The sequence below is a fragment of the Scomber scombrus genome, chromosome 1 (genome assembly GCF_963691925.1).
Source record: "Scomber scombrus chromosome 1, fScoSco1.1, whole genome shotgun sequence".
Classification (NCBI taxonomy): domain Eukaryota; kingdom Metazoa; phylum Chordata; class Actinopteri; order Scombriformes; family Scombridae; genus Scomber; species Scomber scombrus.
The window spans coordinates 27030742-27316551 of record NC_084970.1 but is presented as its reverse complement, the minus strand read 5'-3'; the positions used below and the strand labels follow the sequence as shown (position 1 = coordinate 27316551).

The 285810-nt window shown below is 39.1% G+C and overlaps 18 protein-coding genes across 29 annotated transcripts; 11 read left to right on the top strand and 7 right to left on the bottom strand.

The window, feature by feature from the left end:
- Window positions 1–2090: 2090 nt before the first annotated feature.
- On the top strand, window positions 2091–18006 carry mapk6 (mitogen-activated protein kinase 6). Of its 3 annotated transcripts, none has more exons than XM_062424568.1 (8): window positions 2091–2270; window positions 7128–7992; window positions 8088–8405; window positions 13975–14119; window positions 14483–14647; window positions 14800–14995; window positions 15203–15320; window positions 15553–18006. In XM_062424568.1, the coding sequence occupies exons 2-8, from the start codon at window positions 7756–7758 to the stop codon at window positions 16648–16650; spliced, it is 2277 nt and encodes a 758-aa protein (XP_062280552.1). In that variant the 5' UTR covers window positions 2091–2270; window positions 7128–7755; the 3' UTR covers window positions 16651–18006. The 3 variants fall into 3 exon arrangements, with proteins under 3 accessions (XP_062280552.1, XP_062280561.1, XP_062280544.1); XM_062424577.1 differs by lacking the exon at window positions 2091–2270 and adding an exon at window positions 2278–4029; XM_062424560.1 differs by lacking the exon at window positions 2091–2270 and adding an exon at window positions 6060–6287.
- Window positions 18007–26747: 8741 nt separating this feature from the next.
- LOC133985006 (ubiquitin carboxyl-terminal hydrolase 2-like) lies at window positions 26748–31878 on the top strand. The gene is made up of 7 exons (XM_062424547.1): window positions 26748–27982; window positions 29039–29215; window positions 29289–29484; window positions 29581–29799; window positions 29911–30053; window positions 30820–30955; window positions 31593–31878. Exons 1-7 carry the CDS (start codon window positions 26748–26750, stop codon window positions 31779–31781), a joined length of 2295 nt encoding a protein of 764 aa, XP_062280531.1. The 3' UTR covers window positions 31782–31878.
- Window positions 31879–32005: 127 nt separating this feature from the next.
- On the bottom strand, window positions 32006–44725 carry usp8 (ubiquitin specific peptidase 8). 2 transcript variants are annotated; one of them, XM_062424527.1, is made up of 19 exons: window positions 44658–44725; window positions 43865–44042; window positions 42994–43138; window positions 42759–42844; window positions 42479–42620; window positions 40437–40479; window positions 40113–40284; window positions 39701–39863; window positions 39465–39606; window positions 38768–39054; window positions 38160–38663; window positions 37632–37706; window positions 37158–37456; window positions 36696–36917; window positions 36398–36608; window positions 34985–35221; window positions 34531–34673; window positions 34131–34263; window positions 32006–33591 (listed from the first exon to the last, which is right to left on the bottom strand). In XM_062424527.1, the coding sequence occupies exons 2-19, from the start codon at window positions 43966–43968 to the stop codon at window positions 33433–33435; spliced, it is 3267 nt and encodes a 1088-aa protein (XP_062280511.1). In that variant the 5' UTR covers window positions 43969–44042; window positions 44658–44725; the 3' UTR covers window positions 32006–33432. The 2 variants fall into 2 exon arrangements, with proteins under 2 accessions (XP_062280511.1, XP_062280519.1); XM_062424535.1 differs by having other exon boundaries at window positions 40113–40281.
- Window positions 44726–52024: 7299 nt separating this feature from the next.
- On the top strand, window positions 52025–59751 carry hdc (histidine decarboxylase). Its single transcript, XM_062432515.1, has 13 exons — window positions 52025–52075; window positions 55896–55917; window positions 56035–56207; window positions 56317–56430; window positions 56544–56666; window positions 56782–56919; window positions 57003–57146; window positions 57681–57747; window positions 57861–58023; window positions 58163–58253; window positions 58345–58443; window positions 58540–58641; window positions 58957–59751. Exons 1-13 carry the CDS (start codon window positions 52025–52027, stop codon window positions 59740–59742), a joined length of 2073 nt encoding a protein of 690 aa, XP_062288499.1. The 3' UTR covers window positions 59743–59751.
- Window positions 59752–59764: 13 nt separating this feature from the next.
- Window positions 59765–64748, bottom strand: LOC133984965 (long-chain fatty acid transport protein 2-like). The gene is made up of 10 exons (XM_062424493.1): window positions 64184–64748; window positions 62804–63013; window positions 62526–62684; window positions 62191–62315; window positions 61597–61791; window positions 61310–61400; window positions 61030–61228; window positions 60628–60725; window positions 60355–60485; window positions 59765–60261 (listed from the first exon to the last, which is right to left on the bottom strand). The coding sequence occupies exons 1-10, from the start codon at window positions 64662–64664 to the stop codon at window positions 60088–60090; spliced, it is 1863 nt and encodes a 620-aa protein (XP_062280477.1). The 5' UTR covers window positions 64665–64748; the 3' UTR covers window positions 59765–60087.
- A 5316-nt stretch (window positions 64749–70064) lies between these two features.
- zgc:158482 (uncharacterized protein LOC100009650 homolog) lies at window positions 70065–79710 on the bottom strand. Its single transcript, XM_062432406.1, has 10 exons — window positions 79233–79710; window positions 77237–77446; window positions 76968–77126; window positions 75650–75774; window positions 72833–73027; window positions 72360–72450; window positions 71934–72132; window positions 70743–70840; window positions 70470–70600; window positions 70065–70241 (listed from the first exon to the last, which is right to left on the bottom strand). The coding sequence occupies exons 1-10, from the start codon at window positions 79708–79710 to the stop codon at window positions 70065–70067; spliced, it is 1863 nt and encodes a 620-aa protein (XP_062288390.1).
- A 5227-nt stretch (window positions 79711–84937) lies between these two features.
- On the top strand, window positions 84938–89191 carry gatm (glycine amidinotransferase (L-arginine:glycine amidinotransferase)). The gene is made up of 9 exons (XM_062416416.1): window positions 84938–85051; window positions 85857–86075; window positions 86187–86382; window positions 86548–86738; window positions 86964–87101; window positions 87277–87441; window positions 87574–87637; window positions 87728–87844; window positions 87987–89191. The coding sequence occupies exons 1-9, from the start codon at window positions 84983–84985 to the stop codon at window positions 88097–88099; spliced, it is 1272 nt and encodes a 423-aa protein (XP_062272400.1). The 5' UTR covers window positions 84938–84982; the 3' UTR covers window positions 88100–89191.
- A 10684-nt stretch (window positions 89192–99875) lies between these two features.
- pde8a (phosphodiesterase 8A) lies at window positions 99876–145072 on the top strand. Its single transcript, XM_062424462.1, has 22 exons — window positions 99876–101358; window positions 123159–123215; window positions 126798–126988; window positions 128590–128646; window positions 128856–128910; window positions 129200–129288; window positions 129492–129570; window positions 129795–129935; window positions 130690–130778; window positions 131087–131138; window positions 131229–131271; window positions 132781–132858; window positions 133088–133158; window positions 135194–135358; window positions 138034–138082; window positions 138248–138383; window positions 138482–138680; window positions 139632–139849; window positions 140794–140926; window positions 141898–142062; window positions 142178–142307; window positions 142955–145072. Exons 1-22 carry the CDS (start codon window positions 101206–101208, stop codon window positions 143059–143061), a joined length of 2457 nt encoding a protein of 818 aa, XP_062280446.1. The 5' UTR covers window positions 99876–101205; the 3' UTR covers window positions 143062–145072.
- Window positions 145073–148952: 3880 nt separating this feature from the next.
- LOC133984923 (KH homology domain-containing protein 4-like) lies at window positions 148953–157406 on the top strand. 2 transcript variants are annotated; one of them, XM_062424450.1, is made up of 14 exons: window positions 148995–149075; window positions 150125–150422; window positions 150547–150666; window positions 150788–150861; window positions 151106–151158; window positions 151278–151483; window positions 151860–152068; window positions 152477–152537; window positions 152817–152874; window positions 153098–153333; window positions 153782–153886; window positions 154935–155020; window positions 155098–155216; window positions 155649–157406. In XM_062424450.1, the coding sequence occupies exons 1-14, from the start codon at window positions 149047–149049 to the stop codon at window positions 155777–155779; spliced, it is 1785 nt and encodes a 594-aa protein (XP_062280434.1). In that variant the 5' UTR covers window positions 148995–149046; the 3' UTR covers window positions 155780–157406. The 2 variants fall into 2 exon arrangements, with proteins under 2 accessions (XP_062280426.1, XP_062280434.1); XM_062424442.1 differs by having other exon boundaries at window positions 148953–149075; window positions 155098–155790.
- A 137-nt stretch (window positions 157407–157543) lies between these two features.
- On the bottom strand, window positions 157544–165691 carry LOC133984913 (fibronectin type III and SPRY domain-containing protein 2). Its single transcript, XM_062424429.1, has 13 exons — window positions 165472–165691; window positions 164883–165187; window positions 164405–164500; window positions 163762–163995; window positions 163537–163559; window positions 163187–163311; window positions 162336–162500; window positions 162048–162182; window positions 161721–161865; window positions 160223–160356; window positions 159683–159815; window positions 159416–159592; window positions 157544–157846 (listed from the first exon to the last, which is right to left on the bottom strand). The coding sequence occupies exons 2-13, from the start codon at window positions 165174–165176 to the stop codon at window positions 157597–157599; spliced, it is 1911 nt and encodes a 636-aa protein (XP_062280413.1). The 5' UTR covers window positions 165177–165187; window positions 165472–165691; the 3' UTR covers window positions 157544–157596.
- Window positions 165692–166623: 932 nt separating this feature from the next.
- On the top strand, window positions 166624–185981 carry LOC133984950 (WASP homolog-associated protein with actin, membranes and microtubules). 3 transcript variants are annotated; one of them, XR_009925433.1, is made up of 13 exons: window positions 166624–167277; window positions 170360–170533; window positions 171997–172147; window positions 172432–172601; window positions 174242–174449; window positions 175746–175930; window positions 176559–176645; window positions 176769–176864; window positions 179142–179553; window positions 180368–180510; window positions 181840–183216; window positions 183348–183471; window positions 183866–185981. XR_009925433.1 is itself a non-coding variant. In XM_062424473.1 (11 exons), exons 1-11 carry the CDS (start codon window positions 166702–166704, stop codon window positions 181999–182001), a joined length of 2364 nt encoding a protein of 787 aa, XP_062280457.1. In that variant the 5' UTR covers window positions 166624–166701; the 3' UTR covers window positions 182002–183276. The 3 variants fall into 3 exon arrangements, 1 of the variants encoding a protein (XP_062280457.1); XR_009925432.1 differs by having other exon boundaries at window positions 183679–185981; XM_062424473.1 differs by lacking the exons at window positions 183348–183471; window positions 183866–185981 and having other exon boundaries at window positions 181840–183276.
- A 109-nt stretch (window positions 185982–186090) lies between these two features.
- On the bottom strand, window positions 186091–218438 carry homer2 (homer scaffold protein 2). The gene is made up of 9 exons (XM_062424505.1): window positions 217859–218438; window positions 205960–206116; window positions 197997–198128; window positions 197088–197180; window positions 196184–196323; window positions 193056–193212; window positions 192424–192534; window positions 189703–189783; window positions 186091–188079 (listed from the first exon to the last, which is right to left on the bottom strand). The coding sequence occupies exons 1-9, from the start codon at window positions 217861–217863 to the stop codon at window positions 187891–187893; spliced, it is 1065 nt and encodes a 354-aa protein (XP_062280489.1). The 5' UTR covers window positions 217864–218438; the 3' UTR covers window positions 186091–187890.
- Window positions 218439–218772: 334 nt separating this feature from the next.
- On the top strand, window positions 218773–222312 carry LOC133984981 (RNA guanine-N7 methyltransferase-activating subunit-like protein). Its single transcript, XM_062424516.1, has 3 exons — window positions 218773–219015; window positions 219668–219835; window positions 221251–222312. Exons 2-3 carry the CDS (start codon window positions 219669–219671, stop codon window positions 221501–221503), a joined length of 420 nt encoding a protein of 139 aa, XP_062280500.1. The 5' UTR covers window positions 218773–219015; window position 219668; the 3' UTR covers window positions 221504–222312.
- Window positions 222313–232745: 10433 nt separating this feature from the next.
- On the bottom strand, window positions 232746–240856 carry LOC133977944 (BTB/POZ domain-containing protein 1-like). Of its 2 annotated transcripts, none has more exons than XM_062416248.1 (8): window positions 240330–240856; window positions 237832–237988; window positions 236242–236347; window positions 235840–236037; window positions 235487–235679; window positions 235282–235369; window positions 233354–233500; window positions 232746–233239 (listed from the first exon to the last, which is right to left on the bottom strand). In XM_062416248.1, the coding sequence occupies exons 1-8, from the start codon at window positions 240755–240757 to the stop codon at window positions 233081–233083; spliced, it is 1476 nt and encodes a 491-aa protein (XP_062272232.1). In that variant the 5' UTR covers window positions 240758–240856; the 3' UTR covers window positions 232746–233080. The 2 variants fall into 2 exon arrangements, with proteins under 2 accessions (XP_062272232.1, XP_062272241.1); XM_062416257.1 differs by having other exon boundaries at window positions 235487–235616.
- Window positions 240857–242799: 1943 nt separating this feature from the next.
- On the top strand, window positions 242800–250548 carry LOC133984887 (transmembrane 6 superfamily member 1-like). 2 transcript variants are annotated; one of them, XM_062424396.1, is made up of 10 exons: window positions 242800–242895; window positions 243128–243231; window positions 243556–243653; window positions 243740–243843; window positions 244042–244124; window positions 244356–244467; window positions 245079–245181; window positions 245256–245348; window positions 245432–245551; window positions 250357–250548. In XM_062424396.1, the coding sequence occupies exons 1-10, from the start codon at window positions 242804–242806 to the stop codon at window positions 250546–250548; spliced, it is 1101 nt and encodes a 366-aa protein (XP_062280380.1). In that variant the 5' UTR covers window positions 242800–242803. The 2 variants fall into 2 exon arrangements, with proteins under 2 accessions (XP_062280380.1, XP_062280373.1); XM_062424389.1 differs by having other exon boundaries at window positions 242804–242895; window positions 243092–243231; window positions 244356–244474; window positions 245077–245181.
- Window positions 250549–254006: 3458 nt separating this feature from the next.
- Window positions 254007–259439, top strand: zrsr2 (zinc finger (CCCH type), RNA-binding motif and serine/arginine rich 2). Its single transcript, XM_062424376.1, has 8 exons — window positions 254007–254117; window positions 255360–255720; window positions 255860–255960; window positions 257293–257423; window positions 257563–257776; window positions 257899–257954; window positions 258075–258184; window positions 258279–259439. The coding sequence occupies exons 3-8, from the start codon at window positions 255937–255939 to the stop codon at window positions 259229–259231; spliced, it is 1488 nt and encodes a 495-aa protein (XP_062280360.1). The 5' UTR covers window positions 254007–254117; window positions 255360–255720; window positions 255860–255936; the 3' UTR covers window positions 259232–259439.
- On the bottom strand, window positions 254078–264624 carry LOC133984901 (AP-1 complex subunit sigma-2-like). 2 transcript variants are annotated; one of them, XM_062424418.1, is made up of 5 exons: window positions 264475–264624; window positions 263899–264077; window positions 262465–262573; window positions 262183–262320; window positions 254078–254165 (listed from the first exon to the last, which is right to left on the bottom strand). In XM_062424418.1, the coding sequence occupies exons 2-5, from the start codon at window positions 264075–264077 to the stop codon at window positions 254148–254150; spliced, it is 444 nt and encodes a 147-aa protein (XP_062280402.1). In that variant the 5' UTR covers window positions 264475–264624; the 3' UTR covers window positions 254078–254147. The 2 variants fall into 2 exon arrangements, with proteins under 2 accessions (XP_062280402.1, XP_062280392.1); XM_062424408.1 differs by lacking the exon at window positions 254078–254165 and adding an exon at window positions 260208–261417.
- Window positions 264625–267055: 2431 nt separating this feature from the next.
- Window positions 267056–283977, top strand: phka2 (phosphorylase kinase, alpha 2 (liver)). 3 transcript variants are annotated; one of them, XM_062424356.1, is made up of 32 exons: window positions 267056–267314; window positions 267399–267504; window positions 268559–268717; window positions 269592–269639; window positions 270863–271031; window positions 271276–271358; window positions 271493–271573; window positions 271713–271811; window positions 271912–272058; window positions 272162–272215; window positions 272477–272599; window positions 272700–272795; window positions 273298–273405; window positions 273698–273776; window positions 274508–274642; window positions 274764–274873; window positions 275049–275193; window positions 275911–275989; window positions 276107–276261; window positions 276376–276552; window positions 277170–277279; window positions 277383–277519; window positions 277629–277791; window positions 278923–279002; window positions 279080–279158; window positions 279246–279375; window positions 279472–279573; window positions 279795–279913; window positions 280559–280612; window positions 281618–281851; window positions 281961–282161; window positions 282255–283977. In XM_062424356.1, the coding sequence occupies exons 2-32, from the start codon at window positions 267427–267429 to the stop codon at window positions 282426–282428; spliced, it is 3708 nt and encodes a 1235-aa protein (XP_062280340.1). In that variant the 5' UTR covers window positions 267056–267314; window positions 267399–267426; the 3' UTR covers window positions 282429–283977. The 3 variants fall into 3 exon arrangements, with proteins under 3 accessions (XP_062280340.1, XP_062280349.1, XP_062280332.1); XM_062424365.1 differs by having other exon boundaries at window positions 267056–267504; window positions 276379–276552; XM_062424348.1 differs by having other exon boundaries at window positions 267056–267504.
- Window positions 283978–285810: the final 1833 nt, after the last annotated feature.

Sequence of the window (285810 nt, the reverse complement as noted above, 5' to 3'; positions counted from 1 at the left end):
TGTGCCTGTTAGATCCTCTTTAATATGTGTGATCGACAAGAACTTTGCAGACCCTCCACAGACGTGCTGGCCTCATCCCAAATCTGAAACTAAATCACCAACTGTACGTCATCCTATGAAGAGAAAAAAGAACAAACTAATTCCAGGCCAATGGTGGTGGCACTATTGTGTGTTACATAATAACACTGTCACTTCCCACTAACACTCTCCCCTTAGAGTAAATCATTTAAACAGCTGAATGAGGTCCCATCTGTCCTGGATGTGGACCTAACTGTACTGCAGGAATGTTTGCAGATTGTTTTAAGACACTAAAGCCTTACCTTTGAGCAGTGGTGTGTGGCCATCCTCTGTGCTGACGTAGGATGAAGCAGAGAGATGAAACAGCCAGTTCACTCTGAGTTAATGGGTACCGCTGAGGAGGCTTTCTCCAAAATATCTGGCAGGAACCAGAGAGATTTAGAAAAGTGTCCAAATCACACATCAGTAGGATAACCCTGACTGACCGGGCAACGAGTTATCACCTAGACTTTAATTCAAACCTCTGTGAAACCACAAAAGGATGTCATTATACACATGTTTGCTCTCTTGCACTTGATACACAGTCACAGTGGCGAAATAACACTCCTCTTTCACAATGCTGTGAAATACCTGAGTTGCATGATCATCTGTGACATGAACAGGGTGGCTGAAATGAACAAGGGTGCCTGAATTCATGCTCTGTCTCGACCCATTCTGCACCTTGCCTTCAGGTCGGGTGAAATGGTCTGTTACATAAGAGCAGGCACTGTACGGTAACACAGCAGAGGCAGCAGAAATCAGTACTGGTCTTACTGGCTGCAAATGACAGAGAGCATGCCATGCTGTTTCTATAAATTGTGTTATGTAATCATCTCTCACAGTGCTCATGTCATCAGTTAATTAATGGTGTTTATCAGCTGAGTCCAGCATTGCCAGTACGAGTACGAGCCCACGTAAACACCAATTTTCATACTGCAGACATCACAGATCATCAATGTATCTCCTTAGTGGAGCAATGATACAATAATACAAAGGCAGACAGAGGAAAAGCAAAATATTGGCAAACACAACACCCAAAGCTTTGCCCTCATTTCCTCATACGTCCATTCAGATATTTTGATAACACACCACTGATCTAGACCCTGCAGCAGTCTGGTTTAAATATCAAACAAATGTACACGCACACATTTCCTTACAGTGCCAGTCTGTCAAAATGCCAGCAGCAACCTGCCGTATGACAGGCAGATCAAGACGGAGGAGGGAGTCCTGTCTTGCAGGCAGAGAGCGGCAGACCCAGTGTGATATTGTGAGTAAAAGAAAATAGACAGACACAAGTTTCAAGAGGGGAAAAAAAACAGATTTGAGAGACGGAAGGAGAAGCAAGGGAGTGAGCACCAACTCTTCTGTGGCATTTGTATATTCGCAACTTCATGAACCCCCCACTGACACTGACCATTATAGCGGTCAATAAAACACCAAGACTCCCCTTTTCAAAGGACATATTACACACACACATAAAAGTGTCTTCTTGCAGAAACACATATTGTAGACCTCTGATTATAACTTGTGAAAATATATAACCAAAAATACTGCATGTGCATGGTCTGTAACGTGATGATGAGCACGCATATTTTGCTTTATTCAAATGTGTTTTTGGAGGGTTTTACTAATCCAAAGCAATGCAGAACATTGGGACTGCACATTCCTTTGATTTAAAATGACATATAAAAAAAAAAAAACATCAATCACCAAAGTGGATTTTGCAAAGGTCTCACCCAGACACAAGAATGTATTTCAGACCAGGGTACAGAGGATTGGTTCTGTTTCTGCTTACAACAGACTGGAGCAAAACATGAAGGGGGAAAAAACAGAGGATAAGAGGAAAAAAACAAAGCAGTGAAAGAGAGGGAGAGAGAGAGAGAGACTGGTGGTGGCACTGGACCCAAATTGTAGTTAGGTCTGACACACTGACAGGCCAAACCATACACAGAGCAGTCTCCTCCCCTCTCTGGCCTAGCCTATATTAACTCTCCATGGAGCTCCACCTCACAACCAGAGGCACATGGAGTAGGATAACACACTGCCAAAGCTCTGAGAACACATTCACACATACACTGGATTGCACTGGAACCGCTCCACCTGTCTGCCTGTCGGACTAGCAGTGTTGGATATACAGTATACACATTCTCCTGGATGTACTATTAACTTCTGCACCATGTTACTCCGGTCGGCTCAGCAGCATTTCAGCCAGGGTAAGTGACAACAACTGGTGAGATGTCATTTTTTATAGAGAACAAGTGTGTGTTTTTGCAGAGAAACTTACAAGCAAATATTTAAAAAGAAGAGACTGGGTGAAACATAAAAGAACAGGTGATATATCTCTCTTCTCGTTAGAGCAATGCAGGCATGGGGCGATGCACTTAAATGCTCTGTTAGTGATGTGTGTATGCGTGTGTGTGAGAGAGAGAGAGAGAGAGGGACAGGGAAAGAGTCATTCCACTATCACCAGCAGATGAACACAGGTAAACAGCGTCACACAAGGGACACTCTGTGCTCAACAAACACGACCCCTGGATTTCAACAGTTCAGTGTTTGTCTTCTTTTTTACCTATAGAGCACTGAAGTAATACAGCACTAACAGTAACTGCAGTGACAGTGACAGTGATAAACGACACTGTAATTTCAGCTAAATAACATAGTCAAATGTTTTGGGTTAAGACAGGATGTCAGCTGTTTGTATCACAATGGAGGCCTGCAGCAGAGGTTGTTATAACCCTGGCGGAGAAAGATTGTTAGGTGATTAAAGGGCAAATTCAAATGATGCAAGAGGAATAATTTGCCCCAAACTCCACTAGCTGACATTTTCTCTTTCTTCTCCAAACAGTTTAATGTGAGGGAATTATCTTTTTAGCCCAACAGGTAGGCTGAGATACCGTTCGCAGCTTTAGATTCTGACCCCCATTCATTCATCAACAGCAGAGGGCAAAGAGCAATCAGTCTTAACACACAACTCATCCACAAATTGGACTCTTAATTATTAGTGTAGCTTGATTTAGAAGCAATCAGTGACTCCTATGAAAGGGGGTTTTTTTTATGAGGATTTATGTGAGATAATAAATGAGCGATAATGTTTAATACACTCGTGAAAGTAGTTTAGTTTTTGAGTTGTGGGAGATGTCGGGTCTGTCAGTGGGGCAGTAGGTCTATGGCAGTGTGCCTCTCATAAAGATGACACAGGCTTCAAATCCCAATCAGAAAACTTCTGTAAAAGAAGTCTTTGTAGGTGACCTCTGACCTTCAAGTAGTGAAAAGGAATCAAAACTAATGCCATTTGTTGGACTTGCAAAACATCATGTGAGCATACAATTGGTGAATAAATGGCAAATAGATGAAATCTATTTTCTTTCTCTGTAATCCTATAGAACAGTAAGCCAATATTATTACATAACTTCCCTCTGAACATAGCTACTGTATTCCCTGAGACAAAATGTCACCATGTAATCACCTAAATCCCTAAAAGAGTAGTCTATGAAAAACATTGACTGCATATCTATCAAGTCTCTCTCTCTCTCTCTCTCTCTCTCTCTCTCTCTCTCTCTCTTTGAGTCTGTCGCATCCCATAACAGTCCGCGTGCAGTTATAGTCACCATCGCAGAGCCCATCCCGGCCTGTGAGAGGCATCTGCATTCTCGGGCACATGGGTTCTCACATGGTCTGCCTGCGGATGCTGATGTCGACTGCTGCGGCTGTGATGCTGCTGCCTACCCGCCCCATCCGCCCGTCCATTCACAGCATCCACACTGAGGGAGCACCGGGCGCTGCTGTAGCCTATAGAGGAGACCAGCTGCAGTCTGAATGAGACAAATGGTGCCTCCATTGACATCACGAATTTGTTTTGTTTGGGATAAATAAAGCTTCGTGGATGTGTGATGTGAGGCAGGGCCGCTAAAAGAGAGACACCCTGCATGCGCATCACGGTGCCAGATGGACTTTCTAAATCCGCAAGCCGCAGTGAGTGACCTGTCCGGGGGATTTTTTCCCTCACTGACACGAGTATTGCTATAGTGTGGTATAATCTGACAACACCATTTAATGCCAGTGAGGGGCAAAAACAGATAAGGGTAAACAAATCGGAGCATCCTAGCCTATTTGCAGAGATGAGACAAACAACAGCTGCTGTTTTGGAGGAAAAAAATAGAAGAAAATGACCAGACTCTAACCTGTGACTTGTTTTTTGTAACTACGTCTCAACATTTTCAGGCCTATTTTTTTATATAGTGCGCTTTAATTAAGTTTGAAGAATATAACAACAGCAATAATAATAATAATAGGGTAACAAATAAACAGCTGCGAATAGAAAAGGAGAAATAATAGGCTGCTGATATGCCAGTTCAGGTAAGTTCAGATAAGGTGCTGCCATAGTGCCGTCTGCAACATTTTTGTGTATCCTAATAAAAAATGCTGTTTTCCCAAGTAGCTAGCATTCGGTTAATATTTTAGGGGGAACACAGCAAAAACAGTTAAAGCAAACGAATTCCTCCATTTCTTTATTTCCACTAGGCTACACTAGACTGTGTCCATTACTAGCAGGCTTAATAGTAGCCAGCTGTTGTTGAACTTCTATAAAAGAAGATTATAGCATACGTGCTGTTTTGATGCTTAGTATTACTGACAATTTTAGGATGTTGTTATCATTCAAGCCGTAATCTGTAAATAATTACCTGGATTTTGAATCCACCGCTGTCACATGATCTCCAACTTCAAACAACCTTTTGAATGACTGATGCTGCTTTAAAATGCAACTCGAAAATCTAAAAGTTGTAAAAACAAGACCAGTCGTATAACACAGCCTATTATATACAGGACTACCACATATACACGACTAAAAAGTAGCTTTGGTTGTGTATTTTGTCTTATTTTACAAATTAGTCAAACTGTTTCTTGCTGCTGTGGCAAAACAATTTGGCATTATGTATCAGCTGATAAAGGTTTTATTTAACTTATCAAAAGCAAAAGTGATATGATAAAAGCCATACAATTCACGTACCCAACTGTATGTTTGTATTACATTTTTATTACACTGGTGAGAATATTCAAAACATTAACAAGGATATTACACAAAATATGAGACAGAGAACAAGAGGAGTAACGTCTGCTGGAAAATACTAAAAACATAATGTAAATAACATAGCTTGAATTTAAATAGTGATAAAGCCGTAAACTGTGGTTAATAACCACATTTAAGTTGGTTTATTGCATCCAAAATAGTACCATTACACTTTTGTATAACTGATGAACTCAGTGAACCTGAAAATGATTTTAGAGGATTACCTATATTATATATATAAAACTGTGAATGATAGTTAATAACATAAAAATAATACAACAGCAATAATGAATTAAGAATAATTAACATTTGATGAACTTGTAGTGAGAGAATAAACATTACATTATAAATTAATACGATAAATACATTACAGACAACACCGTTTAATAGATACAGTACATGTCAGTCTATCTATTCCAAAAAATAATAGTTTTATGATATAGAACATCTTATCTTGTCTAAAATATAGCGTTACATCAAAACATCTATTCAAACATTCATTTTAAGTGTCTTTTTTTAGATTTATTTTAATTTTTTTGTAGAACAGAATATACAAACAACCAGTCATTCCAGTTCATAAATAAAATATAAAAAAGGTATTAATAGATATATAATAACTTAAAGAAAAAAATAACTAAAGAAAAAGTAAAGGTATAAGTGACAGACATCTTCAAGGAAAACATTCTGAATAGATTTTGATAATAAGATAAGATACAACTTCATTCATCGCTACAGCATCTCAAAAAGATAGTGATATGAGAAAAAACAACAATAAAATTAAAAACTAAAAAAAGGACCTTAAAGGGCAATTATAACATATATATACAACAATTAAATCAAAAACTAAATAGGAAATAACAATAATAATAATACTAATAATACTTCTACAGATCTTATGTGAAGTCTTGATTTAAAAACAAAACAAAACAAAAAACACAACTCTCCTAATCTTTCCAATATACAGCACAAAAAAAATGAGCAGCAAGGTCATGTATTATCCTACGGTCCCTGAAGGCGGCGCCGTGACGTCATGACGCCTCTCATAGCTCTGCCTCAATGGCGATTGCAACAGATCCGCAGAGCTGTGAGAGCGGAGCGCACTCAGACCTCCGCCGGGTTTGATTCAAAATACACAACCATACCAATGCGACAAACGAGGACTGTGAGTAATATCTGACATGTCGATTGCTTTTCATCCTCATTATGTACATTATATGTCGTCGTAGTGTGTATTAGCGGGTTTATCCGACGTCGGCTTTGTGCTGCTTTAGCGCCGCTCCACGTAGTCAGGAGCCTCCGCCAACAACGACCCCTTTGTTCACGGTGTCCGCGGATTTCACAGTAAAGAAGATGGGGCTTTCTGTTTTATGAGATGAACCGTGTGTTACCTGCTTATCAATTGTGTATGTGTGTGTGTGTGTGTGTGTGTGTGTGTGTGTGTGTGTGTGTGTGTGTTACTGGGTCGGCCAAGGATGTGATAAATTAAACTCGACGTCTGTCAGTAAAGCTTGTCAGCCCCGACACTTCAGCTTCTTTTCGACACGAAGGCCACAAAAATAGGCGGTATAATCGTGTAAAAACGCGGATTTAACACTCTGGGTTTAGTCTGTAAAGGTGGGTTTCTTGAGTTATCCTCACGGGTGTTACTCTAAGCTAAACATGTGCCGGGGGTATATCTCAATGTTATCGATACCCAGAAAACCCGGACTTGAAGCGCCTAAACGAGCGGGGGAGGGGTTAGTTTCCATTGATGACACCACGTTTCTACTGAAGCCAGTTAATGAGGATGTTTGTTTTTTGTCTTTTATTACTTTTTATGAAATCCCAATTTTATAGTTTAATTTTAAGGGTGTGGTATGATTAGATTTGTTTTTGAAATGCAGCTTGACACAATAAAATAATTTAAAATAACCTGAGGGAGTTTGATCTTTGTACTCTGACACTGTAAAGTTTACTTTCTTACCTTTTTGTTTTTTTTTCTGTTTTTCTCTTTGTCTTTCAGGTTATAGCCAAGTAAAATGGAGGATAGTTTCGATTGCGACTGTGGCGAACTTGAGCCACCTGATCATTGAGGGTGAAAAATTACTTTGAAGACTTAAAGGCCAGACTCATTTCAGTTTAGTTTTAATCAGGTGACTTTGACAGGTGAAAATTATACAGACGGATAAATAAATACAAAAAAAAAAACAACAACAAAAAAAGTAAACACAAAAGTGCATTTTGGCACATTTCATATATGAAGCTGCTCAGGACCAGTCATACACTGAATGTACCTGCACTGTGAGGATGCAACTACTTGCTTTTAGAGTTTAATTTAGTTCAAGTGCTTTTTTAAATTGGCCTCAACATCCATTCCATTGAAGTCTATAAACACTAGTTTACCAACAGTTTTCTCTCCTTACTCAACATGGAAAGAAAGTTTGACTACACAACAGAGCCCTGCATCTGACAGTGACAGCTCGATAGGGGTCGGCAGGGAGGGGGGATTTGGTAGTCATCTGTACAGGGGTCAGTTAGCTCAGTGTCCGATAGCTTATCTATCAGATCAATTCTGTTGTCGTAAGCGTTGGACCTGAACAAGCGAGAGACCAAACATTTTAAGCTTGGTGTCAAAGCCAAAAGCAGTCATCATGGCAGAGAAGTTTGAGTCATTGATGAACATCCATGGCTTCGACCTGGGTTCTCGCTACATGGACTTGAAGCCTCTGGGCTACGGAGGAAACGGCCTGGTGTTCTCCGCGGTTGACACAGACTGTGACAAGCGTGTAGCTGTGAAGAAAATTATCTTGACCGATCCCCAGAGTGTGAAGCACGCCCTGCGGGAAATCAAGATTATCAGACGCCTTGATCATGACAACATAGTCAAGGTATGTATTTATCTTCTTATCTTATAAGTGTGGTAGAAAGTAGGAAGGAATTTTAAATGAGCGAGTATATTGACTGTTTCCTTCTTGTCATTCAGGTGTTTGAGACATTGGGCCCCAATGGTCGCAGGCTAACCGAGGACGTGGTGTCCCTGACAGAGGTGAATTCGGTCTACATTGTGCAAGAGTACATGGAGACTGACCTCTGTCAGCTGCTGGAGAGAGGCCTTCTGTCTGAGGGCCACGCCAGGCTCTTTATGTACCAGCTCCTCAGGGGCCTCAAGTACATCCACTCCGCTAATGTGCTGCACCGGGACCTCAAGCCGGCTAACCTGTTTGTCAACACAGAGGACCTGGTACTGAAGATCGGGGATTTTGGTCTAGCCCGCATCATGGACCCCCATTACTCTCACAAGGTAAGACTCATATCCAATTACCTGTTCCAGTCAGTCTTGTATTTGGAGAAAGTTTTGAATATTACTTTTATTGGGTAGTAAAACCTGAGAAACACTGTGTAGACTCAAGTTGGAGCAAAGAGCAAACATAACAATGTTTAGTTGTTTACACACTTTTCTGCCAAAGGTTCTACGTTTTGTTGCTCTGACACGTGATGTTTGGTTATTGCTCAGTAATGCGGTGCTCCCCAGGGTGACGCAGTTTCACAGCAGGAAATAAACAAGACGGGATGTAGTTCCTTTAGGTAACGCCTCTGTTTCCCTTCTCAGAAGAAGTGAGGGTGTGGAAACAACACAACCTGGGAACCAATTTTTCTCCTATTTACAAAAACATTTACTAGTAGGAGAAAAAACACGCTCAATTCATAATCTTAATATCAGACCTGGGACGATGTGATTATCTCTCGATTCAATATCACGATATTCGGGTGCCAATTTGATATGTATTACACTCTCTTAAAGCCATACTAACGAAAAATCTGTCACTAGGAACAGCATTCAAGAGGTCAGTAAGCCATAAACCAATATAAAAGTATTCTCCTGTAAGTTAAATAAAGCTCTGTTATAATAAAGTTAAATAAAGTCCAGTTACAATAAAGTTAAATAAAGTACAGTTATAATAAAGTTAAATAAAGCACTGTTATAATAAAGTAAAGATATAATGAAATTAATGAAAGCAGAACTACTGTTGCTGTCTTTCTGAAGCACTCGGAGCGGAGGCATTGACATAGTGTCCTTGAACTTGAACCTTTTCGTCAAAGGAAGGTTGGACAAAACCAACCGTTAGCTGTTAGTGGAAAGTTAAGCCGTTACCGTTAAGTCAGCGGCAACGTCGATCGTGAGGATTTATTCGCTGTCAGAGGGAAACCAACAAATTCTGACCTTCTGGACCTCTCCAGTTCACGTGCCGATGCTAACCGGGGTTTTTTCCCCAAAAAACCCAACAAATCAATGGATTACTCTCACGATAATGTGACTTAACTTTGAACAGCAGATATTATTATATAAGTTCTGAGGCTGGAGCGAATTTGTTTTGGACACGCCGCATTAAATAGCATAAAGACGTATTAATATCTGAGAGTGTCTGTTTTTCATTCAGCTCCCTTTTTCAGGAGGTCATCGCTCCATTTTCACGCCCAGGAATTAGAGTAAAAAAACTAGGTCTTGGAAAAAGCTTTTTATTTTTTTATTTGTGATACAGCTTTTCCCAGGCATTAAAAACCAGATGTTAACACACCAAAATGTTGCACATTTTAACGGCCACTATAAACCTGTATTTTGTTGTGCGGAGAGGTGTAATGGTGGCAATAAAAGTAGGCTGCTTTTGTCTTTTTTAGTATGAGAGAAGTATGGATCACCCTGTGAGATTGTAGCCAGGTGGAAGGTCTGCGTTGACCTTGTTGAGTTAGCGTCATCTTTTTCAAGGGATGAGGACATTCATTTGAAGGCCATATGGTGTTGTGATGTGTTGAAATCTAGGTTGGGAAGTCTCCCTCTCTCTCTTTCTTTCTGTAGCTGGATCTGCTTAGAGTACTGAGGCAGTCAGATGCTTACACGTGTCTCAGATTAGTCATTGGTGGCTCTGAAGTAGGCTCACGTGACGTGATTCCTCTGGCTGGCACGGCCTCATTCATATCACTTACACAGCCCAGGATCCTGCCACATCTCACGAACCACGCTGAGACCACTTTACACACACCCTTGTTTACCTGAACTGCTCATTTCCAGCAGCACCACCACCACTACTACTACTGTGTTTTTAGCTCTGACTTCTCTGATATTCTCACATGAGTCACATCTAAGATTGAGACAATGCGTCTGTCTGCAATAGGAAGAGGAAGGCGAGGAGGGGGAAGAAATGAGAGTTTCTCACAGTCACTATAACCACCCGCCCAACATTAGTGCACTCCTCCCTTGCATCAGGGTTTGCCATGTGGGCTTTTTTCCCTCTATATAAGCAGTTTTTTCCTGATGGGAAACATGCAGGCAAGTGGGCATTGAAAAAGCTGCTTGGCTGGGGTTAGCTCTCTCTCTCTTGTGTTAGACTATTGTGTGCTGTGGCAGACTACTGCTACAGAGTTTTTGTCAAGGATACAAATGCTGTAGTCCTGTAGTCAGCCTGTGACCCCCCGCTCTCATGTCCATAGTGTGTTGCTGTGTTTTGTCTGTCTCCACTATGATAACAATAGCAGTGTGGTGGTGGTGATGGTGGAGGAGGAACGCGGATATCTCCAGCAGCTTTTTTTTTTAATGGCACTATCTGATAGAAAGTGTCTGGCGTCTCCGACCAAATGAGGCCTGTTTCTAATGAACCCATCACCCCCTCCTAAAAGACACTTGAGTGCCCAGTGAAGTGTGGAGGTGTAAAAAAACAAAACATGAGTTTCAGTGTTTGGCCAGACATTAGGAGGAAATTTTTGCTTTTACAACCACCCCTCAACTTATTGCTGGCCGGGTCAGGCAGGGCAGCTGGGTGTGTGTTATTTGAATAACGTTGTTTCTAAATAAAGATGCACTCTTTGCCAATGAACCTCAGTTTCTGACGTAGTTTAATGAACATGTTATCTAGATTAGTTGTATTAGTGGCTGAGGCACAGGCACCTTTTCCTCCCACGTTCCTCCTCCTCTTGCTCGGTTTAATAAAAAACATAAATGCTTGTGATTCCCCTTCAGGCTTTAATTAATCCTGCTTGGCTCTGAATAAAGCTTGTCAGGAGTACCTGTTTTTTGGGAGGTTTTTTCTCTCCCGCTGCACTATCTTTCCTTTGTTCTGAGAAAGTAAGCCGTTTCACCCGTGTGAACTCTTCGGTCGGCCCTCGTGGTGGCCCGAGATCAAGAATGACAAGAATTCACGTGCAGTCACCCAACTTCTGGAGGCAAGACTCCCCAGCCTCCTTTTTTCCCAGCCAGCTCTTTGTGTTGTTGTGGGAGTCTCGCTCATGGCCTTATTTGAAGCTTATTGTGAAGCCTGCGTTCATTTCCAGCTGTAGTTTAACAAGAGAAAGAAAGAAAGAAAGAAAGAAAGAAAACTTAAAGGTTGGGAGTTGATTTAAGGAAGTCATTTTAGATCTAAACAAAGCTCTTTTTGTTAGATAGCTTAAAGGATTCACATGTTTTTCACAAAGTTAATAATGAACTATTTCCTTTTTAAGTTGAGAAGTATTTTTTTCTTTTTAAAACGAAGACGCAAAATGCAAGAAAACACTTGTGTGGGTGTTTAAAAATGTCTTGTTTGCATGTTCGCAGAAGTCAGAGTAGTTGTACTAATATATGAACTTGGAAAAAAACCCTCATATGTAGGATCGTGTGTCCGCCTTTTTGGCTCCGTATAAGATTCAGTAATTTGAGATGCTCTCCAGATAACAACCGGGACGTTTTCAGGAATGTTATAAGAAGAAGAAGAGGAGGGGGGGTTGATGGGTTCACCGAGGTCTCTTCGGCCACACAAGCTTCCTCCATAACACACAAAAAACACACATTTGACCCAATTATTGAGCCAGCAACAGACTTCATGAGATCCAAGAAGAGGGAAAAACTGGGGAGAGTCGACGCAAGGCCTAATTAAAGTCAGAGAGGTGGTTTCACACATGTTCCCACATCTGAATCCTGCAGTTTTTTTAATTTAACAGTAGCTTTATCATGTGTTTAAAGAATCATGGCATGTGATAGAAAGTGTCCAGAGTGTTGTGAGGCTGCAGTGAAGCTCAACTTAATCTCTATTTTTAGTCTCATGGTTTGCCAGAGAAATTGTGTGTGTGTGTGTGTGGGTGGTCGGGTTTAAAAACTGAAATGCAATCACTGCCAACGAGGAGGGAATTGTATCGAATACCAGCAACCAGCGTCTGTGAGCAGCTTTTTTATCTTCTGGAAAAATGGAGGCTGGGTCGGTCGAGGTTGGATGAGCTCACTTAGTCCACACCAGCAACTTTTCACTGACATGTGGTCAGACCTGCTAAAGGTTGCTATGACTAACTGCCGGAGCCTGTTATGAGTCACTAAATGTCACCCTGCTCTGATCTAGATCAGGTGATTTATGTTATTCGCCAACTGCTGTCAGTAGTATTGAAGTGGATGGTGCTCACGTGTCTGTCTTTGTTTGGGGGTTTTTTTGTGGCGAGTGTCCCATTTTAAGAAAATAAGTGAGAATAGATTTGAGCAGGAATGTTCACCTAATGCACTTTACGCCCTCGGCTGCTTGGTAAACTCTAATCTCAGAAATTTAAGTTCAGAGTCCATCGCACACACTGAATTGTCCTTACGCAACGACCCAAGTCTCTTTCAAGATAATCTATATCTGCTGCAATACTCAATACAGATGGTTCCATGTTTTTTTAAAATATTATTTTACGGTAACCACGTTCATATCAGGTCAGATTTACTTGTAGTCTCTTAAAATGGGTGCAGGCCCAACCCTAGCAGCTTCCAGTCAGTAGGCGTGATCTGCATGTGCGTGTGTTGCTTCCTTGTAATTCCCCTTGACCTCTTTGCAAGCTCCTCCGGTGAAAGCCACTGCGCTCAGACTCAGATTAGCCGGTTACCTGATGGCGGGGTGGGGGGGTTATAGTTACACTCGTGCGTGGTGTGTCATTTATAGGGTCCCATCAAAACAAGGGCGTGTAGAGCAATGATGCACTCCAGGATCGCGTGACATCAAGTATTTGCAGCTAAATTAGGGCAGAAACAGGAGCCAGGCTCAGTGGTGAGCCGACCATTTTGGTCTGGCCACAACCTAAAACTGCATGAGGCGTAGAGGAAAGACAGAGACAGAGAAGGGCAGTGAGGGTGTTGTTTAACCACCTCCCCTCCCCCAATGTCCCAGTATACACACATGCACACACACACACACAGGTCAGTCTCCTTTGTGTTCACCATCCTCCTAACCAGGCACTATGTGTTAGCAGAGTGCAGATTGGTGTCACTGGTGTGTCGGGGTTTGTGTGTGTGGGGGGCAGCGGGGGATTATCCGGCTCTCTCAGAGTGCTGACAGGGCCCGCACGTGTCTGATCTCCCCCTTTTCATCTGTCTTTTCTCTCTGGGGTCTTTGTCTCCGTGGCGTGCTGCGTACGTGACCGGCACAGAGCGGATCCGTCAAGGAGACTGCACGGGGGTTATGAAGTTTAGCATGCACCATAAGGCACGGTCTGTTGTTAGACTCGTGTCCACGGAAGTGTTGTGCAGCAAACAAAGATACCTCCAAAGTAAATGAGGTCACGTTTAGTTTGGTTTTGTGCCACTTATTGATCAGTAGATTTCGGACAAATACGGTTCTGAAGAGGGCTGAAACTAGCAATTATTTTAATTATTGATTATCACTGTCTTCCCAAAGCAACAGTCTATCATCCAGAGATATACACATACATATGATACACTATACAAAGATTCACTATCTTACTTACTATAAAAATGACACAAAATGATTGATCCAATTAGTTGGATCAATTAATCGTTGCAGCTCTAGTTCAGAGTCATACTCTCTTGTACCATCTGAGTTGGGTCCGTACATTCATGTCCGGTCTCCTCTGTGTTACAGGGCCATCTCTCTGAAGGTTTGGTCACCAAGTGGTACAGATCTCCTCGCCTGCTGCTCTCTCCAAACAACTACACCAAAGCCATCGACATGTGGGCCGCCGGCTGCATCTTTGCTGAGATGCTCACAGGGAAAACCCTGTTTGCAGGTAAATGTCTGACTGTTACACCTCATGTAGAATTATACTGGCATTTGGTCTTTGAAGCAGGTGTTGTGACATTGAGTGAAGGTCTAGGTCAAAACAGACAGGAGATTGACCCAGAATGAGTCCTGCTTTTACTCTGTTTCGTTGCTTTTCCACCTGAAACTGGAAGAGACGGTTATTTCTACATGTGTAAACCGATTTTTGTTTGTTGAAACTGCCCTGAGCCGAACACAAGGCAAATAACTTCCCTGTGCTCACGATCAGCTGCTACGCTCAAAACAAACTCACTCCTGCAAACGCTGACTGTTGTGTAACTTTTATAAAAAAGTGCCTGATTTTTTTTTTTTTTTCTGTCTGGTGCTTCAGGGGCCCACGAACTGGAGCAGATGCAGCTGATCCTGGAGTCCATCCCCGTACTGCGAGAGGAAGACCGGCAGGAACTCCACAGCGTAATCCCCGTCTTCATTCGCAACGACATGTCCAAGCCTCACACACCGCTTGCTAAGCTGCTGCCTGAAGTCAGTCCTCAGGGTGAGTGCCATGTAATTTTTTACATTTACATTTTTACTCACAGTCTCGTGGACGCAGACACAAGACCAGGGTCAGGGTCAGGGTCACATCTGTCTCACATCACGTCTCATGTTTCCTGCGTGATAACCTCATTGTCTCTTTTCTCTCTGCAGCCCTGGATTTCCTGGAGAAGATTCTGACCTTTAACCCCATGGATCGTTTGACTGCGGAGGAGGCCCTGGCTCACCCCTATATGGCTGACTACTCCTTCCCCCTGGACGAACCTGTCTCTCTGCACCCCTTCCATATCGAGGACGAAGTAGATGATATCCTGCTCATGGACCAGAGCCACAGTCACACTTGGGACAGGTATGCTCGCTCTCTTATTCCCTCTCCTACACCTGCTCTCTGTGAACAGATTCAGACGTGGATAGTTGGATGTTTTTTTTGTGTGAGCTTCATTGGAGAATAGCTTGCTCTCTAAGCAGTAATAATGTTGATATGTAGGTCACCCGACAAGTTCCTCTGTTTTTTAATGTGTGTTTGTGTATTAAAGTCTCTCTCTTTCTCTATCAGGTATCATGAGAGCCAGCTGTCAGAGGCAGACTGGCACTTGCACAGCACCCATGACCCAGATGAAGTTCAGGTGGACCCGAGGGCCCTCTCCGATGTAACAGATGAGGAAGAAGTTCAGGTGTGTTTCAACAATCACAAACCTCTGAGTTCTCCTCAGCATATTAGTATTTTAGAAATAAATGTGAATGTTGAATGAAAATGTGCAGCTCCGATGTGATCATTTACAGTTAAATAGATACAGTGTGTAGACAAGAAATCACAAGTAATAGAAAATAGTTTTTAGTTTTATAAAATACACATTTTGCTCTGGATGAGAAAACAAGAGCTCAGTGTCTGTCATCTCTTTTCAGGTGGATCCTCGTAAATATGCTGATGGAGATCGGGAAAAGTTCCTGGATGAGCCGTCCTTCGACTACTCCACTCTGTTCCCGCCAGAGCGATCCTGGCAGGAGGACCATCACGAGAATAAATACTGTGACCTGCAGTGTAGCCACACCTGTAACTACAAGGCCGTGTCCCCCTCCTACCTGGACAACCTCATCTGGAGGGACAGCGAGGTCAACCACTACTACGAACCCAAGCTCATCATCGACCTCTCCAACTGGAAGGAGCAGCAGAGCAAGGAGAAGGCTGACCGTAAGGCCAAGAGCAAGTGCGAGAAGAATGGGCTGGTGAAGGCACAGATCGCACTGAAGGAGGCCGAGAATACCCAGAGTCCAGTGGAGAAGGACCGAGAGCAGGAGAAACATCAGACACAGCCCCAAAGCCAGCAGAACCAAGGCTTTGACTTTGACTCCTTCATCGCCAGTACAATTAAACTGAGCCTGCAGCCGGAGCCGTGTCAGGAGGCGGCCCTGCTGAGCGAGGTTGGCCTGCTGAACGAGCTCAACTCTTCTGTCTCCCAGCTGGACGCTTCCCGCTCAGGCTCCATGTCCAAGTCCATAAGTCAGGAGAAAGAGGAGAAGTGCCTGGTTAACCTTGCCCAGTTAGGCAGCGGAGGAGTGCTGGGAGTCAGCAGCGACGGCGCCTGGCCCGCTCACCCCTGGGAGAGCTTCGGCTCCGGGGAGAGAGCCAGCGAGAACGGCTGTTTGATAGACGAAGCATGCTGGGATATTCGCAAAGAGGACCACTTCCAGAAGGAGAGCACTTACACCAGCTACCTGGACCGCCTGTTCAGTCGGAAGGAAGAAGGGGTCGGAGAGACCGTGGCCAGTCCGGAGATGGAGCCCTCAGAGGGGAGGGAGAGAGAGTTGGACGAGAGCTTCCTCGGCAGAAGCACAGAGATAGTGTTCAATATGCAGCTGGACTCTCTGGCCCTGCCCGGCTTTGACAGCACCGATGACTTGCCTCTAAAATCCATCCAGGCGTCCCTCACCCCCTGCGCTGTCAAATGCTCCCCACAGATTGCCCACAAAACATACAGCAGCATCTTCAAGCATCTTAATTAAAGAAATATATATCCTCCCTCACAGTGCAAAATCTAGACAGATTTGTTTTTATGTTGTTTTTTTAATAATATGGTATATTATTGTACTTGAATCATTTCATACCTTTTTTTATTACAGTTACTTTAAAAAATGTTTTTTTGTTTTTTTAAGAGTTGAGATGGGTGATTTATTATATTTAAGGAGTTTTGGTCATCACTCTGAGCCTTGATCACCAGGCCTTCATGGGTTAATGTCTACGCCCTCATTGCTAAACTGGCATGTCATGCACACACTTATGTACTGTAGATGAACAGAGAGTGGGAGAGAAGTCGATAGAAGAAAGATGGATGGGCGGAAAGCGTTAAAAAGAGGATGTTTGGCTGTTGGGTGCGACATGAAGAAGGATGGTAGACGATAACATGGCTTTTAAAGTGCTTTCAAACAGCCTCTCCTGGGACGGGATACACAAGGAAAAAAGGGGGGGATGGGTTGTCTTGTTTTTGTTTTCTTTCTTTTCCGATTATGACTTTATAACATTTTTTTCCCAAAAGAAAGCTTCCTTTATAACCCTTTCATACTGTAAATCTGACACATGATGCCAGCAGCAACCATTATCGTAGGCGTTAATGTAAATGTGTTATCTACCTCAAGGTAACAGCCGCGAGAGACACTCGAAGCCGCACTAGTGCTTTACACACATGACCATCCTCATACCATGAAATGAAGTGGTCGCGTAGATGAAATCTGTCTCACTTTAGCATTTAACATAGTAAGGTGTTTCAGTAATCATTATTTATTTCTAGCAGATGTGCGATATTTATTTTATCAAAAAAATGTGTTATTTCAATGTGATTGTTGAAGATCGAGGAGTTGGACAGACTTCCATTTTCCTTTCGGCACTATATGGGCGTGTAAGTGTTCCTTTTGTTTTTATGGTAGGATGCAAAATTCATCTGTTTGTTCTAAAAAGAAGTTGAGGCTTTCCATTTTTCCATCAATATTGTCCTAATGGATATCATTCTTTTTGTTATTTTTATTTATAGGTGCATTCTGTCTTTAGTGGAAAAAAACTGCTTTATGGTTTAAAGAAGCACCTAAAAGTCTTAATTTTTTATCTAAATGTAATGTAAAAAAAATTGCGTGCATGGAGGTAAGAGAAAGGTACATTAAAAGTAAAGTTAATGGTGAGTATAATGTACGTCAGTTTTAATTGTACGTTTTTTGTTAAATTTATATGTACTTTTTCCAGGCAAGCATGACGAATTAGGTTAAGGTGTAGCATGTAGAACACATATGAACTTTTTTTTTTTTTTTTTTTTGTAATCATTGGTTCCCCTGTTCTACAAAATATCTCAAAATAAAATTACTGGCAAAGAGTTTGGTCTCCTTCTGTTATTTCTTCACGGTCACTGACAGCGCTCGGCCCCTCAGTTAAGTGGTGTTTTTGTAACTTGAATTTTGTGTGACTGCAAACGGCCACAAGATCCTTGTTGGTTGAGAAATGCTGACCACAGTGCTGCCACCTCCACCTATTTAATGTGCACGTTGGCGGATGAAATTACACTTGCGAGCGCCGGGGACACGGGCTTTTGAGTCACCAGCTAAATGTGGCTCTGACTACTATATATTAGAGCTGTCGTCTTGGTGCACAGATTCCCACCTGCTTTTTCGGTATAAAACGACACATAGAAACAAGCAGGATTACATAACTAACGTGTAAAGTTTCACACTTGGCTGCAACAATTCGCCCGTCTTGCAATAGAGACACTTGTTGCCCAGTCAGCAAAATAGGTGATGCCATTTCATGTCCCAGAAGACACAGCAGTGTATTTACCAACTTCTCTATAATTTAATATTGCATCAGTGAGAACCGAATGAGATGGTGACACTCAGCGGTGTGGAAACTGGGTTTCTCAAGGTTGTAGTGGCCTTTTCAATGTCACTCTGATAGTCCATTTAGTGTAGTGTGAAGTCATATTCTCACTCTATATTTGCTCCTGTAATGTATATTTCTTCAGATGAAAGATATTTTAGTGTCAAGATAAATTGTTTTCTGTACCAAAATATGTAAAGGGGGATATTAAAAGATTTTGGATATCTTGGTAGATAAATGTTTGGGTGTAGGAAACAAAAACACTGGTTCATATTGTGTATAATTATCTGAGATTACCGTCACTTACACTTGGCGTAAAAATTGTAATTACAAGCTGCAAAAATACTCCATCACATTACATTGACCTAAGAGGTGCTGCTTTCAAAATGCTACTTAACTACACGTACACGTGTATTTATCAGCAAAATGTACTAAAGGTGTCAAAAGTACAGTATAAAATCAGAATTATAATAAGGGGGTATTATATTTCAATTTTAATGTAGTTGGTTGAGTTGGAGCCAATTTGAACTACCTCAGAAACAGTTGGGTAGTTACATTTGTAACAAGTAGCATTATAGTTTATAAACGGATTACCTGCTTTTGTATGATCTGTATCTGTAACTATAGCTGTCAAATATGGTAAATGTAGAGTAAAATGATTTTTTCTTTTTCTATATATTCCATCCCTGATGTAAGTTTATATTTATATTACACATTTAAAGTAGCACCAAAGTACAAGAAGCTGTTCCAACACTGCTAATAGCTCAATAAAGCACACTTTATAACCCTAGGGTTTCCTTCAATGGATAATCCTGATTATCTAAGGTAGCAACATCTTTTGGTGTCAAAGTGAATTGTCACCAAAAGATCTGCTCACAGTTGCATGAAACATCCTGCATGTTTCTTAATAGATGTTTGAGCCACTTATACATAATGTGAATAAGTAAGAGACTCATTTATGACCTCAGTGGAAGGGAAAAGCTGTAGTACAAAGGTTTGAGCCAGTTGTGTCACAATTATCGGCTACAGCTGGGCTTCGCTTCACTGCTGCTACTTCCTGCTGAGAGAAATTAGAGCAGCTATGTGTTGTTTTTCTGCTCTCTTGGTAACAATACAATCCTCTGCCACAGTGATTAGACCCTGCTGGAATACTCTGATGTAAGTAAAGGGGCCCGAGTTGTGCCAAGAGACTGAATGTAGGCCAAAGACTTCTTCACCAAAGACTTCACTGTCTTCACTTCCACTACCTCAACATGTCCACCTGTCTTCTCAAAACTTCTCTTCAGCTTCCTCTTGCTCACTCTTTCACATACACACCTCACTTTAATATGCCGCCCTCCCCTCCGCCTCCACTAACTGTCACTCATCCTGCCCCTCTGAGGTCTGAGGTCTACCCCAGGTTCACAGCCTGTCAGGTATTGTCAGGTTAAAAATAAATCCCAGGAACACAGATAAGCAGCTCAACTCAGCACCCACCAGCTGATAGCATTGACTGCTAATTCAAGGTCATGAATGCTACTCTCTTTCCTGGAAGGCCAATTTAAACTCAGTGTTTGAGATTCAGGAAGAACTCCCTAAGCTTCTACAGAATTTCCTACGGCGGAAAATACTGAAATAACTTGTGTAGGAGTTCTTTGTGATAATTGTGATGACCTGCTTGGCGGTGTGCTTAACGAAATGTGGAGACAAAGTTCAAGCTTCCCAAACAGCCGTCTGCTCAAACTTGACGCCGTTCATTATGGCTGCTCACTGTCAGTATGTGTGTCCATATTCAGACCAGAGTTGGTTAGAGTGCTGTATACTAAAGTTAGAGCACAAAGTGACTTTATAAATAGATGTCAGCTCTCAGGGACCTGCACTTTGAAAGCTCGAGCCGCTGCCAAAATTACAAAGCGTCCTGAACAGTGACATCAGATCAGTGTAGCATTTTAGGTGACTTCTGAGCAATGTGCGGCTCTAACGTCCGATTTACTTTTCAGGGATGCCTCAAATGAGAACAAACACAACAGGCTGCAGGTTTCCCTTACCATGCTCCAAATTAATTGCCTGTGCACTCAGCTTGATAAGAGCAAGAGTTTCACTGCACGTACTCAAGTGAAGCAGTCTTGGAAAACTTTAAAGTCCACTGTGACTGCAGAGCATCTTTGGACAAGACGCTTTAACATGAGCCAATACTTTAAAGTTTAATGTGACTTTGTGAAGGAGTATAGAAGAGTGATCAGATAGAGAAAATTGTGTTAGTGCCCGATTAGACTGAAGTACCCTGAAGCTGACGTGATAAACAACAGAGGCTAACACGCTAATTCGTGCCCTCATTCAAACTAAATCATTCTAAAAGCTTATTAATATTCACAATGTCCTCACGACAAAATGTTCCCTCTGCAACACCTGTTCCTGCTAAAGCACATTTATTACACAGATATGTAATTTAGCTGAGAGTTTTCATAATGAAACATCTCTTACTGTGCGTGTATACAAGCAAAAGCCTCCAAAGACCCGAAGAAATGTGTTTTTTTATCTTGTGCAAACAAATGTTGTAGGAACAAGTTGATTTACTGTAAATTAAGATGTTTCTCTTCCATGCAGGTGCACACTGACAACAGGTTTAGCAAGTGAAAGGGCAACGCATATTTAGGCCATGGTCCAGGGAAGATTCATCAGTTTACATTAGGACTGCAACTAATGATTGTTTTCATTAATGCTTAATCTGTAGTTTCTAGTTTATATGAATGTTTATCGAATGCTAAGAAATTGGTCTCAAAGGACTCAACAAAACAACGTATTTGTCAAAATGATCATATATCTGATACGTTTATATGCCGTTTTTATGTATTTATTAGCATACTGACAGCTTCCCAAGAAAATCATTCAGCCCCATATCTACAAAACAAGCAGTAATCAAACAGTTATTGGGATCAGCTTAATGGAAGGCAAATAACTTCCATAAAGATAATTAACTTGTTATATTGCTCATTTTTAATAAGTTCACAAAGTATTATCTAGACAGCAATATTGATTGAAGCAAATTATCCTGGTAAAAGTAAATTGAGTTTAATTGTTCTTTCATAATTAGAAAAACAAAAGCAAACACATCTCTGATCAGTGTGCTGTACTTGCATGTAGTTATAAGGCCTCAGTTCATTTCTGCAGGTGTTTAGCTGAGCCAGCTTGAAAAAAAAGAAAGATAAACTTATCAGCTGTTCTCATTTTCCACATTGTGGCCACATTTTCCGAAGACCGCTGACAAAAAAAACCTGCATACATTCCCACCAAAATAACAATTCCTCATGCTTTCCAAAACAAAGTTGACCTTAGCACGCGGACATTCCCACTCGTCTCTCTCCCTCACAAACAAACAGACATTTAATTACAGACAAAAGTACAGAAACACAACTGATACATACATAAATGACCACCTATTTCACAAGCAATCATGTTCTGTATTGATCATTGTATTGCCTGGCAGAGCTACAACATAATGTACTTTTCCACAGACCTCCCAGGAGACACCACGGCTATATTTAGAAATGCAGTTTCACACAACATGATTTATATTCACACTGGATTTTCATTCACATACATTGCACTGCATATGAGTCAGTGAATAGTCTGGCACAGCAGTGAAGAGGTGAAGACAATTTGTTCCTCAAATAAGAACAAATGTGTGTCTGTGTATTTTACTACCAGAGAGCAGAAACCTTACATTAACAACATCAGCACTTTGCACAGCAAAATTCAGTCTGACTTGCTGATTCTTCAAAATAAAATTTGAATTTACAAAGAATTCAAATAATTGTTTTTGTGCTTAATGCATATAAATGAATGGTTGTATGAATGATTCTACCAGTCAGTGTGTGGCCAGTGTGAGCCAGACAAGAAGTCATTATGAGAAGTCTGTGCGTTCACACTAACTGGTGCGACCTTTCACAGGTTATTAGCAGAAGGAAATGAGGGAGCATCAGCAACAATGTTTCACCTCTAGAGACATCTTTGTGCTTTTAACTTTGTGGCTTTGTCAGATGTTACATGTACTCAATTACTGTAATTAAATACAATTTTGAGATACACTTTACTCATGTATTTCCATTTTAATGATACTATTTTAAAGAAAATATTTGAAATTCAGCTGTGTTGTGATATCACATTAACTTAGCGAATTAAAGACTAATCAGGAATTACTAAATGTTGGCAGGACTGTGGAGAAACTAATCTTTACTACATAATCTTGTCCTGCCCAAAGAAGAAGAACATACACTAAGAAAAGGATCAATTCATTCAAAATTCATTTTTTGTTATTAAATTAATCATTTTTTTGTACTTTCTGAGGAAAATGCAGAGCACATTAGTGGGAAAAAAGTGGTCAGTATCTGTCTCTATCAAAGAATATTAAGAGAGAGTTAGTTAGTTAGTTAGTTAGTTAGCTAGTTATGAATAACTGGAATAAAAAGTATAAAATAAACACACAACTGCACCACCACATGACTCCTTTCCTGTAAAACCAAAGCCAACTACACAATATGGGATAAAAATGATGTCAGTATTTACAAATACATGTAACCAAAATGGAAAAACAATAACTACTACTGTGTTATACGGAAGAGCATTAGGGCCACGGAGTAATATATTAATTCTAAATCTCTGAGAGAAAAAAGTCAAAGTTTTCGAGAAAAAAGTCAAAATTTTCGAGAAAAAAAGTCGAAATTTTAAAAAGTCGAAATTTTCTCGAGAAATAAAGTCAAAAGTTTTGAGAAAAAAAGTCGAAATTTTCGAGAAAAAAGTCAAAATTTTCGAGAAAAAAAGTCAGAAATGTAGGCTACCAGGAAGACCCAGGTCATTCAGAGCTGGAGCTGACAGACTTCGTGTCCTGGCATAGTGCTGCTGAAATGGAGGATTTAATTAAATGTTACTTCGAGATTGGATTATCTAACAAAGAGATCCTTGCAGTCTTAGCACAGAATCACAGTATTGTGATTTCTATTCGGACCTTGAAGAGGCGGTGTCGTGAACTTGGACTGTGTAGGAGGCGAAATCAGTCGGACATAGACAATGTGATAGCCTTCGTGCAGGAGGAACTGCATGGGAATGGACAGATGCAGGGGTATCGTTGGCTACACCTACGAGCTATCCAGAGGGGGTTTGTGGTGTCTCAAAGGACTATAAGGCTGATACTCAGGGCACTTGATCCTCGTGGGGTGGAAATTAGACGGGCACGAAAGTTTTGACTTTTTTCTCGAAAATTTCGACTTTTTTTCTCGAGAATTTTGACTTTTTCCCTCAAAACTTTTGACTTTTTTTCTCGAAAATTTCGACTTTTTAAAATTTTGACTTTTTTTTCTCGAAAATTTTGACTTTTTTCTCGAAAATTTTGACTTTTTTTCTCAGAGATTTAGAATTAATATATTACTCCGTGGCCCTAATGCTCTTCCGTAGTGTTACCTACTACTGCTGCCATATTTATGCCATTTTAATTTCATCAAAACGTTGCCTGCTTCTCATCATACAATATTTTGAGTTTAAACTGATATGAAATCAAGATAAAATCATTAACAGATCTGCATTTATGGACAGAGTAATGTGTGTTTATCAGCCTTGCATCTGTATGTTTTTGTCTCACACAGTACAAGACCGCAACTTGCAAACAGCTGTCTGACAGCTGTGAAGCCTGCAGAATACGGGACATAACAATCGTTTTCTAGTTTTGATGCATCCATCTAAGAAGTCAGTCGAAAAAAGAAGAAGCTCTGACAGTTTCATCCATTTACGCTTTTTGTCTTTGTTCAGCTGTTTGCCAGAGAACAGAAGCATTTAAATGTATAGTGATTGCACTTTCAGCTGCAGTTTCTCAAAGAAAATCAGCAGGATGGTGTTGAAAAGCATTCTCCTAACATCATTTGAGTGGTGTTACACTGCAAAATATTGCCTACATGTTTATTTCTTGAGACTCCTACATGAATTAAAAGATGATCACCTTTCTATTTTATTATTTGTTGTGTGGGTGACATGATGCACTGGCCTCCTTTTACAGTGGATACTGGATGATGCTCTCTGTGGGTAAATGAATAGGTCTTATATTAGAAATTGCAGAAAGCTCAAAGGGCGTACTGAGGGAGAGAAGATGCTCTTTGATATTAACGGATTAACATATTTTGAGCTTGAAAGTAGATTTGATTTATGCAAGAGAGCTTCCAGAGCCCTCGAGCTGATTGTGTGATTCTTCCACCCCCAATGACAGAAGGCAAGTTATTGTCACGACGCCCCGGTGCTGCTGCATATACAATAGATTCACTGTGGAAAAACACTTAGCAAATAACTGTTATTGTTTGATCATCTCATTTAGTTCTATTTCTGTACAGCAAAACATTGCAGTGTTGCCATCAATTCATCCTGCACAGAGGCTTGAAACCTTACATGAAACCTTTTACTTACAATTTGTAAAGATTTTCTTTTTTTTCTAGCATTGTGCGCACTGTTAGACATGTGACATGCAAGGTGAACTTTTGCCTAATGATGGCAGTAGAGGGATTATTGTGAAATGTTCTCATGTACTTTGGGGACTTTTGATAATGATTTGGCAAAACAGTGCAGAGACATGTATTTTGTTTGGTGTCTTAATTGCCAAATATATTTGCATGTCACAACCAACAGCCTGGAATACAATTTGCTGTTTCTGTTCCCACGTGGAGCATGTTGGATCAAATCGGCAGGAAAAAAATATTTTTTGCCATGACTGCAGCAATGTAGGTTGAATAATTTACCAGGATCTTTTTTTACTGAACTGATCTTGGGTTGATAGAACAACATACAACATACAGTGTCACTGATGCAAATGGACCTGAAACCAGTTGTTAAGCTGTTTGCACCCACAGCTTCGGATATGCAGCCCTGGATGAGCAGTTCTCGTCCAACCTGTGCTACCAGGTGTCAAGAAGCAGTTTAGAGTTGCAGATGTAGCTGTTGTCTAACCAGCTGCGTGCATAAGTGCGTGTTGGAGGACTTTCTATGTAGAATTCACACGGTTCAGAGTATCATCATCTAGGATTATTGGTTTGGAGAGGAAAGGAGGGGGTCCAAAACTTGAATTTATATGTCCTCATAGTATATGATTTACTGGCTTGCTCTATAGATTTGATGGCAAATACAACAATTATAAGGATTAGAAAGATTTGGGAGAGTTAAGTTCCAACTCTGTATTTGAATGTTAGTGACAGAGGTACCATTTTGTTTACATTAAAAAATAAACTCAAGAATAGAGAGCCACTTAAATAATGAAACATACCATCCCACCAAAGACAAGGGCAAAGCAGTACAGTCTGTAAGCAACATAAGAATGCATTTAGGCCTAAAAGGGAAAAAACACTTACAGACCAACCCTTCAGCATGTTTGTGATTCCAACAAAAAAATTGGCAGTGTTTCTTTGTGGGAAGCCAGTGGGGGATCACATCTTTGTTGTTGCACTAGTGGCTCCAACTGGCTGGTCAAGACTCCTGAACAGAGTTAGGCGAGGTGATGAACCTACACATGGCTGATGTACATCAGAAAAACAGAGGCATTAGCAGTAAGATTGACTGCAGCACAAGAAAATCAGCTTTTCCAGATTTTGAGGAAAATGAGGGAAAATATTAATGAGAGAAATGCTATTTTACGTAACTATATTTTGTCAATGGCACTGCTGCCGCAGTCTTTGTGACATATGCTTGAACAAATGCATCCAAAATAAGTTTAATAGGTTCATAAGGACTGGGGCCATCCAGAGGTGTGTAGAAAAGACTGTTTGTTTTTTTATCTGTGGGAGAAGTGCTCAAGTTCACAAATACTGGGACTTTTGAAAGTGCATGGTTTCCCTTAGCTTTGAACAGCTTGCCAATGTCAAGCCTAACCCTCAGGAAACACACAAAAGGACAAAAACATGACATGAGAGCTGCATTGAGGTCAAAGTCTTGTGTTTAGAGGTTGCCAAGACACAGTTGTCTAGCTGCAGAGGATCCCTGGTGATCTACCTCAACAGCAGATCCTCATGAGTGCCAGAGAATGTTTTTCCCCCTGAGAGCAGATCAACACACACACATACATATGTGTTCAGTGCGCACTTTTTGTCAGACGCCCTGTAAGATAAGAGATCCACCTCCATGCACAGTTTTTTTGTGACTTATCTGTTGCCATGTCATGCTGGTTTCAGATCAGAGGTCTTTGCTGTGGGAGAAGCCTTCACTATCTTGAGATTACTTTTTCCTAGACCAAGCAGAAATGAAGGCCAAGGCTTTGTCAGTGAAGGAGTGCACCTGGATGTCAGAGGAGTGCCACCTAGTGGATGAGCTCCATGGAGACTTCCAGAGGGACAGTCTGTGTCTGCCCAACATCTTCAGGTCCAAAAAAGTGAAGGCCTTCACACGGATTCAGACCGGTCCCACCTACCAGGTTTACTACACAGCCAGAGAGCTGCTGCTGGAAGTGCTGGACAGAGGAGCCATCCAGGAGCTGATCAGGAGAACTGCTGGTGTGAAAGCAGGAGCTAAGCATCAGAGCAGGGAGCAGAGCACAGATCTCTCTGAGGAAGAGTATGCTGAGGCGTTGACGTGGTTCTCTATCGTTCTACAGAACGGTCTGTCTGTGGGAGAGAACCACAGCTTTGGCTCTGAGTTGACCCTAAAACTGGACAGATGGCAGGGTGTCCTGAAGAGAAACAGCTTCCAGACCAGCATCCTGTCTGTGACCAGGCTGCAGGATGCAGAGAAGTTGGAGGCCATCTCGGCTTTCTGTAGCCACTTGACCAGACGCTACCAGGCCTTATACACACCTAGTCAGAACCTGTCTGTGAAGAAATACTGTCTTTCCTACCAACAGGCCCCTTGCTCTCTCTATCTTGCTGTCCTCTGTGACATGAGCTCAGGCTTCATTTGTAACATGTACCTCTACTGTCCCGAGCAGCTCCTGAGGCGCAGTAGGAAGCCTGTAGTGGAGCAGGTAGTGGTCCACCTGCTGAGACCTTTCTGCAGCCACAGGCACCTGATTCAGCTGGACAGCTCTGCTTGGATGGAGGGAAAACTAACGGATATCTTCTGTAACTTAGGGGTCAATATACAATTTGTTCCATTTGCTAAAAGGACAATCACAAAGTCAGCATCTTCTTCATCTCTACCGGTCATGTCAAAGCACCAACGGACATTTGAAGACTCAGTGTCCCAACTTGTAGCTCATCTGCAGGGCTGGACTGGACCTGCTATGTTCCTTCTATCAGACCTGAAGGGATCAGTAGTAGACGAGTTTCTTCCTGGCCTCTGGGTGACGCTACACATCATTTGCATCAACACATTTGTGCTGCACACTCTGCAGGGCTCAGGCAGACAGGTGCACCTGAAAGAGTTTACCAAAACTCTGGCCTCTCAGCTGGCTGTGGACAACAGCGTCACTGTGCCTGTTCTGCCCCGGCTAAACAGCAACTCATACCAAGAGACGAGTATAACACACCTGCCTAAGCAAAGGTTAGTCTGACTGTTTGTTTCAGTTCAACCTAATAATACCATTCACAATATGAAAGCATGAAAAACAGAAAACAATTCAAGCCAAAAGTTATACTTAACTTTCAATTCTTAAAAGTGTCAATAAGCCTGTGCATTAATCAAGTACAACAATTAAATGTAGAATTACTGTATATGCCCCAATGGTTGCACATATTTTTGGTGATGCCATTAAGAGAAAGTTGTGGGCTAGATATTAAATAGCATGATTTATTAATTAAGATACATTTCTTTAGTAAGAGGTTTTCAAAGTGGGAGATGGACTTCAGCGGGGGGACTCCAAACAGTTTCAGGGGAGGCTTGTTGAAAGGAAGTAAAAAGTTCTGCATTTGCCATTATATTAGATATCAAAAGGAGATCATGTAGAATAGTCTAAATGTGTGTCATTTGGTTAAAGAGATAGTTCAGAGATACAGTTGGTGTGGAGAATTTTACTGTTTTTCTCACTTTCCCAGAGTCAGAAACTAATAAATGCCTCAGGAAAGACTTGTTTATGTATTTGATAAAGCCTTAAGTTATGTCAAAAAGCAACAGTTGGTCTAATTGTGTATGTGGGAACAAATGATATAATCATAATCCCATAGGCATCCAGGAATAGGAGCAAGTAAAATAAGGGTCTCAGACTTAGTTCATTGTGTGCATAGTACAAAAGGACAGTAAGATGATATTTTTTATCAGCAATATTAGGACTCCGGGTATGAAATGTTTAATGATGTTTAATGTAAAATGACGAATTGAGCATTTAATCAAAGAAAAAGGAAATCTCCCATTGCCATATTTCAGCCCAAGTCTAAAAGCTGCAGATCTTTAATTATCAATGATATGAAGCAGAAAAACAGCAAATCCTCAAGCTGGAAGCAGCAAATGTTTAACTCTTTGCTTGAATTTTGAACTTGCTTATCCATTAATTGACACACATTTTTAGCTTTTTGATATCACTGTTTTTGTATTAAATTATAATACATTGTGCAACATCAAATAGATTTTTTTATGTGGTGTCGTTTACTGCAGGAAAGATAGCAGTGGTCCGCTGATGGAAAACAAGAAACAGGGCTGCGAGAAACACCCTCCAGGCGTGTGTGGTTTGGACAACTCTGGAAACTCCTGCTACTTAAATGCTGTGTTTCAGTGTCTGTGTTCAACTGTGCCCCTAGTGGAGCATCTCCTCAATCAGGACACTCACAAAGAGCTGGCAAGGTGAGAGCATCGATTTTGTGTTTCTCTTACTCGTAAGTTGTTTTTCCCAGCAGTCTAACCTCTGTTCACGCAGGTGTAAGTGCAGGGTGGCTGTGGTGTTTGTGCGGCTGCTGGAGGAGATGTGGCTGGGAAAGAGCTCTAGCTGTGCGCCTGTGGAGGCCAGGTCTGTTCTGTGCTCCATCCTCCCCCAGTTCAACAACCACTCCCAGCAGGACGCCCAAGAACTGCTGCTCTTCCTCCTCAACGCACTCCATGATGACCTTAAAAAGGTGCGGTGACAATTACCATTAAACCTGTGCCTCTCTCTGGCAAATCATGACGCCTAAATCACTTCACAGTGAAATCTGTTTGTTTATGTTTACAAGGTTAACCAGATACGCTCCTCAATACGACAGCCGAGACAAGACCAGAACAGAAACTGTGCCACGGCAGCTGCAGAGTCCACCATCGTCTCAAATCTGTTTGAGGGTCAGCTGAGTTACATGACCCTCTGCATGCACTGTGATCACCAGGCACACAGCACACAGAGCTTCACTGTGCTGTCCTTACCAATTCCTACAGACACCATCAAGTGCTCCATTCAGGTATATTTAACATTACACATATATTTATTTACATATCACATTCTGGACATTGGGGTCTTGACTTTATTGTTTTGAGTTTTATCCGCCTCATTGTGTCTCTGTCTTGTGCAGGACTGCCTGTCTCTGTTCTTTGAGCAGACTGTGCTGACTGGAGGAGAGCAGATGCTGTGTTCAGTGTGTGAGCTGAGGAGAGAAACAGCGGTCCTTACTTGTTTGGACAAACCCCCTGAAATCCTCATGCTGCACCTGAAACGGTGGGTAGAAATGTAACTGCAGCGAAAAAGAGTAAATACAGTGTTTGACTAAAGAACTCACTGTTAACCAGATATTATGAGCTCACGATGTTACCTTACACTTTGATCACAATGCAATTTATGGCTGTCGACTCAGATAAGTCGCATTAATTAAACCAAGAGAGACTTCACGAGAATCATAAATAGCAGACAGACTTTATGAGTCTGACGTACACTCATGACAACATTAAGAAAGCATGGATATTTTTGAGAATAATTACTTCCATTCATGCAGCGGTTCTGTGGACAGAAACCATCTTGTTAACGAGAGAGAAGAACGGCCAGACATGAAAGCTCACAAAAAGATGATAAATAGTAAACATTAAATACAATTATGGAAGAGCTAATCAAGTTTTTATTGTCTTTTTTAAGACAATAAATAGTAAACATTAAATATAATTAAGGAGAAGTTAACGTTAACAACCTTCATGAACTGATGGCCCATTAAATTAAAAAAAAAATCACAATTTATAGTGCTATAGGAAATTGCTAATGTTGAGTTTCAGGCGTTCACTCTAAATTGTGTGTATATTCACACATTAATTCAAGAAGTCGTTCATTCTTTATGCACTGACATGTTTATTCCATTATGAGAAGAAACTAAGTCTAAATACTGCAGATAAGCTGGAGAGTCTGGAGTGCAAATGTTGATGATATTAGTTAGATGCATGAGGTTGTAAACCAAAACCATCTTCTTAAATCAATGTAATCTCCATATGCTCTGCAGGTTTGGTTGTAAGGGGAAGAATCAGGTGAAACTGAGGACAAACGTTGTATTCTCAACGAAGCTTGATCTCACCCCGTTTCTATCCAGCTCAGCACAGAACTCCTCATGTTCCTCATACAGTCTGTATGCGGTTGTGGTGAGTAAACAGGCACAGACAAATATATTAGACGCTCTCCTTGGTGTGGTTAAAGATCCCCTGCGGACATGTTTTAGAGCATCTACTAGGAATAATAAATCGTGTCTGACATGTTTTTCCACAAGAAATGTTCAGTTAATTAAAAATCCTTATATGGACACATCCTCCCTCTCCAAACATCAACATCTTCTATTTTATTTTTACACTGGGTAGTTGCATCAGTTGTAACATGTATAGGTATAATTGTTAATTAGATGTAAACAGTAATATAAATTTTACATAAAGTCCATCATCTCTTGGTTATTAGTGCCAATCATTGGTCCAGAGTTTTGAGTTTTAACATGACGTGACAGTTTCAGTTCTTTTATTTTTGTATTTTGGCAAATCAAGTGCTTTGTAATAAATATAATCTTTAAAATCTGCATCTTGCAGTTAATGAAAACTGCAAAAACTCTTTAAATGTGGTTTCAAATGTGCTTTTAAACAAAACATGTCCCAGACTGTATTTTATGTTTGAATAAAATGTGTTAGAATTTAAACAGTATTTGCATTAAATGAACCCTTTTTTTTCTCTTTTTTAATTTTTTTTTAACTATTTTTATCTTCTATATTTGCTGAGTAACTGTTACCTCTGTAGAACCACACAGGTCATCTGAACATGGGTCATTACACAGCACTGTGCCGCAATGCCCTGACCCGCACCTGGCACAGTTTTGACGACTCAGTGGTCAGAGAGATACAGGACAGTGTTGTACAGTCTCCAAACGCCTACATGCTGCTCTACAGCCGCAAGCCGCTCCACAAGCCAAAGATCCATGGACTCTGATTTCTCCAGACCGGCTTTCTCTGCATTTTCCCTGAATGTGAATCTGATCCTCAAGGCAGCACCTGCATCAGCTGCAACAAATCTGGTGTTTGTTTTCTTATTGGCTTTATTATTATGTTCTTGAAATAAATGAGACGATCTAGAAATGCCTAGTCTGTTATTATTACAACCAAATGTTTGCAACGCTGAATGTTTGCCCAAAAATTACCATGAAACACACAAACACTAGTTTGAAGCAGTTTTAATAAATAGTCGTATGAGTCGTTAAGGTTAATATATTTGTTATATCTGAAACAATTGTTTAGAGCAATAAGAAATAAAATCAACATGTACAAGAAAATAAAAGTTTCTAATCTCATGCTAGGCAAGAAAACTGTACTCAGGAAGTAGAGAGCCGCCCTCAGAATTCTGGTCCATTCAGGAAAAATGTGAGTTTACATTATGCTTGCTCTCGTCAGTCGGTCAGTCAGGCAGGCAGTAAGTGTTGATGCTAACACACTTTTGAAAGAATAAGGTCAGTTTCTCACGACTTCATATTCTCCCGGGTCAGTACTGAACATAAATTAAATTAATCTGATGAATCTTAATTTGGGCCTCCTGGAGACCTGCTCTTTCAAATACCAGCCTTGTTGTTAAAAGCCAAGAAAAGATGTTGGTTATTTGTCCTCTAAATATTTTCTGTGTTTGTACTGGAGATATAACGATGTCAATAATTAAGTGTGTTTAACAAAGAACAAATTCCACAACCAACTTTATAGAAGCAGCAATGGCTGGACTGAGAAAGACGAAAAAGATCTCAATGTCAGTATCATTTTAAAAGCATTCAGAGTCGAGTATTAATGTATGCAGTTAAATGATGCGCTCTACATTTTTAAAAAAGAACTTAAACTGATTGCATATTGTGTAAGTGCAAGAATGTGGCTAATATGAACAAGCAACAACCTCAAAACCCACCTCCCTTTAGGAAATACAGAAATCTCAACGCTTACAGCCTCTTCTTTCTTATTAAAGATCATGTTAAACATTAGATGGCTAAAGAATTTAACCCTTAAAACAACATGGTTCGTCTTCATGAATGTGGTGATACTATAATGGCTGCTACTTTCAAGAAAAAAAAGAAAAAAATTTGGTCACTTAACAGATAAACACCTTTCCCTCGATTATTTACATTTTGAATGTGCAACATCAGCATTGGTAGGTATGTACATGCCATCTAACTGTTGTATACACAGTACAAGAAAGCTGAGAATCACTTCTGCTATACAGCCATCAGAAATGAGAGTGAAGAACATCTGAACCAGCTGTCAGCCCTACAACATAGCCATCAAGGTAGCATCAGAGTGAAAGGAGCATCTGTTTAGTCTCTAGATGATCAGTAATATGAACTGACGGCATGTTTTAACAGCTATAAGGTCCTCTAGTAGCTGAAGCATTGCACAGTGTGCACCTGCACCGCTCTCCCATCTGGGACAGACGGGATCTCGCAGCCACCCGTCTGAGTACGTCTTCGCGTGCACAAACACCCTCTAGTCAACCCGCAACTATGTGCACCAGGTCCTCAGAGCTGTGATCTTAAAAAGAAAAAAACAACCTCTAGGCTTGAGCATCACTGCTCTGGTGTAGTGTTTTCTCTTCAAGTCCTGCAGCTCCGTCACAGGGAGGAGTAAAACAAGATGTAGGCTGCTGAGGACTTGACGGTGGAGGTGGTAATTTCGGTAACCTCGTGGTCATCAAACTTGTACCAGCGCTGTTTGATGCTGTTCTTACAGTAGGCTGTGTAATGGCCACCATCTAAGCCCCCGTAGTGGTTCTGGCAGTGGAGAAGAAGACAGTTAAAGCCATCTCAACGGCTAGATAATCATTACATTTAAAGTGTTACTTACTAAATTACTTATTGAAAAGGGGTGCTCTTCTGAATATGCATTCAAAGAAAGTTATTCTCATAAGCTGGTATGTAAAACTGTATTTTACAGGGACAGAGGTTTTCTCTGTTGTTGCTTTTCCCTTTTCAACTTGCTGTCAAGTGGCTGAAAATGTTATCCAAGAGAAGGAATCATGTACACTGCATTTAAAGCAGCTTCAATATCAGAAATAATTTGTTATTGACTTATTTGAGTAGCAAGACAAAAAGTATACATCCCTTTTTCATCTTTTTATGGACTCTCCAAACCAAATGACTGATAGTATTAAATAATATGTACAAGATATTACTACACAGTACCAATTTCTGTACCATTTGTACAAATACATATAAATAATTTAAAGAAATATAAAACGCTTAATATTATGCCCCTCAGGTGCTGGCAGATGAATAATTCTATTGTTTGTTTGCGACAGAATTCTACTTACAGACACTCCATAGAGGTTGTATCTCTTTATGGTCTGCTTGGGTCCAATGACGTACTGGGCCAGATCCAGACTGTCTAGAGGAAAGTCGACATACGTCTGCAGCTTCTGCTTCCATCGGCCCTCATAGGAGAAGCTGCAGGAAACAATTTGAGAAAAACGTTGTCAAGATATTAACACCAAGAGAATTTTTTAAACAGATTTTTACAGATCAGGATTTTTCCTACATTTTTTAAACTAAAAATGTCTTAATCTTTTACAAGCAGTAGAAACAGGAACTATAAAAAGCGAGCTAAATATCTCTACTGAATAAGATTGAAATACGCAGCATTGTTCTTAATCTATCTATTAATAATTATTAATCACAGGTATAAGGCACACAGGTATAAGCATCACTACAGACCGTTTCAGGTGCACGAGGACAATGGGAGGGACCTTCCAGATCTCCAGTTTCTTGGTGGAATCTCTGTGAGCTTTGCAGTGTCTGCAGAACACCTTGTTGTTATCGGTCAGCTTCTCCTCCTTGGAGAACAGTCTCAGACAATCCTGTGATACACAACAAAACAGTCATTTCAGTCAAGTACTAGGAACAAACCTGTTCAATATTAAATAGCAAGTCAAGAGTTGATTAGATTTATTTACTGCAAGATGTAGTTAGATCATCGTAGCACTGTTTGCTACTGCACTGAATATGAATAACAAAATCTTAATAAATAATTTGACACGATAGATACATTACATTATTTTGTTTCCAAGCTAATTTTATGTGTCTCAGTAAAGAACTTAGCCACACTTCAATCTGTCTGTTTAATATAAACTCCAGACACACGCTCTGATACACAAAATGTCTGTCTGACCTGCAGGGAGCACTTGCTGGTGGAGGCCAGAGGCAGCGACAGGTACATGAAGGTCTCAAAGGTTCGGGACTTGCGGTGGCAGGTCAGACACTGCACGGTGGACTTGAACTGCCCCTGGAACAGCGCTACAATGATGGACTCGTTTAGCAGCTTGTGTTTGTTCCAGGCCACGTCGGCCGCTGTCTGATCATCCAGATGGTCGTTATCCTCTTCCTTGTACCGCTTCCTGTTATCCGCCTGACACCAGAGATGGAAAAACAACATGATTGCACACAGGAACAACTGCGGCTTAGGCGAAACCTGCCTTCATTATTCCACTAAAGCTCAATCACGGATGGCACAGATGGTACAGATTATTCCAGTCGTAGGTCAAATATCTCACAAAATCCTGCAGTTACCGTTGAGTATAATAACTACAGGCTGAATTCCTCAGTGACAAACTTCATATTCAAAACCTACGTAATGTCTTTCAGGGTCATTTGCATGCAGTTCAGCCATATCCAGTTCACTCTCGGAATGAAGGGCAGGAAGATATGAGAGGCAGGTTAACACTTGACGCTAATTACATTCTCATTAATTAGTCTGACTAACCAATAAGCCTGGAGAGACAAAGTGGACTGGGACTGGGCCAACCTGATGACAGACAGGTCTGAACATCACACAAAAGAGATGTGATGAGATGGAGAGTGTGTCATGAGAAATGCAGGTCATCAGTTGTTAAATGGCACCATATTTCTTACACTTGAGAGAGTAAATAGCTTGAAAAGTAAAATGGGGTAAATGCACTACTTTAAGTTAACCTCAGGTCATCATGGTTTTATATCTTCAGTAACAGCTCAACAGTGGTCTGAGCTAAGACAAAATGTCTTTTTGATACTTCAGCATGTTAAAAATGGAAAAAAGTGTAAAATATGCTAAAGCTATGAAATGGTCTTTTGTACATCTTTTTTCTAATTTCTCTTGTCCTTTCCTCCATTCACATAAAAATGAGGCCAGTAAAGTCAGACGATACAGGCAATGGAGGCATGTCTTGGGTCTACATGCAGAGGTTCTGATGGAGCATCAGACCAGACAGATGCAGACATACCACACTCACACTGCTGCAGGAGGACCAAGGACACACAGCTATTTACTTACTCTCTAATATGCCATCAAAATGAAACCCAGTGAAAAAAAAACAGAAAGAAGGACAATTATAAAAGACTAAGTTTTTGTGATCAAAAGGCAAATGTGCAACAACATACAGGGGTAGTAGAAGGCAAGCCATGGTTGAAAGGAATAAATTACTTAACATTTATTTACTCAAAATTTCAGTCAGCGTGAGCTAATTTGGATTAAACTAAAGTTAAAAAAATATATTCCATGCTGGTGGTAGTGTCCTAGTTCTTTGTCGTAACATCTAGTGTGTACTACCTTGTTGAGGTCCTCATGGAGCCCATCCATGAGGAACAGCAGCAGCTCCTGAGAGTCTTGCTGGTCATAACCAGCAAACTGGTCATTGATCTTCCCTATGGTGATTTTGAAGTCCCGCGGACTGATGCACTTGTACAGACCAGCCCACAGGGCCTTCATGATCACACCAAACTCTTCTGCCACCTCTCCCTTATGGCCAAGGATGTTGGACCTGTCAGAAGAAAAGAATGGGAAGAGAAATGTTAAATATCTTCATCATCTCCCCACATGTCTTGACAGTTGTTATCTCAGCCCTTACCTGTTGATGTCCTCCATGTAATAATTATTGTTGAAGTAATCAGCCATGGCAGGAGTGTTACACAGGCATTGCAAGATGGAGTTCATATAGCATGTGTTGCCGAGGTTACGAAGGCCAGTGAAGGATGCACCCAGACCTCCAAATGTAGGATTCAGGTTGCGGATTTTAGCAGCTGACGGTCGCGCAATCTCCACTTTAGAATAGACTTTAGTAGTGGCAGGTCTGGAGACATAAAAGATACAGAGAGAACACTGATTAGAGATACCAGCAATTACAGCCATAAATATGAATATAAAGTTAACAGCCTTCTGATATAGTGTTACAAGTAACAAAGGTATTATGTGTTACGGGACTACTGAAAAATATACACGAGGTGTATTTTTCTGGTTTTGTAGGATTTCCCTGGTGTCAAATGTTTTAAAAAGGTATCTGAATATCAGAAAATATCTCTGTGTGCTTTACTTGGTCTCTCTGTTGATGGTGGGTATGACAGCAGCAGTGGTCGGGGCCGTAGCCTTCTTCTGGGCCTCCTCTCTCAGGTCCTGGCTAATATCAGGGGAGGAGTAGGATCGTTTTAATTTGGACTGTTCCCGCTCTCGGTCGCGGTTGGGGTCTGGCTCAGTTGGTCGTGGCTGCTTATGTTTGACAGTTGGCGGAGTAGAGGGTGGGGTCTGAGGAACAGTGACTTCAGGAGGGTACAGGTGGACGCGGTTGGTTGGGGAATGGTAATATCTGTAGGTCCCCGTCACGGTATCGAGGAACTAGCCAAAATGAAGGAGAAATAAAGCATTAGGCTACAGACATAAATCAGGTACAAAGAAATAATTATTTGACATATAAATTAAATGTTCTCTATTGTGAGACATTTTCAATGACTCCAACTAACTCAACTCTGTTACTATTTTAGAATCGCTCATATTTAAACGTGTGTGGTACCTTCATCCAACCGTCTGGCAGGCCTGGCACACTCCGACCCATCTCCTCACTTCTTGCTCTGGTGAGGGGCTCCCTCTATAGAATAAAGACGCACACTGATTTCACTTAAAGGTTTACAGCAAAAATAATTACATGGATGTTTCAAGGTAAATGCAAAAGAATTAGAAGAGCATAAAATGAGCTTAAAATCCTGTAATTCATCAGATCTGATTACTGGGCTATACGTGGAGATTTTATGGACATGTGCACTTGTGGTATTGCGGTTTGGAATACAATTTAAAAAAGGTAAGATTTTCACAAGTTTCTTTTTATCCACAATTCGGGAACCCTAGATTTTTTCCCCGCAATAACCATTCATCCTTATTGTGTAATTTATGACCGACTTATCCAATAACATTCAATGTTTGTGTTATAGCTTGCGTAAAGACAATTTTAAAACCTATTTTTATGCACTTTCCTATGCAAAGAGGGGTGAAATGAGTCATCAACCTGTAGCGGTGATCAACACTGAAAGATGAGGGGACTCACCTTTATTTCACTGACAGCATGGTTGCGCGCAGGTGAGTCCAGAGACATACTCTTTGAGGGTGTGTCAGAGTTCTGCTCTTTTCCCCTCCTTTCTTTCTCGTCCCACACCCTGTTCTCTTTGTCCTCCTCTTCTTCTGCCTTCTGCCTCTCCAGTCTCTTTTTCTCCTGATGTCTTTTCTCCTCTTCTTCCTTCCTCCTCTTCTCACTTTCTTCCCTTTCCTTCAACTCCCTCTCCTTCCGTTCCTTCTCCCGCCTCTCCTCCTCTAGACGCCGCTCTTGGGTGCGTTTTTCCTGCTCTTGTCGCGCCTTCTCCATCACTGCGACTGCCTCAGAGTGTATCTGACTTTGTTCTTCTTTAGACAGAGAAGTGTTGGGGCCGAAGGCTGGTTTGCCTGAGCGGTTGGGGATAACTGGGCCGTTCTGGGTGGAGTCCTTGTCTGACCCATTCTGGCTGGGTTTCGGCTCATCTGACACCCGCACAGAGGGTTTCTTGGTACGGTCAAACTGTGAAAAGACAACAGGGGGGAAGATGATAGTGTGAGTGATGCTAAAAGACTCTTAAAGCAATTAATTTGTTTGTCTTCTTCTATGGTTTTGAAGTACAGTACCTGTGGGTAGGCCTTGGCTGTGGAAGCTGGCTGGCTGGATCCGTCTACCACAGGTCGCTTTTTATTTAGGTCCAGCTCAGAATTTGTGGAGCCTGAGACAGAGGAATCAACGGTGTCCGGTAATCTGTCAGTAACCACAGACATTGTAGGTGTGGGGACTTCCGCTGGAGCAACTCCGTTCACCAGCGGAGGAGCTGAGAGCTCCTGTGGTTCAGGTTTAACCTCAGGCTCTGGTGGAGGCGGGCTTGGAGGCTTTGGTTCCTCAAGGGATGGGTAACTGAAGTTTACTGATGAAAACAAGAGGAAAAAAATAATCAGAGCGGATCAACTTGTCATACAGAAGAAAAAAAAATTCCAGGTACATTATATCAGTAACACAAGACTAATGTGCATTTTTAAAACAATATTCTTGTTTATTTTTGACCATATCTCACTGTAATATATAAGCCTTGTGTATTTGTGTTTGAGGTAAAAAAAAAAAAAAAACGTGTTTGTGGTGAAAATGACATCTGAGTAAACAAAATTTAACCCACTTTTTCACTCATTTAGATTTTTATCATTTCTTAAAATAAAATATCAGCAGCTGCATCAACCCTAACCCTTTGCACTAGCAAAAGAAAAAAAAAAAAGAATGCCCTGTGCTCAATAAAGACAGAGTGGCAAAGCTAGAGGCAAATGCTGCACTGGTTATACTCACACTGAGGGAGGGTGCTGGTTATGTTTTGTCTAGGGGGCCGAACTTTAGCGTTGGTTGTGTACATGGGGTAAAACAGGAGCCAGTTCTCGTAGCCCCCCTCCAGCACCATTGGCTCACTACGCAGGATGGTGATGCTGTCCCACTGTGGAGTGTGAAAACACCATGACTCATGAGAAAAATCAGCTGTTATTTATACACACACACACACACACACACACACACACACACACACACACCTTAAACAGGGCATCTTTGAGGCTCTGCAAGGTGGTGCCCAGCGTAAGGTCAGTAACAGAACTAAACCAGTCAAGCAGGACTATATAATCCACAAATCCCCGCTGCCTCCACTGTCCTTTGGACGCCTCTGGCAGCTTTGCCTCAATTTGATTCACAGTGATTCTGAAAAAAATGTGATAACCCAAATAAGGAGGTCAAATATTCCATTAATTGTTTAATAGTTGATGACACAAACATAGGAAACAGAAAAAGTAGCTAACAAAAGGAGACACAATTACCAATATAAGCACTGCCAAAGACATGTAGATACATTTTTTTTAAAAACAACCTAAAATACAACAATGTTTGACAATATTTCATCCATCTGTGAAGCCTTGTCTTCAAAACTGCTTTCTCTTTCCTCTTCCTTACCCTGGGCTGATAGCCTCCTCAGGCACGCTGATGCAGGTCTGAGCGGGGACCTGAATGTGAGACTCCTCAAAGTCTGTGTGGCTTCGCGCATCCATTACAATCATTGTAATCGTCTGGTCCTTCATCATATTGAAAAGTTTCTCAGCTGTGATGCCACCAGGCTGTACCGCTGCTATAAGATGAATTCATTCAATGAGCACATGGAAAAAATGTAAAAAAATTCACACTTAACATACTAGCAGAACATTTATGGGTTTCTTGATTGACAACAATGATCAACAAAGAACCAAACACTTATTATACTTATTTTGCTTTTCTGCTTACCTTTTGAAGTTGCATTCTTAAGCTCATTCTGCTCTCCTTTTACCTGATAGACAGAAATAAAAACCTTGTTAAAATGTTGATCTGACCAGTTCTAAATAACTGAATCTCTTCTTACATTAAGTAACCTCAAATAATAAGACCTTTACATTAATCAGTGTATTATCTATTGGGTGAGGCATTTAGAGATGATATTTTGATCAGTTAAGATTATTAGTGAACCAACTAGTGTTACTATGGCTTCACTCACTTGTATCTCTTCCTCGCATTTCAGCTCCTCCCAGCGAGAAAGTGATGCAAGGATGGGAGAAATTAATTCATCAAATGGGACAGCCTCACTCACTCCATTATCATTTTGAGGAGACTAGTGTTCATTTTGTCAGCTTTTTTTTTTGTTTGTTTTAATTTAGTCTCAGTGTTTGTCAAAAGTCTGTTAGTATTTAATCATATTTAGTCAACCTCATCCTGTTTTTAAGTCAAATTTAAGTTGAATAAAAGTCTAGACATTTTAGTCTTATCTTAGTCAAAGAAAACTATTTCAGTATAATTTTTGTCAATATAAACTGTTAACATATTTTGCAGTCATCAGATAATATTGAATATATCGACTACTCAAAACTCAAAAATGTATACTGAACCAACACAATGCAACAACTGGGCCCCGGAACTCTCTTTAAAACCATTATAAAACACTGAGCAACAGAAATAAAAACTAGTTAGTCTGATAAAATTTAAAAGAATACCACACACACCAATTACAATCTGCTTCCATTGACAAAAAAAAACAAAATTAAAAGATATGAGGTCAGTGTTAAGAAAAAAAGGCTGCCCTGCGGACTTAATAATGACACAATGTATAACTACAGTCGCTCTGATTGGGCTTTCAACACGCGGGTGACCTACACTCAACAGTACACCTGAGTAGACACACCAGTGTAGACACACCGATGGAGCACTTGCTGCTGCTGCTCTGCTTACGTGCTGCTCAGGCTACGCTAACTGTGAGGTTATAATATTTTGACTCCTCTTTTTTGTCAAAGAAAATAAAGAAAAAATGTGTTAGTTTTTTATTTTTTAAGCTATATTTTAGTCTACAACAATAGGGGGGACAATTTCTTGGTCACATCCGGATGCAAGGAAGCATGAATTAACTTAATGAAAAACACCCGATAATACTGGCATAATATAGAAACACATTTCCTAAAATTGAGGAATTCAAATAAAACTTAACCACGTGTAATTACATTTATATGTCTTTGACTGGGCTGAGAAAAATCCGATTGTCTTTTTTTAATAGAAAGACACACAAATTGGGTTTTTACAAAGCCTTAACATCCACATAGAAAACCTCACTATTATACTCAGGTCAGGTCTTTAGTAAAGGTGACCAAATGTTTGAATGCATTTACATAATCGGGACTGCGATACTTGACATTTAAATGAATTGGCTTATTCACAAAGCCTCAGCGTGATAATCACTGCACTTGGCTTAGGCTCAGTTCAACCACCCACACAGGTATGTATGTTGTGACAACCCCTCCCACTCTGCTGGTGGCTCCTTGTATGTGATTTGCATGTGTTTTTCCTGTTCGTGTGTAGGAGGAAGTCAGAGTGGCAGAGGTGTGTCAGGAGAATGAGACACATCTGAATCAGCTCCTCCTGATTGCTCTAGAAGAGAGGCCGCTCGCAGCTAGATGGGTTTTGATTTGCTGTATTTAAGATTCTGTGTTTTTTTTCCCTCCTTACCCCTCGCATACATTACACTTTCTCACATCCACGCACTCACTAAACCACTGATACTACTGATCTACTCTGGTTAGCTGATATCCCGCAGTAAATCTGTGTGTAGTTTACTTTTAGTTATGGAAATTAGTTTTACTTTAATCCGTAGTTATTTGTGTGGTCTGTGAGGACTTTGAGTTGGTTTATGACAATAGACAGTACGTCGACTAAAATAAGTCTCTGTGGAATCACGTGCATGCCAGCTGTGTTTAAGTTTAACATCCAAATGAAATGAGAGAATATTCATAGTTTGACATCTATACCTTTTTGCTGTCCTTCTTGTTGGCTGAGGACGCTTTGGGAGAGCCACGACCACCATCTTTCTCACTCATTTCCTCCCTCCTTTTCTTCTCCTCTTGTCTCTCCTTCTCCTCCAGCTTTTTTCGAACCTCAACTTCTTCATACCTGTTAGATTATAAAGATAAATATTAAGAGATTAGCTGAATAAAACAGAAACAAACTGATCACATACTTGTGTTCTGATCTCTTCTTTTCGTGGATTTCAAGGACTGTGTATAATCCAAGATAACCAAAGTGTCTAACCTGAGTTTAAGGCTTTCGGAGAGTTTCTCTGCTTCTTCAATGGCCCTCTTAAAGCTGGTTGTCCCCAGCATGGTCATGTAATACTCCTTTGAACATGAGAATATAGAGGAGTGTAATCAGAGATAACAGACTTCAATTCTCAATGCATTTCCACTGGTCAAAAAGTCTTACATAAGAAGCGCTGCGCTGTAACAAACGCACAACAAAGACATTTAATGATTGACAGTCACTATACCGGTTGCTGCTTGAAGTCTGGTCTTTTCTTGATGAGGTCATATACTGTTAGATACTTCATGTACAGTACATAAGCTTTCTCCTCATCTCTGTCCAGACGACACTCCTCTGCTGCCTTGAAGATTTTACAGGCACTCTGAACATAGCTGCAACACAGAAAATGAGAAAAAAAAAAACTCAACTTAATTCTCTACCTTTAGTGATAGAAAAGAAAAACCTTTCCACAGTATTATATATGTACTCTTCAGGTCTTTTGACAAAATGTAACACTGGTGTCACATAATAACTATATTAAACTGGAATATTACCATAAAAATGACAGGTTTACAATTTTTCAAGTCCATCTTACAACAATCGTCAGATGCCCAAATGAATATTTAAATAGGTTTCTCTTGCTGTAATCATTCCTCCTGTTCGTACTGATCATTAGAAGATCCCTTCATAATGCACTTAAAATGTAATTGATGGAGGCCAAAATCCACAAACCTCCTTCATTGTAAAAAAGTGCCTCTGAAGCCAATATGAAACTTTAAGGCCAAAATTAGTCAATTCATGTATATAAATATCTTTTAATGATAGTCTTTTTAGTGCCAAAATCACTCTTTTTGTTCCTATACTTCCACCACAGCTCAACAGGGAAAGACAAAGAGGGGATTTGATGCTAAAAAGATTTTAAATGTGGCAGATATCCACTTGATATGACTAACTCAGACTGCCTTTTAAATGCATTTATGCACAAAATTACTGTGTGGACACTGTAGATTTTGGCCTCCATCACTTATATCTAAAGCACATTTGAAGCGTTCATATGGACACCTGATCGTTGTTTTAAGACAGGCTTTAATAATTGTGAACCTATCCATCAAACATACCTTCTGGTGCTGATCTTGTCCGGCTTGATTTCAGCCTTCTTGTTCAGCTCCCCCAGAGATGTGGACAGATACAGCTCTTTCACCTCGGTGGACACTGCAGGCATCTTGGCGGATGTGTGTTGGGTCAGAGCTCACAGGCAGGCAACCATTCAGTGCTGTTGACCCAGCCTGGACATCTCTGGAAAAAAATGTTTGTGACAGCAAAACAAAGTAAACACGCATGCTGCTGCTGCTCCCAAAACATCTATGTGTTGAAGCTAACTCACCTTTCACTATTAGCTTTAAAGTGTCGACGAAAGGAAACAAAAACAATATTTTAACTAACCAATAACGCATTCAAAGTGGCCAAAATTAGGATAGATTAACGTGAAATCATGACATGTCGATAAGAAGTCACCTGTCAGCTACCAGAGACATAAACAACAACACTGACCACAACATGAAGTAGTTTCCTGGCTAATGTTAGCAGGCGACTATTTGCGTTGACAATATGCTGCTCGGCAAACAAATACTAACAAATAAAACACGACATTATACAGGAAGAAAAAAAATCACAAACCAAAGCACCAGTTTAACAATAACACCATGTCGCTAATTAAATATTAATTTAGCTTTGTTAGTGCTAGAGTTAGCCAGCTAGCTGTGAGCTCACGCAGTTTAAAGCAGAGCTAATGTGAGCTATTTTAACAACAGCACAGGTAATCATCGATGTTCTGGTATTTTCTAGAGATAATGAAGGCCAGCAAATGCTGGCCGATTTGTTTGATAAGCTCTCACCAATTTGAATAATTACCTTTTTCGATGCGTTGCTTACACTTTAGCTACTTTTTTGACAGCTGATCCCTGATTCCTTGTTCCTCTTCTTCTTCTTCCTCTGCTTCTTCTTCTTCTTCTTCGCTGTGTTTTTTCGGCAGCTGCCATCCATAATGTCACAGTACTGCCACCTCCTGGAGATCAGACTGTCTGCTTCACTCATAACTCTCTCTGTCCTGCACAGGGGCGGATTTAGAGATTTAGAGATTGTGGGGGCCTCAGGCAAACTCTGTGTGTGTGAGAGCCAACCTTTGAATTAATTTATTTTGTTGTATTTATTCATCCTAGCCACCACCACTTCCAACTACTTTGATAGGGGCGATACAGGACAGTTCAGACACACACTATGAAGACTGAAAAACAGCTTCTTCCCCAAGCTGTTAAACTAATGAACAAGGCCTGATTCCCTCATCCCACTCACCCACACGCACTCACTGATTGTGGCCTACTGTTACAACAAGAATTGCTACTGTTTGCACCTTTTTATATTGCATATTGCACTTTGTTGCTCTTATAGATTGTTAATGTTGAATTTATGTCTTAAGTTGTTTTTAATTGTTTTTAAATGTTCTTATGGCTCAGGGAGTGATATCTAAATGTCGTTATATTGTTGTCTGACCCTCAATATAATGACAATAAAGCTACTAAATAAATATGTATGTATATCAGTGTTACATACCAAAATTCTGTGTTTTTGGCTGACACTCTAACTCTAGTAGTTATGTTTGGCCTTCTTGGATGAGCTGTTTCAGAGGGTCGTAACAACCAGCCTAATGTAAATATAAGAATTAAGCATTTGTTACATCCCTGAATATTAAAAAAATAGAGGAGGAGCAGAACCTAATGGTGTTGGAACCTAACGGAGAAAACACAAAACAGGTGAAAAAGGAAACCACAACCCACTCCACCTGTAACACCCCCTCTCATAAGAGCAAATCTATTATTTTGCAAGAGTCACACACACATGTCAGCAATTTTATGCACCCTGGCAAATAAGTTCTGCCCCTGTAAAAGAGAGAGTGTGATCTGTGTAGGTGGTCAATTTAGGTTAATTAGTTATGTAGCTGTGGAGGCCCAGGTTTCTTACTGAGTCCTTTGGAATCCAGTTATCCCAAACTAAATGGACCTTACAACAAAGGTGTGTTTTTATTTATAAGATACTTTCAGGTGAAGGAAATATTCCTGAGCAGTTTCAGTTTTACTTTCAAGCTAATTCGCAGGTTCATTCATACTCAACTCGTGAATCATCAAATATTCATCCTTCCAAAGTTCTTACTTGCAGAGGTCAATTTTCGTTAAGATTTAGGTGTACCAAGTTATGGAATAGCTTTTCCCACCTGAGAAAAAACAGCTGTTTTGTAACTGTTTTTCTCAATGTATTTTGTCTGTTTTATTTGTTTCACTCATAGTTTTCATGTATCCTGTACAGATGTTGGGGCCAATTCCCCCCTAGCAGACACACACATACATACACACACACACACACACACACACGCGCGCGCGCACTTGTGCACAAACACTTTCACACGTTATTTTTCCGTTTTTATTTTGTTATTGTTATTATATGTGTATTGTGATTATTTGGCTTGTTCTCACTTTTATGTGGTCATATTATTTTTTGTAATATTGTGAGATTTTAACATTTTTTAGGTGGAGGCTTTGAACAAGCCCATTTGTTTTTTTACTGGCTCTCCCTGCACTGTATATCATTATATATATATATTATATATGTCATTAGCTTTCATGTTTTTTGTAAATTTTACCTTGGGCAAAATAAACTAAACTGAACTAAACTAATGGTACTTGTCTGACAGGTTTTTCCAAGTGTCTTTGAAGAACTCTAAATACACAGTTCGCCTGTGGATTTAGGTCTCAGTTGCTTCCGTCTCTTCATGTAATCCCAGACTGACTCAATGACGTTGAGATCAGGGCCCTGTGGGGGCCATAACATCTGTTCCAGGACTCCTTGTACTTTCTGCTGCTGGAGACAGTTTTTATGACTCTGGTTGTATGTTTGGTGTTGTTGTCATGCAGCAGAATCAGATTCCTCCCTGATGGTATTTCATTGTGATGTAAGAGTCTATACATCTAAAGAGCCTAAAACATTTACATTACTGTATTTCTTGCATGCTATCATCACATGTGTATGTGTAGAATATTTCAGATTCTTGACATTGTTCATTTGCATTCCTGCAATGTGTAGAGTTCAAATAGTTATGGCCGTTATGTCTTTGCACTCCTGCACCACTGAGTTGTACCCCTGATTCCTATACGTTTATGCTTGTTTGTTTGTTTATTTTTCTTGGTATGGCTAAATGTCTATTTAAGATAAGATGTAATTTATCCCTGAAGGGAAGTAATAATAATAATAAAAGCATTGAATACAATTAATAAAAGGGGATTTAATCCTAAAAACAAAACAGCACAGAGAACAAATAAATAATAGAGGAAAAAATGCCAATAAATAATAAGTGAGTGTGATTATCTCCAGCGTCTTCATGATGACTAATAAATGCTTACGGAAAGAGATTGGTCTTAAAGATGTGTATTAAAAATATCAACTGAGGGAGATGATCTAATAATAGGAGCCAACAATTGAAAATGTCCGATCATCTCTGGAGTTTATCTGAGAGCGTTGAATGATGAGCAGTGATTGGTCAGCAGATCTGTGGGGTCTGGCGCTAGAACAGATAAGCTGGTGCCAGTCCATGAGTGCTTTAAAACAAATAAAACAATATTAAAATCAATTCTGTATTTGACTGATAGTAACCAGTGAAGAGAGGCCAGTACAGAGTTGACAGGGTCTCTCTTTTTTGGTACCAGTGAGAAGTCACACTGCTGTGTATTGGAGAAAGCTCACTGGCAACAGGGAATAGACAATGTGGGAATTATTAGATGGAACTAGTATTTCAGACGGAAATGATTTTAGGTTTCTAAGTGACCTAAGATAGATCAAAATTAAGATATCCAAAAGGCATTTTTGAGGCTCTAACTTCCCCTTTTCTACAAGCCCTACTACTGCATTACTCAGCTCAAATTTCTTTGAGCAGCTGCATTGCTGTTGTTCTGCGGCTGATGATGACCTTTGGTCTACTTGTAGAGTGAGTGTGAAAAGTTTGCTCCTCTCCCTTTTCACTAAGCCCTAGTTAGCCCAACATTACTTGTGTTAATCACTCATTTCAGTCTACAGTCTACTGTTCCTGTTGGTTTCAGTCATGTTGCACAGTTGGAATACAGGTTTCAGTTCAGTTGAATATTTTGTGTTTAGCAATATTACGTTTTGTTGAAGGGCAGATTGTGTTAGTGGCAACATGTGTCCATCATGAGCTGCACTCAGTAATGAATCACCAGGCTCTGTCATGTTGCGGTAGGAAGGATAAAACTGTTCTGTAGTATTTGACACTCTGTATAATTTGGTTCACTCGTAGGTGTGTGTGTGTGTGTGTGTGTGTGTGTGTGTGTGTGTGTGTGTGTGTGTGTGTGTGTGTGTGTGTGTGTGTGTGTGTGTGTGTGTGTGTGTGTGTGTAACCATAAGATATTGTGATCGTCAGCAGTAACAGAAATTTTATATCAATGTTGTTTATGATCTGAAAGCCGGATATGAGTCTAGCTCACCCTGTGGTAACCTGAGATGGTATGTTCCAGTTATGTGAGGCGGAGAATGTAAAAGGCCAGTCACTGGTCTATTGAGGGGAATAGAGACGAGATCAGCTTACTGTGAGGCTGCATATTTTATTGTTTGTTGCTATGGTTCTTTTTTGCCTTTTATTTGGTTCATATTTTTGTTAATAAATCTCACTTTCTGTGCACGTACTCTGGCCTGCCAACCTGCTTTTTTGCAATATCCCTTTAAAGGTTTCCAGTACCCAGATACCATCCTCTGCCCTTAATATGGGGTGGCTGCACTAGAGTGAGCCAAAAGAAAAGTGAAACATTCATTTTCAAAAAAGAAATCAGCACTAAGTTTGGTGATTTACAACTTCTGCTCCTTTGTGTGAGTAGGAACAGAGGATCACTGCAAGGGCCCTACAAAATGACCTCCAGAAGGCTACTGTTGTGCATGTTTCTGACCAAACTGTCAGAAACAAACATACAGGGTGGCATGAGGGCCTGATGTCCTCCAGTGGTACCTGTGCTTGTTACCTTGTTATGTCATTTTGTTCTCACCAAATTATACAATATATGTCAGTAAAGATTTTCAACTTGAATAATTCATTAATCAAGATCCAATGTGTGATTTAAGTATCTCCTCTTTTTTTTGCAGTGTAGTAGGCATGAATGAGAATGGGTTGGTCTTTTCAGCCTAACCCTAAAACAAGTAGGCTACTTCAGGCCTTCTTCCAAGCCTGTAGTACTGCCCTAGATTGTCAGCAGTATTGTAATCTCTAAAAGTGACTCATTTTGGTCCCTAGTACCTTTTAAAAAAGATTAATAAATAATCAAAAAGCTTAATTTCATCCATTGGATCTTCAAAGTGCTCTCTGAAACTAAGCCTGGGATGGCTTGAGTCCATGAAATGTGAAGATTAAATGTTTGTCGTAGAGCTAAACCAATTCATTGGAAAAGGTCTTGACCCAGAGAGTAACCTATGTTAGTATGAAGACTCTGCGTGACTCCTGTTTTAAATTACTGACCTTTGAACCTTGAACTTGGTGCATATTATAGGGCTGATAATTTAGCTTAGGGGCCAAAGACATGGGACCAACTATTATGGAGAGCTTTTGACCTCAGCTAAATTAAATTTTCACTCATTTAACAATCAGATATTTAAAATCTGTTTACAGAATGTGTTTACCATCCCCTTTAACTCATTCGTGTACTCTAAATTCAGTATTTACACCTTCCAATTATATGAAAAACCCATTAAAGAAAACTACAAAGCCGCGCCATGCAGCTTGATACAAGTCAGCACCACAGTTGTAGTTCTTCTGGGTTGTAAAGTAGAGTTGTTAAAAAGGGTTTTAAAATGATTTATCTACTGAATATATCGTATCTAGTACAGTAGCACTAGTAATTATACTGTCCAGATGATCTATGTTAAGAAAAAGTAAAGATGTTGCTTTATTTAAGATATTTTAGGTAGTATTCTATAAAGGGCATTTTTGGGACGATAGTTTCGTGACTATTTTACAAACTGCCGTGAGACTGTGTTGACTTGTCATGCGGTCTTTAAGACTGAAAAACCTCCAGGCTCCTATCAGACATGTAAACTATAGTTATCTTCATGCAAATTGTTTTAATCCTCAAATATTAGCAAAGGAAAGGTGTGTTTTATGTGTTTTTTTCTGTAGTTTTACCATCCCTACGATCATACAGAACGCAGCCGCTCGTATCATAACCAGAACTCCCTCTATTGAACACATCACTCCTGCCCTGCAGCAACTTCATTGGCTTCCTATCAAACCCCGCATTGACTTTAAGATTCTACTCCTCACTTTCAAGATCCTTCACAACCTGGCACCATCATATCTCTCTGAACTTATTCACATCTGCACGCCTTCCCGAACTCTCCGATCCTCCTCTGCCAACCAGCTCTCTGCCCATCTGCCAACTTAACTACCATGGGGTCTAGAGCCTTTAGCCAATCTGCCCCCCGCCTTTGGAACTCTCTCCCACCAGACATTCACACTTCTGACTCTGTCTCCACCTTTAAATCCCACCTGAAAACGCACCTATTCAGAGTGGCATACTCTGTCTCACACTAACTATGCCACCTTGTTCTTGTTTATTTATTGTACTAATGCACTTTGTAGTCACATACATATTTATTCTTTATCTTTGCACTAAATGTTACCTGATTTATATTGTTTGATGTACTGTTGTTGTGTTATATGTGCCTTGTAAGGTGTCCTTGAGTGCTTTGAAAGGCGCCTTTAAATAAAATGCATTATTATAATAATACTACTACTACTACTAATAATAATAATAATAATAATAATAATAATAATAATAATTATTATTATTATTATTATTATTATGCTATTACTATAGCATGCCACAAGAAACATTCTTCTAACCCTAACCCATGGGCCTGTAACTTCCACTTCAACTACAGCACTTGGCATGGATATTTTACCTTCACTCTGTCCTCCTAACTGGCTGTGTGTGTAAAAATATAGAATACCCTCTGTCTTGTATTCCATTGTGCATGGGAATCCGGGAGCAAAGAGATTCTCGTGCTTGAAATATTACAATGTTTCAAAGTTTACAAATGTGTGCATTGTGCCCACCCCAGTGCTTAATTTGTAAATTATTGCTCATGAGGGACTTTCACTCGTAGCCTCACAGCCGTACCAGGACACCCCACATGTCTGTGGGACGGTGGGTTGTTGGAACATAGGGCCTAAATTTGAATAATTTCTTAGAAACGTGGGAACATAGAGCTGTGGGAACATAGGGAGGTGGGAACATAGGTGCTGTGGGAACATAGACATGCTCCTGAAAAAAATAGGGCAGAAAAAACAGCCATCTCACAATTTTTGAGCTGATATTGTGAGACTACTACGTTTTGCTATGTGGACCAACGTAGCTATGACACATTTTGATGTGAGACTGGGTTGTTTTTGGTGAGTGAGAACAGTCGTATCTCACCTCTAAAGAAATTAAAACTATGTATAAGAGTGGGTCTCAAGTGAAATTTAAAACCAAACAAACAGTGCAACCTTGCTGGTTGGTAATATGGTTTAATTTTATATAATTAATTATATATATATATCAATATAAGCTCCAACAGACGTTTAATGTTGATCCTGTTTACCTGAGACATGAAAACTCAAAAGCAGCCACCGAAACCATGGCATGGTGCGTTCATATCTACTTCAAATTAAAGATTCAACTATCAGGGTGAATAATTATATCTGATAACACCACTTTTTTCTGTTTTTCAGTACTGGCAAATTCTTCTTAGCCGACGTTTCCGCTCTCTCAAACTCTGGTTTGTCATGCGTTCCTTCGGACTGAAAAACCTCCAGGCTCATATCAGACATGCTGCAGTTATTTATCTTCATGCAAAAAAATTTTAATATCAAATATTAGCAAATTATGGGTGTGTTCTGTGTCTTCAGGGTATTGAGATGACAAAGCTCTTGGAGTCTCAGATAAGGAGTGATCCAAATTTTGAGGTTCCTGCTGAGAGGAACCTTGGCCTGGTTGTTTTCTGTCTGAAAGTATGTATCTATGTGGTAAACTACAAAAATTCCTCTGTTAAATCCATTTTTATCTTATTTGTGCAACATGTTCTTACTGTTGAGGTGTACAAACTTGCCAGCCACACCTTTCACCCTGTTAAAGGTGAGCCAATGAACTCTGTAATCTGGTTTTATCAAGCAAAGGTCAAGGTAAGGCACTATGTACCTCATCCCTGCAGAAATTCACACCAAACGCATCGCCCGATTTACGGTAACCTCACAGGACACCACCGGTCGCCAATGACATCCTTACAGACTGTGTAATGGGAACCGGGATGTTGCAAAAAAGCAGAGTGCACACAAGGTGACATTTACTAACAAAAATGTTAATAAACAAAACTACAACAAAAATAACTTAAGCCATAGCAAAATGTTGTGAAGAGCCAGGCCTACCATGGTCAAAGGTCCTCCCCATAGTTCTCATGCAGATGAGAATGAGCGTTAGGCCTAAATATGGGTTGAGTCCCTTTGAAATACTGTTTCCACGACCATCTAACACAGGCATTGGACCAGCACCAAGACATCTACCATCCACAAAACTGTCTGAAAGTGACATGCTCTGTTATTATGCAAACCTTTCTTATGCTCTGGGATCTTCATTCATTGGCAGGTGTGAATCCATGTGGTTCCCTCAGCAACCTTTACCGCTGTGTGAGTGGTGCGGATAACTTGAAATGGCCCTGTCCACCTTTTCTGCTGCCAGCTTTTCCTTCTTAAGTGTTTTACCATGATCCAGTCACCGGGTTTCAGGTTGTGGAGGGGTCCTGTTGCTCGAGCTGGAAGAGCTGCTTTCACCTGCTTGTAGATATCAGATAGAGCATCCCAATATACATCATCACAGCTCGCAGTGGCACCCATTTCACAGGATGGGGTTCTCTCCTAAAACATGCATCCTACTGACTGTAATAGTATTGATCGTAATCCCTCTTTTTTGGTGGGGAATCCAGACAGTTAAACAACAAATCAATAATAACTGAAATTCTTCCATTAAAGCAACACCCATCACATACTTCGTATTTCCACCACAGACCAAACTCACAAGCCTGTAAAATAGTATAAAAACAACAACTACACATCATGTTCCTTTGTTTCCCCCTTCATTCACAGGGCCGCCTAATCAGTCAAACTAAGTGGTCAGATCTCTCTTTCTATAAAAAATATCTCAGACTTTTGGTTTGAATAATCAAGCCTGCAGTTTTATTGGTCATAGTCGAATCTTACATTGAAATTTCACATTCAGGTTCAGCTTATTTGAATAAAAGCAACAAAGTTTGATCCAGCATGGAGCACTTTGACTTTGATGTCACAAGGCAGCATTTGAGCTTCAATTGCACAATTATGGTTAAACCTGCTTTCATCAGGCTTCGACTCTCAGATGTAAAGGCATACATGGAGCACAATAGTCACACTGTGCTCCGCTCCGTGTCATATAACACTTATTCCTGTGTATTGTGCGCCACACACACTTGCTATTACTGTAGTCATTGCCGTCTACTAGTCTCTCGGCCATCAGTGGGATCAAAAGAACTTTGTGGGCTTAAGCTTGACTGTGATTCAGAGGACTAAACTAAACCAAGATACAGTCCATGTTTTAATATATGATTTGTTTAATAACAAATTTGGACTTAAACTACACAACAATTTGGATTTAGTGAAAGGAACGCTGTGTAATATAATGATTCATATCTACTGACTGTCTGCAACATGCTTCAACAACTTAACATTCTTTCTGACACTGAAATATTTTTGGTTTTTGAATGTGGATCAAGAAATGCATCTAAATGGATGAAGCACTAAAAATGAAACCGAAAATTATTTTCATTGTCAATTAGTATATTGATTCTACAATTAATCGATTAATACTAACTAATTGTCTATAAATATTTAAAAAATGTACAATATTTATTTTACTATCCTATATGACAAAGATAAGCAGCAAATTCTAATTTTCAAGGAACTAAAACCAAAGAATGTTTGGCTTTTTTAAATATTTGCTTGAAAAGTTACGATTAATCTTCTCCTCATCAAATTATCGATTAATTGACTGATTGTTGCAGCTCTACATTTAATGCAAATACAAATGTGTTAATACAACATTAAAAATGACAGAATTTTGAATATGAGCGAAAAAGCCCTGTTTCTTTTTCTTTCTTTCTTTTTTTTATTTTTACAATTGCTGGACAGAATAAAGTGTGCAGTGAGTGTGCAGACTCCTCTACTTCCACCAAATGAAAATAACATCTAGGTTAATTAAATCTGCAGTTTCAATGTTAATGTGTTGAAATGGCTCCAATGAACTTCCTCTGGAACTTTATTAGTTTCATTGCATCAGTGGAATTAATTGGTTGCCTCTCATTATAATCGGCTTACTAAAACACTGATGTGTGCTCGGCATGTTTGAATTATAGTGAGTCTGACTCCAGGCTCTAGCTTCCCCTCAGAGCCGGATGAGAGCTGGCACACGCCGAGCACAATGCACAGCAAACAGCACAGTGTGTGAACAGTCCAGGTGCTGCTCGCGCTTTTGTCCACATTTAAAAGGCAGCGATAAGCTATGACAGAGATGGGTTTGCCGTCATCATCCTATTACCTTTTACTGTGTGTTCATTCATTGTTCATTTTTATAATGTCCCCTATAGCCTACTTTACTTTTATATTTGTTTATGAAGAGTCATCATCCAGTACAAATATTGCTTTGCTCTAACAGTCATCCTCTGCAATGCATTCAGGCCAAGTGAGAGGTGGAAATGGCAGAGAATGGCAATTGTATAAAGTTTTGAGGACAGCAGTTCTGTTTTGTCTGCCAGCTGATAGGGCTCTATTGGATTTAAGATGCAAGAATAACATGTGGTCATCAAATCATCAAGAGTCAAATATTTTTCTCAAACCTTGAAATTAATTAATATTTTTGGAAATATGGTCATTCACTCTCTTGCCTATAGAGTGTGAGAAGCTTGATACTACTCTTGTCAACGTTGCATTTTTGTACAAATTAAACAAATGAGCTTTAATGTGCTTTAGCTTTAGAGGTGCTGTGTTTCCTTTGACAGAGCCAGGAAAGCTATTTTCTCTTGTTTCTCTAAGTAAATTTAGTTACCAGGATAAATATTTCCCATCAGTTTTCTCATCAATGTTAAGTCCTCATCTTGGAAGCTTTTTCTCTTGTCAATATGTTTCTTGTATTTACTTTGACTTATAATACCATGACTTTTTTACTTAAATTTTTATCTTTATTGACGAGCAATTTAAGGCAAAAACAAAAAATTATGGAATTTTGAATTTCACAGTGCTATTACTTTAATCTTGAAATAATATGACTTCCATGCCTTTAATTTCAAAATCTGTTTCCTAGTGCTCAGTCCTATGAAATGCATCATCTAATATCTTACGAATGTATTTAAATATGTGGAATTAATCCATATAGGCTTTACTTAAAACCTAGCAAAATCATTTAATTTTTCAAAATATGACATTAAATTATAGTGTATTCAATTAGGTAGAAATCAATTCAAATAATTGAAAAGAAAAATGGCAATAAGATGTGCTGTGATATACTGCAAATATGTGATTATTTAACAATATTCAACAATATTCCAAACATTTGTTGAAATGTTTGGCCTGTATATGGGAAACATGTTTTATTTTAACTACATAAGGGATGATATGAATATAGATAATGTTTGATATGGGTGCAGAGGGACTGATGATTTTGCATCACATTTGCTTTTGCTACATTCCTGCTAAAAACTGTATAATTTTACTGATAGGTAACCATTACCACTAGAGGAGGGTCAATATTTAGTGCAAATGTGGAGTAAATGGGTGATGCCACCAATCATGCCAAAGATGGAAAGAAAATGTGCAAGATATTTGTTTTGTGGTTGAAATGCGTCACCATTTTAAGGCGTGTACTTCACAGAAGCGTCTATATACATCTGTGATCTCTGCTACTGAATACAGACAGCATCATTGCAGCCACCTGCTGCACACAGAAAATTAACTCAAAGACCTCCCATCTGAAAAAAATGCAGGCTGAGGAATACAATCGTAGAGGTAATCATGCTTTCCATTGTCTGTGTTAATAGTATTTTACAATAAGTAAAATAATTATGAATGATACATTTTATTAGAAATATCACTCCAGTTGTTACAGTGTCTTTTACTGATCAGGTAAGGAGTTGGTGGACTACATCACGCAGTACCTGAGCACTATCAGGGAGAGGAGGGTGATTCCTGATGTGAAACCGGGCTACATGAGGGACCTTCTCCCTGACACTGCACCTGCAGAGCCAGAGGACTGGGAGAATATCTTCAACGACATCGAGAGAGTCATCATGCCAGGTGTAAGTTCCTACTGTCATCCTTCATCATATGAACTATTTCAAACTCTAATTGAAATTCAGCTTCCTTTCTTGTAGCCAGAAATGAAGTGTTTTTTCCTCTTTTTCCAAGGTGGTTCACTGGCAGAGTCCTCATATGCATGCCTATTACCCCAGTCTGACTTCATGGCCCTCTATGCTCGGGGACATGTTGGCTGATGCCATCAACTGTGTTGGATTCACCTGGGTAAGAGAACAACCAACACTTTTTTCTCCTCAATTAAAAAAGCAAAAGATTTGACAATAACAAAATGACACTATCCTGAGAAATTACATTCTGTCTGTGATGTTTTTGTAAAGGCCTCCAGTCCTGCTTGTACGGAGTTGGAAATTCATGTGATGGACTGGCTGTGTAAAGCCCTGGGGCTCCCCTCCTTCTTCCTGCATCACCATTCTGACAGCAGAGGTGGAGGCATACTTCAGGTTTGTTACACCTGATCTGTTTTTTTGTTGTGGTTTATTTGCTTTTTAAGGCACAAAAGCCTTTACACAGTAATTAGCTCACTATCTTTGCCCTCTATATCAACTCTCCTGACAGAGCACAGTGAGTGAGAGTACACTGGTGGCTCTGCTGGCAGCCAGGAAAGACAAAATTCTGCAGCTGCGGGCTGAGCTCGACCACGACATTGACGACTCTGTCCTAAATTCAAGACTGGTGGCTTACGCTTCAGATCAGGTCAATGTTACTACTTCTTGTACTTTAACTTCCAATCAGTTGGATGAAATACAACTGATGTTGGTGTGCTACTGTATTCATAGGCCCATTCCTCAGTTGAGAAGGCAGGGCTGATCTCTCTGGTGAAGATCAGATTTCTGCCCACTGATGAGAACTTGTCTCTGAGAGGAAACACTTTGAAACAAGCCATACAAGAAGACAGGAGGATGGGACTGGTCCCTTTTATGGTAGGTACTGAAGAATGGGTGCGTGTCATGGAAATAGGAGGGTGTTTACCATACCAATTAATTTAGCATATTTTATACCATTAATAACACATCATGTATATTTTAAGATGTATTATTGCGTGGTAAAGCAGATGCAAGCAGGAAAACTACTCCTTGTTGGTGCGTTCAAGGAAAATTCAATAGTCTACCAAATTCACATTGTCCTTTTTTATGGTATTCATGTTTGCTCATTGTTTGCCCTCTGGATGTTTGCTTCCCCGGTAATCTAACTTGTTCATCAGCAGAGTCTCAAACCTGCATCATCCAATGTCCATGCTACAGACTTTATCAGACAAATAGCTAAAAATTCACTTTCATATTGCATTGAAATGAAAGAGCTGCCTAGAATGTAGAATAACACATTCAAATAGACAGAAAATTACAGTGTGCTACTTTTAATAACTCAGTGGTAATATTAAGTATGTGTTATTTTAAATAATGAAAATACATACATAAGTGTTGAATTTGATCTGATTTTGTTCCTCTCCTGTTCAGCTGTGTGCCACTTTGGGAACTACTGGAGTGTGTGCCTTTGACAAGCTATCTGAACTGGGACCAGTGTGTAAGTCTTAATATTTACTCCTACAGTGTCTTCAGTAACTTTGAGTCTAAAAGTCTAATATATTTTTCCTATTTGGCTGTAGTGGGACATACTTGATTTAAATGTTTTTACAGGTGCAGAGGAGGGACTCTGGCTCCATGTGGACGCTGCATATGCTGGCTCAGCCTACTTCTGTCCTGAGCTGCGCTCGTCCCTGGAGGGCATTGAATTTGCACAGTCTTTTGTCTTCAACCCCTCCAAGTGGATGATGGTTCATTTTGATTGCACTGCTTTTTGGTGAGTGAGAACAGTATCATCTCACCTCTACAGAAATTAAAATGATGTATAAGAGTGGGTCTCAAGTGAAATTTAAAACCAAACAAACAATGAAACAGTGCTTGCTGGTTGGTAATATGGTTTAATTGTGTTGCCTCAGGGTAAGGGATAAATATAAGCTCCAACAGACGTTTAATGTTGATCCTGTGTACCTGAGACATGAAAACTCACAATCAGCCACCGATTTCATGGTAAGATCCCTTCATATCTCCTTCAAATTAAAGATTCAACTATCAGGCTGAATAATTATATCTGATAACACCACTTTTTTCTGTTTTTCAGCACTGGCAAATTCCTCTCAGCCGACGTTTCCGTTCTCTCAAACTCTGGTTTGTCATGCGTTCCTTCGGACTGAATAACCTCCAGGCTCATATCAGACATGTAAACTGCAGTTATTTATCTTCATGCAAATCATTTTAAATATCAAATATTCACAAATGAAGGATGTATTTTGTGTGTTTTTTCTGTGGTCTTCAGGGTATTGAGATGGCAAAGCTCTTGGAGTCTCAGATAAGGAGTGATCCAAATTTTGAGGTTCCTGCTGAGAGGAACCTTGGCCTGGTTGTTTTCTGTCTGAAAGTATGTATCTATGTGGTGCAAAAATCTCTCTGTGAAGTCACCTTTGTTAGGCAACATGTTCTTCACTGGCTAATGATTGTTGAGATGTACAAACTTGCCAGTCACACCTTGTTCAAAGGTGAACCAATGAACTGTGTAAACTGGTTTTATCAAGCACAGGTGAAGGTGAAAGCAATACCGAATGAGCTGAAACCTTGAATAAATCAATAAGAAGTTGCTTTATTGGTATTTTATTTCTATAGTTTGTTATATCTTTGGCCCTGCAATGTTTTATTTATGAATATGTTATGTAAAGTGAGTGTTTTATCATTCAAGGCAGGAAATGCTTCAACCCAGGAGCTGTTGAGGAGACTGACCCTATCTGGCACCATGTACCTCATCCCTGCAGAAATTCACACCAAACGCATCATCCGATTTACAGTGACCTCACAGTACACCACTGCCAATGACATCCTTAGAGACTGGGGAATTATCTCCAAAATGGCTTCCGATCTTGTGGCTGAGATACAGCTGCTCGATAATGCAGTCCAGCCAAAACTAGAAGATGATGAGGTAATAGGATCTGAAGAAAACTACGACCCCAACTCTGACACCAGGTCTGAGGAGACCGAGGATACTACCTCCAAGATGGACACGGCTCAAGTGGAGCTGTGGATTGACAAGGCTTGGAATCCAACTCGGAGAGCAATGCGCTCTCTGAGCTGCAACAGCGAGCCTCTGCCTTACACTTGCATTGGTCCCCTGTCTGGCTACGACTTTGAAACAAGGCCTTGTTCTAAAGATTCTGCAGTTGTCCTCTCTACGCCTCCAATAACAGGGGCTGGCCCGTTGCTTAAGATTACTGAGATGCCTTCAAATCTTGTGGGTAAACAGGTGCTGAAAAAGCTGACAAAGTTCAACAGCGTGCCCAGTTTCTGCAACCAGTGGGTGCAGTGTGGTCGGCACCAGCTGTGCTGCCCTCTGAAGGTTTCACAGACAGCTCAAAAACACTTGTCCTCCACCTGCATAAGAATGAACTGTATGTCTTCCTCTCCCATAGCCAATACAGCACCCTCTCCTACTCCACTGGAAACTGCCACTGCACCTCAGCTCTCGCAATGATCATGAAAGCCACGCACAATAGTTCAGCGATTGATAATTAACTGTTTAATCCTGTAGTAGATGTGGTCAGGAAATTGAAAATCACTAATCTGGTAAAATAAACAAATATGAGATGATTTGGGGATTGCTTTGCTCATTTTAAATCATATTTTTAAGATCTTTTTACTAAAAAGTATTTAAAACAAAATTATTCTGTGATATATTTCTGTACACAATAAAATAGCTCATGATATGTGCTGTACATAAATGCTCAGTGTGCGGGTCATTTATCATCATTTGGAATCCTGTAAATTAAATGTGCAATCTGAGTTTCATAGCTTTTACAATAATAAAGACTGAAGTCATTCAAAGCCTGATTTTTCCATCCTTGATGGAGTTGTATATCTCCTGGGTCATGGGTACGTAGCCATTATTGTCCTCCAGGTAGAACAAAGAGTCCTTGATGACGGCAGGGTTGTAGCCCTCCTCACACAGCTTCACCTTCATTTGCTTAAATGTCCCAGTCAATGCCAGCGCATCCTGCCACAGAAAAATAAATCTTCAGAAACTGACATTTTCAGGCAAATGTATGATTTTTGCTGTATGTTATGATACTGTTAGGCATCAGTTCACCTGTATGCGAATGAAGCGTGGCCTTGCATAGCTGGGGAGGCATTTTTTGACATACTGATATGTGGCTTTGCCGTCAAAGTCCATGTTTTCTTTTAGCGTCAGTGCTGCCATTCCAATTCTCCCCTCATGTCCTAATCAGTCAAGGCCAAAGAAAAAAGAGGTCTTATCTCAGTACAAATGTTACTTGCTTCATACTATTGCAAAATAGTAATTTTGATCAAATGAACATATCCTGTATAGCTCTGAAATGGGTGATAATAATGTAATCATTACCTGGCACCTTCACACCATAGACATTAGCCTCCTCAATACAATCTACCATGAGCATATTATCAGCCACCTCTGTGGTTGCCACATTTTCTCCTTTCCACCTGCATTTGATTGCAATAAAAAGTAAACCTATTTGAATTCCATTTGCAGAAAATGCTGAAATAATGATTAATGAATATTCTTAATCTTAACTAGCTTAAAGGAATCAAACACTGGAAATAAGTATAGTACATTAACCAGAGTGCTTGCGGTATCTGGAAAAACTGTTGAGAAATCTGAAATGATGTTACCAATACAAAGTTTTGTCCTACATCTTAAATTTATTCAACCCTTAGAGTTTAAGCGTCGTTATCAGTAACTGTTTCCAGATGTGGACTCCTCTCCATTATTTGCACCTCTCCTCACCTGAAAGTGTCTCCAATGCGGTCTTGAAAGAAGACAAATCCCTCGTCGTCTATCTTCAGAAGGTCGCCACTGTTAAAGTAGAGGTCTCCCTTCACAAACACATTTCTCAGCTTCTTCTTCTCCGTCTGCTGTTTGTTTCTGGCGTAGCCGCTGAACGGGGTTTTCTCTCCAATCTTCGCCACCAACAAACCAGTCTCTCCTGTGGTGGAAACGATGAGCTGTATTAGACAGAGCTGAAGGTCATGCAAGAGCCTTGTTTTTTGGGAGGATATTGGCTCACCTGTGGGGATCTCAATACAAAATCCTCTAGAGTCTTTGACCGGCTCCTCTTTCTCTGTGTCGTACCTTATGAGTTTGTACGGGCATGCCATCTGAAAAACAGTTCAAGAATAAAACTGAATACAATGACAAAAAAATTTACCAATTACCCCTAAAAACATAACATTTAGTTGGATAAAACCGACCAGCCAGCCATGCATGATCATCACTTGGTGACCAATGTTACTGTACAACCAAATACTAATACTCTGTATGGGACAAATGAACAGCATTTTTATTGCCTCTTACTTTATGGAGAAAATGCTCTCTGCCAATAGCTCCAATTTTCCCAGCATAGTTGACAAAGCCAATATTTCCCTCTGTTGCTCCATAGCATTCACAGATGTGAATGTCCCCAAACCGTTGCAGGAAATCAGCCCAGGTATCTGATCTTATTCCATTCCCCAAAGCCAATCGGACTTTATGATCCTTGTCATTGTCTCTCTAGACGGGAGCGAAGAAGAGATGAAAGCTGGATGTGACAAGGATAATAAACATCTCATTATGTGCACAGTGTATCTGACTGCAGCGAGTATTTGAGCTACAAATATACTTAAAAGATATATTCACAATATTTCAAGTCTGTCTTCAAACATTAGTTGTCTTAAAACAATAGTCAAGAGCCCATATAAACTCTGAAACGTGCTGCTCGCTGTAACCACTCCTGTTGATATTGAATGATTAAAGCAAGACAAACATGTGTTAATGTTCATTTGGGCACCTGAATATTATTTTGAGACATACTTCAAATATAATGAACCCATCCTTTAACCGCATATATCTTGTTATACTATCTTAAACAGTATTAACTTTAACCATATTTGACATCATTCTGAGGTTTACCTTTGGTGTGTTGCAGAGGTAGCGCATAATCTCTCCTATGTACTGAATGACCGTCACATTGTACTTTCTACAGTCATTCCAGAATTGGGAGGCAGAGAATTTCCGTTTTAAAACGATAGTGATGCCTAGAAATAAGGAGGCACAGAAATCAGCAACACATAATCTTGTACTGAGAGTTCAAGAACGGTAATAAACTTATGAACTTTGAAATACAAACAGTAAAAATCAAAGCCAAAATATCTGTTGGTTTAACCTCCAATAAACTTTTGTAGTTTTATGATGCTTTTGTACCATATACTATGAAGTATGATATGTGTGAAATACCCATGTATTACCTTTTTCTATGGCTCCACAAAGTCCCATCAGAAAGCCAGCACTGTGGTAAAGAGGCAGGTACACGAAGACGACATCGTCTGAACGTACGCCAGCAATAGACTGAAGAAAAGATGCCATCCATATTCTCTCGTGGTTAATTACAGCTGCTTTAGGAAGTCCTATGAGATAACCATTAAACCATTTTTTATTGTCATACAGCACTTCTGTTGCACAAGGCCTTTGCACTAAAAAGAAGTGTGCAGCCTAAGGTGAAGGTTATACAAAACAGTCAGATTACCTGTGGTTCCTGAGGTGTAGATGTACAGAGCGGGGCTCTTAATGTGAATGTTGGCCCTCAGGTGAAGCGACACAGGTTGGTCCGAAGCCTGCTGAATCTTGTCAGAGAGGTTTTCGACACCATCCAAATCACAGTCCTCACTGAGGATGAACACACGGGCGCCCTGCTGCTTCAAGGTGGGCAACACCTCCTCTACCGCATCTCGCAAGCCTGAAAGACAGCCAAAAGAGAGCTGATGAGTGCTTCAAGGATGTTGATATAGCACAATAATAACAGAGAAACAATTGAAGCTAAATCAATGTTAGAATACTTTAGTGGCCAAGTTTTGCGTAAAAGGAATTTGACTCTAGCTCCCAGTAGCTCTCAATATACCTATACCAACATTTACAGTAGGATATACATTTAACATCACAAGTAACTTATTAAATTAAAGAGGACGACAATTTAATTTGTCTCTATGTAGCGCAAATATAAAATGAACTGGCATCTGAGTGTCTCTGTGCAGAATGATGTATGTGCAGTGTTTGGCACTAAAAGACTGTTTTTACCCTTATCTGCTGAAGGTAGGAAAGGTTCTTACATTTGAGCTTAAAACTAGATGGACGAGATCATTTTGTGACATTACAACTAGTTTTGGAGGCCCATTCAGGTGCCTATGTGCAACAGGTGTGATGTATAAATATGAAGCAGATCCACTAAGAATGGACTTTGCAATAAATGAAAGAGACAGCTTGTATACAGCAAAAAAAAACTTTTGAATGGAAGAGTCCATGTCACTTTACATATTTTGCTAGGAAACTGAACTTTTGTGGAAAATCAACATCAGACCATCAGATTATATTTTTAGAGCTGCAGTGATTAGTTGATTGACTGGTTAGTTGATCATCAACAATTAATTCGTTCAATGAATTTGCAGTTTTTTCTCATCATATACGACAGTTTATTGAATTACCCTTCTTTATTTTAGACTGCAGACAACACAAGCAAAGAAGACAACACCTGACCTTTTTTTTCTTACATTTCATGGACTAAATAATTAATTGATTATTTGAAAAAAACAAAAAAACAAAAAAACATTGGCAGTTGAATTGATAAGAAAAATAATAGTTACTTGCAATCGTTTTTTATGAAATATAAACATAATAAAATATACATGTATTTCGATGTACAATTAACAACAGAGATAATAAGACCAAAACAAAAACGTCAAAATAACTCCACTCAGTTCTCACAGTTAGAATTATAAAATATACCTGGAGTGAATCTGTTATTTTAGAAGAATGTCTAGAAAATGACACCAATATGCTAATCGATCAAAGCAATTATGAAAACCTCTCATAATCATATGGAGGACAACATTTCCGTGTTCCTCCACCTTACCTGCACCAGCAATCAGGACTTTGGCTTCACAGCAGGAGAAGCAGTGCAGCAGAGATTTGGACCTGATGTTGTAGTTGAGCAGGGCAGCTGTGCACCCCAGTTTGGCCAGTCCGAGCCAGATCCACACAAACATAGGCTCGTTTTCCAGAAAGACGGCCACTGTGTCTCCTTCCTTCAAGTGGGCATGCGTCGATAAGGCTCTGGCCACTTTGTTGCTCTCTTTATCTGCTTGGCTGAACGTGAAGGAGCTCTCCTCGAAAACCAGAAACTTCTTGTGCGGCAGCTTCGCCACGTTGTCCAGAAAACAATCCAAAATACTGTAAAACGGTTTGTGCGTCTTGAATTTGCTTATTTTCCTGGCGATGCGAAGAGCTGTAATGGCGTAGTTTATATCGTTCATAAGGTAAGGGTTTCTTAAGTAAAGGAATAACGGCAAAACTGCCAAACCTGCAAGAGTGGTATATAAAATATATGCAATCATGATTATCAAGAGAAAGGCTCCAGTGTGCAACTAACGACTAACTTCTGACAACCTTAAGAAACCACAACAGCACCATCAGTGGCCGTGGCAGAGGTTGTAGTTTGGTTGGACCAACATACAAGTGGGAGGGCCATCTTTTACTAGGAAGGGGGGGGGGGGGGGGGGGGGGGGGGGAGATTTATGAAAGCAAACAAACAAACAAACTGAAAACTAGTTGACTTTGCAACTTTTAACATCACAAAGGCAATAACTGCAAACACCTCCCTATCCAGCATGCTCAACTAACAGAGCATGAGTGTATAAAAGACAGTAGTCTATACCAGCACAACAGTCTGGCAATGCGCCTGTGCTGTGTACAGACCAATTCAGTTTCCGCCTCTTGAAATTTGAACGACTTTCTGCACAGGTGGGGTAACAATAGGACAATGTGTGTTCCTGGGTGGAAAGAAGTTCTCCAGCTGCTGCCAATAGTGAAGAGTATCACCTTTATGACAAAGACAGGTGATACTCGTTAAAGCCTTTACAGCTTTTCCTGCTGCAGACTTGTTTTATCAAGTGTTACATTGTTAGAACAAGCCCTGCATGTACTAAAATGAACGCTGCCAAAACCACGATTTGTAAGGGAGACTGGGGACGGTTGCAACACTTTGAATTTCCCTCAGTTACTCACAGAGTGTTGGGACTAGGCCAACTTTGTGTCTGATAATTGCCCATACCATTTAAAGATGATTACATATGACATATTGTGCACAATATTTGTTTAAATGGAGGAAGTGAGATCATCAGTGTTGGGAAACATTACTTTTAAAGGTAACTAATTACATTACAAAGTTACTGTCATTAGAAAGTAACTAGTTACATTACAGCATTGCCTTCTGAGAAAAAGTAACTCATTAGAGTACTTTTGTGTAACCTGAAATGAAAACCCCTTTGTAAGTCTTCGGGCATGTTGTTTTAGTCACGACCTCGTTTAAATATAATTACTCTACCATCATCACACAGCCAAGTCTGTTCTATAATCTGTAAATATGTACACTAATAGCAGGAATAACAGACACAATGTCCCATTTACAGCTCTTTATTGTACTAAAGTGTCTATGCTTCTCAAACATATGCCCACATACAAGTTATAAAACTGCATACAGGCTTTTCAAACACATGCCTACATTACTTACGACAGGGCAACAGCCTCTTGTTACCCGGGCACAACTTGCATGTTACTGTAATGCTCTTGCCTTTATTTCCTCCCACAAATTCAAAATAATGCGTATATTTTCACAAAGTGAAAGCTGTCCCATCTTGCCATCTTGCTTGCCGAGCTGCTGTACACACGCAGTAATATAACCGTAGCACATAGCCAGGTGCCTGCATGTCTGCCAAAAAAGTAGTAACTTTTCTTGTGGAAAAAAAGTATAGGAATAGTTGGTTAAAAAATAATGGATTACATTTTTAAAAATGTAACTAAACAACTGAGTACTTAAATCATTACATCAAAAAAGTAATCCAAGTATTCTAATGTGTTACCCTCAACACTGGAGATCATACCTGCCAACATTTAAGTTTCAAAATACAGGAGGTTTTTTGTGGCTGGGTTGAGGTGAAGTGAAAGATAACATATTACTTGACTTTGTTACTGTAAATGCAATAAAACTGTTGCGAGTAACAAGCCAATAAGTACTAGGTATCCTATTGTCTATACAGTATAAGTATAAGTATTAAAGTAGCTGTTCAGCAATCATAAACGTAGAAAAGCAATATTTTCAACTGCTTTGCCTGCAGTGTGACAGAGAACATGAGTAAGGACCTTCTGTGCAGGAAGCCGCTGTGCACATACTCCTTGAATCAGGTTGTGTTGACTGGTTGGTTGAACTTATGTGTGGATTGTGTTTTATAGACAATCTGGCAACTTGGGTAACGTCAGCCAAACATATAAAACGTATGAATCCACATTTATGATGATTATTCATAATAAAAGTTCAGTACCATGCAAATTATGTGGAGTGTTGGCAGGTCTGAGCCAGATGTTGCAAGTGATGTGAACACCAGAGACAGTTGCAACATGTTATAATGGAAAATACATTAAATTTCACAAATTAACATTTGATTTTTGTCTCAATGAGCATAGTATTAGGAAAATAAGTATTGTTTCACAATAATACTATAGTATTATTTATTTATTCAATAACAATATAGTATTATTTGTTTATTTAGTTATTTAGGGTTACCTTGAGTCACTGTGCAGATGCTATAGATGCTATTCAGTCTCTTCATTTTTCAGTGTTAAACAGGATGAATGGAACAACAAACTTTTATTAAACATGTTTTTATTGTACAAAACTGCAACAGTCTTAAAAAATGATTTTAACCAATAGTATAAATCCTGCCCTTTTTTAAATACTCTAGATTATCTATTCACTGTATGACTAACAATAATGGCTTACTATTTGCATATGGACCTTTACAATAGGTCTGTGTTAACACAAAATAATGAAATTATTTTATTATTACATCATTAATTACAATGATTGTGTACATCACAATGAATTTTGCACAATGTAATTTATTAATTTTTTTGTTGTATTTGGGAGAAGTGTCATACACCCACAATGACCCATAATGTTTGTATTGATGTTTTGTCTGTTTTGGGGACAGTTGCAACATCCCAAACTCAGCCATGACTGAACATCATGTGCTAACTAGGTAGACAGATTGACCTTGACACATGCTAACTATGTCACTTAGAAGTCAACAAAACAATGTTTCAAATTCAATAATTAATGTTGATTAATCCATACAAACAATCAGCAAAAATATAGCTCATGAAAAATTAAGTTGCACACTTTCAATAAATGCAGCAGTAAATGTATGAAGAGGCTTCTGTCTTCCTGTTGAGGGAGGGTATGTCTAAACATGTGCAGTATCATCACACTAACATGTTTCTAAATGGAGTAATAAGACTTTTTGCCACTAAAAGGGGCCAACATACATTTCTGATTTTGTTAAGTTATGAACCATCCAGACCTCTCAAATTGTCTGGGACAGTATTTCTGTCCCCAGAGTCAAGAGGCAGCTTTTGGTTTTTATGCTCCACTTCTCTGGAACAAACTACCAGAAAACTGAGAATCACACAAAACATAGTCTGGCACACTCAAGTTAATTATCAACATTGTTCTGTCCAAAATTACATGGAAGCGGGCATCGACTCACTTAAACAAAGGTCAAAAGATTACATGTGCATAGTAAATTTAACTGACCTTGCAAAACATAGACCTACTGTTCACCCATTGCAACAGATTTGTCATCAGTGTGTTTTCCTTTCTGCCAACTGTCAATGACAAACTGTGACGGACAGAAAATTATGATTTGAGAAAGTTTAATGAAACCTACAACCTAAAACTATTGTTTTGATTAGTAGCAGTTCAAATGGGCAACATTTCAAATGTGGATCTTTCACCAAACCAATTGTGAATCTCTCCTGGAAGTAAGTTATACAAAAAGAAATATTTTTAAGAGGAAGGGTTGTGTTAAAAGTTGGTTTCATTTTTTTTTTTTACACCAGGCGAATATTTGGGTTATAAATAATAGTTATCAGTTAATTATGAGTTAATGGAGGAGTAGTGAGAAAGGGGTCAGAATTTATAAGTATACACTCCCTCCTGCTACTTTTCAAACATTGTTATGCTTGTTTTGTTTGTTCTCTTTATTTGCCTGTTTTTATTTTCATGTTCAAAATAAATAAATAAATTCAAATTCCTTTTTCCATCCAAAACAGCTGGTTGAGGCACACACAACAATTACATCACTATAGAGCATTGTAAAGGCTTAAATAGAGGGGACAGTTACTCAGTGTTGTTAAAATTGAGTTAAAATGTGCATTATGTGACTAGAAAAGATGGATCTGGACAGTATTATATATACCTGCAGCGGTTTATGAGGACTTTGTTCTCTAAGAGAAATACGCAACTTCAATTTTTAAAACCATTAAAGTTCTGGGGAGCTGTCCATGTCTATACGTAATAATCACAAAAGCAAAGAATATGTGGACACCCATTTCTAGTGTTTGTACTTTATTCCATCTGCATGACGAACACGGACTCTGGTAAGTGTGTGTATTTGTCACCACCTTGTGGTTTTTACATCTGCCACACCTGAAATGTATTTATTTTGTATTTTTATTACTAGGCAAAGCAGAAATACACATGAAAAGTAGTTATTGTTTTACACTAAGAATCACTTTAATTTTTAGCAACATCTTTCATATTTACAGATATTGGCAGTTACATTTAAGAAAGTTTGGCCCCTGCTCTACATATTTTCTTACCATTATATACTGCACCAAACTTGGCTGAAGGCATAATATTCTGTTTAGTACATTAACACCAAAAGAACAGTAAAAGAAATTCAGTAATGCTTTGTTTTACAGGTCCTTTCATTTTTTAGGACATTTTACAGAGACTGTGGTGCAGGGGGGTGGGGGGGGGTTGGACTAATTATAACAAAATGTGAACAAAAGTGTTATGTTGATTCAGTTGGTATAAGTACAAACTCATAATGTGGGCTGCTGTTTTGCCAAAAATTCTTCGAAAGAAAATTATTTTGTTTTCAGTCTGTAGTTTTGTGTGTCAGACTACAGATTAACATACATAGAATAGCATATTATAACAAATGACATAACTCTTTCAAAGAAATTTCCTAAGATATATCAGTAACATCGCAGCTATCTTTTGAAAATTTCTGAAATAAGCTAATATGCTAATATATCGTTTGACACACACTGAACTGTGTTACTAAATCAACTTAACTATTCCCTGTTTTTTCTCATAATTTGTAATTAGTATAAAGTTAAAGGATCTATAAAATAGCATTAAGTTTTTTCTCCATGAACACCATCACAATAGTCTCATTACACTAACACTACTGTCATGTCTGAAGGTTGCCAAGATTGGCTTCCTGTTTTCAATACTTTCAAGACTACTCAAAATGACCTCTTACAATACCATACTATCTGTTGATTAATGCTGCACGTCTTTCACATGTCTCACCATCCCAACAGCAACACTCCTCAACACCTTTATCAGACTGAATGAAGTAAAAGTGGTCGTCCTCATGATGGAAAGCAGTCATCATGCTTGTAAATACATTATCTACATGATCAAACTCCCTCTTCCTCTTCTAGGCTGAATCCAGCCCCCAACATGGGTACTGTACTTACAAATAAACCCTGCACTTGTAATTTCCCTCTACTGCTTTTAATAAAGGATATTCATGTCTACATGTTGTTTTACTACACAAAACTGATAAAAGTATTATTAAAAAAGTTCTATTCAGTCCCTGAGCTGAAGTTAATAAAAGTATCGACAGTATGTGGCCAGGCACACTTAGCAGAAACTAAAAGCCTGTTCATAGTTTGATGTTTCCTGATATGATAGAGGTGTAGATCTGAGCCGTCAGCGGCACATAACTCTTCTCATTATCATTAAGGATGTAGAGGGGGTCCTGGATACATCCTGGATCAAAATTCTCCTCCACTAACTTCACCTTCATCTGCTTGAAAGTCCCCGTCACCTCTACGGCATTCTGGACAGAGGAAAAGTACAAAACACTTACTCAAGTACATTATAAGATATTACCACCATCTCTAAATGTTGGTCAATAATAATAAATCAATGTCTAACTCTAAAAAAAGATATTGACTTTAAAGAAAATGAAAATCACTGTCACATTTTGACAAGATGACACAAAAGTTGACCACTAACTTTGTGTCTTGTTAGTTTTACAAATGTAGTTTTGTGAAATAAAAATTACCTGTATCCTTATAAAGCGTGGTCGGGCATACGACGGTAGGTAACTAACCACATGGTTATATATTTTTATTCCATCAAACTGGGTGCCTTCCCTCTCAGTGACAGCTGCCATCCCTATCCGCCCCTCATGCCCTAAAAAAGGTCAAACAAAATCACAAAAAAGCATATATGTATGACAAAAATGTAGCTATTTATGACCTTATTAAAGTCTTTCTTTGTAGTTCTACCATTTAGAATTCACATTTTTATTAAACATAGAGGAGGTGATCATCACCTGGCACTTGGACTCCATAAACGTTGGCCTCTTTGAGACAATCACTGATAGTCAGGATGTCGGACACTTCAGTCGTGGCCACATTCTCACCTTTCCACCTATAGGCTCAAACAAGAGTCACTTCATTAGTTTTGCTTTGTTTTTTGTTTTTCCCTAAGGCAGCAGTACATCTTACTGGTCTGTGCATGTGGGAAACAAAAACTTGTTTTTGTTTTGCACTCTGTAATCTCATGTCTGGGCATTGACTAGAAGTTTGCCCTGAACCTCATAGTTATTCTAAATCAGCCTGGTGCATATTTAGTGGTACAGAACTGCTGAGAATTGCCCACAATACTAGGAAATGTATTATATATAATTATTATTCAGAATTGTTGGTATTGTGAGTTTGAAAAATGTTTCTTTCTCCAGTTTTGACAGTCATGGATTGTGCCTTAAAATCTCAAGCAGTACGTGGCTCTTAATGAAAATATAAAGACGCAAGTAAAATCAAAGCTTCATTTGGAGAAAAACATTCAACCTTTTTGTTTAAGCTTTTAATCAATCAAGTATAAAGAATTTGGTCTTTCAAATTTTCATAGAAAAGTGGAAAACATCTCTTAAAGATTTAATTAATTATTTAGAGGACCAGTGTGTCAGATTTAAGGGGATCTATTGGCAAGAATGGAATATAATATTAATAAGTATGTTTTCATTACTGAAACAGAAACTAAGAATTGTGTTTCCATTAGCTCTACATAGGGAGCAGGTCCTCTTCCAAAGGTTTTTGCACCATGTTCCTACAGTAGCCCAGAACTGACAAACCAAACACTGTCTCTAGAGAGGACCTTTCATGTTTTGCGAGTTTCCCAGCCACCATGGGTTCTCCTACATGCCAAACAGGGAGGAGTGAGGTCAAGGGGTTATCATTTTGTTGCAATCTGTAACCTCACCACTAGATGTCACTAAATCCAACACACTGGCCCATTGACTACTTTCCTTGACAGGCTTTTCACTCTCAACATTGACAGGCTTTTCACCCTCTACAGTTCAAAGACCTCAAAACATTTCATTCACTAATCTTTTAGCTTTGCATTTGTGATTTGATGATAAGTCTTATAATGGATAATTAATTAATTAAATATCTATGTGAATAATTATGTTGACGACAGTCTACGTAAAAATCATGAAACAAATAATGCACAGGCGTTGTACCTGAATGTGTCACCAACACGATCCTGAAAGTAAATGAAGTTCTCTTTATCGATCCTCATTAGGTCACCAGTGTTGAAGTAAAGATCTCCCTTCTTGAGAACGTTACGAAGCCTTTTCCTCTCCGTTTGGTCTTCATTCTGGGAGTAGCCAATAAAAGGGGCGATATCTGTGATCTTCGACACCAGCAGTCCTGTTTCACCTTCAAGATGAAGCCAAGAGATGGTTACTTTTCTATTGACAAAATACTTCAACATTTATTTATCATCATCAGGGTCCTGATTTGGTTGGAAACCCTGCTTATGAGATGCAGATGTGTCATTGTGCAAAGAGTAAGAATAAAAATGTATGGCAAGAGCATTGAGATAGGGTTTAAAATTGGTTATTTAGAGGTCTAATTAATATTAACAGCAGCAGAAGTTTCTTCACCTTTGGCTGACTCTATGCAGAGGCCGTTAGCATCTCGAATCGTCTCATCTCTCTCTGTGTCATACTTGATAAGGGTGTAGGGAAACAGCTTCTACAGGGGGAAGTAAAGGACATCAAAATTGCATAAAATGTTCTTTATACAGACAGCAGAATAAAACATATAGTTCCCATATTTATTTACAGAGACATATGACATATTTGTGATTCCAACATTTCTGTATGCATTGGTGATATTCAGTACATAAACACGATGCACAATGTTTCAGAATCAACTCAAGGTTCACTTACTAGCTTTCAACTGCATCTCACAGTCTCTTACTGGCCTGTAAGATGCAGTTGAAAAGTCGGAAAATATTTTCTAAGAGGACTGATTGTTTTGTCACACACACTAATAAACTCTAAAAAAAAAAAAAAGAAAAAAAAAAAAATCCTCACTATTAAAAGAAACAAAAACAGATTTTTTCTTTCCTTACCTGATGCAAAAAGTTGACCCGTCCAATAGCTCCTATTTTCCCCGCGTAGTTGACAAATCCCACATTTCCCTCAGTGGAGGCATAAAACTCTCTGACCTGAATCTTCCCAAAGCGATTGAGAAACTCCCTCCATATCTCTGCTCTGACACCATTGCCAATGGCCAGTCTTACTTTGTGGTCTTTGTCATTTTCTCTCTGAAAACACCAACACAACAGGTCAAACATTTTGGAAGGTTTACATTAAAAAAATGAAAATGAACAATGAATACCTACTAGAATGAGAACTGGAAATAGTTTATCAAAGATAGAAGAATTGATCGGGATAAGGCCAAAAAACACACGTCAGCTCTTATACAGTAAGGATGGAAAGCTTAAGTGTGTATAAATAATAACAATAATAAAGTTTATGTATATTGAACTTATCAAAATTACAAAGTGTTTTATTACAACAACAAAAAAAATAGAAAAATACATACACTGACAAATTTACCCAAATTAAATAAGAGAATAAGGTTAAAAAAAAACAACAACAACATTTTGAGATGATGATTCTGCAAGTCAGTGTTTGTCCTTCAGTCTTACACCTGAACATGGGAACTGCCAACCAGTTTCTGTCTGAAGGGCTCTGACTGAAAGTAGGTTGGTATATAATTCAGAGCTAGGCCATAAAAATGCCTTAACATTTTTAAGTAAAATCTTGGTAAAAAACTGGTAGTCAACATTAAGAGTGCAGTGATACGATTTCTTTCCTTTTTCTTTTTTTAGTAGTCTGGCTGCTGCATTCTCTACAATTTGTACAAGACACAATAATCTGTACAATAAACACACACACACACACACACACACACATATATGTGATATATATGTTATATGCTTTATAATAAAAAGTTAAGTTCCCCAATTAAGCCCTTAATTAAGATAAAGCGTCTTTCTGATCAAATACTGAGTAATACCTGTGTGTATAATAATAATAATAATAATAATAATAATAATAATAATAATAATGCATTTTATTTAAAGGCGCCTTTCAAAGCACTCAAGGACACCTTACAAGGCACATATAACACAACAACAGTCCATCAAACAATATCAGGTAACATTTAGTGCAAAGATAAAGAATAAATGACTATTAAACATTCCTTTAAAAAAATCATACAAATACCTAATAACTATGATAAATGTGACCCTACAGTGAAATACTAGGACATTCAAGGGAGATCATGGGTGCCAAGTTACTTGATATGGTCTTCCTGAGTAAAGGCCAGCATCTATTCCTAGAGTTGACCAGATACAGAAAAACCACCTCCTATGAGTGGCACGGGGTCATGCAGTAAATTGAGACTGCTCTTCATGTGATGCAAGAAGATACTCTGAATGGTTACATATGTAAGCAGAATATTTACAGTATTTCTAAATACAGGAAATACATCTTTATGATATCCCAAAATGATAACATGATCCTGAACAATGTCTAGTTATTATCTCAACCAATGGTAGTTATATCTATCTATAATGTTGCATGTCATTAAACACCTACAGATTATGACGCAGAAGGCTGGAAACTGATAGTTGGGATTTAACGATTTCTATTTTTGTAAGCCAGCTGTGTGCGCTGCACTGTGAGAATGTACACATTTGGAAAGTTATCTCTGACTCGATACAGCCTGTTGGCACTGTTCTGCTTCTCCATCTGTCTTGGGTGAAAGCGTTTCTACAGTAGCTCAGATGGCAATGAGGACACTTCATGCCCACAGTGCCTTGCCAAAGATCCAATGTGAGCTTGTTTTAATAGCAATCACTCTGGTAATTAAAACACTGGTATTTAAGGAATAGATAAAGGTCAATAATAGTGGCTTGACTAATATATCAATCTGTCAACCCACCGTATGTGACTAATGTTGCATCTGTGCAATGGTTTACTTGTGTCCAATGTTTTTCACTAAACCATTTAATTACATTCTGTCAAAATCTTCATCTATGTTTCCCTGCCACTGAGTGTGATGTAGGGTCACTTCAGTCTCCTGTCAACCCTACAGGAATGCCACTGGTTTGAGTTTCAACTGAGAGTATTAACTGTCACATGATCAAAGCACTGCTACAGAGCTTTCCCACAAAGAAAATAAAGCAAATCCTGTAAACCTGTTTTTCATTGGCAAGAAAGTTATTCAAATGAAAGGTTACTAAATATTAGTATTAGCATAGCAAACATTAGCTCTTTAAAATGCTGCAAAAACAAATATTATTCCCACTTGAATATTAGGCTACTGTTTATTTTAAGGTCTTATGATGAAGAAATAAAAGAGTAAAATAATAAAAATAAATAAATAAATGAAACGTTTTTAAAGTTTCTAAAAACTTGATTTTTAAAGACATTTAGTTAAAATCGCTTGAGAACAATATGCTTTTCAGTCAGGATTTTAAAGCTGCAAGGGTCTGCTTACCTTCCTACCTACCTACCTACCTACCTGTCTACCTACCTACCTACCTACCTGTCTACCTACCTACCTACCTACCTGTCTACCTACCTACCTGTCTACCTACCTACCTACCTACCTGTCTACCTACCTACCTGTCTACCTACCTACCTACCTACCTGTCTACCTACCTACCTGTCTACCTACCTACCTACCTACCTGTCTACCTACCTACCTACCTACCTGTCTACCTACCTACCTGTCTACCTACCTACCTACCTACCTACCTGTCTACCTACCTACCTACCTACCTACCTACCTACCTACCTACCTACCTACCTGTCTACCTACCTACCTACCTACCCGTCTACCTACCTACCTGTCTACCTACCTACCTACCTACCTGTGGTGTACTGCAGAGGTAACGTATCACTTCTCCTATGTACTGAACGACGGTCACACTGTACTTCCTGCAGTCATCCCAGAACTGCGAGGCAGAAAACTTTCTCTTCAGAATGATGGTCGATCCTTCAAGGTCAGACAGAGAAGATGAAAGAAAATTTGATTATCAGATACACAACATGAACATGCTCAAGTTACATTTTCATGGCTTTCAGTTCAGTACATTTGCTTTTCAAAACTTTGAAAATAAAATATTCAACTATTAAAGTATATGCCCAGTTAATGTCCATTTAGATATGATAATATCTAAATATTCTATCTATTCATATGATTAACTGCAGGTTTAGTGTTTTGAAACTGTCCTGAAATACCAACATGTATTAACAGGTACTGTACATACTGTAGCATACAGTATATTTATTTTTACCCACCATTTCTACTTTCAATTAGCTGAATTAGACATTAATAATTATAATTTACATAAGGCTTAAACACCTCCAGAAACTCATGTATTTAGTTCACAACATGACTGCTATGTGTGGGTTTCTCCTAATATGTGTGCAACTCAGGCCTCACCAGATATTTAACAGGAGCGTGAACTTTAGCCTATTTTGAAAAAGGCTGTTAGAAAATAGAGGTAATCTGGTCTTGGTTGACCCAGCTCTGTTCAGATTACTGATTCACAATGACAAAAGACTCTTTGATTTGGTTGTGCAGGGGCAAGAAACCCAGAGAGAGAAAGAGGAGCAGCTGCGTCACTTTCTGTGTATTGTGCAGTGGAAACAGGTTCAATTCTGTTTGAGTCAGAAGAACCACTTTCATGAACCTGCACAATCTTGAGAGGGCACACACACAGCTGGTGCATGAGAAAATACTTTGCGATTCAGGTGATACCTCCAGCTGGGTTGTGTGTTCCAACAAATGCACTTAATTGTGAGGGATTGCAGGTGGGAACTCAGTGAGGGATCATGTCCAAGTTGCAACTCAACAGAGTGTACAATAATTTAGTCTTTTGTATGATATATTATGAACCCAAAATGTTTGATAATTTGAGGGCAGAAGCCTCTGGGTGTGGATTCAAACAGCCAGAGAAGTGAATGTCCCACTTGACTTTAGATTTAAAACTCTGTACACTGTGAAATACAGATTTCTAGCAGGGTAAAGGACTGAAATGTCAGGAAAAAAAACTTAACAAGTCCTTGTTTTCTCAGTAAATATTTCATTCATCACTAAGGAATCTCACACAGCCTTCTCAAAGTCTCAAAGCCTTCTCAAAGACTGTAGTCCGAGGCGGTTTTAGCTACTTTTCATTGTCTCACCTGTCTCAATGGAGCCAATAAAGCCTATAATGAATCCAGCTGTGTGGTACAGAGGTAAGTTGAGGTAGATGACATCAGTAGACGACACACCATTTGAGGATAAAACAGCCAGAGCTGTTAGGAGGCGGTTCTGATTGACCACAGCGGCCTTTGGGAGACCTGAAACACAAACACTGAAAGCTGAAGATGGTTGTTGTTGGAGATATTAGATAATCACATGAAATTTAAAAAAACAATCAAAAAGAAAAGGAAGGGTATCAATCTGATACCTGTAGTTCCAGAGGTGTAAATATAAACTGCAGGACTTTTGAATGTGATGTGTGATCTGAGGGATCGAGGGATCGGTGTGTCTGCTGCATGGTCCACTTTATCGGAGAAGCTCTCGAGTCCAGATGTGTCACAGTGTTTGGTCATCAGGAGGACGGTGACGCCCTTCTCGCTCAGTGAGGGCAGCACTTTTTCCACTGCTTCCTTAAGCTCTGGAGCAGGACACACAATTATAACCACTGAGATTACTGAGATTCAATTTATACATTGTCTTGCCAAGATATTGTGCTGTACCTTGTGCTGCAAGTATGGGCATGTGCAATTGAGGTCACATGGATAACTGCTTATCTTCCCTCACATTTATTCATATTCATATTTTCTAATCCAGTACCCGTGTACCTAATTTGTTCCCTTTCATGTACCAACATGCTCTGGAATGATAATGAAACTTCCTTGAAACCTTGATGTTGGGAATGAATCATACAGCTTTACAGAAAAATTAACACCCAACCTTATCAGCAAAAACCTTGTGAGCTGCAACTTTCACTGACTTTTTAGACTGGAAGACAGATGCTGTAATCAGTGAACTATGAGTAGTAGTCATTTCTAGTCACTTTACTTTTAAGACCACTCTGGTTGGCTCATGAACATATTCTGATGTCTGTTATATCCAAATAACAAAAGTAGATTTGATGTTCTTTACTCATGTTAAATATCAGGTGTTGCTACAGTCTCCTTTGGTATGATGACTAGGTATTGTAAAGAAAATAATCCAATATTAAAAATAAGTTTGCAACAGTTTAATCAACAGTCATTTAATTGATTAGTCTATTTAAATGATCTTGTTCCAGCTTCTCTAATTTGAATATTTCTGGTTTATTTAGTCTTCTATAATAGTAAACTGAATATATTTGGGTTTGGCGCTGTTGATCAGGATAATACAAGACAGCTAACATTGCGTCTTGGGCTTTGGGGAATTGTCCTTAACATTTCTCACCATTTCAGCTCCAGATTCCTGCAATATTGCACCTGTACAGTATTTGAATGCATAACAAAATGAACTAAAGTATACTTATGAACCAAATTATAATTATAATAATATACTTTTTACATACCACTTTTCACTAAGTGCTTCACAGGGAAAAGAAAATAGCAATAAATAAAAAAGGCCAATGCAAACAGAAATAAACAAGCATTAGATCATAAACACAGGAAATTAAAAATTAAGTTAAATATAGAGGAGAACGTCAAACTGCAAGGATTGAATAGTAAATAGTAAATCCACAAGATGCATAAAGTACTAAATCCTTTTTCATGTCAGATAAACGTATCAACTACCTCAATTTTATAATAAATAATTACAGATTATTATGCATTACAGTGCAGATTACAATCAAATACATATTTAATTCAAATGGACGCTGTTAGCACGCTTAAATCCTCTTTCATGTCAAATAAGCTTGTAAATTACCTCAATTTCTATTGAATAATTACAGATTATCAATAATTACATTACAGATTACAATCAAATACATATTAAATTCAGATGGTAAATATTTACATATTCCCCTGCACTCAACATGGCTGCTGGATCAGTCTGGCAGGAGTCCATTGAGGATAAATCCTCAAATCCCTTTACATGTTTGATGAAAACACTTTCTTTAAACTTTCTATGGAAAATCTGGAGATAATACTGAGGCCATTTATTTGCCTAATCTGTGCCTCATGATGGACCAAAACGCGTTTTCAAAGTATATTCCATTAAGAACATAAAAAGCTTTTTGAAACTGGAGGCGTGGCAGAAAAACTGGAACCAGAGACCATAAATCATTTGGCTTCAAGTCCTAAACTTGAAGTTACTGCTCATTTTAAAAAGACACACACACACACACACACACACACACACACACACACACACACACACACACACACACACACACACACACACACACACACACACACACACACTTGAAGACAAAAATAAAGACGTAGGTATACCTGGGGCTGCAATCAGCACTTTGGCCTTGCAGCAGTTGAAGCAGTGCAGCAGACACTTGGTGCGGATGTTGTAATTGAGAAGAGCAACAGGAGAGCCCAATTTAGCCAAAGCCAGCCAGGTAAACATGAAGGCTGGTTCATTCCCCATGAACAGAGCCACGGTGTCTCCGGCTTTGTACCGAGGGTGAGACTTAAGTGCATTGGCGATTTTGTTGCTCCTCTTGTCTGTGTCGGCGAATGTGAAGCTCTCATCCTCAAACACAACGAAGGGCTTGTCTGGGTGCGCAGCGGTCTGCTCCAAGAAACGATCCAAAACAAAGAAGAAAGGTTTTCTCATTCGCCTCGAAACAAACTTCACTAAAATCCGAAGCAGCTCTCCGACGTACAAGATATCCGCCCAGACATAAGGTGTGAACGTTTTCAGAGCGAATGGTATGATGAGGATAGTTGCTAAAAGGACTGAAATACATGTTTCCATCCTGTTTTCTACTTTAAAAGCTACAAATCCTGTAACAAAAAAAGAAGCGAGCAGCCCCCACTGCAAACTGGGGAATGTGGGGAATAAGGATTTTGTTCAGTGGGGCGGGGCTTTGTCTCAAATTAAAAGCATAGAAAGGGTCAAATATCTGAATAATTAAGAATATTTAACGATTGAGGAGAACTGCACACTGCACAGAAGCAATGCCATGTGTTTTGTAGTAAAGAATTACTGCTTTTCTAGAAAAGAAAGAAAGAGGCGCCTTAAAAACTTGTCTTACAGAGCTCATTAAAGAGTCATTAAGAGAATAACTAAAATAAAGAATGTAGGAGTATTTATCTGTCTGACAGAGGATCAGTGTCAGGGTCAGTTAGAGAGGCTGCAGTGACATGTAAACACTCTGCAGCCTGACCGGGTCAGTTCAATCCAGCAGGTAGGGTTAGGGTTAGGGTTAGGGTAGGACTAAGTACATTCACTAAAGTACTGTAGGCTACTTAAGGACAGTTATGAGGTACTTGTACTTTACTTGAGTTGTTCCATTTGATGCTACTTTATGTTTATACCTTATTAGATTTCAGAAAGAAAGATGAAGATTTAACACAATGGGTTATATAACACGGTTTGGATTTTGACATCTTACAAAAAGCAGTGTGTAGTCAAGTTTAAATTTGAGATGTTTATGAGTTGTTAACAGCTCCACCAAATAGTGATTTTTCCTTAAACTCTCTAAACATCTCATGTGGTCTGATTCCAATAAATGTTTAAATGATCCAATATTTAATCATCAAAAATCAAAGATTAGAAAACAGATTTGTGTCTCACAACTTTGTTTTTTCTTCTTTCCTCTCCCATTAATCATCTCACGACCCCTCAGATTTATCTGGTGACCCTTTGGAGGGGCCCGACCCCTAGATTGGAGAACACTGGATTAAACAAAGTAATTGACACTAGCTCCACCTGCAGCAGCTACAACAGTAACATGCTGCTTAGACACTGATGCTTCAGTATTAATAATCTCATGATGATATTATGCATATTAAATTTGTAATATATTAAATCTTCATACTCCATTGTATCAAAGTTGTAATAACAAGTACACCTCATTCATACTGCAAATCCTTGTTATACTGCACTGTTAGGTTTACCTGCCATGCATAAGTGCCTTTCATGTATTATGTACAGATACTGCTATGTTCACGTCTCTGTAATATTTGAACTATTTAACTTGTTGTGCAATATTTTAATTATCTTGTTTTTATCTTCATTATCTTGTTTTTATCTTGTTATCTTGTTTTTTATCTTGTTTTCTATTGCTGCTAGTCTCTGAGGTATCAAACATCATTTCTCTGTATGCCTATAATAACAAATAAAGTGAAAATATGAATATATATATCTTAAATATATCGAAGGGTCGAAACAAGTACTTTTACTTTAATATTTTAAATACATTTTGCTTTATTTTTTTACTAAAGTAATATTTTTCATTCAGGACTTTTACTTGTAATGGATTATTTTTTATAGTAGAAGAAGAAGTACTCCGATCTTTCACATAGAGACACACGCCAACGGCCCCGGCCCCGTAAAATTACCCCAAAGTTCCTGCAGTGGAAACGGAGCTATAGGTACTTTTACCTATGTGAAGGATCTGAGTACTTCTTCCACAACTGAACATAGGCCTGTATTAGTCTTGTGTTTGCAAAATGTGCAATTGATAATGATCAAATAATCATTGGTGCCCCTCTCCCCTTCCTAATTGAGACCACTGTCACCACCCTTCTCACAGCCTGTTTTGCCGCCTGCTGTCTGGGAAGAAGTACAGGAGTATCTGCTGCAAATCCAGCAGGATACTGAACAGCTTCTTCCCACAAGCTGTAAGACTTATTAAACAGTAATTTAAGTAAACCTATTTGAGACCACAGGTTACCTGATAACCTTAAATACTCTGTGTGTAATCATTTGGGTTAACCACGCCCCCAAAAAAAGGAAAAAAAGATTTATAATCAGCAGCTGGGTTGCCTGGGAAAACAGCCTTCCAGTGTCAAATGGGAGCACAGAGAAACTTTCCATTTTCAGCAGCTGAGTGAGTAAAAAAAAGCTTCACATCATTTTGCACAGTGAAGCTCCAACATTCAGCCAAAGGAACAAGAAGACTCCAGGCTCCAAATGAATATAGTGGAGTAAAAAGTACAATGTTTTTTCGAAAACGTAGCATAGTTGAAATATAAAGTAACATAAAATGGACATTATTCAAGTAAATCACAAATATCTCAAAATTACTTAAGGTACAGTACTTGAGTAAATGCAGTTACACACACACACACACACACACACACACACACACACACACACACACACACACACACACACACACACACACACACATACAAATGCACATATAAACATACACACAGGCAGATACTCACACAGTGTGACTACAATTGTCTGTCTTTTATTAACTTTGGTGACACCAAAATTGTAAAATTCTCCAGAAAGTATGAGTCTTTTTCCTCTGCATTTTCATGTTAAAGTCATTTTAAATTTCACTTTATTACAAACAATTGTTGTGACTGTAACTTAACTAACAGTAGTTGAACAACTAATTCAAAGTATGTGTATTAGTTGTTGTGATGTAAAACTCAAAGCTAAGTTAATTTAATTTTTGAGAAAATAAGTTTAAGGAAAGAAAGACGCGGAAAGACGCTGACATCAGGTTTGCTTTAAACTTCTCTCAGTTTGATTGATTCGATGGTTCATTTCGAAATTTAGTTACATAGTCTGCACAGCCTTAGGCTTTTGTAGCAAAACTCCTGTAAAGTTCTGTCGTAGCCATTTTAGTACCAGGCTGAACCGAGTAGACAAGGCTGGTTCAATATGTAAAACATTTAAATAAAAAAGTCTTCATAATGCAACTTATCTCTCATAGAAGAAATAAGGCTGGAATTGTGCAGATTTTAACACAAACATGCATGCTGGAAAGTATGCTAATATGCACCAACCATGTTTATTGAGAAGTTTAGTAGGACATTTATTCAACTGATCAATTAAGACCTCACGTCAGTAGAACTAAAGATTACAAGTTCTGAAACCTGAAATTAGATATGAAGTTTAGCGAAAGTTTGGTCAGGAAGATTATTTTTTGCACACTCAAACCCTCAGTCATTCTGATCCCTCACACAGCTCACTCCTGATTTATATGGGTGTCAATTAAGATGTCAGCTATTCACACCACCTGGTCACATCTAACTAATAGCACAGTGACACACCTTCATTGTCAGCCTGTCATACTGCAGCTGTCTTTTAAATATTTGTTCTTCCTCTCTGCTTTAGTGCTTACTTAGTGCGGTTTTGCGTGTTCCACCACCTCCCCATCACCGCCAAATCTTTGCACATTGATTAGCACAGTATTTTGTCAACCTAATCAGCCTGATCAGTCCCAGCAGAAGTCTGGACTCAATGAGGGGATCTGTTTCTCAGGACCAAAGTCTCAATTCAAAATCTCCCTGTTGAATCTAAGCCCCAAAGACTTTTGAGAACACTTTCATCATCTGTATAATAAACAACTTTTATTAGTTCATTTACTTTCTTCTCCTGATTGAAATGTATGTAAAAAAAAGATGCCCATATTAACATGAGTCAAACATGCACTGAATAATATTTTGAGTATTATGTGAGTATAAATTAAAACAATTGTACATTCAAACAATTTTGTGGATTATGAAAATGTTGCTTGTGCCAAAAACGTGGAGAACTAACCCTAAACTCAGCGTTTTTTATATTCTGCAACCACACATTCCCAGTAGATTACTTTGAAATATTAACAGCATTTTTCTACGACAAAGATAAAGATGATTGTTGCTGTCATAACTTTAAAGTCTTGTATTTTGTTGATGTGCAGTGTTTCAGCATCTGATAAACCTTTGAACTCAATGTGAAAATTTCCTCTCATTGCTACTCACAACACACCTTGCCCCATGTAGCCCCTCTAACTTTCTTTCTTCCATTAAAGATGACAATATTGATAATAATTCGGCTGTCTGTACAGTCAACTTGGCGCTACACAGGTAGCAGCCAAATAGCTTAGCTTGTCATAAAAATGTTCTTTCTCTTCAACCTGTGCAGGTGTTGACCACAGGATGCCAAGGCCCTTCCAAAGCACCTCGAGCGCAATAGCTGCAAAACTGCACTGTGCTGTTGAGGAAGAGCATGGTGCTGAGCCTGTGTAGCAGGAGTGTCCTATCTGAAGCTATGGGAACCTCTTGGCTAGGCTGGCTGTATCCAAAAGTAACAAAATCAACCTCTAAAGCTCACCCATTAACACACTATATCTCAGGAACTCTTCCTTTGTGCTGCAGAACATTAAAAAATGCATGACTTCAAATGCATGCTACTGTTGCGGTTGGGTTGAGCCAGAGGGTGAGGTGATATCAGCAGTCACAGAGGTCTTTGGGTTGTGAAACTCCTGTGAGCACAGTCCAGTGAAGCATGTGGCGACAGCCTATCTCTTTGATTATGTCACCTCCTTTTTCACACGTACCTGCACGTTCCAAAGTAATTTGTTAGTATTCCCTGACAAATTTATGCAGATATTATACTGTTAATGATATTATATTTACACTGGATTATAAACAGCAAGACAAATTGAATCATGCCAACCACACACTGGTTGGATACAGCAAAGTCTAGAGCTGCCTGCTTCTTTAAAAAAAAAAAATTGATTCATTAAATAGTTCTTCTTTAAATTAACTTTAACAGTATTGTTTGCTGTGATTACATCTGAATATATTAAAAAATCATGATTGGGGGGAACATCCTTCATTTTTAGACTTTAGACATGTTGAATATTTAATTAAATCAACCCATTGAGCCAATTATGCAGAAGCAAACAAAATGCAGTCCAGTAATTTGTCTGCACTGCCAAATTCCCTTTAATATATTTAAACTACAACTATTTTTAAGGAGAAATGGTAGTTCTGAAGTTCTGATTTGAAGGTGAAACTTTCTGCACAATGGAAGTGATTCTTGAGACTTTTTCAGCTGCTCCCTTCTTGGAAACCTTCCACTCTAGTAGCCCAGTTGATAAGAATCTGCTGGCGTAAGGGATTATATTTCAGAAATGCGTTTTACTTCAGGTCACGTTGCCCCTAACCATGCAAGCGGACCACTGACACACGCCTATAAAGCAGAAGGCGTCTTCATTCATGAGCACACTCAGAGGTGGATACTGCGCTGCCGTTTGATTTCACTGACACGATCAGTACTATAACATTGGACAATGCTGCGAGTAAGGTGTCTGAGAGGAGGTAGCAGGGGGGCTGAAGCTGCCCATCTGATCGGAGCCATGGTTGGTATTATGGTGGTTTTAATGTCTTTTTTTTTTATGTGCAAATGTTTTTTTGGGTTTTTTTTTTTTTTTTTACAGATTAAAAAAAGCATTTAAATAGTGGGAAATTTAGAGAACAGCACATGTCAGTCAACGCGAATAAAGAAAATTTGCTCGACTGTCTCTTTCACTTGAAATCAGTTTAATTGGTTTATTGATGTATTTTGTTGCACTGATAACGCATTTTACGCAAATACATAACTTGAAGAAATTCCGATCAAGTCGACTATTTGGGGCAAAAAAAAATCAATCTTTTAAAACACTGATTAAGGCAAAGGAACCATTTCTTTTTAATTGTTGGTCCCTGAGTGACAGTGAACAGCCGTTTGGCACAGATGCTTCCCACACTCAGCGACACTGGAGCTGCTTTTGAGGTAACAGGGGCCTCATTGGGGCACCTCACCGTGGAGATAAGGCATCTTTATAACACGTGTACTTTGGCACAAAGCCATCCTTACTGATTATATTTCGCATTGATAACCCTATGGTTATCTAAGGTCACTGTTTGTGTTTACACACAAAGTAAACTGAATTTACTTTGTGTGTCAAGTCATTTATTTGACTCTATCACTTCTAATTTCACTCCATTTCTTGCACTAAATTGGATTAAAACTAATATTTAGCAGTTACACACAGCTAGTTTTTGACAACCAGTACACCTATTATATTATTATCTGCATACTATTTTTTTTCTTTTTCTTTTTTTTTTGTTAAAGGCATTTTTTGTTGCTGCAGAAAATAAAACATTTATTTTCTTTCTCTTCAGATTGGTCGGTCTGTGACTGGATGGGTGCAGAGGGCCTTCGAGAGCACCTCCAGCGCAGCAGCTGCACAGCCGCAACGTGCAGTGGTAGATGAGCATGTTACTGAGCCTGAACTGCAGGAGTGTCCTGTCTGCAGCCACAATGAATGGGACACACTTGAGGAGGTGATCGTGGGTCGTGCTGAAAACGCCTATGTGCCTCCCTTCACTGTGGAAGTGAAAGTAAGCTTTAATGACTCAGTATATGCAGCAGGAGTTCCTTGCTCAAAACTGTGAAATGATGCCAAAATGAGATTAACTTAATGTTATTGTATTGTGACCCTCTTTCAACAGGCTAACACATATGAGAAGTATTGGCAATTCTACCAGCAGCATGGGGGCCAACCTTTTCCTGCTGAACACTTGAAAAAAGCGGTTTCTGAAATTGAAGAAATGTGCAATATTCTGCGTCATGAGGGTGTCACTGTGAGGAGGCCAGAACCCATTGACTGGTCCATGGAGTACAAAACTCCAGACTTCACCTCATCTGGTAAACATATGTAAAAGTGTAACCTGTTTCTGCTCTACGGCTAAAATCCAGTAATTTTCGATGATAGAAGTTGCACATTTGATAGAAGTTGCTCATTTATGTTCCATAATGCATACCATGCCATTTTAAATGTTCTATGTGAGCTAATAGTGTATTTTATTGTAGGCATGTATGCTGCCATGCCAAGAGACATCCTTATGGTTGTGGGAAATGAGATTATTGAGGCTCCTATGGCCTGGAGGGCTCGCTTCTTTGAGTACCGAGCATACAGACCTTTGATCAAGGAGTACTTCAGAAAAGGTGCTAAGTGGACCACAGCTCCTAAACCCACTATGTCGGATGAGCTGTATGATCAGGTGAGGCCTTATCTCCTCTATCTCTCCTGCTGGTAAATGCTCAAATAAAATACATGTTAAATATTTCAACTGCAGGCTGTGTTGAAAAGCTTTTAAACATTCAGTTTCTACAAATCACAGCTGACTTCTTTGCACCGTGCTGTTTGTTGTACTGTGTGTGCAAATTGACTGCATATTACTGCTTAATTGCTGGAGTGTAAACCAGTATTGTGTGACATCATTCAGGACTACCCTATCCGCACAGTGGAGGACAGACACAAGCTGGCTGCCCAGGGGAAGTTTGTGACCACGGAGCACGAGCCCTGCTTCGATGCTGCTGATTTCATTCGTGCAGGGAAGGACATTTTTGTCCAAAGGAGTCAGGTAAGCTGCTGAAGTAACTTGCAAGCATGTCTAGAATCTGATTTTTCTTAAAGCACCAAATTCTGCATTCCTATACAGCAGCGTATGAATGTCAGTTGCATGCAGAGTGACATGCAAGGTGAAGAATTAAAGTAATGTAATGTAAAATGTATTTATTTGTTTACTTATTTTGCAGGTTACAAATTACATGGGAATTGAGTGGATGCGTCGTCACCTGGCACCCGACTACAAGATCCACATCATCTCATTCAAGGACCCGAACCCCATGCACATTGATGCCACTTTTAACATCATCGGGCCAGGACTGGTGTTGTCAAACCCTGACCGCCCATGTCACCAGGTAAGTCAGTAAAGGCTGAATGTTCCTTTTGGGTGACCATGTTTCATAGTGTCCTTTGCTGTCCTCTTGTGGACAGATACTCACACCACAAGGTGCCCCATTTTCACAGCTGCTTTCTGTCCTGTATCTCAGGTTGACATGTTCAAGAAGGCCGGCTGGACTATTGTGAAACCTCCAACGCCTCTGATTCCTGATGGTAGGTATCAAAACTAAATGTGTCTTCTCTTACAAAAGCAAAACATTTTGAATTCTCACAGCAAAAACAACACACTCGCTTTCTGTGCAGACCACCCACTGTGGATGTCCTCCAAATGGTTGTCTATGAATGTCCTGATGTTGGATGAGAAGCGTGTTATGGTTGATGGCAATGAAACCAGTATTCAAAAGATGTTTGAAAGCCTCGGTGAGTATTCCAGCTTATTTTTGCACCGTTTTACATTATTTAATATTCATTTCAACACACATTGTATCAGTCCTATTCATCTGTGAGGCAGGTGCATGAAAATAAAGCTGTGTAATGATGTGTGAATGTGTTTTTGATGCAGGTATCAAGACCATTAAAGTGAACATTCGCCATGCCAACTCTCTGGGTGGTGGCTTCCACTGCTGGACAACTGATGTCCGCCGCCGTGGTACCCTGCAGTCCTACTTCCACTAGCCTTGCCAGAAATAGGCAGTTTTTATTGAGCTTTAAAGATTAAAGCCTCAGCTGGGGATTTTGATGCCACTTTAATTTTTTTGTAATGTAACTATTTACACACAGGTTAGCGAAGGGTTAGGATCTTATCTTTTTGGGTCTCATCTTTTTCAACTCTTCAAACCTGTATGAAACAAACATAAAGCCAATAACAGAACAATCTTATCACGACAGGTGGCACTAAGGCCCTTTTTCAGAGTGGGTCTTTATATCCCAAATGAACATGCATGGATTGTTTTTGATTTGACATCGTTGTGCATCGCAATGCCTTTTTGCAAACAGTTTTGTTCAGATATATATAATGCTCAATAGCAACAAATGAAAACCACTTTCTTTCAATCAGTAATCTCAATAATAACTGCATTTCTGGCCTGGCTATTGTGAAGCTGAATTGTTTATGGATAATACATCTAAAAGCCGTAACATTGAGGACAAGGTACAGTTTGGTATGTGAATGTCATCAAACTAGGGCACAGGAGGGGAGAAACTCCCTCCGCTTGAAAACTCAAAAACCATAATCCTATCTTTTTCCAAAGTATTTTCTTTTTGTTTAAAGAAATGTATAAAAGTTGTTACGTTGGTCATTAAACTATATTCATTTCTTATCGCTAATATATTATTTTGTAAAGATTTTAATTGATTGAACAGACAAAGTTATATTTATATTTTTCATACTCTTTATTGGATTTCCCTACAATTAGTGTTTTTATAGAGCTAAGTATACTTAAGTATGCGGTCCATATCAAATATTGTATACCTTTTGCCTCTGCTGTTTTCTCCTGTTGCAAATCTGGGCCAGTTATATGCTGCTAGCCATTCTCACTGAACTGCTTGGCCGCTTTTTTTGCAAAACAAAAATGCCTACAGAATGAAAAAGATTTATGTTTCATGATTCCTTTGTTGCATGTGCAGTAGGATACAAGCTTGTAGATGTTTAGCTCCTTAAGTCTGCCTTGATGTTCATTTAAATAAATTCAAGGGAAGTTATGGCTCTGTGGAGGAATGCGAGTGAAGTTTTGTAGTATGCAACATTATTAAATATAATCAAAAAGAGTAGCGTGTCATTGTGTTATCTTTTGTGGTTGTTTTTTGTGTTACATTCAACCTGTATATTGGTGTGAAAAATATTATTAAAATGATCTCCAATAAATAACCACTCTAGGCAGCTTATAGGAGAGTGTTGTCTACTTATCTATCTACTTAATGGGAACTAGTTGACTGACTATTTAAAACAAACCTCCCTGACTATTTAGGAATATTAAAACTATAAAAATTAATATCTAGTATGTGACAGAAGTGTAATTAGAAATGTAAACATATCTACAAAAGGTTATGCAGTTCTTTTTTATTAAGAAACAAGGCTTTGAAATAAACTGTAACAACCTGTTACATTCTGCTGCCATCTAGTGGTGACAAATACACACAACACTGAAGTTTATTGAACACCATTAGCATTAGTTTATTTAAGATGCAAATACAGAATAATATTGTGTGTGGTGTAGATCAATTTTCGATCTTAACAGTAAATTCAGCTGTATGGCTTGCTCTCCGTAACCTGGTGGTGATTAAACACTAAACTCCTTCCGATTAAATGTAGCTGAAGAATGTCTTTATACTTAAAAGCTACTATATTTACAGTAAGTTTTTATTTGCTTTAATTTCACAGCACAGAACTTATAAAGTCAGTATAGTCTTTATTGTCTCACATAAACCAGCCACCACACTTTTCACTCAACATGAGAGCTTCACTTTAAAGTGAAGCCATATAGTATCTTATGGAGTGTGACGAAAATTGTACACTCAAGACTATCAAGGACATTTGTCTATAACAAGTAAACAGCTTAGATTTGGGGAAAACCCGCCTGAGGATTGATCCAATTGTGCTGTAAGCAACAGAGTCAGAATTCACAATTTCCCCAATCTAATTAACCTTTTTCAGACCCCTCTGTGACAGCATATGACTTCAATGGGACCAAAACAGTTCCCTACCAGTGGACACATCCTGACTATGCATGGCTCTCTGACATTCGGCATAAGCATGCTGCCTATTTAACTGCTTCACCTTTGTCACAATGTGGCTTGGATCAGGCACTGCAAAGTGAACACTATCAGGCTACAACTGTGGCCTGTGACAAGGGCTGCATGTCCCATAGGCCTACTGATAAATCAAACTTCAGAACCACACACTCCATTGAAGGTGACCGTGCGTCAGGATAGTTACTCTTAAAGCCAAGTCACCTTAGCCTCTCTTCACAGCTGTTGAGCTGTACCTCTTTTTTTTTGCTCTCTGCTCCTATGTAGTATTCTGCAGATGGTTTGCTTGTTTGTACAGCTGCCTAATTGCGCAATACTGCACCCGCCTCAACAACTGTCTTCAAACAGAAGAATTGATTAGGATCCGGTAGGCCTAATGATCAGGCTTTAAAGTCTGGAGGAAAACAGGCTAGGGGGGACTTTACTGGCTGAATTCCAGTCCAGCTGTTCTGCTAACTGAACCCTCAGAGGGTAAATGTATATAATTTATAATAATAATAATAATTTATCCACGTAGGAAGAAGGAACAATATATTTCATGAACATAAATAAACAATACAAAATGTACACAATGCAACATAATATGTACCAAACAATGGCATACATGGTTTTAATGCAGTACATGACTGATAAAGAAAGTACTTTTTTTTTTATCTTCTTTAACCAAATATAAAAAGAGGATACTTTCCTATAAAAGTGGTTACAACTTACTTGGTTGGAGTTAGAGAGAACACACAAAAGGTCTATTGAGTTTTGAGCTCAGGAAAACCATCTTTGCCATAAGTGTCTGATGTACTTAACATGGTTTTGACTCACAGGCTAACCTCCTTAAAAGGATAGGTTCATGTTTGAAAAAGAAATCTATCTTTAAACAACAGACACACACACATCCATGTGTAAGTTAAGCCGAAGCTCATATTAGGCTTTAACAGGCTAACAAATTAAATGGTATTTTAAGTTAGTCTTTTTAGTATAAAGTGTGAATCTATCCTTTAAATGTTTGATGTAATCTCCCAAGAGGTGGTTGCATATTGTCCTGTTCACCTTTTCACTCGATTGTAACTACTGTGTTTACTCTTCCAGTGTCTGTTGATGTCATAATGTAATAAAAAAAGTGTTCCTGTTTAAAGTACCTTTCAAAATGATGTGACTGTGGTAACTGTGTATTGCTGTGTGTGGATGCCTATGTAATGAAAACTAAAAACTACATATATTATTGTGTTGATTTAGTTTAGTTACATTTTTAATGACAAGTGATTAGAATGAATAATAATTGTAATTAATATAATGAATATAAATATACATATAATTAATCTGGACCCCTATGTGCCCGAGAACTACAGGCCTATTTTCTAAGTTACCTTTTATATCTAAGGTAACTTAGAGTCTCAAATGATCTGTTAATACAGAGTGATGCAGGAGAATGTTATGTTTTGGTACCGTTAGAGCTCAGTGCTGCTTTGATACGGTAGACCACTGTACATTGATTGAGAGGCTCAGGCAGTGGTTGGATATCTCTACATCAGTTTTGGATCGGTTCTCTTTGTACCTTTCAGACAGGACCTTCTCAGTCACAGTTGATAATTATACCTCATCAACTGAGTCTCTGTTTTGTGCTGTCCCCCAAGGTTCTACCCTGGGCCTGTTGCTGTTTGCATAGTACTTGCTTCCACTTGGGCAGATAAGTAATTTTAACGGTATCTCCTTGTATTGTTTTGGAGACAGTATTCAATTATACATTTTGTTAAATTATTCCACTGAACTGCCTCAATTATACAAAAGATTGAATGGCAGATACATGTCTGTTGCTAAATACTGATAAAACAGAAGTTCTCATTTCTGCCCCTGATGACAGTGTATGAAAGGTGATGGAAAGTCTTGGCTCTTCATCTTCTTCTGTTAAACCTACCCTTTGTAATCTGGGTATTTCTATGGGCTAGGTTTTGAATCTTGACCAGGATGTAAATTGTTCAGATCCCTGCTGAGAAACATTGCTAAACTCAGTCTCAGTCAACTTTCATCTGTCTTAGCGAGACATCCATGAACCGCTTACAAGTGGTCCAAAAAGCTGCTTGCCAAGCTCCTGACCAAGTACCACCAAAAGGTCTCATGTAACACCAGTACTGATGCCTTTACACTAGCTTCCCATCAATTTTAGAATACAGTTCAAGATCCTCGTAATCATGTTCAAAGTCTTGCATGGTTAAGCACCTGCCTGCAATAAACAGCTACTGCAGCCACACTGTATAGCACCAGCAGGAATCGGAGGTCACTGGATCAGAATTTGTTCGTTGTCCCTCGCTCCAGGCTCAAGACAAAAGGACACTGTGCTTTTGAGGTTGTTGATCCTTCTAACTCTCTACCATTGGACTTCTGATCTGAGAATGCTGTGGACTCCTTTAAAAAACAGCTCACAACCCATTTCTCTTTCTTTTGTGTAATATGTTTTATTTGTTTTTGTTTTCGACTTGTGTTTTAAGCTGAATGTCTGCATTGGATGTTGCATTGTTTTTGTGTTTATTGTGGAGCACTTTGTGACATCTGCTCTGGAAAGGTGATATATCATTAAACATTATTATCATTATATGTATAATAATAATGGTAAGATGAAGGAAAGCAGGAAAAAAGTGTGTGAGACAATATTGTGAGACGAACATTCAATAAAGGTCCTTGGCTTCCTAGTCTAAATATAGGCTCAAGGTAACCTATAAAAGGAGTCAAAACATTGTGTCAAAGTATACAGTAAATCACTCACTGTAATTTTATAAGCATTATTGAATGAGGCAGACTGAAAGGGAAACTTGGTTCATTGCAGATCACACTTTAAAGTAATTTCTTTTTTTTGTGAAAATTAAATTTTTATAGCATTAGAACTCCTCTCCTTTCCATTCAAACAACAGTGTGATTTATGGATTCAGACTTTAACTGTTAAATATTCAATCAAAAAGATAAAATAACTTGCTTTGTTAATGAAAAGTAGTTTTTAATGAGTGTGTGTGTATGTGTGTTATGTGTTAGGTTTTCCTTTAGTTAGGTTTAGAGGAAGTAGGATTCATGTTTGATATGATAGTTAGAGTTAATAAAACCAATTGATTGTGGATTATAAAACACAGCAATGTGTCCTTGACCCAGAGCAGACAGGAGTCCATCCACATCACTGAGGTTTCATGGGCAAACTTTTCATTTGCTATGAACAAGGTGTCCTTTAACTTGTCTGTTGTAACCAGAATGACAGTTTTGCACTGGATTATGGCCAAAAACCACATGTTGAACACAGATACTGCAAGCACACTGTGTGCAGACAATACATGATGCAGCAATATGGCTGCAGTGCAAAAAGAAACAGTTTATATGTGCTGTGTTGTGTCTGGGTGTCCTGTGAGACATAGCCACTGACTTAAAATCTAGTAGACACTTGCAACATTAAATACAGTAGCAGGCAATTGCTATATTGTCCAGTTTGCACCATCATCTGCTGTACTGTTGCAGTTTCATAGTTGCACGTTTTATAGTTTGAGCAGAGCTGCAATTTGAAACTGTGTGTCAGCCCACATGTTGTTGAGCACAAGTGTGGACTTCTTGCTTGTGTGCAACAACTTGAAGTAAATTGAACATAATTTAATTATTTACTGCCTTCAAACTAACAACTTAAAACTTCTCTTAAGATACAGTTTTTATTTATTTACGTTTGGTAATGTTGATAATAAAGAGAAACAGGAAATGTGGTGTACATCGCATACCACTAAACCACCAGTGTGTCCCCAACTTTTTTAGTTTGGAAACAAGCAAACAAACAGAAATATCTTATGTAATTATTTATGATAAACTCCCAATGTTGTAAATTGCCAAAACTTTTTAAGACAACACAACAAATTTAAAACTCATATATGTAAAATTAAAAAATCAATACTTTTGGTGCCCTCTAGTGGTGTTAGATATACAATGTACACCATTTTAACAGTTTTCAGGCTTTTGCAAAAAGCCTGTCCCCTTTAGATAAGGAATGTAATCCTTAATTTGTTCACACTGATGCAGGTCAGATGGACTAAAACCTTTTGCGACAGATAAACAATTGAATCAAGTGAACGATATATTTCTGAGTGCAACTCTCCTTTCACAGAATGGTTAACCACAAAAAGTGACAAAAAGGACAGTTTTGCTTGAATTCAGTCGTGGACAACCAATGCACTAAAAGTGCAAACCTTTTTTATTTGTAGTGGTTACATACAAGTGTTGTGCTGCCAAGTGTGACTCTGATCAGGGAGTTGACAGAAGTGGGTACAGAGCAGTGTAGATATGAGACATCACAATTTACTGATGACATATCAGGAAGTATGTGTGATTAATTCAGTGATAAAACTGTTCACTTGATAACAAACAAGATTTCCCCTCTCAACTTAACTCAGCATCGTTTCCTGTAACATCTGAACCTAGATTCTTTGTAGTTTACAGGCAGAGTTTTGAAGCATGTGTAAAATTAGTCACCATCTGCATGGTCATATTTTCCTGTCACATCAGGAATGCTTGTACTGTAGTTTTCAGTAAGTACTTTACTAATAGACAGTGGTCACAGGAATGCACACAAACTGTTAAATCAACGTTTGCTATATGTTTGTTGTGCAGCTTCTTTCAAGGTTTTCCCTCCAGGATCTCTTGATTTCCTGTTTCAGCCACAGGCAGAGATGATGAGTTATCAAAAGAGGAAGGTGAAATAGGACAGGAAGATTAACTAGGGCTCAATTCCTTTCATTGATGGGATACTTAAGCTTTACAAACTATGACCAAATGCTTCCTCAACTACCCAAATAACCTTAGTACTTCAATGATCTTTTATCAGTTGTAGTTTACTAACACTTTGAGAATTGAGGAGTCTCGAAAAATATCTCAAGGTCCCTGCAAATAACACAAAAACAATTTACATTGCTAGAGAAAACTAGGGGTGAGTGGGGGTGTTTTCTAATTTGGTTGCATTTTTCTTTTAATGTAAACCTGTGAAATTAGTGAATGCTACAGGACCTAGAAGGACAACTAACTGATAAACGTTTTGGGAATAATCATGATTAATTGGTATTATAGTTTATCTATACGTTAGAGGAGGTGATACAAAATACCATTTTGTTGTTGGACTTTGATATATTAATGATGAAACTGAAAAAAGTAATGTCTAATATCAGAAGTGTATGCACTGGCACCTGCCTAAAATGCTATTTAGTGTTCTAGTTCCAAAGATACAAACCTTTGGCTAATTTCCGCATAATGATTAATTGCTTGTCTTTATTTAGATATACAAGTTTATATATTACTACAGCGTCCAAGAACACTCCTCAACTTGACATAATATCCTTACCACCTTATATTGGAGCAAAGGGATATTTATCTGATTAGTTAATGCAGACACATTATAATATAGTTAAGAAACACACTGGCTGACATTTAAGGCGCCGGACATAACATAACTTTATTTACAGTGTAGACAAGACAGCCTATATGACAGTAAACCAAACATAAGTACATTGCAGGTTTACTTTCCTATGATGGCCAAGCTGAACAATGTAGCAGCACAAAGTACAATGATGGTAAGTGATAACATACACAAATGACAGAAATGCAAATATGGCAACAATAAACATGTCATTTCCTCATCAATAATGTAGTGTGTTTCTTATACTGACTGTGATCGGTCAGCGGATTAATTTATTTGCTGTCATCTCTCACATGGATTTATTTAACATTTTCATTATTTTTTATTAAATGTGTTTTTTTGTTTTGTTTTATGTCAGCAATAAAACATTTGAGGCTGTGATTTACAGGGATTTTAAAGTTTGAGATCTTTTTTCATAGCATGCGTAAAACAACTAACCACAATCTCATATGATTTGTTGCTTAAGGCTTCATTAAACAATGATCTGATACTAACATTTGACTTGTTTAGCCTATAACTCATCGTTTTGGTAAACAGCATGTCCAGCATGAAACAACAAATTGAAGAGCCAATATTTTTGAGAAATTGAAGGACCAAACCAGAACAGAAACTCAACCTCAATGGGAAGCTCATGTTTCTGTGTCTGATGGATGGTGGATGTTAAAGTAGGCAGTTTTCTCACAAATTATCCATCACAGTATATCAGGGTTGTGTTCCTGTGAGTTTTGTGGGGTCAAAAATCACTTAAAATCACATAACGTTTTAAAGGACGCCAACATTTTAAACAAACGCTTGTTTGCCATTATACCCACTGTGAACAGAAGATCCGTATTAGTTTTATCAGTGTATTCAGACTCTAGATAAGTATAGGCCCTACTTAGCCCAACTCAACTCAAATACTTGGGGTAGAGAGAAACAGCTAGCATGTAAAAAAAAAAAAAAAAAAAACACACACAATGTGCCATCTAACAACTCTTGTATATTTTTAATAGAACGAAAACAACAACTACTACAACAATGTGCATAGAGGTAGCAGGCTAGCATTGCATACCAGCTAGCTTGGTCAGAGTTGCAACAACAAAAAACTATCACTATGATGACAGCACTTCTGAGTTACAGTGAACCCTGCACCCTGCTGTTTAATGACAAAATAGCTCTGTAAGCTCCATAGCTGGGTTTTATTTTTCTGCATCTGTTAAAACACAAAATATACAATGTGCAAATAACATGTAAAGACTAACATCAATTTTTAAGATAATTTGTAAGATGTATCTGGGTGAGGTAAGACAGAAAGTGTTCATAAAAATGTTGCCTCATATTTGATTTTTAGCATTTAATTAATGGACAAGGTGGATTTGTATACTGTGGTCACACAACCTTAAAGGTGTCTGTATTGTGAATAATGTTGTAGAATTTATATTTTGCTGGCTACATATGTGACATATGTTACACTACATACAGTATCTACATAGATGCTGCTTGTTCCTACACTGATAAAACCTTACGATTGGCTGATATTTGTGTGAAACCCGAAGATATAGCTTAATATGCCTGTGTTTTGTGAGCTTGAGAAACTGCAACTGAAAATGGAAAGGAGGAGAATTTGTGTTGGGAACTGAAAACAAGTTTTAAAACAGGAAATCTCAGCACCTGGCTGAGTAATGTAACCTCAGAGGCGACGAATGTCACTGAAGACTCTTATTAGACAAAACAAAATTGATAAGCAGCATGAAGAATAAATACAGCGCTCAATGAGAAAGAGCACACGAAAAAATGTGGACTTTTGCACGGAGGAAATGGTAAATAAATGTTTAAACGTGTGACTGCATCAAGGTACATCACAAAAAGTAAATACAACCACTTCAATCGTGTTTAAGTATCTCTGACATTAAAATATGGTTATGAGGGATAAAAGAGGGAGGTCACTGTGAACTGTGACATCGTCTGCAGTCATCAGGAGAGGTAAGCGCTTGGGGTAGAAGACTGAGACTGTGTTAATTCAACTCTGTTATCCAGTAATATTATCTCCCCTAGCGGAAAGTACACCTGACAATGAAATCCAGGCCACTACAACAAAACCATAAACTACTGCTTCATAATTAACTGTAGACTACAAGCAATACCTTTCTCATACAATCTCAAAAAACAAAACGACATAAAACCACTTTTTCATCTTCATGTATTTCATGCACAGATATCGTATTGTACTGGATTACCTGACTGGATTAAGGTTGAGCATAATGGTGATATAGACCACAACACAACAGATCTATTCATCAACAATCAGAATGGTTGTCATATTTTTTTAATTGTTAATTGTTTTTTTTGTACATATGGTTGGTTGTAAATCAGTGAGACAGACTGTTTTATGGCACTGATTAACCAAAAAGTTCAAAAGTTCTCATCGGAGTTTATTAGAAAGGTTTACTTTATCTTTATATGATAGTATTATAAAACATGTCATTATCATAAAATTGTATATACCATAATAGAAAATGTTATTTGGATTGATCCTTGTATTATTAGACAAGAAAAAGTCAAAGAAATGATTGTCTGAGGAGAGCTAAAATGTACATTTACAAGTAGCTAGAAAAATAAATATGAAGGAAATTTAAACTTTGAAACCAAAAACCAAATTAGTTGAAAGCAGGAAATCAACCATTTTCATTTTAGTCTTTCTCCAAGCAAAAATGCCAAATGTACATGTTCCAATTTCTCAAATGTGACAGTGTGCTGCTTTCTTTGTCTTATAAAACAGTAAACTACTGTAAATATATTTTGGGTGGCCAGCCTGCAGCAACTCAGATGTCACCTTGTGCTCGGGGGAAGTTTTCTTACTATTTTCTTGCATTTTATCTACAAAATGATTAATTGATATAATAATCAAAATAATAATGAAAATATAAAATAGTTAGCTTATTGCATCCCTAATAAAGATGGACTCCAATATTTTATTATATTTATATTATTGATATATTGGTTCGCTGAATAATTTAATTAACTTTTTCCAACATGGTTTTTCCGTAGACTTGAAATTTAACAGAAAATGTTCAATTACTTGTTGAACAAAAACCTTAGACTGTCTCTTCAGATTATATACAGTGCTTTTATTTATTATACATTTTTACAGAAAATAAAGAGGAACTGGGTTTGTTCTCTTTGAAGGTTTTATGCCAGAGTCATGATAACGTTTTTATCTTTTTCGCCACTTTTCAGTTGCTACATATGTGCAGGATATCTATAAGTTCAAGGCTGGTGTTATGGACTACAATCTACATTTGTTTCACCTTTCTAAAAGTTATAATTAATAATTAGCTAGTTAGTGACAACCCTGATAGAGATGAACACCAATAAGTGAGTCACAATGAAATTAATAATGATGAAATAATATTTTAATAATGTCTCATTACACAGACCTTTAGTTCATTTATATTTTTTTCTGCATTGTTTAGGCTATATTAATATTTATGCTATAATTTGCTACTTAAAGGAACAGTGCGTATGATTGAGTGGCATCTAGTGGTGAGGTTGGAGATTACAAACAACAGAATAGCCCTCCCCTCCCTTTCCAAGCATGTAGGAGAACTCACGGTGACTGCGAAACTCGCGAAAACTGCAAAAAGGCTCTCTGGTTTATTGGTTTGTCCATTTCAGGCTACTGTAAAAACATGGTAGTGCAACATGGCAGGCTCCATGGAGGAGGACCTGCCCCCTATGTAGATATAAAAGGGGTTTTAATGGAACAAAAACACAATGATTCATATTTTCATGGGATTATACAATAATTAAAACATACTTATGGATATTATATTTCATTTCTGCAAAGTGTGTTCTGCTAAATGCCACTAAATCCTACATACTGCACCTTTTATTGAATTAATTTTGGCCCACATGGTGTTTCATAGAGTCCAGATTTACTCAAAAACATTCACTTTTTTGGTGCTCAAAATCATTTGGCTGCCTTTTTAAATTATGTTGAATGTGCACTCGATGAAACCGTAAAAACCTCACCTGAAACACCTTTGAGCCGGTTTGCATGTGCCATCTGCAGAAAATGTTCAGTGATACCCACAGCCAGTTGTGTGTCTCTCTGTCTGAGCTCTTTTCCTGCTTTCAAAGTTCCCACGGAAAGCGGAGGACCACCCAGCTGAGCAGAGCACGACGCCGATTAGCTGCGCGGAGCTCATTTGCATTAACGTCAGTAAAGGCTGTAGGTCAATCCTTGCGGGTGCTTTTATTGGATGTGCCGCTGTCAAGCAGTGCTGAAGAATTGGAAGGGCAAACGCCAGAAAAAGGCAGAGAAAAGACAAACACAAAATCAGCATTATGTAGCTCGATTCTGCCTTATCTCCACTCTCTCAACCTTAAATAATCCTGCCGTCCCCGATTTCAGATCCGAAACTTGTGTACACGGAGCGGTCTTGTGTTTTTTTTTTCTTTTCGTTTTTTTTTCTCTCTGTCTCTCTCAAGCGATTGCATTCTCCAGAGGTGGTACCTCCACATATTACAATGTGACAGCCTCTACATCATTTTTTCCTCCAGAATGAGAGAATATCGTGGAGCCTGGTAACACTGTAGCCAATCGCACCCGGGTTTGGACCTCTTATATCAGGCGGATCATCCTCAACCGGGCAGCGGATGCCTGAATGGAGATTGCAAGCCATCCACCAAGATTTCTACGTTTCCTAAATTGGTGAATTTGGGCAGATAAATGGAGTGTTGTGTTGGACTACATGGCATTATGTTCCACGGGGGGTGTTTGACATCGGAGCGACTGGCCAGAATAATACTCTGCAGTGTGAATATTTCAGCCTGTTGATGATGAACCGCTCAGGACTGGAGCAAAGTGTCGTGAGAACCGGTTTATGGCCCGTGTCTTGAGCTGAAGTGGGTAACCAGATTGTTAAAGAGAGAGAGAGAGAGAGAGAGAAAGAGGGAGAGAGAGAGAGAGGGATCATTTTTGATGGCTCCGGGGTGGGGGAGGACGACTACAAATGAAAGCTTGGACACAAAAAATGGATAAAACTATTGCATGAAGCTGGGGACTGCATGGTGTGTATGTGTGCGTATGTGTGTGTGTGTGTGTGTGCGCGCGCGCGCGTGTGTGTGCGTGTGTGTGTATGTGTTTTTAGGCCTACTTGATAACAGTGAAGTTGAGGGAAAAATGAGAAAATGGTGATGTGGTACGAAGAAGGCGAGAAGAGGAGCCAGAGTGAGGGATAATTCGTCCATGGGGATCTGAGCAGCCCAGCTGAAGAATAACGGAATCCAAGTTTTCGAGGATAATAGCTGCTTTGATTAAAGATCTCCAATTAACTTCATGTGAAAAACAGAGGGAGGAAATCAGCTTCCTGGTCGGGGGGTGGGGGGGTGGGGATAGAAAGATATATTATTCATGCCTTGTGTTAGAGCAATTGGAGAACCGGCTTTGCTGTGGCCTAGATGATATATATATGTATATGTATTTATATATTTAAGGGGGGAAAAATGAAAGCTTAGAAGAGAGAGTGGACATTAAAAAAAACATACACAAAAAAGAGCGAATGACACTTGGGTAGCGCTCAAAGTAAAGCAGTTGCGCAAAAAGAAAAAGGCTGAAGTGGGTTGAAGCATGGGCTGTGCTTCAAGTATTCATATCTCTGATAGGGTGGTCTACCACAGTGGAAAAGAGTCCGAGGATTCCCACTCACCCCAGCAGACTAATACCACTCAGCATCAAGGAAATCCTGCCTCGGGACTACCCCTAAAACCCCCGAGCTGCAAGGTGAGGGAACCTACATTCATTACACTTGATGTGCGTTTGTGTGTGTGTGTGTGTGTGTTAAGAGAAAGGGTGTATGATTGAATGTTCAAGCTTTTTTTTCAGGAAAAAGTCTCTAATCCATAACAGAACAGACCTATACAATAATGAATTTTAGGACATTACTGTAAATTATATAATTTTTTTTAATCCAAATGTTTTATAAAGCAGAAATTCTGGGAGGCTAAAGTAAAGGGAAGTGAAGTAAAGCCAGGGTTCAGTACAGTAGGCACAACCCCTATATTGAAGTTTGTTGGTTTTTTTCATTTAAACTCCTTTAAAATCAAAATTATCCTGCTTAACATTAGTGCTCCACTGCTTTTTTTTTTTTTTTTAAATAAAGAGGAACTAGGCCATGATACACACTCAGTGGAAGGTCGTAAGGTCACAGGCCTCTAATCTAACCTGAGGTATTGTTCTCTTTTGTAGGTCGTAGGAGTGTTTTAGACCTGCAAAGATAAAGCAGCATAAAGCATTTTTTTCAGACTCTTCATATGTACACAATAAGAATAATCTCTTTAGAGCCCAAATCAAAGCATTGATATCTGGTGTCCAACGCGGTTCTTTTCCGTTGACACAGTTCTGGCCTCTACTTCACCTTTCAACCAGTTTTACTTTTCAGTGGGATGTCTTCTCTCGCGGGTCTTAATAAAGCCTAAACTTTGTGTGTCAGGTCATAAAATTAGACAAACTAGCGCACAGACACTGATAGTGTTAGACAGGAATATCTGAATGGAAATGAGAGTAGGCACTGAAAAGGATTGAGTGACAAAAGTTTGCCACCGGTATGTTACATCATCACAAAAAATAAGTCCCATTTGTGTATTGGACCAGAAAGAATTACACTAACAGTGGCATAATGAAATGTACTGCTTGTATGCATACAGGGGCTAAAAAAGAGTTGTTTCTCATCAAAAAGATGATCAATTTCATTATTAGTGTTTGGCATTTATGTGTTGTGTAAGAGGTTACACACGCACGTAAAGAAGAACATATCGGTGTCATTGTTATGCAGCAGGTGGATGTATTTTTCGGAGGTGAGAGAGATGTCTGTTGGGTTAGGGTTAGGGTTAACAAACTGAAATCCTGGTTTCCATGTGTGCTGGCAAAAGGCCTCATCCCATTTGTATAAAACTCTGTAATGAAGCAATATTGAGTTGAGAATAGTTATTCTATCTCCAAATGAAGAATAAGGATGTTGAAGCTTCAAGGAGTGGCAAATTGATAATAAAATCAACACAGCTCGTACTGTAATGTTTGCGTCTGCAGGCATCTGCAAACACAAAACGTCTGAAAAAAAGAAGAAGTGTGATCTCATGAATTTTGTGCATGAGTGCGTCTGTGTGTTGGTGTATGTTTTCATGAGTATGTGTGCATTTTCTCTGACAGACCGCAGGCTATTTGAGGGCCTCTGTCAAGCTGAATTTTGTGGCCAAATGTCACCGCAGGATGCAGTGAGAAGTCGGTGTGACAGATGCCCCCATGTCAAGACGCCCACTGTGCCTTTGATTGAATTAGTCCCCTGATTGAGTTAGACTAATGGTATACAAATCTCCTTCAGCTGGAAATGGTTTATCCTTGTTCCGTAAGGTGTCATCTTTACTATCCTCTGTCGTTGGTTCCAGTGAGCAGCCGGGTTTAATCATACCTTAATGTATAGAAAAGTAGAGTTTGACTGTTTCATCTTCGCTAACCATTTGCTGCCATTAAGAATAATTTGTACATCAACTTGCCGTGATGTGTTTGAGCCTCGGTGATACATGCAGCTGCTGCTTGTTTTAGCTCTTTTGATTTCTTCTTCCTATAAGAGATCAAAAATGACCACTGATTGTTCTGGATTTGTATGCGTGCGATAGGTGTGTGTGATTTATAATAATAATAATTGATTAATTTTTGTTTTGTCCTGATTTGTTTCGCCAATCAGGACATTCTGGAGAGATAGTGCACACATTCATCCCCTAAAGGATATTAATCCTCACATACACATCTACACGCAGCTGAGAGTGTAGCTACAGCAAAGCACAAAACTGAAATTTACCAAATGTTAAAACTGTGCTGTATTCTTAGAGAGGGAGAGAGAGGAGAGAGAGAGAGAGAGAGAGAGAGAGAGAGAGAGAGAGAGAGAGAGAGAGAGAGAGAGAGAGAGAGAGAGAGAGAGAGAGAGAGAGAGAGAGAGAGAGAGAGAGAGAGAGAGAGAGAGAGAGAGAGAGAGGAGAGAGAGAGAGAGAGAGAGACAGTGGTGAGAAAGATTCAATAGTAGTTTGGGAGTGTGATGTGAGTCATTGTCAAGGGTACGTTACCATCTGGGCTGCTCTGGTGATGATAAGGCTCAAGTACAAGGTCCTGTGATAGTGGGCTTTTTTTCTGTGTGTATAGGGCCAAACAGACAGAGAAAGACCTCAGCCAAACACAACACCATTTATTGGGCCTTGACTTTTTCAGTCTGATTGCCCCCACTCAAGGAAATCAAGTAGCTCTCCCCCTGAACAGCTAAAGTAGAATCAGTTTTACCATTACCTCTTACTATAAATGGAAAAGGGCAATAAAAGGTGCTAAGCTTATAAGTATCTGGAGAGTAATACCATCTTGCTTGCTGCCTGGTTCCAGACTCTGCATGCATTAACATAAGTGGTGGAATCACTCACCCATATACCTCAGACTTCCCCCCATTAAACCCTCCCATCTCCAGAAGTGACAAGGTACACAAGGTTGCTTTTCTGAACTAAAGCCTCAGCTGGGAAACACTTAACTGTTGCTAGAGCGCAGCACAGAACTTTAAAAAGTTTCTGAACCAAACACCAGGGTGTGATACATCTTAGTTTCAATCCTTCAATAAAAGAGTGTGTCGTAAGATATGACACACCTCTGACCTGCACAGCTCCTCTCCATTTGTCAGTTTTCTCTCCCGCTGTTTTTGTGTGTGCTCTCTGGTCAGTTTTGTGTGTGTGTGTGTGTGTGTGTGTGTGTGTGTGTGTGTGTGTGTGTGTGTGTGTGTGTGTGTGTGTGTGTGTGTGTGTGTGTGTGTGTGTGTGTGTGTGTGTGTGTGTGTGTGTGTGTGTGTGTGTGTGTGTGTGTGTGTGTGTGTGTGTGTGTGTGTGTGTGTATAGTCTAAGTTGAGAGTCATTGGGTAATTTATTCCAGAGGAGGGCAAAGGCTTAGCATGGTGATGAATTAATCCACTGTGCTTTTTTCTGCTGGCTGAGAGGACGGAGACTGATATTGGCTCTTTTTCTTTCTCTCTTTTACTTTCTTTGAATAGTTTATCATGATCATATCAAGATCATCTTGATCTATAAAAACTCATGGATATTTTTCTCTCAACGTCCATATTTAAAGCATTTTTCAGCCTTGAATTTACAGCTGTTTTAATCGCCACAATCACATATATGATTTAATACACAATAGGAGCAGTCTCCTTCTGTTCGCCCTTAGAAATGCTAACATTCAGTTCACTTCAATGGCCCTGCTGTCGTCTGTGTCTTTACAGCTGGTGATTGGATCTAGTGATGGACTGTGCTTATCTATGTCTATCAAGGATGTCATGTGTATATGCACAATGGTCCTTTATAGCCCAGAGCGTGGCACAAACCCCTGGCACTCTGCCACGGTTAGTGGTTTGAGTCCCACTGGAGCAAAAGTTCCATCCACCCAGATAACACACATATGTTAAAACTGATAACATTTGTTAAGGATGTGTCCAGAGGAACAATTCAACATTTTAGGAAATATGCTTATTCACTTTCATGGTGATGATTTAAATGTGAAGATAGATATATCTTTTATATATCTCTGTCCGTTAAATATAAATGTATAACCAGCTGCCAGATAGCTTAGCTTAGCACACAGACTTGAAACAGAAGAAACAGTTAGCCTTGCTCATCCCAAATGTAACAAAATGCTCCTATTAGTGTCTCTAAAAGCTACAAAAACTACTCATGTTAAACTGCAAAATATTGTTTTTACAGTTTGTATGAATTAAATAAACAAGTTTTTTTTAAACCCTTGGATAGAGCCAGGGTAGCTGTCACTCCTTGTTTCCAGTCTTTATGCTAAGCTAAGTTAACCATCTGTTGGCTGTATCTTCATATTTAACATACAGACATGAGAGCGGAATCCATCCACCTCTCCTCTTTCCCTGAAATGTTAAACTATTGCTTTAAATATGACTTTAGCCACTCATTGTGTTTTATTTAAACAAAACGTCAGCTGCAGTGCGACCCCGTCTTTCCCTTCCTGTCAGGAGTGTCTGCAGGGGCTGTGAGGGGTTTTTTTTTGCCAAGTCATTTATCTCCACTGGCACATGAGCAGAAGGAGTTGCGAGGAAGGGAAGATGGGGCCCATAGAGCACCCACAGTCCTCTGATTGATGTATTGGCAGCTCTAGAGCTTATCGCTGTAAGAGACGTGCGTATCAGCAGCAGATGCTTCAAACATGTTCAAGTACACTTTTTATACATTTTATGTAACATTCATCTGTTCTTCAGCATTGAGCAGTTTCAGTGCTTGATGTAATGACAGCAAAGTCCCCCTGTGTGCACGGTGATCCTGTTTAGAAATACAATTAGGATAATATAATCAATCCCTTTGTCACCTCCAAGTGTAGATACAGTAGGTCTCTTCATTTCCAGGAGTTTGCTCTCTTATGAGGTGTCAATTGGGAGCGTGTACTTATGAAACAGAACCTCCCATTGTTTTTTAAATAGTCTTAACAAATAAGGCCACATTCAAAGCTTGTTCTGCTCCCCCTCCAGGTTAAGAATGTTGTATCATAAGGCCAGCATGTGATAGTTTCATGAGATTATGGAAATGGTATTCTTCCAAAACAAGGCACTACAAGTGTTTACTTTGTAGCTGCGCTCTCTGTTCTGTTTCAGAAGCTCACAGGAATGTATTGTAGATGTGAGTGGGCCCTGGTCCACTGGTGGCCTTTTTTAAGCTCCTCCTTAAGTGTGTCTCTCCCAATTTCTGGGCTTTCTAAGCTGTGAGCATCAGCAGGGGTGGTGGCGTCATGCTAGCGCTGTGTGTTTTGAACGTAGCTTTGAGGCTGGACACCAGCAGAGTGAAAAAGAGTGTTGAGATGTTCATAGAAAACAGTCCTATGTTGAAGGCCTGTTAGGCGGGCAGGTCTTTTGAATTTTCTTTAATTTGTTGACTGATGGAGTGTCTTGTGTCCATATGTACTGCCACTGTTAAAGTAGCTCATTGATCAAGTAATCAATTAATAAAATTAATTAATTAAGAAAATTAAAAAGCACATCAACACATGATATTTATACAAATACATAACAGAAATGGGTAAAAAAGGGACTGCAGAAGTTTAAATAATTTAAAAATATGTTAAATTAATAGGAATTTTAAAAATTTGAATTGGTGTCCTGAATGTGTAAATGTGCTCATGGAGGGATAACAAACAGTATAAAATAGATTTTATATCTGTTACTTCTAACTTTTTAATGTAACTTTTTTTAATACGATACAGCTCCCCTCATCATTCTAAGTGCCAAGTTCCAACAAAGCTATCTTCAGTGATTGTGGAAGGCTGCGATTAGTGTGGAAAACAAACAAATATGTACAGAATCAAAAATCATAAACATACTGTACTAGTCAGTGGTCAGTGGACATTGAACTTTGACCGGAAATTGAATTTCCTGGCGCACTGTATACTTTATTTTGATATCTTTGGGAAGTAGTCATACAGAGAGCAGTCAAAGGACATTTTGGGAACACTTGCCAGCACCGTTAAAGATAATTAAGGTTATATCTCATTTGTTTAATTCATTTAATAAACCTAAACGTAAAAATGACAAGTTGTAGTTCTACTGGGGGCTAATTCCTGGCCGAGTGCAGTGATTTCCTGGAATCCTGTCGTAACTATGACATTTTCCTCCGTAAAATTACAGCTTGTGGTTTTTACACTGTGCTTTTTGTACAAATCAAAGAACATATAACATATTCAGTGTGAGCTTAATATGTGCAAGTAGGGGGATTTTGTTACATTTGGACTGTCCCAGGCTAGGTGTTTCCCCTGTTTTCAGCCCTTATACTATATAAAGATCTTAACATAAACACATTAACATCTACTGATTTAAGCTTCCTGTTTACTGTATAAATATAAGGTATCGATTATGGTAGCAATCTTCTCATCTTAGCACTATATGTACAGTTTCTGCACCAAATTTCCAGGTGTCTGGGGTACGTTTATCCATTACTATCTTTGGCAGTGTGTAAAACATCTCAGTCTGTTTGTGCAGTTGGTTCAATTTACTTTTTTATTTCAACATTTTTAAATCATGTGAATAGTATCTGCAGATACATCAGTGATGATAGATGCATACCCTCTATACTCAGATCTCTCAAGGTCTTAATCCCAGATTTTAGAGTGGTTTTGAAAAGTACACCATGTACAGAACACACCATCATTGTTCCTTCAAAGGAGAAGTTCATCTGAGAGTCATCTCACTTGCATAGTGTTACAGTGTCAGTGTCCATAGGCGTGTTTTTAATCTCCCCTTGAAGAGAGCCTTATGCAGCAATTGTGGACTGCTGTAACCATGCACAACACGCCTTGTTAACAGTGCTAACAGCCATGTTAACAGCATCTGGTTACTGGAGTACTTTGGCCATTTTCACGCTCCGTCACACCACTGTCCTTGCAGCCAGAATAAACTGAGGAAAGGTTGTGTACAGCACAGTATGTTGAAAGACTTTTCCTGCGGCAAGATCTACAAAGCTCCAATTTTGTAGATTTTGTATTAAATTATAAATCTAATGGGAATTTCACTGCAAAATGTGGCAGTTGATCTGAAACAATTTTGGTATCAAAATGCTCCTGAGGCCTTGACTTCATTTTACTGCTGTTCTTCAGGTAAGAAGCGCTGAGCAGACGAGAGCCTCACCGGATTTAAGTGAACAAGCCTGCAGCTTATTGGCTGTAGTAAACACGCAAAGACACTCATTCACTTGCTCAACGCTGCGTTAATCCAGCAGTGCTTGTCTCCTTCCTTGTTTTAATGGACATAGCTATGACGCAAAATGTCCTGGACTGTGTCCTGCCTTTTGCTCTGAAGATATTCTGTACCCCCCTATTTGATGTAAGCCTCACAGTTTTTTAGTGGGCAGAGCACAGATGGTGTGTGATGTTTTTGTGTGGTTGCAAGGACACATTTTGGGATCAATTTAATTCAAATAATCTGGCTAGTTCCTCTCTTTTGTCCTTTTTTTTTGTTTTTTCCAATTAGATTTTTGACCTTTGCTCTAGAAAAGATGATTTAGTCTTTACTGTGTACAAAAGGGTGCTTTTCTGTGAGTTATCCACAGAATTGTATTAATTAAAACCATTTGACTATGACATGCAAATTTATTTTGCAGCAAACAAGAAGTGAATCTGTCTGCACGGCTTAGTCCAATCATGATCAAAACCTCTTAATAGATTTTCAAGTCCTGCATGGTCGTTTGTGGGTGTATATTGTCCTGAAACTTGTAAACATTTTAGCCCCCCCCAAGAGATCCACAACAAAAAAGAAAAAAAAATCGTCACCTTTTTATAACGGTTAACCCAAAGTCCGGCCTATTTGTGTGAAATTGCTAATATGTACAACAGCTGGTTAAAAATATATGCATCTATTATATTTAAGTCCGTTCCATTTATTCCATTTTACCAAACACATTCAGACATTGCATAATGTGTGATATGTCGAATAGCAGACATAATATATCTAGATTGAGTGTTGGCATAGGAGAGCAGAAAATGTTAAATGGAAACAAGAGAGTGCATGTCTTGTTAAAAGCAATTGACATCCACATGAGAGACAATGAAGCGAACACTTATCAGTTTCTAATAAATCAATAGTTGAAACATTCCTTCATGTCTGTCAAAAGCATTTGTGTTTATTATACCTGCTGCACTTGTCAGGTTACATTCCTCACAGGTCGTCTGTTTCAGCTGCCTGCAGTGTAACCAGAATTACTGTTTGTATCTACATGAAATTTTATTCTATATTATATATAGTAGAAAATATTATTACTTTTTTGCCACACAGTCAGCATAGTTCAACATATGAGGCTTCTTTTTCCTGCCTTGAGCAAAGACATTTTCAGTCATTCATTTTTTGCACAAAATACAAATTTTGTTCACAACCTTGCCAGAGTTAAATAATACATTGCACATAATACATAAGAGACGTCTTACATTTTGAGTTGAGTCGAAGTTTTGTCAGAGGTTGCATGTTATTGTTTTTTCATTGTATCCATATTGAGTGTTTTCATATCGGTGCGGCATCACATCACTCTGTACTTACTGTCAATCATCTGAGATCCACAGGGAAATCGTAGGCTCCAGCCTGAAAATAATCTCCAAAAAACATGTCTCCTCACAAACAGTCTTTCTACATCCATGTCTTCTTTTCAGCATTTAATTTGAAGATAGGTTTGACATCATACAGTACAGTTTGACTTTAAAAAATACAAAAATATAAGATAGGTAGGTAGGTGGTAGTTTCAATACAGCATGCATTGCACAGTTTTTAGGGAAAAAATGTACATTAGGTGTACATTGCAGTAAATGTGCTTTCAATCTAAATGACTTGATGTAAAATCAAGAAGCACTGCTTTTGAGTTGGCAGTATATCCATAAGGCAAATAATGGATTTGCAGTTGTTTTACTTCCATTTTAAATACTCACTTTCCATCAGTGAGAGCTTCTGTAATTGTATTTCATTACAATAAAGTTGCAGTCATTTAGAAATATTCCTGTTGAAATGTTAATAACATTTCAGAAGATTCTTAATTTAAACATCAAAGTTAGTGGTTGTTCTAATTAAATTGGGCTCAGTAGCAAAGATCAGTCTTAATTTTGGAGCTGCAACAATGGGCCGATTGCTCGATTAGTTCAACAGAAAATGAATCTTTTACTCTCGATTAAAATTTTAGTCATTCTTTTAAGCCAATATGCCAAATATTTGCGGGTTTTGGATTGGTTGGTTGTATACAACAAAACATTTGAAGAAATCACCTTTGACTCTGGGAAAATATAATTTTGATTGTTCATAATCTTCTACACCTGATAGGGAAAATTGAGAAAATAAGGGACAGATTAATTGATAACAGCAATGTTAGATTTGTTCAGACAGGAGCTTTTTACCTGTATTATTTTTTTGTTTTATTTTATCACGATATATATATTATTTTTCTTTTTTCTTTTTTAATCATTATTAATTTTCTACCAATAACCCGTTGGATTACTTTTTCAATTTCTTTAAAAACAATTGGGGATTTATGTGTATGTGTGTTTACAATCGTCCTCCCCATTCCTCATTCAGAGTTTGTGTGTTTCTGAATGTGTCTCAGTGTGTGTAAGTCAAGTATAGTTTGTGTGCCAAGCCCCAGCCCGGCGCTCCAGCTTGTGTCACTCACTGATCCCTCATGCAACGGTGACATCAGTGCTCCTGTTTTAGCAGGTGAAGAGGAGGGGGAGTACAGTGATTATCTAATGCTCTCACAGCCATCTGAAGAACTCCGGAGAAACGCTCCTGATATTTTCAAAAACATCTAAGCTGTGTTGTGGGGAGGTGGAGCCACAGAGATAGCGCAGGGGTGGTGTGGCTAATTCTAATCCTCTCTTAGGGCCACGGGGTTGGCAAGATAATTAAGATTGTACAGTACAGTTGGGTATGGCTCTGGCAACATAATAAAAGTTACTGGAGCCTAATGATCTCTCATTCAGACCAGACGGTCTTCTTGTTTAGCTAGTTGTACTCTGCTTATGTTGTTGTCATGTATTTGGCTGGCCTGAAAAGGAGGAGGTGCTGACAGCAATGGAAAGGTTCCCGGTAAGATTACAGTAAACTGCAGTATCAATGGACCAGGCAGTGTCCCACTTAGACTTCCCAAGCTTCTTTAGCTTGTCCTTTTGCTTTATTGGCCTTTGACCCCACCTGCAGTGACCTAAGAGAGGAAGAAGAATGGGGACTACATACGCCTGATCAGAAGCTGCCTATGTGTCACAGTGCAAATGACAGTCTGACGGCAAATGGAGTCGGAAAGGTTTAGGATTTATAGCTAATAAAAGCAAGGCGACAGAGTGAAAACAAAGATGGAAAACAGCATTACAATATTCTTTTGTGTGTTTATATGCAATAAAATTGAGGTTATTTGGGGCGAGTGTAATGAAATGGAAAGTGAAGCAGAACTAGTAACAGTTGTGTTGAAGAAGGCTGCAGGGGGCAGAGAAAGAGGAGGAGGTTTTAGTAAGGGGCTGCCCCAGAGCCGTGGATGGCTTAGGATTGTCCAGGTTTTACGGGGATTTCAGGGTAATCTGGATAAGGACAGAAATACCTTGAAGGTGAACATTGGAGAAAGTGCTCTGCTTCTCGCGGATCCGTCCTATGACTCGTTTATTTAATTAATTCACACACACTGGTTAGATACATCTTTCCTTTTAAGGGGCACTCCATCATTTTTTCACATAAAGATGAGGAGCACTGCTCAGCCCCTGAAAACAGTCATATCATTTATTTGTTTGTCCTGAATTAGATTAACATAGTTTGAAAAAAGTAACCCTGATGATGTCAGCTTGAGACTTAAAATTGACTACATTACAAGCTGGAGGTGTGGGGTTTGAAAGAAGTAGGCATTTAGGAGGGATAATGAGTTGCATTATGGGAAATGTAGGATCCAGTGGTTGGGAGCTTGACCCTTAATAGGGAGTAAAGTGAGGATATCTCAGCCTCTGCTGCTTTGATTTTGAACTTTTTTATGGAAGTGCATTAATACATTGCTGGATTACCCCTTTAATCATGCCCCCTTGCTGCTGTATAGTTTGTAAGCACTGTTTTCACCATCAGGCTTAGGAGATCACAGACTCGTACAGACTTGAGAATTGGATAATGCTCAAGTTGCAATTGGGTCCTCAAAATGTAATCTTAAAAGAGGTTGGGGTCGTATTGAGATCACAGTTTGGACACACGCTAAAAAAAGATGTAGAGGGAAATTGGGAAAGTGAGACATTAATTTAGACAAGTAAAGCCACAGGAGATGCATTACAGTCCTGGACATATGGAGATGTGATCTCATTAAAACCTCATCTGTCTTTTGAATTGAAATCTCAGAGATCCCAGCCTCAGCTCTTATCATTGCAGTTTGGCAGTTAGCTTATATGCAGCCATGTAGCAAGCAGACTTGTGTGTTCCTGTCCATGTTTAATGAGCGCGTCTCTCTCCGGCTCCTGCTCTTACTCTCGTGTCCCTATAGGCCAGTGTGTGAGGGCTCTGAGCGCAGTCTCTAACCCCCGTCACTTGGCCTGTCGACAGGAGCTGCTCTGCTGCCAGGCCTCAGTTACTCTCCTTGGCACAGTGACGCACAGATCACATACACACTCGCGCCACTATGGACGCGGGGGTTTGCGGGCAGGCGTAGACAGCGTCACAAGCTTAAAGAAGGCTGCATGCACTCTGATAATACAAACATATACGAATACATTTTAATTCATTCGAAATATATGAGTACACAATGTTCAGATTAGCTCTACAGAAGCTGAACTCATGAAAAACATCACTGCTTTGCTTTGGTCTACTTTTCTGAGTATCTTTTTTTACAATGTGTGTGTACAGGCACACGTGTTTTAATATCTAATCCTTCCTTCCCCTTTCTTCAGTGTTTGTTGAATTGTAAAAAAAAAAAAAAAAAAAAAAAGGGATAGTGCGCTGGACCATCTGTTCACATAATCTGAGAGTTTTGTGTGATATCTGAGGCGATGCTTGCAAGGTGTGGAACACCAGTGAGAAACAGGGACAGGTCACCAAGGATGAAGTAACCTATCCATTTTCTGCAAACTCTGTATTTTTAAACCACGGACGTCATTCAAGGGCGTTTGGGACTGAATTCCAGGACAAGTTCACTCTCCTGTGAGTTGCTCGGTGTCTTCCCTCTGTGTGTGTATGTGCATTCCCGTATGCTTGAGTTTCCGCACTATCTGGTGAGGTAGGAGAGATGTCACTGCAGACAGAATAAAGGTCAGGGCGTACTCTGGAAGCACTGCCCGTAAAACAATGAATGTGTATGCGTGCATGTATCTGCGCTCTTTTGCACGACTGATTAGAAGTTGCTGTATTTGGGACAGTATAATATGAAAGAAGTCTGCATCAGTACCTTAACAATACTGCAGTAAAAGTAATTTAGCTTTTCAGTGTTTTATTCTTTAAGTCTTTATTTCTAACAGTTATTGTTTCAGTTTTGTAGGACTACCTTTTCCTTTCAGTTCCATTTATTTCATCATGAATTATACTTTGCTCTACTGCTCCTGTATCTACTATATGTCTCTGCATGTATAGCTAGTGTATGGCATACCAAGATAGCATTATATAAATGGTTAGCTTGATGTTACTTAACTTATCGTAGCTTATGTCAACAGCTGTTGTCCTCTTCAGTTAACTCTAAAAACCAGGACCAAAATTCACTCTCACTTTCCTCTAGTCTGTGCATTTTCTGTAAAATCACAAGCAAGGAAAACAATTTTTTTTTACATTGCAGGCCATATTGCCACCCGATGTGATGTCATGACAGATTGTATAATGACTGTGTTTGGGTTTACAGTACGTGACATGACATCAAGTCACTGTCGGGCAAAAAGCTGAAGAGTGTTGGTGCGATTCAGTTTAGGCCTGGTGGAGAAAGCCTAGCAAAAGTCAGAAAATTAAGAGAAAAAGTGAATTAATGGTCTCAGTAGATTCGTATACCTTGGTGTTAATCCACCACTAATCCACAATTTGTGAATTGTTGATTAATTTAATCAAATTAATCAACAATTGATTAATTTGATTAATCAATTGTTGAATCTGCAACCAGCACATATTTGCTGGTTGCAGATTCTCAGATGTGAAGATATAAAGCTTTTCTCTGCCATACATGAAAGTTAACAAAGTATATTTAGATTTTGGACTGCTGATGAGACAAAACAAGACGATTAAAGACGTCACCAGAGAAATTATAAATCACGCTCAAGTAGCCTATTTAATGTTTAACTTAACCCTAATTTACTTCCCCTAATGTAAATCCTGTTTGTAAGTAAATTCAATGTAATCTGCCCACTGGAAATCTTCCAGCCCTGATTCTTAACAAGATTTTATCCCTGTTAAAATATTTTTTTGTTTATTTCCAAATACAAGGTTATGGCTATCGACCATAGGTGCAGTTAAATGGGATAACAATTTGAGCTGCAATAATAATTTGATTAATCAATTGTTGGATTGACAAAAAAATAAACTGCAATGATTCCGATAATTGAATAATCATTGAAATCATTGTGCAAAAATGACCGTGAACTGAATATCTTTGTTTGTGAGACAAAACACAATATCTAAAGACATCAGCATGGGCCTAGGAACTTTTATTTTTTATTTTTAAACTTTAAAAAAAAAAATGGAAGGTATTAATCGACTGATTGAGACATTAATCAGTAAATTAATTTGTCGATTTTGCCAATAGTAGTTGGTTGCAGCCCTATTAAAAATGTGTTAGTTCTACATTATTTGTGGGTTAAATGTTAAATGAAATGAAAATTACATTTAACAGAGCAAAGTGATGCATCTTTTTACATGAAGTGCAGTTCAGAATGACACAGACAACTTATTTTATGTTTTGTAAAGAGAACCTAATGTACAAAGCAACATATCTTCTTTACATAAGACTACAAATTGCAAAAGTAAAGATTAGAATGACTAAATGAGGAGAGTAAAAGAGGATAAACTATTGATGAGATCACATGAAATGTTCTTTCATTTACTGTAACCACTTATGTTATCCCCCATCATGTACACACAGCTGAACCCTTGTCACGGAAAGTAAAAGGAGGCACATTGTTCATCTCATGACATTGTATCTGTAAGAGAACAAGAGAGAATAACCCAGGGAGATATTAGATGAATAAAAACATCTAGTTGAATATTTTTTTTACATTCAACACAATAATAGAATGTGTTTCAGAGCTCGTGCTTTAGCTTGCAGGATGTTGTAGGTTTTGCTCAACGAGGCTGGTCTTTCCTCTTTAGTGCGTTCCACCAGACAGACAGACAGACAGACAGAGAGAGAGAGAGAGAGAGAGAGAGAGAGAGAGAGCGAGAGAGAGAGAGAGAAAAAGAGAGGGAGAGATAGAAATACAGTGAAAGCAAGGATGTTCTGGGACAAACCGATCCACAGTGGCCTAGTTTCCCTCAGCCATGCCAGTGACTCAACTATAGGTCTTCTGCCTGGCTGACTGTGGGCTTCGTCACCATGGATAAGACATGTGTACAGAGCCAGAATACACACGGTTGCCGTTATTTTTCTAAATGGATGAACTGCTGTTACATTAACACATCAGACAAGTGCCTAATTTTCATTTGGGTGGGGGAGGGGAGGATTTTTTTTTCTTATATTACTGCTCTTTGGCTACAGTATCAAAGCAATCCAGTACAATAAGGAGAGATAGAAATATTAGAACATCTGTATTTCATATTTTGTTTCATTTGCCTCCATTTTTAGTCGTTGTAGTTAAGTCATGTCAGGTCGAGGTAGACTGATTTACAAACTGCTTTTAAAGACAGTTGTCTACAGAAAGACAAAGATGCATACAATGTACATCAAGAGATAAAAACTAAAGAGAGAAAGAGAAAATATTTACAGAAAAATACATAAAGGAAAGACATGGAAGGAAAGGAAGTGAGGGTAAGGTTAGAGGACAGGTAGGGCATAAATAGTGTGTCATTCCTACAGCACAAGGGGTTTAATTCATTTAACAATGAATTTGTTTGACGAATTTAGCCTAAAAACCAACAGCTATGTCAGGCACCATCAGCTCATAAACCTCACAGTTTCATATTAATTTTTAAGTAGATGAATATGTGTCATGTTGTACAGAACAAATGTGTATTTAAAATTATTTAACCCTTAATAGTGGACTTAAAATATCTCACAGTACATTGCTAAATGTAGTGCGCAATTGACAGTTACTAACATAAAACTAACTAACGTCATGCTGGCTGAAAGAAATGACTCAAGTAGTGTCAGTAAAAGTGTTTTTATTTTATTTGCCAGCAAACACTCTGTATAGTTGCCTACAAAAACTGCCATTATGGTGAGGTAATGATGAATAGTTGCACATATTCAAGCAATACTTGTGTGTTTTGCCACACTAAGTACTGGACATTTTCATACAAATATGATGCCTCGCACAACAATGTATTTTGTATACAATATGTGTTTGTCATATACAACACGTAGTTTTCCTGGAATTGTCTATGAGTCAGTCGTAGTACCAGGTTTATGTCTGCTTGATATATTTTTCCTTTTCTTTTCAGTAGGTTTGGTTATGTTTACATTTGTACTTTTACCACCTTCAACCATTTATACTTTACTTACTACTTACAATTTTCTTATTTAGTGTTTTTGACTTGCTGTTCTGCTGTCGACCTATTGAAGCTTGTAGTTTATTAGTTCCTGTGACAGTAATCATATTAAATTTTCCTCCTCCAAATAAATGTGGATATTAGAGCAGCAACATTTAGTCGACTAATAAATGAGTCGATTGACAGGAAATAAGTGGCAACTATTTCAAAAACAGACATTTTTCAATAAAAACTGGCACATATTTGCTGGTTGCAGATTCTCAGATGTGAAGATATGAAGCTTTTCTCTGCCATACATGAAAGTTAACAAAGTATATTTAGATTTTGGACTGCTGATGAGACAAAACAAGACGATTAAAGACGTCACCAGAGAAATTTCAACAATAATTTTATGGACCAAATGATTAATCGTTACTGAAAATAACCATTAGTTGCATGAATTTTTTGTACACAGTTAAAAAAAATTTCATATTTTACTCTGACAGTAAGTACAATTTTACTTTCAAATATGAATACAAAAAGTCTCAATTTTCTCATAAATTGAATTTAGTGAGGTGGTTATTGTGTCTGCTGGTCATTGATTTGTCATACTTAGATCTAGTTGCAGGTTTGAAACCCCACTGTTATCTATGGCCTCAGAGCAGATCTATGGGTAGCAAATGTAAGTGGCCACACATGAAAGTGAATTATTCTCTTTGAGGCAGCACACACAGCATGGGCAGCTAACACTACTATCTGAGTGGCTCAGCGTGTGGTGAGGTGGATGTGTCACTCAGTGCCATTTAGTCCTTCACTTAGCTCCGTGTGTGAGAGTTAGTGTGTCTGTTGGTCCGTCTGTCTGCCTGTCTGGTACATAGTGTGCGTCCCACACCTGTGGCTGGGACTGCTCCCCTTAATCAGCCCTAATGAAGAACATTGATTCATCTACATTTGATTCACACTTTTAGACAGGAGCGCACACAAGCACACACAAAGCGACCCGCCACTAGTTGAGAGACCAACATCAACTCAACACTTCAAACAGAGGAGAAATGACGACTATCTTCTTATGTTGCTGTAGTATTATTAGCTCTGCATGTAATATTTGACATGTGGAGAAGTTTTAAGAAGAGGGACAAAGTGACGCTCAGTAGCTGAAGAAGTGGTACCAGAGAGTGGGAGGGGGAGAGAGAGGCAGGATCTGGAGATTGTTAAGTGAACGGGGCAGCCATGCACGTTTTCCTAAGAAGCACGAGCAGGGCAGGCATCCCAAGATTCCCTGCATCCTGGTCCCAGCTCTGGGTTGGAGGAAGCTGTTTACTCTTTCTATCTCTCACTGCTGACGTCGGCGCACCGAACAATGTCATCCAATTTCCTGTTTTTCACTTTAGTGGAAAGCCACTCTCCCAGTGTGTATGTGTATGTCTGTCTATGAGTGTGAGACAGAAAAGCTGGTGGGCTGGAGGAGAGCAGAAGAAGGAGGAGGAGGAGGAGGAGATCTATAGGGCCGGATACACTGGGAGCAGGATATAGGGTCAGAGGCAACTCTGCTATGTAAATACATTAGGTGTATTGAATGAGAGTAGCAGGGGACTGCACACTGTCCTGAATGCAGCCTCAGATGACTGTAGACACCTCGCAGCTCTGATGTGGTCAAAACAGCCTGAGTAAAGAGGAAAGGTGTGCTATCACATGACATATGACAGTTTGAAGCGGTCAGCGCGGCAGCTGAGATTGATTTTTGGGGTCATTTTATTAAATCACGCTCAAGTAGCCTATTTAATGTTTAGCCACACTAGTGAGAAAGCTCTAGAGAAAGCTCTAGGGAAAGCAATGTCAGCCTTTAGATGGGCCTTTCTACCACTTTGGTCCAGACTAAAGTAGCGCAATACGTTTTGATTTCCATAACATTTTGTACAGATGCTCACGCTTCCATAATGACTTTGGTGATATCATGAATTTCCTCTACATTTTACATTTACATTTTGGCATATGTCACACGCTTTTATCCAAAGCAGCTTACAAGTTGTTGTATGACCAGTGACCCTGCAGCCTCAGCTGTAGTTTTATTTCAGTGCTAATTAGCAAATGTTATCATGCTAACAGGCTAAGCTAAGATGGTGAGAATGATAAACATTATACTACATATTAGAATATTGACATTGTCACATTAGCATGCTAACAGTAGCATTTAGCTCATTGATAATTGTAGCCTCACGGAGCCACTGGCATAGCAAGATTTATTAATTCTTAATCTAATTTATTAAAAGCTGGTTATGAGCATTGCCAGATTAACCAACCAAAGCGGGCAACTGCCCCAATTAGACATAACTATAAGGACCCAAAGACTCCTGGATCAACCTGTGGCAGTTATACTCATACCACAGCTACAATGTACAGGAAGAACAGTTACAGTTTTCAATCAATCAATCTTGATTTATATAGCGCCAACTAACAACAAAAGTTATCTCAAGGCACAAGAGTTATACAAATAACTCTTTTAATGTATAAATGGACATGTGAGTATGGTTTTAGGATACTTAACATAGTATGTGTATATGGGACATATTCTTATATACATTTTTGCTCAGTTAAATGATCACAAACTATTTACTAATGCATACATAATGCACAGAGGGTCATAGAAAGAGGATGATCAATAGGAGGCCTCAGCTCATTTTTGTCTTAAAGGTCCCTTGGTCGGTTAATCTGGGCCTAGTTGGAATTGTATGTACAAGAGAGAGTGCAATGTTTCATTATCAATTAATCAGTTGATTATTTTCACATTTGGGTACAAAATGTCATAAAATGGTTAAAAATGTCCATATCCCAAAGCCCAAGATGCAACATATATATTTTTTTATACTGTTTTGTTCCGACCAATAGTCCACAACCTAAAGGTAATTACGGATGTTTACTCTCATAGAGGGTCAAAGAAACAAGACAATATTCACATATGAGAGGCTGGAAGCAGTGAATGTAGATTTTTCTTCAAAAATTATTGAAAAGGATTAATCAATTTTCGAAATTGTTTGCCGACACTCCGGTGAATCACTGTAGCTAATCATTGCAGCTGTAGTGCAAAGGCAATATGGTTTACATAATTATTACAATATTTTCTAAAACTAATATACAGTATATCACAACATGGAAAAAGTATACAAAACCACTGATATGCTAAAAAAACCTTTCATGTGTATTAAAATGTTTTAATTACATGCAGTATGATTGCTCTGAAAGTCGGTAAATAACAACAATGAAAAATTATAGAAATGTAGAAGTGAAGAAAAACTGCGAGGACCAGAATGCATTGCTTTCAACTAACACTGCTATTCAGTTGCACTGGGCACAGCTGCATCTGCACTATGCCCTACTCAACAAACTTGCCTGATTAACAAGTGCACACAGAGAGAGTGAGAGAGATCGCAGTGTGACTGGTACAACACAGCATATAGCAAGAGGGGTGGGACATGGATTACGTCACGCACCATGTCCGTACTGCCCGCCTGCCTGGCCTACATGCTCACTCACTTCCCCTGCTTTGTTTGCCTCTGGTTGGGTGCCAGCATGATGTTTGCGGGATGCAAATGCTTGGCTGAGTGATTCATTGCAGTGTGTGCGTGTGTGTACTGTACAAGAGGAGTATGTTGCCCCAAGAGGCTGGCAGACTGGTTCAGCTCTATGTATGTGTTTGTGTGCGTGTGTCTGTCTGTGTCTGTGTGTCTGTGTGTGTGTATGTGTGGCAGGCTGAGTATTCGAGTTACACAACCTCAGCTGCAGTTGCATTGGTTGTGTCAGTGTCAGTTAGAGAGGCAAGTCTCACTGGATGGAGACACGGAGCGCTGCTAGGCCTCAGCTAGCTGGAGGCCCTGTGGCCAAACTCCATACGTCAAGGCCCTGACCTCAGCTACTTTGCTAACAAATGCCATCACATTGGAAAAAGTGTGTGTGTGTGTGTGTGTGTGTGTGTGTGTGTGTGTGTGTGTGTGTGTGTGTGTGTGTGTGTGTGTGTGTGTGTGTGTGTGTGTGTGTGTGTGTGTGTGTGTGTGTGTGTGTGTGTGTGTGTGTGTGTGTGTGTGTGTGTGTGTGTGTGTGTGTGTGTGTGTGTGTGTGTGTAGGACATTTACCCAGCAGTAGTCTATAGAGGAGCTCTGTTTCACCTCCACAGGAAAATGAATGGGTGGGTTGAATCTCTAATCAAAGTTAATAAATCCGGGGGCTGAGTTATTTGTTCTGACACACGTGGTCAGAGTCATTCAAATCATATCTGACAACGGGAAAACTAGGTCTTGTTTGGTCAAACCCTCTTGGAAGAGCATGAGTTTGTGGCATTTCCATATGTTGGTCTCTATTATAAAGCCACACACACACACACACACATACACACAAACACACACACTCACACTGACACACACACAAATACACATGCATACTGTCTCTCCAGTGCACATGAGCCTATCATGCGACCATGTCCTCGTGTCTGTGAAAGATCAGATGATCACAGAGCATCAGCTTGTAGCCATCCTGATGCCATACTCCTTGTTTGTGGACGCTACAACAAACAGCCTAGTGTCATGATGACGTCAATTTGGCTACAACCGAGGGCTAATCAGCTTTTTTTCTCCCCCTTTGTTGTTTGATGGAGCTTTCAGATGGCTTACAATTTAGCAAGAAGTGATTTACTGCGGCCTGGCACGCTCTAAAATTCCTTTCTGTATTCCTCCTCACATGTGTAGATTGTTTACGGAGAAGAGGAATTCTAGAGGGATGGCGGTCCGCAAGGGGCTTGGTTGCTATGGTTACTAACCCCTGAGCTGGGTTCCATTTAGCAGGAAGGAAGCTAAATTATTTGCAGACAGAAAAGAGTATGCTCATGTAGGGAAAGTGTAATGAGTTGAGAACCTGTCTATGTGAAATCAGTCCTTTTTTACATTTTTATTATTTTTTAATTATTTTCACAATTTTAGAGATTAGAAGATTAGATTACAGGCATTTAATACATGTTCAAAGGAGCTTGTAGATATTAATATATAACTAATGCTCTGTTTTGGGCCCCATAGACCCTGGGTCCTCTTGAACAGCTCAAAAAACATACTTTACATTGTTGAAAATTGCCTATATAATTATTTTTAAGTGACGATATGTTTCAGACTTTTGCTATTGCAAATAAATTGGGGTCTCTGAGTCATTTGCTGCAAAACAAATAGTCAAATAAAGTGTATTTATGTGTGCTCTATATGTGTGATTGGTGTTAACAGTACTTTTTACACAGCGCAACCTCTCCCAAATCCTAAATAAGTCTGTAAGATTTCAATTATTGGAGTTTTATAACAAGTTCATAAAAAGTTTTAAACAGAGTTATATCTTTTAAGGAAGCAAAATATTGCCATAATAATTTGAATTATATCAAAAACTGAAAACCAAAATTTTAAATTTAATCACTACTAAAGACTTTATGTTGGAATTGCACTGAAATATTTGACTTTTAAATCTATCGTTCTGAACTTATGTGGTCTGAATTTCACATTGTCATTTTCAAGTAGTGCAATTCATTTATAAAAACGTACTTACTACCAGTATTTTTTTTTTCTTCTCAAATTCAGATAGAAAACATGCATGCTTAATATTTAAAAATATAATAAGTTGCAAGGTGTCTAATCCATCTTGGCTTAATTGTTTTTCTTTAGCATCCCTTATATTCAGATCTGAATCTTAGCGTCTGTTAGCATCGAAATTTGAGGAACCAGTTTTTTGACTTGAATTTTTAGCTCTGACTTGTGCCTACTGAAATAGATCAACTTCAATGTAGCTTTTGCATATGAGGCATGTGAATTTTATTATCTGAAGATGAGAAGCCTAAAAAAAATTATATATATATATACAGGAAATAATTTAAATTTTTGAAATTGCACAACTTGAAAGTGACTATCGAGAATTTCAACGTTAAGTCTTTGGTAGTGATTAGATTTTAAATGTTGGTATTCAGTTGCTGATATAAATTAAATTATTATGACGATGATTAGCTTCTATAACCTCTCGTGGTATTTTTTTATTAATAAAGAGTCCCTATGACAGACAAAACCCTGATATTTTTCCTTCTTCAGGTGTGGCAACAATGCTTTATGGTTACTTCTGTATTTTGTCTCCTTCATAAAATGTGTAAGCCTAGCATGTGGAAAAGAGAAGGAATTTTCTGCATAGTGGGCTTTAATTAGGTCAGAAGACAATATTTTAAACTGTTTAATTAAAAGGAAACGTGTTGATTTAGCAATTATTACAATTATTGAGGATTGAAAACAATGTGAACAAAACACAGGGTTTAAAATCTGAATGTGTGAATAACAGAGGAAGTGTCACATGTGTGAAATCATTTTATTCTAATCTTTGTATTCTTCTTGTTATCTTTCAGACCACATTAACAGAGGTGCAATTTGGACCAATGAAGTTATTTAAAGACCCACTTCAGGTATCGTAAAAACAATGCCAAACATCTGAGTGATTGATGCTTATGTGGTTGAATGCATTAGGCTTTCTACGGGGCAACAGAAGTGCCTCAGTGAAATGTTTATGTCCGTATCATTTAGGGGCTTTTAGCTTAAACTTGGTGCGACTGTCAATATTTGGTAGCATTTCTCTTGACTTACTATTACAAAACCTCACCTACTTTTGTTTGCAGTCAGAACTAATCTTGAATTTCACAAGATACCACACCTCGCTATGAGATTAAAGGTAAAAAAAAAAGTCCCCATGCAAACATTCAAAGAAGAGCGAGGGTGGGGGGGGACTGTTAATGGATGTATTGTATGCTATGCAGCCTTGGGTTGTCAAGGCAACAAGGCCAAACATTTATAACCAAGAACATACCATAATGAACAATGCACGTTATGGAAGAACTGCACAGAGGATCCATGGACCAGTTTCGTCACTGCAAATAGGACATTCTCTGACGTTCAATGCTTCATTATACAGTTTGGTTCTGTGCTTGTTCCTCTGGCATGTGCTGCTGCTGCTGCTGCTGCTGCTGCTGCTGCTGCTGCTGCTGCTGCTGCATGAAAAGCCTTTGAAAAGTCAGCTTTTAAGGGAATTATTATTTTTAATTATTAGTTATTTTTGACAGTATAAGAAATTAGATTTTGTCTTGGTTTCAAGAGAGCAGGAAACAATAATTGACTTCAGTCATTTTTATAGCAAAAACACCTTCTCAAATGTATGTGATGACTTTCTTTGTCATATATTATAGTTAAGGGAACATCTTTGGGTTTGGACTCTTGGGAAGACAAAACATGACATTTAAAGACGTCACCTTGGGCTCTTGTTCTTCTCCACAATCTTCTTATTATTCCACAGACAAAACAATTACTTGAGAAAATAAATAATTGATCCTGATAATAAGAGTTATTACAGCTTGCAATTTGCGATTCAAATTTTGATTGAAATAAAACCACAAACATCTGTTAAATTTTGTGAAACATGTTTCCACTGAACAGCAGCGTGCTGTGAAGTCACTAAGACTGGAAAAGAAGTAAAAGAAAAGCAATACATTAGACGTCCTGTAATTTAAAGCCATGTATAAGTGCACAGACTCTACTTTATTGTCTGATGCGCTCCAGTGTGACCACAGTAGGAAAACGAGGTAGAGAGATATCCCCTTCCTGTTTTTGTCACTCACAGCTGATCCTGTCATGCCCTCCTCCTCTCTACTCCTCCTTTTTTCTCGCGGCTCACAGGATCTGGCCAGGCCCTGTGTTTTCAACAATGATGTTTTCTAGACAGAGCGATCAGACCCTGCCAAAATGCTGGCTACCCCCTTCAAACTATTTTTTTCCCTTCATGCTGTTTCTCTGCTACTACATCTGCCTTTTTTCCCTTCTATTTTATTTGAGCATGTTCTGACTTAAAAACACTTTAGCTTGAATGTTCGGTGAGGTTGTTGGAGTTTTTTGTCCATTGTGACTGGGTGTGTTATTACTGAGCGAGGCGTATCTGTCTAGTCCCAGCACAGGCATCAGGAAAAATGACCTTATCTCAGCCTATATTACCCTGTTCCTCCACCGCAGCCGGAATGTTGACTTTTCTACCAACATCCCAATGTGGAATTCTGATCTAATTCCCTGCGCGTACCGAACATAGCTGCAGGACTTGGTGGTGATGTATTTATGACCCGGACACTTATTGCCGCTTGTAAGGAAAATGTTCAAATGTGGAATATGGTTTGCATTAGTAACACCCCGCTCAGTGCGTACGGGGTCCCTGCTTCTGGCCTGCAGGCTGCAGGGTTTTTTTTTAACTTAAATAAAGCTACACCAATCGTCAGAATGAATCAAAAGGACCCTCTATCCCCTCATTGTGCGGAGGACAGTAGCTCTAGTTTTCTCAACAAAGTCAGGTCTTTGTGTCCTAACTCGATTTTACAGGTGTGATGCAAACTTAAAACTGCAGAACAAACTTTCCCTTCTTTACATTCATTCTGCTACCTGCCAACAGTTGGAGATGACGTCTGTTTGAGAGAGTGACTCATGAATCTACTCTAGTGCAGCACTGCTCTTGGAGGCGGGCCTAAATCTCTGGTCCAGTATTTACGCAAGTGAGGGGTTATATGAAAGTATGCTGGCAGAGAGAGAGCACGTTCTCAATGGCTGGTTTGACGGTAGCAGCAGCACTTTCTGCCACAACCTTGGCAGACCGGTGGGAGGGGCTGCAGCCAGTCAAGTCCACCTCGACTAATTGTGCCATAGATCATGGCAGCGGACAATAAAATCTCTGACGCACCCGAGTACGAGCTGGGCCTGATCAATCAGGCCCTGTCCGCTGGAGGCCTGAGGTCACAGTCAAGCCCACGCTGCAGGCGGATTAGGACGACAGGTGCAAATGAGCATGAATGCACCAATGATGACTTGACAACTCAGAGCTGTTGATATACTTTCTCTATAAAGATCACATCTGCGTATCAATTAGCCCTCTAGTTACCATATCATCAATGATAAATAATATTACTAAACTCATTTTTATAACTGCTATATACATGTATGTATATAAGTACTTACTTCTATACTATACTTTTCAGTTACTAAAAAACTGCACAGTTCATGCTGCATGGTTTGCCCAATTATTTATTCTGTGCATTTCCGCTGACCATTTGTATCATCATAGTCATCATCAAAGTGAGAAATTTGAGGATTAATTGATTAGCCAATAAAAAGAGAATAAATCAACAATAATTTTGATAGCTGATTCATTGTTTAACTGGTTTATCAAGTAAAAAATGTGAAAATAAGTAACCTAACCCTCTTTTCTGTGTTTGGGGATTTTTTCTATTTTTCACAGTTGTATGTCCTTTTAAACAGAATATCTAAATTAATGTTTATTGAAAATGTATGATTTTTCAAGATGTTTTGTATGTATTTGTATTGTATTTGTTGATGTATTAACCAATTGAATCACTTCATCAAAAAAAATAATGAAACAATGTACAACAACAGCAATGAAAATAATGATTTGTTTGTTTGTTTAATCAATTAGTTAAATAATTGGTTAGCCATCACCAAATTATTGCCAATTTCTTAATAATCGATTAATACAATGTTATTAGGGAATAAATGCTCAAATTCAGTGGTCCCAGATCCTAAAATGTGAATATTGTCTGGTTTCTTCAGTCTTTTATGACAATGCTTTTAATATCTTTTGGTTGTGAACTCTGAAATGGTGACCATTGATTAACTCAAAATAATCGACTGCTCTGCGGACCTCATGAAAGCAAATTCAAAAACATTTCTTTAAACCTGTTGGTAAAGACTTGTTTAGTTGTAGATTTCAGATTTTTAAAATTGGCCTTCTTCTTCAGTATTCTTATTATGTAGTATGTTTGTTCATCGCCACATAACCATCTTTGAATATTATCAGTCTGTATTCCACCTTTTTGTAAATCCCTTTTTAAAACTCCCTTTTTATTTATGGCTAGAAGTAGTAGTAGTGTGACATTGCAAGAGGTCACTTAGAAATACAAATGACTCAGTTGGCTATACATGCTTAGTCATCTCTCCTTTTGCAGGTACTTTTAGTTTTTGCCAAAGAGGACAGTCAGAGTAATGGCTTCTGCTGGGCATGTGAGAAGGCCAACTTCAGGTGCAGCATGGCGCGAACACCAGAGTCGGCTCTTGAATGCTTTTTGGAGAAGCATCACGACCTCGTCATCATTGACCACAGACATTCCAGACACTTTGACGCTGAAGCACTATGCCGGTAGGCCTGTTCCCTCATCATCGATGTACTTATAACTATTTCTGGAATGATGTAGTGCAGTGGTTCCCAACCTGTTTTGTCTGATGTGGACGAACTCCACTGAACTCCAATGAAGTACCACTTCACTGACACCCATCACCATGGTCCAAATGTGTTCAATTGTGATCAAATGTTTCACAATTAATTATTCAGAAGAAGATATTGTTAAAAATACTTTTTTCTTACAATAAGATGTTAGGTCAGTATGGTCAAATTTGCATTCATACTACTGTACTACCACTCGGAGTGGCTATTACTGGATACCTCAACCATATATGTATTTCACTGCTAACACTTGAACTATTTGGCATTTATAAGCAGTATACAGATATTTAATAAAAATAATTAAGCAGATATAAGGAGGTGTTTGATACCATATTTGACAACAATTATGAATTCCTATATGAAAACAATATTTTATATTGTTTGCAAAGATTAGTTGATGAATAGAAAATTAATCGCCAACAGTTTTAATGATAAAAAAACTACAATTAATGATTTTTTGTTGTTGTTATGGTTTTCTGATCTCAGCCTCTCAAATGAATATTATATAATATGAATTATATTTTAGTTTTGTTAGTTTTCACCATTTTAGAGACAAAAAATGGACAGATTTGCCACTGTGTTCTACTATAGTGTCATTCATAATCTTATTATATACCAAAGGAAGAGTTGTAGTTGTTGATAAATGAACACTTATATATATGTACAACTATATTATATTTGTTATTAAACCATTAATTAAGTATTTATATAATACTTATAAATGCCAAAAAACGGGAACTTGAAGTAAACTGTTTAGGCTTTTTTGTTTGCTTGGTAAGTAGTTTCCAAGCACTATCAAACGCACCTGTGTTATAGATGATTCAATACATGGTTATGTATTTTTAATCATAATGTAATTTCCGTTTTATTAGTTTAGCTACTCCACAATCTTTCCGAGTACCCCATGGCAGCTTGCAGAAGTTCCCCTGGTTGTGAATCACGAATATAGAGGACACAGTTGAATTGAATGTGTGTCATCTAATCCAGACCAGATGATCTTGAGTTTTCGTGTGTTACGATACATTTAGTAACACGTGTGATTGTGACTCTCCTGGTGGGATGAATGGCCAGCTCACTTTGGGTTTAATCAGCTTCCATCACATGCTACCTAGTGGAGTCATGTCAATGAGAAATGAGCGGTGCCTGCCCATACCACTCTCTATCTTTAGCCTCTGCCCAAACCAAAAACACATTTACAAACATTCATTTGCCCTGCCCAGCGTGTATGTTAACCCTATTCATTTTGGCCAATCCATATGTTCAGTGTACACGCACGGGCTCCGATGGGGAACTAAAGGGCCTTTATGACCACTGGCTGGGGAAAACCACAGGCGGATGAGTGGCCCTGTACACTGCATTCTTTCAGAGGCCTAGGCCTGCTCACAGAGCTCCACCACTGGGCTCTGCCTGCCTGGGAGAATCGGAGCGTGAAAAACTGAAAAATACATTTATTTGATGCCATGGGCTTTTCCACCAGCCTGCTCACTGGCTAAAAGGCTCCCTCTGTTTACATGCAGGTCGATTAGAGCGGTCAACTCTTCAGAAAACACTGTGATAGTCGCCGTTGTGAAGAGGTACGTACAACTCGCTGACCCCCTCTTCTTGTTCTTTTCTTCCTGTCTTTTTAGGTAGCTAATGATTAGGAGCACTGTCAGAATTAAAATGCCTGACTTATCGGAGGCCTAGAGGCCTGCAGACTGTCATATGGAGCAAATGTTGATGTTCTCTAAACAAGCATTTGGCGCGGTGATGGTTATGTGCTAACATGTGTTCTCTTTTTAAGGCCAGACAGAGAGGAAGCCTCTGTGATGCCCTTGATCAATGCCGGCTTTAATAGGGTGAGACATTGTGTGTGAATGTGTGTGTCTTCTGCTTGTATTTGTATTATTCTTTTGATATGTTTTTTTATATCCCTTCTGTCAACACTCAATATAAGGCAGGAATCCAGATTGTAAATCCTTTTTGTTTGCTCAGAAGATAGATGTATTGAGTTCCCCATACCCGAAGTATTGCTACTCAATGCGTTAGCTGCATTACAACATATCCTGTAATGGCATTGATTTGAAAATGGGATTTTAGTTGTCTTTGATTGATCCATGTGGCCTGGTGTTGCCCTCTGACCTTTAGAGATATGTGGAGAATGCCAATATGATGGCCTGCTATAATGAGCTGCTACAGCTGGAGCATGGAGAGGTGCGGGCGCAGTTCAAACTGAGGTGAGTCGTGCAGTATTGTTGCACTGTGGTGTAGTTCAATTATACATCAGTTACAGTACATGTTGCATTATGTAGACCTGTTTCACTGAGCATGATATTCGAAGGAAATTTTAACACATGAATGGATGTTCACTTAGATGCTGGACAGTCTGTTGCATATAGTAACAATGAGTCTGGTTGTGTTCTCTCTCCACCTGTACAAGGGCTGGAAATGCTATTTTCACAGCTCTAGAACAAAGCCAAGAGGCCATAGAGATCACTTCTGAAGATCAAATAATTCAGGTGGGTTTTTAGTAAATTTCAAAGAACTGTAGCCTGTGTTATCACACTATGTTTTCACATGAAATATATGTTTTTGAGCTCCATGGAATAAGTAACAGATGTGTCAGTCTCTCAGAAAAGGTTTTATTTTGGTCGGCGAGGCCCATCGTCATAACTGTGTCTGAGCTCATGGATTTTATGAACAGCAGATCAAGCCTGAACACTCTCTCACTTCTCCTTCACAGTACGTGAATCCTGCCTACGAGTCCATTATGGGCTACCAACAAGGCGAGCTAATAGGGAAGGAAATAATAGAAGTGCCTAAAAGTGAGAAGAACAAGCCTGATCTCCTTGAAACAATAAACTCCTGCATACGGAAAGGAAAGGTAATAAGAATTCACAAACTTATCTATTATCTATATTTTAGATTTCAGGCCAGATTTCATTTCTCGGGTAAGCTACTTGCACCTTGTGCTAACAGTTATCACGCTGTGAAGTGAACGGTCACATACATGGTTCATAATGTGATTGCTGATACTCTAACTTAGATAGATTTGACATATAATGTAGTCGTCACTGTAGACTATCGCTTCACAATCAGATCACTTTTGTGAGCGCTGTAGCTATCTGCTCTTGCCTTTGTGTCTGTGCATGCGTGCACGTGCATCCATGTGTGCTGTAAGTCTGCACCACTGGCCATCCTGCAGCTCTGTTTCATGTGCATAAGAACTGCGGTTGATGGCTGTGCTGTAATCTTACTACACAGAGAGCGAAGGTCAGTCACAGACAGGCTAACAGCAGGAAGGGTCTTTTTAAGCTGCCACAGCAGTCTGTAGGTGGGGGGACATGAAACAAGCGCACAGGACTCCAGGAGCGCTCCTCCTACCCTTTAAAGCAACTTGCTGCTCTCTGAAATACTCTGACCTGCTTCACCCCACCACCACCTCACCTGCATCACAAACACCACCATGCTACACCCAGTCCACACCCGTTTTTAGGGCCCTTTGGAATAATAAAATCATATTATTTCTCGATTTTTGTGATGACCTTACAGTGTATTTCTACACTGGACCTTAAGTATGATTTACTGTCTGTACAGTCTGTGTCTGTATGTCTAAGTTGTGGCTTGTTATGTTCCAGGAGTGGCAGGGGATTTATTATGCCAAAAAGAAAAATGGAGATAGCATACAGCAAAATGTGAAGATCACACCTGTAATTGGACAGGGAGGGTGAGTGACACAATGTTAAGACCTGGCTAAATGTAAATTACCTTTCTAGCAACTGAATAATTACATTGGATTATGTATGAATGAATAGCTTCCCCTGATGTGCAGGTTGGCACCCTGCGTGGTAGCTCCTGCCATCAGTGTATGAATGTGTGTGAATGGGGTGAATGAAATGTATTGTAAAGCGCTTTGAGTGGTCGAAAAGACTAGAAAGGCGCTATATAAGTACAGGCCATTTACCATTTACCATTTACCATAATGATTCAATCCCCTTCTTTTCCTCGTGTACTAATACGTTTTGTCATTCACAGAAAAATCAGACACTATGTGTCTATCAACAGGCCTTTAAATGATAATAATAAGGTGAGTTTTCAGTTCTGCTGAGTTGTAGATGAATGAAAGAAGCACCCTGGTCTGCATTTATCAATTAGCTTTTTCCATCTGTCCATGCAGAGTGAAAAATCCAGTGAACGTGTGCAGGCAGAGTCTCAAACAGGTAAGATCCTTTCCAAATTCTCTCTGCCTCTGTAGATGCCAGCCTGCTCAGCCTTGACCCTCATCATGTGATTTATTATGCAAAACAACTCAAAAGACTGTGGAGTCACACAGATTTGAGTAGTTCAGTTTTTCTCTGCTGGGTAGTTATCAGCATTAGTGATGGAAGTTCTTTCCATGACAGTTGCTTGTGATTTGCCGTGAGGTTAGAGGTTTTTAGGGCCAGCATTGTGTTTGTCAGCAGGAAACACAACATTTAGTTCCAGTGTTATACAGGCGATACACAGTGCTAATTTAAAGGGAGTTTTTTGCAGACACCAAATATAAATTGGCTCAAAAGTCTTGGAACTGAAAATAGTCACATTTAGGAACCTTAGCTTTGTAAGCTCAGAAACTCCAGAAATATGTCAGTAAGTGTAGTGCACCCAGCCAGAAACAATGATTTTGTCTTTAATCACGACCTATTTTAAAGTGCAGATTAACCAATGTACAGTCCTGCTTTATCTAGTTGAGAAATATCTCAAATTTGAACTTGGAACTTTGAAAAACTAAAAAATTATCTACGCTTTTATTTCTTCTAAACTAGACTATTGTTCCTCGCTGTATTGTGGTATCAACCATAAAGCCAATTCACAGCTGCAACTGATTTCAAAATGCAGCATCTAGGCTCCTGGCAGGCGAATAAAACAGGGATCATATCTCTCCTGTGTTGGCGTCCATTCACCGGCTCACTGAAAAGAATTGACTTTGAAATCTCGTTGGTTTATGAAGCTTTGCATGGTCTTACAACACAGTATATTTCACAGTAACTCTTATACAACAGTCTTCTGATTAGGGGCTCTAAAGGTTATTATGTGCTGTGCTATAACCTCAGTGTGGTGAAAAATGTATTAAAAGCTTTCTTCATCTTCTCTCTGGCCTTTCACTGTGACTGATGTTTTTAAAGGGTTTTACTTCTTAATTTACCGAGTTTTTGTCTGTGTCTTGTGACTGTTTGTGCATTTTATTATATTTACAGCGTACTTATAAATAAACAGAAATGTCCTTGTTTTCATTCTTTTAAACTGACATACAACTGACAATACATTTATGGTTAACAAATTCAAGAAAACTTCCTTACAATTCTTTGAAATAGAAAGGTCAGATCTGATCATTGAAATAGAACTGATTCTGTTAAACTTTTACAATTTTCTATCGATCCCTCTAAGTACTGTAGTATTTCCATGATCTTCTTTGATCTGCACCTTTTGTTCCTGACTTACAACCAGTTATTACAATTTCACTGGATAAAATCTAAAAAAAAAGCCACAGAATCAATAAGCAGAGTTTTACTCATCAAAAACAGACTCTACTAATCTGTCAAGGACAATGTGATAGGGGCCAAAGTCAGCTTTGTCACTTCAATAAATGTGTGATTATGTGTTTGTTTCTGTGTGTGTGTGTGTGTGTGTGTGTGTGTGTGTGTGTGTGTCTGTGTGTGTGTTAATGCAAGCTTTATTCTTCTCTTCAGACATCCAATCCAGTAAGCACAAAGACCGGAGGAAAGGCTCTCTGGACGTCAGATCCACAACATCTCGGGGGAGCGATGGTGAGAGTGAATGATGGAAACTTAGCTTATGAAACCTCCCCAGTTGTCTGTTTGGATCAATTGTCGATTGGACACACACACACACACAAACACACTCATTAGATACGGAAATTAACTAGGAAACAGCAGCTTAATTTGTTGTTGAAAATCCCCTTTTTTTAAAAAGTTTGGTTGAATCAAAGTTCAAGTTGATAATATGTCGTTTATCTTCTTCTTTTCATCCTTCCAGGGAGCTCACAGCGAAGGCACTCCTCAATGGCCCGAATCCACTCCATGACTATAGAAGCTCCCATCACCAAGGTGGGTTAATCTCCCTCCTCATCAATCCCTCCCAGCCTCCATCATATGATTAGCAGTTTTTTACTGTTTTATATCTCATGACTGAACTCTTGTGTTATAAAACTGCCACAACCGCCATGAGCGCTTCTCGTACAGCAACTAGCACCGAGTCTAGAGGCCACGCATACCATGTCAAGAGGAGATAGGCTGATAAAATGCCACATTTCATGCACAAGACAGGAAAGCATGTTGGACCAGAATGACCTGCTGTTTCAGTGGGTTATGTAGTCTGCAGCCTGGATAGTCGGAAACAGAGAAAGTCCCCAGGGATGGGTCATATGACACACCGCAGTTCCTCTGCTGTATCATTTGACTGTGTAGTCAGTCCCTGTAGGCGTCATCCTCTCCAGAATAAAGCACTGATAGAACTGCTCCTGCTTTGTGTGTGTGTGTGTGTGTGTGTGTGTGTGTGTGTGTGTGTGTGTGTGTGTGTGTGTGTGTGTGTGTGTGTGTGTGTGTGTGTGTGTGTGTGTGTGTGTGTGTGTGTGTGTGTGTGTGTGTGTGTGTGTGTGTGTGTGTGTGTGTGTTATTTCTGTGGGGTTTTTTAAGCCTTCTGACCTCGCCATAGGTGCTCATTGTCAGAACCTCCGGAACTTCTGACTTCTTCTCTGGAGGTCAAAATTTAAATGTATGTGTCTCTTTTGTTAAACACCATACCGCAAGCCTTGTCCAAACATATTTTATTACCTTAGATATGTTTTCAAAATTAGATTTTTTTTTTGTTTTTACTTATTTGAGACCATTTTACCAGCTTTGATCTTTGATTATTGCAATTTACAATTTAATTAAAGTAAAAGTTTTGGGAACTCTGCTTATTCACATTTGTATGTAGAGTTTTGTCCCTAGAGAACGTCAATACCACTCTCATGTCTGTCTGTTCAATATGAAGCTACAGCCAGCAGCGAGTTAGCTTAACTTATCTTAGCCTAGACTGGAATGAATGGATTTAGACTGAAATGAAGGGGAAACAGCTAACCTCAATCCATCCAAATGTAACAAAATCTGCCTATCAGTACCTCAGAAGCTTACCAACTAGTACTGTATATCTCGTTTGTTTAATCCATATAAAAACTAAAGTGTAAAACTAGATGAATATGAAGTCCAGCACATAACCCCTATAACTTAAACGACATAAGTGAGCATTCCAGATGCTGGTAGGTAGATTTTTTACTAACGGAGAGAGCCAGGCTCGCTGCCTCCCTTTGTTTCAAGTCTTTATGCTAAGCTATGCTAACTGTATCATGGCTGTAGCCCCATATTTAACTTGCATATGAGAGTGGCAAAATCTTCTCAACTAACTCTTAGCAAGAAAGCATATAAGCTTATTTTTGCAAAATGTCTGACTGTTCCTTTAACAAAAAAATGATTGATTGACTATATGCTGCATATTGTTGGTTTTTAATTTGTCACCTTGAGTAAAGCACTTTGTTACTCTTTTGTTTTGTCAGGGGTGAAAATGACAATAATAAAGTTGATTGCAAACCAAATCATCGCCACTTTAGTCTGCACTTGTGAATGTGGTACTAAATTCTCATCAAATGTTTTTTTCTTCTGTACCTCAACAACCTCAATTTTTCCTCTTGCTCCAACTTGGCTTCTCTTTTTGTTCCCATTTCAACCTATTTCCTATCATTTAATCTCTATTTATGAATTCCTATTTGTACAATGTTAAAACATCAAATTTGTGTTAATTGATTGCACACATACAGTATTTTTTTCAAATATCTTTTATACTGTATTACTCAGTAAAATGTAAAGATTTGTAAGCATGAACACTATGCCAGATGTAGGGTATATGTGATTTGTCATGTGATTATTGAAATCTGCTCCCAAAGGTTATTTACCTCACTGTATTAGAAGTAAGTCAGTTCTTCCCTTTCAGTGAAGAGATTTTTAACTTATAAGTTGTCTCTTTCGAGGATTTTTCTTAGAAGATAAATACTCACCCTGGTTTTCTAAAAGTATCTACAAAAAATATTCTTATTTCATCATCCAGGTGATCAACATCATCAATGCAGCGCAGGAAAGCAGCCCTATGCCCGTGGCAGAGGCCTTGGATCGGGTACTGGAGATCCTGAGGACAACTGAGCTCTACTCCCCACAGCTGGGCACCAAGGATGAAGACCCTCACACGAATGACCTTGTTGGGGGGTTGATGACGGTAAGGAGAAGGAGGGGCTTTCGAGAGATCTGAAACACCCAAACTGCTTCCGTCTGCTACAAATGAATCGACTCTCGGATGATAACACATGTCAGAGCATTTGCAGGATTCCACAGTGATAACCCGTATGGCCATGCAAATGTCCGTGAAACATTCACTATGAAGGCCCATGATATCATGTGTGAGAGTTGGGAGCCTTTCGTGTGTGTGTGTCAGCAAACTTTTTGTGAGCATTTCTGTTCATATCTGGCAAGACAGAGAGACTGAGAGAGAGATTAACAGACAGCAATGGTGAAGTACAGAAGTAGAAAGAGTGCCAAGTTGGCAGTCTTGGCAACAACCCCAGAGGAAGTGTTAGATTGTCCTTTGTGCTCCTGTAGGCTGGAGAAAAAAAGCCCACCCCACCCTCTCTTTCTCCCCCCCTCTCCCTCCCTCCCTATCTCTCTCTCTCCCTCTCTTTACACACATGCACACAGTCACACTCACATGAACCTCTTCCTCTCGACTCCACAGGCCTGGAAACATCCTGTTCTTTGGATCAGATGAATAAGCATGGCTTTACTTATACATGCGCACTCTGAATACGCAGAGGCAGAGAAGGTGTTACACATACTGTAGACCCTCCTCAGAAAAGATTTGTTCTGCATAAGTGATAAAGGCTGATGAAACCAGAGAGCCATGAGATGTTAGTGGGGGTGCTGTCTAGTTTTAGGTGATCATTTATGTATGATCATGTTGGTTTGTGAGCTGCCTGTGTTGTTGTAGGAGTCATGCTTTCTTTTCTGTGGTTTGTTAGAGATTACATTTTTTTTTTTAAACTTTTTTGACCAAACCTTTCTCGCCCCTCCATAGCAAGTTGTCAGTTTGACACTTTACAGAACTATCACTGAGTAACGATAACAAATAACGTCTGGCACCCCTACTGTGTCATGAAACCAAATTTATGACTCCCGACTGGGGCAATCACACATTCTTTCTATTGATTCATCTGAATCAAAAGAAGACCAGGAGGAACACAGACCAGATTAACAAAATGTTCCCTGAAAAAACAGAAAGACGTTTGAGATGTGATTAGATGTCTCATCAAGTCGGTGAAGAGATGCTCCTATTGGTTTATGAGGAGCCTGGTAGCATATTTTATTTATTTGGCCTTATGTTTGCAGTTTGTTGTGGTGATGTGTGCTTGGCCTGAACTCCAAAGACCCTGTGAACATTAAGAGAAGAGTTGTCAATCTTTCTGGGGAGAAAGTCTTAAAATAGCTAGTGTGTACAGAGGCAGCGCCACCATGAGACAATGCTCGGGTCAAAGATGAGCCAGTCTCCTCTTCCTTTTTCACTTGTGAAGTAAACATTTCACTCTGCGACACACACCCATGAACTCTCTGACGCCCAAAATATATATCTAGTAACAGTATGACTGGAAGATGTTAGCCTTTCATTAGCGTAGCTGACAAGTGGCAAATATGTTTTTTGAGAGAGGGGTTCACAATTTCACCATTTTCATGGTTTATTGACATACAGTGGCCTGAGGATATCGTTTTACACCTCATAACACTACATTTTAAAGTCAGGCGTCACAGTGTGAGACAAATGTAAACAATATTTCTTCTTTTTGTTGTACTATATGAATACAGAACTCTTACAATGGTTGTTTACACATTCACAGCTAACATAAAAAACACACAGGGTGATAAAACCTTTATTTACACACTTCTTAACATGTCTTCTATTATAAACAGCTGATGCAAATCACAGTCTTAGAATAGGAGGGACATTAGACTTGTAACCACCAACAAGCAATGTTTGATTATTTGGGTGATGAAGTGTTGCCCCACTGTTAAGCCCCATTTACTATCACAGCATGTAGCAATGCCCTGAGGAAGATACATTTCATAATGGAATCATTTACTGTAGATTATGTGACATATGTACATAAATTTACATGGTGTCATTTCTGACACAACTATTACGGTTCATGAATATGGTAATTATTTTCTAAACTGCATATTGCTCTCATTAATTAGCTCAGCTTGGCTGCCTCATACTGCCCCTCCCTCTGTATGCTAGTGCGGAAATGATACGAGGTGTCTTCATAACGTAGTCTCCAAAATATTGTGTCACAGCACAGATGAAAGAACACTCATAAAAGTGTTAATACAGAAAATGTGGAAAGTCCATGTCTTTGTTTCCTCTTATTTATACTGTTGTGATTTGTTACACCCTTGCCTTAATCAGGATGCATTTTTATGCTGCAGTTACAGTAAAGTGTAGCGACAAGGCAACAATCCAAAATCTGAGTCTTGTTTTTCATTTAAATCTTGGGAAACATTTCACCCAAAAGAAAATTAGCTTTCAAGAATCAGGTGAATTCAGGGGGTCATTAGCACCTGAGAAATGTTAAAACAACCTGACAAAATAACCATTTACTTTGACATGATCTTAATCTGTCCAGATACTCAGATACTCCTGGTGCTATTACATGACTTTTTTTAATCAGCTCTTACGATAGAAATTCCTCCTGACTTGCAGCTAAGCCTGAGAGTCATTTGTAAGTACCTACATGTAAGTCACAGGAACATGACTGGTCTCACTCTGCTTTCTGGCCTCTTACATAGAGGCTAGATGTTAAATCAATGCATTAATGCTCACTCAATCTCTGTCTTTCTCGTTCACAGGATGGTTTGCGCAGATTGTCAGGAAATGAATACCTCTTTTCCACAAAACGTGAGTCTATTCAAAGCGTTCATGAGAAACAACATGAAGCGATATAATGTGTTTTAGACTTCGTAGGTATTCTGTCCAACGCATGGAGAAGTACTGAATTACAAATTTCTAATCTCCCCCTGTTCATCTGAATGCCTCATTTCTTGTCCCTTCCCTCGCTTACAGAGCCCCATCATATCCCCAGTCACCTGACAACTCCTCTGTCAATAAATGACATCCCCCCTCGTATCGCCCAGACCATGGAGAACGAGGACTCTTGGGACTTTGACATCTTCAACTTGGAGGCTGCAACCATGAAACGGTAAGGCAGCAGCACATTTACACAGACAGACTGTATCTAATTCATTTTTTTGTATAAGGAGAGCTTCTGTTAAACTACCATGCTAATTCCTCCTGCAGACCTTTGACCTACTTGGGCCTGAAGATCTTCTCTCGCTTTGGGGTCTGCGAGTTCCTCAACTGCCCTGAGGCCACTTTGCGCTCCTGGCTGCAAGTAATTGAAGCCAACTACCACTCCAGTAACTCCTACCACAACTCTTCACATGCAGCTGATGTCCTCCACGCAACTGCATATTTTCTCTGCAAGGAAAGGGTCAAGGTAAATGACTAATTCGTTTACAGCCTTTGTGTCTGTACAATATGAACTAGATTTTTACTGATTTTACGTGTTTGTGATATTAAGCGCCGGTCTCTGCTCAGTCTTGGGTGAAAGGTGTTCCACCCGAGCTTTTGTTATCCTAGAAAGCCAAGTGTGTCAGTGGCTCAGTAAAACTGGTCGAGGGCATGCACTGGCTAAGCTGATTACCAAACTGTCTATTTCTGATCACAGTGGAGTGATCTTTCATTGGCTTAGCCAGTGAACTGTGAAGTTACATCACCCAAGGTTAATGAGTCCCTGGAAATCTGCAGACAGGTTAGAAGGTCTGTTATGTTGTGAGATTTATTAGAAAAAAGTGGAATTCTTTTCATGATCTGTACACTGTTACTGTGTTTTCTCTTTATTTACGAAAATGGTCAGAGGCGCTTTCTGTAGTCCTGTAGAAAACTACCCAGCAAGCAAGGAATGATGCATGAATATGAGGCCTAAAATAACATATAGCTTTGTACAGCTGTTTGTTGTGTAGCTTTGAAATGACATGTTTTAAAAATCAACAGTATATTGTCTATATTCTTATACTGACATCGGAAATACACATTTTTCTGTATCCTGGAAATATTCGGATCCCCTCTAAATGCAGTTAAATTAAGGTGAAATTTAAACATAATAATAAATCACGACTGTCTCTCACATTGTAGACCTACTTTGTGGTTCAACCTTCAGGCTAAACTCGATGTGCATCATCGTTTTATCTCCAGTGGGATGTGACATGTCTAGTGAAAGGAGCAGACGGTTATGCTATGCGTGTTATGTCCAGCGTTTGGTCCAGTGAATCATTTTGCCCTGCCAAACTGCACCCCTGATAACAAGAAGATCATGGTTGATTTTTCAAGTACAACAACTTCTTCAGTCTCCTACAGCCCCATTTTTTCATGTTGTTTGTCCTAACAGCAAAGTTTGGATCCCATTGACGAGGTGGCTGCCCTGATAGCCGCCACTGTGCATGATGTGGACCACCCAGGCCGCACCAACAGCTTCCTGTGCAACGCAGGAAGCGAGCTGGCCATTCTCTACAATGACACAGCTGTGCTAGAAAGCCACCACGCAGCACTGGCCTTCCAGATCTCCACCAGAGACGATAAATGCAACATCTTCAAGAACATTGAAAGGTAGATCATCCTGTACACAATGAACAGGTCACCCCAAAAAAATTATGGTACCTTTACTCATCTAAAGTTCATAAAATCAAGTTAAGTAGATTTAGTTTTAATATGTACTTGCATGTCCGAAACAACTGTCAATCAAATATTATGTAATATGTGCTCAAAAGACCAATACTTACCTTGGTTTCCCCAAAGGAAAACTAAGGTAATATTTTTGACTGACATGATGTTAAGAAGTTAATGACTGAATTTAAGATTTTGGCTGAACTATTATTTATTTTATTCAAAATGCTAAACTAAGTTAAGCTCCTGGCTGTGTGTTTATGTGGAATATAAATGATGACACTAAAAACCCAAGTTGTATGACTATTTCTCGCAAACTCTGCTTTATGAGATAAACAAATATACTTTAATCACCAAGTTTGAGAACAACTCTATTATGTTTGAAGTGCTAAGTGTTTAATTTCTTTACAAAAATAGATTTTGATACCTGGAGTATCATGGGGATGAGCTAAGACTGTGTATGTGCCAATGAAAGCAATAGTGTGTGTGTGTGTGTGTGTGTGTGTGTGTGTGTGTGTGTGTGTGTGTGTGTGTGTGTGTGTGTGTGTGTGTGTGTGTGTGTGTGTGTGTGTGTGTGTGTGTGTGTGTGTGTGTGTGTGTGTGTGTGTGTGTGTGTGTGTGTGTGTGTGTGGACAGCGGTGGGGTAGTAATGTGATTTGAGTCCTAAAGCAGAATAGCTCACATGTGCTGGTCCCCTCAGAGGGGGAAGGTGAACAAAGCATCCATTCATTGCCACTGTCACTGCAGTCAGAGGGGGAAAACTGTTCACACGGGTTTCCATGCTATCTACCACACTGTCATCTAGCTCTCTTCTCTCTTTTTCTCCTCTCCCTGCCATCCCCTCCTTCACCCATCTGATTTCTGCCCGTCTCTCTCTGTCTCTCTAGGAATGAATATCGAACACTACGTCAGGCCATCATTGATATGGTGCTCGCCACTGAGATGACCAAACATTTTGAACACGTCAACAAATTTGTCAACAGCATCAACAAGCCGCTGGCTGCACTGGAGGAGAATGGGGTGAGATTAACAGGGAAAATGTTTTAGCACATATTCAAAATGTTTTAATATTTAATACATGTATAGAGGTGTCAGGTTTCATTTTAACATTTTACATAGATGTGATGACAAGCAGGAGCATACAGACACCATGTAAACATAACCATGTCTTCTCACTCTGTCACACACGGGTGCAGAATCATACTCAGTCCAACAGCATGCAAACAACAATAGTTTAAGAGCATGAGAGATGATGATACTGGTTCAGGGGGCTTGTGGTCTGTTGTTGCCTGGGCACAGATATCTTTGTGGGGAGAGAATTTTACAACTTGGTACCATCTTTCTCATCTCTGTGTGGAATGCCCAACACAGACATTTAAAAGTCGTCTTGCCTTTTTAAGGCAGGAATGATACAAATAAATGATATGATGAGTGCTTAATCTTTCCTTGACTTTTTTATATTGAATACAACCACTTTTAGTTCAGACAGATTATCCATTTAAGTGTTTGGTATTGTAATTAAAGGTACGTTTAGTTAATAAAATAACTATTTTGCCTCTTAGTGTTTGTGTCTCATGTACATTGCCATTTCATTGTAAACCTTTAGACCTGAAGCTCGAGATAAAACAGGGACCTCTCTTATCTTGGCTCAGCAAAATAGACCTTCTGTACTTCTGCTTAACATAATTGTCAGTGAATTCAATCTTGAAATGTACAGATGGCTGCAAATCATGTGACTGTCTGAACCATGCTGTACTCTTTTACATCTAAGTGTTACACAAGCTCATAATGAACTCAACCTGAACGCACACTCTCCTCCTCCATAAAGACAACTAAAACCTTTATCATCTGCTAGTGTCATACTTGATCTTTCCAGTTGGTTTCATGTACAAACACAGTAAGTTATTTTTAAAGTTGTGTAGCTGCTGTGTGTTGTAGGGAGCTTCAGTACTTCAGCTTCCTTTGTGCTAATGGTCTGCTTCTGTTTTCAGGGAAACAGTGACGAGGAATCTGTCAAAAGCGTTTTGACTTCCCCCGAGAATCGCATCCTTGTGAAGCGGATGCTGATTAAGTGTGCAGACATCTCCAATCCATGCAGGCCTCAGGAGCTCTGTATAGAATGGGCCGGACGCATCTCAGAGGAGTATTTTGCACAGGTGATTAGTAGTTCGGAGAGATGGATCTATCAGGCAGCAGCTGCACTGTTTCTTTGTATTTTGTGTTTTTATTGTATGTGCAATGACTTCACTTATGGTGTTGTCTTTGGTACAGACGGACGAGGAGAAGAGACAATGTCTACCGGTGGTCATGCCTGTGTTTGACAGAAACACATGTAGCATCCCAAAGTCCCAGATTTCCTTCATAGACTACTTCATTACAGACATGTTTGATGCATGGGATGGTAAGACTGCACAGCATGATGCAAACACTGGAGACAAATCTGCATGCTATCATAAGTTAGGTAGTTAATACCTTATTTAAACAAGCAGCTTCACTTAGATCAAGATTTATTTTTTGAAGAAAACATTTCAAATTACGATATCATAGACAAACAATTAAAATGGACACTTAACATACACAAGGAAATAAGTAAAGGAGACACATGGCATTTGTACAGTCTGACTATAATGTTTTGAAATTGTTTGATAGATGAGCATATGCCCTTTAATACAGATGTCAAATTAGAAACTGAAAATAAGATTATCATCTCAAAAATGCAAACTTTTTATCCAGTACTGACCTTGTTAACCTTTTTTTTGTAAAACCGTATCAGCCAAAACATCTGGAGGGGATCTTTGAGTTTGGGAAAAGAGAGCACTGGTATCAAATAGGTAACAGATATGCACAGATATCTTAAATTGAAGCACCGGAATCAGTATCTAGAGAGAAAAAGTTTTTGCATCTGTCTTTTACAAAATGTATACATAGAGATAGTAGTATTTATTTTAAAACACATCTGTGCATTCCTAGCAAACAGTTTTGCTAATATAATCTATTTATCGGTTAAATCTAATATTGAGCCTGCAAAATCCTTTGTCCTGTCTCCAGCTTTTGCAGACCTCCCCAATCTTATGCAGCACTTGGACAACAACTTCAAGTACTGGAAAGGCCTAGACGACAGGAAGCTGCACAGCCTGCGACCGCCTCCAGAGTAGGCGCTGCAGTGTTCGGCCCTGGGACTCAGCGGTCCGGGGCAGGCCTCCTCTCTCCTGCTGGGGCGTCTCTCTCCCTGCCAGCCCAGCAAGCCAAAGGGCCTCCTCGCCTTCACTCTCCTGCTTCCGTAGCACGCCGAGCATCCACATGTCCGTCCATACAGAAAACACAGAAGTTGACTTTCTGACAGGCAGTTGCAGCAGCAACATTGCTGGCTTTACAACCCTGTCCAATGAGAACTGTTACAAACAGACATGGACACACAGCACTCTTATGAACTTCTCGTGCCTCTCAGGCATTAGCAGTGTAGCTGGTCAAGTGACATGACTGAGAGAGGGTCCTTAGAGGCCTCCTGGCTAAGCATCCGTCCCTTATTTACCACGTGGGCCCTTCTGTCTGCTTGTGAAGCTGACATTGCTGTTTGAGTAAAAACTGCTTGTTTACTGAAGGAGCGAGCAACACTGGAGGAGTGGATGGAAGTGAGGTCTGGATATGAAGGTGTTCAATCCACATCAGGCCATATAATCACCTTTGAGCTCCATCCCCGTGCTCACAGCAAGGCAGGACTGCTCTTTTTGCCTCTGGAGGCCGCACCAGAAAAGAACACTCCACTGCGTTTTTTTTGTTGTTGTTTTTTTTGGCAATATTTTCATGTGTCTTTCAGAAACACATCCAAGTTGACACATAGCTGTCATAAAAGACATGTGGGAGGGGATGCTTTCCTTTTGGGTCAGGGAGCGGGTCTTTATTTTAGGCCACTGCTGAGAGACAAAAACCTCAACATCATGATCATAGGTAACTAATTACAGATGATTTGGTATGTTATTTTTTCTTAGATGTTCCATATTTTCTATATTAAAATTCATAAATGAATTAGTTAATAAATAAGAACAAAATGAATTTTAAAAGAGAGAGAAAAGCCAAAGCTGATGAAGACAAATACTACTATAACTCTCAAAAAATTCACAATTATTATTCATATGAAGCATTACCATATTAAACATTTTTATTTTCTTATCAAAAGTACAGTACCAGTTAGAATGAACACTTTTGTATTGCACTGTAAACAATATAAGAAATGTCTACGTCTCAGTGATTTGTCCAGGGATGGGATGTTGCATTGGAGAATAAGCTGTTATTGTTGATCATCAGGAGTTTGTGTGTGTGTGTGTATGTGTGGGTGTGTTTGGGCTGTAGGTGTGGGTGCGTGGGTGTATTCATTGTTGCAACAATCCCTTACTCTTGGTTTAATGCTGTAAACCGCTTGACATTTGACAACAGCAGAAATATGTGAAAACATTTTGGACTTGAAAATTTTTTCTCCCAGAAATTTTTGTATCTGGTTTATCCTACTGAAAAGACTGCCTTATTTTATACAATATTTATACAGTACATCCCACTGTGCAACTGCAACGGACATCTGGAGTTTTTATTATAACATAGTCAGAAGGTTATGTTCAAGTAAATCTCAATATTTTTATAGACAATGAATTTTACACTGGATTTGCAGCAAATGAGATCAACCATTATAGCTATCTGAATACCTGTGAATTGGATGGTCACACAGAGCATGTATACAGAGAACTAAATGGTTAAGAAGGATGTGGATCGCAGAGTTGTCTATCACTGTCTTTAAGCAGTCTCCTAGAGGCCAGCTTGCATTGATTTTGATTCAAACATCATTCTATTTTGGCCACTTGTCCAACATCCTTATGCACAGACCCAGGGAACAGCGTTTTGTTCAAGGTTGGTTTCAGATTAGGATACTAATATATGTCAAAGATTGTTGCTTATTAAGAATATTTCCTCTTTAAACAGTATATAAATGCCATAACAGCTAAGCAAATGGTGGTTAATAAGATGTATTGACCATGGTTATCTTTGTTTCTCTCTTATGACAGAATTGTACACTCAATCAGGGGATTTGTTTCTTCCTTCTGATTCACATCTTGGTCTGAAGGCACGGAAAAAAAATAGAAACTATTCAATGAAAAATAAAATAATGTCAATTATACGTTTGGATTTTATTTCCTGAAATGATTCAAAGCCCGTCCTCATACTATTGTTGTCTTTGTTGTATTGTTGTATCTTTTTTTCACTCAATCTTTATTAGTGTACAATGTGACTTATATGTTAAAAATGTGTCTGTTAAGTCTGGAGAGATAAGAAAGGCCAAGTTTGACTGGATTTTTGTTTTGTTTTATGCAGGTAAAAAAATTACAGCTCTGACTATAAGGCAGTTGGCTGAGACCCTGCAGCGTGGACACACCTACCCTTAAAAGGACAATAGCAAAATGAAACTCATTCTCTTTATCATTGAGATGGCACATTGAACACATCTGCTTTTCTTCTTCCAGACTGACACACTGTCCAGTTTCAACACTGAGTGCTTGGACACCAGATCTCAACAGGGAACAGTCTTACTTATCTCCTCCTTGTCACTTCTCATTTATTATTAAACAAGACTAAGAGTCTACAGCCACCCTAGCAGCTCTGTGACACTGTACTTGGGCACAGCGATGCTTTGAGCTAAATGCTAACATGCTCAGAATGACAATAATAAATGCTGATGTTTTGCAGTTCATTTTCACCATGTTTACCATCTTATTTCACCCCTTAACATAAAGTAAAGCTGTGGCTGATTTGCATTTTTACCTGCTGGTGGCGCTAGAGGAAAGGTCGGATTATCACCACAGTCATTAACATGAATGCTCTGTGCACCATGGATATATGTGCCAAATGTTGTGCCACACCATCTGATAGATGTTGAGATATTTCACAGGATAAGTGAGATGGTGTTGGGTGAAACGTCATCCGAGTCATTAGGATTCATCCTCCTGGGACTGTGAATGTTTCTACAAAATTTCACAGCAATCCATCCAATACTTGTTGAGATATTTCAGTCTGCACCAAAGGCTGACAGACCAACATTTTCATCCCTAGAGCATGGTTAAACATATTTATTTTCTCTCTTTTTTTTTTGAAAGAGCAAAGAATAAAACAGACTGCTGTTGTTCCCTCCCAAACAGACACATATGAGTGTTTTGTTTTCTGATCTGACACCTCTAATGGCAGCATGACATCATGTGTCTGTGCCCTCCAAAGCATTACAAATGACAATTGCATAAATGATTCATATGACTGTTTTTTGATCTTCCATGATTAAAGTTGTTCTTAGGTTTAGGCACAGAAACTACTGGTTTGGACTAAGAACCTATTTAGTTAAAAACAATCATATGGTCATGGTTACAGGAAGACTGACTGTTGGTAGGAAATGGGAAACAAACTGTGGTTCACCAAGTTCAAATCATGTTCATCCATCCACCACAACCTCCTCTCTACAAGGTTTTGCTGTGCTAAAGACAACATTGTGCAACTTCCATCTTTGTTCCCGACATGGATGTTTTGGTTCCTGACAGACAAGTAAATAATTCACACTGCTGCTAGAGGTCCCTGTCAACAGAGATCCTATTTTCTAATATTTCTTAATGTCAGACACTGTTTGTGGGCTTGTTAAACACCACAAACAACAATGCAAATTAGTCCATTATCATTTCATCTCTAAGAATTGATTTAATAAACATAAAAATAAACATTTGTTGTCAATAAATAAACCAAAATCAAAACAAAAGTTTAACAATGGAAACTCTGAAATGCATGTCTGCCAGAGCCGGCTGGAGATTTCACCAGAACAGTCTGTTATGTGGTCTTCAATTGAAGTGAATAGGGGACACAGCAAATAGTTGACCTTTAATGGGGGCCCATCAGCTCATTTTTGCCCCATGCAGGCCCCCCTAGAAGGCTAATACAGCAATAGTCATGGACAGCTTTTGGGATTTTTCTATATTTATCATCAGTGGTGGAAGAAATACTCAGATCCTTTACAGAAGAAAAAGCCTTGCACGAAACATCCTACTTCAGTAAAAGTACATATGTATTAGCAGCAAAATGTAGTTAAAGTATTACAGTACAGTTCTGTAGCTGCTGGAGGTGGAGCTGGTTTCAACTACTTTATATATAGTTAGCTAGTCTAGTCCAGTGTTCTCCAATCTAGGGGTCGGGCCCCGCCAAAGGGTCACCAGATAAATGTGAGGGATGGTGAGATGATTAATGGGAGAGGAAAGAAGAAAAAACAAAGTTCTCATACACAAATCTGTTTTCTGTTTTTTTAATTTAAACTTTCTCTCTAATTTTGATTTTTGATTAAATATTGGATCATTTGAACATTCATTGAAATTAAACCATGTGAGAAGTTTAGAGGGTAAAATCACTATTTGGTGGAGCTGTTAACAACTCATAAACATCTGAAATGTGACCCCGACTACACACTACTTTTTTGTAAAACATCACAAGCCAAAAAGGCCTTGACCACTGGTTTCTACTTTAACAATATATTGTATTTTATAAGCTTGTTATATTATCCATTGGGTCAAATCTTCATCTGAAAAGTAACTAAAACTGTGAAATGAGTAGAAATTTCAATATTTCCTTCTGAAATGTAGTGGAGTGGAAGTATACAGTTGCATCAAATATAAATACTCGGGTAAAGTAACTTAATAGTACAGTGTACTTGAGTAAACTTTCTATCACTGCTTACAATCTTCATTAAGCCTCTCAATTTGGAATTGAATGTTCCTATACTGCGTTTTAGCGTGTATAAATCACGATCCTTTATTTACAAATGTGTGATATTATCTACAGTAATTGTATAAAATAAAGATATTTTTTGGAAAAAGTCAAAAGTCTGTCATGGGCTTAATTGTTTTTTTGTGTGAAGATATTCTGGCAAAACCTTTGTGAAATCTTTATGTAGATCCACATCCCCCTGGCGATAATTTATAGTTGTAAAGTGTACATTTTCTTTTACATATACATTTACTTTTCTCTGTATTTGTTATATGAACCCAGAATGTATACGGTTTTGTATGTTGTGTACATTTAAACTTTTTTCCCTTTTTTTTTTGATTTATACAAGATAAAATGCAGTGTTGGAACAATAAATTCCAAATTGAGAAGCTTAATGAAGATTGTAAGCAGTGGTGCAAAGTACATTTACTCAAGTACTCTGTACTTCAACACAATCAAATGTAATAAGTTACATTAGTTTGATTAAGTAATTGAAATATTTAAATTACTCATTACATTTTAAATAGAGTAACTAATCTGTAACCTATTACATTTCCAAAGTAACCTTCCCAACCCTGCTTACATGTAACTAGTTACCCCCCCAACACTGTTTTATTGGTGATTTGTTGGTGATTATCGATAACACCCATTAAACTCCTCCACGTGGTACTGGCTACATAACCCGAGGAGCAGCTCAGCTTTTTTTTCTTTTTCTTTCTTTATTAAACATAAACAATATATACAAACAAATCTGTTTCTGCCAGGGAAACAATCACATTAAGTATTTTTCAAAAATACAGTTTGTTTTCATTGCCTTACTGTTTTTAATGTCTTTAACTGTGGTGCAATATTGATTTAGTTCTTGAGCAATGTGTCCAAAGTTTTACCTTGGAGTCAGTCCATTTCTTCTTATGTATATGGAATTTTCCCAACAACAAAATCAACTGTACAAGATAAACAAAATCTTTGTCTTTCTCTTCATTTTCAAAGTGTAAAAAAACATCTCTATCTCTGAGATTAAATGTCTTATTAGTTTTCTCATTATAAAATGTTGTACATCTACCCAAAAATATTTTACTGTATACACACAATGAAAAAACAAATGACATATTGTTTCTTCTTCTACACCACAGAAGTCACAAGAGTATTCAACAATATATATTCTAAATCTCTCTAAGGTCTTTTTTACTTGATATGGTTCCTTAACTTTATTATTAAGAGCAGCTCAGCTTTCGTCACACTCTGCGACCCGACGTCGGAAGAAGTTGTCGCAGAAAGCAGATCGATGGCTGCCGTCGTCCTGCAGCAACTACACTAGAAACTGATTAAATTGAACTTGTATATTTCAGTGGAGTGGTGCTATGTCTTCGGGAATGACTGGACAAACACCGTAAGTTTTGTGTGTAGTTTTTCCTAGCTGTGAATAAACTTGAGTAACGTTACTTATATATATAATGTTATATATCGGAGCAGCAAAGCTAACATGGTCGTGGCCTGCTAATGTTGGTACATGTTAGCCTGCGCGTGTACGATTTAAAGCCATGGCGAATGAGGCTGTTGAGTGTGAGAGTATCGTATCAAAGTAGTGGAGCATTATAAGTTATTCCTAAAAGTCTTAAATTGATATGTTAGTAATGTAAAGGTCAACCCTAAACAGGAGAGTAACTTTCCAAGTCAGCTAACTAGCTACCTTAAGGTGTTGTTAGCCTAGCCGCGAAAATAAACAGGCTAACAAACTGCAACGCCAGCTTTAATTTAACACTAGATACAAAACAGTGGCCATAATGATGAGATAGTATCTTTAAAAAGGTGTTTTAAAAAGCCATGTGATACTTAACATACATGTTAGCTATTGTAATTTAGGATTGATTACAATAAACCGCGGTTATACCCAAAGTTGGAGGTTGAATAGGATGTCCTCTTTTTTTGTTGTTGAAATATTTACATTATGAACTATATTTAAAGTAAAGGACAAACAGAGAATGCAGGGTGCCATTATATGCCCACACGAGCCCCTCCATTTTCCACAGTTTGATTAATAATAATGTGGTTTGGACTTGTGTCTGAATAAAACCCAAAAGTTATGACCGCGAGGAAAGTGTAGGCTGCTGAAATATATTATAATATATCCCCCTTTGTCTGTAATTAACTGTGGAAAGAGACAGAAGCTCAAAGTTTGACATAGTGCTCTCTTAATGTGTTGACTTTATACTTTCTGTCTGATGTTTCTCAGTCATTAAATCATTAAAATACTATTAAAAGTATTACAAGGACTCAGTCAGAAGCATTGGACTCACTGTTATCATGATGGCATCTCATCACTTATCCAACTAAGTCTACTACATTACTTTGTTCAGAAGTAGAAGTCCATGTCTAATATTATGAATATGAATTATTAGTAGTTAATATTGACTATTGTGCTTTAATGTTGTGTTTCAGGTGCTTAACCAGCCGATGGGATCAGCCAGCCCAACCTAAACAGAGTGTAGATGTAAAGCAGCAGAGGAATAGTGAAAACGCAGCGCATCATGTCTCCTTATCAGGAGTTGTCAGCACGGCTGCTTCCATCAGCACAGTTTCCCAGCCGCTACAAAAAGGAGCAGAGTCTTCGATACGCGATGCAGAGAGGCCAGCCCCTCAGGGAGGAGTTGAAATGGCTGCAGCCATGGCTGCCAAAATAAATGCCATGTTAATGGCAAAAGGAAAATTATTGACTCCTCCACCATTACTGGCAAAGGTGTGCATAGTTTAAAACCCTGTAGCAAAATCATGTGAACCTGGTTTGCCTTGAGTATGCATTTATTATATATATTATATATTATAAGTGCTTATAGTGACTCTTGTTTTTTCACATTTTTCAGACTCCTCCAAGTGCGCCAGTGTCAACCACTTCAGAAGAGATGGTTGTCACAGAGGTAGACATAAATGATGTTCCAATAAACTGCAGGGACCTTCTTACTAAAGGCAAAACACAGGAGGAGGTGCGTGTAAAGTAGTCAAGGCAGTGTAACAGTTTAGAAGAAACAAGTCTTAGATACATATGTTCTCATTATGAGAGTAAAATGCATCTAAAGTTTGAATCATATTGTCTCCCTTTTCCAGATTCGACAGTTTAGTGGGGCAGTGGTCTCAACAAAAGGTCATTACATGGCTGACACCGAAAAGGGAAAAGTAGGGTATGTATTCAGACATTATCATCAGTAATCCTTTTAGTGGAATCGGACCATAGATTTCTGTTCATACTGTTACAGTGATTTATGTCGGGGGTCTGTTTTTAAGGGGTCACCCATCATCAGCCAACCCTCCTTCACATATGACATGAATTTTTGAGTGCTTTAATGATGATGGGAAAAATAAAATGTTTTATGTAGTGCAGAAATTATGTGTTGTTCATGACATTTCTAATTTGCTTTCTTTTAGACAAAGACCTTTGTATTTGCATGTCCAGGGAAAGAACCAAGACCAGGTCAATAGTAAGTAGCACTTAATTATATTTCTGCTATCTACTGAGGCTGGAGTTATTGTCTTTATCTAATGTAATTCATAAATATTTTAAAGTTAGTCAAAGGATTTGTCTTCTATGTCATCTTAGAAGCTGTATTGAGAATAAAGGAGATCATCTCTGAGGACGTATTGAGGGCCTCCGCAGCATCAGGAGGTCAACAGACACCAGTCATGCCTCCACTCACAATCTACCCTCAGCCCCCTCGGCCTGTCATTCCCACACCTGTGCCACGGATGCCAAACACTAACGCAGTGCCAGGACATGGACATCGGCCTGCAGCTCCTCATTCAGGAGTAGGTTGAAATGATTTTAACTGGTGAAATCTGTGCAGGGGATTTAATATCAAAATGTTACCGTGCACCATTCATGACAACTGTATATGTTTAATTAGTTCAGCTTTCTGCACTTGGTGCCTCATGGTGTCAAGATTATGATTTCTAAATTGGAGGTAAAAGAAAGTGAGGCAAATGAAGACCATGTTGCTTTCACTGATACTCACCTCCCAAATTAAGTGGCAGTGAGAACATCCCTGGTGTAAAGGGAAGACCCTTGGGATCCTGCATCTGCTGACAAAGTTTTTCTAATTCTAGTCAAACTTGTTTTAGATTCAATGAACAACCTAAATGTTAATCTTATATTAATAAGATCACATTTTCTCTGATCCTCCAGAGTTTCGTGCACACAAAGATTTTTGTCGGTCTGGACCAGGCGTTGCCCTCGTTCAACGTAAATGAAAAGGTTGAGGGTCCTGGAGGTTCATACCTGAGTCACATCCAGACGGAGACGGGGGCTCGAGTCTTCCTCAGGGGAAAAACTTCTGGCTACATTGAACAAGCATCAAAACGAGAGTCCTTTGAGCCTCTTTATGTCTATATCAGGTAATGCAGCATAATATAGTATCTGAGTGTTTAGCTGTGTGTTTGCTGTCAACTAAAATGGTCAAGTCTATACTTGAATATATTCACGATTTGAAGCAAAGAAAGAGAAGTTTAACTAAGTTTCCATTAAGATCTGGTTCTGTTAAAGTCAGTAAAACAGAACCACATGAAGGGGATTTGATTTTAGCTTGATTGGGTCTTCCTACAGAATAGGAAATTACTTAAGGTTTATGAAAGTTTTTTGTTTCAGTGAATGAAACTACCTGGTTCAGTTTTATGTTAATTTGTGATGGAACCAGCTACCTAAGAACCCTGCTTGCATATGAAACCACTTTTCTTTTTGTTCTCTGTTAGTCTTTTCCTGAGACTGTCTCATCCTGTTTAACAATGACCCTTTGTGTGTTTCAGCCACCCAAATGCAGCTGGGCTGGAGGCAGCAAAGAAACTCACAGAGTCTCTGCTGGAAACTGTAAGTTCATGGTATTGTTGCCACATATTAAGTTGTGGAGTTATTCTGAATTGAATGAGAGCCTAATGGGAGGTTTAAGAAGGTGAAACTATTAAAGCATATAGTTGTCACTGATACCAACCTCCAAAAGCGAAAGTGGTAGTGTGAACCACCTGATCTCCAGAGATAGGTTTTGAGTGCTCTGCACCTACCCACAATGCTATTCAACTGTTAAAAATATAACTGCTCAGCTTTTTTTAAATGTAATCTTCACAGTTTTTCTTTTCTCTCATTCTCCAGGTGAGAGCAGAACATGGCCGCATGGTGTCGATGTACACGGCCACCGGCTCTACACAACGTGAGTATGCTTTTACGTCTCTGAAATGAACAGGCAAATTCCAACAGGGTGAACAAATATCAGGCACTAGCTGACTGCATTCTTCTTGTGGTAATTAATCCTCTCCTGACGTCTTTAGTGGCTCAACAATAGGTTGAAATAGTAGGTCACAGTTGTCAAACACCCTTGTTATTGATCCATGTGATATAAGCTATTAACTCCACGTTCTATACTTTCATTTCAGCATACGCAGCACATGGATTTCCACCTAATAGCAATTACTCTAGCCAGGGGTCCTGGTATAACTACCCAGCAAATGGGTATGCTGGCGGCTATTCAGCGTACCCAGGAGCCGGTGGTTATTGGAGTAATGCAAATGGTCCCCCAAGTCATTCTAACATGTCGACAAACCCTCCATCTTCTCAGGCAATGGTTCAGTATCCGGTGTGTCCAAGGAAACCGCATCCGTATCTCGTCCAGGTAAACACCAAAAAATCAAGGCTGTCTCTACTTGTTTGCAGTATTCGTATTATATATTTTAATTTTGTCAATTGATTGTTTAGATTGTAAAGTGCTAAAAAATACTTTTGCATTTCTTAAGTTTCATTTTGGTCTCATCAGCAACCAAGAACACCAAATACAAATTTTTATAATGACAGAGAAAAAGGAGAGCAAACAAAAAAAATGTTTGATAATATTTAGTTAATCCTTTTAATAGATTGGTGAGTTAGGAATTTAAACAACACTAAAATCTTCTCAAACACATCACCATCTTAATAAAAGTTAATATTTGCAAGGTCGTATCCATTTTAAATCAAGACACATCAAATCTGTCAAGGCTGTTGAAGTTTTATTTATTTTAGGTTTTTAAGTCCTACTCCAGCATCAGTATGTGTGTGTGTGTTTCTGGGGTTTTTTTCTGCTTAAGGACCCTGGCAGCAGAGAAACTGTGGAGGCTGAAGGATCTTTAAACACCCCCCCTGACTCAGGAAGTCCCAAACATCATTTCCAGGAGGTGGCTGAAGAAGAACAGGTGAGCTGAAGAGTTTTACCGGCACATAACACTGACAGATGATTCTGGCTATTAAAAAGTGATTGAGAGACGCACATCACTACTAAACCCAGTTTCTTTTAAACTTATGCGCTCTCTCCTTCTCTCTCTCGCCTATTTTCCAAACTTGTAGAGTAGTGAGTAGATGAATTATTGTTAAAAGATCTAATTAACATCCCTAATACAGCTAGCCGTAAAACAAAGCCGAGCAGTGTTTTTTGATGAGGTTTAAGCTGATTCTTTGTGTTGGTCTGTATGGAAGTTCTTGACATCAACAATCAATGCTTAAAGCCCTTCAGACACCGTTAAATTCATGACTTGGTCTGTCAGGAGACATGAGTCTTTAAAATTGTAAATTAAATGAATGGTTTTAATGCAGACTTGCTTATTGGTTCAACCTTTGCTGATTTGCTCTTTAATTTTACATTTAACAGATTTTAATAATAACTAGATGCAAGTAGCTTTCTCATGGAGGATTTGTAAAGCTCAGGATTTTGGGTTTTTTTTAAGCAGCAAATATCTTTTAATTAGTTCATGCCTTGATTTTAATGTCCCCACAACTGCAAGAGGACACTGATCACAGCTGTTTGCAAATCAACACGGGCCTCTTGTAATACAGCACAAGTGAGGGTGAGAGTGTTCAGTCACAGTTAAACTAGAGGTTTTGGACACCAGATGGTACCTTAATGTCAAAAGTGTCAGCAGGATTTTTTAATTACGGCTTATTTTTTTGTTACTTTGACCCTTTTTTATATTTTTAATGATTTTTTTATTTTATTTTTATTAATCAGACTAATGCATTTATAACTAACACTTCCAGTTCAGTTTTGGCTGTGGATCATATCCTTTCTCTCTCTCTCTCAACAGTCAAAAGCTAAAAGACCACAAAAAACCCTCTATCTTTAAAAACATGAAGTTGAAGTCAAATAGCAGTTTTTGTTAACTTTTTTCTTATATATCAAATCTTTTTCTGTCTGTTAATACGTTGTGAAGTTTTTAATCTAGACTGTTTTGTGCTTTTCTGTTTTAGCCTTCCAGCAGCTCTCCGGAGGGTCCTCCTCATCAGGAATCTGCACCTCCTGCCTCCAGTGCCGGAGAGGAGAGAGTAGTAGAAAGGTATGTTGATTTCCTTTTAAATGTCATTCTTTATGAATCTTGTGTGGCCTAGATATTAATGTTTCTCTCTTTTTCAGGATTCTGATGCCTCCACCGCCACCTCCCTTTACAGCTCCTGCCCCTGTTGCACGCAAAAGGCCGAGAGACGTGGTGACGGAAGATCCAGCCTGTCTGCCCGACAGCACCGCGTCAGTTGGTATGCAGTTTTCTGTTTCCTCGTATTCTGAGAGCTTAAGAGTACTCAGATATTCCTTCTGTGGAGTTGTCTGTTGCATGAAATGGCATCTCCCCCCATGGAGGAATGGAGGAGGAGTGGAGACCTGTGTGAATCCCTCCACTGGTGGAACCCACTAACTCGCTCTTCTTGTATATGTTTTTTGTCTTTCCCTTGTTTTCTCTCTCAACATGTGTCCCCGGACCTGCCTGTTATGGATGTGTCTCTGCTGCCGTTTCATTTGATATCTTCCCTCCCCTGGCTGTGGATCAAACGAACTCAAAACCACCGCTAACATGGGGCTCCTCAATGGGTTTCTTTTTTGTTTTGTTCTCTCGCTTTGTCTCCCCCTCCCCTTCTCTCTCTCTCTTCATCTCCCATCTCTCTCCCTCCATTTTTATTGTGCCCTTACAGGAGTTCAAGAGGAGGTGTGTGAGAAGAAGTCTAAAGTGGATGAAGATGCATCAGGGCTAGTGCCCTACGGAGAAGACTCCTCTGATGAAGAGGAGGAGAGGACACGCAGCAGTAAGACCGATAACTCATAACCCCTGCCCCGCCCCTTCCCACTGTCCAGGATGCCCACAGACCCAAAAACGACATACTGTCGACGTCACAATTCTCAGACCCCAATAAAAGGAAAAATCCACCCCTGCATTTTTATACACTGTATCAAGACCATATCACTTTTTCTTCATGTTTTAACACTTTTACTAATCTGACGCACCAGGTGGTTTGTTACACTGTGACATAGATGGTTTGAAACTGGTTAGAGAAAGGCAGGTACTTTAAAAAAAAAAAAAAAAAAACGTGACAGGTGATTGGATGAACCATCTGTCTTTCACTGTCTAACCTTGCGAGGCAGTTGGATTTGCGAGAATCCTCAAAGGACACAGATTGGTGGTTCGGACACACGGTTAGTCCAAACTTGACCAGACAGATTCTTGTGTGATCTTGTGAAGTTGTGAATCCAGCTACCACACAAGGTATTTCATTTACTACAAAACGCATATATAATTGCTGACAATCTTCCCATTTTTAAATGTTACAGGTTTTTATAGGATTTTTTTATTTTCTTTCTTCCCAACACAGTGGTTTCCATTCATCTCTGTGCGTCACTTACTTCAGATTTCTGGTATTCTATTGCCATTTAGGACACACCATCAGGTCTTAATACAGGGTAAACAGGCCAAAGATGCAGAAAAACATTGATATGGTCTTTTAAATATCACTGGTTTCTGATGTTGAGTGCTTTCCTGGAGTTTTTAGAAAGAAGGATTGTTCTTTTCTCTCCTGATGTAAGTATGTATGTGTATGTATTGCCTTTGTTTTTGCCATTTATTTGAGTCAGTGTAGTAAGACAATAAACAAGGGAAGGGAGAAAGGTGTGACATGCAAGGCTCCCCTGGCCAGGAATTGAACCATGGACATTTTAGTTATATGGTAGGCACCTTAACCATTAGGCCACAAGGACACCCCAGTAACGCCTTTCTTTAACCTCCCAGAAAATTGTAGGATTTAATCAAAGTTGGGCATATTTCAATTTATGCACACCTGATGTAATGCAAATGTAAATAGATAGCTGGCCAACTAGTTTATAAACATTGTACGCTGTGTTTTCCATTAGCTACATGCCGTTAAAGAATCTTGAGGCTTAGTTTTTAGAAATAACAAATCTTTTCTGCAATGTTTTCTCCCTATGTTATTGCTTAATATTAATTGAAAATGGTGAGTCTATTTTTAAACCTTTCTTTTAGACAATAAAACTTGCACTTACCATTCTTTTTTTAGATGGCCGAGGAATTTTTTTTAGTTATGAAAAACAGTGTCTAGTAAAGCAGATCACATCACCAGTAGCCCGTTTTTAACAGTAAGTATTATGGGTGGATTTTTCCTTTTTAATGTGGATACAGTTGTGTAATAACTACAGGTGGATTCTTCTTTCTTAAAACACTTTAATTTCATTTTTCAACGCATCTTTTGTTAATCAAAAACCAGCCAGTCTCAGCCCCATTTCCTTTTTTTTTTTTTTTTTTTGAATTTTATCACTTGGACTGCTGCAGTTACTGATGGTATAAATACATATTGTAAACTTCAGTGAAACTTTTTTCTTATCTTGGAAAATGGTGTATGCCTGTTCCCATGGAATACTATAATAAACACACCTGAAATTCCCTTATTGTCTTTGGATCCCACATATTATGTACAGCTTAGAAAGCTCAGTGTACTTTTTCATGAATCTTAACAACGGTAGGGTTTTCTTTTAAGGCAGGTGCAGTCATGATCCAGAACTCGGTTAAGTAGTTCACTTCCAGCCAGTCCTGGATTTTATGTTATATAAATTCTCTGAATAGATCTAATGATGTCAGATAAATGCATATTCAGGAGCCTCTATACCATTGTGCACAGTGAGCTCTCCTGTGTTGTCCAGACTAAAGCAAGGGTGGACGTAATTTCGGAAGTGACAGTGGAAGGTGTGTAGATGTTGCTCCAGATCCACATTAAAAAAGGACAGAGTCCCCCTTTCATAGTCCAGTGCCACTCCTATTCGCACTGGATTCACGGTGAGCCTCAGGTCAGGGCTCCAACCGCGGTGCAGAAACTCGTACTTATGCCTGAGAAAGACGGAGAGCAACATTATGATTGTGTACAGCAAAGAATTTCTAAATATAAAGGTTTTTCCTCTCATCCTGTTGCAAAAATGGTCCCACTATGTGAGCCATTAGTGAAGCAGATGTTGGATCATAAGCAGCAGCAGGATTTCATACGGCTGTGGATTAAAGAAAATGAGAAATGTGTTGGTTAAATTTTGCGTAGGCAGGATCACCAGGAAGATGCCGACAATGACAACCACATTCAGGGCTCGTGTGATTCGCCTCACCGTGATTTGCTGAATGTGACAATTGGACTGTCCTGCTTTGTTCCATGAAGAGTTGCCATAGCAACACTTTTTTTTTTAAAGTAACACATATTCAACTGTAGGCTTTTTCTACCTTCAGTGGGCTTAGTTTTGCATAGAGCTGATGTGCAATTTTTTGCTTAGGAAAGATACATTTCTAGTGCCTAAAAATACAGTCTTGGCCCAGTTTCCATGAACTGCAATCACAGTCTCAGAGGATCAGCATGCTAAATCTGGAATCAGATAGGCTGAGAAGTCTGCGTCTCCTCGGTCTGTGTAGTCCTGTTAAAATAAGTCAGTTTTTCCTTCCCAGCCTGCACAACACATGGGAACAACAAGGATATTTGAACAAATAAAAAGCAGCAACAAAGGTTACTTGAACCTCTAATTTTTTCTTTTTCATCATATGTGGTCCAACAGACCTCGCTGCTTTTGGTTTCCTTTAAATTAGGACTGGGCAATACGGACAAAATGATCAAATATGATATTTCTGACCAAATACCTCAACACTGATTTTGCGACAACATTCTAGGGATGACTTAGCTTTCACAAAATTTTTAGACATTGAGATTCTTGATATTATCATCAGTAATGTGGAAATAATGACAGTGGCTAAACTAGGAAAGGTTTAGCCACTTATGCCAATTCATGATATAGGATCCAAAATCTAAGACAATATCTAGTCTCATATGATAGATGTATTGCCCAACCCTACTATAAATGTTGAATTTTCTTGTTACATATTAAAACCCTACATCTAAAAACATATTGAAGTCGTAACTCTTCTCTCCTCCATAAACTTTGACTTTCATGATGATAAAATACAGAAATAACCATAAATTGTTGTTGCTTCACTAAATAAAGAAATATCATGTTTATAAGTTATATGGGCTATGCTTGACAAATATTTATAACTTTAATATCTATACTTCAAAATGAACGTTTGATATTCTATGTAGTGAATTTATGTCCAAGAACAAATTCAAATTTACCCAAACTTATTTAGGAGGAGAAAAATGCATAAAAAAGTACTCTCAAAACCAATCATAGATACAGTGTGTGTGAAAATCTGTTTAATCATGATTTACTGCTGAGGTCGATGAGACCCCAATCATAAGTGAACTAATTTTCTGTAGTGGTCTTGTCATGTCATGACTTCAAATTAACATTTATAATCAATTCTCGTTAAAGTCATAAAGTGAGCTGTTAACGAGGATCTGATGTCTTCTGGACACCAAACAGTACACAAAGGTTAATAGACATCACAGTGACAGTGCACTTGTACCTGGATGGAGTGAGAATGTGCCTCATACACCAGGATGTACTGGTGGCTCCGAGGTAGGAGTCCTTCTCTGTGTCCTCATACGCTACTCCAATCCTAAACTCTGTCCCGTCATCCACCTCCACTTCCCAGTAATGCCGGCCTCGCACTGGAATCAGATCCCCCAGGACAGCTACACAACTGCACACACACACATTTCACATATGTACACTTAAAAAGGGGTATATAACATACAAACAAATATACCTTAAAGATAATTTATTTCTTTACCTGGTAAAGGTGTTATCATCTGAGGCCATTGCACTTATTGGCAGCTCCTCGTCTCCATAAAACACGGTGAAGCCGTCCTCAGAGATGGACAGGCAAGGGTGGGCAGTATCCTCCAGGAGGTAGAAGAACGTACCTGTGCAGGTAAACAAACACGTTTGTCATCTAATGAATGTGCCAAAAAGCAACGGTGGAAAGAAAGTTCTGCTTTTCAAGTCCAATTCTGAGGTATTTGTACTTTACTTACTTTACTTGAGTTACTTCTCAGATTGAGGATTCCGATTTTATATACAAAACATGATCAGTGAATAAATTAGGCATTGCTCTAGATAAAACTACATGACTACATGAATTAATTCAAATTAGCTCCAATTTGAAATCTTATTTTACCATTGATACTTTAACACTTGAGTGCATTTATAGTACATTAATCAAAATTTTGAATGCAAGACTTGTGTATTTTTATGTAGTTTTCACTTAAGTAAATGATCTGGATAATAATCCATAGGAACCATGAGCAGATTAATGAGTGATACTTCAGACCTGTCGTGGAAACAGTTATAACTTCACTCCTGTCACTGGGCCCGCCGATGTTGACGGCTCTCACAGAGATGAGGTAACGCCGTCCTGTCTGCAGCTGGATCAGACACTGGCAGGTGGGCAAGGCTACTATAGACCTGAAGGATTAACCCATGGGACAACAGGCTGATATTAGTTTCTCTTAAATATAATAAATGCATAACGATGACAACTTTTTGGGTTGGCTTTATTATTTCCATAACCCCATGACTGTGTAAAACCTTTGAAAATAACATATTTTCCAACCGCGTTTGAAATACCAGGTGGATAAATTAGATGGTTAACAAGGATCTTTGTCATATCTGGAGCATGGGACCCATTTTAGTCAAGAAAGCTTCCATTCAATGACGTGAAAATAAACAAACCATTCAAATAAAAAAGGCCTAAACAATTCTCTAAAGTGACCTGATGCAAAATGAAAATGACCCCAAAAGTGAGGACAGTATTCTAGCTGACGCTAACAGTGCTGCAGGAGCTGCGGCTAAGAATAGATTTTCTAGGACAGAGTGTGTCTTGATTCAGCAGCTCTATATCCATGGGACCTCAAAATCCCAGGCAAGCACTAACACAGGGTTGTTTATGGATGTATTGGAGCAAAAGCCTTATTAAAAGGATCGGCCAGTGGAGACAAATATCACGGGGTGCTGCATCTTTGAAGCTCTGTACTTTCACTAGGCCACTTTTGTTTATACTGAGATATTTTTACTTTGTGTGTGAACTTTAAGGATAAAGCTGCGATTTTGCTGTATTTTTCTAACTGTCAACAAATCTTATGTGCAGAGCCAAACCAACAATGAATTGATCCTACTTACAAGTATTGTGTGTGTATCCAAAGCCTGAGATATTTCATTCTTCTGTGTTGCAGACCTCCATTGTTGTCCAAAAGCTGTTAAAAACTGAGGCTGAAAATATGATTGTTTTCATATTATATTTGCAGTTTGTTGTTGAAACCCTTGTGAATTATGTGTATTGGCGGCATTATCATAAATAGCTGTGATGCAAGCCACCCATTAAAGCTTGGCGAGCTGCATGAGCCTTGTGAGCTGCACAATGAGTAACACAGCTCTGGAAAAAGAAAACGTGATCGCTGTTATTAGTCTTTGGAGATGAGATGTTTGTAGCCAACTACCATGACCGTAGTCTTGTGATGAAGGAACAGGTCATCCAGTGTCACAGTGTGACTCACTGATGTGTTTTTCATAGTTTTTGGACAACAAAGGAAGTCTATGGCACAGAGGAACAAGATATATCAGGCTTTGGATTCACATACAATACTTGAAAGTAGCATCAGTTCATCATTGGTTCAACTCTGCACATGAGATTTGTTGACAATAAGAAAAATATAGAAAATAAACAGCCATGTCCTTTAAATTGTGAGCTTGTTTCTATGTTGAATCTGTCACATTAGGGCAGTCTGATATGATATACTGCTGATGTGTGGTAATATTAACACAGCTCTTACTCAGTAATACCGCCATCAGTACCCATGTCACTGAGCTCCACAGTGTAAGAGTCAACAGGGTTGGTGTTTCCTGACTCCCAGCGGATCAGAGCAGCCTCTGGACAGCTTGTACAATCCCTCTGCTTGATCACTGGAGGCGACGGCACTGCGGAGAGAGGAATCAACCATTTTCTTTCTAATCAAATGTCAATCATGTGAGACTGAAGTGGTTACGAATAGACAGAAGTACACCTGAAAATAGATTTTGCGAGACAACTTGAGAACAATTATTTCACCTGTCACAAGTTTAATGACTCTTTGTGTAGTTGTGGGAGTATCATTTATTACCTGTCATGTATAAGGCCTTCTCACTCGCTGGGCTGATGCCTGTAGTGTTGGTAGCTGTCACCCAGAGCTCGTACTGAGCGTTGGGCAGCAGATCTGTCACAGTGCAGTGGGTCTCCTTTACTTTTATCTTGCTTACTGAAAAGCGAGCACAGATTTAACTATCACAGCGGAAAATAATATGCCTCAGAGAAACCAGAGCGAGTCCCACATCATTAGATACTATGTCAACAGTAAATGGTGTTATCATGCATGCAATATGAATGTGGAGTCAGTGTCCCTGAGCTATACCATGTGGTGCACAGGTGCTGTCTGCTGGCATGTCCTCCAGCACAGGCCTGTAGTACAGCTCGTAGTACTCCACTGTGTCGTCGGAGAACAGGCTCCAGCACACACGCAGGGACGTCAGTGTGGCAGAGTTGGGCATCTGTGGGTTGATAACTGGGGCAGATGGAGCTGTGTTCACATTGGAAAGACATTATTAATCCAATAATCCATCAGAATCACAATAATAGATAACAAGCATAAACAATAAGTTATGATATGTTTTTGTATTTAGGCTCAACACTGACACTTTGTTTTCATTTATCAGGATTTATATTTTTATCCATAATATCTGGCAACACTTCTTGAAGTGTGGATTTTTAAAATAAAGGAAATGGTCCAGAAAACACAGGTGATGTCAACAAAACAATTAAAATGTGAATATGTGTGAACAGGTATCATAGTGAGTTCATTTCTAACAGAGAATGAGAAGTACTGTACTGCATGTGTTGCCCACTGCTGATTACACTGTGTGAAACTACAAAGTTGGTAAATTGCTATTGAGCAAATTGAGTGCTCAGCAAGTTCATTCTTGACCTTAAAAACTGCAGTTTGATGAAAACTAAACCTCAAGTTATGTTTTTAATTGGTAGTTAATGATCTCTGGGCAAACAAAAAGTACTAATACACCACAGACTTTCCTATGTGGTTATTGTATCTTGGTCGCCCAACAGCACAATGCCTTCAAGAGAATGAATGTCATTATGTTTGAACACTTTTTACTGGTTAATTTATTCATTAATTAAAGTACTGAACTCTCTCATCTGTCCTGTACTGACACAGTCACTGATTAAGAGGTGAGCTGGAGGAAATCAGACCTGGAACAACGTTGATGGAGTCCATCATTGTTTGGACGTCTGACAGGTCGGAGACAAGTGGTGGGTTAAACTCAAGAGTTGTAGACAGACTGAGGTCCATTTCCTCTTTGGCAAACTCCTCGATTCTGGAGAGGTACAACAAAAAAAACCTTCTTATATGGTATATTGTGTCCTCATGCCATTCATCTAGATCAGTCATTATGTAAGTAGTAACATAATATTAGATGAAACTACATGCACAATTACCTGGAGACATGTTATTAGTCACATGGCGTTAATGATTAGTCTTTCAAAAATCACACTTCAGTCTCCAGCCGTGTTGTGTCACAACATGTCAGCATCGTATTTACCTTTTAATGGCGGGAATAACTGCCTGTCAATAAATGACAAAGAGAGCAATTCAACCACGCAGTAAAACAGAGACAAAGACAATATTTGTGGGTATAAATTGTACACACAATCATTTAGTCTGTATTTTATACTACATTAAGATTATTTGAGGAAACAACTTGGAGCTATTTATCAGCACAAATCCAGCCTGTCTGGGGAAAACACAAAGACAAAAGCAAGGACACCTTCAAGAAAAGCCTCTTGTCCTGGCTGCGGTAGATCTCCTGGGCGGCCTCAATGTGCTCCTTGGAGGCATCCAGCGCCTCACCGCAAGCCAGCAGCTGATTGTACAAAGCTTCCAGCTTACTCTTCTTCTCCTCCTCCAGTCCAGCCGCCCTGTCATCGTACCGCTGAGACAGCGTCTGTAGCACGTCGTTATAATGCTGCTCCAAGTGCTGCTCCTGACGGCCAAAATTCTCCTGTGCATACGTTTATATCATTTAGTGAGTTCCACATTTGTTTTACATTAAACAAAATATGGAAAGATGAGAAAAATTAATGAAATGGATGTTTGTCTCTTCAGCTCAGGCCCTCTTGGGAACACACACACACACACACACACACACACACACACACACACACACACACACACACACACACACACACACACACTTTCCAGTTACCAAACTTTCTCTGGTACAAACTGAAATCTGACATCTTGATCTTTTTTCTCAGGCACTGAGTTCAATAAAATAATAATAAAAAAAGCTGAAAACAAAAGTATTCCCATGTGCTCACACACAGCCACAACATAATAAATCACTGTCAAAACACATTGTACCAATCTGTTTCATTAAACTTAAAAAGACTCTAGAGTCTGACATTTACCTCCACAGTGAGGAAGATTTCCTCCAGATGACCTGCAAAGTTCTCCATCTCTGCAACCTTCCCTTGCAAGCGATTCCTGATGGTGTTGATCTCGTTCTTAAAATATTGAAAGCCATAATTTATCTTCTTAATTCAAACCAATGACACAGCTAGAGACCATTTTTCAGCCAGGCCTGTGCTTTCAGGACTTTCTGCTCATGTCTGTCGCTTGGTATGAAAGAACTTTCATGTGGACAGCTCCATCTTCTGGGAATTAGCTACAAAGAAACCTAATTATGTCACAAGTAATAGTTTTAAAGCAAAGCTGCAGCCACTTCTAGGAGAAGAAATGTGATCATTTTAATATTTGTTAAGAAATAGTGATGCCTTGCTTTTACAGAGATTTTCTAAGGAAACTCCAATCCTCTTTGTTGAACAGGGGTTGGATACAATAAAAAAAATCATAAATCATGGGTGAAAACTGCATTAACTTCCCCACCTCAGTGTCTCCCTCCTTGAATACAACATCATCATCCTCATCATCATCATCATCATCGTCGAGTCCATCTTCTGCCCCAGTGGGAGACGGGGTGCTGGTGTCACAGGGCTCAAAACGAAGGGACTCGTTAGTGTTGACAGAGAACCGCTGGAAGGTTGACACATCTTGGGTGGCCCTCCCTCCTCTGTCTCTGGAGGGCTCCATGGTGGTGGACGACTCTCTGCTCAGCTCCTGGTGCTCGGCTTCCTCTGCAATCACATCCAGTCTTCCTCCACTTATATCATACAGATCCATGAGGAGAGTGACTGTGGGAGGACAGACACAGAGAGGACAGACACAGAGAGGTTTACTCATTAAGGATTCAAAATTCTTCAATTTTGCCCTTCAGTTCTTAAGTATGTATATCTATACATCAAAAGCAATTTATGAGTATGTTCTAAAAATTCCTGCATCAAATAATAACTCAGCAGGATGAAACAAAACAACATAAGATCTGAAAACTATGCTCTTCATACTAAAAACAAGTAACTTGCCTGTGCAGAACAATCAAAAGTTTTAACAATGAATAGTCAGCTGGAGGCAAATTTACCTGAATGATACAGGAAATCAGTTTGTTCTAAACAACCATGTCAGGGCAACAGTGGTGTCCGACAAGCCAACTCTGTAAGCAGTTCAAACTACACCCAGCAGCTGAGACAAAAATAGACAGGGGAGTCAGGCTGCTCAAATGTCAGGCATGTTAAACGTCTCTGTTAGACGTTATTTGTTGAATTAAACATATTCTTGTGACTAATTGGTGATCAGTTTTGGTAACAGTGTTAAAACACTTTCAATCAGTGTCGCTTTGAGTGCTTTTCTGTTAATTTTTTTGATAGTTAGAGGATGTGGAAATCCCCAAACATGTGATTCAAAGGTCAAAGTGGAACACCATACGTGATCATTGTGGTGCCTTCACGGCTCCTCGGAAACTCAAATGCTGCTATTCACACATTTCTGATCGGTGATTGTGTGAAATATGAATCGCTTGCCTTTTTTTTTTTAGTTAAAGGGGTATATGAAGGGTAATATTTGATATCTAAATCAAGCAACACTACTTTTCATACACTTTCACATCACGCATACAGTCTAAACAGTTCAGACATTAGTTACATAGGCTATATGAGGAAATAAAAGAATATGACATAATTAATTACATTGAAAGATAATTAAAAAAACATAATAAAAATAAAAGCAAGGTTTTTTTTAAAGGGAAAAAAGGTGGAGGTTCATAATATATTTTAGTCAGATGTTTCAGGGGGCAGTGTTTCAAATCGTTTGGGGGGCTCTTTCATACCAACCATCACACTGCACAACACCACAGCTCCCAGTACCTCCCACTCAAACTAAAAAAGACTGATGCTGTCCTTACTATGTTAATCCCAGGAAAAACATTGTACACACGTATAATCTCATGAATTTCTGCATATTGCACATTTGCAGATTTACTTACAGAGATGGTTTACTGTATATGGTATTTTATTTTAGTTTATTCATCTTTATCACTTTCACCCTTACGCTGCTACTTTTTTTTCCTACTATACTGCTTTTGTCGATTTGAATTTCTTAGCTTTTTTATACTAGTTTAAGTGATTTTAATAAGTTATTCTGCAGCATTATTCTCTGAGCTGTAGTAGCAAAACATCTTTAACCAACATTTTTCCGACATCTCTTGGGTACGTGAAAGCAACTGACGTCACGCAAATGGCGGACGTTGTAAACAGAGCCAGCAGTTTGGCGGATTGAACAAAGTGAAACGGCTCTTTTTATTGAACAAAACAAGATGAACAGCATTGAATGTGAGAGGTTAGACAGTCTGGAGGGCTGGGTGGCCGTCAAGAGCAACATATTTGAGGAAACGGAGTCGTTTAAGCTGGGTTTTATCGTGCAGTGGAACGTCATCGAGTGTAAGTTTGCTGTCACCTGCCACAATCGGACATTACAGAGACAGAAGAGGAGAGCTGAAGTCAATGTGGGAGACTCTGAAATAAGCTGGGCTGGACTCTTTTCCGTCAGCGACTTAAAACACATCCATCAACAATTCACATGTGTCGCAGACGTCCTGGCCTCCTGCTTCCCGGACTTGTCTGAGTTTGAGGAGGGCAACATTTGGGACCTGCTCTTCCTGAGTCGGAGGTCAGGCACCGAGGAGGAGGACGAGCGAGACTTCGACGCGCCTTGCAGGAGGCTGGAGAAGTACTTCAGCACAGCCATCGACATCTGCGGCCGGAAGATCGTCCTCGACACCCTCTTCAGTCAGGATGAGAGGGACGTGGAGGAGTACTTTGAAAACCTGCAGGAGTTCAAGAGGAAGACCATGCAGGAGGAGATGTCCAGGGCCAAGGGTCACCTGCGGCAGGTGAGGTGGAGAGAGTGAGAGGGTCTTCTTCTGCTTTCTTCTGTTTTATGGAGGGTGGGACACCAGCTTTAAGGTGCATTACCGCCACCTAACTTACTGTGTTGGAGTTTGGAGAGTCAACTAGTTATGTGTCCCACAGTGGGGAAAACTCATTGCTACAGCAGCTCAAAAAAATTGTGATATAAGAAAAAACAAATGTATACAACAATAAAATCAAAAACAAAAAAAATGGCCTTAAAGGGCAATTATAGTGCAGCATTGTAGGCTACAGTCTATAATACAGTCAATAAGGCATTTCTAGAGCCAGACCGATATATGGGTCAACTAATATTATCAGCTGATATTGGCCAATCACAGATATTGGTATGGGTTTTTATTCCATCACATATAGGCCGCATTTTGTGTATATTTAATCCTTGTTCCTAATTCAAGTTTAATATATAACCCAAAAGAAAACAAACAAACAAATAAAACACAATTAAAAGCCAGATAATAAAAGCTGAGTCTTCAGATGCATTTTAAAAGTATCAACGGTCTTATCCTGTCTAATGGCCCCTGGCAGGATGTCCCAGAGCCAAGGGGCCGCTATAGAAAACCTAACTTACTATGTTGGAGTTTGGAAAGTCAATCAATTATGAGTCCCCTTAAACCAGTGCCAGTACTCAAAGAGGGGTCCTTCAGGGGTCCCCAGCAAAAAGGGCAATAATGCATTTTCACTATACCTCCATAAGTATCACAATGTCATGATGTGATAAAACATCTATAGAAACAGGGTGGAGGTTTCTGGCACTACTTCAACTAATTCCAAAGAGCACGGAGAAGGAAAAAAGTCTGAGGAAATTCAAAGCTCCAGCAACACTTGTAGTATAGGATGACTTTATTAACAGACCAACACATTTCAGCTTGTGGCCTTCATGAGGGTTATCTTAAAACACATTACAAGCAGCATTTATATAGGGTATTATTATATTATTATTATTGTTATATAGGGTATTTAAAAAATGAAAGCACAAATATTATCAGGCGGGGGATCCTAGGACAAAATCTTGTCAGTTGGTGGTCTAATTGTGTCTGTTGAGGGGTCTTTGGTGTGAAAAAGTTTGAGAACTACTGCGTTAAACAAATACAAGAAAATAAAAGTGTATTAACTATTATTTATTATATATATTTCATTGAAGACCACTTTCTTTAAACTAATGAATAGCCTCACTAACCTGATAGCAGATGAGGTCATGAAGCCTCCTTGTTTTGTTCAGAAGGGAAATATTCAACTAACATGAAGCTTATGTTTAATTATAAAGAAAAATATTTACTTTTACTTTTAAATTTATTTACTTTGACTGTTATTTATTCCCTCTGTTACTGTGTTATTTACGTTATAAAACCACAACTGTTAAAAACAAAAGCCAGCTAGATCATTTTTTCCCACCATGTTTTACAAGTTTTCTTCTAAACTGAACAAACTGAAAACATGAAATCATTTTGTAATAATAAAGATCAAAAGAGCCACGATGCAGACAGAGAGATCCTGCAGCTTTTATTTTGTTCAAAAGGAAAATACTGACTTAAATGTTTACAGCGGTATCATATTTAATCAAAAGGGTATATATACTTTTTGTCAATTTTATTAACAAAAGTCAACAAAGAAGTGTTGTGAAAATAATGTAATATTAGTATTTTGTTAACTTGTTATATGAATGTGGGAAGACTTCAAATTTTAACAAAACATTTAAAATAAAACAATGAACATGAAGGTAGTATTTATACTGTTGAATTAGACTGCATTAGTTTTAGCAGTATTTGCTAAAAAAATGCTGAATACCAGTCAAAAGTTTGGACACACTTTCTCACTGATGTGAATGGGAAAGTGTGTCCAAACTTTTGACTGGTACTGTATATCTACATATAAACGTGAAAATGAGACGTTCGAGACAAACAATGAGCCTCTGATCTTGAACAGCGCTCTCAAACAAATCTCAGCCTTGTTTGGCTGCTTTCTTCTTCTGTGCCTCTTGCTTGTTTTTCACCATATCCAAAAAGCACAGTAGAAGTCTTAGAAAACCATTTTGATGCACTTGAAACAGATGATGTGAACAAACCAGACAAAATTTATCAAAAGAAGAAGTGAGAAGCAATTAAAGCGTTTAAATCACGCCCAAGAGGAGATTTTATTAGCAACATTTTATTTCTGCTGTTTTTAAATGGGAACCTTTTTTTTTTTTCCTTTTAATTGTCGGGTCTGTACAGTGAAATCTCTTAATGCTCTGTATTTTAATGTTACCCTGCAGGTCGAGCTCCACTCAGCGGTGGTGCTAATCTGAAAAACAGACTTAGAGTGACGCAGCAAACACTCACTGTGTTTATTTGTCATAATCAGCTGAAGTATTGTGCAACAGCTACACTGACTGCTTCATGCTGCTGCACTTTGACACGATTCAAACACAAAAATGTAATGTGACCATCTGTTTACTCCGTGACTGAAATCCAACACAACAACTCCACAAAGCCGAGGACTCGAGACAAAGGAAATAATACAGTCGGTGTTCACATAAAAATCTTCACCATCTAATACAGCTCAACACAGCAGACCTGCAGTAAATACATAATAAATACCAATAAAATAAATACTCTGTAATTATCCTATAATGTCCGGTTTTGCATTAGGCTGTAACCATTAGCATTGTATCTCATAGTTAATCCATGTTTTGTCCCTTTATAAACATGAAAAGAGCAGGTGAGAGGATTATGTTGTGCAGGTGAACCCTTTTTATACCATTTTCTTATGAAGAAATCAGACAGCTAAAGACCTTTATGTTTCAATGATGTGAAACAGAAAGGTCAGAAAATTCTCTGACTGGAGAAGATGAGGAGCTGAAATCAGACAAATTTTCTTTAAACAATCGATTATCAAAATAGTTGCAGGCTAATTTATGATTGACAAAATGATTCATCAACTAATCAGATTTGATCGGTATGAACAGTCAATCCTAATCATCTAAAAAGTCATACAGAAGAAAAAACGTGGCTGTGGGCTATGAGAATAAATCCTGCCTAATGATGATAATGTCTTCTCTCCTTACAGCTGCTGCAGAGTCACGGCAGTGCCGACGGGATGGTCGCGCTGCTCAGCATCTACGAGGAGGAGGACGAGTCCTACCAGGACCTGGTCACTGTGGCCACCACCTTCTTCCAGTACCTGCTGCAACCTTTCAGGGACATGAGAGAGCTGGCATGCCTCTACAAGTTGGAGATCCTGGTAATTATAAGCACATTACTTAAAGGGGAACTCCACCAATTTTACACAGTGTTTGTTTACAGGTCTTGGGTCGTACGACAGCATATGTAAATGAAAATGTGTGGGAGCGTCCAGGAGGAGCTGAGTGAAATCTGATAAAATTGTCAAGGTTGAGTTAATAATATCAGTTCAGGCTGAAGAACACAAGTTAGATCTGTGAGTGCGGAGTTAAAAAGAAGTGAAGTTACCTCTGTAGCCCCTCATCTCTGTTTCAGGAGAGCCTGTCATTAGCTGCTACTAGCATAACACACCAAAATCTGTACAGTCAAGTGAATTGAGTCAATCAATCAATCAATTTTTATTTAAATAGCACCAAATCACAACAAAAGTCATCTCAAAGCACTTTACGCATAGAGCAGGTCTAGACTGAACTCTTTCATTTAAAGAGACCCAACATTCCCCCATGAGCAGCACTTGGCGACAGCAGTAAGGAAAACTTCTCTTTAACGGGAAGAAACCTCAGGCAGAACCGGGCTCTAATTGAGCGGCCATCTGCGTCGACCAGTAGGGGTTTAGGGAGAGAGAGAGAAGAGGGAGAAAGGAGAAATAAAGAGGAGAGGGAGAAAGGGAGAAGAGAGAGAAGCATTGTTTTAGCATTAGTTGAAATATATTGGATTTGCAGTAATTTACTGTAAAACATTTAACAAAATCAAAAAAGGAGCTTCGTGGAACCTTCTTAACTCAAAGGTGTGCGACAGACTTTTATAAATTAAAAGCAATTATATAAAAAGCTCTGAACACATTTAAAGTTCCCATGTGTCTGCTGATGATGCCAGTTATATTATATTAGTAATGCTCAATCAGTAAATCTCAATTGAAATTCAAATTGATTATTCTGGGTTTCTGTGATAATGAATGATAATTAATTTGATTTGATAATTACTAGGAAAATCTAGTCAGACATTTTTAAGTCTGATGTTAGGGCAGGCTATATGAAGAATGATTGTTTTTAAGTTCAATAAACACAGATAATATATAATATTGATATTACAGGTAAAATTTCTCCTATTCGTCCAGGATATTGAAAACTTCCAGGACACGTAGACCGGCTACAGTTTTCTGTAATGGAAACTCTACATACGTGTTCCACCAGGGAACAAATCCAGTGTTAGAGTAGAAGCGACACCCGTCACGCTGTTTCCTGCCGTCACCGTGACCACCAACCCACAATGTTGTTTATTACTGAAAAACACAATTTCATCTCAGTCAGCGATCACTACATGTCCCCTTTCATTCTGGGCTGTGGTGACCCTCACAAAGTGTGGCACTAATGGAGTGATTCATCTCTAGAGCATTTTCATTTCTTTATGAACTGAAAGAAAAAATAGTCAGAGTTACATGTGGGTTAAGTAACTGTAAAAAGACAGCATTAAATCACCAAGTGTTTAACTGTCCGCTGTTTTTCTCTCCCTGATCGGCTGCAGAAGTCTTTGGAGTTTGAGGACTTGGGTCCTAAGAGAATTACAGCTCTGGAGAAGGAGGCGGAGGAGTGGAGAACAAAAGCAGAAGACGCAATCGCCTCAATTCAGGACATCACTGTCACCTACTTTGCACAGACTTCAAAGGCTCTAGCTGGTATAAGTTATTGTGTTTGTTTCTCTCATTTGTGTGTGAATGAATTCATTATGACTTTTACATATCAGCAACATGAAAACGAGCATCGGAGTCACAAGTAGCTGCAGCTAACATGTTTATTGTTTATATGATGTAATATTCAAATAATTAAAACTAAACATTATTATTTCTAACGTTGTGAACCTACTTATGGATGGTTTCCCTTTTAAAATATGTTATTATCTTGTGTTCATGTCCATTTGTAGGTAGCAGACATGTATAAACACTTTTGTGCACACGTTTAGGTATGTTAAAGCAGATGGAGGAGGATAAGCGTCGTTTTGGGGCTGCTGCCTGGGCGTCTGCTGCTCCTAGACTGGAGAAACTACGCTTCCTATTGGCCAAAGAAACCCTGCAGCATATGAGAACTGCAGAGATGTGCCTCAGCCGCAAGAAAGACAGCATCAGAGAACGGGTGTGTGTCGCACAGTTTCTTTGATTAACACAAACCACTCCTTTCCTAGTTGTAGCTGTAATTGATGCGCACATCCCGTGTTGGCGTATTGACTCTGACACAGTTGTAAAGCTTTAGTTAGTCATTCAGATCTTTATTTCTAGTACCAAGGGTGACACTGTGTTTGTAGTGAAGTCTCCAGAGATTTGCCACAGCGCCTACTTGCTCTAGTGTATCTTTCACTTGGTATTCCAGTCTGATCTGAATCTCTGGCTGCTGTAGTCCTTTGATCTATTTATAAAGCCTCTCTAAAAACACAGAAAATCCCCTCAATACACCCCCAAAACCTGCACGCATGAATAAGTGAGTACGTCTGTGTGTGTGTGTGTGTGTGTGTGTGTGTGTGTGTGTGTGTGTGTGTGTGTGTGTGTGTGTGTGTGTGTGTGTGTGTGTGTGTGTGTGTGTGTGTGTGTGTGTGTATACATACTCCAAATGTGCCAGCTACATGACTGTCTGTTAGTTCAGAGGGTGTACGTGCCAGAATCAGAGTATTTGGAGAAAACAGCAGTGAATTACCTGCTGCTGTAGGGCGTCATGCTGCGCTTTTGAGATTCAAAAGAGAACAGAGATCACCTTCAGCACCTTCAACGTCATGTGGCTGCATTATTCATCCATTAAGCTCTTTAAAAATCAGCTTTTAGGATGCTGGCAGTGTCTACCACTGTGAAATCAACATCAGCCTTTACAGAATGAAACAGCTGTGTGTGTGTGTGTGTGTGTGTGTGTGTGTGTGTGTGTGTGTGTGTGTGTGTGTGTGTGTGTGTGTGTGTGAGTTTATAATGAGATCAGTGAGCTTCACCTACGCAAAATCTTTAGCTGGTGGCAGCATAACTCAGTGGCTCTGTTATCTGAACCTGCAGATGACATAGTGTGACACCTTTACTACATTTAGTGTGTGTATATGTATGTTTGGAGTTCAGTTCACTCTTTAGTGTCATAATTCAAAGCATTAAAGAGCGTACATATGCTTTGAATGTGTAAACTCGTAAATTACATAATAAGCATATTCAGTAGTATCACTGAACATATCTACGCTCCAGATAATTGTTGGTTTCAGCTCATTTCATCACAATCAGCTCACATAGAATTAAACTGGCTTGAGATGATTTATCAGTCACAGACCATTAACTTTGTTTTTGTGTCAAACTTTGGGTATTTTCACCTGGTAATGTAGCTGAAAGCAGGGACTATTTTTTCTAAACTCAATGTTTTATGTTCTGTGACACTCAAGCATCCTAAATTTGAGGCAGCTGTCAAAAAGTATTGCGTTCACAAGCAGTGGTGCCACAAAATTGAGCCCAGAAGGCAATAAGAACGGTTGATGTGGAGGTTCTTCTTGCAATAAATAGGTTTCTGTTTGAAGCTAAAATGAAATTCATTCAAGGCGTCTTCGAACACATTGAGAACAGTTTTTTTAATAATTCCTGCTTGTCTATAATACAATGTACAACTCATTCAACACATTTCAAGTCTCTGTGAGTTAACTCAGTAGCTCAGTCCCATAAAAATCAGGTCCTAAGTGTTGAATAGTTTGTAATATGCAGATACAGGTGTGATCCTTTATAAGGGCTGACTTGACATTTTTCTTTGTGGTGGTACAGATGGGCGGCTTGTCAAGCAGAGACCAGAACCAGAGATCTGATCCTGGGGGTGTGTCTGAGGACGGCCAGCAGCAGGACACCGTGGATCAGCTGGAGCTGCAGTTCTATGAAACCCAACTAGAGCTGTATGACACCAAGTTTGAGATCCTGAAGAATGAGGAGCAGCTACTGGTGGCTCAGATAGACTCCGTGCGAAGACAGATTAAAGGTATACTTACTGTAATGAATAAGTGCCTCAGTAGATGGGGACACAGAGGAGGCATTAAACATATCGTCTTTTTGAGCAAAATCAAATCACTGTCAACTACAGTGCACTTTAAAACACTCTTACTAAATAAATGTATAGATCTATGAAACACTCCACAGTCAAGAACACTTGATTTTTAAGAAAATCTTAATACCAGATGCTCCAAGTACAAAATGGCACAAAGTTTCCTCATACTGTGAAACTTGTACAAATTGCCGTCTTATTCAAAATAATGAAATAAAATGCAGAGTGACCACAAAAGCAGAAACACTTGAATATGTAATGCTTTGTAATAAAAAAGCTGCAATAAGTACAAGCTTAATTAAAGGGTCAAGTCACCCAAACCAAAACCCCCCCCCCAAAAAAAATCCATTGTCAACAATGACATCTTAGAGGTGGATATATCAAAACTTGATAAATGATCAAAAATAAATGATCTGTCATTTTTTTTTGAACTGTCCCTTTTAAAATACTTGCCAGTAGTTTATTTTAAAGTAATAGTTTGAAATCCGTCTGTTTTTCTGGTCACTCTGCATATTGTATAAGTAAGAGTAGTAAGAGTTTACTTTGGGCAAATATTTGGTGCATGTAATATTCCCTAATTGCCCCTCCAGGGGACTGGGATGTTTATGTGTGTGTGTGTGTGTGTGTGTGTGTGTGTGTGTGTGTGTGTGTGTGTGTGTGTGTGTGTGTGTGTGTGTGTGTGTGTGTGTGTGTGTGTGTGTGTGTGTGTGTGTGTGTGTGTGGTGACTTTGGCTGTGTGTGTCCTTACCTTGACTGGTTTCAGGTTACTTTCCAACTTACAATGCTCATCAGTGGGCAAGGACTGTCTGATGCCTTCATTGGAAGTTATTTAAAAAAAAAATCTACTTCATGTTGACACCAGAATTCTTTCTAAGTCACTGGTCACACGAGATAATATGCAGATCACATGTAAATGTAATCGGTATGCAAAAAGACAGCAAAGCAGTATGATAAATCAATAACACATGAAATTATACTGAAATTAGGCGAAAGTTAGACAACTCCAGAATGACTTTCTCCTTTAATTCCTGCTATAATGCTGATACTGCACTTTTCTTAAGCTACTGAAGCTCTTTGTTATGAAGTTAAGTTCCCAAAATAATGCATGAAGCATCATGACATCACATGTTGAGGACAGAATCTGCTTCTAATGGAAAATGAAGGAAACGCTGGTTTAAGAATGACACTCGTTTGAGTAGCAGCAGTATCTGATGAAATGTGTATGTGTTGTAGAGCTGAATGAGGAGGTGGTGTACTATGATGTGTGTGAGGATCCCGAGGAGCTGCAGAGCCTGGTCCACACTGGTATTCAACAAGCACATTCTCCGGTTGTCAATCAGTTCAAAAGACGCCTGCAGACCCTGGAGACCAAGAGAGGCAACATCTGTGCCCGGCGAGCATACCTCCGCAACAAAAAGGTGAATCTTCTCACCAACTCAACATTCATTTTAATGGCATTTTGGTTTATTTAGAGGTCAAACTTATGATCTGTGTCATAATATGGCATATTTACAACACTCACTTCATCGCTGTAGGATTTGAAATAGTCAGAAATCATAATATAGCTCATGACCAGAGCTTCTTTTTTATAGTTGTAAAAACTAATGGGAGCTGTAGCTTCTCTCCGTCCCCTTCACATACTGAATTGCTGAGATTTTTTTTACTATTTTTTTTATTATATAGTTTTATTTTTAGCTGACGCAGTGATTTAAGCACAGTTGGAGCAGCTGGCATTTTCTCCTGCTGCTGGCTACACACTCATTTGTCTGATTAAAAACATTTTATTGCTCAGGACACACTAGAAACAATCCCCTGGTTATAGGCTCACCACAGGCAATAAGAGTCACATGTATAAATATTTCACAGTGCAATGAAAATGAAAAAAGGAGGACACAGTGAGATTTAAAAGAACATGTTTGACCTTCATTCTCAGTTTCACTGGTGTTTTCTGAAGTGTGAAGGACAAACTTGCCAAAGAAATCTCTAAATTCTGACTGTGGTGTGTAAATGGAAAAGGTGCTTCATTTGTGTTTTCTGTGTCTTTAGGATCAGTGCATGGAGGCCAACGAGCAGAAGCATGTCACAGCCAAGCAGAGCTCCATAGTCTTTGCCCAGCATCATCAAATCCACTTGGTACGTCACCACGGCAACGAGACAGCCCACAGAGACACTCAGACGACGGCAGAAGCCACAAATGAAGCTGGATCCAATTCTCTCTGTAATCTTACCCTCACTGTCTCCCTCTGTTGTCTGCAGAAACGAGAGAAGAAGAAAGAGGAGGAGCAGAAGAGGAAAGAGTGGGTTGACCAGGAGCGAGAGAAGACTCTGAGCAGATTACGATCCTTCAGAGAGGTCAGGCTCTGTCTATGCTCCACCTCCTCCTGCAGCTTCACTCCTTTAATAAAGCCCCGGAGGCACCAGCTTCATACACTCTCACTTAATTCAAAATTAAAACTCAGTTATTAACTACTCAGCTCATCCACACCGGAGAAAGTCCTGATGACAAAAGTGCTGCGATTGTGAACGAGTGTTGTGCTAGAAAGTTAAAGGTGCAGTAGCGCTGCCAGTGAGGAGGGGAAGAGATAAGGAAACAAGACTGTGTTAGTTGAAGCTCATCAATTGCCTTAGCTTAACTCGTGTACATTCACTTACACAGGACTAGAAAGATAAATTATTCCACAGTTTTGCGGTATCTTATTACAGGAGTGTTCAAAGTTAAGTTCTCCTAATCAGAAAAGTATTACGGTAAGAAAACTCTTAAAGCGACAGTAACGTAAAATACTGTCTTAACAGAAAGCTTAAAATACTGTTGCCTCATTGTTACGTAAACATAACTTATATTAAAGGGTTTTAGCTGACCTTTTACCTATTTATCATTAACATATTCAATAAAATAAATAATTTATTTCCATCCACATGAACTGTTAAACAAAATACAGACTGCATTCATTTATTTAAACATGTAAAACATAATTTGGCTCCAACAAAAACTGTTGTAGTGTGGTGTTCAAGCTATTTGGCTGAAACTGACTCCATGAACACAAACATTTCTCACATTCAGATATCAAAGAATTGTGACAAAGACGTTCTGGTGCCAAAATATTGTTCAGTTAAACACTCCACTCTTCCATCTGCTTCACTATAATCAGCCCATCAGCCAGCTTGTGTGTTGCAGAGTTGTAACAGTGGAGTCTGCTCAACATCATTTGTAATGTCTCTAAATGATAAGCTTTGTTCTGTTCATTTACAGGTTTTGTTTTAACTTTTTGCATATCAACCAACATATAAACCTACACTGATACACTGGTCTCTGATGAGCTCTAACGTGTGGTAAATGTATAGATGAGACTGAAAACTCAACCTTGACCCTGATAAAAGCTCAAACAATCTCACCACAGTGTCCACTCACTAGCTGTTCAGGAGCTTTTAATTGCATCACATGATCTTCAATAGATAGTTTGACAAATTGACATGTTATTTTAAAGACTTCTCATCTATAGTGGCTAAAAAATTGAGGTATTTCTTGACCCTGAAAATAGCAACACGACACTGTACGTGTAGCCAGACTCCTCCGCTGTCATTTCAATATTAAAAGCTATGATTTTTTTGCAACTAAATTAATCAAATCCGAGATTCTTTTAATTGGCCCTCACTTCCACAAAAGCTCCTCTATCATATCTATTTATCATCTAATATGAAGAAAAGTATTCAGGTTGGTACAATCCTGCTTCCCTCAGCAGAGGAAAAAAGCTAAAGTCATCATTAATCATTTTTTAGCAGTTGCAGATCTTGAGACTGTGTGTCTTTCCTCGCTGCCTACGCAGTAAAGTCAACAGCTCACCTCCGTCTGACCCCAGAATCTGCCGGGTAATCTGATCACCTGCTTTCTTGCATCTCTGTACTGGCTCCTTGTGAGACAGAGAATTAATTCGAAGACTTTGTTGTACCTTTTAAGGCTTTGCATGGGCAGACCGTTACATTGCTCATCTGTTACTCCCTCATCATCAGGAAGGGGCGACTGAGGTATCCAGACCTTTTCTGTCCAGGCCCTCCAGCCTCAGACGTCCTTGTCTGAGCGTCCCAGGCTGCCAAATCTGGAACAGATTATAATTCACTTTTATTATAAAGCTTTATCTTCAGTGTTTTACTGTTTGTAACCTTTTTTCATTGTTTTATTCTGTTCTCTTTAAAATCTTTCTGGTAGTTTACTCTGTTTTACTGTTAATAGTTTAGTAATTGTATTCATATAGAGCCTTTCTAAACAGATTTACTGTTATTATAATTATTATTCTCAACATTGAAGAAGTTTTTCTGATATGATCGAATGCTACAGAAATGCTACTAAGTGCAGTTTCTGGTAAGATCGTCAGTTCTTTAGATTGTTGTTGATTTCTGGAGTTCTGATATTTTCTCTCTGTCTAAGCATTGTGAATTTAAATGTAAGCGTCTTTGTTTGTGCACATTCCCTCCGTCACTTCAGTTTAATTTCAAGTCGCTGTGAGACCAAAGAACATTTGATGTGCGAGCATCGTCTTGTGTCTTGGCCGTCCCTCTCTCTCTTTGAACATTAGACAAGATAATGTCTTTATTTCTTATGTCTTCTCTCACTTCCCTTCCTCTCTTTTCAAGAAGCGACACGGTCAGTACATCCTGAAGACTCCTCAGTCCAGGATGTCTCCCTCAGAGCCGCCGTGTCCCTCCCAGCCGCTGTCCATCATCAGCCTCGGCAAGTCTCCCTCCTCTGACGGCGCACCCTCCATCCGTCCTGCACCCAGATGCAAAAAAACACCCAAGAAACAGCAGCCTCGAGACATCCCTGTCCAAATATTCGCTCCACCGCCGCCTCCGACAACAAACGCTCCTACTGTACCTCCTCCACCACCACCTCCACCGCCACCTCCTCTGCCTCCACCTCCACCACCCCCTGCCTTACCTCCTCCGCCCGTCAGTGCTTCACGTTCTGCGGAGGACAAACCAATGCCTCTCAGTGAAAAAGAGGACCCTCCTTTTCCTGCCAAGAACATGCTCAAACAAAACATAGGTGAGAAAGAAATAAGTCATTCTGCTCTCCAGTTATGTTTCTGTTGTATTGATCTATAATCTATAAATGATCTATAAATCATTAATTGTTGAGTCTCATTTTGAGCTCAAAGTGTGAATGGAGCAAAAGTGGCCACTTCTTCACATGACAAGGATAACGGTGATAGAGATGGAGAAGGATCTGTGAATATGTCCGACTTCAGGGAAGGTTGTGCTTGTTTGTTTCAGAGAAAAGTGTGTGTGTGTGTGTGTGTGTGTGTGTGTGTGTGTGTGTGTGTGTGTGTGTGTGTGTGTGTGTGTGTGTGTGTGTGTGTGTGTGTGTGTGTGTGTGTGTGTGTGTGTGTGTGTGTGTGTGTGTGTGTGTGTGTGTGTGTGCGCGTGTGTGTGCGCGCGCGCGCGCACTTGTACATGGTGTTCTGTCCTAAATTTCCAACTTCCCCCATGAGGCCAGAGAAGGCATTTACCTCAGTTGTGGTCCTGCTGATGCACACTCTCAGCTGCAGGGAGACAGTGACGTCCAACACGACTTTATTTTTCAGAGCTTTTGGTGAAATGGAGTTCACTCAGGAGGATGTTTTTATCATGCAGCAGTGAGAACTTGGGAGAGCTCTGTGAAAATGTTTCAGTCGCTTAATCAGCAGTGAAATTAAAACATTATTGCACACCTGAGACTGTACATAATCAGCACATTTGGTGTTTAAGTTGAAGGTTATCCTCAAAAGGAATTTTTTACAGTTTGTCTCATTTCCTTCCAGTGCAGCTGCTTCGATGGTTGTAAAACTTGCTGTAATTCCTTCACTGTTGCATCACTGTAGGAACGATGGATGAAGTGTTGGCCTCGCTGCAGCGTGGACAGATCCAGCTTCGAAAGGTCCCCACTCCTAAGACAGAGACCCCTGCAGCTGACCCGAGGAGCAGCCTGATGTCTGCCATCCGACAAGGAGTCATGCTGAAGAAGGTGAGATGCTCTAAAATAGAGACTTTCAGTTTAAATTATACATCTGATAATATTGTAATATAAAAACACAAAAATGAGACTCCTGTTCCCATTGGTGAAATGTTCCCCCTGTTACCATGAACACTGTTAATCCAAGGCTGAAAATAGTCCCTAACAAATGCACTCTTGACTGTGCGTAACATTTACTGAAATCTACAGTGGCCAGCTGTTTGAGGAAACTGCTGAGCCTTTTATAAATATAAAAGTATATAACCCGATTTGAAAGATTTATATCTTCAGTAAGAACCAACACACTCAGGGGCTGAGACACCGTCTGGGGAAGATGGACAGATGCATTGTTGCTCTTTTTAAGGGATTTGTGGATAATAACAAAAATACAGAATATAACCAGTCGTATCCTTGAAGAATAATAGAGGAGTGTAGTTTGATTTTACTGTCTGTGGTTTTAAGGGAATCGTGTGCCTTTTGAGTATTTTTTTGCTACTTTTTAAGATGACAATGAACTTAGTCTACTGTAATAATAAGAATAAAAGAATACCAAACATTAGTCTAGTTTAATCAGCCATCTGTGCATAAACTGTTTTGATTATTGTTTCATTTAGATATGTTGGATTTGCATTTATTAGTTCTGATTATAGTATTTACAGAACTAAAAATGGCTGCAGTCCAGGTTCCCCAAGGTGATAATTAGTGTCTGACACTCTGGATCACCTGACAACAGTTTGGGAAATGAACAAGACTCAGCTCGACAAGAGTCTACAGCTCTGTGAAGCTGTCAGGGTGTTTTTACAAATAGAAATGTTGACCTGTTTCTGGCACTTGAGTTAAAGTAACTTGGATCAAGATTGAGACGCCGTCATCTCTAGAGCTACATCACTAGTGTGGCTAAAAGAAATCATCCACTAACATGAATTTTGTTGATTTCTATCTTTCTCACTCACTCATGCACTCTCACTCTGTAGTAAAATGTTTCAACCAGTCAGCTTCCTGTTACGATACAAAGATTTGATCACAAAGAGTTTGAGATGATTGATAAAATGTTCCTATATGAATATTCCTGACCGAAGCTGATCAGACAGCTGATCTTAGTAGACCTATTGTGCAGACATTTGGACTCGTCACACACATGACGCATACTCATTCAGCTGTGGCTCCTGTGTCATCAACACCGGCTCCCTGGAACACTTACATCATTAATGTTATTCGTTCCTGCTATGATCAGCTTTGATTTCTCCGCCGAAGATAACCGGTGGCACTTTGGTCGGGAGGTTAAAAAATGAACCCCTGAAGAAAAAGTGACGCTAAGTTGACTCTTGTCATCTGCTGCAGGTGGTTCCAGCGCGCTCAGAAGTCCCGAGCGGTGCAGACAACGAGCTGGAGCGCAGCATCAAAGCTGCCATGTTGAGGATGAAGAAGGTGTCGGCCGACTCCGACTCTGACTCTGACGACAGAGGAGACGACGAGACGCAGAGTGGAGACTGGGACAGCTGAGGACACACACACACACACACACACACACATGTACACAAACACACACGCCGATGAAGCTGTTCTTACATCACCCTGCTCTGTTTCCTTTCACGGTTCTGAGCTGCGGCTTATGTTGCTGCCAAGTTATCACCCTCAAAAGCTTCTTTGACGAGGGCAGGATTAGGGCCGCCTCTGAATTTGATATTGCTGTTTGCTGAAGTCGTAATCATCTTTGTCTTTTTCATAAATAGCTCAGAGATATTGTAATACATCACAAACTGCTCAAATTCAAACAGCGAACAGCGAGCGGCAAAAATCAGGATTTTAATCTCCTCTGATTTTTATTTTTCGTTTGCAGAAAATCCCAAAACTTAACGAATGAGGCTTTGAGCTTCATCATTGATTTAGAAGGAAAAGGTGAAGAATTCGTTCTGTAGTTCAGCGTGTAAATGATTGAATCGGCCTTTTATGTGACTGTCACAAAGTAGGGGGAACAGACGACTACACTACATAACTCCAACGACACAAATACTCCCTTTTTTCACTCTGCTCTCTCTCAACTCCGCTGACATTCGTTACTTTGAATGTAATAAAAATCTGAACAATTATTATTCCTTTACTCTTCAAGGGCTACAGAAAACTGAGGGTTTAGGTTTTTTTCTTTTTTATTACTAACTAAAGTGAGAGTGATGTCCTGAACTGCAGCAGTGTTAATAATTTACAGCCTACATGTCTAAAGTCTGCATCGTTGTTCGTGCACTGTCCAGTCCTGTTTTTTTTTCTTTCAGAAACTTGTGAACGTGTTATTTTAGGTGCAATTTATATGTGATCTGATATTTCTCCCTCTATGATGCCATAACCAATGAGATGACAAATGAATGCTAGATGTTTGAGTTTTTTTTAAACCACCGATACTTCATTTAATGCATAACTTTACACCTCTTTATCTCTGTTGACTGTTGAATCCTCAGAAAGGCTGGCAGGTTATTTTGGGAAATCTTTGTACTTATGACCTTTGAACCTGTGATACAGAGCACTTGGCTTTATCGGAGCCCCTTTAAAAAGGGTTAAGGTGTAATGTATTATGTACAAATGATAAAAATATATTACTGTAAGGCAAACAGTCTTTTAAATGGTTTGCGGATAAAGCTATTAACTGCTGCACTTTGTTCTAAAACCTTTTGATTCTGCAGAGATTGGTTTAAGGCATGAGGTGTGTCCAGATGTGTGTTACAGGTGAGCTGGGACATGGTTACTGCTGTGTTTTAAGAATAAATGAAAACACATTCAATCAAATATGTCGTCAGTTTTCTTTTAAATTTTAAAATCTTTATACTTGACGTGAACTTGTGTTTCGCTCACGTCAGCCCCTGATCTCCACAAGTTATCCGCACCTGGCTGTGATGAAGCCTCTGTTCGTCGAAATGAGTCACATCCTTTTAAAAGAGAGAGAGAGAGAGACGCCTTATCAACTCATGCCGGTGAACTCCGGTGAGTGCGCTTTGCCGAATTTGAAGCCCACATGATGATGAGTCATATTGCAATATCCATCCTGGCAGCCGTCGCTCTCAAATATTTCTCCTGCAGTGACAGACATCCTCAGCCAGCTGTGATTGGTTTATTCAGCTCTGTGTACTTTAGAGAGCTGCCGCCGGCTGCGGTAGTTATGGCTGCTCTTGAACATCATCTTGTTTGCAGGGCGGCCGTCTCTCTGCATTTGTGTGTGTGTGTGTGTGTGTGTGTGTGTGTGTGTGTGTGTGTGTGTGTGTGTGTGTGTGTGTGTGTGTGTGTGTGTGTGTGTGTGTGTGTGTGTGTGTGTGTGTGTGTGTGTGTGTGTGTGTGTGTGTGTGTGTGTGTGTGTGTGTGTGTGTGCTGTAACATCCAGGTAATTCAGGTGGAAGACAGGTCATGCACCTTGAAGAAGACACACATGGCGGACCCAGCGATGGAGCGTCAACATGAAATTCTGCAGCATGTTACCATGGTAACAGGAAGTCTCTGTGGTAGTGGCCTGCAGTGCCATGTCTCTCTCTCTACTCCTTTCTCTCTATCTCTCTCTCTCTCCCTGTGACACATGTACAGTGCAGCATAGTCTCTTAATGATGTTTCACCAACTCGCCCACTCATCACCAGTCACACAATGAGCCTTGCCGAGAGAGTTAAAGAGACAGCGATGAACAGTAGAGAGAGGGGACACACAGAAAGGCTGCAACTAATTTTTTTTAAATTACCGATCAACCTGTCAGCTACTGTTTCATTGATGTTATAAAAAAAGTCCTAAAAGTGACTAAATCTAGAGTCAACAATAATACCTAAACTTTTGTTTTGTCCAAACAGTCAAACTAAACTAAAAGTGTAACTAACTTTATCATACTAACATGCTCACAGTGACAATGTTAACATGGAGACGTTCAGAGGATAATGTTTACTATATTCACCCTCTTAGTTTAACTTGTTAGCATGTTAACATTGGCAAACTAGAATTGGCTATGTCATTAGTTTTGCAGGTTTTTGGTCATAAACCAAAGTATTTTTGACCTGATGGTGGTGCTGTAGTTTAACTCAGAGGATCATTAAAGTCACAGCTCATCCTCTGAGCACAATCTGTGTCTAATGTCATGTCATTACTTTTTTGTTGAGACATTTCACTAAAAACAACCTCATTGTGGCACTGGAGGAAAAGTCAGAGGATTCATCCCGTGGGTATCATGAATGTCCAGCAGCTGCCATGGTGATAGCATAGCAAAAAGTTTTAGAGAGGCTGCAACTATAATTTTCATGATGGATTAATTTAGAAGAAATTTTGCAGATAGTTTCTCAGAGCCCCGAGGTATCTCCATATTGTTTATGTTCAACTGTCCAAAACCCGAAAATATTCAGTTTAAGAGTTTGGAAGAAAAGCAAAAGCGTCTGTGAGGCTGGAACCAGGAAATATTTGACATTTTGATTTGAAAAGGGATTATATGATTATTCAGTTGTAAAAATAATTAATTTGGATTAATTCAGCAAATTTTTTATCTCTAATATTCAGTTTACACAAAATGAACAAGACAGAAAAAGCTCATGATGTTTATTAAACAGGAACTGGAAAAAATTAAAATCTGTGAAGTGACATTTTTAATAGTCGATAAAATTTAATTGTCAAATATTTCCTGGTTTCAGCTTATCGAATGTAAACGTTTGCTGCTTTTTCTATAATTTATATCATTTTAAATGTATATTTATCTGCAAGATGATGCTCGGGGTTATTTCTCATGAGGCCTTTTTCCAACGTTTTATAGAAATTATAACGATGGGTAGTTGCAGCATCAGAGCGGGTCATTTTGCATCAGCCAAATTAATTAATGAACTGATCATCTCTGCACTAAATTGATTGTTTATGCTGCTTATTCATTTTCCACCTGTGCCAAACATCTCGCCTTTGAAGGTGAGAAGGAAAATTAAATAGTCCCAGGGAGTCAAACATCCACGAGTCTCACTGGCTGTGAAAGATGATTGACTCTTGTGTAATTATAAATTAATTGTTGGGATGTAGCTCTGGATCCATACTTCTCATAGTCCATCATCCACAGTGTTATTTATCACAAAAAGAGGAGTGAGTGGGATTAAGTTGCCAAGGCAACGTGTCCTCTGATCCACCTCTGCAGTTGTTTCCTCAGTGCTGTGAGGACATCGGACTTTAAAGGTTTTTCCATCCTTCAAACAAGCTTGTGTGTTTTTGCTCTGATTGTTCTGATCTCAGAAAAAAATGATACGTGTAAATCACTGTGATAAAACTTTACTCATGTGCTGTCTCTGTTGGGATAACAGCTATATTTAGTGCTATGTAAATCAACAGTGGAGAAAAGACGTGCTGTGGCGGAGCCTCGACAGGATGCAGCTCCCTCCTCCTCTGAGCTTTTCATCCAGGAAAAATGCCTTAACACTTTCACAGTGTCAGGAATCATATTTGTAAGCTCTTTTTTTTTCACCATGTTGATTTCTACACAGCACCCACAATACTAATTTGTGTGTGGGGATTAGGAGAACCTCCTCACGCCCAACTCATGACCCAGCACTGCAAAGTCACAACTTGAAGAAAGAGAGGAAAAAAAGACTCTTAACTCAGAGTTGTAATTAAACTAAATTTTAACAATTGTCAGTTCTATTGTACAATATTGAACAGAAGTCACAAAAGTTTACAAGAGGCATTGGTTCAAAAGGAAGGATCATACTTTGTGTTATGCAGGTTCAGGTGACTTATGAACAGTAGGGCTCAAAGAGAGATAATAAGCAAAAGTCCCTTTATAGACAGCTCAATCTCATGACCTCAATCTCAAGATCAGAACAGTGATTAAAAATGAAGACTCATAACATCATCAGTATTATCCAGTAAATATGTCACCACAACATGTTCCTGTGATTTTAAATGTTTCAAAACAGCACACTGCTGTAAAAAGCAGCTTTGAACACCATCATCCTGAAAAAATGTCCTCCATGATTAAACTTATGAAGCCAGACAATTTGGTATATTTAATATGTTATTGTACATCTGTGGAGGCTCGATGTTGATTTACTTGGTTTATTCTAGAAACACTAGTGGCAGAGAGGCACCAAAATAAATAAATATGTAAAACCAAAAACCAAGAATCTGACAGGATTGTAGTGAAAAGGGTCCATGTCAGCTAACCATTTTCAGTGAAGTACACTTTCACATTTAGTCACCCATCGAACAGCACCAAGTCCCCTCACCCAAAAATAACCACCACCATAACAAAAACCAGTGTGTAGGAAGCACATCAACAGCCTTGGAGAGACAGACGTCTTTGTTCTACAAATGGACAAAATACTGTTGCACACACAAGTCATTTAAACACTACACTACAGTCATGGCAAAATGGGGTTCTTATTATTATTTTTGGATGACTACGTTTCTGCAGGAAAGCTCCTGAGATGAGAAAATGTTCCTTCTTTATGCAAATATTATCAAAAGGACTGTTTAGTGAAAACACCCACAAGAGAGCTGATGGATTCCTGCTCCGGTCCTTCCTCAGTAGTTTTTGTGCAAACACCTGTTTCCTCCTTTGTGTTTCTCACCGCATTAACATCCATTAACAACATTAACATTCTCAAGATGGGCTCGCCTGCCTGGGTTTTCCATATCAATTTATTAAAAAGGATGATTGTGTTTTTCAACGTGATCATTTTTTCATCAGGTTTTCTCACAAAAAAAAAAAAGCTTCAAGTTATTATTATGGTGACAGTCATCACTTGGCCACTTCTCCTTTCCAGGTAGAATTAGACTCACCTGGAGGCACTTTGTGTCACGGCCGTGTGTCATATATGTGCATATAATTGAATGAGTACAAACGGTCTCCTAACACACCTGAGATAGACAAGAGGCAACAGCGAGGACAGTCTATAGAAATATTTCATCTCTAGATCTCTGAAGGGGCCACAAGGATTAACACCAATTATTACTTGAGTGATGCTGAACAGCATTGTCTTTGTGTGTTATTCGTTTTAGCCCTTTTAAGTCCTTTCTTCTACTCTGCTGCAGCCTTGAGAAAAAAAGACAGATGGACAGAATCTAAGAACCCACCACCAGCTTTTTAAAACCGTTTCCCCCCACAGAAATGGAAAAGTAAGCTCAAAGTGTGACTCTTGATTTAGTTTCAGAATGCCAGCGCACAAAATGGAGCCATTTGTTGGAGCATGCTGGCCCTCCTTTTAGTGTGCCAGTGTCGCTCTCTCTCTCCAAAAACATTTCTTTCTCACATGGTAGTGTTTATTAGTAGCCAAAGCTGATTGTTTCTGAGTGGACATCACTTTGGGGGAGTAGGTGCCACATAGTTTCTGCCCTGAAGACATACTGTAGTGAATCCTTCGTACCTGACCTCCGACCCTCTCGGCACAGTGCCACTTTTTTTCTCAGTTATCAACACCTAGCTTGGAGAGCCCCTGCCTGAACTCATGCAGCTCGTCTATCTTTCCATCCAGAATATCCATGAACTTCTTCAGCTCGCCCTTCATGTTGCCCTGCTTCTGTTGACTCTCCTCCACGTCCAGCTGAAGACCCTCTATCCTCCCCTCCAGTTCCTTGTTCGTCGTCTCTGCAGCCTGTGAACAGAAAGATAATCAGAAGATAAAATTAAGTTTAAATGCAACAAAGAAGTCAAACAACAGGAAGTCGAGCTCAATCTCCCGTTATGAACGTTAACATTTAACTTTGAAGTGTTTTTCACGTTAGCAGACGTCACACAAAAGACGACCTTATTTGACTCACAGCTACTTCCAGGAAAAGATAAAAGCAGCTCAACTGGCCTTTCAACATTTTACCTCATTATATGCAACAACAAAAAAAAGGTAGAACCATCAGGAATAAAAACCAATCTAACATTTAGGAAACATGCTCATTGTATTTGGGGCTGGGAGGGTAAAGCAAGTCTTTCAGACGAGCAGGCGACACGAGTGACACATTAATGCCAAAGATACCACTGAAGGGAGGGGTTTAAAATAGGAGTGCTAAATGGGTGTTGCGCCTGCATGACTGTATTCTGCAGCTGACTCCTGAAACCTGATCTCCATGTGGGGTGTCGTCTTTAAATAGAGGGGCAACATGACTACAAACACAGACGTTGGAGTAGGTAGAAAAAGAAAAAGGAAAAAAAAACATGTTCATATGAGTGGATTAACTTCAATTTGGCAGCAGGAAAGTTTTATTTCATCGACTAATTTCTATGTGAATGGAGACTGGCTCAGTTTTTGTTTCAGGCCTCATGAATAGACGAAGGTATTCGAGAAATCCCATTGTCTCTGCTTCTCCTCCGTGTGGATAACCGGTTAGATAAACTCCTGCTTCAGCCAGTTCTGTTGTCACTGTCATTCATCCAGCTGCCTGTTGCAGAAACAAACCAGGCGGTCGAGCTTTGTGCAGCACAGGAACTTCAGGCACGCCACTGTTGGTTTTATTCTCCTCCCTGCCCGGCTTGAAAGGCAGCACATGCACGACAGCTTGGATGATAAAATCCTGCTCTGAGTCAGTCAGAACAGGGCGAGAGATGAGCGTCACTATCAATGCGGCTCATGTCAGACTTGGCACTAATGGGACGTACAGTCATTCACCGAGCCTGGCTTTCTGGTTTCACAGAAAGTCTTGATATTACTCAATGAAATAAACCCGTCTAGAATAACAAGTGCTCTTTGTTATGAGGTAAATGGCAAGTGACGGGTGTGAATCTGTATTATTCCAAGACTCTCACACCCAACTTCACCTCCTTCACCTACAGAAGTGTTACGTATGAGCCTCAGTTTTTTCAGCAGAGCTCTCAAAACAATTTCAGCTGTTTTTGTAGCCAGCAGATCAAATCTGCACTGCTAGGAAACTAACAAGCCGTGACAGAGATGTAGTATCTCTGTTTCACGGTTTGTTAGTTTGCTACAATCGGGAAGAGAATACTAGGGTTGAACTTTCATTAATAGATACACTAACCAGAATGTGCGTTAGTGAGACACGTGATGTTGTAATGTTGGGTCACTAGCCTTCAGGCAGAATGATGAATAGAAACACTCATTCTCCATCTCCATCTGAAAGCGCTGCTTACGCCTCTGAGCCTGTGTGTTACCTCGCTGCGACAGCCATCGTGTCCTCACGTGTGCTTGAGAGCTCAGGGTCTGTGCAGCTCTCTTTATACTCTGCTGTACCTCAGAGAAATGAGGATTTTCTGAGTGCTTTGAACATACCTGCAGTTTGGCGGTGATGGTCTCACACTCCGCCATGAGCTGAGGGATTATCTCCGCCTGCTTCCTCAGGTTCTCCAGTTCCTGGGAAGAAGAAGTTTGGTTGTCTGTTAATCAAAAGTCTAGAAATAAATTGATCCTTTGTAGATTGGTACAGGTGTGCTATAGCACCCCTCTTTTTTTGTCTTCTGTATTTGTCGTTTATACTGCACACTAGCTATTTATCCGGTCAGGGTCAGGTAGGTATCATTTGAAATGTTCTATACTGTCAATCAATAGCTGATTTTCAACCCTTAACAATTTCTAGATATCTTATGTTGAGGATTATCAACGTGTCTCTACAAATCCTTGTCCCCCCATTTAACGAAAACAGTTGCATTTTCATATGTTAAAAGGATCATTTGATATTTTAGGAAATACACTTCTTTGCTTTCTTGCCAAGCGTTTGATAACATCTGCTTAGCTTAGCATAACAAAAATCTGCCAGCCAGCACCTGAAACTCACCAATTTACATGTTATATCTTGTTTGTTTAATCGGTACAATCACAATTACTGCCTATTATTTCTTGGCCAGGATCAGTGACTTCCTGAATGAAACACATGAGATATAACATGTTAATTATTGAGCTTTAGATGTGCTGGTAGATTATTGTTACCTTTTGACAGAACCTAGCTAGCTGTTTTCCTTTTTTTGTTTGGTACCAAGAAGTACTAAGGTAACACAGATACACTTACATGCTGTTAATTTGTCAGTGTTGGATAATGTACACTTTCCCCAAGAAGAAAACTATATCCAAGAAGGAGGCCGAAATGCAAAGCAGGTAAAGAAAAAAGAAAAAAAGGAGGGTAAAAACAGGTAAAAAAAAAAAAAAAACATCCCAGACTTTGAAAACTGAAGATGCAGCCTTGACTCTGGTTTTTCGCCTCATGTTCATGTTTGTTTTCTATTATCGCTCTGAAAACTTCATCCCTCGCCTGGTTTTGGAAAAAAAAATACACAGTTTCAGAGCATCCATTACCACTTCAGGTGCTTCTACCTAAAGAAATAATTGGCAGAGTCTTTGTAGTCACCTGCAGCAGCTTTGTTCCATCAGTTCAGGGCTGCCCAGCGCCGGGTTCAGCACAGTGAATGCTTAATAATTCATTTGCACATTTTTAATTGGAGGCGTTCAGCGTGTGCATTTCTAGAAAGGGGTGAGTCACTCGGCAGATGAGCCTCAGTGAGCTGTCTGCTGTGTCAGTGCTCTGCAAACAAGATTACGTTCGGCTGGCCTCTCGGTCAGTTTTAGGGCATTTTAGCAGATGTAGAGCTGGAAACACTGAAGCCCCTGAAGGGCACAATTCTTTGATTCTAATCTTTCAAAATCAGCTCCAACTCTTTGAACTACTTTCCTTTTGTTGTATGAGAAATACCGCTCTCGAAGAAAAGATTTATACACTATTAATACTCTGGCTGCCAGGTGTTGAACTAGAAAATCCTGGACACACCATTTATCACCAGGACTTAACGCAGCATAGTCATTTCAAGCTACACAATGAGTTGATTCATTGATTAGACAATCGACAATCAACCATTTTTGAGGATCAATGATCATTTACAAAGAAAAAATCACTTTCGTCACTTCATTACACTCGAGACGTATAATAGAGACAAGTGTGAACGTCTCAGGTATCCAGTTGTGATTGGATGTTAATGGTAGGTGTAAACAGGAACCAACAGAAAGCAGTCGCAATTATTGAGGGGTCAAACTGTAAGAAATATCTAAAATTAAGTGGCTACTCCAAACTTGTAAAGACATGACAAAGAAGTACTGAAAAAATGTGTTTTGCTGTTGAAACAGAAAGATAGGAATTTTTTTGCTATTTTTTGTTGTTTTTGTTTTGTTTCACACATTGCTGAACGTCGTGTCATGTCATGAGAGGGAGACCCAGTCAGCACAGAAAAAAAGAAAGAGGCAAGACTCAGATTGCCAGAAGTTAGTCTTAATCATCTGAAACAACATTTAACCATCAACAAGCAAAGGTCAGAATACTGTGTGGCCACGCAGGACTCATCCTCATTAGAAATAACAGCACCATTAGACTACACTGAGCTGACAGTCACATCGTTTGGACTATGTATGACTGATGTAGGAGACATAAGGCAAAGCCACGAATGGTATTTGTGCCAAAATTCACTGCTGCACTGATTAGAGACAAAGTCAGCGGATGAATTTATATTCCCCGGTCGGACCATTTCCACAGTGGAGTTCAATGAAATCAAACAGGATATCAGCAACAAAATTTTTAACTGCGTATGAAAATATGAGCAGCGCAGAATATTACATAAAGAAATTGGAAGAGAAAAGACAACAGTGAGCAGTATAGCAGTATAAGGTCTGGGTTTAGCTGGGTCAGCAATCCATAACAGAACCCAAGATCCCCTCAACAGCACCCATCATTTCTAACTGAGGTTTAATCAGCTCCTGAGGGAGAGGAGCGGTACTCAGTAAGAACAAAAGGCAGAGAGCCGGTACACAGTGGAGAAACTCACTGAAATGTAGGAATGAAAAAGTAGATCTGTAATTTCAGGAGATGGAACAGTTGAGTGCAAACCTAAGAATTATAATGTATTTGATGAAGAGAGGATGGTTAGGGATGAGCTAAGATAAGATTAGCTTTTTGTAATAAACAGCCTGGCCCCGGCCCACCGTTTCATGACGGATGTGATGCAGACGTCTCACCTGCTCTTTCTCATGTAGCTCGGTCTCCAGCTCTTGCACTCGTGCACTCAACTGGGCGTTTTTCTGCTTCTCCTGATTGCCTTCATTACACTGCGCTTCTAGTTCTGCGATCTAAACAGCGAAAAGGGACAAGGTGGAGAGAAGAGAGAAGGACGTTTTTACAGTTTAAAGTGTGACAGAAGTTCTCATTCTTGTTTATACACCATGCATGTCCTACATTTTACATTTTGTGCAATACTGGACATAATGAATATTTTAAGTAGTGGCATCTTGAAAACTAAAAGTAGCATTTAAAAAAAAAAAGAAAAGAAAAAAAGAACAGTATCATTGCAACACCAGCCCAGTTGCACTAACAACTGCCCACATTGATTATGAAACTAAAATGATTCTATTTTTGGTGGACACAGGCGAGACTGGTGCTGTGAATACAAAATCCAATAAAATGCACGGAGGGACTTGCGCATCACATTTCTAAGTAATTAAGTCACCTCCCTGACACTGAGAATCTATTCATTTTTTGACAGTTTGTGGCGCAGTAATTATTCTTTACTAAAGTCGTCTTTTTTTGTTTGCAGGATCGATGGTTTGTGTACGTTATTTTACTTCGCTGTAGGAGTGCATGACTGGATTACCTTTTCCCTGAGCGTGTCACTCTCCTCCTTGCAGGCACTAAGTTGTTTCTTCCAGCTTTCTACATTAGCTGAGGACTCCTGCAGTGCATCCACCAGCCTGGCATTATTTTCTCTTAAAGTCTGCAGCTCTGTTTCCCACTTCTTGGCGTTGGTGTTGCTGCCAGACAGGAGAGAGAAAAAGAGAGAGATCCAGAAGGAGAGTTATTAATGGAAACATTTTTTAGACAGGTTAATGTTGAAATGCCAGGGGCTTGTGCCCACTGACATGACACATAATGCTACAAAATCCTTCCAAACATAGCTATTTAATTAGTGGGCATGTGCATCACACTGTCAGGAGATATTTAGACAAAAAAAAGACAATAGTGAGAGAAGTCTCAAAGGTCTAATGAGCTGTAGCCCTGGTATGTAACAACACACATATCCCTTCATGCCACAGTATCTTATCAATGCGGTTGGAGATGGTTGTGATGTATATTTAGTATGCATCACTGTTCCCTTCCTTATGCATGGCTGGGTTGAAGTGTGCTGCTCTCCTTCAAATGTGGACCGACTTGTTCTGCAGCATTCTGCAGTCCTCGACTCTTTCACTGCTCTGACACATTTCCACAAAGCAAAATCCCAAAGCCTTGTAAATGTGAGTAAATGGGCCAATAAACTCATGGATCAGCTGCGTTTTATAAGCACGACAACCTGGAGAAGTTTAACAATACACGTAAACTTGACAGACCGTGCTGTGATGAAAATGATGTTGTTTGTCTTTGTCTTATTTCATTTTCTTATTATTTATTTTTTTTACAGATCTGTAATTTAAAAGAAAGTTTCCTGAAAATAATCTTTCCATTATGTTCTAATATTGAGAAAAAAATGAATAATATACTGAGACTTTAGTTGGTTTTCAAGAGGAATTTTCCTTTATGTAACTGGTTGATTTAAACCCAAGTAATTATTGATTTATTAGTCATTTATTATTGAAATCTTTGTCCACAACGAGCCCACAATTCAACAAATATGGAGACTAAATACATTTTACATGTTCACTGACTTGCTGTGCACTCTCTAACAGATTCTCCAGGCTGCACTTTTCCATATAATTAGTACCAAATTACACTGTCCTCCTCAGGAACTTTCAAAAGTGCCTGATTACGGTTCCTTTGTAGAAAATCATCAAGAACTATGGGACCTGTAAAATAAAGCGTTAGTCACACTACTGATGCAGATGTTCATTTACTTAAGACCTAAGCCTTATGAAGGAAGGTCTGATAATTGGTATTTTTTACCTGAGGACTTTTTCCCATCTGGATCAAATATGTGTCGGGCATGTTTATGTTGCTACCCAGCACTAATTCTGGCTAAAATTAAATCGCTGTAGTTTTACTCCAAACTGACACCCTGGGGGTCAATTCAATCCCATCTGGAACTACATCTGGTGTTTCATGCAATTACAGTTCTATACACTTAGCATCTTGATTATAAAAGCCATATCTAACCAAATGGCGTGGAGTAATAATAATTCAAAAACAAGTTCCAAACATGCAAATACATAAAAACAAGAGAAAATACCAGATCAATAGTGAATTTTTTAGGGAGATTTAAAGGAAGACGGAGCTAGCCTGCCTGATCTCCTCCTGTAGGTCGTCCGGAGTCGTGGAGCCCTTTATCTGAGAATTATTAACAGACGTCTGCTGGAGGAGCTGCATTCAGGCTCATATGAAGTTAGTAAGTAGGGGCTATAATGTACTGCCAACCCCCAAACGTGCTTTAGAAGTAATCTTTAAAATCTTACAATCAATTCTAAACAGGTAATCAGTGTAAAGATGCTGAAATAGAGGTTATTAAGACCCTTGTGAGTGGTCTTGCTGCAATGTCTTGAACTAGTTGAAGTTTGGAGAGGTTGTATTAAGTGAGACAGAAACACAGAAAGTTACAGTAAAGTAGCGAGTAAGTGGGATGTAATAAAGGTTGAATTGACAGTTTCCAGATTCTTAGCTGATAAAGAGCACCATTTTTTATTTGACTTTTTATTTTATTATTGGTGATTTTAAAATAATCTAATTTTCAAGATATTATGAAATGAAAGACTGACTTCACCTTCAGTTAATCGAAGGTAAGCTAAACCCAAGATTTCTGCACTGGTTTCAATGCAACAGGACAGAGAACCTGAGTGGAAGGAGGAGTGCTGATTGGGGGTCTGGACCTGTGATAATAGCTAAACATATATAAGACAGGATTGTATTTTGATCAGTTGAGTTGTGGGAGTCAAACAAGGAATAGATCTGGGAGTCATCCACATAAAGAATAGAGCAGCGTCACTTTTTAGATTAGATCAGGTGATTTCTGAGTCTTTTGGGGACATGATATCATCCCAGCAGCAATACAATGAAGAGAGAGAGAGAGTACATCTGAGCACAGTTTGGTGCAGAGACTATTAGAACACAAAAAACAGCAGTGAGGAAAACAGGAGCTGCTGTGTTTAAAATAATACTGTATGATGTCCCTTAATGAGGGTTTTCCTGCACTTTGGTGAGATTATAAAGGTACAGTAAGGATAACTACACTTTACAGGTAATGGCCACCAGTCTTAGTGAAACTCTTTGTTTTATTACAAGAAGATTCTTGAAGGATTACAATGACTCAGGATGAAAGGTGGTAAATAAGTGTTTTTCTGTGCAATATATTTTATTACGACATTGCTTTGTGAGTAAGCGTTTAATCACAGTGTAGCGCTAGTACATGACAGTTTCCACTCTGCTTAGTTTACACTCAAATAGCCAAATTCCCAACACCTGTGCATCATCTGATTATACAGCTTATACAACATGACCAGCTGCAGGCAGATTTGTGTCTGACTTTCAATATATTTGGTCCTGTTGAGTCAGAGAAAAAGGGAAAAGCTGAAAATGTCGTACTGAATGTAAAACATCATTTCAACTATGGAGTTTGTGCCCAAAGTTAAAACATAATAATGTTACAACAAACAGTATCAAATTTGGAGTTCGATGAACGCCAAGTCATTTGTGCATGAAGTAATGCAGGTAGACATTGTTTACACTGCATGCCCTTTTCACAGAAGACATGTTGACATGTTGCATTGAAACAAGTTCTTCTGATGATAAAAGAATCCTTACCTCTGCTCTACTGCACTCTTGAGGAGTTCGTTCTCGTTCTGCAGCAGCGCAGCCTCCGGACCGACATGAGAGATTTTCTCATCATCTGTCCCATTGATGCTGGACGCCTGATTGGTTGACGGTGTCTCACGTCCTGACTCCTGAAAGGTGATGGAGGAATTTTTGTGTTTTGGGACAGTTTATGAGTACAGATTACCTGCAGCTTTCCAAAGTCTGTGAATGTGACTCATAAATTGTGCTCTGACAGTGAAAAAGGGGCTCTGGGCTTCTAGTGAAACTCTAAACATTCTCAACATGTCAGCTGTGTCATGGGAGTTACTGTTGCCAGCATTTATCATGTCAGTAGCTTTCTGTGTCTCAGAGTTGAGTCCGACTCTTGCCATCTGGAGTCAGTGTAGGCAGAGAGGAGGCCTGGCAGCCAGGTTCCGAGCACTCACTGCTGGATGTACTTCAAATCAAATTCTCCCAAAGCTATTTAGTTACTAACAACAAAAAATACCATTTGGGTTCATTTGTGTAGAACTGAGAAACCTTTTAAGTTGTATTACTCTCACTGGCTTGCTTCCTTATCATCTTACTTGTTTTCTGCCTGTGATTAACTAAAGCTGTAGTGACTGCCAGATAGTAAGTGGCTTAGTGACCTTTGACCTTTCTACACCTTTCATTCATGATGAATCACACACTCAGATGAATGATTTCTGTTGTGTCGACTTGTATTATACAGCAAAGGCTTCTTATGGCTTTGTATAAATATTTAACTGAACTATTTAAATACTTGATTATGCCAAAAGCAATTTCTAAACACAGAATCTGTGCTCTAAAGTTTTCTCGCTCTAGAGGGAAACCGTTGGACAGCACTACTGTACTGAATCAGAATTTCAGACAGCAGTGAGATATAAAATACCTGGGAGTGATTACTCATTGTCTCCACCTTCTCTTGAGATTTGTCCCTCGCTAGCTTGGCTGCTTCTTTTACCTCCTGGAACTTCTCAGCGAACTGAAAATGGAAGAAATGAAAGATGTTAAAGAGTTGCGATTAGCTGAAATGCAAGATGATGTGTCATACGCAGTGTGGCTCATTTTAAAATTTGTGGGAGCTCATGGAGCCCACTATCTATAGTGATAGTGAGGATTGATGAATCCGACATAGTAAATCCTCTCCTGATTGTTTTTCCCCCAACTGATGTTCAAAAGAATATTGAGTTTATCTCCTTTAGTGCCACTAACGGTGTTTTTTCTCCAAGGCAGCTTCAGGTTGCACCTGACAAAGATAAGACTCACAATGAGGTTAAACCTGAAGGAAGACGTTCTGGGGTAAAGATGCTCGGTGGTAAATCTGTGTCCGCTCGGAAAAGGGAAGTCCTGTAATACTTATGGCTTCAGAGACCTGGCTGCCAATTTACAGATTGTGTACACATGGCGAAATACTTTAAGTTTTTGCTCATTAAATCTCAAATTACCACCACTGAAGTATGCTTTTTTCACTTTATTTTATCATATTTTTATTATAATAATCAAATTAATTTTATTTTCCATCTTTTATCACAATGTGTTTTCTAAAATATGTTTATAATCATTTAAAGTCTTTCTTCATGAGAAGCACTTCGTGCATGTCATTTATTTTGTTGTAAAGCACTTTGAGTTGCATTTCTTGTATGACTATTATGTATGGTTCGATATAAATATTATTATTAACATAAAATAAAAGCAAATTGATCAATGTCACTTTTGAGGCATGTTATTAATACCGAATCATCTGTATTTGAAGCTATTCAAAGGCTTTTGTGACTTTATGTGAAATGTTTCCTCTCACCTTAGTGAGCTGCTGCTCTGAAGAGAAGCCCAAACCGAACACAGTGTTGGCCCTGCTGTCTGCCCACTGGCCAAACTTCTGTGACGTCTTGGTGAACGTCATGTTGGGTGTGATGGTGCTGTTGATGATCACCTGTCAGGAAAAATCAACAAAACAATTTATCATGAGTTTCACATTGATGACACAATTGTTTGGCTGTACCGGGGATGATACTGTAATTGTATTCAATAAAGACGTATACTCGTCCCGCACAGTCCTCAGGTTTATCTCACTGATGCTGTTTTTCAAAATTACATCCCTCATGCAGCTAAAAAATATAAGAGGAGGAGCACCAGCAGCGGCATTCACATGATGAATAGTCTTATTGATTAAACAAAGAGCAAAACCGTTATTGTATCACCAATCATGCCACAGTAAATCTATAATATCCTGCTCATGTCTTTCACCATGCCCACACAGACAAGTTTGATTACTATTAGCATATTTATTTTTCTCAGCATGGTCCACTTTGCATAATAATGAAAAATCATAAGCATGTTTGAGAGCCTCTCTACAATCTAAAGTGATTAAAACTTCCCCAACGTCATAAACAAATACCTACATACTGCTTACATATCCATCTTATCTTCTACTTATCCTTACTATTAAATATTTGTATCCACATCAACCACCTCTCTCACCATATGTATGTATTGTGTATCCATTAGATTAAAAAAGTAGAAGGGAATATCTGCTTTTGAAAAATCAAAGTACTCTTCTACATCCCAATGTTGTAAAAATCATATACAAATCCAGTATTGCCCTAAAGCTGTCCTGTTAATTGATTTATAACACTGCCCAAAATTGCCCAATATAACCAGAGATGTTAAAGGGATAAACTGTGTGTAAAAATCATCTGACAGTTAACAACAAACTCATGTTGTCTTATTGGCCATTCTCTGTCACAAAAGTGGACAAATGCAGTTTCTACATAAAAGAAAAATAAATATTGAGAATTGGGTTGGACGACAAGAGATTTACTTGTCCGAAATAAATCTAAACACGATGACATTAAGCGTCTCAAAATGTCCTGAGACTCAACCAATCCATGTTCGATTTCAGCGCAGGGGCACACAGAAAGAAACACACTTCACAGCGGCAACTGCTGACCCACTGACCTCTAAGTAGTCAAATTACAATCTCCATTTTTGTTATAGTACTCACTCACCTGTTGTAGCTATGCTGTAAATCAGCTGCTGCAGTCTAAAATTATAAACTAGTACATGAGGCAGCAACAGTAGAAACCAGTAGAAACTTAAAACTCTCTGAACCAGACTGCGCTGATTTGTGTGTGTTCTGCACTGCAGTAAATACAGACATGTCTAATCCTTCAAGCTGCTAGATGTGCCATTAAAAAAACAAGAAGCTTCAATTTACTCCTGCGCATTAATACATGGACCAAACCTCACCACCAAGATATTGGCGAACTTTAAAACAGCACATGCAAATTACCCCAACAATTAAGAAACAATAGAAGACAGTTTAATCACAATGCAGCCCTTGTTTCATAGCAACATGGCTCCCAACACAGGATCAGAGGATTCAAATCGCTGACAGACTCATGTCTTTTTCTACGCCCCCATTGTCTACCTCTTCATCTTTTCAGTGCTGGGGTGTTAAAACGTTTTACAGTGCATCACTACTGGACCCGGAGACCCAGAGAAGCAGAATCTGGGCTAAAAGATGAGCAACATTAGCACACAATGGCTCATAAAAGAGAGAGAGAGAGATCACTGCACATACACTTAAACAGCTCCTCAGACCATTGTGAGTGTTGCATGCTGAAAGTATTATAGTTGCAACCAATGATTCAGCCACCATTCATCATGGTTTATAGGGAGTGGCAATTTACCAAGGTACCGGTAATCTAATTTTAAAATCATCACTCTTTCAGAGGCTTCATCATAACAAAGATGACCTAATTTCCCCTGAAGAAGAACCTGGGCAGAGCTTGAACAATACTTGCACGTCTCATCTCGAGCAGCGAAGTAAATATTTAACAAAGCCCGCCATGTTGATTCAAAGAGAAGTGTTAAGATATGATGAAACTTTAATGACTATTGTGGGAAAACAGGGCCGTTGCTGCTGGTTTAAGAAAAAAAAAAAAGTAAAGAGAATTAAAGAACGAGGTAAACAATCAGCCAACTGGATTCCAAATTATTTCTTCTCTATTTCAACTCCTTTGTTTGATCCAATTCTTTTGGGGTTATCTCTATATTTTATGCTCAACTTGTGCTTGAACTGCGTTTGTCCTCTTAAAATCGGCAACTGACTTGTCAAGTTAAAACATTTAACCTGTATCGTGTTAGACTGTAGTTTTGTTGGACTGCTTATTAATACACTGATGTTAGATATCATAACAGGCCTGTAAAATAAGTTAAATCAGTTCAATTTGACTAAATAAGCCTGTTTTGTTTTGTAGAACGGAACAAATTAAAGCAGCAACAGTGCTTCTGTTGCTGCCACTGTGTCTGTGCTGTGTAATAGGATAATGAGCAGAGGGACCATGTTCAAATTTACACCCCTGAAACTACACACCACATATATAAAGTCTGTAACAGTGTCCTGCTCTGATTATCTGAAAAATCACTCAAAACTCAAATTATATCATTCACAACTACTATTGTCTGTTTTTGATATGATCTGATCATATCAGGTTATCATTTTACAGAGTTCTGTAACTCTGAATGAATGATTTCAAGCCTACAGCAAAAAGAAGCAAAAATAACAAACATCCCTAAGTTCCAGCTTCTCAATTATGAGGATTTACTGATTTTCTTCATCTTTTGTGATTTAATTATGGACTTTTTGGGCAAAACAATAAAAAAAAAGAAAAAAGATTTCAACTTGGTTTTGAAGAAACTGTGACGCATTCAGTATTTTGCAACATTGTTTTGACCAAAGATTAATAAATGAACTGAGAAAGTATTCAGCAGATGAATCATTAATTAAACTAGTTTGATGTAACGAGAAACAGTGGAACACAGTTAATTGGTGATAAGTTGAAGTTAATTGAATCATATTGCCAAGTCTCACAATGAATCATTCAACAGGTTATTGATCGTGTATTGTACAAAAACAAACATGAGATAATGTGTTATCGCACGCTGTAGGAAACTCTGCTGCATGATGCACAAGTTGAAATGTTGGAGTACCAGTTTGCCCTCATCTTCACGGGCCCTGTAAGTGTATACTAGCATGAACTCAATGTGCAACTCAGCTAGGAAGCGAGCGAGTGGGATGGTGTGACAGAGGGAGGCAGAGTGGAGTGACGCTGGCAGCTGTGCGGGTGGTGAGCCATGCTGCGGATCAAGTGCCACAGGAGACGCAGAGTGACGCTCGGAGGGTCCCTTAGAAACTGTAAGACAGCCAGGAGGTCATAGGAGATATCTTCCACAGCTGATTATGTGTCTGCAGAGTGCACAGAATCTGCAGAGTCAGTAAGTAGAGTCCCACTGCCATGCTGGTAAGAAAAATGACCACTTGTCAAGCAGCGTATCAGAAAATCTGGTTAGAGCTGGAAAGAAAGACGGCAGCTACACAGAGGGCAAACTCTTTTTGAGATGATAAAAATATAAATGTCTTGGTTACCTAGAGAGCCAAAGTACCTCCAGTTGTGTTTTTGACATAAAAAGTGAAGCATGATACTTCAATACGTTCACATTATAAATGTAAAAGGACCAACAGTAGCGTACCTACTCACATTTTTGAATCTCGCTATTAAACTGTCAACAACTGCAAACCTCTGTGAGTTTCTGCTGAATATCACAACGCCAACGTTTCAACGAGAACATATCTAAATAACGGAGGCAAATGTGCGGCAAGGACAGTCATGATGATGAACAGGAGGAGTTGGCAGCGCTGGTAAAACTGAAACGCGGCCAAAGAAAGACGAGATGATGGTCTCTGTGTCCCCTCATCAAATCAGACAGCAAAATGAAAAATTATGATTGCTCATCAGGCAGAGGTGTGATGTGACTGAAGAAATGTTGAATATTTTTTGTATGTCTGCCAGCCGCTTTAATAGCCTGATGCATTTCAACACACCATATATTAAAGGACCCCAAAAAACAGTGTGTTCCCTGGTGGCAGTGACACAGGTTTTGGTTTTGGAAGAGAGGGGGGGGGGGTAACTTAGCTGAAGTCAGGGGATCCTCCTCCAACTTTAGAAACTTAAAAAAGTGGACAACTGGTCATCCACAATTATAACAGTGGCAGCTTTAAAAATATGTATTCATTTGTGTATTTATCAAGGCTTTAACCCTACATAATATTAAATAAAACTTGGCTGCACACAACTGAACATGCATGTGTGGTGTATTGTTAATGTTTTTTTTCTGCATAAGAACAAATAGTTTGCAAACCAATTACAGTCTAATATGCAGCATATAACACATCTGATCTGGAGGCTTGAAACCTAAAGCTCACATACAGAGAATGGACTTTACAGTGAAGTAGGAGACATCTTGTGTTAAACTTTTCTAAACTAAATGTATTTGCATATTCACAGAGTCTGAATTTTTCAGTGAGAGAAAAGACAACTTGATTGGGCTGATAGAAGCCCCAAAACACTGATCCATTAGTAGTATTATACACTAGTGTGAAGCTCCAACATCAGGAACTTGACAGCTGTAAACTTACTTGCATATTCGGAGGCTGTTATACCAGAAAAACAAACCCTATGAATGATTATTTTACATTTATAATATTAAAAATATTTTCAAAAGGATAATATGATGTTATTTTTGTTAATTTCTTCTAATAAAAAGGTTTCTGTTCATCAGCTAATCTAATCATAAGTTCAAGACATGTTGGTACAGCAGAAGAACAATCTGCTTTTAATAATAATGTCTGTCTGATAGTTTTCAATAAAAAAAGTTGAGTTTACTAGTTGAAAGTTATTAAAAGCACATTTTCAGTAGTTAAAAACTGAACATGTGGCAAACCTTCAACAGCAAGAAAACACATACAGCAAGCTCAGAAATTATTTTTCTTGGCAGAAACTTCTATTTAAGCTCAGCAGCCCTCATCACATGAGCCAAAATGTTAATTTTGGACACTGACTGTGAGAAAAGTAGTAAGAAATAAAAGGAAGACTGATTAGATAAAGAGCCAGTAAACTGTAAGAAAGTACAAAGTAGAAGATTCAAGCAGCACAGAAAAGCTGAAAGTTTATTTTTGTTACATGTTAGATCCAAATGTTCTCATACTTGTAATAATTCAGTACAGAAAGTAAATTCTTGGCTGTGTTGTCATTTTGTTTGGTACATTCCTGTATGAGAAGCGTGATTCAGGATGAGCGGGAGTCAAAAGTGCTGATATGCTCCTCTACTTTCCGTATCATCGTCAGCGAGTTGCTCAGCCATCACGGACGGACGAATGTAAGCTGACGGTCTGTCACAGTTAGTGTGTACAGCGGCACAGAATATATTCTGCTAGACAGACCTGTCTCGCTTGCAGCTAGTGTACAAACTAGAAACTATATTTAACATTTATGTGATTGATGATTCAACATTTCCTGCTCGTACAGTACAGACGTCACTTTGACTTACATTAAATTGCAAACGGGGATGGAAGTGAAATCAGCGGGAGTCATTTCTATTTAATAAAGATAACGTTTTACTTCACAAACCTAAATTGTCATATCTATATAGCTTTGGCTTTCATACAGGTTATGAGGTATACTGCTCTGCTACTTAAGGTTAAAGGAGAATGGAGAGACAGGAGAGATGACAAGAGGATGAAATGATTGGGAGAGTAGAGGGAGGACTTCTGGCCTTGGTGATTTACAGTATAAGACTAATGTAGCCAGAAATAAAGTAGAAATCTACTTACAAAAGAAAACAGATTTTGTGATAAGGGATGTGAAAGATTAAAACATGCAAGTGAACCGTTATCTTTAGTCATCTATCGTCATGCTGTGTAAATGCTGCATGATGACATAACAGATTACAGTCCTGCCTGTCTGTTGTCTGGCTGTGGGAGAGAGGGAGAGTCGTTTTGAAACTAACAGAGCTTGATTAAACAATGTTTTGCAAGAATAGAGGAATAATGAATTTTAATTTTCTTTAAAAGATTAATTTTAACTTATAATTTGTAGCCTACTGAAATGCCTCAAATTGCACAAGATAAGTGTTCTCCGATCCAAAATAATGACAAACTTTTAATATATTTCCGAGGCAGATTTTCAAATACACACACACACACATAAAATCTCACTTGCAGCTCTTTTTTCTTTTTTCTTTTTTTTGAGCTGTTGAGATGAGCTTCTCCTTAGCCATAGCACAAAATGCTTGTCGTGCTAATACTCTACATTCAGGCATATCTATGTTGATGTCCTGTGACACCCGCCCAACCAGCTGCTGGGTTGATAATCCTAACACTGAACTCCACTGAAGCCCTGTAACCAGTCAGAGACGTGCACTGCAAAATGACTAACTGTGAGGACGCACGCAGACCTAAACTACCGTTGACGCGCTCGCTCTGTGAAGTCGCTCTGCAGGTAATCTGTGTGATTTAAGATTGTGCCAAAAGGTGACTGCCTGACAGTGTCGGCAGAGGGATACCACTCCTCCAGTTTTCACACAGAGAGAAGACTCTGATCGCCATGGAAACACATAATCTACTCTTTCAGTTGGCGGAGGGAGAGGGTGTGAATATGGGATATAAGCATGTCCGTATGGTATCTGTTAACACATGTAAGAACAATTCTCAGCGGCAGGCTTACGTGATGACAAGTCAAAATCATTTCACTGTTAAATGAGTCTTTTATTTTTACTTATAAGCCGATGTTTTGTTTTGTCCTATAGCCAAGCAATTCCCCATCCAACAATGCACACGGATGAAAAGCAATTCAAAAATAAAAACATGAAATCAGGTTTAAAAAAAAACAGTGCAGAGGGAGTTTCATTAAAAAGAAGAAAATCTGTTTCACTATTTTTAAACTCTACAGTCTTTCAAGTATGACTACTGTTGGCTGTTTCGTGATGACACTAAATTACAGATAATGAGTTTAATTGTGACTCCGCGGGAATGCAGCTCTTGGCTCGTCTTGGTAACAGGGGATGTTCGCTGATTTTCAGTTTTCTGGTTTTAAACTACATGAGAATCTGTCCGGTGCTGAAGTATTTTTTGGAAGCCTTTGTAAACTCATTTCTCTCTTAAAACAGACTAATATAGCACTGCAACAGGCAAAAATCTAATTTAAAGTGATGCTATGTGAGCATAAACCAGGATTACAGGATGTGTAGCTGTGTGCACGTCCTGACATTATGGTGGTATGGTACGCTTTTTAAAACTAAAAAAAATATATAGTCTAGTATCTCTATGTTTATTTGTTAATTTAATTTGTTAGTTGCTGCTCTGACACTAATTTTGGTATTTGGACTGTTAACACTTAACAAGCAATATGAGGACATTACATTCACTGAAAATGTGTGATGGGCATATTTTACTTTTGATGACAGTAGTCTAAAAATGTATTTATTAGTCTACAATAACAAAAACAAAATCAATCAAATAATTAACAAATTGTTGGTAGTTCGGGTCTGCTCCAAAGTAATAATTCTGAGCAAGTTATAATTAAAATTAAGAAACATGGTTGTTTGCTTTCAGTTTTATACAAATTTGTCTTACGTAACACAAAACATTTGTGATTTGCACTTTGCCGCAACCTTATACATATTAATACTGGGATATGTCGTGGTTGAATGGGAAGCTGAGAGGACTTTCCTCACTTCAGAAATATAAAATGGGTCCGATGTTCGATTGCTGCTGATCAATGGAAGCAGCAAATGTAATCCTTTTGTTCAATTCTTGCCCTAAGTGCTCTCTCCATCTCCAGAGAGCAGCTAAATGTTTCCTGTCATCTCGTTGATATTGTTACACAGAGACACAGAGCACAAACGCATGCATACACACATACCTTAGTTCCATCCACGCTGATGATGCGGTAGCTGTTGCGTGTGCTGTCATAAAAATAGGAGACAGTGACAGCCTGCTTGCTGGCAGGAACCCAGTTCTTCTTGGTGGTTGGGTCGATTTGGAAGACATGAGCCCTGGTGGTGTAGATCGGCTGCTCCCTGGAGAGCAGAGCACAGAGGAGAGGGACAATATGAGAGGAGGATAACTGAAGACAGATTGAGACAATATCCACTGATCAACAGTCCACATGTTGCAGCGATTATCCACAGTTACAGTGAAAGTACTGAGCTCTTAACAGCTCTCCATCACATTAATCCTGTGGAGCCGCAGCCCTGCGTCTCCAGAGATGAAGAGTCCAGAGAGTCTCAGCATGGACGGGCCAGTGATAATGTAACACAAACCTTAAATCCTAACTCACAGCTATTAGCACATCAACACCTCATCACTTCTTAGGTTGACAGTATGTAGGTGATTGTGTGACACTGTTTTCATGTATGTATGTATTTACGTCTATTGTCTTATCAATATAATATAAATATTTCCCCTGTGCTTCACATACACTCAAGACAATTATCTACTTGTCTCAACACAGTCAAACGAGAGAAGATTCACTGATGTGTTGTAAAAAACAGAAAAATAAACAAACAAAATAAACATTTCACATCACTTTCATTGCAGGTGGTGGTCCTGATGCAAAGAGGACAACAAATAATTTGAAGTACACAGCTTCAACATCAACAGTAATCACAATTTGAACCCAACAATCAGTGATGTGTGACGTGGTGGAGTAAAAGGAGACAAAAAGCCTTCATAGCCATCATATAGTGAAAAACATCATTATTAAATACTCGTGAGTACTATTGTGATATACAATTATAATTACGTTTATGTTGTTGGACGTAATATTACTCTATAAACTTGCCTGATGTCCTATTTTGTGGCCAAGTGTTTTCTCTTGTCTTCAGCAGTCTGTAAATAATGATACTGATATTTTTTCAATCTAATTGGACAAAAGCTCCAAATCATGTTAGATTGTTGAATGTTTGTCACTTTAGGTGTTAGTGACCGTGATGACTTCACAGGTAGAGCACAAAAACTTTCAAGGGAAATGAAACCATGGAAATTACAGCTGGGAATTATGTTCTTGCCTCAGCATTGTGTATTTGTGATGAGTTATATGAGAATTAAAGGCACGTCAATTCCAATGGTAAAATACAGTTTTCTATTTGAACCCTCAAATTAAACTTGTAATAAACCTAATGAGGAGTCATCTTTTCAGGCCAATTGACAAGTGTGATGAATTTATCTCTGAATCATCTCAGTGACTAATTTTTAAAAAGTTTTTGGGATTTTAGAAAGTATTCACACCACCGCCATGTCTGCTGTGTGCAGGTTTGAGTTCAGTAACTAATAACTAACTACATAACTCATAATTTTGTTGAATCTTGAATCCTTATTGAATCTATTAAGGTTTAACTGACACAATATGCAAGTAAAACAAGGCAACAAATTACTTTAAATTACACACACACACACTATATTTAAGAAACAAATCTCAAAAAGGGGAGAAAAGATTCAACAGAAAGCCAGATCCAAAATAAAACTGACCATCAGAACCAAACTCGAATGATTACGATGACTGTGAGCTCAAATTCATGTCATTTTATCATCGAGGGGATGAAGTGATCTGCCTCCCAGCAATGAGCAGCTCGCTGCCCATGTGACTCAGAGGAGTGTTGGCACAAGGATGAAGGAGCACGATCAGACTGTCTGCTGAACTTGAATGACTGCAGACAGAAAAATAAAGGCAGTACAGTTGCTCTTCCTCGTTATGACATCCCCACTAACACTGATTATCCCTTCTATACCATTGGCTTGACTCTGATGTTGAGAGTTGAAAACTGCTGAAAAATTCACACTTGCATTTACGTAAGATTGCCTTTGAGTAGTTCAAAGCTAAAGTAAGAGCACAGAAAAATGTATAATTCACACATCTTTTGAGCGAGGACAGGAATGATGGTTTCATTCAACCTTGAGAAAGGCCACAAACTGAAAAACATCGGAGAATGTTTCTAGGACATTGCTCAAGTGCAGCTTGTGGTAAAAATAACCACACCTGCATGAAGTAGACTCATATTCTCACTTCAATACAAATTGTGAAGGCCCTTGACACCACCACTGAATTCTAAGACCAGTTGCACTCTTCTTTAACGGTAGTACTGTACAGGGACTGGAACCAGCAGCTTTAAAATGATCCACCTGAAGTTCTCATTTCAAAATGTTTGAACGCAGGTGGATGCGATGTTCTTCTATAAGTTACAAGGGCAAGGAATAATCAAGTTGAGTGGCTAGATGAAAGGGATCAGAGGGTCGCTCAAGAACTTAATAATGGATGCAGATAAATGCCATGAGGGAGACAGATGAGGAGTACTTGTCATGCTGGAAATCATAATATGAAGTGAACGCGTCTTTCAGACAGGTTGAAGTTTACTTGGCACCCAGCTGCTACGTACACTTGACTTGATGGCCTACTTGGAAAAGTTGGGGTATTACCTTTGTCCTCCTTTTATTTTCTCATCGTAATGTTTATGCAATTCTACATTTTATTGGTTTGTCCTACCAACTGTTGCACAATCTGACCAGGCTTGTGTTTTCTTTTCCCCCTCAACAAGATGTTCTTTCTCATCTGCTAGTGATGACGCAAAATGATGATGATTCATAAGTGCCCACAATGTGAATTTACCATCTACTGCTCATCATAGAGAAAACTATTGAATGAGTGAATGAGCGACAGACACACACAAGAACTATAAGCACATGTGTTGCTACGTGGACATTAAGTCAAAGTTTAAAAAAGGTATCCTGTGTAGTTTTTGAACATTAGTAGTGCTGTGGATGGATATTTTTAACACGTGGATCTCTGTTTTTGTTTGTTCTCATGCACTCGCACACAAGCGACAGGATACACATTACTGCTAATGTTTTATGCTACTCCACTGATCAACATCTGGTAGTGTGAAACATAGCAAAGCACCAGCTAAAGGCAGCAAAAACTGCTAGCAAGTAAAGCAGGAGGTAACAACAACAGGTTTCATACTTTTAGGAAAAGTATTTGCAGATGTTTATATGAGGCAGAAAATGCACAAAACAGGTTAAACCTCAAGGATACGCCTGGTGTGAGTAATGGAAACAGAAACTTTGTTTACAAGAAAACTCTGCAGGGCATCCTCAATTCAAGAGGACTTATGTGTACTATTTACTCCCGTCAATAATTGACTATAAAACTGTGTTGCAACACTTTTATGGATCAGTTAAACTCCACCGGACCATAGAGGAGTTCAATAAATTGGTGAGAGACAGCTAATATGATAGCTTCCTTCATTTTTGACTCTTCCTCTCTGTTCGACCAACCATCAGCAGTGTAAAGACGGTTCATACCTGGTTAAAAGTGCACATTTTGTATGTTTAAGTTCACAAAAGTAGAAAAACTGAGTAATTTCTTCTCACCTCTGTGAATGAATCCACTCTAAGTTTAAAATGTCACCATCACACTAAACACGTGTAAACAAGATAACAGTTTCATTAAAACTTAAGTTTGCATAACTTTTCTCTCTTCCACCAGGTGGGCTTGCATGTCATCTCAACATGCTCGTTACTGTCCTGTGTTTTTTGTTTTGTCTGTACGTATCATTTTTTCTTCTAATTGATGATTAGTTGTCAGATTTGATTATAGTGGGCTTGTTCTCAGCAAAGTCCCTTATACGCTTTAGATTAGGGGTGACTGCGACAAATTGGACACATTCACGAATCACTAATCTCCCCTGCATATGGTCTTTCCACTTGATTACAGGCAAGCTCTGAGAGGAGTGATTTTCTGCCAAGATTTCTGCAACATCAGTTTAGTGTTGTAAACCTTGAAATCCTGAAATGCTCTCTAGAAATAATTTCCAGAGTGCAATCTTTGCCAATTTTTTTACCCTCTTGCCCTCCACCTTTACTTTTGTGATATGAAGGGTTTCAAAAATAACTAAAGTGGGCACAATGGTGTGGAGCTGCATGAGGGAACGCCATAACCAAACTCTACCTGGTGCAATAAAAATTCATTCATGCACAACAAAAAAAACTAAACATTAAACATGTTGGGTTTTAGGGCAAAGGGGTCTTAAAAAGTCAAAAAACTAGTGTTGATGCTTACAGATATATATCTTACTGGATGGCAGGAGGTTCCACTGCTGGCGAAAGCGTGTTGTTAATGAGACTTTGTTCTGTATTACTTTAACGCACTGCTGTGAGGCCCCGACGAAAATAATGTCCGACAGGCGGGCAGGCGGGAAAAAATTCATGAGCTAATAAAGCTCTTACTTCCATTGGGATTATGGTTCTCACAGAAATGAAAGCCTAATAAATTTACTGTCCCCTTTAAGCCTAATCTCAGTCTTCATCTGCTTTGGGGACAACAAAACCCATTATACAGATCACTGCTGTCACTTTACATACACATACACACACGCAGGCACACACACACACACACACACATGCTGACCTTTGCAGCGGCAGTGTGTGCAGCCAGCTCACACTGGCAGGGGAAGAGAAGTGAAAGGCCACTGCTGAACACATGGATGCACTCACACAACTGTTGGTGGAATCCAGTGATCTGCTTTTCTGAGATAAAAAGCATTAGGCTGATTGATTTTACTGGATAAAAAAAAAAAAGAAGGAAGACAGCATTTAGGACTTTATGGCCGCTGAATTCTTTGTCCCGCTGAGTGTCAGATTGCTCTGTGTCCCCAGCTGGTGCTTTAATAATTTACAGGTGTGTGTGTGTGTGTGTCTGTGTGCTTGTGAGGGTGTGTGTTTTTGTGTGTGTGTGTGTGTGTGTGTGTGTGTGTGTGTGTGTGTGTGTGTGTGTGTGTGTGTGTGTGTGTGTGTGTGTGTGTGTGTGTGTGTGTGTGTGTGAGCGCTCTGTCGTGGGGGGAGCAGGTTAGAATTAGTCCACACTTTCTGCCTACATACACCTACACGCCCACCTCGGGCCCATCCACACTGATGATGCAGCAATCGTGTTGTGTAGCGGCAAAAGAATAAATTAAAAAACGGAGGAATGTGCTGACTGCCAGACACCTGAGGACGATGACAAACCACTGGGATTATTACATTTAATGACTCAACAACCGACAACTATTCTAGTACATAATCCAGATTTTGTAATGTTTGCTAGTTTTTATTCTTTGTTTTTTTAATTTATAATTTTTGCTGTTTTGCTCTATTTTATTTCACAATGTTTGTACATAATGTAATATTAATTAGGTTAATGATACTTATGTTTATTTTGATCCTTTACTTTGCATTGTTATTGTGTTTTATCTTTTATATATAAGTAAGGTTTTAAGATAAGCCCATAGTGGGTTTCTACCTCACATGCACCTGTTTTCTTTATTTATTTAACTATTTTGCTCTGACTTAGATTTTATAAATGTGGAAATAAACCAATAAATCAATAACTATGAATTCAACTTTGCATAGAAGGGGTGTTTTGTCCTCAGTAATGGGCTGCCATGTTAGCGTGCCTGACTAAAATAATTGCACCACGTTACCTCAGAGGAATATGGAGCGGCAATACTGTGAGTGATGCATGACTAAGCCTGCCAGGCCTCCTGTGCTCCTAAATCCTTTAAAATGTTAGCTCGATCACTGGCCATGATTTACCTCTGCTCACTTCGATCTCCAGAGTTTAAGTAAAGTTTTGCTTAGAGACGGATAATCCCACTGCTTAAAGAAGACAATTTAAGATGATGAAAGATGACACCGTGTCCTGAGAGAAAGTGTGAATAATAGTGGGAAGCCTCTATCTTTGACTTAGAGAGTTTGGATGCTAATTTTTACACGAGGGTTTGCAGTCACGTTGAGTTTGTGTGTTGCGACACCTGTAAAAAGGTTTTGCAGAGACGCTGACAAGTGGAAAAACAGCCTCGTCCAGATTCCTGAAATTGAGAATCCTCTCTAGGCTCGTCACCTCCCGAAAAATCTCTCTTCATCAATCACAAATATCTACCGCTCTGTCCGAATGCAGGAGACACACGTCAGTGGGTTGAATAGAGTCTGAGGTCAAACGTTGACCTGTTCAAAAGTCCAATCTCAAACACGTTTTGTAGCCTGTTGGACAGAAAGCAGCACTGCCACATTCTTCACGTACCTGCAGAGTGAACATAATGTTGCTTTACCAGCTCCAGGAGTTACACACACACACACACACACAGTCATGCAGGTGTGTGTGTTTGTGTGTGAGACTCCTGCAGCTGAATCTGACAATGTATTAGTGCTAATAATTTATTAAAGAGAGAAAAACATGTTTGTCTGTTGAATGTTTAGTTATTTTTTGCTCATATTATATGAGGAGTTGATGACCTGCAGTGAAACTTGTTAATCTGTGTGTTTTTTTCCTTCTCTTTACTGGCAGTGCTGGTACGACGGTGTCATGTCTACCTTTAAATGGGTCAGCAGAGAGATAACATCAACACTAACAGAGCACACTGTCTGGGTTTTTACACCATGTTTGGAGTGTGAAATGAACTGGGGACGTATAAACGAATCAACTGTACATTATTCAGGTGTTATTAGGTGCGGACCCAGAGGCGCAATGATATGAACGAGCCTGCAACAATGTAGTGAGATCTCTTCATTAGTGAGACAACATCTCTGTGTCGGCAGGATTTCGGTAGGTCATCTGCCTTTTAAAGAAAAAAAAAATGTTTTCCCCCTTTTGAATCTCTCCAGAAGATTAACATAAACCTGAACAGACGTTTTCAGTGAAATGAGGTGCATTACTGTCACCACCTGATGAAAACTCAAAGAGAGCAATAGTGTCAAAAAATGAAAAGACACAACCTTTGGTAGATGTAGTAGTCTTTTAGTGGACACATTATATTACTCCCGCAATTCAAGTGCTGTTACCTACTAAACCAGGCTGCTTCAATTACTTATCATTATATTACAGTACAACAGCATTGGGAAGGTCACTTTGGAAATGTAATAGGTTACAGATTACTAGTTACCCTATTTAAAATATAATAAGTAATTATTTAAATTACTTAATCAACGTAATGTAATTTGTCACATTTGATTACTTTTTGATCACTTTTTGATCACTTTTTGAATGTTGTAACAAATGTTTTCAACTGTTACGGTCCTTAGTAGTCTTTTAGGCATGATGGTGTGTATAATGTGCAGTGGAGACATTATATTACTCCTCCAATTCAAGTGCTGTTAACTACTATACCAGGCTGCATCAATTACTTATTATATTACAGAACAATATGTATAAAAAGGTTTTCCTTGAACCTAAGTGATCTGACAAATGCAAGGAATTTGCATATCTGCCTTTTCAAAAAGAACTTTGGTGACAAAAAAATAGGCTGACAATAATACAGTAAGTCACAGCTAGCTTATCCGTGGGTCTGAATAACAAAAAGAACATTTTCTCCCAAAAATCTGGCAGATGGGGAAAATGAAAAAATGTGTATCGCGATCACAAAGTGCACACAGGTCTGCAGAATGGTGAAATATTAATAAAAATGTGTTGTGACAAACGAGCAGCGTTTATTTGTGAAAATAAAACATGAATTTAATAACTTAGATTCTCATTAGCCAGTGTAATCCTGCTCGTGTGTCAGATGAACAGAGTCTCTCCCACTTTTTACCTGCGAGGCCTGCTGGAGAGAGCAGCGCTGCCTTATTAGTGCGAGCAGCGTTTTGTCTGAGTGAATGATCAAAGTACGCAGGAGAGGAAAGCTCGGTGGGATCATCACTACAACACCACCTGGGCTTTCACTGCAGTAAACACGCTGCTCTACTAATGATGGCGGGGGGGTCAAAGAAGGGCAGGTGTGTCCTCAGATACGAGATGCAACAACTCCAAATCCCCACTGACTGAGGCAAATATTTAATACTGAAGCTGTGTAATAGAAATTAATTAATTAGTTAACATTATGGCTTTATCTTCTTCTCGTGACATTTACATAAAGTCGCTCACTGTCTCAGCTTAACTGTGACTTAATGAGAATATTCCTATTGTCAATTAAAAGGTGAGTTTAAGACTCTTCTTCCTTATTAAACTGTGCAGTGCAGACAAAATATTACTGCATTTTACTTAAATTGTTGTCTTTTTTAATTATTTTACTCATAATGTGATTAGCATTTTATAAATATATACTTTTTAACCAAAGTTTGTTGCTGTTATCAGAACTGATTTATGTAAAGCTTGGGTAAAAAATACAGCCTTTAATCCAAGCCTTCAGGTGACTTGATATCACTGTTGTAAATGTATCTCATTTAATTAAAAGTATTCTTGATCATTAAAATGTCGTTTTAAGGCATTTTGACTTCATTAGATTTGTTAGTTTTTACTGGAAAGTTTCTGAACAACAGAAAGTCTGAGAGAAAAAAAGTTTCACTGGATGAGGAGTACAAATGATCGTCAAATAGTTTTTGGTTAATATTCATTAGAAAGTTAAATATTTCAGCTATTTAATGACTTTTAATGCTGTAAAACATTTAGTCGAATAATTTGTTCAACAGAAAACTAATCAACAACTAGTTTGACAGTTTTTATTCACATATATATTTGTAGTTCAGAAAAAACAAGTAATCTGAAGTTGGAGGGCTTGAAGAACTCTTGATGAGATATTTAGTGGATCTGAACCTTTTAGCTTTGAATTAAAAGCGTCCATTTGTGACTCCTCATTTCACAAGTTGTGAGCAGTTCAACAGGAAGTGATCGTTTTTTTCATCCGATCGTTTCATCTGAAGGATTTTATGAAAAAAATAAACATAATTTTTTGTCACATTGATCTTATTTTATCCCTTTAATCATCCAGGGAGCCTTTAATAAACATTAGCTAGATTAATCAGTATCACAATAATCATGAGCAGCTGCCAGATTTCATCGTCATTACACATTTTTAGTATTTTCATAATAAATATGTATACATTTTAATGACATTCAAACTTAGAGTCATCTGTTTGAAATAGTAACGGTATTTTGTTTTTACGTCACCGTCATTATTAAGGTCATATATTATTAAGGTGACTTTCATTGCCTGGCATCCCAGAGTGTATTGAACAGTACATCGTGCCAGCTCATTAAACTGGGGAGACGGAGACACTCTCATGCAATAAGGGCAACAGGCCAGACTCAAACCAGAACCACAGCGGGTCCTCCTCCACCACACTGAGGCAGTGGGCTACACGGCCCAACTTAATCTGAGAGCTCGGAGGAAGAGGAAGTGAGGAAGCTTCCACAGAAGCACAGCATGGCAGCAGATGGCCTCCCAGTACTCAACCATCTGGTGAGGAGACGTCCAATCCGCTGTCAGTCTGTCCCCTTTCATTTACCCGTGTTTCTTTGACAGTAAAACCTGCACCCAATCCCCAGCTATACCTCATCCACCTTCTCCTCAAGCCTTGAGGCGCAGACTGAGGACACACACTCAGATTAGGATAACAATCCACTCTACTGTCTCGGCAGCCAAGAGACCCACTGCCATGTCACATGTCACAGAGCCTAATCAATGAGTGTTAAGCCCTTAGCTGTCATTCTCTGGCCAGCCAGGAGATTATCATCTATCCCTGTGTTAGGGCTGCTCCCAGCACGGCTTACTTTAAATAGCAATATGCTGATTGCATTGCTGTCTGTGTGAGCACTTATTCAATAAGAAAGGGCTTTCTGGCAATCTCAGCTTTATTTTGGAATTAATCCAAGAGGGAAAGATGTGAAATGCTTAAACTGTGAAACTGTACTTAAAAATATAATTATCATCACTTTCTTTTCAACTGTCATTATCACAATCTCGTCAACCTCTCTTAGATTCAGCATTACTAATTCAGTTAATTGGTCATTCTTTTAAAATGTAATGTTATAATTTGGATTAGCGTTGTGCTTTATAAATCACGCGGAAATGACAGGATCAATAAAGAATGAGTCAAGGTCATGAGGGTAGTGATAGTAGTCGACGAGATCAAAGACCTACGCCGGGAAAAAAGGGAGAGCAGCCCCGGAGGTGTTCATGTGTGTCTGTGTTTGGTGATTTATAGTTAATCTATAACTCCACTTAGGAGCCAAAAGCTTCAGGGCACAAAGAGGACACATAAATCCTGCCAAAAAACGACCAAACGATCTATAGTTCCCACCGCCAAACACACACAGACACGCAAACACAAACACACAGAGAGACACACAAACACACACTCACTCACTTTTATCTACACTGACTGGTCACTTGTGGCAGGACACATTACATAATTACCAGGCGTTATCAGGAAGTGATATATTGCACAATTAAGCATCTGTGTGATCTCAATCTTAATTTTCACTTTTGTTTGACATGGAAGTTAGCTGAAATGATTATTAAAGTAGCAACAATTGTGATAATCCATTAATCATTTAAATAATTTCTTAAGCACATTTTGTATGATTGTAAATGAATGTAGATATTTTGGTTTTTGGCAGTGCTGGTGAGCGAAAAAACAAGCTAGTTGAAGACATGTGATGAGCACTTTTCACTGTTTTCTTTTATAGACTAAATGATTAACTGTGAAAATAAATCAACTCATTATTGGATAATGAAAACAAGTGCGAGTTGCTGCCATTAACAAATAAACAAAACCCTGACATCATGTGACACTGAAGCTGCTCGTTTTGACCTTTCCAGAAAGTATTTGGCTGTCAGGTGATACTACAGGTTGGCACTGACAGAAACCAGGGGACTGGAAAACGGAAACTTGTTGCCTGTGTCTCTGTCAGGAGGTGTGACTGGCTGTCTGCTGCTGATCCACTGGGCCAGTTTCATGACATAACATTACTGACTGCTATTCAAAAACCTGCTGGGTGAGCATGCCAAACTTTTGACGGAGTCAGGACTGCTGAACTGGTTTCTTACATATCATTTTAAAAATATGCTCAAGGAAAAGAAGCACTGTGGTATGCAGTTGCACTTTTAGCTGAATTACTGAACATTAATGATGCTTATTATTCACAACTCACCTCATACTTTTACAGAAATTAAAGCTGCTTTAATGTCACAACTGAAAGCATTCATAAATCATTCAGGTATAGGTTTGATTATGAGAAAAATTACTTCACAACTTAATCACAATAACTGATTAGTTTAAATGAAACCACAAACGGGGGTCAGGCACTCCAGAAAGAGACCAAAACAGATCAATGATGTATGTTCATTTGAAGAAAGCTGGTGATTGCATAAATCTATGCACTGAGCCACAGAAAGTCAAAATTCACACCACAGTACAGATTATGGAGGCAAAAATAATCTTCTGTACCCTGTAAACAGCTGTGGGAGTACACCACTACACTACCTCCAACCCTGATTACCACACACACACACACACACACACACACACACACACACACACACACACACACACACACACACACACACACACACACAGAAGTACCATCTCTCCTTATTAATGGGCAGTGTTGACTCTGACACCTCCATATCATAACCCTCTCAAAAAGCCATATTCCTATAGGCAGATAAGAAGGAATTCAGAAGTACTCAAGAGAAAATAAAACAAATAACATACTTTTCCACACATGAAATCGAGACTATGCCTTTCAGATCTCCCACAGTACCAAATAATCTGCCTGGAGAAGAGTGAAACTGGGGTCTTCCTCAGCTCGCAACACGCACAGACGAGTGCAATGATAATCATATGTACTGAGAGGCTTGACAAGGGTGAAGCGAGCAGTTGGTGGAGGTATTTTTTTTGGCTGCATTTTCACCCCACCCACACACACCAACACACACACATAACATTACATGTCAGTCAGTGCAGGTGTCATGAGAGGCGCTCTGAAGGGCAGCGCTTTCTGGATTACTCACCCCATTGCCTCGGACTTGAGAAACAACTCCTTTTTTTTATTATTAAAAAAATAATAATATATATATATATATATATATATCTAAAATCGCAGTCAACGTCCACAGATGATTATTATAGAGCTCTCTTAAGAGTTCATTCCCCGTGAGCCCGGTCCTTCTCCTACTCTTGGTGCTGTGAGAGCGACACTGACTAAAAAAATGAGAGCACTTGTTTGAGAGAGAGAGGAGGGGAAAAAAAGGGAAAAGAAAAACTCGATTCACCGGGTTGTCAGGCTCAGTGTCACAGAGCTCCGGTCATTTCACCAAGTTTTTTTTTTTCCTCTCTTCGCTTGTTTGTGCGCTTCCTCTTCAGAGATAGGCAGACGCGTAAATCCACCCTCCTCTATTAAGAGCTGGCCTCTTCTTTTTCTCTTCGCTGTCTCACAACAATTGGCGCTTATGAATTAAGTTAATTTCTCCTTGCCTTGCCCTGTTTGCTTGCTTGCTTGCTGGGCAGAGTTTCTTCCTCCCCACTGGGATTGTGTTTCATATGAAGGGCAGCAGCAGCGACACGGAGCGGCTTCCACCTGCTCACGCCTCTTCTTTCAGAGCCACCCACACTTAAAAAAAAAAAAAAACCCTAAACAACTGTGGTATCTGCGGTGGCGTTAAACCTAAAAAACTGTGGTCTGGAAAACACGACATCATTCAAACCAAAAAACAGTGACGTTAATGATTAGGTTGTATTAATTTTTGTTGGACTTACATGGTTTAAAAGTGACTGTGTGTGCTGGCTTCCAGTGACATTAATTGGTACTTTCTCCTAAATTGAGCCCTTCTCGTAGTATTTTTTTACTCAAAATGTGTCACTTTAACTTATGTTTAAAGTCAAATAACGCCGCTCAGACAATGATCGCAGGGTTGTTGTTTTTTAACAGGCAGGTAAGTGTCAATCACTCGCAGGTGCGCCCGCTCCCGGAACCTTGAAGAAAAGTTCCGGGAGAGAGGAGTCAGGGGGAAGTATTTTAGAGAAGCACCAGGAAATTAATGCATTTCGTGAAACACATTTAGTGTAAAAGCTAACAACTCTACTAAAGCGCGTATTAATCTAATGAGTTGCAGAAGCTAACTACTATACTAAACAACAAGAAAGCTACCAACTCTTCACGTCTTAAAAGGTTTGTGTTCATTCAAGAAAACGGTTTTTATCAGCGTGTTTGTGTTGTTTGTAGCTTGTGCTAATGCTAACTGGCTCCAGATCAGTGCACAGGGATTTAACCTGCAGCATGGTTACACACTGCGACTAGAGTATGTAAAATACAAATGTTAATGGTCATGATCATGATCATGATCATATACTATAAATAAATACACTAACTCAAATACTAAAAATGAATAGAACAGAAATAATAGAAAGATCGGGTAGCTACTACTAGGTTTTAAAGTGCATGATAACCCAATGAACTAAATATGTATACCTGAATAATCGACACATCATATATCCATACCTGAATAATCTACACGAGTATATACTTATGTTAACAGCAGCCTACACAGATAGTACTCAGAGTGATTTAACTTGCAGCATGGTTACACACTTTACACACAGGCTGGAAAAACAGTCAGTCATCTGTAATTACACCACAAAAACATCAACAGTATTTTTTATTTGTTTTATTTTATCACTTTCACCCTTTATGCTGCTGCTTTTTTTCTTCTGCACTTTTTGTGTCAATTTGAATTTCTAACAAAGTTAATCAATACAAAAGCCTCTTATCTATTCTCATGTTGTCTGATCTGATCTTAACAGCTTTTATTGTTTCTATGCAGAATGACTGAGACCACGGAAAAACAGCAGACCTACGAGGAGATGTTTGCCGACAGATTTTCCTCGGAGGACCATGAATACCAGAAATATGTGAACCGGCCAGCAGACGTCCCTCCCATGGTGGAGGACTGGAGGGGTCGTGGAGGAGGTCGTGGAGGCAGAGACAACAGGTCAGTTGGGTTAGTGATGATATTGTGTAGAAGTATAGCACCAAAAATAGCGTTATACTGTTATATATTTATCCTACAAGAACATAACTTTACACTGCTACACCATCACATAACAAACTAAACCCTCCATCATCACAGAAACCATCAAAACTACTTGTTTCTATAGCTAATGGTAGTATCCCATGAATGTAACTGTGCACATAGAGATCTTTTGACTTATACCTTGTGAGACATCAGGTTTTTCTGAATTTTCCAAAATATTCATCAGTAATATTCGACTCCTACAAATTTGAAATGAGGTTGAGGTGTATTGTTTTCCATTTATTCGAGTTAGTAAGTAAGAAAATAAAGTTTTTGTATTGCCCCCTCTCTACATCAGACATTACAACAAAGTGTCACTCATGACAAAAACTAAATAAAAAGCTAGTCTTAAAAGAGACACTATGTGAAAGCAAAAACACTAAAACCAATTAAAAAATGTATTCTTGAAGATTAATCTGTAATTACTTAACTGTTTTTTTATGCACTTATGAAGCAGTGATGGAAAGTAACTAAATAAATGTACAGAAGTACTGTACCTGAGAGCAATTTTAGGAACTTTACTTGAGTACTTCTTGACTTTATGCTACTCTATATTTATGTTTATATTTTATATTAGACAGTTAAAGTTATTTTTCAGTTAAAGATTTGGCACTGTGGATAATATATAACACACTTTCGAAATGGATTTTGAGGTCTTACAAAAAGCAGTGTGTAGAAGAGGTTGTATTTCAGATGGAGATGTACTGATATTCATATTGGATATGAGTCGGATACTTACTCAAACAGCTGGATCTAGTGCCTGTGACAATGGGCCAATATGGTATCAGATACCATTATTTTAATAAAAAACATTTCAGTGAATTCATATCTGTATTTATTTGTTGCATTTTGATTTACAAAGTTAGGAAAGTAATGTTAAGTCAAGCCTTATGTTACTTCACATATAAATGATCCCAGTCTCTTCCACACAGTGATACGTACAGCTTATAAACTACTCACTGGTATCAGAACGGTACTCCGTATCGGCCGATACCCAAAGCCTAGCTATAGGTGTCGAGACTGAAAAACTCAGATCAGTGCATCCCTAATTTCGGATATCTGAGTTGTTAGCAGCTCCACTGAGTAGTTTTCTTTCTAAATTTCTCACATGGTTTCATTTCAATAAATGTTCAAATGATGAATATTTCACCAAGAAGAGAAAAAAAAATTTGGGAAAAAAATGTGTTCATTACAACTATTTTTTTCTTCTTTCCTCTCCCATTTATCATCTCATAACTGTATATAGCTACAACAGTAACATGATGCTCACAAACTGACGTTTCATTATTAATAATTTAATGATGTCATATATAATGTATGTGTCTCCCTTTTAGGTACCAGGACCGTCGTGGACATGGAGGTCGTGGTTGGGGAGGAGACCGGGGTTGGAGAGGAGACCGGGGTTGGGAAAGAGACCGGGGTTGGAGAGGGGAGCATCATGGGCAGCAACAATGGCAGGACAGAGACCGAGAACGAGACAGAGACCGAGACAGAGACAGGAACTGGGGACATGGAAGTGGGCATCAATCAAGCTCCAACCAGGGATACAACTCCCATCATCAGAAACCACATTATGACCGCTACTGATCTCAGTTGCAGTCTCTCAGGTGTTGACAGTATTTATAGTATCTTTATAACTTGCATCGCAATACCACATGTGGCAGTGTGCAACAGTTGATTTTTTTATACATGACTCACAGCCACAGTCTTACAATATTCTGAGGGCTGAGTAAAATATCAGTAGTAGTAATTTAGTATGCGTCATTGTAATTCTGTTAAACATTTTTAATATTGTGATAGTTTCATTCCAAAGCACATACTCATCCAGATTTTTACCAGACTTTCAGTATTTCACAAAGCTATTTGACTTGTACAATAGTCTGTTTAAATGACCATATGAAAAACAACTGGTTATTTTTCAAACATTAACAGGTTTCATGATAAATACTGCTAGCTGAAGAAAATCTGTTAATCTGGAGAGTTAATTTGTCCCATATTGCTCAGTCCTGCCATAGTATTAAATTGCCCTTTTTTTTTTTTTTCAAATTCCTCCTATTTAATGAAAACCTCTGGCTTCAAAGTAATTAGTAGTTTCACCAATACTGAAACTCATACTGAAAATTTACATTTTAACATTTCAGACAAGTGGGCAGTTTTTAACAATATTTGATTATCACTCTGTAACTGAGAAACATCACTGAGGAGTTTTGTGTTACAGTAGTTTTACCTCTATGTATTTACATGCTGAGATATCAGACTGTTTATAAATTCTACAGTCCAGTGTTGTTTCAGGAGGTGGATGAATTACCAGAGAAAATCTATTTGTAATGCAGCTTTATTTTTCTGTGTCACAATGATATGAGGATACAAATGTTGTCAATAAATGTGTATTTTCCTAATTAGTTTCTGTTTTGTGAGGTTATTGCACTCAACATTCAACACAACCGAATAATGGAGACAGTGTTATTGAAGTCAGCACAACAACATGAAGCACTCTCTGCTTTTGTTGTTGTTTTACAGGAGTAGTTACCAAGCTGGGGGTCACAAGATGATTACAAGTATAAGAAATCGAGATATGTTTCTGGCACTAAAAATTAGGTTGGTTTTATTTCTAACTTTTTCTCTAAATTAAGCTTCTCTTTTGTTCTTGTAAAATATTATATACTTACTCCTCCTCAGGCTTAATATATCCTTTAAATGAAGCAATCTAAGCAGTAAAAGTCACTGTTTGAACTTATCACAACTCATGTTCACAGTAGGGCCATAACTTGTGACAGGAGGACACAAATTGACATTGATTTTTTAAATATAAGGCAACACGGGCCAAAAAGTTCAGGCTTCACTGCCTAGACATATTGCATATGATTGGTCCCGAACTACATTTAAGTCAAGTCACTTTATTTTGCACAATTTTCAGCTGTGACTAATATTAAATCTGCCCCAATGTTTTCCCTAAAAGATGCAGTCATGCTTGTGTCCAAGTTTTATCTCAGGCTCAGAAATAAAGGATTTATTGAAGCCACATTTCAGCTGTTTCATAGTTTCAGCGTTTATTGTCAGTCTGTACTGAGTGTGAAGAGAAATTCAGCCCAGAAGGAGCCTAAGACCAATAGTTCACACTGGGAAAAACAACTGAAATATTTATGTGCATCATTAATACATTATTGCAACTCGCATCATTGGCTATGGCATATGTAGCTCATTGCCTAAAGATGTCAGGCCTTGTGTCTCTCTATCCATTTACAGTCAGCGGATCTCAATTAAGTGACAAATGGTGACTTTGGACACAATGACCCACTCCACAGCTCTAGTGCACACGCAGAAACACTCAGCATTGTTTATGTCACTGCCTGAATGCGTTTCTGTGGTTTCTATTTAAGGGTCATGATGAAGATAGGGTTAACAGTTCATTTGGACTTCAACAGTGCAATCAGCTGTGATGATAAGGGAGGTAGGAGAGGCGGGTTAGGGAGAATGTGTGTGGGGGATGTGCTGAAACTGGCACACAGCAGGGAAGGCTGCCATCACTGCAATCAGTTTAGATTAGAGAAACTTCACCCTAGATTGCTGCATCTTCACAGAGAGGGGATGTGCTGGACAGAGATGGAGACAGAGAAAGTAAAACAGGGATTTATTGGCAAAGAAATAACAAAATGTAACTGTTGGACTGTGGCAGCATAGAAAGGAATTAGGTCACTGTCTTGGTATTAAACATGACATTACAGTGAAGGGTCAGCACAAGTCACATTTCTACATTTCTCATGGAGATTTTTTTAAGGAGTGAATAGAGTAACAGGAAAATTGCTGCATGTACTGCATACTTATTGTCACAGTATACTGTTTTTGCAGTTAGTGTACAATACTTCAGCATAAGGTGCACCCAAAGCCCTACTATATATTAACTGTATAAAGTGCATACTATGTACTTATCTTCATAGTTTTGCAGTTACTATACAAGAAATAAACGCATAGCTTTATGTTAATGTTAAATGATACAATAATTAATCAAAGTGCAACTTTAGAATGACAGTGCCTAATTAAACTAGACAAAGGGCATAATGTTATTTTATGTAGTTTTTTTTAAGTTTGCATAGTGACTGTTTTGAGTAGTCTATAATGTCATTGTCTACTGTACCATTTTCTAGTGTGAACACATACTCACAATCTGCTTAGAATGAGTATGTAATATGGATTTGAGAAAAATACTGTATCCCATACTACATACACATTTTACACAATATATACTAAAATCTTCATAGTATGTTTTTTACAGGCATTGCACAAAACAACATATCAACAATCAACATACTTTACTTTGGCATAGATCTATAGATGATATTGCCATTGGCCACTCTGGTCCAGACTGAAATATCTCATCAACTATTGGATGGATTGACATGAAATTTGGCAGACATTAATGTTTATTCAAAAAGCCCTACAAGGGCCCCACAAGGTTGACATTAGTGGTTTTGAGTCAAATGACTTATTCGTGTCCTCCTCAGAATAAACTCTAATAATTTTCAACACCTCTCTTCATGTGCCTACTGCTATGTAGAGCAGTGTATACCTACGGTGTCCCCTGCCATCAACCCTTAGCACTTTATCCTTTGTTGAATTAAATGACTGTGGTGAAGTCAGTGATTGGTTTTGCCTCTTAACTGTATCAAGAATTTACAAAACAAAATGGAACAGACCTGTAGACTGTGTTGCTGTATATTGATCTAAGCGAGTATGATTTCAATGTAAATTTGCAGAGCATGTAACACAACTCTTTCTTCTTACAATTATAACCCACTACCGCACTATAAGTTAATTCACAGATTTTAAATAACACCAAGAAAAAGATGCAAATTAATAATTACTCAAAACCCTAAATGGACCTAATGCACTACAAAATCAATTGGTACTTCCATCCATAACCCTAATGTGAGATGGTCCAAAAGTTTACTTTGGATGCCTCTATTTCTCTCTCTATTTCTCTGCCATACTGGAAACTTCTGTACCCGATCTTCCATACCTCATGCTATTGAATGATGATCAATCTGTAACTCTACCTTTACATAAGGAGAGAGTTTTGTTTGCAGGACTAACAGCATCAAAAAAAATCCTGGTTATGAAATGGAAACCCCCCCTCAAACTTATTTAAATGGAAACAGTTATTTTATAAAGTATTATGATTTGAAGCACAAGGAGCTAAAATAGAATCTATTCAAGCATTGATAAAGCATTCCCATCTAAGAGTTCAAACTACTCCTTTAATTTTTAGGGGGTGAACAGATTTGGAGGACAAAGTAGGGGAGGAGAATACCGTTTCATTAACATGCTGTTTTTCCATCTGGTTGTCTGGACTGTGGATTTCAACACTGTGTACAGTATTAAATATGTGTGTACAAATAGATTATACGGTACAGTAAGCTTTGTAGCTTTGTTTGTGTCTTTTCTTTTTCTTCTTTGCAGCCATAGGGTATAGAGTCTAGGGGGTGGGAGGGTGTAGGTTGCTTTGGTTTGTCAAGTTATTTTGTTTCAATTCACATGGATATTCTTTGCATGATAATCACTTTTGTATTGTGTTCCCTGTACCTTACCAATCTACTTGGAGGGAGGAAAGCATTTACAGTCAGACATCCTCAGGAGTTCAAGTCAAGTCGGTTTTATTTATATAGTATCAATTCACAATAGAAGGTATCTCAGGACACTTTTCATATAGAGCTTGTCCAACAGTGACCCAACTTTTCCCCATGAGCAAGCAATTGGCAAGAGTGGGAAGGAAAATGGGAAGAAACGTCAAGCAGAACTGGGCTCTAGATGGGCGACCATCTACCTTGACCTGTTGGGTTGAGAGAAAAATGGGGAGAGAGAGAGAGAGAGGAGAGACAGACAGACAGAAGCACAGCAACAACAAAAAAACAATAACAGCAATAATGATTATAGAAATATGTTTAATAATAAAAGTGATAGCAGTGGGCAAAAATTATAATAATAGCAGTAGCGGTCGGTATTATTAGGTAACCAATTAGACACATCTACTAATCCAGGGGTCAACATGTTAATTCAGCCCTTAAGGTACCACAGAGCACCGGGAATGCCATAGTCATTCATTTGTACTCATCATGTTACCAGAGCACAAAGCATTTGGATTTTTGGGTGAGGATAGTTTTTAATCACTGCCCCTTATGATTAAATCCATTACATATTACATCTTAAAAAATAAGCTGTTAATGCACAGCGAGGCATGGACAACATAACAGAAGGAACACAATGAAGAGAACCACAGTAAGAAACCAGTGAGAGTCCCCTCAGTATGGTCTGCCAGGCTGTCAGGCTTCATGTGGCATGTTTGTGACGATGCAATGTGACAGCAATGGAGAAAGTGTGCTGGGGGCCATGTCCTTGTTGACATGGACATGGAACCCCCCCCCCCCCCCATACACACAACCAACCCATCAACACACACAGACACCACATCCCCCAGCCCCTGTAGCATTCAACGACCTACATCTGGTGTTGGAGAGTGCAGGGGCTAAGGTTGGCCCAGGCCAGCCAGCCCCCAGCAGACAGTGGAGAGGGTTCATGTAACATGTGACGTGTCTGAATGGCAGGGTACTCATGCTCTGCTCTTTCTGTTGAAATAAATGCCCACAGCTTCATAGGGTACATACAAATATGTACACAATTGCGCCCAGTCACATGGATGTACACGTGCAGACAAGCAAACACTAATACATGCACTTAGACTTAAGAATAGGCTCTAATAATTGCTGCTGAAGATCACATTTGATGACATCTTGTTCCTTGCTCATTCAACTGCACGCTCTGTAAGTTAATCATGCAGCCAGTCAGGTCATCCATGTAAAGACAGTGGACTATGCTGCCAAGGGGAGCTTGTTAGTCTGATTATATCTGGTGGTGTCTCCACAGGAACGTGTAGGCAGGCTTTAGGAATACTGCCACACACAGTAAGCTTAGAGTTAGTCTGTCGCTTGTTATCAAAACATCCGGGTAAATCATCAGAACCAAGATGTTATCGAGCTCCCATCGGCTGAGACATTACGTCTGTTGTTCAGTCCATCCTCAGCTACCTTTATCTTCCAAACCAATGCTTTGCCCCCCAAAACAGGCTGACATGTCATCTGTATTCACACAAAACTCCCAGAATCTTTTCGGTTCAGAAGTGAAGCCGGTTTTTGTTTTATTGTCCAAAAAATGAAGGGACATACTGCTTACATTCAGCAGTGTATTGCATGGAAATGTTTTCAGTCTCCAGCCTGCTCTGTGCACACTGCCTACGAGTCTGCAATTAGACTTCAGAATGACGAGCATCAGTGCCCTCCAGAGAGCCTCATCGATCCACCGCTGAAAATGTACATTGTTGAATATTAATCTAATCAAAGAGTCAAATTAAACCTGAGGCCGCTACACTATAAATAATAGGTCTTTTTCACACGTCCCAGTAGAAGAAGTACAAGTGTATTTGTCATGCTGACTCACTGTTACATTGCTTCCTGGGAAACTCGATAAGAACAGAGACATTTTTCATGTTATTAGTAACACCTGTGCTTTTCCTGCAATGATATGTCAAAATGTCTGCTTTGAAAAAGGCCTAAATTGATTTTTAAAAATCCATAAAAAGAGACAATGTTTCTCAGAACTGTGGAAAGTGTATGGAAGCCCATTACTGTCATAAAAAAGTGAAGTTATGCATTATTTAAAAAAATAAAAATAAAAAAACAACAATAATAACATTTCCCTGGAGTCAAAATTTTGACATTCTAAATTAAATTTATAAGATTACTTTAGTATATATATATATATTTTAGTATATAGCATGAATTAATGCCACATTCCACAGCTTTTTAAAAAGAGTATTATTTAAGATAGTTCACAATGCTTGTCCCTAGATGGGCCTTGAAAGTACATAAAACTCAATAGATAGAAAATACTTGTGAAACTGCACAAGATTCAACAATACATATATTAACCTACATTTAAGTACAAAACTCAACAAAGTACATACAAAGAAACACAAAACACAAGTTTCATTAATTTTTTTATGTATGTCATAATTTGATGTATCTGATGAATAAAACAATAAATATGAGTATTTTAGTTTATGATATGCAGAGTTTTTTAAATCTAATTTTTCTTTTTTTGTTGGCAGAATCAGACTTCTATATCATACAATAGAATCTGGAAATGGGCAATGCAAAACATGTTTTGTTTTTTGTTTTTTTATTAACAAATGAAGTTCAAATAAAGGAAAATCAGACAACAACCAGTCTGGAAATAATCTTCTTAACTTTAAAGAAAAACTTTTTCTGAAAGAAAAAAAATTACTGTGAAAATAAGTAAATAGTCTAATATTACACAAGACTGGCCTCATAAGTTGTTTCATTGAGAAGAAATTCAATAAGAACCAGTGGCATTTTATTTAACAGCCATCTCCACCGTCACTATTATCATTATGTCATGTGTATGTATCTTACATTCTCTACAAAATGTATATTTCCGTAAGGCTTACATTTTTGATAGTGAGACAAGAGAACAGCAGGTATTACCCTCCTTGTTTTTTTCTTCTGAACAAAAAAGTGAGACAGAGTCACAAATGTACAGTTTCAATAGACATGAACAACGCACAAGCTCAACACCAGTGTTTCAGCAGCACCTGGGGTTATTACTGATGCTCACCACACAGTCCTATATATGTACTTGGTAATTAATTACCCAACAGTCTTGCATCATTAAAATACAGATTGCATAAGTCCCACCAGCTGGACAAGTAGGGACGAATACACACACACACACACACACACACATACACACACACACACACACACACACACACACACACACACACACACACACACACACACACACACACACACACACACACACACACACACACACACACACACATCCCTGCAGGTTGATGTTGTTAAGAAGTGGTCTGGACACATATTCAGTGCTGGATCTCACGACAGAACATTATGAATATATGTTTTTAAATGTGTGTACAGAATATTTAAATTAAAAAACCATGTTACATCTCAGATTAATCACAATGGAAAATTGCAGGAAAGGCTGTGCACCACAGTCCAATTTCAGGATGACTGATTAAGCGTGGTCCTGGAATAACTTCATTTAGTTTTCAGGAAAATCTTCTAAAAAGGATTTTTACAAATGCCCTAATGTGGTTGGTTTAAATTAATCAGACTGCACAAAGGAAGATTGGAGATAAGGCAGGACTGACTGAAGCCTTAAATTAACTAAATATGATGTCTTTAGGCTTTAAATGAATAATAGATCGGCTAAAGCCCCCAAAAAATGATTTTATGATTGTTTTTCTTAATTTATGTAATGACAATTTAAATCTCTGCCTCAGTGCTGCTTCATTCATATCTCAGTGTATATGAATGATTGTGTTAAGTTGTGGGTTACATATACTAGTGGCACCTAATTCAGTGGCTGGGCTAAAAATCAGGGACCTGTCTTTTTGCAGCAAAGACATATTTTAAAAAATAACAGTAAGATAAAAAATGCAGATACATTTCTGAGTACTTGCATACTCATATATAGGCAGCAAGTAAGGGGTGCTGTCTGATTAGTAGAAATCTTGTTACAACTTACATGTTGCAACTTCGGTGAAACCTCCTCCATGTCTATCTTACACTCAGCTGCCTTCAGTGGTGGAAAGTATATCTTCTCAAGTACTGTACTTAAATATAGTTTTGAGGTACTTGTACTTTACTTTTTCCATTTGATGCTATTTTATACTCCAACTCCACTACATTTCAGAGGGAAATTTTGTACTTTCTACTATGCTACATTTATTTGACAGGTTTAGTTACTTTTCAGATGAAGGTTTGACACAATGGATTATATAACATGCTTTTAAAATTCAACACATTGTTAAAGATGAAACCAGTGGTTACAGCCTTTTTGGCTTTTGACGTCTTACAAAAAGCAGTGTGTAGTCGGGGTCACATTTCAGATGTCTATGAGTTGTTACTCACATGGTTTCATTTCAATAAATTATCCAATATTTTGCCAAAAATCAAAGATTATAAAAAGTCCAAAATGTGAAAACTATATTGTGTATCAGAACTTTGTTTTTTCTTCTTTCCTCTCACATTAATCATCTCATGACCCCTCAGGTTTATCTGGTGACACTTTGGAGGTGACCATCCCTAGATTGGAGAACACTGGACTAAACTAGCTAACTGTATATAAAGTTGAAACTAGCTTCACCTCCAGCAGCTACAACAGTAACATGCTGCTCTAACACAGAGGCTTCAGTATTGATAATCTAATTATGTCATATATAATAATATATCAGTCAGAGGGACCAAACCACTACTTTTACTAATACAAATGTACTTTTTTCTTGTAATGGAGTATTTTTGCATTGCTGTATTGGTACTTTTAATTAAGTAAAGGATCTGAATACTTTAAAGCCACAATACAGCAGCATTGTGGGGTGAATACTTTAAGTTAAATGCTAAAGTTAGCACGCTAATGTGCTCAGAATAACAAAGTAACATGTTCAGGCGGGGTGCTCACCATCTTATTTTAGCTTGTTAGCATGCTAACATTTGCAAATTAGTGGTAAATGCAAAGTATTCAGTTGAGGATGATGGGAATGTTTTGTTTTACAGGGTTAAGTTATAAATTGACCTGATGGTGGTTTTAGATGAAAAGTTATTGGATCATTATTCTGAGCAACAAATTATTGTTTAAGTTTCAATCTATTCAGTCGTCGAGACATTTCACCCAAAACCTTTGTTGACCTTTGTCTGTTTTGCTCATGGCAATGCAAGTCTGCCACAGTACCAAACACCAACAAAAACAGCTGAGGTATAAATCCTCCTCCCTGCTGTCAGTGTTCAAGTAGATGGACAGAGAAAGGCAGACCATACTGCTGCTATCTACACCCACCCACACAAAAACAGTCAGAAATACAACCACACATCTGAAAATGATAAATTACTAATGTGGATTTGTAATCTAATAGCTGAGCTTGAGGTATTTATTCCTCCAAAGCTTCAAATTTGCCTCTTCAATCCTTTAGTATCAGCAGCTTTCCTTTCATCAACCCTCTGAATATATTACAATACCGAATACTTTTTTTAACACAAGTGAGAGCAGGAGACTGTGTTGGTGCTCTAGTCTTTTTGTCCTCCTGGTGTTTGAGCGTTTTGTACCTGGTGGGTGGTGAAAACCTGTCTCAAACTGATTCTCTTGGTTCTTTCTGTATTAAAGGCTGTCTAAGTGGGCAGTCAGCGGGATAAGCTCTCAGGTCTCGGTGACTCAGCCTCTGCGGATCACTCTCCTCGTCAAAGCCCACTCACTGCCATCCAAAGTGGTCTTGTTTCCACCACCTTTCTCCTATGAATGTGCAGATTATGCAATTTTAAGAGCACTTCGGCTCTGTGCAGTAGACGCAGCTTTCAGCAGACAGCACCGTTTTTTTCTTTTCTTTTCGCTGGCATTGTGCTGACAATCAGAACTGACCACATTCAAGAAGTAATCTGGCATTAGGCTACTGATTTGGGATTTAGGAGGATCCAATTGAGGCTTAAATAGTATGATCTGAAGGACATTGTATTGTGCAGCAATTCAGTTGTCTTAAAGTCTTTATCTTCACTTGTTAAATTCTAACATGTTTTTTTTTGGTCAGAAATGTCAATGATTTTTAAGTATTCCCTCAAATTCTTGTTTTTGAGATACAACAACAATCACCTGCGCAAAACAATTTACAATATGGTAGAAGACTGAGATTCTGTCAGTGATTCCCAATGTCGTGTTTTTCAGTCTGGGAGAGTCTGAAGAGGAATAGCATTATTAAACTTAAATGATTCAGTGGTTTTAAAGCTTTACTCAACCAACTTAAAATCAGGATATCTTGGACTCTGCTGTATTGATTTTTACTGTTCTTTAAAAAAAAAAACTTTCTAGCCTGTCCCAAAACTTTATTCAGATGAAATACCAAATTGCTGGTGTGGCCCCAATCATAGACTGAAGAGGCAAATCAAACAAGAAGAAAGGAAGGAAAGTTTTAAAATGATTTTTCAACAGAAATTATGGATTGATGGATCAGTAATCTACAATCAGGGGTATTTGTTTCCTACAGAGTACTTCTGCAGTTGCCAGTGTGTGGAAAGATTTTGGAATAGCTTAACTAATCAACTAAGAAAAAAAACAAATTACGATTTATGAAAACAAACCATGATAGGACAAACTGTGCAGCTTCCCACCAACTTGAATCCGTTTTAACACCTGAACAGGTGTCACTGTGACAGTGTGTGAAATTAAGTTAGCAAGTGAGCTGAGAAGCTACAAAGGTATCCAAAGGTAAATAATAGATGAAATGTCCAGCTTCTGCCTCTAATGCAAACTTGGTTAGACCTACTGAAAAAAGAGAGATCAAGACTATGTGACAATTCTAAGATTTCGGTCTTGTATGAACCAATTATTGAAACAATAGTCACAATATTTTTTTATAATTGAGTTAAATAAAATCTAGTCAAATAAACACGCAAAATAATAAGTTGATGCCAATGGAGTTAATCTAGATGAATTCTTAACATCTCTGATGCATCACACAATCCTCATGCTGGGATCCACAGAGCTATCATTCTTGCTCCCTGGTTATTGTAATAGTGATGGGTGGCTGGCTATGTGGAGTATCTGGCATCACCTAGTGACAGAAAGAGGAAAAATACAAACTCTATATCAACTTCAGGAGTTTATAGAAGGAAGAATCCTGTGTTGGACATAGTATTGCCAAAAAACCTATCATTTATTTAAACCATAAGTCCTGAAACTTGTTTTCTTTTGTTTGTTTTTTTTGGGTTTTTTTTTAATGAAGTGCTAAGCAAACATAGTCATAAATTACAGCATGTACCACTGACAAAGTTACATTACACACATTGATCCTTATTACAATGCAAAAACAAAGTACTTTAAAGACACCTGCAGAATAAATGATAACAGTGCACAATAAAAAATATGCAAATATACTTTCTGTAAATGCATCAGCAAAAAAAAAAACTGTGACAAAAATCTTTATTCCGAGGGATCATGAGGCACTATATCTCCAGCAGTCCAGTCTTCCCAGCAGTCTGAGGTCTCCCTGGTTCAGTGCGTCTGCATGACACCGTGTTAAGTCTAGGTGTAGTAGATGATCTCTGGTATCTGCCCGTCCTCCACTGATGTACCATTGTTATTTCCAGGTGAGCTAAAAAAGAGAAACGTCATCTTGGTCCCTGTTGCCAATTCCTGGGTCACTTTCTTCAACCCTTTCGTGCCGTAATGGGAGTCTGGGCCCTGAGTTGTGAAATTAAAAAACAAACACATGATTAACCCTCATTGTGGGTATAACAGATTATGTTAATTTGTGCAATTCAGGATTTATTTGAAATAAAGCAGGTTCAGACTAACCTTTAAGGTGGCACATGCAGTGTAGCTGACATTAGGTAGGATTTCTACAGGCTCTTTGAACATCACTCTGAATGTGTTTGCTGTGCCGTCACAGCTGAAGCCTGTGTCGTTCTGCCCGAGTGTAATGCGTTTGTCGCTCTCGATGATCTACAGAACAGGATAATGTATTAGCTGAATGAACAAAAATGTGCACATTTGCCATTTTGCATTGAAAAATGGGGCATAAACCTGTTTGCCCAGGCCACTGATGGGCTAAGAGGAAATATTGTATGTTTAAATATTTAGATAAGTCGGAGCATATCTTACATCATTTTATAAAAAAATGTGTTTCTATTTGGAGAAAACATTGCACTGACAAAGTGGAAAAGATGCTGTTAATGTTGTTTAGAAGGCATACATCTATGCAGATGTTTGTAGGAGAAGAAAGATGTGTTTTATTTTGATCAACATCTTTTGAAGCTCACACTAGTCTGCACCTCGCTGTATGTGTGTGCTCAAAGTTAGAAATTATCAAAAGCATTTTGCATCATTGTTGACAGGTGTGCTGTTGTATGTTTGTTATATTCAAATCCATCAAAGGCAAACAAGCATTGCATTGTGTGATTTTGGATAGCCCGTTCATGTAGTTATTGAGAGCATATATATTTCATAATGAAAATTCTGACACTCAAATAAAATTATAGAAAGTAAATATACTGCAGCAGGTAACAAACGAAGAGATTTCAGATGTGGCTGAGGAAGTTAATCAAGCATCAACTACCATCATGTACTGGGCGTTATTCAAGTAGAGTTGTGCTTTAGTTTTGCATAACTGACAATGAAACACTTAACAGTTGAATATAATTGACCGCTGAAGCATAGAGTCTGACAAAAACAATCATAGCTTTCAACAGGATGTCACAGTCTTCTTCAGTAGGTGGAATTTTCTTTGTCTTCATGACATCTACTGAAGAATATTGTAAAATATAGCTAAAAGCTCCAGGAAAAAAACTACCAAGTGGACCTTGAATTTTGACGTTCTTTAGGTAAGAACTACAGAGTGCTTTATACAGAGTTCCCCAAATAGTTAATAAGTCTTCATTGCAGCTAAATTTGAGTTTAATAGTATATTTGTAGCCTTCTGATAAACAATAAATATCAGGTTTTAATAGAGACATCAAAGAGGTTCAACAATCATAAGGAATATGTAGAAAAAGACAGATATACATTTCTCTCACAGCAGTCATCTCTATAGACCAAATTGCAATGTTGAAACCAGAGTCAGGGTAAAAGAATGAGCACAACTCTCACTTATGCTCTATCTAATCTGTAAAAACAATTGTTATACCTCCGGCTGCTTTGCTCTGTCTACCGTAATGTTTACTTTCACTCTCTGTATCTTCACCTCACTTTCAACTGAATTCAACAAGTTCACACTTGTCCCCACTAAAGTTGTGCAAATAACTTCTGAGAAATGCAAGAAACCTTTAAATAAGAGAAATTACACACCACAGATTGAGAGAAAATGGATTAACTGAAAAGAAGAGTTGGGTCACACCTCAATAGCTTGTTGGTACTGACCAAAATTAATCAAACATTGTTAAGTACCAGAGCTGGCTCAGGCTTGTACCATATTTTTAATGGTTTGATCAGACAACTTGTGTTTTATATGGTAATTCTGCCACTTTTATACCGTTTTTTCTTTAGTCACAGTTCTTATACTACTGCTTGTATTTAGAAAAGCACTGAACATTTGAAAAGTATGGCTAATTTTTTTAATGAAAAATAAATTCAGATTATCTTTCAGAACTGGTTTTGAAACATTTCTAAATGATTCCCATTCATACTGACATATGTAAATTTATAACTCTCCATCACAAACACACTGATGGTATTAACACTTTAGACTTTCTCCTTGGATATCATTAGGCCTTAATGTCAGCAATTACCTGTATGTTGACCTGATAGTCAGTGGGTCCATGTATTGAACCATACAAGCCAAAACCCACTATGGATATTCTTCTGTTTACATTGAATCTAAGAGGAAGACATGGAGAGAGAATAGGAGAGACAATTAGAAGAAGGAACAAGTAACCTCAGCTGTCTGTCAGTCCATTTCCCTCGATGAACAACTGACCATCACAGTCACCTCACCTGATTCTGTCGCTGGTACCGCTGTACCCCCATCGACTCTCAACCTGCTGGAATCTATTAATGCTGCATTCCTCTCCCCTGAGGCAGCAGCGGGGCCTGTCAATGTAGTCGACCCGTGGTTTGGGGTTTACTGTAAAGTGTAAAAACAGATTTACCACCTCCCGATCGAACAATATTCCAGACTGGGCAGGCCCTGTTGCACAAGAAAGAATATCAAACTGGTTTCTGTGGTTTGAGTTGTATGGACACATGAGGAACATGCTGAATATGTTCAGTTATGGCGTCACTGGTCTGAACAGTGTTACTACAATAAAAACAAAAGAAAAAATGTACCATGTTTGTGATGCGCTTACCTGCAGCAAACTCTTCAACAGTCATGAGCGGGAAGCGGATGAGTGGGAGGGCTTTCCCCAGAACCTTCTGTTTGTTCTCCGAGGTCGGGGGAAGCTGTTGTCTGTAACATTCGGCATCTGCCCAGCGTACCACCGCCCCAAACAGACGGTTCTCCCTGATGCTTAGTGTGTCTCTTTCTAGCACCGCACATAAAGTGTCTACACACACACACACACACACACACACACACACACACACACACACACACACACACACACACACACACACACACACACACACACACACACACACACACACACACACACACACACACACACACACACACACACACACACACACAGATGAATTCAGATCCAAACAAGTACAGAATATGAAATGTCACTTTTAGAAGACTAACATACCAAGGTCAATATCTGTAAAGCCCTCTGCGTTTATTGCGTCCGCAGTGCTTTTGTCTATGGTGTCTAAGCAGAGGCTGGCGAGCTGAGGCTCATCAAATAACCTTGCCTGTAACAAAAGCACAACAGAAAAAAAACATGCATCATGCAACAGCATCTTATGGTAGATACAAATCATTTACTTTCCAAGCGCCAAAGAGGAATTACAGCACTTTAAATTTAAAGCAATTACATTTATTTTACTATTGGAGAGTTTCAAAATATCTTTTCAGATGAGCACAAAAGAAGTTGGGTGAAATGATGATTATGAAAACACTTAAAAGGAGCGATCAACATGACCTGATTTAGATCATCCTGCATGCATGTGTCAAAAACTGTCTGAGTCTGAGCCAATACTGGTCTTCAAATTTTATAAAAGGAGACAAGCAATGACACTGACAATTTAGAGCACACTGCTGCTTGATAAGAGTCGTATTAGTTGAAGTCTATTTTTACCTTTGCAAAGCTGGTCAAAAAAAAGGAGTGACTTTGATCAGAAAACTACTGAGCATGCAGCCTGAAGGCTCAGAAAATGTGGCACAGCCAGCAGCAGAACCCAAACAAATATAGCATAAACCGAAAATAGAACAACTAATGTCATTAAAATTCAACTATCGAAGGGCGACAGATGGTCTGATGTGGATGCAAAGACAGAAACATGGTTTCATCCTACACTTAAGGGCTGAAGCCAGACAGTTTCCAACAGTTGGAAAGAATAGTAGGATGTGTGGGACATTATGACGCACCAGATAATGGCATAAATGTATTATTACATTGTGTTGCAGAAAATGCGTTTCCAAAACTAGACCAAGATGGTATTTAAACTGGCACTCCTGTCCTGACTTAATCTTATTTTGCTTCATTACTCTCTCAATTTTCCAAGTAATGAGTCTGGACAAGCAGAGTTTTGCTTTTCTATGTTGACATTTGGAAATACCAGCCTCTTAAACTTCTGCCTCCATTCCTGTACAACGGAGGTGTATACTGCTCAAAACATAAAAATAAAATGTGAAAGACAGAAATGTGTCTCTGGACAGAAGGTTCCAGTTATACTGACATCACAGTTTTCATAAGAATCATTTCTTTGAAAGAGTAGTTCTAGTAAAAACCAAGACATTATTTCTACAAATGTCATTCTTCAATGCTGTGACTCCACAGCACCACATATTAAATTTAGTTCATTTCCTTTGTACTGTGGAAAAACTTACAGGCAGAAATCTTACAGATCCACAAACCTCAATACATAAAAAAACAAAAACATGTACACACAAAGAGCTGGGCAATCCGGCCTATAAATAATACTGGTGTATTTTTTAGGCTATATGGCGATTCACAATACATATCTCAATATTTTGTCTCCTCTAAACTACTGTTAACTACTAAAATACTAAATAAACTGCTTTTACATTAAGTTAAATAAAGTACCATTGTAACAGAGTTAAATAAAGTACTGTTATAATGACAGAGTTCAATAAAGCACTGTTACAATAGAGTTGAAGTACTGTCATAATAGAGTTGAATTAAGTATTTTCTGGCAGTGTGAACGACAATTACCTGAGTGAGGAGCATGAACGCATTGTCGGCTCTGAGGTGCTTGGTGAGGAACTCCACACAGTGACCCTCCAGCGCAGGGACAGCGTACTTCTTCGCCGTGTACAGAGTCGTCATAACAGTCTCTGGACCAATGTGGACCTCGTCAGAATACAGGAACCTGCACAGAGGCAACAGAACAGTGTTTAGAGTCAGATATTCACAGTAATCTACAGTATATTTCATAAATGTTTCCCCACCACATTTTAGGCTGACTAATCTTAAAATGTAAAAATGTAAATTTGCAGAATGTAAGTGCCACCTTTATAGATAATATGTCTTAAAAACCAATAAGGCTGAATAAAGAACCTCAATACTGTTTTGGTATTGAGGTGACTGAAATGTGTCTGAAGCAATGACTTTCAAAAAGTCACACAAAACAACTGGCATAGAATATCTGGTCAGATTTATAGTCTTGTTTACTTCTTTTTATGACATACTTCCTGATTTAAAACTAAAATTTTGCAAACTGTATTTTATTTGTGCAAAGCTAAAGCTGCTTGTGTTCAGAACATTTAAAGAGCTTGATCCATTGGCTATTATACTATATACTATTTTGATAATCAATTAATAGTTTTTAAGTCCTTTTTTTGGCCTTGTTGCCTTTATTGGACTGTTGATAGTAAAATGACAAACAGGACACAAAGAGATGGGTATTACATGCAACAAAAGTCCCCAGCTGGAATTGAACCAGGGATGTTGAAAATGGCATGTGCAGTAACCAGTCGGCTTAAAGTCATTTTTCAAGCAAAATCTCTGTTTGCTGCTTATTTAATGTGACAATTTGCTACTTTTCTTAGACCCCGTTTGGTGTTAAAATGCATCTCGGCTGATCAGATCACAACTGGACAATGCTAAATACAAAGTGTAAGCGACCACCAAGACGCACTGTGATCCCATCACTCAAACCACTTGCTGAGGTGATCTTGGACACATTTGATCACATATCTTTTGTAGTGTAAACACTGTTGTGTCCTGATGCGTCCCCAACCAGCACCAATGCAGAATGTGGTGATTGTTTTGGTGATAGTGCCCCAACGCCAAATTACTTTGTCGCATCAATCTCAACAGCTGGAAGAAAGAAATCTGGCGTCTGTGCAGCGACAGATTGATGTTATAACTGTGCATGGGGCCTTTGGACCTTCTTGTGGAAGTCATGAAGGCACAGAACACAAGTGGTCAGCTGGACAACTTGGACACTTATGATACACACAGGTGTGAGTGGTAATGTGTCTTGGCTGTCCATTTGTTTTTCGGATGCCTGAAACGCATTTTAAAACCCAATATAAACAACCCTTGTAAATTCAATATGTTTGGGTTTTGGAGTGTTGCTCGGACAAAACAAAACATCTGATAATGTCACTTAGCACTCTGAGCAAATGTTAGGCATTTTCCATATTTTTGGCATTTAATTAACCAAACCAACTGTGACTAATGGGGACAACAATTTTTGAAAGTGGTCCAGTGTTAAGCGAGATCGTTGCAGCCAGTAGATGCTAAACAGGCTGCAATGTAATCAGATGGGGCAGATGTCAATGCATGTCCACTAAAAGTGTTTGTAAGTGTTTGTTTTTGCCACTTTACAGGCACAGATTTTTATTGTAAGTGTCTGACAGCATTACACAAAGGACCATTACCTTTCGCTTGATCTGATCTGTTAGTTTTTGTGTCTAACCAAGTCCCGTAAACGTTTAGTTGTCCTAATCAGCGAAATATTCAGGCATGGCTTTAAAATTTTTTGAGATAAAACTAAGTTATGCTTTCTTTACTCAAACACTACAAAGTCAGCAGATACTTTTTTTGGGGGCATCACAACCCCCACAAAATGACTCATTTCCATTTGATCCGATCACATATCAAAAGTGTATAAGAGCAGCATTATTCAATTGTTTTATTCCCTTTATAGTTAGCTAGAGGGTTGAACTGGAAGTTAGTCTCCAGTGAGCATCCATCATGGGTGCATTGGACCCATAAAGCGTGCACACTAAGTTTACATTAAGTGGCATTTTTGGCTTCACAGGAATGAACGGGCCCAACCTCCAGCACTGTATCCTGATCTCTTTATACATCCATGCTCCTCCCTAGCTGATTACTAAAGTCTCGCGAGGCTGCACAACTTGGCTTAATCTGGGAGTCCACTGCAAAGACGCATGTGTCATTGAATTGGTCAGTACTTCTACACCTGGTAGTGGTTGGTGAAGTTTGACAGGGTTTTTGCACAAGAAACCTGAAAGGCACAGCCTGATTGTGGGAAGGGAAATCTGTACAAGCAACAATACATCTGACTGCAAGCATACAGTTTGAACAGAGGCAGAGCACAAGCAGGGGCTTTTTGAGTGCGAGGGGAAGGGGTTTTGAGGAACAGAATAACAAAGTGTGGGCGTGATATCAATAAATCACACTCTAAAATTGAAAAAAACAACAACACACTCTTGAATACACATGGGGGTCACCTGTCCTACCTAAGCAGGGCGAGGAAGGCTGCTGGCTCCACGTCGGGCAGCTCTATCTCAGCTGAAGTTGTGGCCATCCCTCCGTTGAACATAGCATCAAACACGGCACTGCCAGCGGCCAGGACGAACTTATGGGCCGGTATCCTCTGGGCCTGTCTGCCTTTCCCCACGATGAACCGGACGTCGCTGAGCAGCTCGTTGTTGAAGAGGAAGGCGAAGCGCTCCTTCAGAGAGCTCTTCGTCGCCTGCCAATTGTACATGGGCTCCCGGTGAAGGCCGAGGACATGCTGGGAGGCGGACGGGCCAGCAGCGGCAGCAGCAGGGGCAGCACCGGCGACGGGCACCGTGGAGAGCCCCGCCGCTGCATTGGATGCTGCAGCCTCCTGACCGTCATGGTTGGACGGTAAGCCGCCACCGACACCGCTCCCGGTCGCCATAACTTAGCTCTTATCTCGTCTACTTGCACACGGGTCCGTTCATAACACACAGACTCACACACGGACCGCTACGTGCCTGCAGCGGACGCCATCTCTCTCTTGATGTTGTAGTTGCGTCGCTCCAGAAATGACGCATGCGCACTTCCTCCAAAACAGGTTTTGTTTTTTTGCGTTTGTATTTTTATTTCTTTATTGATGAGTGCAGCTTTAACAGACATCCTCAGTGTCTGTTCATATTTCACTGCTTTTATGCTTGACATTATGCTGTGAAGATTTCATTCTACATTTTAAAGGGAACAATGGTAATTGTAATACCCTTCCTCTAAATTCCCACCTGCACCACCGCTGGAGCATTGTTAACAGCTGTATGTTTCCCCCTTGCACATCTGAACAAACTATAAATAAATAAATAACAAAGACAGAACAAAGGAACATGGAAGAAAAAAGGAAAAAAATGGGAGGACAGACCTTTAAACATTATTTTCTTTCAACTTTATTGCTAAATTCAAATGTGACAAACAGACAAAAATCACAACAATGCATAGATTTTTTTCACACCTTGTTAGATATGCGAAATCATTTTTTCACTTGCGTGCTGAAATAAAATAAGAAAACATGATTTTTCCAGTGTCAAATATATTATATTTTAATATTTTATTTAATATCCAACAAATATTTTAAAGATAAATTCCAGTTTATTTCGGCCATATGTATTTCCCATAAAAGTGGCCATTGTGGTTACATGTGTCATGATGATTTTGCTCTCTCCAGCTCTGTTATAGAAATCTTGTGAATTCAGTAAAAGGATTTTATCGCACACAATGAAGAACATTGGGGCAAGCTGCTGAAACTCTTATGTGTCCAAATAAACATGATTTTTTTTTATTTACATGAGTCGTTTCAAAAGTTTATTTCTGAGTCAGAAGAAAAGTGAACACATAAACTAACCTCCTGTAGCTACCATTATCTACAAAATAAATCTATATAATAATAATAATAATAATAATATTAATAATAATGATAATACTACAGGCATCACATCAGTGTGAAACTTACAATAAACTATTAAGCAGCAGTAGACTGTAAAATGAACACAAATAAATGAATAATCAAACAGATACAATTAATGTAATAAAATACAAATAAAATAAAAATGTATTAAGAAAGAAAAACAGAGTGCTACACAAAACGAGACAACTGTTGGTCCCTCTATGAAATAATTCAAATCAATTTATCTATTATCACAGTGTTGTTACATGAGTATAGCTATTTTTTGTTCTTTGTGTATATTTACCCTCAGCCAATCAATAAATCAATCCATAAATAAATTATATTACATTATTGAACATTACAATTTTTGTGACAATCATACAAACAATGCACTCTGTATTTGATTTATTGATTCACAATTTGTACTATGCTATTGTGTTTGTAATTTTTTCATATCTGTTCATATCTGTTTCATAAGATAGGCCTATACATACATTCCTTTAAAAAAAAAATGTGAGTATGAAACAACTTAATTCATTTATGCTGTGATCCTTGCAGTCAGCTTGAAGTTATCCATCCAACCACTAGATGGCAGTGTGTGCATTTCCCCACTAAAACAACACAAACCTTTTTCAATCTTACAGAACTATTTATAGGCTGGTGACAATGAAAAACAAACAAATGATAAGGATCATCGATTCTGCTAAACAGGATTAGCAGTAATTAAAGCTGTGATATGAGAACATGAATCATCAGTAATGAGAATGAATGATGGGACAGCTGTGTGTGTGTGTGTGTGTGTGTGTGTGTGCGTGTGTCAGATGTAGAGGGAGATAAAGCGAGACAGACCAGAATAACAAGACTGAGCATGCATGAGTGAGCGACTCTACAACTTTGTGCTGTTTTGTTAACATTGTTAGACACACAGTGACTTTCTCCTTCCATTCCTTGTAATAAATATGAGGCGTAGTCAATATATGAGAGTTTATTGCAGCTAATTTTAATTAAGCTAATTATTCTCGGAACAAGGAAAAAAACGCTGAAACCTGGTCCGCAATGAGCGCGTCTGCAGGGACGGGGGTGTTCATGCTCTCCTTGGTGTCAATCCCCATCTGCTATTTCTTCAACTCTCTCATTTACAGCAACAGGTGAGATAGAAAATCTGAGCATTTTTTGAATACCTCTTAATTTTTCTGCCACTACGAGAGTAATAGAGAAAAGGCTTCATTAAAGAGAGCCACCCAAACAATGTATATCCAGACAGACGTCTGTACAAATGTGTGTGGACACACGAAGTAAAAACTGCTCAGTTGTCACCCAGCATCTTTTGAAAGAATGTGTCAGATTTTTTAAAATATGTTTTTTTTTAATTGATTGTAGTGCTGAAGCTTTCTTCTTTGCTGGGTGTGCAGCACTCATCATTTTGGCCATTTCAGCCCGTTTTATACTCCAGAAGAAGACTCCAGCTGATCCACTTTTCTATGGTATGAAGTCACTTAATGTATGTTTCTTGTTGGATTCAATTTAGTTTAAACTGAGAAAGATTTTTTAATATCCAATCAAGTAGAAATCCAAGGTTTTGTGTGAATTATATTAACAACCTACATAGTAACACTGTAAAAAAATATATTTTATGCTTTTGTAGTGTTTTATGTAAAAAAACATGTGGAGTTAAATGGTAGAGAAGTGACAGACAGTACATTTAGTTTGCCAGGTGTCCACCTCATATATAATGTGCAATGTCAACCTCTGCTGGCAGTAGACCCTGAGAGCTTGCTGTAATAAATTACATTTATTAATCTGTGCAGTGTACGCAGTCTATGCATTCCTCAGTGTGGTGAATCTGATCATCGGCCTGGAGCAGGACAACATCATCGATGGATTTGTGACATTTTACATCAAAGAGGCAAGCATTGTGCTGTGTAGTCCTGCATGTGTATACAGTGTCTATAGGCTGATAAATATAACGGTTACATCTCCCCTGTGATTCAGGCAGATCCGCATAAGAATACTGCACATGGGCACATGATATCCTACTGGGATGGCTGTGTGCACTATCTCATGTATCTGCTCATGATTGCTGCCATTACTTGGGGGTAAGTGCTGCATTGTCTTCAAGGCTATCTATCTATCTATCTATCTATTGATCTATTGATCGATAGAGCGATATATCGCTCTATCTATCTATCTATCTATCTATCTATCTATCTATCTATCTATCTATCTATCTATCTATCTATCTATCTATCTATCTAACTGGCTAAGAAAATGGCTGTGTTATGTGGTTTGCACAGGGACAGTTACAGAGCCATTGGACTCTACTGGGTAGGATCTTTTCTCATGCGTGCCATAGTCTACATTCTTGGGAATGCTGTGGGTAAGTACACTAAAAATAATGAGATACTTTTAGATAGCTAGTCCATGTAAAACCCTTACACATATTTTCCCTGATTATCCTACAAAGGCCTGAATAGGCCTGAATATTATTGCTCTTTTGTTGCTTGGAGTTGAAAAAGATGCACATTTTAGGTGGTACTTTCAGCTTTTCGGCTTGTTTCTTTCCCATACTGAGATTGTTGTTATCTTACTGTACTCTATCTCTTCCTAGGGAAATATGGCACCGAAATTGGTCCTCTCTTTTTCCTTCACATGCTGTATATCTCAGTGTCCATCTGGGCCTGTTTCCGCATCTTCAGCCAGCCCTCCACACAGGATGTTCAGTTAACAGTAAGTCAAGATCAAAAGTTCTTCTATAGAAGAGACTGTTGAAGTTTCCCACACATGGCTTTTAATGGATTGTAGAGAAATGCAAAGTGTGCTGAGCAGTTTTCAATCATCAAACATTAAAGAAAGGACATAAGACATAATAAAGACATAATGAAATTATACTGTACAACAGATGTCCGTAGTATAGTATAGACAGTCTGTAGTATAGTATATTGTCTATTTTATAGTAGTCAATGTGCAAGTCATGTACGTGCAGTAATGAAGGTACTCTACACTGTGTCTAAAAAAGACAAGTTCACCTTGGTGTTGTCAAACAGGGAAAAGAATAAGCCCCCAAATACTTAAGAATCTTTTTAGGGAATTTGGTTTCATAAACTGCAATTTTTTTGTCTCTATGAACGAACCAATTTCAGTCATCCACCTTTGAAAATGTGCAAGTATTTTCAGTCCATTACTCACTGTGATCAATCTGAGCATCAGTGATGGTTGTATGGTTGTAGATGCAATGTAGATTCTGAACAGCCAAAAATGTTTGACTGGTACCCTGCTAATGTAGGACAGAGCTCTGATTCTGTACGTCTTCATTGCTCCTTCTCTATCAGAGCATCCAGGAGGCCCAGAGGACAAGTTTGCTTAACAGACCTTTGGACTTGATGTTCATTATCTACCTCATCCCTGCTCTGGCTTTCTGTGTCTTCAGAGGACTGGTAAGACACACTGAGACCATTAACTAACTTCTTCGTGTAGAGTGCCTTTTTATTTCCAACTGTTTATGTTTTAGGTTGTCCTGGACTGTCCCAGCATATGGTGTCAGAGTTACACACAGCATTATGAGCCTTACCTGAAAGACCCTTCAGCCTACCCTAAAATACAGGTAAGTGCATGGTCACTGACATTATAAATCCCAACACTGCTATTACACTGATATTTGAATTAAGCTATATTAATGTTTGTCAGATGCTGGTGAGCATGCTTTACTCCGGCCCGTACTACGTCATCACTCTCTACGGGCTGTTGGTCCCAGGATGTGAGTGGATGCTGGATCTAACCCTTTTACACTCAGGGGCACTGGCACAGGTACGTACAGTAGTAATACTAGGGGTCATTGTGGGGGACAAAAATATTTAAAACATCTGTTTTTTTAAAAATATTGTCTAGTATAGAATGGCATCTGTGTCCAGAATGTGTATACATTTAAACTAGGAAACCAAACATCCATCCATCCATCCATCTTCTTTCCTCTTATCCGGGGTCGGGTCGCGGGGGCAGCAGCCTAAGCAGGGAAACCCAGACTTCCCTCTCCCCAGCCACTTCGTCCAGCTCTTCCCGGGGGATCCCGAGGCGTTCCCAGGCCAGCCGAGAGACATAGTCTCTCCAGCGTGTCCTGGGTCTTCCCTGGGGTCTCCTACCGGTGGGACGTGCCCTGAACACGTCCGGGAGGCATCCTAACTAGATGCCCGAGTCACCTCATCTGGCTCTTCTCAACGCGGAGGAGCAGCGGGTCTACTCCGAGCTCCTCCCGGATGACCGAGCTTCTCACCCTATCTCTAAGGGAGAGCCCAGCCACCCTACGGAGGAAGCTCATTTCGGCCGCTTGTACCCGCGATCTCGTTCTTTCGGTCACTACCCAAAGCTCATGACCATAGGTGAGGGTAGGAACGAAGATCGACTGGTAAATCGAGAGCTTCGCCTTTCGGCTCAGCTCTCTCTTCACCACGACGGAACTGTGCAGAGCCCGCATTACTGCAGACGCCGCACCGATCCGCCTGTCGATCTCCCGCTCCATCCTTCCCTCACTCGTGAACAAGATCCCGAGGTACTTGAACTCCTCCACTTGGGGCAGGATCTCATCCCCGACCCGAAGGGTGCACTCCACCCTTTTCCGGCTGAGGACCATGGACTCGGATTTGGAGGTGCTGATTCTCATCCCGGCCGCTTCACATTCGGCGGCGAACCGATCCAGTGAGAGTTGGAGGTCACGGTCTGATGAAGCCAACAGGACCACATCATCTGCAAAAAGCAGTGACCCAATCCTGAGGTCACCAAACCGGAACCCCTCAACGCCCTGGCTGCGCCTAGAAATCCTGTCCATAAAAATTATGAACAGGATCGGTGACAAAGGGCAGCCCTGGCGGAGTCCAACCCCCACCGGAAACGAGTCCGACTTACTACCAGCTATGCGGACCAAGCTCTGACACCGGTCGTACAGGGAACGGACGGCCTGTATCAGGGGGTCCGATACCCCGTACTCCCGGAGAACCCCCCACAGGACCCCCCGAGGGACACGGTCGAATGCCTTTTCCAAGTCCACAAAGCACATGTGGACTGGTTGGGCAAACTCCCATGCACCCTCAAGGATCCTGCAGAGGGTGTAGAGCTGGTCCACAGTTCCACGACCCGGACGAAAACCACATTGCTCCTCCTGGATCCGAGGTTCGACTATCCGACGGACCCTCCTCTCCAGTACCCCCGAATAGACCTTACCAGGGAGGCTGAGGAGTGTGATCCCCCTATAGTTGGAACACACCCTCCGGTCCCCCTTCTTAAAAAGAGGGACCACCACCCCAGTTTGCCAATCCAGAGGCACTGCCCCCGATGTCCACGCGATGTTGCAGAGTCGTGTCAACCATGACAGCCCCACAACATCCAGGGCCTTGAGGAACTCCGGGCGGATCTCATCCACCCCCGGGCCTTGCCACCGAGGAGCTTCTTGACCACCTCGGCGACCTCAGCCCCAGAGATAGGAGAGCCCACACCCGGGTCCCCAGGCCCTGCTTCCTTACCGGAAGGCGTGTCGGTGGGATTGAGGAGGTCTTCGAAGTATTCCTTCCACCGATCCACGACGTCCCGAGTCGAGGTCAGCAGGGCACCGTCACCCCCATACACAGTATTGACGGTGCACTGCTTCCCCCTCCTGAGACGCCGGATGGTGGTCCAGAACCTCTTCGAAGCCATCCGGAAGTCGTTCTCCATGGCCTCACCGAACTCCTCCCATGTCCGGGTTTTTGCCTCAGCGACCGCCGCAGCCGCCCCCCGCTTGGCCTGCCGGTACCTGCCTGCTGCCTCCGGAGTCCCACAGGCCAAAAAGGCCCTATAGGACTCCTTCTTCAGCGTGACGGCATCCCTCACCGCCGGTGTCCACCAGCGGGTTCGGGTATTGCCGCCACGACAGGCACCGACCACCTTGTGGCCACAGGACCGGTCGGCCGCCTTGACAATGGAGGCGCGGAACATGGCCCACTCTGACTCAATGTCCCTCGCCTCCCCCGGTACATGGTCAAAGTTCTCCCGGAGGTGGGAATTGAAGCTCTCTCTGACAGGAGACTCTGCCAGACGTTCCCAGCAGACCCTCACAATGCGTTTAGGTCTGCCAGGTCTGACCGGCATCCTCCTCCACCATTGGAGCCAACTCACCACCAGGTGGTGATCAGTTGACAGCTCCGCCCCTCTCTTTGCCCGAGTGTCCAAGACATGCGGCCGCAAGTCCGACGACACGACTACAAAGTCAATCATCGAACTGCGGCCTAGGGTGTCCTAGTGCCAAGTGCACATATGGACACCCTTATGCTTGAACATGGTGTTTGTTATGGACAATCTGTGACGAGCACAGAAGTCCAATAACAGAACACCGCTCGGGTTCAGATTGGGGGGGGCGTTCCTCCCAATCAAACCCTTCCAGGTCTCACTGTTGCTGCCGATGTGAGCGTTGAAGTCCCCCAGCAGAATGATGGAATCCCCAGAGGGAGCACTTTCCAGCACCCCCTCCAAGGAGTCCAGAAAGGGTGGATACTCTGAACTGCTGTTTGGGCCATAGGCACAAACAACAGTCAGGATCCGTCCCCCCACCCGTAGGCGGAGGGAGGCTACCCTTTCATCCACTGGGGTAAACTCCAACATACAGGCGCCAAGCCGAGGGGCAATAAGTATTGCCACCCCTGCCCGGCGCCTTTCACCAATGGCAACTCCAGAGTGGACGAGAGTCCAACCCCTCTCGAGAAGACTGGTTCCAGAGCTCTTGCTATGCGTCGAGGTGAGGCCGACTATATCTAGTCGGAACTTCTCAACCTCGCGCACCAGCTCAGGCTCCTTCCCCGCCAGAGAGGTGACATTCCACGTCCCTAGAGCTAGCTTCTGCAGCCGAGGATCGGACCGCCAAGGTCTCCGCCTTCGGCTGCTGCCCAGCTCACACTGCACCCGACCCCTTTGGCCCCTCCTACGGGTGGTGAGCCCACGGGAAGGGGGGTCCCACGTTGCCTCTTCGGGCTGTGCCCGGCCGGGCCCCATGGGTGCAGGCATGGTCTGACATCTACATGACAAACATGTAGATGTCTTTAATTTGACAATATATTAGTGAGACAGACAAAATACTGAAACGATGTGTGTGTGTGTGTGTGTGTGCGCTCTAACCACTCGACCACCTGCACGCCAGTTGCTGTTATTTTTCATTATTCAAAATTGTATTTAGAAGCTAACTCCAACAGATTGGTTAGCACAGCAAAGTTTAGGAAGTTAGAAACCAAATAGTCTGTCCTCAATTGTTGAGGTAACTCAGTCAGCACAGAAATTATAGACTTACGGGATGTGGAGGAGTCAATTTCCACAACTTCCCCCTACACTGATGATTAGGAACCGGAAAAATATTACCGTACTGCACACAGGAATACTGTATGTTCAACCAGGTGTAAAACAGGGATACTAGTGTGCATGTCAGCATACTCACCCATTGATTCTCAAACCTCTATCATTGCCAGGGTCAGTTATTCAGTGACTTTCATTGTTCACATGTACAAGATTTCTTTTACCCAAATGACATCATCGTTCCAGGAAGATTAGGTAATGCTACATGGAAAATCCAAACCCAAATCTGGGCATTCATTTCCCCAATTTTTCCCCTAAAAAGAATGGTCTCTGTTCAGGTTCATCTTTAGTGCAATCAAACATGAAAGTCTCTGCATGAACAGGTATGATATGAATATACTTATAGCATATACAGAACATGTTTAAATCTAAAGATGGAAACTTGAAAGAGTGGTGGGAGCTAGTGTGCCAATCACACCTCAACAACACAAAGCAGCTATTGTGTCAGAGCTACAGGCTGACACATCGCTCACTGATGTGATAAGGGCAGAAGCTGACTTCAGAGAGGAATGGTGGTATTAATGGTATTCACTTAAATGTCAGCTGTTCGACCAAGCTATAAATACGACAGTTGTTGCTCCGGCAGCCATGGTTGCTATGAGACATGTCATGTGTCTAATTTTCAGTGACTTTATATGAAATGGCAACTGTCAGAAGTATGTTAAGACTGAAAAATATTGAAGAATGAGTGGCGATACCAGAGTTTGACCAAGTTTTATGGTTCATGACTTAATTAGAGGAATAACCCATGTAAAAACGACAGCCAGCTAAGCTGATTTTGTTGTTTTTACTTTTCTTTGGCTCTTTCGTTGGTTTGAGAGATGTTCCTTTTAAATCCATAAATTTAAGGTGTAGGAGGCAAAAAACAACAGTTTCTCCACAAAAGCTAGTCTAATTAGACCATAAAGCAATGCATTTACATATATGAGGTTTTCCTCTTTATGAGGGATTCTCATTTCATTTCAATTAGACTTTATTAAAACATAATGAATCAATGATAATGTAATACTTTAAAAACAAAAAGATGTATTTAAAGTTTTGCAAAAAAGAAATTAGTAGGTCATTTAGGTTCATTTCTTTCAGATATTAATGATTCATCTATTACCTTGTGCATTTTGTCATAAAATTGTCACATAAGGACCATGAAGCACCTTTAAAAATAGGCAAAATCTTATTAGCAAGTGATACAATGAAACTATGTTGTGTCATCTATTATCATTGTCTTTCTTTTCTTCACTCCACAGGCCCAGTTCTCTCATATCGGTGCGTCTCTTCACACACGGACGCCATTCTCCTACAGAGTGCCAGCTGACAGCCAACCTGTTTTCGTGCTGGTCAACCTGCTGTACGCTCTGGTGCCTCAGGCTCTGTGCTACCGCTGCTCCACCAGTCCTGCCTTCTTCCTCAGGCCCACACCAGACAAGAAAAGTGAATGACAAAGAGTGTTAGGGGGAGAGGGAGAGAGTGTGTCTGGGATGTCAAGAATGCCTAAATAAAAGGCTGAAGTACTTGCAAAGAACTGAGGAATGTTTGACATTTTGCTTAATAAATGAGTTTTAAAATTAATTATAAAAATGGCTGGCAAAAATGTTTCTGTCTAACCAGGAGTTGTTGCACTAATTACAATATAACAGTATTTCCTAATTGCTTTGGCACACTTCTTGAAACAATTTAAAAGTTTTAACCACTTAATATGCATGTCCACAAACAGCTCATACATGCAGCAAAACACTATAATTAACCTGAACAAGGCTGAAAGTAACTCACCCAAATCCTTAAAATCATGTTTCAAAATTAAGCTATCGTGTCAAATAATAAGTCATTGCAACTAAAATGACACATTCCTTTGACATTGTGTAAAACCAAGGTGGTCAAAACTGTTAGATGTTTTGTCAGAATGACAGTGGACTGGTAATCTCCTAATTTCCAAACAGTCTTGACTGTCAAGTTTTCACTGAAACTGAATTCCTGCTGTACCAGACTGATATTGATATATATCTGAAGTTAAATGACTGTTATTGTGTATCAAAGAGAGTACTGTATAGATGCTGATTTCTAGAGTACAATATTTCACATTCCACTTTGTAAAGATTTGCATGTAATGTGAGGAAAAAGCATTTTATTTTCCTGCAATGGTCACACAACACGGTACAATACAATAAACAGAAAAATATCTGAAAACTGAAACAAAACATAGGCTGCATAGCATATTCTATGGTATAGTAACAAAATAAAGTTACAGTTCTCATCAACCTCACCTCATGCTCTCTGTGCAGCATAAGAATAATCTTATCCTCTGCACACTTCTACTGGATCACTCAACACCAATATTACTCTTGTATGTCATCATAAGCAGAATGTATTGCAGCAAGCAAAGACATTTGATTTTGTGGTCAATAATTGTATACTTTTTACCTCTACGTTATACCTCTGTTGCCCCCGTCCAGTGCTCATCTGAGCAAGCCCCTCCACTCATGACTTACACTTGTAAGCTAATTGGACTTCAAGTTTCACCTGACAACAAATGCATTAATTTAGCAGACTTTATGACTACTCCATGATTACACAATGAACACTGACTCCACCCTAACTGCTTGTGGCAATTTGCACTGGTTTTTGCAACAACTCTTAGTTGCATAGAAAAGAGCCAACTTTGCACCAAATGTATGCCTTATGTCTTTATTATTGCACATTTTGTGTAATCCTAAAGTAACGGAAAGTAATGAAGTTGCATTACTTTAATATTGTGGTACTTGGATACGTTACTGACTACATTTTTAACAGATAACTAGCAACTGTATCGGAACACATTTTTAAAGTAAACCTCCCAACCCTGTCTGTTGTGCACAACCAATAAAATGTAAAGAATTTCATATATTGTTTTGATGACTTCAATGGTCATTTGAGAATTGAGTGAAAGCAAACGAGAAAAACTGTGAAGTGTGTGTAAAAGAAATAGCAAGAACAGGACAGCACACACAATGTTGGGACTGGCGGTACTGTGTATGGGATTCAGACAACTAGGCAATATTTATCCTCTCTTGTTGACAGTAAAGTTTCTGTGCAGTGCCTTTTTGGCAGTGTTTTGGCAAATAAAGGCACCTTTTAAATGTGTGTGTTTCATAAATAAAGATGGTCGTTAATGTGTTTTATAGAATTCACACTGAAGGAAAATTCAATTATCGTTGATAATTGTCCTTTTATTGAAACTAATACTGCTAGCTCTAGATATAAGCATACTTATCTGATATATTTATATTAGGAATATACCATATTAAGACATATTATTACAATATTGCACATAAGTAATGCTTAAACTTAACATAGCAAATGTTTGGGTAATCTATACTTGCCGTGACAAAAGCAGTCAAAGTGGAAAAATGGGCTGTCTCTGATGGGAAAACACCCAGGTGGCAAATATGAATGAGGAGGCTCAGAGACAGAAAGACACAAAATAATTTAGTTCACGAATTTCTCCCACCAAAGGAAAGAAAGAGTAGAACTAGGAGCACTAGGGGAAACTGTTTAAAAATAAAATAAAATCGTTGGATAAACTGGAGTAAGATCAGAATAAGAGTTTTATTAGTCACAAAGTCCAGCTGGTGGCGGTAATGCCAGCAGCTGGACACCAGCTTAGCCGCCAATAAACACTACAGAAGAAGAAGATGACAACGGAAGTACTTAGTGCATCTTTTCCTGTGTGGTTTATATGAAAACATACCTGCATTCAGCCAACTGAAGTTTACAGCTAACAGAAGTTATTCAGTGAAAGAAGTAGCTTCACAGACTAACTAAATGCAATTAGTTAACACATGTAAGCTAAGAGGAGTTATGGTGTACTTTTTATAGACGTATTGATAAGAAATAATAACATAGCTAACGGAGGCTAGCTGTAGCTGTGATGGCAGCCTGCACTCCTCCACTGCTCTCTCCTCTTGCGTTAAGGTGCGTGTCTTTGTGATCGTTTCATACTGCTTGTTATAATGGGATGAATTAAGATAACATACGTAAGATACAAGTAGCATAAATGCCATTACTATGCTGTAAAATTCAACGTATTAATGTTATTGCTGCAACAGCTTAAAAGACGAGTATGAAATCAGTCAGGAGCTTAGATCAATGTTTGAACATGCTTTTCTTGATGTAATCATTTCCTCCTGTTCATACTGACTATTAGAAGATTTCTTCATAATGCAATTACAATGTAAGTGATAGAGACTAACACCCACAAGCCTCTTTCAGTGCAAAAATGTATTTAAAAGTTTATCTGAAGCTAATGTGAAGCTTTAACTGAGTCAAATCATGCATAAATATCTTTTAATGTTACAGTATTTTTTAGTGCCAAAATCCCTCTTTTTGTTACTATACTTCCACAGCAGCTCAACAGGGAAATACACACTTAAAAAGCAGTGCAAGGTAAAGTTGTGTTCTTTTACTAGTTTAATCTAACTGTGCTTTCAACTTTCATTTCTTTCACTTCAGTCAAAAGCAACGCAGAGCTGCTTTGAGGAAAGAAAGGAGAAAACGGAAACGACAAGCTCTAGCCCAAGCCAGAGAATGTGGTATGAAGAGAGCTGTCATGTTGGCCTTCCTGTCAAAAAGTAGTTATCTTACACTGTCCACTGTTATCTGTTACTGACACCCTCAACATTTGTCATAGATTTAAAAAATGGAGCAAGCCAAGAAGAAGAAGAAGTAGAAGAAGAAGAAGAAGCAGCAAATGATGAAGATGTGGAAGATAATGATATTGCTAAGGAGGAAAGGTAGGATATAAATACGGAAAATGACAACTAATACTAAAAATGTTACTTTGCTGTCCTGTATAACGTATTCAGTGATAAGCAGTACTGACATCTTAACTTGACAGTTCAATTCATGTCTCGCTTGTTTTCTCAGACAGCGGCTACATGGCGAGTGGTTGGAAAGAGAGAGGCTTGCTCAGGAGGAATTCAGGCTGCAGTTTGAGAGGGAGGAAGCTGTGCGGATAAGAAGAGAGGAAGAGGAGGTAACCTACCGTTTGTTTTCATACATCATGTTACGACCCCAAAAACACCTAGGGGAAGACGGAAGTAACAGCTGAGATAACCAGGGGAGAAACAAGAGGACAACTGAAGTAAAAGTACCAAAACCAAGGATTTAAAACCAAGGGGATGAGGGGAGTAACAGTGATGTTACCCAGGGTACAATGAAAACAAGACAATTGGAGTTAAATTAACACAAATTAGGTAGGCTGAGAAAAAAGAAAACGGCACCAAACACAAAACACACACAGCAGCATGTAACACATCATAAGGAGCTTGTAGAATGTAAAAACTAACTAATGATATACTGAAGGTGTTAGTTGAGTCCAGAGTTAATCACCAATAGCGTGTTGGGTCAGACCACACCTGACATTTCATAAAGTTTTAGCTCTGCTTACACATGAATGAGACACACTGTCGCACTGCGTGAATTGTTCCTCTATTTACCACAAACCCTGGCACCGTAGTTTATTTTGAGTCAATCCCAATTACACTACTAACTACACTGCTATAAATTCTCAGTAGTTGACCAGATCTGTATTAATTAATTGGTGAAAATAGACCTCAGTAAATGCACCGTTTCCTCCTGTTTGACTAAAAACTACAGTGCTCAGCTGTTGTAGAAGATTACTGATGCTTTTTATATAATGAAACTCCACATCTTGAGTTGGAACTAATGCGTTTAGATCTGAGTACCGCAGGCAGGGTCTGAATCTAACAAGTTGTTGGTTTGGTCATTTTACCAATTTTTTTAACAATTAAAAAAACAACAAGGCATTAGGTACATAGGCATAGATGAATTGCAATCTGATTACATCCATTGTTTTGCCACAGTATGTGTGTGATTCAAAGACAGGAAGGTAATCTTCATCACTAATCTAATAGCAAGAACGTTTCAGCTCCAAAAACAGTAACTAAATTGAGCTTAATTAACATTTTGAAGAAAAATCTAACTACATCTACATTTAATAAGGCGTTTTAGCATTTGCTAACATTAGCCTAATTGACTACATTATCACTGATGATGATAATGATATGATCATTTACAATTTACTTCTAAATTATATCAATAATTGCAGCTTGCAGCAAAGGGAATTACTGCCATCAGTTGGGGCTGGTTGCTATGGTGAATAATTGGCTAATTGGTGGGTGCACCTGAGCCTGTTTGACAGAGGATTTGAAATAAAATGTATTTTAACCGGCTTGATGTCCTGTTTTGTCCACAGCGGATGATAAAGGAAGAATGGGATGCCCAGCAGAGGAAAGAAAAAGAAGAAAAAGAGCAGAAGCAGCAGGAGAAGCGAGACAGAGAGGTGAAACGGGCCCTAGGAGGATAAAACAAAGAGAAATATATCCTCTTCTACTTAATAAGTATTTATACAGTCCATCCAAAAGTGAAGATTTAGATAATCATACAGTTAAACATATCTGATGATTCATTATTTTCCTATGAAAAATGTATTCTTGCATTATATCTGGTTGTTTTTAAATGTTTCCTTGACTGCGTGACACAAGCAGCTATCCTTAACAAAGATACACACAAAGAGAAAAGCCCTTACCAACACCTTCAGCTCTCACAACAAGGATGTATCTTTTACTTTGTTTGAAAACAGTCCGTGAATTTGCTCTCCAAAAGTTCATGAATCTTGAAATGATCTTCGTAAAATGTAGATATTTTTTTGTGCATATCACCCCTTGTGAATGTGGTCTTAACCCGCAGTAGCAGATATGCTGCAGTATGTTGACTTCTACTCATGTTCACCAGCCGTGTCTTTACACCATTTGTAGGAGGCTGTTCAGAAAATGTTGGATGAAGCTGAAAATCAGGTATAACACACATGAATGTCACATGTTACAGATTGTTTTATGTTTTATAATCACATATAATACACTCATTTGCCAGTCTGTTAGGTACACCAACAGTTCAGCTATTGCAGTTCAATACAACATCCCTGCTATACATTCTGCCCTCATTTAAGTAAATGGGGTGGATAAAATATGAGAAATGCAATGAAATTTAAAATCATAGTAACTACAGCCTCTCAACACCTCTCCAAAACATTTTTAACAAATTGAAAAATGAAGATAGTCAAAAAAGGGATGGGATTTGCTGCAGAGCTGTTGTATTAGTCTGCATTAGGTTGAGCTAGGTGAACTTTCTAAACTGGCACATTTGTTTAATATGCAGGTAAAAAAACAGTTAAGAAATGTTTCTTGTGTTGTGAAGATATGTTTAGATTAAAGCCAGGGGGTTTTTGTAGAAAATCTAATGGAAACCAGCCTGTTTTTACCAAGTTCCTGGAGTTCTAGCATAGCATTTATACATGACATGGACATCCCCTCAGTCAAAATTCAAACAAACGTACATTAAAAGTAGGACTGTACTGTGGATTTTACAAATTCATCTAATGCCAATCAAGAGTGATTTACAGTGACTGCAGCACTACAGGGTTGCCAAACCTCCAGACCATCACAAGTAGCCTACAGAAGAAATGAGGAAAAGAAAATCACTCCCAATTTGCTATATAGTGAACTATTGTATATGGCTGCCATTGTTTTGTTTTGTGAAATGTATGCTCCCAAATGCCCTTAAAAAATCCACAATGGAATGAACATATTCGTTTGCATGTTATGTTCACTACTTTCTGCTGACAACCTCACAATACGAAGCCTGTCAGTGTCAAAATCATTAGTAAGTGTCCAGTATCTCATTTTAATGCTCAATGTAGAGTAAAGCACAGAGTGTCTGTTATATAGGAAGCAGTGAATGAATGAACAAAGCACTCTACATTGTTACCATGCTAACTTTTAAATAAACTCGTCCATTCATAGATGAAGAGTTAGGATCAATAAAGTAACTAGAGTTCAGTCGGGGAACACGAATCTGCAGAATCAGATTTTATGTTAGTCTATCCAATAGTTGTTGAGATATTTCAGTCTGGACATTGCCAGTCCCTAGAGCCACATCACTAAAGTGGCTAATAAAAACCATTAGAGTCTGTTGGTCGATATTATGATTCCCTGACAAGCCTTGTGACCACAGAGTGACCTTGTAAGAGAAACTAAAAGTGCAGAGGTACATGAAACTTCAATCTCATTCTAAGTGTGAAATCAAACCATAAATAATATATAATACTTTTTTCATGTTGTCACTTCCAGCTCGAAAATGGAGGGCCGTGGATGAATCCTGAGGCTCCAGTGAAGGAGAGCTCTGAGAATTATGGCACAGAGCAGGACGTCGCCAACTGTCCCTTCTTCTTAAAGACCGGGACATGTCGATTTGGAGACAGGTACTATTAGTTTCTCTATTTACCTGACTCAGAGATAATTTCATAAATCTGTATCCACTACTTTGAACAGACATGCAGGTGCATTAAAGAAATCTTTCCCCCCTTATGTGCTCTTTCCTTTTTCATCTTATGAGTCCAGATGTTCTCGGAAGCACGCTTATCCAACAGCCAGCCCTACTCTGATGATCCGCGGTATGTTTGTAACATTTGGCATGGAGCAGTCTCGACGCGACGATTACGACGTAGATGCTAGTTTGGAACACAGCGAGGAGGAGCTTCAGGAGTCTTTCATCGAGTTTTACCACGACGTCCTGCCAGAGTTCAAGAGTGTTGGCAAGGTGGTGCAGTTCAAGGTAAGATGAGACCAGGACAAGATGCTGTTCAGGAGAATGTTTAATCCCTGTGTCGTGGTTAAATTATTACCAAAATATCTAGACTGAAATACTTTTACTGACAGCTTTTTTTTTCTTTTTAGGTCTGCTGCAATCATGAGCCACACTTAAGAGGAAATGTTTACATCCAGTTTGACACGTAAGACATCAAAAAAACTGCTCCTCAAACCTTTTCAAACAAATAAACTTTACTTTGATTTTTTTTTTTTGGGGGGGGGGATGTAAATCTCTACATAATTTGTCCTCTTATCTGTCATAGAGAGGAGCAGTGTAAAGACGCCTTAATCAAGTTCAATGGGCGGTGGTACGCAGGTCGGCAGCTTCATTGTGAGATGTGTCCTGTTACACGGTGGAAGAATGCTATATGTGGTGAGTTAATCATTCAAAGTGGTGTTACTGCATAGAGAGGCTTATTTTATGTATGATTCACATTTCCTGCATGTCTTTTGTTTTCTTTCCTCAGGATTGTTTGACAGACAGAAATGCCCCAAAGGGAAGCATTGCAACTTCCTGCATGTATTTCGAAACCCTGGCCATGAATTCTGGGAGGCTGACAGGGACCTGCACATGTCGCCCGACCGCAGCGTCAGGGGGAGCCACAGAGACTGGTGGCACTCGGAGCGTTACGGAGACCGATCTTGGAGGCAGCGCCACTGCAGCAGAAGCCCGCCGAGATCGGAGAGATCCCACAGCAGACGAGAAGATGACAGGCGCAGGAGCAGGAGCAGGGAGAGGAGGACCTCCTCACAGCAGCAGAGAGAAGACAGATGGTCGCACAGATCCAGATACAGTGACAGGAGGAGCGATAGATATCGGAGCAGAAGTAGGGACAGGTCCAGGAGTAGAAGTAGAGACAGAGAGCGAGACAGACGGCGAAACAGGAGTAGAGATAAAGACAGAGAGCAAAAATATTGTAATCAAAGTGAAGAGAGAGATAGTAAAGACAAAAATACTCATAAAGAAGAGAGAGACAGGTCTAGAAGCACAAGCAGAGAAAGAAATAAGCAAATCAGAGAAAAGAGCAAAAATCGGAGCCCAGAGAAACCAGACGAAAATGAGAAACCCCCAGATGATGATGATACTAAAACACGTCATCGCTCTAAAAAACACTCCAAAAAAAGCAAGAAAAAGAGTAAGAAGAAGCATAAGAAGAAAAGCCGTTTGTCTGAAGGGGTGACTTCATCAGGAGAGTCAGAAAAAGAGATAGAATTGGATGAAGAGAATGTGGAGAAATGTTCTGCAACAAGTCTGAGTCAGGACATAAAAGAAACAGAGCTGCTTCAGAAAAACAGCAACTTAGATGGAAGTTCAAGTGCTGACGGTGAGAAAAACTGTAGTCCAGATGTGAAAAGTGAAAAATCTGACACAGAAATCCAGAGTGAGCTGACAGGAAATGATGACATCTGTGCTTCTTAGTGGCTCTTACATTTGAAAATGTGTACATTAACTATGTGAATATATGGGAAGTAGCTTATCCTTTGAACAGATCTATGCTACACCATTACCCATCACCAGTATGTACATATGTGAATGTTTTGCTGTCAGTAAATGTTTGATGTTGCTTTAATTACTGAACACCTGACCAGATGGATTTGTGGCTCTGAGTAAAAACTATTAAAAAGAAGATCCAACAAGTGTTTCTTTTTAGTACATTTATTGTTAATACCTTTCAAATATATAAGAAAAAAATGTTGGCAAATGTGTTGGCAGTGTTAAATACAAAAGTAAGTGATTTCGTTTGCACAAACAAAAGATGAACTTGTTGTTTCTTTGATTACTTGTGATTAACAAAAATACCTTGTGGTTTTCATTTTTCTGATACAAAAAAAAGTGACTGCCATAAAGTTTGGAATGAGCATCTCTTCTTAAGTTGTGGGTTTGTTTTCCTGCTTCTTACGGGCAAGTGAACAAGCTGACAGTAATGAGTAGTTATGATGTACCCTGATATGTGCAGTTACTTTTCTCACTGAGTCAAAAATAACTAGTTCCAGCTCCATAAAGAAACACGTCTTCAAATGGATTGAAATAATTTCATAATACTGATATATTGTGGCCGAATCACCCTCAAAATACATTTATCTTCAAACATCCTGCAGTGCTGAATCCCTTTTCTGCCATGTCAGCCTTCCTTAGACACCATTAAGAAGGTAAAGCACAGTGTTCTTTGGTCATATATGTTAGTCTTTAAGCCAAAGTGTCATAAAACATAAAATAGTGTAACTTTTATTTGGGTCACTATCCTATCCTGACCTAAGACTAAGTGAGGGACTGACCTAAGACTTATCACCAGAGGTCATTACAAAACTAAATGTTTAACAGATTTTCTCATCAGGAAAGTAAGTGCAGAAAAATAAAGACAACTAAAGATGTCACAAACATGACACTACACAGAAACAGCTATTTTTTTAAGCACAGGTAAACAATCAGTTTGAAAAAATAAGAAAATATGAAATTTCACTTGTAGAGGGGAATCACCAAACACAAACTTCATGTATACATTTGTATTGATTATGGGCCATTGTTTCATTTCACTTATTTGATGGGTGTATAATGATTGTGTATAGTTGATTTGAATAGTGTCAGTGATTCCCATAAACCCCAAGCTTCACTTTCTGCTTCATGTTTTTTTACATTTGAGTCACAGGTAAACATTCAATTTTCTGAGAAATAAATTGCAGATAATCTTTGAAAAACTCAGAAGATTGTTTTTAAAAATACTTGATCTTAAAGATATTTCCAAAATCCTCAGATTTTTCTAAAGAAAATTTGATATTTAGGGAAAACATTTTCTCAAGTTGCAAAACAACACCTGAATCGGAATTGCTAAATTTGCCCAATTAAATTTTGTGAAATCAAATGTTTTAATTTGTTGTGTTAACTTATATATAAATATAACTGATTTCTTTCCAAATTAAATATTTTCATTAACATTTGTGTCAAGAGTTTGCTTGTATTTTACAAAAAGAGCAGGACATCCTGTATGTCTTTCTGGCTGCATTGAATAGGACATTTAGTTGCAACTTCAGAACGGTGTAAATAAAACTTTTGGAGTAAAACAGTTGAAATATTTTTTGATCCAGATAGTCAGAAGAGACTTCAAATGTTTTGGTAATACACAAATTGCACAAAGTACAACTCCTTCAGCACCTTAAAGTTCTTAAAGCCAAACAGCACACACATCTCTGCAGCTGGTGGATGATGTATGATCTAAAAATGATGCTGGAGTTGTTGTGTTGACATTGTTGCTACATTGTTCTCTGTGGTATTTTTAAAGAAGTGAGCATTGCAACAAGTTTCAAGAAGTGAGGTGTTTGAAGAAGTAGTGAACTAATCGTTCTGCAGAATATAGTGAGGGAGCTTGTACATAGGAGACACATTAAACCACAGCTGGCACTACATTAAAAAGGACATTACAGGATAGTACAGTACAGAATAATACGGTACAGAGATGGTGATTATATACATACAACACTGACACAGTGACCAGGAGAAGACAAGAAAGAGACATGAAAGTTGCCAGATCTGCAACTGGAAGAAAGAGGTAGCGTGATGATCTATGTCAGCCCAATTTCCTCTAAAACGCTGCGTGGTGCCTCGGCCTCCTGCAGATGAGGAAGAGAGACACAAAATGGACATTTGACTTTGCGGGGCTGAGTCATAATTGCTAGTTATTAAATCTTTGAGTGTGTGTGTGCAGACAGGAGGCCTCTCCAGCAAGTTAGAGCTTTCACAGGCCTACAGAGTCAGCCATGTTGTAATAACAACAGTGCTGCATGCTTTGCTAAAAATAAATCTCTGAGCACTGATTCTGTCCACTGTAAATGACCACAGCTGGACAGCAATGCAGACACACAAGACAGCACATGTTCTGGTGCGCTAGCACAAGGGAAAAAAGTATAAATCAAGCACTGCTGGTTTAAAAATAAACGGCAGGGATAGATCAACATCTTAGATCTATACTTCTGTCTGGTTCAACAACACAAGCTAAAGCTGCAAAGATGAGGTGATGGACAGAAAATGAATCAGCAACAAATTAGATGGATCTATTAATAGTTGTTATTATTAATCATTTTTTGACCAAAATTAGCTGTTTTTTGCTTCTCAAATGTAATGAATGAATTTCTATCTCTTCATGATCGTAAAGTTAAATATTTGTGGTCGGACAAAACAAGATGTCCAGTTGGGCTGTAACAAGTTGCAATGGACATTGTTCCACAACTTTCTGACATTTTATAGATTAAACAAATCATAAATCAATTGAGATAAATCACTCAAAGATTAATCAGTGAAAATAATCATTAGTTGCAGCCCTACTACCATTCACATAACTTTGTTATTGTGATCTATTGTTGAAGCACAGTACGTACCTCCTGCAGCAGGTCGGCCTGCTCGATTGCCTTCAGCACATTCTTCTTGGATGTCTCCTGCGCCTCTCCACCCAGAAGGAACTCATCCAGGATAAAGTAGGCCTTCTCGAAGTTGAATATAATATCCAGCTCGCACACCTGTGAGGCCGCAACAACACAAAGAGCAGCAGATCAAAGGAGATCCTGTCCTGACTGAAAATCTAGGATTTCTTCTGTAAATTGTGTCCCCCCCCTTGACACCATCAGTCAGCATATCACGTGTGTAATGATTAAGAGACTTACACTGCCAAAATACTTGTCCAGCAGCTCCACATATCTATGGATTATCTCCAGGGTGATCAGCTCATTGTCCTGATCCTCCACTGCGCAGCAGAAATACAGGCTAGCATATCTAGGACACAGAGAGAAGGAATAAAAGGCATCACATGGGTTAACAAGGCAGTGATGTCTACTTTAGGGCATTTTCCCACTTAGAGCAGCAAGAAAGATGCATTAGTGAGACTGGTGGCAAAAAAGTGACATCATTACTGTCCAAATACAGGTCTGCCAAAAAATAATGAAAGAAATCACAGAAACTGGACACAGGCAGGCAACAACTGGTCTCTGAAGATAAAACTAAGTGTATACAAGTATTCATGCTCTTTTGTATTACTGAAAGATAATTTAAATTAATTAAGCATTAAGATAAACACATTTTCCAGTGTTTATCCTATAAATGCCATAAAGCTTTAAAATGTGCCTTTTCTAACTGAGTCAACAAGAAATTAACATAATAACCTTCACACAGAAAGGATTATTGCAGATATTGAAATGGAGTAACTTATTATATATCATCAAGATGTAAGAAATCCCCAGTACTGCAGCATGGTCCTGTCTCCTGGCTGTTTTGTTGTTTGTTTGAACACATGAACATTTATCAATTTGTATATTTACGGCCCAGCAATCGTACAGTATGTCCAGGACAAATCAGGGACTCCTTACACATTTGTATGATTGTTCTGCAGTTGTTATGAAAGAGGAGGTGTATCGTGGCACACCAGAGGGTGAGATCTACCTGCCAGAAATCTTAGTGATTGACCAAATAATCACTGAATCATCCTTGGTTTTCACAAGCAGCCCAACACAGATACCTAAGTGATATAAAAACAAACACTGACACATCCCAGCTATTACTAATATCATCCTTTGATATGCTTGGTATAAGAATCTTTACCATCAGAGAAGAGCTACAACGATTAGTAGAATAATCAATTAGCCATCAATTATTTTGATAATAGATTAATTGTATGGATTTTCTGTTTTTTTAAGTCCTCTATGAGAGTAAACTGAATATCTTTATCCATCTGAGGACGTCACTTTGGTCATTGGTAAACAATGATCTACATTTTTTATTTTATGGACCAAACAACGTGTAAATAAAAGTTGCAGCCCAAAATCAAAATGAAGCCTGTTTAGACCACAGTGAAATGTTTGAAGGTTCAACAAAATAATCTTAACTCAAGATCACCTTGCTTGCTTTTTTTCTAGGACTTTAAACCACATCCTACTGTCTAAACCAGCAGATAAAAGGTAGCTCCCACATTTCATGATAAGAAGTTCGCCATCAGTAGTATACTGTAAATATTTAAGCAGTGACTGTGCATAAACTCATACTGAAGATGCCACCTGGGGAAGAGGTAGTAATGGACTGTATGCATGCTTCCTTTATTCACTCACCTCTTGTACACAATCTTCAGGTCCCTCCACTCCAAGAAGCTGCACATCTTGGGCTTCCTGGCCAGTATGGTCTGGACCAGGTCTCTGGAGATCTTCTTCCTCTCCTTGTCTGATAGAGGCACATACCACTTCTGTAACCGCAGCTTTCCCTGCCGGCTGAACAACAGCATGAACTGCATCTGAGGGAGGAAAGTTCAGTTGCAAGTTAAGCATGTGGTGAGAAACGAGAGGTTAAAATGATTTTCCAATATGTAGAGGGCGGATGAAATGAGAGGAAAGTATAGACGAGAGGGATGGAGAGGTCAGAGAAATGCTGTAGTAAGTAAGAAACGCCCCAACAGGAACTACATGCATCATTTTCGAGGATAATATGATCTAACCACCTATTAAGATTTATTTTACATCTAGTGAATTACACGTTAAGGCCTAGCACAAAGTTTCATTAGCGTATGTTAGCTATCCTTGCTAAATGGAAACATTTTAACACCAACACCACGTTATTATGTGTCATTTGCGCCCCCTCCCGCAATGCTCAGCTAGCTACAGTCGATACTAGAAGTAAACACGACTCTTTACCTTTCACCTGGCCTTCGGTGTGTAGTCACTTGGACGACAGATAACTTCAGTAAATTCAAGCTGAACACATAACCGGGGAGAGAGAGAGCAGATCCTCTTGTGTAGTAGTTGCAGGTTCCTGTGCAGCTGAATGCTAAAGCAGCTAGCTGACGGTGGTTGACGGGAAGCTGCGCCCTGATTGGCTGATAAAACCACAGCGGTGGAATCTGATAGGCTGAAAGATTCCGTTATTCGTTACGTCGCTCCTAGCACGCACACAGCCGTGGCTTCGTGGTAAAGTTTGTCACTGATAATAATATCATGAAAAATCACAGTTTACCCTACAAAATGACATTTTTATACGCCTGTGAACGTGATATTCCTACAGAAAGCTTCATGTTTACTTTTACAGTGATGGGAAATAACTAAGATAAAGATAAGATGTATCTTTATTGATCCCCCTTGGGGGAAATTCAAATTGACACAAGCAGAACAGTGGAAAAAAGTAGCAGCCTAAGGGTGAAAGTGATTAAATTAAATACTATATACAGTAAACTGGATCTTTCAGAGGTCCCTGGCATGATATACATGTGTGCAATGTCCCTGGGATTAAGTAAGGACAGCATCAGTCTTTTTTAGTGGGAGTGGGAAGTACTGGGAGCTGTGGTGTTGTACAGTCTGATGGCTGATGGCATGAAAGAGCCCCCCAGCACTTTGAGGCATATGACTGGATGAGGTACTAGGATACAGTGCAATTACAGATACAATTTGTCTTGATTATTTACATCTACTTTATACTTCCACTACACTACATGTCATCGGGAAATATTCAGTGGTTATCCAGTGGTTCAATGACTACTTCCATTTCATGCTAATACATTACGTTTCAGAAGTACATGTGCTTTATTTAGGCCACTTTGCTATATTTATGCAGTTTATGCATGTTTTGTCATTCACAATAATTTAAACTATATGTAAACTGGGTCTTTAAAAGTTTTAATAAGTTTCAAAGACCCACTTATACAGGCATGCATTTATGTAATATTATGTAATTGGAGCTTTTTTATTTAATTTATTTAATTTATGCTTGATTATTGTTTTTTTGTGTGTTATTCTTTTAATATTGTATTATGTGAAGCACCTTGTAACTTCGGTTTTGAAAGGTGCTATAGAAATAAAGTTTATTGTTATCATTATTATTATTATTATTACCATTATTATTATTATTATTATTATTATTAAGTAGTTCAAATTAGCTCCACTTTGACCAACTACAACATGCAACCAACTACAACTGCTTACATATTATTGCTTCAGTATTATATTAATCCGACACCGACATAGACCAGTCTGCATAATCAACATTTTTACTTTTCAAATTTTAAGTAGATTTTTTGCCATTTATTGATTTTTTACTTTTATTACTAAGAATAGCCTTATAAAATAATAATTATAATAGACAATATGTCTGTGATTGTGAGAAGTGGAAAACTATATTTACTCACAACAACACATATTTACTCAAGTAGAGTGTTTAGAACTTGTATTTCAGTGTTATACTACTTGCTACATTACAAACTATTTGACAGCTATACTGTAGGTACATAAAATACAATTACAAAACATATGATGAACTTAGTAGAAAATACGATCCATATATGAAGTGAAATGGAAACGTATACCTATATGTTATGCTACCTTTATAGCCAAAAGCCCATTGTAAGACTTTGTACTTTCTGCTCTCCATGGGAACATGTCCCCAACAAGTACCGTCACATGTGAGCTGTGGGATTTGGTCACTGTAACTTCTCTGCTCATTAGACAAAGACAGACAGGGAAAGGTCTTAGGCAGAAAAGACAGATAAGGATTCAGATATCAACTCTTAATTCTCAGACTATGGTGTGACCCAAGGCAGTGTCCCAGGACCTTTGCTGTTCTCAATTTGTTTGTTTTTCATTTTGTTCTTTGTCCACATCCCCTAAGATCCTCCACAGCTACTCTTAACTGTTCCCAAATTCACCACAAAAACCTCTGGGGATGCTGCTTGTAGCCACAATGTCCCAAAATATTTAAACACTCTGCTTTTAAATACTTGCTCTGTGGACAGTTTTACATGACAACACAAAACACATCTTTTTAATATAGCCTATAACTAGCAACTGTCTGTTTTAATCTTCTGTCATTTCTATTTAATGACTGTGTGATTGTGTAAATTCTAGTTTATAAATAGTAACACTCATTTTCTTCCTTCCTCCTTGTGTATACATGTGGTTATAAACTTGCATTTTGCTACAATGACAGAAACATCTTTGGGAACATTTTTAATTTACATTTACTTTGATATTTTTGTTTGGCTCATGTCCCATCTGCTAACATTGATGGGGTGGAATTTATCACCTGTACTGCAGGCAGCCACCAGGGGGCGATCGAGATGTGTTGGCTTCACATTTGGGGTGCTGTCACAACCATAGACATATTTACATACAGTCAAACGCTTTGAACCTTTGACAGGGAGAAATAAAGGTCATATGGCGCCCTCTGTCGACAAATAAGGAAACAACAGGAACATAATGTATTTTTCAGGATGGATATACAGTTGACTTCAGGCTCACTCCCTCTTGTTGCCATCTACAAGGCCTGACCGAAACCGGGACTGGACCGTGTGTGTGTGTGTCTTTCTCTCTCTCTTTCTCTCTCTCTGTGTGTGTGAATTCTGTGTGACTTCAACGTTACATGTTGTTGTGAAAAACAGCTGGATGCTACTCGGCTAGCCAGCTTAGCAGCTCCGTGTCTGCAGAGAGCGGTGAAGGTGTCAGATCCGATCCGCGCTGCAGCTGCTGGAGGATGGGCTCAGTGCCTGGTAGGTGACGGTGATTAAAAAAGAGAAATCTAACCCTTTCCGCCGTTCTGAGACAAATAACAGTGCTGCTGTGCACTTGTTCAGACCATAACTTCCGCAGTGATCAGTGAGGATGAGGAGCCGCAGTAACTCAGGAGTGAGGCTGGATGGGTATGCCAGGCTGGTCCAAGAGACTATCCTGTGCCATCAGGTGAGTCACACATAAACATCTGGATGATATACTGGAGAGCAGTCAGCGCTGTCAACTCATATTTATTTGTATTTACAAGCATGACATGTCCACTTTAGTCTACTTTCATATGATTGTGAGTTATTGGAATAATGTCCATCATTTTCTACTGTAAAAACATGTCAAATATGCAGTAGTATGCATGTTTTGTAGTGTAGCAGGTTCAGGTTCAACCAGTATGGGGCTGCATAGAAATAAACAAGGCGTGAGCAAAGTTCAGTCCCAGGAATAGGCTGAGGACCAGGAAACTATGTGCTTTTATCTCTCAGCACTCACACATTCAAATGCTGACAAAGTTTAAAGCTCTGAGCCAGATGGTGCACAGCTGATGGAAAGCAGAGCTGACTTTCTTTTAACACAGTATGTGTGCAAGTCAGGGTGTAGATTTAGTTTCAGGAGGGAGGGGACACAATGAAGTCTTGAACCAATAAACTAAATACAAATGCTTTATTATTAATGTCATAACTACTGAAATTACATTGTTTATTTTCTATTCTGTATAATCTTCTTAGTTTCTGTTTTGAAAGTAGTAGGATTCCGTAACTTTTGTGTAACTCTGTTATAAAGCTAACTCCCCACTCTCCAAAAAATGACCCAATAGTTCCCATAAATTAGAGAGCTGTACGTCTTATTAGTTGTGTTTAGAAAGTACTGCAGTACGATCAGTGACAGATTAAATTAGTTGGAAGCATCTGAGCAGTTGGCAGATGAACATATAGGTTTCTACAAGAAGATAGTTTGTATTGATCATATTCTGTATCCACAGTCAGACTTCCACCGATCACCTCCAGCCAGAAGGTTAGAGCAGCCTACCTGAGAAATAAAATGCTTATCTGTGGCCTAACAGAGACAAGTGTCTTTGATCTAGAGCACATGAGCTAATGAACATTTTATTAACTCTTACAGTCGCACTTTCTCTTATCTGGAAACTAAAGTGGTAATGGTGTGGACAAAAATAGGAGTTTGAAAAGTCTCTGGTGTAAATGACACCCCTGTGTGTTTGTTTGTTTCTCAGAACCCGGTGACAGGGTTACTTCCTGCCAGTACCCAGAAGAAGGATGCCTGGGTGAGGGATAATGTTTACAGTGTCCTGGCTGTGTGGGGGCTGGGCATGGCCTACCGCAAGAATGCAGACAGAGATGAAGACAAGGCCAAGGCCTATGAATTGGAGCAGGTGTGTTTGTCACAGAGAGCGAGAGTGAGCAATGAGAAGTGGAAGGGGGGGCGTGAAGGGGTAGGGGGTTAAAGTGTACAGCAGTGCCTGTTTGTTCTACCGGTTATGTTTGGTTAAATATTTAAAAGTAGCAAGCTTTGTACTTTACACTGAGCTTCAGTCAGAGTCAGTAGAATCTATATAAACTAAAACTATATAAAACTAAACATTTTGCTCTGAGTAACTGTTAACATGTGTAGTAAAATGTTTATGATAAATAATCAAATGAATACTGCCTGAGAATAGAGAGTAAGATACAGCTCTGCAGTTTTAATTGTTTATTATAAGGATTTGTTGATTGAAAAACTACTTGATAACAATTCAGTTATTTAAGTGGGTAAAAATATCATTTGGTGGCTGCAACCACACAAAAAATTGCATAACTCTGAGTTTGCAGCCATTGGAGTAAGTGAGCATATTTAGGACATCACTTTTATTTCTTGTGATTTGTGGTTCGTTATTATTCACATAATTTTTTTAAATTTAATGATAATCAATAAAGTTACTGACAATTTGTATATGACTATAATATAATTTTGCTTTACTGTAATATCAACACATTATCATGGTTGTTGATCCACAGAGGGACAAAAGTTGATTATATGGAATAGTGCTCAACCTCTAGGACACGTTAAGTCAACACAAACACAAGAGGTGAAATGTGTGGAAATGTAAATACAGTCACAGAAGACTATCAGCACTTGTCGTCCTTTTTTTCCCCTTTTCACAGAATCACAGCATAGTTTACTAGATTGAAAAATATACTTCAGACAACAGGGAAGTTTTATTAGATTTTTGTAGTTAATTGATGAACTGATGAACTGTTTCTTGGCAGAGTGTGGTGAAACTGATGCAGGGACTCCTGCAGTGCATGATGAGACAGGTAAGACACACCTGTGTTCACAGTGAGTGTTCTCATGTTCATCTGTGTTTGCACATATAAACATGGAAACAGCTGTTGTGGGAAAGTTTTGCTTCGCTCACTCAAGACCACACAAAGACACGAGAGAGCATTAAACATTATTAATTGTTGATTGCAGTTGTAAACACTGTACAATACATTCCAAATCAGAAGAAATTATACAAATTTCATGTAAGCCAAATGCAAAAATATTATTATCTCATATTTTTGGAGAGAAAGCATGTTGTTCAGCTGGCTCTTTCTCTAAAGACTACAAACATAAACCAGACGGCTTTATACATCTACAGGTCCCTAAATGGACACCACAAACTGTCACACCTTCTTACAAACAGATTCAGTCATAGGATCATCTCACAGAGACCTCATGGTTGATCGAGGTAGGGTGTCTTTACAGATATGCAGTTGACCCCAAAGGTCAGTAAACAACCCTCAAATAGAAGCAAGTTGAAGAATTCAATGAGTCTAGGAGTAGGATATCTTCACAAGCATATATATCAGAATTGACATAGTGACTCTGTTAACAACAGTAGCCTTCTAACAGTCAGCGTAAAAATAGACAAAGCAGGTTGATAAGTAGATCAGCCGTCTATTGACACACTACACTGATAACCACTATTCAAGTCTCTCTCTCACAGCTTGTCCAGATGTTTGGACAATGTCTGCTGTTATCTGCAAAAGCATGTTTTCAACCCAGTGACATAGAAGTTTCAGACAAACAAATCAGTAAGCTTAAAAACAGAGACTCCAGAATCTCTGGGATGTCGATGAGTCAAAAACCTTTGTAGTAATATGTAAATGAGCAACCATGTTAATGTTATGTCCTGCATATGATAAAAAACATCAAGTCTGAATGTGAAAGATCCAAATGTTCATGTAAACACATCTTCAAAGTCTTAATAAGAGAAAAAAAAGTTCACTAATATATAAATCTGACATTGTGGACTTTGAAAACCTTGAATCATGGATCTGGGGTCGAAGACACTGACCTTTAAATGGCAGCTTCCCCTTGCAAATCCAGCAAGGAACCTTTTAGTTGCATGTCTCTTGTGCAACAATGGCTACAATGCCCCCAAATATCCCACAAACAAAAACAAAAACACCTTCAACATCTGCCATATCCCTTGTTGGTCTCTTCTGGGGGAGATTATAAACCACTGAGCATTTGCATGTTCACATGTCTTCAGGTGGCCAAGGTGGAAAAGTTCAAACACACTCAGAGTACAAAGGATTGCTTGCACGCCAAATACGATACCCCTACCTGCGCCACAGTGGTCGGGGACGACCAGTGGGGCCACCTGCAGGTGGACGCCACCTCCATTTACCTGCTGATGCTGGCAGAGATGACAGCCTCAGGTAGGCTCTGAATGACACAGAGTGTTGCTTATTATATATGTTCGTGTCTTTTCTGTGTGTTTATGTGAATGTGTATTAAATTACATAAAGCTCAACAGAGACTTCAATTTTAACTTAAAAGATATGTTTCAAGCTCCATCTACACAATGAAAAAAACACAAGTACATTATGTGTGCAAACGAAACATGAGTTTGACATTCAACAAAAGTCTGAGGGTGACTGAGTGTGTCATGTTATCATGCAGGTCTTCGTATCATCTCAAACCTGGACGAGGTGGCTTTTATCCAAAACTTGGTCTTCTACATAGAGGCTGCCTACAAAGTGGCGGTGAGTAGCATTGTCAGAGGTTTAGGGGTGAGTTGAAAATAAATGATGAGAGAAAAAAGTTAAAGGTGGTTTAGTTTAGACATTGGAGAATTTGGTAAGAAATTATGTCATGGGAATTTTTTTCCCTCTTGAAGGATTATGGGATGTGGGAGCGAGGTGACAAGACCAACCAGGGCATCCCTGAGCTCAATGCCAGCTCTGTAGGAATTGCTAAGGTACTGCAATCAGAGGTTATAACTATTATTTTCAACATGTATAATGTATAATACATTAAAGACCAAAATGTTGTTGAAAACGTGCATGTTGGTGCATGGTTATGTGTGTTGATTTGTGTGTATGGGGCGGGGGGTGCAGGCAGCTCTAGAGGCCTTAGACGAGCTGGATCTTTTTGGTGCCCATGGAGGTCCGAAGTCAGTCATCCATGTTCTCCCTGATGAAGTTGAACACTGTCAGGTACTGCTGGCTCTGCCTCCAGCTGTCTCAACATGATAAACATTTGAGAGCCTGCCTTGTCACTTTCTTCTACTCAGTATCTCTTATTGTTTTCCCTCAGTCCATCCTGTGCTCCATGCTACCAAGAGCTTCAACTTCAAAGGAGATAGACGCTGGTCTTCTGTCTGTTATTTCCTTCCCTTCCTTTGCTGTTGAAGATTCTGAGCTGGTGGCCATCACCAAGTCGGAGATCATAAACAAACTGCAGGTGCAATCTCAGAACAGGAACCATTCGTTTTGGCCAACTGCACAGAAACACATGCAAGTCTGTTGTAAAATTATATAATTTCCGCCCTTTCGTGTACTTTCAGGGACGCTATGGCTGCTGCCGCTTCATCAGGGACGGATATCGTTGTCCTAAAGAGGTCAGATATACTGAAATAGACTTATTTAGAAATCTAAATGCTGTTTTTAGTGTCTGTAGAGAACATTTAGCAGTGAATCACTGTTGGTTATACAAATGGACACTCATCATCTAAAGTATGAAATGAGAGAAGAGATACACATTTTGAGTGGATGACTTGGGTGATTTAGTTTGTCTTTTATTGTAATATATTGTATGTTTCCTCCTAAATTGTGTTTCTGGATCTTGGATCTTGATGCCTATGCTGATTTTTGATTCACAGGACCCGTCCCGGCTACACTACGATCCTGCAGAGCTCAAGCTGTTTGAGAATATTGAATGTGAGTGGCCTGTGTTCTGGACTTACCTCATCCTCGACGGTATCTTTACTGGAGACCATGTGCAGGTAATAAAACTAAGCGCAGTCTCATTGTCATAGAAAAAACTTTATTTACTTATGGCAGTGCTGCAGTTTTGATATTGAACAAACTCTGTGCTCTCCACAGGTGCAGGAGTACCGTGAGGCGCTGGAGGGCATTTTGATCAGAGGGAAGAACGGCATCAAACTGGTGCCTGAACTTTATGCTGTACCAAATGACAAGGTATCCCATTCCCATCAGAAAAATACTGTACTGACAAAACCTACAATCCTCAAACAATCTGAAACAACTTCATGAAAGATATCAGATTATAAAGATGATGATGAAGACTGGTCTTCATCTTTTAAAATGTTTGTTGTGATTTTGGACAGCATATATCCATGTTTGACATGGAGCTACTAGAAGCTAAATTGTACTGCATTGTTTTCTATTATTTTTTTAATCTGGGTCAAAATAGATCAACAAGAATCATTCAGAATTTATCATTAATACAGTGTGTATACCAGAAAAATCCCACAGTAATGGTAGGGTGAGCTCTTCATTGTTATGTAAAATACTACAAATACAGACATTACTACCAATGACATGCTTTTAAAGGGCAAAGATAGCATCAGGGAACATCAGACTAAAAATGTGTTTATATTGTGTCTGAGCTGCTGTACCTACAGTAATGTTACATATATGACAACCACATGAGAATGAGAGCATGTTTCTCATCTTGCAGATGGAGGAGGAGTACAGCAACCCCCACTCAGTGGACAGAGTGGCCATGGGGCAGCTGCCACACATGTGGGGACAATCACTTTACATCTTAAGCTGTCTTCTGGCTGAGGTATCTGATCACACCACCTGTAATGTTAACTAGTAACACTTTGCAGCAGTCTGGTATTACTACAATATAACTGTCACTGCAGTAGACAGTGTCGCAGATCAGGAAATCTGGAATAATACAGATTTTATATTGGGTTTTACTGCTACATGATATTCTCACCTTAAAAATTGAGCCTTATAGACCTCATCTCTTTTTTTGTAAACACAAACTTATAATAAATCCATTGACATGGCTTCTTTTTGTAATAATTCGCTCTCTTTGTTTTCGTGTCTCTTTTTCTTTTTGATAAAAGGGCTTTTTGGCACCAGGAGAGATAGATCCTCTCAACAGGAGATTCTCTACAAACCTCAAGCTAGATGTTGTGGTACAAGGTTGGTTTTAGGGAAATATCAGGCCAGTGGTTTGATTACAAATCTTTTAGATCCTAAAATGAGTGTGAAAATTCTAGTTACAGGAAGTAAAGAAGAAGAAATTAACAGTTCTCCATCACAACAAATGTTGTTTTTAAACCCATGATCATACCACCGACTATTCCTGGACAGCCTAATGAGGCTGTAGTGCTCATTTCAGCCTACAAAACAAAGTTGTTGAATGAATGAAAAAATTGAGTGAACTTAGTTTTTCTCTAATTTGACTTATAATGGGGTAAAATGTTAAGTCTAGTTCTAGTGTCATGTCTAAGACTGTTCAGCTTGATATTACCTAAATTAACAGGCTTATCTTGTAAAGTGGCAGTTTTAATGCTTATCTTACTCAACTCTGCTTTATCAGACTTGGCCGACTTTCATTCACCTCAGTAATACTTAAACTCAGCTGCTAAATTTCACTGTGACCAAAGTTTTGGACTGACTTAAGTCCTAATTGAGACTCCACTTTGGCCAGCTGAACCTGCAAATATTAGTCTGAGTTTGAAAATGAACTTGACTGAACGACTGACCAACTAATCATCAATAGCACCACATCATTAAAGAAAGTTACAAAACAAGAATTTATTTTTAAAACATACAATACCAGTGATATCAGTAGTGTTTTATATAAGACGTACTACAGAGAAGGCATAATATAAGCATATAATGTCTTTCTTTTCTTTCTTTTGTGTCAGTGTGTGTTCTAGCGGAGACAGAGGAGATCCAGGAGTTATTGCGCGATCATGGGATTAACGTCCAATTGATATCGGACGTTTTGCCTATCAGGGTCATGCCTGCTCGCATCCTGAGTCATGTCTATGTCAGACTGGGTAAACAAGCATCAAGCACCTTTCCTCAGTCTGTTTGTTTGTGTGTGTGTGCGTGTGTGCATGTGTGTGTGTGTAGTGTGTGTAATAAAAATAGTTACATCCTCTTGTGTCTTTGCTACAGGGAACTGCAAGAAACTAAACTTGAGTGGGAGACCCTACAGACACATTGGAGTTTTGGGAACATCCAAATTCTATGAGATTAGAAACCGGACCTACATATTCACTCCTCAGGTAAAACTAGTTTATGGGTCAGTCATTCATTCACATCACTCTGAACTGTGATGTTCACAATCACTGTGGTGAAGCTAAGCAGACAGCACAGGTACTGATGAATACTTTGGTTTTTGTGTTTTTCTTTTTTTCTTTTGTGTCTCTATCTTCCCTTTTCTCTTTGCGCACTGTGCAGTTTCTGGATCAGCACCATTTCTACTTGGCACTGGACAACCAGATGATTGTGGAGATGTTACGCACAGAGCTCGCCTATCTCTCCTCTTGCTGGAGGATGACAGGACGGCCCACACTCACATTCCCCATCACCCACAGCATGCTGGGTAATAAGAACCCCACCCAGGACTCATCCAACTTTGACTCTGTCTCAAATCCACACTACATACTAACTGTATACAGTCTGTGTTTGTCTATATATATATATATATATATATATATACTAATCTGTCAGTTTGTACAAAAGAAATTACCACACAAATGGTAAACGTTACAAAAGTTTCGCTGTCTGACTCAATCAACTGTGCTGACTAAACTTAACAAAGAGAAGCAAAATGAATTTCCATCAAAAATGCTTTTTGTTTTCTGTGTGCTTCCTGAAGTTGTTTTAGCACAATGCGCTTTAATTCTAACTTTTTTAATCTATGAACAACTCCTCCATTTCCTTTGTGCATTGCATTGTGGGACTGTAGCGTCAATCAACACAACACTCGTAAAGGTTTTTGAATTTTGTTTACCATTGTGAACAAACTACCTTACATACTCAGAACCTGCATAGCTTTATTATGTAGTATGGATTTGGGACACTTCTTAAAGTGTAATTTTAAACAGCATTTTTCAGTCCAGCTGACAGATTTCTTATCCAAATGACAATCAGTGTATAATTTAGATGTTACAAGGGTGAAATATTGAATACTCCTACAAAAGTTACATTACTGAAATATGTAATTTATTCTAATGTAGCCTTTGATCTTTAATGTATCCATATTGTTATTTTGTCAAATTATATCGCTGCAATTCAGTGTAATTGTGTTTATGTCCAGTTGAAGATGGAGACACAATTGATCCGTGTATCCTAGCAACCCTCAGGAAACTACAGGATGGCTATTTTGCTGGAGCGAGGTCTGTTTCCATCTGTAACACATGACATCAAACTAATATTGTTCTGAAATTTTGAGGATAACAGACGTCTCTTTCAGGTGCAGATGTGTATATTTTGTGTATTTTATGTTCCTGCAGGGTGCAGATGTCGGACCTCTCCAGCTTCCAGACCACTTCCTTCCACACTGGCCTCAGCTTCCTGGATAAAGAGAACGATGATAGCTTACTTGAGGATGAGGAAGAGGAGGATGATGAAGAATATGGAGAAGAATACAACTATCGTGGGCTCTCAGGTACTTTATGTGTGTGTGTGTGTGTGTGTGTGTGTGTGTGTGTGTGTGTATTTTTCAGTAATATTTGATTCATTCAGCTGAACTGTAAGTAATGAAGTGTTTTGTATTTAACTGCAGGGGGCTCGAAGGACATGATGGACCAGTACCTCACACAGCTCCTCCACAGCACCACCACCTCTAAGTGCCATCTTCCTCCCATCCAGAGGGGGCAGCAACACGTCTTCAGTGCTGAACACACCACCAGAGACATCCTGTCTCTTATGGCCCAGGTTCAGGGGCTCAACATGCCCAGTGAGTTATTAGAAATCCAATCAATCAGCTTAGTAATATGTGGGTCTTGGTATTTGATGTTTGATGCTAGTGCTGATACAATACCTGAGAAGAACTTTTCAGATCAGACATTACTTTACAGTTTCTGCTACAAAAAAAAAAAAGGTTTTGAGATTTTATACCCAACCCTTCTAGAAGATAGTAAGTTACAGTTTATTTGGCATCATTATTATTCTCTTCAGTAGCTGGTGGTCACACATAGATTAAAAACATATTAGATTAAAACTAGATTGAAGTATAACTTTGATCTAAACCTTATTTACCAATCAAAACACATAAAATGAGAAATGAATATCATAAGAGATAGGTATATCAGTTTTTAAACCAACAGTGGCCGTAATAGTCCACAAGGCAATGCAGCCATATGTGAAACCTTTTGCTTTCACTCGTTTCAATTGTGAGTTTAACCACACCTGAAAGCAACAAGTAGAACAAAAAACCCACTGTTTAGAAGCTGTCAAAAAGATTACCAGGAAATTAAGACAAATCACACACAAGAAATGTAAATTAATTCAGAGGAACTCAAGATTACTCCTATAGTTTTAGTAATACATTGTTTTAATTTGTGTGTGTTTTAGAGTCTTCCATGTATCTACCTGTGACTCCGGCCATGAGCAAACATCGCAAATCTCTCAACCTACTTGAAGTTCCTCATCCTCAGCAGGTCTCACATACAAAGCAGCACAAGGTACGGTATGTGCAGCAGATCCTCAAGCAAGTAGCTTTGTTTCTTATCTGATTTCACTCTCCGTCTGAAGTGCGTTTGTCTAACATTGGTGTCCCCCCACAAGCCCCACAGTGCTGGTGAACTGCACCTGCCTCGAGACTCCCAGGGCAATACAGACTTTGCAACGTTGGTGAGGCAGCTGAAAGAGTGTCCAACTCTGCAGGACCAGGCTGACATCCTCCACATCCTTTATGTAATGAAGTATGGACACAGAGGCAACCACACGCACACAGCTTATTGGCAGTTTTGGCACATGTGGTTTACATAACTTTTTATAATTATCTGTCCTGTGCTTTCTGCTGCTGACCAGAGGAGCTGATTGGACGGTGGAGTTGTCAGGACCTGGGCAGGGCGGGGTCAGTGTGCATTCTCTGTTGGAGGAGCTTTATGTACAAGCTGGAGCCTGCAAGGAGTGGGGTCTCATCAGATATATCTCTGGAATACTACGCAAGAGAGTGGAGGTCCTGGCTGAGGTCAGTAACGAGTTTTAGTAATAATTTTTCATAGCAGTCAACAGGGTGGCTAAACAGTTAGAGACAATTTTGTTACCTTAGAGTCCTTTGTCAGTTGGCTCTTGACACTAGATGTCTCATCAGAAATAGACCCATGTACCTTAGACCTGATCCAAAATTTGGTTGACCTGAAAAGACCCAAATAGAGGGAACACCAACACTGGCAACAGTATGATGCTTCTTCAAGTAACTTTATTCTGCATTTCACAGTTCACACTCTCCATCTCACTTCAAAAAAGTACAATTTTCCACTATAGTTATGACTTTATCAAAGCTGACTAGTCTGCTCAAATCCAGTAGTGTGTAAGACATATTGACTCTCAGACCCACATCAATACAGTGGGATCCTACCTGTGAGGATCTTTACTCAATAAGCTTGTCTGTGACTTCACCCACAGTGTTTTGAGTTTGTTTTTAGTGTTTGCAATAATTTCATCAGCTGTTTGGACAATCCAAATGAGGTCAAGGGTGACCCAGAAACAAACACCCTGCACCTGACATGACTTAGTGTTGATGTCTGAGGGAACTGTCGAGGCAAACATGCCATCCAACATATTACAGTATTAGTCTTTAGGCTTTATTCTTATTGAACAATATTTTAAAACTCTGGCAAGGTCATTATTGATATCCCAATTCCTTTGGAAGTTTTCTTAGAGATCTGATCTGTAGCAGCAAATTACACATTATTTACTTGTAGACACTAAGAGTGTTCGGCATTTTCTTTTTGCTGAGTTACTCAATGTTGAATTATTTTTGACAGCTGATAGTGATGGTAGAGAAAGAAAAGAAAAAGAGAAAGTTACACATAGTCAAATAAAAGGCTTTTTCAGTTATTTCCAAAAGTAGCTAATCACTTGCAACAACTGACAAACAAATCACTTGCAACTCAGCCATTACATTTTTATGTTCAATTCATGGATAAACACTACCTACCTAACTAACTGTGCTGGTATTTTCCACACTTCAGTAGTGAAGTGTCTCTAAGCAACGTGCTGAATACAAACCAAATAACTTTTGGAGATAGCTGAGGGAAAATCAAAAAAATATGACGTTATTTTAATTTAATTGCATCTGCATGTGTATATTCCACAGGCCTGCACAGATCTTATTTCCCATCACAAGCAGCTGACAGTGGGTCTTCCTCCTGAACCCAGGGAAAGAGTCATTGCAGTGTAAGTCACAAAAACTGATGTGGCTGCAGAAGGCTGAGTGAATAAAAAACTCTTACTCCTCTGTGTTTCTTTTCCAGTCCACTTCCTCCGGACGAGCTGAACACTCTCATCTATGAAGCCAGTGGTCAGGACATCAGTATAGCTGTACTCACTCAGGTACATCTTTAACAATATGGACTGCTACAGGAGTAGCAGACACCAATCTTACAACTGTAAACTGTGTTTTGTGTGTTGATTATACAGGAAATCATGGTGTATCTAGCCATGTACATGCGCTCTCAGCCTTATCTGTTTGGAGAAATGCTCCGACTCAGAATAGGACTCATCATGCAAGTGATGGCCACTGAGCTTGCTCGCAGCCTGCACTGCTCCGGTAGGAAAACTAAGCATGCTTTCATGCACTTTTATAGTAAAAACACAAAAGATTCCCTGCACAGTAAAAATTAAAAACTGTGTGACACGTTTGTAGGGGAGGAGGCATCAGAGAGCTTGATGAACCTGAGTCCATATGACATGAAGAACCTACTGCATCACATCCTCAGTGGCAAGGAGTTTGGGGTGGAGAGGAGCAGTGAGTTTCTCCCTTTTTTGGTGTCTTTCCCTGTTTTTATTTATATATACTTGAGATTACACAATTCACAATAATACATTTAATAACAGCGTCTGGTAAAATGTATATATCTACCATTTACAATTCTGCTTAGGTATGATAGGAATGGTTGTTTTTCCAGCTGTGCATGTTCAGCTAAAAAACAAGTGCCACAATGTTATGTTTTTGTCTCTGTGTGTCAGTGCGCCCCATCCAGTCAACAGCCACCAGTCCTGCAATCTCCATCCATGAACTAGGCCACACTGGAGCCACCAAGACTGAACGCACAGGAATACACAAGCTCAAGAGTGAGATCAAACAGGTGGGAAAAAATATAAATGAGGTTATATGTTGTGGCATGTGCTTCATCTGCTTTGATCTATCTATCTATCTATCTATCTATCTATCTATCTATCTATCTATCTATCTATCTATCTATCTATCTATCTATCTATCTATCTATCTATCTATCTTCTCATAGTAACCGTGTTCTTGCTTCTGGTTGCAGCTGGATGACTCTCGGCCTCTCAGTGTGGGTTGGGTTTGATAACTTATAGCATGTGGCTGTTTCTAACATCAGTCTAATCAGCAAACCCACCGGATATGTCATGCTCATAAACCACTTGTGGCCTCTTAACATTTTTTGTGCCTTCCATAGCTGGAACGACTCTCACTCAATCACCGTCCGCATGTCACTAGAAGAAGATGCTTTGCTGCTGTCTCCATCAAGAGATTTAGCATTAGCATTTTGGCATGGAGTGGCATCGTTTGTTCGTCGAATGATCTTTCTTGTGATTAGTCATCTTTCATACTAGTTGAGTTTTAATTGCACTTTTCATTGTACAGATCAAACATCTCTGGTGACATTATACTGTTATTTGGCTGCAGTATCATCATAAATGAAGTATAAGAACCATGTAGCATCTCAAACTGTTCTCTGTCATCTGTCATCCATATCCATGTGTAGATCTGCAGCAGCGGTTTTTCCATGAGTAGCAATGTCACTTCGCCTCGCTCCACGGTAAACCATTTCACCACATCTGCTTAAAATGAACTTGGTTTTTCCTCTCGAAGGTTGCTGTGGTTATAAAGTATGTATATGCAGAGCAAAGTAGTCCTAAAACCATTTTTTTCACTCAGATTTGTTCATGTTTAATGTTGACTAAAACAGGCACCATGTGTACTGTACTTTAAGAATAAGGCTGTGTTATTTTATATTTACATAATAGTCAACATATATCCTAAACCAACAATGATGTTATCCTTGTAACAGGTATTATCTGTGTAGGCAAAGCCTAATCTAAACTATTAAAAGCTCCTACTGGAGTAGCACTGAGCCTCATATTTCTTGGAAGGTGTAGTTTATTCTTCTCTCTAACTGCATTTCTAAGTCCTTCCTGAAGAGGGACCACCCTCCCCTGTTGCTCCTCTTGATGTTTTTTGTGTGTGTGTGTTTTTCCTTTAAGACTTTGAGGCAAATTATGTCAGCATATATCAGACTGCAGCTACACAGACAACACTTGTTTGTTGGATAAATTGCATGTAGAGAAGTTGTAATTTTTAGAGTAATAACACAAAAAGATTATATAAAACCAGCCTTGTTCTTTAATGTGTCTGCTGAGGTTTCTTGTAGTAACAAGTATGATACAGCATGATATCAGTATGTATCAATGATTGCATGAACTGTGCAGCTATAAATTAGAGTAGAGAAAAACTAATTTTATATGTGAGAAAGAGAGACGGCCACTACACTGAACATATCAACCTTATTCACATTTATTTTAAATAGAAAGACATGCCTGTATACACACTGTAGCTTGTAAGAAAGCTCTGAATTATAAACCTGGTGATTTTTCACTTAGAAAATAGGACAACAACTACATTACATTAATTAGTCAGAGGTGTGAGATTCAGACACTACTGACAGTATATTTAAAGTACATTGAGATAAGGTTGAGAATCAGTGAAGTGGTCCATGAAATAAATAAGATGCTTCTTATAGTATCTTCCTGTCGTCACACCACAGCGATGCAGCAGCCCCTCCACCCCCAGTGGGATCTTGTCCCCAGTGGGCCCTGGTCCAGGTGATGGACAGCTGCACTGGGAGGAGAGACAAGGCCAGTGGCTGCGGAGACGCCGGCTGGATGGAGCTATCAACAGAGTACCAATGGGCTTCTACCAGAAGGTCTGGAAAATCCTGCAGAAGTGCCATGGTCTGTCCATTGATGGATACGTGTTGCCCTCCTCTACCACAAGAGAGGTATCTGCCCCTGTTTTTGGTGAACATTAACTTTAGACTTGTTGCTAACTGGATTTAGGACTTTCTGCATGGATGTGGATGTTGTTTGACCTCTTTGCTTTCTGTGTAGATGACAGCAGGAGAGATCAAGTTTGCGGTGCAGGTGGAGTCGGTCCTGAACCACGTTCCTCAACCAGAATACCGGCAGCTGCTAGTGGAGACTGTGATGGTTCTAGGCCTGGTAGCTGATGTGGACGTGGACAGCATTGGTGGCGTCATCCATGTGGAGCGCATTCTACATTTGGCCAATGACCTCTTCCTCACTGACCAGGTACTGCGACTGGCAAGAGAGAGATTTTCAGTCAACAGAATGTGCATTTATTTTTTCACCAGGTTTACTTTGTTCTGTCTCTTCTTATCTCAGAAATCTTACAGTGCTGGTGATTATTTCCTCGAGAAGGACCCAGCAACCGGCATCTGCAACTTTTTCTACGATAGCGCCCCCAGTGGCAGCTATGGCACCATGACCTACTTGTCCAAAGCGGTGGTCACTTATGTCCAGGACTTCCTGCCAAGTTCCAGCTGCTTGATGCAGTGAAAACTAGCATTGTTCATTTCTCCTGAACACCTGAAAAGGCATGTTTTATAAATGAAGGCTCAGCTGACCAAAAGCAGCAAAGCTTCTCATCATCAGCACGTACCAATTCATGCGGTGCTCATACTTATTTATCAATGAAGTCTGTAGCTCTCATAGTCTGATATAACATCAACGTGTCGGCAGCTGAATGCAAACCACTTCAGAATACAAAGGTTTATTTTTTCTTTGTGAGCCTGGACTGTGAACTTATTTATTACTTAAACATGCTGCTCATATGTATGTTTGCAGGATTTACTAACATCCATTTCATGTAAATTAATATTTACTAAGATGTAAGTACATCTGTGTGCTCTTGGTGTTGTATGAGAGAATATTATATCAAGTTATCTGACTTTTATTATTGGATATGTCATATATGTTATAATTCTGCTTCGTCCGGCACTTATCAGAGTAAATATGTACCTAATTTGTGTGCACAAATTAGTAATTTGATCTCGAAATTTATAATTTGGTCTCACAAATGAGTAATTATTTCCCTGACATCAATAATATATATAGGTTTTATTGTTCTTTAAAATGTTATTCATTTAATAATTTATTTTTCTACATGATTTTACTTAAACATGTTGGAAAAATAATGACATTTAAACCACTTAACAATGTTTACCCTCTAATTACTTAATTTTTCTCCACAAATGACTAATGTGTGCATATGAATTCACCAAAAAAATGTACCTTTAATATCTTCCAGGCTCTGTATAGCTGAGTGTTACTGAGATGTCCTTATTGTTGTCTTGTGTGAACATTAATCTGTATGGGAACAAGAATCATAGTTTCCTTTGAATGCCAAGAGGCCGGTGATACTGTTTTTGTCTTTGTGTGTTTTTTGATTTGTGTGTTTGGTACAAGATATGAAGTCCTCCACCTGCCTGAATGTTCTGCCTGAATCCCCTGATACTACTGATGAATGAGTCAACAGTTTGCATGTGCCTCAACATAACGAAGATCTGATCATTGGTGTACAGTGAAGATAAGTTTATTTACAGTACATCAGGGTAGAAGTAAGCTTTAATATACCAGTATGTACTAGTGTTTGTACATTGTACATATACATTATATATATGATTTATATGCAGAGAATTAAATGCTAGCAGATGGTGGTGAAGCACCTCGAAGGTTCAGTGTAAGTTGAAAAAGGTCTCTGTATGTCGGAGAAGAATATTTTACCACACTGTGGTACTTTTGTGCAGAGAACACAGAAAGGAAAAAAAGTTTAAATCAGTTTTCATTCAAGTGCTTTAATTGTTTTTGAAAGCAAAACAGAAGGAAACATAATATATATTTTATTGCTAACCGTAACTGTGATATTTTTATGTATTTAAAGTTTAAAGTATAAATAATTATTTTACTAAAACATTGTGAACTTCACCCATTAACATTTAAAGATGTTCTCCGTTACTTTTAGGATGCAGTTGCCCTTCATTTCAATACAATAATATGCTGAATAACACAATGTGTAAGTTAATATAATAAAGATCATTTGACCAATCATGGGAACCCTATGAGTAATCGTCTAACTGCAAGTTAATTGTGATTTTACTGACTCATGTCCTTTTGAATCCAGTGTCTTGTCTAATTTGCTCTTTTGCCTCCTAAAAAATAAATGAAATATAACTCCTTATTGGCCAGACTCCTGCCAACATACAGGAGCTGGCCAATCAGAGCTCTAGATGTTGGTTTTATAACAGTGGACTGTTTTATTATTTGAAAGAGCTCTATCTTAAAATTAAAGTTATTGCAAATTAGAATCTGAAAAGGTTAAATAAACAAATTAAGAATAAGCCAACACATTTAGTCACTGGGGTAAACAGTTCTACTCACATTTTGATTTATCATTTAAAGAAAGAGGGAACGAAGTGGCAAATTGTCTGAGATGCAGTATTATATTATACACAGCATACACTTGCATTAGGTCAAGTGTATAAGCGACTCTGCTTTATGCTTTCTGACGGTCAACTGAAGAAAGAATAGAAAGAAAAAAAACAGGCAGCATACTACTGCGGAAACCCTCTCAGCTCATGATGTTTCTGCATATAGGCTAAATAATAATTTGTTGTGGGCGGCGCAGTGTGGAGTTGCATGGGTTTGCTCTATTAATAGTTTTTTTTAAGGTTGGAGAAGCTCAAGAAGCTTAGAAATGGCTATGAAGCATTTCATTTCTTAATATGTAATTGAAAAATGACAACAGGAATTAATAATATACGTTCCAGATTATCAAAGTAATCAATCAATACATGATAATGGAATTACTTATGAAATTGCCTATCAAACAGGGATTACAATTTGCAAACTTATGAGTCCACCGATAATCAAGCAAATGTAAAAAACACAATATAAATACAATAATTAAATTAAATAATGTAACTTCTAAGTGAACTGGAAAATACAGTTTTAAAAGGTGATACATTCTCAGATTTGATGAATAATTATTACAAATGGTTCACTGTGCAAGCACTCACTTTATAAACGACCATGTGTTGTGAGCCAGTTTCATGGGTCAGTGGGCTCTGTGGTGTTTGCAGCACACACTCAGAGGATGGTGCAAACTGTCACAAAACAACAGTGACACAGTATTAATGTGTGATTTCTTGTCTCTTCACACAGGGAGACGATTAGAAGGACAGACTGTCAGAAACAAGTCTGGACTCCAGCAGGAACTCAATCTCAGGCCAGACTGAAGTGATTTCCAGTTTAACCAGCAGTGTTCGCTGTTGTTCGCAGAAGACATTTCTTCCAGCTGTAGGGCGAGAGTCGATGGGAGGCTGGGCAGGCGCATTTATACCCACCTCTTTGATTCAAACATACATGGGAACACCCTCCGTTCTTCTGACTGCACTCATTAATGTCTGGAGAAGAAATGATGGTAATGAAATATATATATATACACACACATATATGTAATTCATTTTAATATTTACACATAAACTCTACCATTTATGTGAATTTAATTTATGTCAATTTCCCTGTGGGCAACTGTTAAATACAGAGTAAAAACTTCACTGGACTTTAAAGACTGTAACCTACACTGGATAAAAGCATCCAGTTCCAGCATCATCGGATTAAAAAATATTCAAAATAACATTTTATATATATTTTTTAGTAGGTTTTTTAAACTTTTATACTCAGTAATTAAACTGCACTTGCTGTATTATGTGGATGTAGTAAACAAACCAAGTAGCCATGTTTAGTTTGAGTGGTATAAACATTTATCAGCCAGCGGGAGAAAAGCTCTTATTTTGAACTGAATTCACAATATGCATGCACTGTGTTCTGAGGTGAAACTTTTACTAACAAGGATTATTATCTCACTATAAAACCAAGA

Excerpts from the sequence above, each read along its gene's own strand:
- mapk6 (XM_062424568.1), top strand. The coding sequence starts at position 7,756 with ATGGCAGAGAAGTTTGAGTCATTGATGAACATCCATGGCTTCGACCTG. Across the intron at positions 8,406-13,974 it reads ACCCCCATTACTCTCACAAG|GGCCATCTCTCTGAAGGTTT; the intron begins GTAAGACTCATA and ends TCTGTGTTACAG. Across the intron at positions 14,996-15,202 it reads CACAGTCACACTTGGGACAG|GTATCATGAGAGCCAGCTGT; the intron begins GTATGCTCGCTC and ends TTTCTCTATCAG.
- LOC133985006 (XM_062424547.1), top strand. The coding sequence starts at position 26,748 with ATGAAGGCCAAGGCTTTGTCAGTGAAGGAGTGCACCTGGATGTCAGAG. Across the intron at positions 29,216-29,288 it reads ACTCACAAAGAGCTGGCAAG|GTGTAAGTGCAGGGTGGCTG; the intron begins GTGAGAGCATCG and ends CTGTTCACGCAG. Across the intron at positions 29,485-29,580 it reads TCCATGATGACCTTAAAAAG|GTTAACCAGATACGCTCCTC; the intron begins GTGCGGTGACAA and ends TATGTTTACAAG.
- usp8 (XM_062424527.1), bottom strand. The coding sequence starts at position 43,968 with ATGCCTGCAGTGTCCACCGAGGTGAAAGAGCTGTATCTGTCCACATCT. Across the intron at positions 37,707-38,159 it reads ATGCTGTCAGTGAAATAAAG|AGGGAGCCCCTCACCAGAGC; the intron begins GTGAGTCCCCTC and ends TTTATTCTATAG. Across the intron at positions 34,264-34,530 it reads GTCCTCGTGCACCTGAAACG|CTTCTCCTATGAGGGCCGAT; the intron begins GTCTGTAGTGAT and ends TGTTTCCTGCAG.
- hdc (XM_062432515.1), top strand. The coding sequence starts at position 52,025 with ATGTACCTCATCCCTGCAGAAATTCACACCAAACGCATCGCCCGATTT. Across the intron at positions 56,208-56,316 it reads AGAGAGTCATCATGCCAGGT|GTGGTTCACTGGCAGAGTCC; the intron begins GTAAGTTCCTAC and ends TCTTTTTCCAAG. Across the intron at positions 58,642-58,956 it reads TGGTTGTTTTCTGTCTGAAA|GCAGGAAATGCTTCAACCCA; the intron begins GTATGTATCTAT and ends TTATCATTCAAG.
- LOC133984965 (XM_062424493.1), bottom strand. The coding sequence starts at position 64,664 with ATGATTGCATATATTTTATATACCACTCTTGCAGGTTTGGCAGTTTTG. Across the intron at positions 61,792-62,190 it reads ACCTCTGCAACACACCAAAG|AGAGACAATGACAAGGATCA; the intron begins GTAAACCTCAGA and ends GCTCCCGTCTAG. Across the intron at positions 60,726-61,029 it reads CGCATTGGAGACACTTTCAG|GTGGAAAGGAGAAAATGTGG; the intron begins GTGAGGAGAGGT and ends AATCAAATGCAG.
- zgc:158482 (XM_062432406.1), bottom strand. The coding sequence starts at position 79,710 with ATGGAAACATGTATTTCAGTCCTTTTAGCAACTATCCTCATCATACCA. Across the intron at positions 75,775-76,967 it reads TATTGGCTCCATTGAGACAG|GATCGACCATCATTCTGAAG; the intron begins GTGAGACAATGA and ends CTGACCTTGAAG. Across the intron at positions 70,601-70,742 it reads TTATGGAGTCCAAGTGCCAG|GGCATGAGGGGCGGATAGGG; the intron begins GTGATGATCACC and ends GACCTTTTTTAG.
- gatm (XM_062416416.1), top strand. The coding sequence starts at position 84,983 with ATGCTGCGAGTAAGGTGTCTGAGAGGAGGTAGCAGGGGGGCTGAAGCT. Across the intron at positions 86,076-86,186 it reads CCTTCACTGTGGAAGTGAAA|GCTAACACATATGAGAAGTA; the intron begins GTAAGCTTTAAT and ends CTCTTTCAACAG. Across the intron at positions 87,845-87,986 it reads AAAGATGTTTGAAAGCCTCG|GTATCAAGACCATTAAAGTG; the intron begins GTGAGTATTCCA and ends TTTTTGATGCAG.
- pde8a (XM_062424462.1), top strand. The coding sequence starts at position 101,206 with ATGGGCTGTGCTTCAAGTATTCATATCTCTGATAGGGTGGTCTACCAC. Across the intron at positions 101,359-123,158 it reads TAAAACCCCCGAGCTGCAAG|ACCACATTAACAGAGGTGCA; the intron begins GTGAGGGAACCT and ends GTTATCTTTCAG. Across the intron at positions 132,859-133,087 it reads AACATCTCGGGGGAGCGATG|GGAGCTCACAGCGAAGGCAC; the intron begins GTGAGAGTGAAT and ends TCATCCTTCCAG.
- LOC133984923 (XM_062424442.1), top strand. The coding sequence starts at position 149,047 with ATGTCTTCGGGAATGACTGGACAAACACC. Across the intron at positions 153,334-153,781 it reads CGCATCCGTATCTCGTCCAG|GACCCTGGCAGCAGAGAAAC; the intron begins GTAAACACCAAA and ends TTTCTGCTTAAG. Across the intron at positions 153,887-154,934 it reads AGGTGGCTGAAGAAGAACAG|CCTTCCAGCAGCTCTCCGGA; the intron begins GTGAGCTGAAGA and ends TTTCTGTTTTAG.
- LOC133984913 (XM_062424429.1), bottom strand. The coding sequence starts at position 165,176 with ATGGATCTGTATGATATAAGTGGAGGAAGACTGGATGTGATTGCAGAG. Across the intron at positions 163,312-163,536 it reads GTTATTCCCGCCATTAAAAG|AATCGAGGAGTTTGCCAAAG; the intron begins GTAAATACGATG and ends GTACCTCTCCAG. Across the intron at positions 160,357-161,720 it reads ACTGATGGCGGTATTACTGA|GTCTATAGTAGCCTTGCCCA; the intron begins GTAAGAGCTGTG and ends TTAATCCTTCAG.
- LOC133984950 (XM_062424473.1), top strand. The coding sequence starts at position 166,702 with ATGAACAGCATTGAATGTGAGAGGTTAGACAGTCTGGAGGGCTGGGTG. Across the intron at positions 167,278-170,359 it reads CCAAGGGTCACCTGCGGCAG|CTGCTGCAGAGTCACGGCAG; the intron begins GTGAGGTGGAGA and ends CTCTCCTTACAG. Across the intron at positions 176,646-176,768 it reads AGCATCATCAAATCCACTTG|AAACGAGAGAAGAAGAAAGA; the intron begins GTACGTCACCAC and ends TGTTGTCTGCAG.
- homer2 (XM_062424505.1), bottom strand. Across the intron at positions 189,784-192,423 it reads AGCTACATGAGAAAGAGCAG|GAACTGGAGAACCTGAGGAA; the intron begins GTGAGACGTCTG and ends TCTTCTTCCCAG. Across the intron at positions 188,080-189,702 it reads CCATCACCGCCAAACTGCAG|GCTGCAGAGACGACGAACAA; the intron begins GTATGTTCAAAG and ends TTCTGTTCACAG.
- LOC133984981 (XM_062424516.1), top strand. The coding sequence starts at position 219,669 with ATGACTGAGACCACGGAAAAACAGCAGACCTACGAGGAGATGTTTGCC. Across the intron at positions 219,836-221,250 it reads CGTGGAGGCAGAGACAACAG|GTACCAGGACCGTCGTGGAC; the intron begins GTCAGTTGGGTT and ends TCTCCCTTTTAG.
- LOC133977944 (XM_062416248.1), bottom strand. The coding sequence starts at position 240,757 with ATGGCGACCGGGAGCGGTGTCGGTGGCGGCTTACCGTCCAACCATGAC. Across the intron at positions 237,989-240,329 it reads GCCTTCCTCGCCCTGCTTAG|GTTCCTGTATTCTGACGAGG; the intron begins GTAGGACAGGTG and ends GCCTCTGTGCAG. Across the intron at positions 233,240-233,353 it reads CTGCATGTGCCACCTTAAAG|GGCCCAGACTCCCATTACGG; the intron begins GTTAGTCTGAAC and ends TTCACAACTCAG.
- LOC133984887 (XM_062424389.1), top strand. The coding sequence starts at position 242,804 with ATGAGCGCGTCTGCAGGGACGGGGGTGTTCATGCTCTCCTTGGTGTCA. Across the intron at positions 243,844-244,041 it reads ATTGCTGCCATTACTTGGGG|GGACAGTTACAGAGCCATTG; the intron begins GTAAGTGCTGCA and ends TGGTTTGCACAG. Across the intron at positions 245,349-245,431 it reads CAGCCTACCCTAAAATACAG|ATGCTGGTGAGCATGCTTTA; the intron begins GTAAGTGCATGG and ends AATGTTTGTCAG.
- zrsr2 (XM_062424376.1), top strand. The coding sequence starts at position 255,937 with ATGTTGGATGAAGCTGAAAATCAG. Across the intron at positions 257,777-257,898 it reads GCAAGGTGGTGCAGTTCAAG|GTCTGCTGCAATCATGAGCC; the intron begins GTAAGATGAGAC and ends TTTTCTTTTTAG. Across the intron at positions 257,955-258,074 it reads GTTTACATCCAGTTTGACAC|AGAGGAGCAGTGTAAAGACG; the intron begins GTAAGACATCAA and ends TATCTGTCATAG.
- LOC133984901 (XM_062424408.1), bottom strand. The coding sequence starts at position 264,077 with ATGCAGTTCATGCTGTTGTTCAGCCGGCAGGGAAAGCTGCGGTTACAG. Across the intron at positions 262,574-263,898 it reads CTGAAGATTGTGTACAAGAG|ATATGCTAGCCTGTATTTCT; the intron begins GTGAGTGAATAA and ends TCTGTGTCCTAG. Across the intron at positions 261,418-262,182 it reads AGGCCGACCTGCTGCAGGAG|GAGGCCGAGGCACCACGCAG; the intron begins GTACGTACTGTG and ends CCTCATCTGCAG.
- phka2 (XM_062424356.1), top strand. The coding sequence starts at position 267,427 with ATGAGGAGCCGCAGTAACTCAGGAGTGAGGCTGGATGGGTATGCCAGG. Across the intron at positions 279,914-280,558 it reads TCAAGAGTGAGATCAAACAG|ATCTGCAGCAGCGGTTTTTC; the intron begins GTGGGAAAAAAT and ends ATCCATGTGTAG. Across the intron at positions 282,162-282,254 it reads ACCTCTTCCTCACTGACCAG|AAATCTTACAGTGCTGGTGA; the intron begins GTACTGCGACTG and ends TTCTTATCTCAG.